The sequence below is a fragment of the Platichthys flesus genome, chromosome 1 (genome assembly GCF_949316205.1).
Source record: "Platichthys flesus chromosome 1, fPlaFle2.1, whole genome shotgun sequence".
Classification (NCBI taxonomy): domain Eukaryota; kingdom Metazoa; phylum Chordata; class Actinopteri; order Pleuronectiformes; family Pleuronectidae; genus Platichthys; species Platichthys flesus.
In genome coordinates this window covers 6640067-6892897 of record NC_084945.1, presented here as the reverse complement: position 1 = coordinate 6892897, position 252831 = coordinate 6640067, and the positions used below count along the sequence as shown (strand labels likewise).

At 44.4% G+C, this 252831-nt stretch overlaps 12 protein-coding genes across 25 annotated transcripts; 6 read left to right on the top strand and 6 right to left on the bottom strand.

Moving 5' to 3' along the window:
• Window positions 1-20938: 20938 nt before the first annotated feature.
• sema6dl (sema domain, transmembrane domain (TM), and cytoplasmic domain, (semaphorin) 6D, like) lies at window positions 20939-41068 on the top strand. 5 transcript variants are annotated; one of them, XM_062408199.1, is made up of 20 exons: window positions 20939-21048; window positions 27262-27430; window positions 27899-28010; window positions 28970-29030; window positions 29280-29342; window positions 29456-29557; window positions 29800-29890; window positions 30148-30267; window positions 30607-30695; window positions 31488-31705; window positions 31796-31927; window positions 32503-32658; window positions 33503-33676; window positions 33989-34129; window positions 34329-34406; window positions 34567-34625; window positions 35224-35280; window positions 35805-35987; window positions 36955-37196; window positions 37301-41068. In XM_062408199.1, exons 2-20 carry the CDS (start codon window positions 27310-27312, stop codon window positions 38441-38443), a joined length of 3342 nt encoding a protein of 1113 aa, XP_062264183.1. In that variant the 5' UTR covers window positions 20939-21048; window positions 27262-27309; the 3' UTR covers window positions 38444-41068. The 5 variants fall into 5 exon arrangements, with proteins under 5 accessions (XP_062264183.1, XP_062264115.1, XP_062264265.1 ...); XM_062408131.1 differs by lacking the exon at window positions 20939-21048 and adding an exon at window positions 21828-22051; XM_062408281.1 differs by lacking the exons at window positions 20939-21048; window positions 35224-35280 and adding an exon at window positions 21828-22051.
• Window positions 41069-60097: 19029 nt separating this feature from the next.
• Window positions 60098-62879, bottom strand: rnf128a (ring finger protein 128a). Its single transcript, XM_062408556.1, has 2 exons — window positions 62788-62879; window positions 60098-62599 (listed from the first exon to the last, which is right to left on the bottom strand). The coding sequence occupies exon 2, from the start codon at window positions 62585-62587 to the stop codon at window positions 61499-61501; it is 1089 nt and encodes a 362-aa protein (XP_062264540.1). The 5' UTR covers window positions 62588-62599; window positions 62788-62879; the 3' UTR covers window positions 60098-61498.
• A 3644-nt stretch (window positions 62880-66523) lies between these two features.
• On the top strand, window positions 66524-72579 carry slc24a5 (solute carrier family 24 member 5). Its single transcript, XM_062393108.1, has 9 exons — window positions 66524-66752; window positions 67489-67668; window positions 67941-68024; window positions 68152-68255; window positions 68379-68479; window positions 69344-69627; window positions 69716-69925; window positions 71493-71594; window positions 71854-72579. The coding sequence occupies exons 1-9, from the start codon at window positions 66596-66598 to the stop codon at window positions 72174-72176; spliced, it is 1545 nt and encodes a 514-aa protein (XP_062249092.1). The 5' UTR covers window positions 66524-66595; the 3' UTR covers window positions 72177-72579.
• A 572-nt stretch (window positions 72580-73151) lies between these two features.
• Window positions 73152-82282, bottom strand: myef2 (myelin expression factor 2). Its single transcript, XM_062408013.1, has 17 exons — window positions 82034-82282; window positions 80417-80622; window positions 79609-79661; window positions 78702-78709; window positions 78516-78609; window positions 78089-78277; window positions 77839-77992; window positions 77688-77737; window positions 77545-77605; window positions 76565-76666; window positions 76165-76209; window positions 75961-76056; window positions 75733-75828; window positions 75488-75547; window positions 74022-74209; window positions 73724-73775; window positions 73152-73536 (listed from the first exon to the last, which is right to left on the bottom strand). Exons 1-17 carry the CDS (start codon window positions 82174-82176, stop codon window positions 73373-73375), a joined length of 1761 nt encoding a protein of 586 aa, XP_062263997.1. The 5' UTR covers window positions 82177-82282; the 3' UTR covers window positions 73152-73372.
• A 4712-nt stretch (window positions 82283-86994) lies between these two features.
• ctxn2 (cortexin 2) lies at window positions 86995-88418 on the top strand. Its single transcript, XM_062393287.1, has one exon. It carries the CDS (start codon window positions 87061-87063, stop codon window positions 87304-87306), a length of 246 nt encoding a protein of 81 aa, XP_062249271.1. The 5' UTR covers window positions 86995-87060; the 3' UTR covers window positions 87307-88418.
• Window positions 88419-91962: 3544 nt separating this feature from the next.
• Window positions 91963-104850, top strand: slc12a1 (solute carrier family 12 member 1). The gene is made up of 26 exons (XM_062407883.1): window positions 91963-92379; window positions 93626-93766; window positions 94056-94131; window positions 95419-95514; window positions 95990-96129; window positions 96215-96325; window positions 96442-96553; window positions 96678-96805; window positions 97542-97626; window positions 97824-97981; window positions 98068-98175; window positions 98293-98416; window positions 98511-98612; window positions 98904-99059; window positions 99152-99251; window positions 99334-99445; window positions 99692-99832; window positions 100460-100566; window positions 100653-100735; window positions 101381-101506; window positions 102138-102266; window positions 102867-102978; window positions 103300-103386; window positions 103488-103623; window positions 103709-103776; window positions 103875-104850. The coding sequence occupies exons 1-26, from the start codon at window positions 92122-92124 to the stop codon at window positions 104008-104010; spliced, it is 3132 nt and encodes a 1043-aa protein (XP_062263867.1). The 5' UTR covers window positions 91963-92121; the 3' UTR covers window positions 104011-104850.
• A 1088-nt stretch (window positions 104851-105938) lies between these two features.
• Window positions 105939-108300, top strand: dut (deoxyuridine triphosphatase). Of its 2 annotated transcripts, none has more exons than XM_062407684.1 (7): window positions 105939-106154; window positions 106745-106901; window positions 107241-107332; window positions 107450-107494; window positions 107593-107667; window positions 107859-107929; window positions 108172-108300. In XM_062407684.1, the coding sequence occupies exons 1-7, from the start codon at window positions 106010-106012 to the stop codon at window positions 108226-108228; spliced, it is 642 nt and encodes a 213-aa protein (XP_062263668.1). In that variant the 5' UTR covers window positions 105939-106009; the 3' UTR covers window positions 108229-108300. The 2 variants fall into 2 exon arrangements, with proteins under 2 accessions (XP_062263668.1, XP_062263754.1); XM_062407770.1 differs by lacking the exon at window positions 105939-106154 and adding an exon at window positions 106164-106296.
• A 1365-nt stretch (window positions 108301-109665) lies between these two features.
• Window positions 109666-168524, bottom strand: fbn1 (fibrillin 1). The gene is made up of 66 exons (XM_062407559.1): window positions 168189-168524; window positions 167699-167991; window positions 166040-166122; window positions 164623-164721; window positions 163493-163588; window positions 162312-162407; window positions 156691-156888; window positions 155334-155459; window positions 153977-154102; window positions 152355-152507; window positions 151957-152259; window positions 150862-151014; window positions 150649-150768; window positions 150431-150556; window positions 149290-149412; window positions 147931-148053; window positions 146558-146710; window positions 145953-146006; window positions 145716-145841; window positions 145463-145588; window positions 145212-145331; window positions 144692-144829; window positions 144556-144606; window positions 144310-144435; window positions 143998-144225; window positions 143790-143915; window positions 142305-142433; window positions 140468-140593; window positions 138636-138761; window positions 138420-138542; window positions 136858-136983; window positions 136153-136278; window positions 131900-132022; window positions 131366-131488; window positions 131129-131254; window positions 129930-130052; window positions 129590-129712; window positions 129283-129450; window positions 128125-128193; window positions 127873-127998; window positions 126847-126969; window positions 126580-126738; window positions 126426-126497; window positions 126210-126335; window positions 125979-126101; window positions 123537-123662; window positions 123316-123432; window positions 123104-123229; window positions 122887-123006; window positions 121656-121781; window positions 118655-118807; window positions 118464-118526; window positions 118252-118371; window positions 117997-118116; window positions 117759-117881; window positions 117193-117324; window positions 116415-116540; window positions 115691-115897; window positions 114783-114908; window positions 114391-114513; window positions 113825-113941; window positions 112157-112285; window positions 111946-112065; window positions 110575-110803; window positions 110305-110488; window positions 109666-110203 (listed from the first exon to the last, which is right to left on the bottom strand). Exons 2-66 carry the CDS (start codon window positions 167893-167895, stop codon window positions 109820-109822), a joined length of 8781 nt encoding a protein of 2926 aa, XP_062263543.1. The 5' UTR covers window positions 167896-167991; window positions 168189-168524; the 3' UTR covers window positions 109666-109819.
• Window positions 168525-180886: 12362 nt separating this feature from the next.
• On the bottom strand, window positions 180887-191487 carry LOC133970530 (SHC-transforming protein 1-like). The gene is made up of 14 exons (XM_062407430.1): window positions 190236-191487; window positions 190031-190114; window positions 189380-189942; window positions 187043-187113; window positions 186213-186273; window positions 186027-186146; window positions 185867-185920; window positions 183701-183752; window positions 183434-183560; window positions 182695-182884; window positions 182349-182421; window positions 181974-182061; window positions 181745-181892; window positions 180887-181668 (listed from the first exon to the last, which is right to left on the bottom strand). The coding sequence occupies exons 3-14, from the start codon at window positions 189938-189940 to the stop codon at window positions 181540-181542; spliced, it is 1674 nt and encodes a 557-aa protein (XP_062263414.1). The 5' UTR covers window positions 189941-189942; window positions 190031-190114; window positions 190236-191487; the 3' UTR covers window positions 180887-181539.
• Window positions 191488-191834: 347 nt separating this feature from the next.
• secisbp2l (SECIS binding protein 2-like) lies at window positions 191835-208346 on the bottom strand. Of its 8 annotated transcripts, XM_062407233.1 has the most exons (19): window positions 208078-208346; window positions 206059-206196; window positions 204125-204345; window positions 202382-202709; window positions 202106-202265; window positions 201340-201563; window positions 200607-200631; window positions 200340-200455; window positions 199663-199773; window positions 199454-199564; window positions 198787-198954; window positions 198446-198587; window positions 198063-198238; window positions 197826-197958; window positions 197572-197734; window positions 196557-196777; window positions 196041-196219; window positions 195511-195730; window positions 191835-195164 (listed from the first exon to the last, which is right to left on the bottom strand). In XM_062407233.1, the coding sequence occupies exons 3-19, from the start codon at window positions 204271-204273 to the stop codon at window positions 194533-194535; spliced, it is 3258 nt and encodes a 1085-aa protein (XP_062263217.1). In that variant the 5' UTR covers window positions 204274-204345; window positions 206059-206196; window positions 208078-208346; the 3' UTR covers window positions 191835-194532. The 8 variants fall into 8 exon arrangements, with proteins under 8 accessions (XP_062263217.1, XP_062262827.1, XP_062263065.1 ...); XM_062406843.1 differs by lacking the exon at window positions 206059-206196; XM_062407081.1 differs by lacking the exon at window positions 206059-206196 and having other exon boundaries at window positions 196065-196219.
• A 182-nt stretch (window positions 208347-208528) lies between these two features.
• Window positions 208529-213951, bottom strand: cops2 (COP9 signalosome subunit 2). 2 transcript variants are annotated; one of them, XM_062406721.1, is made up of 13 exons: window positions 213792-213951; window positions 213280-213393; window positions 213101-213178; window positions 212896-213021; window positions 212723-212812; window positions 212548-212625; window positions 212239-212413; window positions 211972-212150; window positions 211733-211785; window positions 210994-211091; window positions 210812-210894; window positions 210306-210364; window positions 208529-209128 (listed from the first exon to the last, which is right to left on the bottom strand). In XM_062406721.1, the coding sequence occupies exons 1-13, from the start codon at window positions 213843-213845 to the stop codon at window positions 208984-208986; spliced, it is 1332 nt and encodes a 443-aa protein (XP_062262705.1). In that variant the 5' UTR covers window positions 213846-213951; the 3' UTR covers window positions 208529-208983. The 2 variants fall into 2 exon arrangements, with proteins under 2 accessions (XP_062262705.1, XP_062262622.1); XM_062406638.1 differs by having other exon boundaries at window positions 212896-213032; window positions 213103-213178.
• A 30449-nt stretch (window positions 213952-244400) lies between these two features.
• Window positions 244401-250184, top strand: fgf7 (fibroblast growth factor 7). The gene is made up of 4 exons (XM_062393096.1): window positions 244401-244700; window positions 245104-245751; window positions 248635-248741; window positions 249218-250184. Exons 2-4 carry the CDS (start codon window positions 245466-245468, stop codon window positions 249431-249433), a joined length of 609 nt encoding a protein of 202 aa, XP_062249080.1. The 5' UTR covers window positions 244401-244700; window positions 245104-245465; the 3' UTR covers window positions 249434-250184.
• Window positions 250185-252831: the final 2647 nt, after the last annotated feature.

Genomic DNA, 252831 nt, shown 5'->3' with positions numbered 1-252831 from the left:
AAAAAGTTTTTACTTTAAGCTCAGGGTTAACACTGAACCTGACTGACAGGTTTAAATTCGTTTCAGACCACGAGGACACTTAACTCATCTAGTTTACCGTTAACTGTGTTTTTTATTTCGTCTGTGTGAAGCTTTTAATGGAGCTTGATAAAACCCAGTCAGAGAAAAATATGAACTGCTGTGATGCTAATGTGGCTGAAACGTGTTTGTTGGAATAAAATATCATCCGTCATAAAACAGTGACTTCTGTGGCCTCCAAAAAATAACCAGCTGCGTTTATCAGCGAGGTTTTGTCACAAAGTAACACAACAACAACGCAACAACACACAGCCACATTACTGCTCCGTGACATGACTGGGGACGTGATCATTTATTTCTTGTTTGTGTGTTTGTGTGTGTGCGGCTTTGCTGATATATGTTGCGACACAACATCGCCTCTTGGCCAGGGCTTTATTTACCGACTGGGTTTGGTGTGTGAGTGTGTGTATTTGTGTGTGTGTCGCGGGAACACGGCCGCAACAGATCACTACATGACCTTAATTATGTCATCAGTCAACCCCCGACATAAATATCCCAGAAAACATATTGAGCCAAGAGGAAAACATGTACACTACAAAAAAACACACACACACACACAAACAAACACACATACACACACATCATACAGTGCACATTCAGACCCAGCGACTCACAAACTCTGTCAAACAAATCAAATCCCATAGTCACCATCAATCACAGTATTTTCCTGCCACCAGACTGATATGTTTGTGTGTGTGTGATCGTGTGTGCGTGTGTGTGTGTGTGTGTGTGTGTGTGTGTGTGTGTGTGTGTGTGTGTGTGTGTGTGTGTGTGAGAGAGAGGTCAATATGTCTATGGAGGAACAGTGTACCTCTTATTTACAATCTGAGCGTCTCACCAGGTCTCATTTAGCAGACGCTGGGCGACAAAAGCAGAAACTCACAGTGTGAGAAAGAGGAGGGAGGCTGGGAACACACTGGGTGAGGAAGAGGGAGAAATATGGAGAAGAGACGATTCAATCATCGGACAAAGTAGCAGCTTCTCCAGGATGGCTTTGGGCTCTGTCACAAACTCGACATTTATCACACACGTGCGGTACATGCACACTCACACACAGACACACATCCCGACACACTTCAGCATGAGTCGCACTGTCAGAGTCAGTGTTGTTTATCCTGGGTGAATATATGAAATATGGAGCAGGGCTGTGTCAGGCAGCCCGGAGCAGCAGAGCCGGTATCTGTGGGATAAATAAACGTCCTGTGCCAGGGAGAGGTAAGATTTGTTTTCAAAGGACGCTCCAGCCAACACTGTTGTTTTGGCTCTGAGGACCTGCCTGGACCCACGCTGCAATAATAACTCACTCCGGAGATAACTTTCAATATTTTCAACCTCCGCCGTAGAGCAGCAAACAAATGGGAGAGCCAAGTGTAAGGTATCACAGCTCCCCAGACATGAGCTGCTCCGCTGGGGGTCAACAGTTCAGAGCCCGGTTTTAATTAAATTCAAGTAATTTCTGGATTCATTTCTGAACCCACAAACTGAAAGATCAACCTGGGGAATGAATACAAAAAACGAATAAACAAAACACAACCACGATAAGAAAGTATCGTGGGCTGAAAACACACAATCGAATAGATACACACGCCACAAATAGCACGTACGACAATGGAGGTGTTTCTAGGAGACACAAAAAAAGTGACAAACCTGTGCTGAGTTTAGGCAAAAAGCTGAATCATGTCCTCACCATGTTAAAATAAACCCCCAAAAACCCAAAATAAACTTTTATTTCAGCGGATTTTTCCAACACCACCGAGGAGAAGCCGACTTCACAAACTTCAAAAGTCGCAAAGCAGTGAACAACAAGTTTGTCCCAGCTGGGTTCATCACTTGGAAACACTCCTGTTGTCGTCTGTGCTATTTGCAGCGTGTTTGTGTGTTTGTTGTCCATCTACAGCCCCGTTGTCGCTGTGCTACACGCTGTGCATTTCATTGTGTTGTGCGTAATTGCGGGCGTGTGTATTGTCAAGCTGATGAAGATGCTTCCTTAATTAGCAGTGTGTGTTCCTAAGTTGTGGTGCGTTGAGCTCTGAGCTCTTCCTCCCTGCAGCTCTGTTGGATATTTTTAAGAATTGATGAAGACGTCACCTGCTTCCACCTGACGTGAACCGCCCCCCCCCCCCCCGACATTCTCACAGTGCAGACGTATCGGTGACTGTGAATCTCACAGTGCGTACATTTCTCTCAGTCGGGGGGGTTCTCGTTGATCCGCAGCAGGTCTTTTCGTGTCACTGTCCTCGCTGTGGAGACGGAGTAATTACCACGTGCGTGACCCTCTCTCTTCCTGTGCTGTCCTGCTTAATTGCGGTTATCACCACGACTTCCATTTAGCCGCAGATAAGAAGAGGCTGGATGCTGGTGCGCGCCGACTCCAGTCCCTTCTCACCGAGGGCGCATCAGGAAGATAAATGTGTTTACTAATAACTCTCCCACAGCCTCCATTCAGGCTGTTCATCGCCTGCTGGCTGGTGACTCACTCTCCTCAGCGGGACAGGCAGAGGTGCGATATTACAGCTGTGTGTAGATCGGTATATATAGCTGGTAATAAAAGCCGGTGATGGAGGGTTTCTGTGATATTTATAAAAGACAAATTCGGCACAAAATTATACAGCTACGCAAACGACCGCGCTCATTATCCTCCGAGCCGATCTGACAACACACACTGCGCTGGGCACTGAGTGTGTGTCTGTGCGAGTGTGGGCCCGACGTGAAGTCCTCCGACCCGCTTGTCTGCTCATCACGAGTGAGGTCAAAGGTGAAATGATCCATTAAAACTTGTGATTGTATAAAGAGCCTGACATAAAAAGCAGGAGCCAGATGAACAACACGGAGCCCAGTGGTCCTAGCCCTATATATAGGTCTGCCCGTGAATTATTCACCACAAGCAAAACCAAGACGATGATGCAACAAAAAAATAAAAATAGACAAATTCACGCAACAGCTCACGTAGCCCGCCTGCCTGCAGAGATTTAAGGTTCGACGCTGTAAAGTGGTTTGAGCAAAGTTTGAATGCTGTAGTTTTTTAGTAGGCAGTTAAAAGGCAGGGGTCCCGGGAGGTGTGTGTGTGTGTGGGGGGGGGGGGGGGGGGGGGGGGGGGCTGTCAGTGAAGGAGCTCTCTGTTAAATGTAACCGCTGTCTGTCCGTGATGCTGCTGATAAGAAGACCCTCCTCATGACCCTGTGTTGTCTTGAACACTGAGGATACCATGTTCCAATTTTTTTTTGATGTCTTCCTCGTCCTCGGAGAACTGGAAAACAACAACAACAACAAAGGGGGATGAGCGCTCTCGGAGTCGCTGCTCGACCGTGCGGCTCCGGGGACGAATTCATCATCTGGTGGTATTTTCTCTCTGCAGGAGCTCTCTTTTATGCAAACATGAAGTTCACAGACCACAATGTCACACAACACTATAAACAACACACACACACACATAGGAATGTAATCTAACATATTTATCTGAGCACTGAACTTTAAAGTGACTGATCCTGTATCTCTCACACTTTATGTTTTACATAAGTAAATATGACCACAAACAGGCAAATCAAATTCCTTCCCCTCAAGCCCTGTTTTAGTTTTTTATTCACCCCGTGGTTTCTGAAGGTTCAAGTTCAATTTTAGACTTTTTCAGATTATAATGAATAAAATTCAAGATCTTTGTCAAGTACAACTGATTTAAAGGAATATCAAAGTCCCAGAATTGCTTTGATTGCCCTTAACTGAAGATAAGGTGAAGTAGCCTGGTAGAGAATAACCCCGATAGAGCCAGTAGGTATCCATAGTCCTTCCCACAGCCAAGCCGAGTGTTTGCCTCGGGGGGTTGTAGTATTATCAGTTCCACACTGGTCTTGTTGTTGATCTTTATCTTTAAGGGAGTACTAGAGCACAGACTACAAACTATGCATGCAGCCAAAACATTTCTCTGGGAAAATAAAACAGGAGTATTAAATCAAGGTTGACATAATTAAACAATTAAAGATTCGGGAGGCTCAGTTGTTTCTCAACTTTCTAAGAATTACCGACCCATAGCTTTAAGACCTGCTTAATAGTCTTCCAGACATCATACTTCATATTTCAGTATATTTCTACAACTTTTTTAGGTCCAAAGTTCTGATTATTAAATATTTTTCTTCACTGTACCTCAGTAAAAACATGAAAATCACCAAATCCCAACCAGGATGTCCAGATGAGAAACAGCAACATAAAAAAGTTTGTATATTATATAATAACAAAGCTTGTGTTGTGCTTTTGAGAACAGTTAGCTGACCCTGGATCTGTGTACATTACCCAGAGGGGAGCTAATGGATGGGATCAGTGGAGGACCCCTTGACCCAAGTTGAAAGCGTTCTTGCTTTGGACCTTAGTGGGTCTGTTGGTACAGCTCAGAACGCTGTGTGTGTGTGTGTGTGTGTGTGTGTGTGTGTGTGTGTGTGTGTGTGTGTGTGTGAAACAGTTCTCCTCCTCTCGTGTTGTGACTGACTGCAGGTACTTCTCTGACTTGCTCTTGATAATCCTGCAATAATATAAGTCTTGATGCTGCAAAATGAAACAACCCTTTGATGTATTTACTCTATTTGCTGTGGAAGCAGGAGTCCACATTGAGAAAGTGTGCGATCCTAAAAAAAAAGTGTCCACTGTTGTATAAAAACTAGAAATCCTAAAGCACAAGAGACTTTGGGAGAAAGAAGGCAAAACCTTCTGGGAACCGTAATGGTTTGCAGAGTGGGCAAATCCACGGAAAATTTCCATCTGGATCTCATCATGGGGAGGCAGAGTGGCTTGCTCTTACTGCGGTGACTGAACTCACCACACACACACACACACACACACACACACACACACACACAATGACTCATCCCAGACAGGGAAAGGAAGTGGCATGCAGCTGAAACATGTATAACTGTACCTAAAATTAATTGTTGCATCCTAAAAACATAGTTTAAAAGTCGAGCTCACCACGCTGGGACATTCCTCTGCAGGGCACGGCCCCGGTGATATACAGTGTGGCTGCCACTGTGTAGCGTGCACGGCAACTAACACACAAGCGCTTCATTCATGATGGGGAATTAGAGCAGGTCCAGGTTTTGGGTTTCCGAGTGTTGATTTCTACTTCTGGTGTGTTTTTACATTTTTACACTGTGTTCGGCTGAAAGGAGAGCGTCCACACGAGCGGCAGCCGAGGAGAAAGGATAGAAAAGTGAGATCTCCCTTTGTTCTCTCAGTCTTCTGGCGAGTAGCAGGCTTCCCTCACTCTCTCCTCCCTTCACTGTATCCGTCGCCTATTCTGCCGTCCTCCCTGCGGCTACATGACTCCCACCTTACTCCTTATTTTAAATATATCAATTACAGCGAAGATTCAGAAAAACAATTTGTGTTTTTTTGTCTGCTGCAAAATTCAATCCCCGCAGTTAACCATATGCTGTGAGATCCAATGGCTCAGTGTTAACCCAGCTATTTATTGACCACCTGTTATGCTGGCTCCACACAAAGCATACAAACAAACTCCTATGACAGGATGAAATACTTTGTCTCATAACAATCTGCATTGGGTTTGCTTTCAAGTTGATGTGTCCACTTGAACACTACATTATAAACACAGCAGGTTTTCCTACTTACACATGCACATGCAATACACAGAAACTGGCTAAATATAGATTCCTCTGAGGTCTTTAAAGGGAAGCATTTACTCTGGAGGTGGGGTTTGCTGGAGTAAGTCAACGTTCGGAAGAAATGAGAGAAACGGAGAACAAGACAGGTGGACAACGTCGGCTGTGTTCATCGTTTACCGAGCCACTTGACTTCAAACAGCCCCCTGCTCTCCTTTTTTATTACAGAGAGTCTTTAAAGAAAGATTCGAAAAGGAGATAGTGGAGAAAACAGGGAATTAAGATGGAAGCGAGGGCAGAAGTCCTCCCTCGATGAGAGAGGCAGTCAGACACTGGGAAAGGAGAGGAGGAGGAGAGATGCTCCCCTCCTCAGCCGCGTGCAGGACAGAAATATAATTGTATGGATCATCAGAAAGTTTCTACCCACTCGCTTCCTGTTCGCTATAATTAGACCTGTACTCTCTCTGGCAGCCACCACCAGCAGCACTGGGAACCCTCTCTGCCTTGAGCTTGCACAGACACTGGTCTGGGGTCAGACTGAGTGCTTTCCCCTCTCGAGGACGAGGGAAGCTCTTTTGAGGAGGTGCAGCTCTGATCTGGCGTCTCGCGCCTCGGGCAGTGTTTTTATCTAAAGTGCGGGACGGGCTTGTTGATGGGAACCTGGGGGACTCCAGATCAGCTCTGGCCTGGGGTCAGTAGGAAGGTGGGAGAGCTCTGAAACACTCCGCTCACAACCACAAGGCCCCGGTCACGCAGATCTGTTCCAGCACACAACATCTGAATCCACGCACACACAACGCAGATCAATAACGAGGGCACACAACAGCTCAACACTTTGGGAAAAACCAACTGTGTGAGCTGCACCACGGTTCATTCCCATGTAGCGAGCGGGACTCTGCGTGTGCGTGTGCACAGCCTGTGTGAGAGAGAGGTGGAGTCGAAAGCTTTTCTATAGAGCGAAAACAAACAGTCTATAAAGAGGCCCTGCCACTCTCCCATTTCAATGTAAATGAGTCTGACTCTGTTAGGAGGTTAAAGAACTCTCTAGGGGCCTGGCGACTACCACCGCTGGGGTCACACATGCACAACCACACATGCGCACACACACACACACACACAGGCAGGAACACACAACACACACATGCACAGGCGCAAACATGCACACATACACAAAAATTCTGAGGCGAGAGGCCCAGATAAAGAGCTCAGAGAGCCTGTCAGAGTGTCAGCTCCCATTAGGCCAAAGGCGGCTGTGTGTGTGTGCAGGCAGGCGTAGTGCTTTTCCCATTTTATTCAGCACACACACACAATCACACACACACACTCACTCCCCTTTTCTCACACACACATCCTCCCAGAGCCGCCCCGCCTGGCTGACATGCTGTTTCAGACAAGACACACAAAAGACAACGGAACCCGCCTGAAAAGACAAACATCTCCAACATTTCCTACATCACACGCTGCAGGAGGAAAAGAGGAGAGGAAACAAAACAAGCTCTAAATGATTGTGGATGAGCGGAGGTTGTGCTGGAGGAAGAATAAAAAAAAATGCGGAAGCTTGCAAAGGATTCCCCAACGAGAGGAAACTTCCACAGCAGCGATGCATTTTCAGGGTTAGTAGTTTCAAACGTCAGAGTCGACCTGTCGTGGCCATGCGAACTGTGATGTCATGCATCACTGTGCAGCACTCGAGTGGACAGCCGAGAGTAAAGCCACATCAGAGCGAGGGAGGCGGAGGCAGAAAGAGGAGGAACACTCAGAGAGGGCTGGATCCTCAGTGACCTGCTCCGTGAGTCCTGCGCTCCGTTGGCCGCCCGTGGCCAAAGAGTTGTGGTTCAGCTGCCGGGACACAAACAGAGCGGACAGGAGGGCTGGACTCCATCCAGACAGCTTCCAGAAACACATCACAACCTGGGGAGGAGGAGAAGCACAACAACAAGCTCCAGAGAGAGAAATGAGCTGTTGTTTTTAAAGCATCAACTCTGGAAAATGTCCATGAGTTTGCCTTTCACATATGAAGAGCGTAGCAGGAGATTTTCCAGGTCAGACGCGTTCACAACAACAAGACTATTTCCAGAACATTAAGGTGAAGGGTGGCGCCTGGGTAGAGCAGCAGGAGGCAGGACATGACTTATAGAGTTTCCACTCTATGGAAAGTGTTTATGTTTACAGCTCATCAAGATCCGGGTCAGCCCTTATCACTCAAAGCTCTTGAACCAAGTTGACATCTCCATCTGCGTCTTCTACTTCATCCTGAGACATTTGTCTTATTCCAGTTTTGTGTCTGTCATATGCCCCCCCCCCCCCCCCCCCCCCCCCCCCCCAATCTTCAGGACATTGTTCTTCTGTGTTCTCAAGTTGGCTCACACAGACATTTTCTAGACATTTCACTCGATGGCTGAAGGAATCATTTCGGAACAATTCTGTAAGAAACTGTAGGGACGATGTCCAAACTCCACTGCCTGGTCTGAAAGTGGCTTAAATAAAAGATGTTCAGTTTATTATCTCATGAGAATAAGAATCACAACTCAGGAATATTGTTTTTTTTTTTGCTCAACTCAAATACTTATCAACTATGATCAGAATACTCCCTGAATTTCACAACTGTTGCGTATTAAAAAACGTCATCAACCACTCGCCTGCCTGGAATACTGAGTCAGATGTTTCCATTACTCCAGACCAGCAGGAGATTTTCAGGAAAATGTCCAGTGTGTTGCCAAAGAGCAGCGACACACACAACAAAAGAGCGTGACGACAACAGAGGAGGAGAAAAGCCCTTTCGAAAGCCAGAGCTCCTGAGAACAAACACTGTGTCCACCCACCTGTCTCCAGATGTGCGTGCACTGACTCAGCTGACTCAGGCAGGTGTGTCAGTGTGGTGCAGCCCACAGCGCTGGCATGCTCGGGCAACAAAATCGAGTCTACCCACACAATCAAGTGTCAGCGCTGAGGAGAATGGCAGGGCTGGCTTTCAGTCTTTCTTTTTTTGTGTGTGTGTGTGTGTGTTTGGATTCCCTGGTCTTTAAAATCCTTCTTGTCTTCCACCTTTCATGCAGCAGCTGCTAAAAACAGTCATCTGAAAACTGTGTGCGCTTGATGAAGGGGGAACTCCAGCCACCGCAGAGCATTCACTCCACACTCACACACACGAGCAGGGACTCATGCGACTGACACACAAACTCGGTCTGCCTCATCACTCCCTCCGTTCTGAAGCTTGAAACCACAGCCCGCGGCCCCTTGAGCAAGACACTGATTCGCAAGCACACAGTCAGAATCTTTCACGTACACATGCTCATTACCGAGTTGACTTTTTCACCCACATACATCTTCCCCAAGTCTAGGGATTGGCCGCGCATCAGTCATGGGCCTACGTGTACGCACAGGCTGAGACCGGCAGGCAAACAGACAAACAAACACACACAGGCACACACAAAAAAAAAAGCAGACGCACAAACTGCTCATTATGGATTTACTGCTGACACCATGTTGACAGGGAGCCGAGAGCAGAACTCTTCCATGTGATCCTTGTGATGCATCAGGGGACCCCCCCCCAGGCCAGGTCTGGCAGGGATACACCCAGGAGCTTCGGGGGGGGGGGGGTAGAGTTGAAGAGGCCAGGTTTGGCTGCTCTCCCTCATCCTGATACACTACTACGAATGAAATAGGTATTTGAAAGTGTTTTGGCTTTTCAGAGCCCTGGCTCCGACATCAAAGTGCCTGCAGTGATGGAGCTGGCAAGAGCTCACATGAAGTCTTTAAATACAGCTTTTCAAATTTAGAATTAGAGAAACGCTGGCAAATTGGAGGAACAAAGCGCGGTTGAGTTTTGTCAAAGAAAAACATTCTAAGTGTGTGAAGAAACAGGGAAGTGGAACAGGAGGTTGAGACAAAAGCCGTTTTCAGACGTGAACTCCGGATCACGCGAGAACAATCAGGGTTTGTGATTTTCTCTAGACTCTGAGTTTCACATGTGAAGAACACACCAGGAGATTCTCTGGGACAACAAAAGGACAAGAACATGAGGAACACAATCCGCTTTGTGTTTTTGTTAACATCAACACAGGCATCACCCCTTATACTCAATACTTTATATTCCTAATACTAACTCTATTATTGTGTACAGTACATTTACGTTTTAAACTATAATCAGGCTTCTATTTTTTAGATTACGGCCCATTAGGCTGAAGAGAGTAGATCACACGTGACTCAGCAGATTCCCGTTATAGGTTATAAAAGTTAAAAAAATTACTTTCTCAACCTGAATTTAAATGCCTTTTTGAATAGACCTTTTTATCCTCCTCTCTCTACTGATCCACCCTGCTGAACCAACGCCCCTGAACTTCACTGTCACACAATACCTGTTGTTTCTGACATTTGGCTGCAGACACAAGGACACGCTATCGTCCCAAATAACTAAATAAAGGCTTCCATTCAGCTTTGTTTGTAACGGGGCCGGTGCTCTGTGTGAAAAGCGTCAATACAGCAACATTTACCTCTCAGAGAGATGAGGAAGCCCAGGGCACCGGCCACAGGCCCCCGGCTGCCTCCCTGCCTATGAAGTACAGATAATTGTTTTGAGAGCCCCTGTTGAGAGCCGCTGTCTCATTTCCATATCTCCATAGCAGAGGATATGATATAGTAGAGTGGATCTGCTGAAAATGGCAGACTGTATAATAACCTTCTGACAGCTACATACTGGTTAGCTCCTCTCTGGCATAAAAAAAAAATAAAAAAAGGATGGGGGAATTAGCAGGATTTGAGAGGGATAAAAGAAGGAGGAAGAAACTGAACAAAAAAAAAAAGGACACAGACAAAAAAGAAGGGCATCAGAAAAAGGAGACAGGGAAATTGAGAAAAGCACTGAATATAAAGTGAAATTGGCCGAGATAAGGCTCATCGGTATGACTTATCATCTGCTGCTATCCATGACTGCAGCCGTAACCTTTGGTAAATGACTCTACTTAGTCCGCGACACGGCCACCAGCTTGATGGGAGATAAAATGAACATCCCACTGCAATAGTGCGCTAACACACGTGCACACGGGTGACAGTTAAAATGTCTCTGCAGGGATAAAGACACACACACACACACACACACACAACATACGGTATATATACACAGGCAATGTTCCTCATTATTCTGTCTTTATCCGAGAGACAATACTCCTTCTCCTCAAACTGGGAGTAGATGTAATATCAGAAGCAGAAAACTAGGAGAACACCAGGATATCATAATTCAGGGAACGATCCCATTAACAGAGCCTGGGTGGAGAGAGGAGAAGGAGAAGGAGGCAGGGAAGACTTGATTTAATGTGGGGGAGCACGGGGGGGGAGGGGCCCGGAGAGTGGAGGGACTTTATTTAACATGCAGGATACCACTTGTCTGTAGCCCCAGGTAGGACAGAAACACACAGATAAGCTACTTCAGCACTCCATCCGCCAGGAAAAAGTGCAGAGAAAGGGTTTTGCCTCTAATGGAGGCCATTAATTATCATATACCCTTATACTGTGCAGTCGTCACTATCCTAAGTTTAATCTTTTAGATGGGAGTGTGCATTGTCAAGGACGAGGTTCCTTTTTTTTCGATTCTCGGTAAAGCATCTGCCCAGGAGTTCACTTAATGCTCTGCACACACTCCGGAGCTGTCGCATGAAACTGACTGATGTTATCACCAGATGAATGGCCATGCAGGTCAAAGGTCAAGTCCAGCTCCATTGTTTTGACTCTGAAACCCTGTGTGTTGGCTCTGCTTCCTCTCCTGTAATCCCCGCCAGCTGTGTGCAGACATGCACTTCTGTGTGTGAGGCTAATAGAGAGAGAGAGAGAGAGAGAGAGAAGAGCTGGAGTCGCTGTGTGTGTGTGTGTGTGTGTGTGTGTGTGTGTGTACACGAAAGCCAGAGAAATCATTTCACTCTACTTCATTTAAATAAGAACCTGTGGGAGATATAAGGCGTGTTTTGGATTCTACGACAGCTGGCATCCAGCAGGAGCACAGAAATCTATCGAAATATTCATTTGGCGCAACAGGAAGGAGAAAAAATCAATCCCATAAAAACAGAGCACTTAATAGAGTTCCATTAGAGCAGCTCTCAGTGCTGCACCGAAAATGGCCACTCCACTGAAGTTAGGGCACCGAGGGGCCACGTTGTTTTCACCAGGCTGCGGCTCAGACTGAATAAAGTCATTTTCAGCCGGTCCTGACAACTGCTTTTTAAAATGACACCTGATACTCTCACGCCCCCATCGCCCCCCCGACCACCCCCACCATTTGGAGACACTCTTGAAGAAGGGCATGTGTGGGAGGGGGATGAGAAATAGATCAGTGGTGTTGTGGAGGAGTGTGTGAGGGGGTCAGACGCCAGGGTTGCACATCTCTGTTCCGCCACACACACACACAGACAGACACACACAGACAGACACACACATACACGCGACTGTCTCCAAGCGGTTTGTGGCAGTGTGTGTTTCGCATTCCACCTGGTTGTAAGAGTGAAAGTTTCACAGTATAGACACATTCTACTTCGGTCTTACGGTTGTAGTTTTTCTTTTCATTGGTTCTTAATACGACTGTACTCTCAAAGGTAAAGATACAATATGTAACAATTCTTCATGTCGAAACACAACTAGAGCTTTGTTATATATTTTGTTGACTTGTGTGCATAATCCTTACTTTTCCTCAAGTTAACAGGACTTTTTCCTTTTTCTCCATTTCCTCTTTACCTGCAGGCTTTAACAATCTCGGCTGTAACTTCAAGGGTTAACGATGTATGAAAAAGGAAAAACGCATTGCTAGCCAGTCGTCCAGTATGTCCTTCCAATGTCTGTATTACTTACTTGTGATGGATCACCATTATTTGTAGCTATTTAATGCATAATGTAAATAAAAAGTCACCAAATGACCTCAGATCTTGGAATGCAGCAACATTTCTGAAAAGTATTCTAATGCCACAAGAAACATGTGTAATAAGACGGTCATAGATACAAAAATAAAGAGATTTTTGATCCTGCTTGAGCCAAATGGTGGAATAATGACCCAAACTGCCATCTGAGGAGAGGTGGAGATTATCTGGCTGAACTGTTGGCTTGTTTACAACCTGTTTGCTCCGCTCCATTTGGACTTTGTTGTGACAGTGTTCTCAAATCAGTGTGGTGAGTGTAATTTTATGGCACAAATTACCAAAATAAAGAGAAATAGTATTTTTTCCATTTCTGATCCCTATTGATGCTGATTATTTTTGGTCTAATTTGACATTTATTGGCTAAAGAGTTTCCTTCTTCTATATAATTGAAGTGAATTGGATTTTGGACAGCGTGCTACGTGAGTTATTAGAGTAACCAGACGCTGAACTTAATTTTTAATGGTGTTTTTTTGCAAATTGGAAGAACAGATTTTTTTTGTGATGAGGGTGTGTGGAAGAATTCGGTCTGACGCAAAACGCTGACACATTAACGTGGACATTTCACAAAACCTGACGTGGCTCTGCGTCGTGTCTGCTCCCACCTTCTCCACTATCGCTTCATCCCCTGAGGAGGTGTGACGGGGCAGCGTGTTGAAGCCGGTCGAACCCCCAGCGTGGAGGCTGGAAAGCATTAACCCTGTGAGGTCTGGCTGGAGAGACGTGTGTGTGCTGCACCGCGAGTCTGAGAAAGAACGATATCCCTGTTGGTGTGTGTGCTAATTAGGCCTGCTACAGCTCGTCTGATGGCTGACCTGGAGAGACGGGATTACCTTTCTCCAGCTGCTTTCCTCCCCGCTGCCTTTTCCTAATGCCACCTTGATTAAGGGAACAGGTGACGCCGGCTCTGCTTCTCGCTCCTCATTGTTGCTGCTCTGTGATAATCAGGGGTGTTACAATGCACAGGCTATGGTCACAACCAACTGGACTTGGAGGAATACGTCGAGCAGCAGTGACACGATGACAGATTTTTTTTTAAACAACGTCCCGAGAGTAACACCAGACGTTGGCCTTCCGGTGTTTGCTGATTTCCCAGAACTCTGCCTGTACATGCTGGATCAGAGAAGTAGTAAGAATGGAGAATGGTAAATGGAGCTGGTTTAATGGGCACGAGTCCAAAGTGAGGTACCGTGTGTTTTCGGTATGAGGCAACATGAGCAGGCCCTCTGTGGGTGTGAGCTTAAACATTTGCTCTGCAGCTGAGGGCATCTGATGTGAATGTGATAAGGCCGGAGGATGGTCCACTGAATTCCAGCATAGTGGTCCTCCTTGTAAATCCCACCACTTGCTATTGTCATGCAGGCGAGGCCATTCTTGCCATTTCCTCTCTAAGACACACACACACACACACACACACACACTCACACACACACACACACACACAAACACACACACACACACACACACACACACACACACTCTGGCCCCCAGCTGACTGTGTGTGGACACCTGGTCTGGATCTAGTGGCCGATGGCATCCCTCTGGGCCGGGAGCTTATTCCCCCGGATTAGCCTAAACAATCCAGCTAAGGGTTAATCAGCAAGAAGCATCACATCCCGCCAGAGCAAATCTTTGTGTGCACACGAAGACTTGGCTGCAAGGATATTCAAATATATACCCACTCGCACAGAAGTTGATAATATAAATAATAAGCTGTATGAAATGTGTAAACAGAAATGTGAACTGAGGCTCCCCAGATAATTTATTTCACTTACAAGCTGTATCCCACGTGTTTGCTCCCTCCCCCCCCCTGAACTTTTGCCACCTCTGAGAAGCAGAAAAGATGCCATTTGCAGCATTTATGGTATTTTGCTGACATGAGACATATGCTCGCCCCGGCCTGTAGAGAAAGTCCTGGATAAAGGGCTTTTCCCTTAAATCCCTGATAGCCTCCGAGCTCCAAGGAGGACTAAGCTGGCGACTGACGGCCTGGAAGGTTGGTGGGACTGGGTTTTTTTATGCTTGGGCTTATATGGCTGGTGCCGGGGTTGGGTAAGAGGGTAGGTAAATATTTGGGGACAGCAGTTGTTGGATAAAGTGGCCACATTGGCAGGTTGTGGGGCTGGTTGGGGTCAGAGCTGTGGGGCAGGGCTGTTGCAGATATAAAGCTGCAGGATATAGCTGCAGGAAGTTCCCCTCTGTGATGGGATGTGCAGCCACGGCAGGCTCATCTTTCTGTACGCTCAATGGCAGAGTATCATGTTAGAGACACTGTGTTCTCTGTGTGTGCGGCTGCAGTTGGCTCTGGGGCCCTTGAATGGCACCTTGCAGCTGCCCTCTGTCTGTGTGTGTCTGTGTCAAATGCTGCGTCCGGTGGTGGGGTCTGAGAATGCAACAGCTACCTCCCACCTCGCCCAGCGCAGGCTCCCACCCACAGCTGCTCACCAGACAGCCAGCACCACACACAGCACCTGTCTACGTGTGTACATTTGCGCTCATGTCTCAAGTCGTGCGTTTGGGTTGCCAGCCAGATCACACGCAGGAATAGACCCATATTTCAGAGCGTGTGAACCAAGCAACCTCTTCCTTTCCTGTTCACACTTCGGCCTCGCCCTACACCCCGCTTCTTTCCTCCTCCAATCTAAACCCAGTCATTTCCTTCCTTCCTGAAAATGTTGACTGCTCTGTTGGCTGGTTAACTTCATTAGCGGGAACGTGGATCATCTGCGTGCTCTGTTTGCAGCGTTCATTAATGGGGCTACGATGATAGATTTTAACAAAGACATTATGGGATCAATGACGTGATGAAGGACACAGTGTGTGGGAGTCCGCGTTTATTATCATTATCAGAAGGAATAAAACCCCTGGCCTCGAACAACGGGCTCCCGCCCACGCCCAGTGAATGTCAGTGTTCGACTTGGGCCTGGACATGATGCTTAATTGGTGGAAACATTGGCCTAATGGTGCCAAGGTGGCTTTGCATTAAAGTCACATCATCATTCATTTCATGCATAAGATGGAGGGCGACTGTGTCACCATCGGCTCGACTCCAGGAACATTCCATACAGCTCTTGTGCGTGAGCGCTTCGATAACCGAGCGGATTAAAACATTTAGATAGGAACTGAATTGGGATCAATAAATAATGAGTGGAAAATGTCACGTGCGTCACTCAATCATCTGCAGTTCCAAGGATATGGCGGCTTATCGCAGGCCGCAAATTACCCACAGCACTGGCTATGAATATGATTAGCATTCTCATTTTCTCCGCGAAAAAACTCCAATAAACACAATTACATTATGTCTGAATTTATAACATACCTTTCTGCGCATTTCCTCCGGTGAATGTGACAGTCATCGGGATTGCATCAAAGCCAACCATCATTTAGAGCAGAAAAACAAGTTATGACTAAATAGATTTGCTTACCTCCTTCCCTCGGCTAAAAAATAATCTCATAAAAAAAGGAAGGTGAAGGAGCAATATGTGCAAACAGAGCACAGGTCATTTCACGGCAAATTACAGATATATGTTTCAGCCACACCTCCAGTCGGCGCATTAAACCGTGTTCTATAAAACTTGTCACCTTTCTCTGACCTTTGGTTATGATGGATTTTTTACACTGGGCGGCCGAATCGTCAAATCTACAATTTTGAACATGTCGCTCACCTAAAGAGCAGGAATAATAACCCCTTTGACATTTGGATCTAAAAAGTTAAGAACTGCTTCTTACTTAAAGTCAGACTGAAATGGAAAATATGCATTTTTTTTCTGGGAGGACATATACATAAATAGTTTTCTGGATCAAAGCCCCATTCTTCTGGTTGACTGTTTCCCACAGCAGGAGGTGAAGGACCCTTGACGTCTGGCATTGTCTGCAATGTCAAATCCTGTGGTGTTGGCTGAAGTGCGTCACTGTCCTATAAGGCCTGTAAACACTTATACATGTTTATTTATTCCTTTAGGTATGACTTTAAATCAGCTTTTAAAAAACAGCTCTCTCTATTTATATCTGTCTATAGAATCTTGACCTAATATATGAATATACACATATGTGTGTGTGTCATGTTACACTGTGACATTTGAATATATTGTGATATATTGCAATACTGATACTTTTTTTTATCTAATATTAGGAAAACTGTTAGAAGAAGTAACCATCATACACATAGATACATTGTTATGTTCAAGATTAATTACAACCCTGTTATCGAGCAGATGGGAGGATTGAACACAACCCAAATGAAACCAGGACCTGCCATATATCTTCACATTTTGAGAAATCGATAAAGAATCCAAACATAATGTTGCAAAACTCCAGCATTCTGTTATCTTCTGACACCACATATGTTATGTTTTAAATTACCATTTGGTGTTTACTCTAATCCGAAGGGCCGTGGACTAGAGAAACTGCACAGATTTTGGACCTGGGTGGCCTGAAAGGATCCAGCTGAGCTGCGGATTTAGAGAAAAGGTCTCCATGTAGGTTGGAAGACACAAAGCTTCTCAACAGGGCTGCACAGTCAGGTGACAAATGGTTCCCCGGGCCAGTCGAGTGCCAGAATTGGCCTCTTAATCAATCAGAGGTCACCACGGAGGCTCAGTCCTGACTGCCTCCACCCTGAGGGGCGGCCATCTGATAGAACACTCAATGCCAAGCAAGACGCCAACAACCTCTTCGCCTACTTAACACAACACTGTTTGTGTAACCGTCATCTCATCAATTCTGAGAACTGGCCCACTCGCTCTGTGTTCTCTCTTCATTTTGACAGTCGGGATATTGAGGTGTATCTGAGCATAGACAGTTTATAAAGATGGACAACGTTTCTCCATTTCCACTGTCTAGAAATAAAACCAAAAATAACCTGGATACGAACGCTGCCAGTTGGAACCAGGGTCTGTGCAGTACGGTGGGGGGAGGGGGCCACATTATCAAGGTTCAATAAATACACACCCTTGACCAATCAGTGTGATAAGAACGGCCTAACACGACAGAAACCGTCTTTGAGAAAAATGTATTTAACACAATTTTTTACGTTAATTTGGTCCATGTTCCATTCGTTAGCATGGTGGAGGCGCGGTCTATGACTTATACAGTCAGCCACCAGGGGGAGATCATGATGCTTTTGTTCCATTTTTGGGGAGGTTTTATTCCTTACTTCTTTTTAATCAGGCAATGCATTGAAGCCATAAATTTAACTTTAGATTTTGTACCTTTTGTCCTTCAAGATGTATCCCCTTGTCTTTCTTTGTTGAAATGATACATTCACAATCCTCTGAATAGCCGATGGGCGGTGGTGATGGAGTAAATCTCTTCTCTGGCCTCCGCCCCAGCTTGAAGTCTGCAGCCCCCGTCCTTGACACACGGCCATCTGTACCAGCATTTCAGGCAGCTAAGAAGGGAGTGTATGGGTAGTGCACTGCCTGGCAGGCCCAACCTCAGGCCGAGCCCTCACATTCTCCTCTGCACCCCAAGGCCAACCCTTCACATGTCCCCGGGGCTCGACCTACACACAGCAGGGGGGGCCCCTGGGGAGCATATCAGCCTTTAGTGGTAGCAGGGGCCTTCTGTCCTCTGTCTATCTCCACTCTTTCATCATCCGTCTTTCCATCTCCCCGCATCAATACATTCATCTGCCCCTTCCCACTATCAATCCCAACATACTCTGAGACTCTCCAACCTTTGTCATCCAACCATCTGCTTCGCGGCTATATTTGTAAATCGCAATTTAATCATCTGTTCTCCCACGACTCAAGATCCTGCTCAGTTTTGGCAAAGAAATCCAAATAATAAAGCATTGCTATTTTTTGGCATCTGCGTTTTCAAATACCTTCTTTAAATAATCCTCATTCTCTCCCAAGATGATACATGAAGTGGATATATATATATATATGTGTGTATGACGAAGTAAAACCATTGGGAGCGTTAGTTATCCTTTAATAAATCTCCCTGCATCGGTGACAATTAACTTTATGATGAGAAACACATTCCACCAGCAGATTAAGAGTTGTCAAAGCCAAAAGTCATGCACGAAAACCCATTAAAACCCACTGAAATGGTGTCACATTGCCATTACAGCCCCAGTAAAACTGCCATTTCACTGGATAAAAGACCAAATCGATACCTCCACCAATCACCAGACACCCACAGATCCATATATCTATTCACCCACCCTGACACTCAGTGGCTGCGTCTAGGCAAATCTTCGACACATTGATCTATCCATCTTCCCCCCGCTGCCACAGTAATAGATGCTCATGCTGATTCAGTCCCCACAGGACACTGACGCATCACACACAAGAAACCCAGGACTCGAGGAAACGTCGAGTGCAAGAGACTGAAAGGACTGAAGGTGACACCTGCCGTTCACATTACTCCGTGGTTTCCTTGGGCCTTGAATGCAGAAGTTTGCAAACACTACCGGCCACGTTAAGATTAAGATTAAGATACATTTATCCCAAACACATGCACAGACACACTCATGCAATTGTAGGGAAATGTAACCTCTGCTTTTGACCCATCTGGTGCAGGACACCCAGAGCAGTGAGCAACCATGTACGGCGCCCGGGGAGCAGATGTTGGGGGAGTAAGGTGCCTTGCTCAGGGGCACTAGACAGGGTAGGGAGAATCCTCTTGGATTTTTGGACAGATCAACCCACGTTCGTCTTTTGTTGTCTCTCCGTGGATTTGAACCAGAGACCTTTTCTGCCAATAGTCCAAGTTTCTGCCGCTAGTCCACCGCCTCTTCTGGTTTGAAAACGCAGCGGCTTCTTTGTGGTCCGGAGAAGCAGGAAGGAGACGTTTCAAAACGATGACGCTGTCGACCACATTCAATTCCTGATTTTTTTCTTTTATCAGTCGCGATTGGAGTAGCAGCCGTGAATACAAAACAATGTAAACAAATTACTGTCAGTAATAGCTCCACCTTGTCGTGGGTCAAAGAAAATGAATCCTTCTTCTGCTCATTTGCAGTATTACTTTGTAACTACACAACCAACAGCAGAGTAGACAATCTGCTTCCTGTCTACACTGGCACACTCATGCCCAGTGTACGTCAATGGTTATGCTGGTATATACTTTTCCAGTCTGTGTGGACGGAGATTGTTTTACTTTTAAAACCCTGATTTTAAACTTACATATTAGTATGGACGGAGCTTTCAGTCTATCAGCGGAGATAAGATTGGAGGGAAAAGGGGAACTCTAGGGGGCCCGAGGCAGAGAAGACGTTCTGGCAAATGAAGAGACGGGGTAATATTTAAAAAAAAAAAAAAGAGGAAGAGAGTGAGACAAGTGAGGGTCAAGCAAGGACAAAGACATGGAAGACGTGCCAGAGCGGGATCAGGCGGATCAGCAGTGCAAACTAGTGTTTCCTCTGCGAGCATTGAGATGCAGATCCCACTTTCGCTCCACTCATAATGGGGGCTGTCAGGAGAGCGTGCATGTGTTTGTGTGTGTCTGTGTGTGTTTGTGTGTGTGGGTGAGGACGCTCATGCGGGAGAGATTCTCACACATCTGCTAACCTGCTTCTCTAATGGGCTGCAAATGGGCCTCCATTGTCCAGGCGCTCGCGGGCCGGGCTGGAACAACCCGACACGTCCACTGGTTCACATGCATACGCCAACATGTACTTCACACCGCTGCTGACACACACATGGAGAATACCTAATGCCTATGTATAGACGGAGCACACAAAGCACTGAATAGGGGGCAATAAAGCTTCCCATAGAGATTAAGGCGTTTGAAGGAATGTTAAGTTATTTGTCTTGCAAGGAAAAAACGCTACTTGAGGTTGTTTTTTTAATGTAAAACACACAAAGGAGTTTTTCGAGAAAATGATCTGAATCTGTAGATATTAAAAAAGTATTTATTAGTTAAACTTTTGCTCTTTTTCTTAATGATCAGCTGCAGAAGTCAAAGCAGCACTGTGTGGATCTGTCCCCCTCCTTTCTCAGTCCAAACATTTCCACAACTGTGTTTAACTAAAGCTGCCCACAACTCGGCTGAAATGGTTTTCACTGGGCGCTCCTGCTGACTTGGGAGTTTGGGGTTGGGGGGGGATGGGGGTTTAACAGAAAGGAGGGGGGGTGCAATACGGGGTCACACAGGAGGAGAGCCGGGTGGGGGGGGGTCGCGTTTTCTCTACGGGCTCCAGGAAAGAAAGGAAGGAAGCCAGAGCGAAGCAGAGGAGCCCGGACCCACCGAGCAGGAGCGGGGTGGTGGGGGTGGTGGAGAGGAGGCGGGACTCGAGCAGGAGCGCTGCCCATTGGTTGGCTGCGGCTCGCTCGCTCTGGATGGATTGACTTAGCTCGGGTCAAATTACACCATTTGTCGTGCATTAGTTTGTTTTTCTCCCAGCCAGGAGAAGTTGATTCACTACGACGCGCACAATATTGTGTGTGTGTGTGTTTTTGTGTTTCTTCCTTCTGTGGATTACGGCAACAAATCAGGATACAAAACAAAGCGATTCAAATGAGGTGAGTTCCCGAGGATGGACTTTAATGCGCCGCGTTACGCAGCGAAAGTGTTTTCCCGTTTTTTTTGTCCTTGTGCCCACGTCGCTCTGCAAAACCGATGCTTGCAGAACAGAAATAGTTCAACTCCGGACTCTTCTGGTTTTATTTGAATTCAAATGCAGTTTTCTTTCCATTCATTTCCAACCCTGGCAGCGTTTTCTCCATGTATCTGTGCAGCGCCTCTCCGCCGCGTAACAGAGAACCAACCAAATCCAAACACTCCGCTCCGCTCGTTATTTGCGAGGCACTTTATCCTCTCTTTGGATCGGTCGTAAATCTGTGTAGTGTTTCTTCTAAAGTCGCTTTATTACAACACGCATCCACACTGATGAATCCTCATTCATTTAAACGTACCCCTGTTTGGATAAGCCAGCGCAGAAAAGTGTTAAAGCGCAACTGTGCGTAATTCTAGTATTTTTCCTTTATTCCGCCGGGGACGTGCCGTATCACGCTCCCCCCCTCGGTTCACACGCCCTCTGTTGTTTTATTCCCGGATCGAAATCAATGATTGTGCGTAAAGTCGGAGCGCGGGGAAGCGGGGACAGCCCGTCGTTAATGTTTATGTCTTTTCCCCCTTTCGTTACCAAAGTTAGCAGGATAGTGGAAGGGGATGGTTCCTTGCTGTGTGTGTGTGTGTGTGTGTGTGTGTGTGTGTGTGTGTGAGAGGGAGGGAGGGAGGGAGGGGGCTGTGTGGTCGTGGCCAGAGCTTTGAAGATCAGTCATCAGAGCGCAGGGGCCCGGGGACGGAGGAAGAGCAGGCGGAATCGAACATGCTCTTATGTGGTCGAGCGGAGCTGAAATCTGTGCGCAACTGTGGATAAAAGAGAGCAAAGTGGTGTCCGGACGGAGAATGAAAATAACAGGAATACACACGCTGGGTGTTTTTCTCTTAAATGGATTACCAAAGGAATAATAGGACGTGCGTTTGGATTGCCCGGTTCATGAGTGAAATTGGATCCTCAAGGTAGGTGTCCCTCGGTTGTTTGTTTAATTAATATATCGAGTGTTTTCAGGACGAACTCACTCATTATTATTAACATGGATCCGGGATGGGATTCAGGCTGTATCGCTCCTGGCTGTTATTCTATCCGGGGAGCGACTTTGGGATAACAGTCTATAAAAAGGGAATCAGGTGCTTGATACGTGCTAAAGTAAAATGTAGATTGTTTTTTTAAACGGATGGATCTGAAACGTGCATCGTTAAAACATAAACCCACAGTAAAATCAGAGCCACGCCATGTTAGTCCTCCAACGCACCTTGCACGCAGGGAAGTGTCCTTTACAGTTTCAGTCCCATCAGCTCATCTCTATTGTATTTGGTTCCCGATTGGAGTTGAATGGTTCACGAATCAAAGTGTTTGCATCACCACAAAATCAACTTGGAAATAAAAACACCGTGCACGAGATAGGACGGAGCACGCGGCTAAATACAGTAATAAACAACAAAAGACGCACAGGATGCGCAGCTTGACTCAAAGGCTCCCCGACTGATCCTCATCTATTTGATGTATTTCCCAATTTCATTATGGTTTCCCTCGGTTGCATAATGAACTGGAGAAGCGCTCGGAACCTTTTTTTTGTATGTGGGGAGGCACAGCAGCGCGGAAGCCCAGCCCCGTGGAGGCAGCTCAACGCAGCCCCATCACTGCTGTCACTCCACCGCTGTCCCCCGCGTCTTTGTTGTCTTTTGTATTAGTCCTACATGTGGACTAAAGGGACCTGAAAAGATTTACCACGGATAAAACTTGAATGCCTTTACGCCCCGGTCGACACAATGCGAGCATTAGAGCCCGGGCTGCTGCGTGGACTGCGTGCGTAAAAGAGGAGTGGAGAAGATCTCCAAGGAAAACTAGAAGAAAAAAAAAACACACAAGCGAATGAAAGAAAGGAAAGAGGATAATAGTGAAAGATGGATAAAGATAATGGTTAAATGTTTAATAAGGAATGTGTGAATTTTCAGTTATTGTAGGATCTGTTCCATTTTAGTTTATAATTCAAAAACTGGCCAAATTAAATAAATATAAAAAAATAAAAACATTCTTTTAAATGCTGGGTAAAAGTACACACTCTTATTAAACGTTTATTCGATTTATTGGTTGAATCATGTCACCAGCTGCTTTACAGAGAGAAGGACACAAGTTCATTTATTTCAACCCAAACTCCCACTGGTGTTGATTTTCCATCAAACCTGAAGTGAGCTCTGTCACAGAGGAGAACGCTGACTTAGTAACTGGAAACTAAAAACTTAATAAATATCAGGAGCGCCAATCTCCAGCCAGGTCCAACACCAGGACCAGCTTTGGGCTCATTGACAGCACAGCTGGTGCATCTCATTCCGCCTCACTGGCTGCAGGGTCAAACCGAAGCGACCAGAACGACCACCGTTAACCTCCACTTCAGCCGGCTGTAACCCCGGAACAACCACCAATAAACCATCCAGTGATCAGCGCTAACCCCTCTGCAGCCGTATGGGTTCCATAGAACTGCCGCCTTGAATCATATTGTTACATTCCCAATCGAGCAGAGTGATAAATGTTTGACCTTGTGCAAATTTTGAGTCAAGATGTTTAGTTAGTTAGTTTTGTTGAACCCCCCCCCCCCTTTTTTTACGAGCCCCAGAGCAGCTCTCCTGAACCCAGGACCACTGACCGGGGGGGACCGGGGGTGGGGTTCCATTGTGTTGACTTGCCCAAAGCCCCTTTTGTTTCCTGGTCACACCTGCAGCTCGGTGCCTTTGTGCTCCACTATAGCAGAACTACCGCTGAGCACAGCCATTCTCCTGTTTCCCTCCTCCTCTTGTCGAGGTAGAGGAGAAAAGCCGGACAGCAGATTTTGGGGTGGCACAGTCCTCCCCTTCTGGCAAATCTCCGAAGCAACAAGTCCGACCAAGCTCCACAGAGGTGATCCTTCAGGTTGGCGGTTATTACTGAAGCGGGGAAAGGGGTAGCAATCATTTCTGGGCCTGTGAGCCGGGGCTGCTCTGTTCATCTGGCTGGCTCACTGTCCTGTGTGGCTGGATCTTGATTACTTTCTCAGAGCCACAGTTGAGAGTTCAGACAACCCAGACATATCCAGTTTTGGACGGACGAGTCGCGCACGCCCGCAAACGCATGTTGACGTGCGTACAGTCGCCGAGTGTGAGGAGGGAAGCGCCTGAAACCGAACCCCGGTGCTATCCGGTTCCCTGCGCTGTGAGGTTTACAGCTCAGCACGGTGCTGGATGACAAGTCAAGCAGCCTCAAGCAGCAGCAGCCATTGTTCCACTGGGATTACATCCACCCATCACACTCACACACAACTTACGAAACGTCACGCACCTCTGTTGTGTGCCTTCCTTTTTTATTCACCCCCCCCCCCCCCCCCCCAACTCCTGCAAGAAAGACAACCGTTCTGTGTGGAAGTGCAGGAGAGGTTGACGTAGGCCAGTGAAGCGCAGCTAAGAGGGAAATGTGTTAATCCGTCATCTTAAACTGGGAACACTAAATCTTCTGCTAGCGTGGAGCCGCGGACCCCCGAAACCAGTAAAGACAGTATTTCAGCCGACCCCCTCCCGGTGTTTAACTCCATGGGCCTGAGCCAACAACATCAGCAGGGAGAGAGCGCGGCTGTAGAACATTGAAAAGCCTGTAATAACAGAGGTAGAGTGAGGCAAGGCTGAATGGCACCGAGTTGCGTGACAAGCCCAGCGTTTCTAGGCTTGTTGAGTCGTACATGCACACACACACACACACACACACACACTGGAGGGCAGGAACCAGAGAGTGCAAAGGAATAGTCAATAGAAAACACGCTGGGCTCACTAGAGATTTAGAAGTAATTTTAGATAGCTGACCTCTGGATGTCTTCTGTTCCTGTTTCACATTAACGTTTCTGAGGAAAGCCTGCGCCTCTCTGCAGCGCGGCTATTACCATGCAGGGAATCATGGGAGATCAGAGCTGAGCCTCTGCCTGTGGTTGGAATGATTTTCTCCAGGAATTGTTCGGTGGAGGAGACGAGCAGGAGTGAAGTGGTGTGAATGCACGAGCTGATGAAGAGGCGACACAGAGCAGGACTCTAAACTCCGACAAGCGGGGAAATGATTTACTCGCGAACACGACCGAGTCCAGGTTCGAAGCCTGCAGCCTCTATGATAGCTCTATAGAATTGAAATGGGAGCTGGGTTTATTTACCTTTCATAGCCCCCCCCCCCCTGTGTGCGTGAGGTATCTTTTCCCATCCCCGGCTTCTCCTCGAAAGTCAGCGATTTATTGCTTGGGTTTTAACGCCGCACATTTCGTGGTGTGAGAGCTTCTGAACCAGGGGATAAAAAGAAATAGCTGCTCTTTGCACGGCAGCGCAACATCACTTCTGGTTTAGATTAAGCTGCTGACAGTTGGTTTTTCGATATAGATCTGCGACACTGTGTGCATAGATTTGTCGATTGTTTGTGTGCAGTCATTCATTTGTATCTAGATTAGAGTGTAGTGAGTCTGCGATGTTTTGATGTTTTGCAGTCGCTGAAAGAGAAATCTTTTTTATTTCGTCAAAACACCAAACCCTGTAATTGAACTATTAAGCGGGCTAATTAAGACGAAGTGCCTCCTCGTCCTGGCCTTGAATTAACTCAGCCCATAATGACACTGCTCTTTCACAGGCCTGAGAATCCCACAGAAAAAGGAGCAGCCATGATTACACACAGTTGATGACTAGTACACGCCGGGATTACTCTGATCCCATCGCACCACCACTTCCATTTTTTGGTGACACATCATCGTACAGTCACAGTTTAGACCAAAAGTGGGTTGTGAGAGCCCGTCTGGTAAAAAAAGGGCTGCTCACTTTTAATCAGCCTGTCGATATAAACGCTCCCTGGCCACGTCATGTGATGGATTATCCATCTATACTTAGCTAAAATACTGTTTCTGTCGGCCAAGAACCTGGTTCTCTACTTCACACGGGTGGCGGTTCTTCAGAAATCTTTATACTCTCACAAGAACAAGAGCTAAAAATGTCCACTCGGGGGGGGGGGGGGCACAGCGACGTGGTGAGGGCCCCACACGGCCCTCCGCTGGACGCTGATGGGCCGCGCTTCCTGTGTGGATCAATCAGAGCACTAATGGCTTGGCAGGCAGGGCTCTCAGACAGCACTGGAGCAGGTGTGCTCTGGGGCTAATTGAAAAACGAGTCGATACCGTGTGTGTGTGTTTGTGCGCGCACACTCGCTCCAGTCTTTGCATTACACCGTTTGAAAGGGCGTTTATGTATGTGCAGCCATGTGTGTGTGTGTGTGTGTGTGTGTGTGTCCCACTGTGCTCCCAGCTAATCCATCCCTCAGCCCGTGTGACGTCTCCCAGTAAATTGTTTATATCCGTTCAGGCTTTGCCAGCATGAATAATTTGTTTGTCTCATAAATATTTCAACATACACCGATCATTAATATGCACATACACAGTCTGTCGTTAACGCACTCCTCAACACACTAACACTCACACTAAACCCCCGCCACTCCCACGATAAATTGCTACCGACGTAGCTTGCTGCTGGATCATGTCTGCAATCAGATGCGTTGCAAACTATTATCAACAAAAATGACAATGTCAAAACAACAGTACCCCCCCCCCATCGAACACAAAGACAAGTGAATCGCTGCAATAAAGCACAGTAGCCCCGAGGAGAGGCCGGAGCAATAACAGCCAGCAGAGCGCTAATAGAAGTCAGCTAAGGTCGGAGCGGGGGCTGCACCCGTGATGGTGATGAGGCTGAAATGTGCTGATTGGTGTTGAGCCGGGCCCGAGACAAACCAACTGACGCACAGATGCACGGACGCAGCAGGGCGGCCCCGTCCCTCACAGAGTGGACATCCGCTGCATCCGACACTCACAGAGGAGCCCCGTCGGTCAGTTGGCTGACCTTCCCCGAGACAGCAGATGCAGGGAGAGGTGGGGGGGAAGCCGCCCGGTCAACTGACTGTTCAGTCATCAATAAGCCAGAGAACGCTTTCTTTGCATTTCACTAACTTGACGTGAAAAGACAAGAAAAGAAACAATCTGCTGAAGAACTGGTGCTTTCATTGTTTTTGAGTTTGACGATGCTTTTTGTATTTGACTCATAAGACCACAGCCTCCATGAGGGGGGAAACATGACATGTTATACACGCTAACCAACAAGAATGCCTTTGTTTTGTGTGCTCACAGGTAACAACTCCACCAGTGTGAAACAGGAAGTGTCGTCTGTGAGCAGCCATGGGCCAGAGAGCTGTGCTTCTGCTCAGCGAGCTGCTGCTGCTGCTGACAGCCTCACGCACTCTCCTCGCAGTCAGCTTCCCCGAGGACAACACACCCCTCGATGTCGTGGACGCACACTGTGAGTGCACGCACGCAAATGAACTCAGCAGGCACGGAGGTGTAGAGACCGACAACAAGTGGAGCAAACGTGCCCCTTTTGCTCCACAATATTTTCACTGAATAAAGAAAAGCACCATCCTCCTACTTGTAGTCATATCAACAGCTCAGACACTGTCATCTCATATCCATAGTATTAAAATCAATCTGCTGTGTGGCCAGTTGTACCATTAAGTGGAGTTCATTTTCATCTCTGTGATTTATTGGCACAACGGAGAGAGGTGCTGACACAGGCAGCTGTTATCTGAAGCACAGTGACACACACAGATATAATAATAAGGAAAAATACTGGAGATATTGGTTCTGTACTATGACTCATGACTGATTGGAAGGAGGATTTGTATAAAAGCTCAAATGTGGCAAGAAGTGAGTGCGCCAATTAATTGTGTGTGTGTGTGTGTGTGTGTGTGTTTGTGCGATATCTTCACAGTTTCACGGAGGTACCCAGTGTTCAGAGGCCGGCCCTCTGGCAACGAGTCGCAGCATCGCCTTGACTTTCAGCTGATGACCAAGATACAGGACACCCTGTTCATCGCTGGCAGGTAAACTCAACACAAACACACAAACACACAAACACACACATGCATCAATTATCTCAATCTTCCTATCTCTCTCTCTCTCTCTCTCGCTCTTTCACACATCCCCCACACCAATATACTCCGTCATTCCTTGGCAGGTAAACAGTTGCGTAAAAGGGATGGGGGGGGGGGGGTAAAAAGCTCTTAGTGTTATTGGATCTGTGGCTTCTAGGCAGCATTGATCCAGGAAAGAGGTCTATCATCCCGGCCTGACGCTCTGTCACGGGCCTCTTGGCATCTTTACATGTCTTTTTGGTATTTATGGGCACTGGGATTAATCTGACCGCCAGCTCTGATATTGTAGCAGGAAATCACCTGGACTTCTACAGTATGAAACTCCCAGCTCCAGAACCGGCACATGCCTCACTGCTGTCAGGTGGATCCTCCTACTGCCGGTTCGGGGCAGTCGCTGTGTTCACTCAGAGGGAATCTAAATGCTTTTTCTGTAGTTGTTGATAGAACCAGCTGACATCAGCAGTAAGTGACGTGTCATCGAAAAATTGTATAGCAGTGCAGACTTTCAGGTTTTTATGTAACGGCCATTTAAAAAAAAACTCTGCAACACATAATATAGATATTCAGATGTAAATTTCAGTTTTTTCTGACCCAGGTTTAGCGAAGGAGAAGTTTAGTGTATTTCATCGTGTAAGAGAAGGCTAAAACCAATGAGATAAGGTATTTAAATGAAAGATACACTTCAAACAATATTCTCATAACGGTGAATAAATACCTAAAATAGACAAACGTGGCTGAATTCATCGGCTTTTCCTCTAATAATGCTTAAAGAACAGCTAATCCACAGAGAAAGTGTTTTTCAGAACAGAAAAGATTATCAGTAAACCCTGATTACAGTCTCTAGGAACATATTCCTGGTTGTGCTGTGTTCGCTAAGCCTTTGTTGTGTTGTTGTTGTGTGTCCACAGAGATCAGGTGTACCTAGTCAGTCTGAGAGAATCCTACAGGAATGAGATCATTCCTTACCGGGTAAGGTTCTCGCCACAAGCGGCTCTCTCAATCCACAAACAGTAAAAGGGCTCCATAGAAAATACTGAGCCATTCATCACTGAATGGACAGGTTGTAAAATGAGAAACTGGAAAAGGAAAGACTGTGCGTGTGTGTGTGTGTGCGTGTGTGTGTGTGTGTGTGTGTGTGTGAGAGAGCGTGTGCAAGCCCATGTGTGTATTTCTGTGTGTGCCGAGCAAGTGTCTAATGCTCCATGTTGGTTTCTACAGAAGCTAACGTGGCGATCGGGCCAAGCTGACAGAGACATGTGTGCCGTCAAGGGAAAACACAGAGTACGTATAAAAACCTAATGGCGTTCGTTTCATGTCCCAGCCCACGGACAAAGAACTGTGCACAGAGACGCTGGCTGCTTCTCACAAACGCTGTTGTGTGTCTGTTTTTTCAGGACGAGTGCCACAACTTCATAAAAGTGCTGGTTCCCAGAAACGACGACCTGGTGTTCATCTGCGGCACCAACGGCTTCAACCCCATGTGCAGATACTACAGGGTAGGTATCCGGTGCCTTGGCATTTTCATAAGTCAACGTTTGGACACTGGAGATGTGCATAAAGGAAACGCAAACAAAAACCGGACTAGTTTTGTGTTAGAACCCTTAAGTAACGCAATCGTTGTTTCCTTTTTAACACAAATTGTCTCCATCTGAATGATTCATTTGTGTGTGTGCTCATTTCCACGGCGTTTCTTCACAAACCTCCGTTAACGTGTGGGTGGCCGTTGTTTTCTCCTCAGCTGGATAACCTGGAGTTAGATGGAGAGGAGATCTATGGACTGGCACGGTGCCCGTTCGACTCCAGGCAAACCAACGTGGCTCTTTTCGCGGGTAGGGGTCAAACACACACTCGCCCACACACACACACACACACACACACACTGACACACACCGTTCTTTCTGAAGAAAAACTGGTGTGTTCCTACTTACGTTCTCATTATAACCTCTGTGTCTTTGCCACAGTTAAACTGGGCCTGCAGCGATAACAACTCAGCCAATTACGCCTTATAAAAAGAGGAAGAGCAACAAAGCATTGAAGAGCAGTGAATCGAAATTTGTGTTGACTCTGCTGCTTGTCGTTTTTTCAGAAGGGAAGCTGTACTCTGCCACCGTGGCCGACTTCCAGGCCAGTGACGCTGTCATCTACCGCTCTATGGGTGATGGATCTGCGCTGAGGACCATCAAATACGACTCCAAATGGCTGAAAGGTGAGCAAACACCACCTCCATCGCTCTCAATCTTCAGGTCTTGCTTTTCTCGGGAGGTACACGTGTCGACCTGCCACCCAGCCTAATACGCACAGCGGCTTTGCATGGCGTGTGTGTGTGTGTGTACTCGGCTGTCGGAGCAGTATTTTGGAGTGATACACAGCGCTCCCGCCTTGCCAAGCTCCACGGGGATACGGCCTGTTCTCTCCCAGGCAATCTAGGTCACCCCTAGTCGTATATACAGCCTCGCACAAATCCCTGAAATATTCAACATGCACAGTGGTGGTGACGGTGCAGAAATCCACTTCAACTCTCTGCCTCTCTCTGTCTCTCCCTCAGAACCTCATTTCCTGCATGCAGCCGAGTACGGGAATTATGTGTACTTCTTCTACCGGGAGATCGCGGTGGAGCACAGCAATCTGGGCAAGGTGAGAGACCGTGCACTCCTCGTTTGTGATCTATTACCTATTCCCCACAGACGCAGCATGCAGGCCATTTATCTGAACCCCCCCAGAAACAGGCCTACACCTCCCTCAGTGCATGCATCTCTGCCACAAATGGCCCCAGTAGTAAAGGGGCTCATTCAGGGGCCTTCAACAGCCGGCATTTGCTGGGAATACTCCGCTAATGTAATAGCATTACACAGTGGGAAGATTTGTGTCCGAGACACTGCGGCCTGCCTGCTGAGGGCATTAGGATGTTCTATGTTCGAGGCCAAAACTCCAGATTTGAAACGTGGCTCATCCCTCAGCTGGTCTGGCAGAGCCGCAGGAAGCCAGCATCCTCCATCAGCCACCGGCTAATAAATATTTCAAACCTACTAATGCTGGGGCGACACCTGGCCTCTGATGGAGGTTTGCGTTGGTAAATTATTAAATCTGTCCCCGGCCAACTGCTGCACACGCTTCATTTAGACTCACGGCCTCGGCCACACGCGTGTGCCATCGAACATACAGTCACATGGTGCAGCGCTCGGCATCTCGCGGCCATTTGTGTGTGTTCATCTTTTTCAAAGCGAGCACTCCGGTCGGGGGGAAGCGTCGGCGCACACAAAGTTAAATATGAGCGTGTGTGTTTTGCTAAGTCGTCTGTGCCGAGCTGCGACAGGATGGACAGATGCATTATTCAGCATGTTGAAGTGTTTTTAGCGATGTTCACTCAGCTGCTTTCCCTCTTCCGCCCGCCCCTGTCTGCTCTCAAACCCCTGCGCCTCCTCTCAGGTTGTGTACTCTCGCGTGGCCCGGATCTGTAAGAATGACGTGGGGGGGTCACAGCGAGTGCTGGAGAAGCACTGGACGTCCTTTGTGAAGGCCAGGCTGAACTGCTCGGTGCCGGGGGAGTCCTTCTTCTACTTCGACGTGCTCCAGTCCGTCACGGACATCGTGGACATCAACGGGGTTCCCTCGGTGGTGGGGGTGTTCACCACGCAGATGAACAGGTGAGCCCCGGCCGCTGCTAGCTGCTGAATGAATTTACAGAATTTAGATTTTGTTTTTATTTAAAAATCGACATTTCTTTGTCTCCCCAGTATCCCAGGGTCAGCAGTGTGTGCCTTCTCCATGGCCGACATCGAAAAGGTTTTCTGGGGTCGGTTCAAAGAGCAGAAGACTCCTGACTCGGTGTGGACTGCATATCCGGAGGAGAAGCTTCCCAAACCGCGGTAAGGACCAGACATCTCTGTTCCTCTGAAAGATTCAGAACACGGCTGTCTGTGTGTTGTTGACTTTCTTTGAGGTGGTGCCACTCGACTCTGCAGCTGTTTGCCACCTGCCATGTTTCTCCCCTTTTAACCCCTCGTTGTCCGGGTCAAACCCAATGGAATCGAGTCTTTCAGCACAGGGTGACCGGGTTATTAGCTTTGACCCGTCACACACATCCACCATCTGCTGATGATTTAATTATTAATTTGGCATAATTAGACCCGTTGCATATTTAACCTGTTTACAGCAAGCACGTATATTTGTGGCCCTGCCCTGTGTCCCGGACACAAAGTCCACGCAGCACCTCATTACCCCCGTGAATCATTCATGGAGGATAACCACGGATATCTATATTTTATGTTTCCAGCTGAGGTCCTTCTTGTGATCCTAATAAGCAACTGCTCCAACCCCCCCCCACCCCGACCTCTTGTTACACTTATTCAATGCACGTTATTATGACTCTCTGGTGTGTGATAGTGTGGGCTGATCTTTGACCTTCTGCCCTGCTTGTGTGTTTGTGCAACCTCCATCCCAGACCCGGGAGCTGTGCGGGTCATGGTCCAGCTGCGTCCTTTAAGAGCTCCATCGAGTTCCCGGACGACACCTTGCAGTTCATCAAGTCCCACCCCCTCATGGACACAGCTGTGCCTTCCATCGGGGACGAGCCGTGGTTCACCAAGACACGTGTCAGGTAAATAGACCAGATGAGCGTCCTGATGTTAATGCCTCAGTCTGAGGGGAATAAACATGCATCTTTTTTAATCATGAAAACAAACACCACAAATTCCCTTTTTCATCTAACATAATTAGCTGCATTTACCCCGATGGTTCAGGGTTTATTAACTAGGAGAAAAAATCGAAGCTAGAATGACTCTCAGTGGCCCAACAATCCCCTGAAACCACATTTAATTTGACCAAGTCAGAGGTTTTATTTGGATCTGAACCAAAACGCACATTCTCTTTTCCACAAGATCCCAAATTATTCTCTCAGAAATTAACGAAAATGCTAAATCGCTCTTGCAACCAATGAAATATAAAAAATACTGTATCTGCCCCCTGATCCAGATCTGCACCAACATTTTATGGATTGTTTATTGGATCATGCTCCATCTGTCCATGTGCTTTTGCTTGATCCTGCTAACTAACAAACAAAGAGATGAATTTATAAATGCTTACGTTTTTTAACATCAATTGTAGAAAAGTTATAATCTGAGCAGGAAACAGGGGTGAGAATCTGATCAATCTTTTTATGTAAACTCTCAGTAAAAAAACTCAGTCCGTGGTTCAGTTCAACTCAAAAGCACTAAGGCTCAACACGCAGCTGCACATGATAGCTGAGCAATTAACCAACCAGGACAATGATTGACTGGTACAATAATAAGCCCGTCTCACAATGTCCACTGTGGGTGAGCAGAGAGCATGTTGATATCAAGCGCAATCGATGAAGTGAAACAAAGTTTGACCTTGAATTAAACGATCTCTCCTGTTCTGAATTGGAATTCAGTGAATAACACCCCCCCCTGCTGTGTGTGAAGGTACAGGCTGACATCGCTGGCTGTGGACAACGAAGCCGGGCCCCACAAGAACTACACGGTGGTGTTCATCGGGGCCGAGTCGGGGGTCGTGCTCAAGGTTCTGGCCAAGACCACCTCGTTGTCCCTGAACGACAGCCTGCTCCTGGAGGAGATCGACGTTTTCAACCGGGCAAAGTAGGAACCCGTGCACTTCTACCCTCTCTCTCTGTTCTCGTTTCCTCTTCCTTGTCTCGCCTCTGTCTGAGGAGTCAGCTACTCTCATGTTGAAAGGTCATGCACACGCACAATCCAATTTTTTTTTGGGTGCTGGAATGTGAATTTGCACAGTTTGCGTTTCTCAGTGGTTGGAATCGGCCTTGGATTGTGTGAGAGAGAATCTTTTTGTGGCCCCTCCACTGAACAAGAGAATGAATCTGCCCGAGTCTGAAACTGTAGCCGGACTTATCTGATAAACCTCTGATCGTGTTTCTCGTTTCCCTTTTCCAGGTGCCTGTCCAACCATGAAGACGACAAGCGTGTCCTCTCGCTGCACGTGGACAAAGACACGCACAGCCTGTACGTGGCCTTTTCCAGCTGCGTCATCCGAATCCCCCTGAGTCGCTGTGAGAGACACACGTCCTGCCACAAGTAAGTGACGCGCTGGCGTTAGTGGTTAGAGTGGGAGTCGGTATGGCTCGGTCATTGGGTTGTGTCATAAAGAGGATGAAAACAAGACCTTGTGGTTAATGTTCAATCGGAAACAAATGATTATACTGCACCTTCCAGAATGATTAAACCTTGTGTTCTCATGGTGTGTGTGTGTGTGTGTGTGTGTGTGTGTATCCAGGTCCTGCATTGCATCGAGGGATCCTTATTGTGGCTGGAAACCTCCCGGAGCTTGTGAGAGGATTCTGCCCGGTGTTCTGTAAGCTCACGTCCCAGCTGCAATATGAAGTGCAAATATCACAGATGAGAAAATGAGATAATGCATTTCTCTTTTTGTGTGTTTGTGTGTGTGTGTGTGTGAGGGGGGGGGATAAGTCTCTCTGCTTACGCGTCTCGCTCTTCTTCTTCTCTCTTCACAGGACCGGATATGAGCAGGACGTTGACCTGGGAAACACGGCTCACCTGGGAGACTGTCACGGTACGAGTCTCATCTCCATGCCGTCTCATCCTCAGACACATGCTTACAAACACACACACACAGATATACACACACATTTACCTAAGTGAAACACAAACTCATTTCCACATACACCATGAGCCTGTACACTCACACCAGTAACCACTCCAGTAACTCGCCCCGACATAAGTCTATGTGCAGTATTAACACACACATCTACATGCAGTACATGGCCACCTGTAACTAATGCTGCCTGCTGGGGCGGAAACATGGACATGTACAATCGAGGGTCATGCTCGGCTGGTGCAAATGGCAGACGTGTTCGGATCGCTCCCGGCCAGAAAATGGGCCTTTACCGGTTTTCCTTTAAAAAACATCCGCCCCTCCGTTTGTACCAGCTGAGCATGACCCGGGCTGAACCTCAGTATTGATCAGAACCAGAGGGGCTTCCAGAGACTCCAGAGAGAAGGACACTGTCAGCGAGTGCTTTATATCGTTATTGTTAAACCCAGTAAACTGCACTCTCGGTGTCTCTTTGGGATTTTACGTTATTTTTTATTTTTAGATTTAACGTCTGAATTCCCTTATGCTGATTTCTTGTCCTTTTGAATTCTTTTAGCGTTTTTGGGCTCTACTTCAGCGCCAGATTACAAATCATTTGGCGACCCTACCTCTGGTTAGTTTGATCTTTTACTCAAATGGTTTCTTTCCTTGAGTTCAGCATCTCCAACCCTGTGTCTCTCCACCGCTGCCTCCATTCATCTTTTCTCACCAAACACTTCTTGGAATGCCTAACTCCACCTGCTTCATTTCCATCGCCACAAGTGACATCTCCTCGGGGAAACGTCGGCGCTCTCTCTCTCAGCACAGATTCACTTCCTCTTCTTCACTCATCACTCCCTCCTCCATCTCGCATGCCCAACCACCGCCCCTCCGCATCCTCACTGTTCTGTACCAACACCCCCCTCTCGGTATCCCCTTCTTTTCCCCATTCAAAACTGTAACACAATAATGTACTTTCATTGGTCTGTGAACGTCAAAACAGCATTTTGTTAAACCATGATAACAATTATTTATTATTTGTTTGGACACTAACCTTAAAAACAATGACACGCTGCTCATGGCCCTACTAACCGGGATGATAACAGTATGCATTACCCACGTCCACACGGGTTGTTAACAATTTGTTTGTCACCACAGACATGGAGTTTTCATCTACGCCAGTCACTGTCCAGCCCAGTGTACCCATACACCCCCCACTACTCATACCCACTCAGAGCCCCAGCTCTGGGCCTGGTCCAGAGCTCTACGGCTCAGGCTTTGTGCTGCAGGATGACCCAGCAACCTCCCATTCTTTAGACTCTATCCCAGGGGGCCAAGAGGGTAAGGCCCGCAGGGAGGCAGCCAGCACGCTGCACTGAGCCCGATCTGATAGCTGCCCCCGCAATTCTCTCTGTGGCACGAGAATGTGAATCCACACGTGTACATTATGCAGAGAATCACATGAACAGTGGCAGCTAGTTAGGATTTTTATTTTATCATGAACATTTTTCATTAAGTGTTTATGTTCATACATCATCTACGTTTCCATATTTTTTTATGTTCCTATTGTTTTCTCTCATTTAAGTTGTAATTTTTCTATGTTCAGTCTTACCTTATTTTAAACTATTAATTTCCAGTCACTGTTTTCATGTTGTTTCTTTACAGTCCTTTGTTTGGATTTACATTCTGTGTCTGCCGGTGCATATATTTGTCATCTAACTTTAGATGTAGTAACTGTCTACTGGCACCTCACCGACTGGGCCTGCTCTGCCACATCACTGTTGTGGCTGCACAGTAGATGACTAACTCTTTCAATGTCTGTGGTCACTAACAAACTCTACGTAGAGCAACAGCTGTCTCAACACCTGGAAGACAAACTCTCGTCTCTTTACTCCAAGACTTTACCAATCTTCATTCTGGTTGATCGCTTGATTTGGATCTTGATCCATTCAAGAGTGCACTCCTAACCCTGTAGCACCGGTTAAAAAGCATGACAAAATGCCCCTAGGGGACGTTTATTACATTAATTCTTCCCCTCTAAACTAACATAGCATTGACTCTCTTAGCTTGTGAACTGGATGTGGGTACCTAACATCTTCTGCCAATTTTAACCATATTTCTCTTGGATAGCAATGTGTCCGTATATTTATGGAATTTGGTTGTGGCTACCCTGTAGATACAAAAAACAGAAACAGATGCATGGTTGGGGTCGCACTCAAACATTTCTGCTCTTGAATGGGGAAGGACGCTTCACTGAGCACTTTCCTCTCTTCACCAGGGGGTTAACCAATGCTTCAATGTTTTGTAGGTGTGTGGGATAACCAAGCAGCTGAGACCAACCAGATGGTCCACATGAACATCCTCATCACCTGCGTGTTTGCAGCTTTCCTCATGGGCGCTCTCCTAGCTGGTCTGATTGTCTTCTGCTACCGAGACTCATTCCTCCGTAAGCCGAGACACGTCCACAAGGATACAGAGTCGGCCCCCTCCTGCTCCGACTCCACTGGAAGCTTCATCAAGCTCAATGGCCTCTTTGACAGTCCAGTAAAGGTACAGCCATAAAAACAGCTCCAGTGCTTTATGAAAGTCTGAATGGAACAAGAAGTGAATCGGTTTCTAATCTTTTTCTTTTGATTATATTGCAACGTTTTTAGGAATACCAAACCAGCATCGAGTCCCCCAAGCTGTACAGCAATCTGCTGAGCAATGGCAAAGACCTGCATTCGCCCAACGGTGACACCAAGACCATGATCCTGCGGGAAAGTTGTCAGCCCCCGGAGCTTGCTGCCCTGCCAACGCCGGAGTCCACCCCTGTGCTTCAGCAGAAAGGCCTCCAGCCCATCAACAACCAGTGGGAGAGGGCTCAGGTAAAGGGCAGTGGGCCCTGCAAGGAGTCCAACTCAGCAGCAGCAGCAAAGAGTCCTCAGTTCCTTCTTTCCCCTCCTGCTCCTGCCAATGCCAACCCCAACCCCCACCACCCTCACCTCGCCCTAGGACACTCCCACATCCCGAGTGCAGTTGTTTTACCCAATGCCACACATGACCACCCGAACCTTGAAAGTGGAGATGATACACTCCCACATACCTCTGAAAAGAAACCGAAGAACCCAGATTCCAGGGGAAGTAGGAAAGAGCAGAAGAGGTCGGTGGATGCCAGAAATACTCTTAATGACCTTTTAAAACACCTCAATGACTCTGTGGCCAACCCCAAGGCCATTCTTCAAGAGGGATCAGGGCCTCGCCCGAGACAGCATCTCACACTGGAGCCCATGGAGGAGCTGACTGAATTACCCCCCAGGGTGCCCAGCCGTGAGGCGTCCCTGTACTCTCCCTCCTCCTCCCTACCGAGGCACAGCCCCACTAAGAGGGTTGATGTCCCCATGCCCTCCACCCCCACCACACCAACAGGTAGCCTGAGCATGGGGGGCACTCTGGAGCGGCAAAGAGGGGGGTACCAGCTCCACCGGAGTGCGTCTCATAGGCAGTCCTTATCCACCTCACCAAATGGGGTAACCATGGGTGTGTCTTTGTCTCGCCAACACAGTATGAACAGAAGTGGTTATATGCCCCCAACCCCACCCTCCAGACTTGACTCTCATAGTGGAATGATGGGGGCTGGAATGCACTCCCCTCACTCGTCCTCTATGTCACGACATAGCAACTACAGTGGGCATGGCTCACTCCCCCGCACAGGGCTGAAACGGACCCCGTCACTAAAGCCAGATGTGCCCCCCAAACCCAACGGTTTTTCACCACAGAGTCCACAGATGCGAGTTGTCAATAAGTACAGTTATTAAAATAGCATGAACACTTCTCAGTGAGCTGTTGGCCTTGACCGTAGAGCTTTGAGCCCTAAGGGCTTGGGGGGGGGGCTATCGATGGGGTATGGCCGAGTGTGTGTTTGTGTATTGACTTGAGGTGTGTTTCCCCTTTAAATGATATGCACAGTCACTCACACTAAAAAGGGAAAATCACATGTGGCCAAAGATACTCCTTGGGGCTTTTCGGCTCCCTACGCCTCCATCTCCCTCCATAGCCACAAAGATATTAATAGTGGACAGTGGTGAACCTGCTGCTCCCCATTGTATCTGCGCTTGGGTGTCGACCGGTTCCAGTTAGGTACAAGGTTTAGGACGCCAGCAGGGCCTGCTACAGTGTCCGTGTGCATGGTACCAGGTCCAAACAGTGGAATACTTGAAGAAGGGGTGTCATTTGTCACTGCCATTGAGCACTGTCTTCCCACTAATGTGAACTGAACAGAGAGGAGAGGTAGACCATGCCTTTGTTAGTAGGATACCTGGGGCAGAGGAGAGAAAAATCAATTATCATGGGGTTCGTGTTGCTCGAGATACACATGACCACAAACGGCTGAATCAGGCAGCGAACAACGAACAAAGAGAGAGTGAAGATGTATGCATTTGTGTGTGTGTTGACTGGAAAGCAGGCTTATATAAAGCCAGCACACACATTAGGCCTTCCCACTTGGTAAACCTAGAGTGTTGCTAGATGCCAGAGGATGCACCTTAAGACCTGTAAAAGACCCAAGTCACTGTCTTTCATTTCAACAGCTTTCTTTTGGTCATATTTGAACCCAAATGAAGCAAGCCTAGACCATATGTGTGTGTGTGTGTGTGTCCCTCCATGGGGTTTTGGGTTAAGTTGGGACATTGACACAAACTCACTGGGACATTTTAGTACATGTGCTGCTATTTTAGAAATAGGTGGTTTGTCTTTGATGCGTTTGTTATACCGACCAGACTGGGGTAGCCCCTGGTATGAGTGTGCACATCTGCTACTGTGTGTGTTAGCGTGTGTGTTGTATAGCAGACAGAGGCCAAGTGATACAGTTGTTGGCAACCAAACGCACTGTTAAAGCTGATACGTGAGGGAAAATGCTTCTCTCCTGGACTGAAAGCTCCACTGCCCCGTTTAGGAGTTATACTGGTGGTTCAAGAGACGTCTTTATGTAGCTTAAGTGTTAATAAAAGAAAAATACATTTCACATCTCGCTCTGTAAAAGAATTTCGAACAAAATGATTTGCCTTTCTCATGTTTTGCCGTTTTATTTAAAGGATGAAACAAAAGCAGCACCAATGGTTTAGCTCATGTGTATGAATCCAACATTTCAGTGCACTTCTGCTGTATTGAACATTTGTGTCCTCTAGTAGGGGAGCAGTGTAATTTCCCTCCTGCATAAATCCTATTATGGATATATATTAAACTGACTCCAGAACAATACATGGATGTAACACCTCTGTCATCTGTCGTGCCGTGTCCCCTGTGCAGCTTCCCTGCGATTGGCCAGTGTACAATCAACACAACATTTCACCAATGTGTCCAAATGAGTCATGCTGGGAATGACGAAGATCCTGTAAATACTTAAATACTATAAATAAGGATTATAAATATTTTTAGGCAAGTGAACCTGATTCTGTGCATTGTGTGCCTTATTCACAAAATGAACTACTACAGTATATAACATTGGCAATGTCAATTGGTCCTGTGTATGTTATTGTCATATACTATATAAAGATTTTTTTTATACAATTAAAATTCAGCCGGACGTGTGTTGGCAAGTCGCGACTTAATCCGAAGTGATGTGGAGACAAATTGACAAACAGGCCACATGCGGATGGCCGTCATACAAAAGGACAAAAAAACAGCATTTTGGTATGAATCAGTTTTTCTCTCTCTATTACTGCTGGTGTTGAAAAGAAGAACGATGTTAATCCACCACACAGAGGTGCCATGCGGTGAATGTATTTCCTTGACAGTGGGATGTAGGGTGGTTTCGATCTCGCACACATCCCGCCCACAGCCAATGTATTAGCACAGTGTTCACACGAAAGTCCGGTTGCGGTGGCAGGAGTTGTTTCTATCGGCCAGTAAGGACGACCGGGGGGGGTCGGGTACCTTCTCCGGGTGACATCTTCAATCCTGTCCCAGTGTCAGTCGCCTGTTTAGCCCAAAGCCACTTTTTGTTTACAAGTGATGATTGTATGTAAAGATTCTTCGCCTGTCATCTGACCAGTGTTTTGGGCTCTTTTCTACTCCGCACACGCACACCGACATCATACACACACACACACACACACACTCGACACACACTGCTCAACTGCCTTGTACATTGCAATATGAACTGGGTCTTTCTGTTGCAATTCTAATTTGAAGCCTTTATATTTCAGTCTGAGCTCTGTGTACGTGGAGATTTTTGTCATGTAACTTTTGATTTACATACTGTGCAACGTGGTGATGCAAGGCCAGCTGTGTATATATATCTGATCTCCAGAGTATTTGAGCATGTAGATAGGTTGTAAAGTTGTACTGTGAATGTGTAAATAATAACGATGGTCTTTGTTTCATGATATTTTTTGTTGATTTTTTTAACACAGCATGTATAGTTGAAATAAAACATTACTGCACAGAAACAGGTCTTGAGAGTGATTTCATGTTAAGGACGACGGAATGGGTTTTGTGTGCTTCTCTGGACGTAGCGTTGTGTGTTTCTGTTGCGAGAGAGCGTATAGCGGAGAGCTGAATCCCATGTTAGTGCTTTGAATCTATTTTAGGGTCAAACGTATGTGTCCTAGCTGAGCTTGGTGAGCGAGGTATCAGACATTAAGAGTCTTCCAAATGATTGAGGGCTTCGGGCTATTTTTAGAGCGGGGTTGTTTTGAAGTTTGAGGCCAGCCCAGAGTCAACCACTCCAGATAGCATGTGGGAAAGTTTCCAAAGTAGTATGTTCCTCTAGACACCAAACATCTGGACTTACCACTGCTCAGGGCACAAGATCTAAGCCACCAATAAGCTGCGGCTGAATGCACACACTTGTATACAGAGCATTCAGATGCATGCATGCTTACACTCCAGTGCAAGATGTTGAGCACAGATAGGGCCGTGATTAAGATAGGCTGTCAACAACAAAGCATCAAAGAGCAACAGCTGGACGGAGGGTAATTACTTTTCGTGCGGTTCCGATAAGCAGAAAGGAAAAAGCGATTGCCTTCTCATGCACATACGATCACTGGGCAGCCCATATGCTTCATGTGTGGTAGAGCTGAACTCCCGATTTAGGTCCCATAAGTACGCAGGCATGCAGAACAATAAAATGTGAAAAGAGGATTTATTGTTTAAAAAACGAGAAGAGGAATGCAAGAGGCATCCGACCGACTTCTTTCAAATCATAAACACGGGATGTCGCGGTGGCTTGGCGGCCTGCAGAACCCAGACCACATAACAGCAACATCTTCCAGTGTGAATCCGGTTGTGGATACCCCCCCCCCCCCGTATCTCTCACACACATTTCCTGCACGTCTCCTCACTGTTTACTATCAAATACAAAGCACAATCTTAAAAATAGAATAGCACTCAGAGGCGTGCATACCCCCCCCCCCCGCCAAGACCCGACAGTCCCCTTATAAATCATGAATATTTCATTTTCATTTGGATCTGCATCAAACAGCAGACGCTCAGCTATCAGTCCTCTAAGCATGCCACAGGTTGCATTAATTATCAATCAATCAAATCTAATTTTGTTTGTAGAGCGCGACTAATCACAGGGGGAATCAAACCTCAGAGAGCCACATGTGAGCCATCCCTCTCCCGGACAGAAGAGCGATAGAAGCCGCGTGTAGCTGAACACGTCAACAGAATCACAGTATTTACAAGATTGATTAGAAGCAACGGTTTGTAACAAAACGGAAAAGTGTGTCAATGTTCAAAGTATTTTATAGATGAGAAAATGTCTGATAGAGACTTATAGTGATGGAGGTTTGTTGTCTCAAATACAAAATTAAAATGTTGCACTGTTAAGAAAATACTGATCCGGAATCGAACCAAAGTTTAATGGCTTCTTCTGTCCTGTAGTTTTTAGCGTAATCCATCTAGAAACAAACAAACAAACAAAGGCAGATGAAAACAAAACCTGGTTGGTGGAGGTAAAAACAACACAAACAACTTAATATAATCTCATTTCTGAGCGCTAACTTCTGCCACAAGCTCGTGTCAACAACCACAGACACGTTTATCAAATATAGAGAGTGAGGGGGATGTGGGTCATCACAGATCTCCACGTCCAGGGCTGCTACAGCACAGCACCGGCTCCTGGATGGGAAGCAGCCGTTTGGACCATCGGCTCCGAGGCTCTGCGGCTCACTGCTGCCGTCGCAATGTTGACACAAGTGCTCCTTCATTTGCTTTCAACAGGACCTCCCGAAAACTCACACCTCCTAGCAACCCAGCTCTGTCTCTCTCTCCCCCAACACACACACACACACACACACACACACAAGGGAAACATTCTCCCCTCTGGGTGTTCTGACAGGGGGGTTGGGGTGTGATTTGGTTTGGAATGGGAAACAACAAAGAGCGCGCCTCTCGCTATTCTGATGTACGTCCCCATCCTCTCCATTTATCAGATGGTCTCTTTGAATCAGTGGAGGCAAATCAAACAGGGCCAGTGATTCTGTAGCCGCTTCATTCATTTGTCCGTCCGCCCGGCCGCACTTAGTCTCATTACCAGCACAGACTGTTGGCGGACGAGAAGCATGTGCTTGTTGTTATACAGACATGGCTGCGAGTGAGTGTGTGTGTGTGTGTGTGTGTGTGAGAGTGTGTTTTCTCCATTTCTCAAGGGACAGACGAAGCAAACGCACCTAAATTTAAGTGGAACACATCAAGGCCACTCACTGCGACGCAGGAAGATGAAAGTAAATTGCCTAAGTTGAAAGTTCGGTTTAAAATAAGCTTTGAAACAGAGGAAGAGCAGCAGCAGGTCCTGACGCACGCGGCTGATTTGGTCCATTTCTCTTGCTTTCTGTGCAGCATCTCTTTAGAAGTGTAAAGATGGTGATTAGACTGAAAATCATCCATCTATGCTCCTACCCTGCGTCTCTTCTTAAAAGCCCAGAGGTGAAACCAGCAATTTCCTTTACAAGCCTCGGTCATGGTGAAGGCGCTCAGACGGATTCTTTGTGGGCTGTAACAAGTGCACGTGCTCGCTCCCTCGCTCCCTCGCTCCCTCGCTCTCTGACGCATTCAAGTCGGACTGATTGTCAGGCTAATGCCTCATTTCAAAGTGGTATTAAATGACAGGGAGGCAGCACAAAACATTTCTTTAGTATTGGACTGAAAAAGTTTTGACGCCGCTCCAGTGCAGGCTGCACAGTCTGGAAAAACCATCAAATCTAATCCGTGTGTCAAGTGCCCTCCCAGTGACGGCTGATTAATGGCTCCCACTGGCTCCCATTGGCTCCCACTGGCTTGAAAAGAGACTTAAGAGGCAGACAAGCAAATGCAAGAAGTAAAAAGAGTGTAGTCGGAAAAAAGAGTAACCTTCCATCGAGGAGGTTATGTTTTCACCTCTGTCTGGGTGTTGGTTGGTTTGTCAGCAGGGTAACGACAAGGCCCTGAGCAGACTTCCACCAGAATCGGTGGAAGAATGGGACGTGGGGCCAGAGAGAGGCCATTACAGTTTGGGGCAGATCTTGATAAATCACTAAAGAATTCAACTCAGAAAGACGATGAGATTTGAGAGCTTTTGGTGATAAAGGCCAACGCGGTGTCCTGTAAACAAAAACACATGATTTCCATTGATTTATTCTTTCTGCCTCGTCTGACCCAGAACATCTTGAGACGCGTCCAAAGTTCAGTCTTGTGACGTGTGTAGAGTTCGGAGCAGCTTGATAGAATTTTAAGTGTGTTAGGTCTTGGTAGCACTATGTCCTCTACTGTGTGACATCAACTATTCACTGTGCACTTACGAAGAGATTACGATATCTGGATGGTGGATAAACTATAGCCACAGCAGCTTAATGAGGGATCCAGGGGCGTTCCCTCTTCCTTCGGAGATTCAGCCAAGCTCTACAATCAACTGCATCGACCCCACCGGGAGAGAGAGACAGTGGGAGAGATGGAAAGAGGAAGAGGAGAAGGCTCCAGTGGTTTGAATGCATGGTTGGAATATTACGTAATGGCTGCTCAGATTTCCCTGCAGTGAGCAGCTCATGTGTTCCCAGATAACCTCTAGAGAAATACTTTTTCTTTCTGGATTTGCACTTCCACCTGTGTTGTATCAAGGTCACTGAGGTGGAGGATGAGTTGGATGAATATGAACGTGATACAAAGACAATGCACAACATTTTTCAATCATAATCGGAAAAAATGGAACGTTGCTGTCGTTACTCATTTATTCTCTTTTGTTTTATTGCAGCTACAACAAAGCAGCTCTGTCACTTTATGAAACAAGTAATGTGCAACACGCGAATAATGAATTTCTTCTTTTTCCTCTCAGTTTCTCATCAGCACATGAAGTTTTCATTTTTACCATAAGACTAAACTGAAGTGAGAAACATATAGAGGCTGTAAAATGATCAGCAGTGATGTATGACATCGTAGTGAGTTAAAGATGTGTAACTGCATTAATATTAAATTATCCTCCCGCTGTACTCAATTCAAACTATGAACAAAGAAACACATTCAACAAGATATCCTGTTGTTATCCTGCCAAGCTCAACTTCACTACAGGGAAATAAAATGATTAATAATAAATAATTCATAGTCAATAATAAAGGGACAAAAGCGATCTCTGTTTATGAAGATGATAGGACCATAGACTGTATATAAACACAGCCGATATGACAGCATTTGTATTATATTGTGTTATTAGAGCAGCTCTTTGCCCTGACCTTTTATCATCCATGGCAGCCTGTGGACACCTGTGATGTCACGGGGCCCCCCCACTGCCAGAGAATATGTCGGAAACATACGGACTGCGTCACTGAGGGGCGAGTGCCATCTCTGGCATGTTGTTAAATGTGGAAATTAGAGCAACATGGTATTGAATCAGGATACGAGTCAGTCAGCATATTAAAGATTAATCAGCCCGATGGTACGAGCCAGTCTGATTGTGAAAGTGTCAAGAGACTCAGACAGAAAACAATGTGAACCCAGACACAGCTCCTGTGGCTGCAAGTAAAGGTGCTTATGTGTTTTATATGTGTGTGTGTGTGTGTGTGTGTGTGTGTGTGTGTGTGTGTTGTGAAGAAGAGGTGTGTGATGGGGCGAGTTGCAGCAGGCCTATCACACGCACATTCTCCCACTGAGACCGTAAACACCTGAGAGTAAAGTCTTCTAGCAGCCGCATCGTGAGTTCAGGTGAGAGACGATCACAACAGCGTGTCCGTCTAATTGCTTTATAACCGTCAACTTGCTTTGTCTTCTTTGAATTAACACAATGTCTCCTCTTTCTTCTCCTTTTGGTTCTTTCCACTCTCTTTGTTCAGCTTGACTCAGGCCTTTTACAGTGTGGGTGTTCTCAGAGCTTTGTTGGTAAACCAGAGGATTATCCCAATTGCTTTATGACTAAGGTCTAGCCTGCTATTACGGAGCTTTGTCATTGGGAAATCAAATCTTCCCAGTCACGCACCCTGAGAAACACACACACACAGACACACACATACACACCCTTATCCCTGAGGGGGGGTGACGAAAAGGTGCACAGCGCAGCCGACGGAACCCGGATCACCTGCAAAAACCAGGAGCCTGGGAAAGCCCCCGATGCACACACACACACAGACACACACATATATATATTTAAACAGCCTGTGGTGTAAACCCACCCTCAGGCGATGGGGCTCGGTGGGAGGAGCAGGATGCTGTAATAATGATAAAAAGCTTACGCCATGTGCAGCAATATTCCTTTACATAACAAAGAGCCCCTTTAATTGCTGCTCAGATAGGAATGATACAAATCAGACGTAAATTACAGATCAGAGCACAACTTCTCAGAGACCAAAGAATACATAGCAGAATATAAGTATGTCTCTTGGATCAGATTACGTGGGGCGGCCCTAAGTGCAGCACTCCGCCTTTGTTAACAGGCTTAATTGAACATAGCTCGGATCTGACGCTGGCTAACAACATGAAGTTAGCTCCCTCCTGCATTAGTGCCAGAGCAGATTAATTCTCCCAACAGATCAATGGGCTTAGAGTCCGTCCACATCAACACAGGGAGATCTCACGAGCAGGCGGCTGCTGCAACAGCTGCCTAATTTTCTGCCTCTGCTCTTCAATCATCCCCCCCCCCCCCCCCCCCCCCCGACCAACCTCGGTCGTCACAGAGGAGGAAAGAGATCCTGAGCTCGAGGCCAAGACACCGACTCTCCTGTTGCCGTTTCCCTTTTTTATTTCATCTATCGATAGGAACATGGATGTGCCCTCGCTGCCCTGCACACAGAGTCCAGATCAATACATAATGGGCATCGCAGCCAGCAGATGAGAGCTCTCTCTCTCTCTCTCTCTCTCTCTCTCTCTCACCCTTCCTGTCCTGATTGAACACTATCTCTCTGTGTTGTTAAGGCACGTCCATAGTCGGGGAAAGACGAGGGATTGACGGCGGGTAGCTGGAGGGGAAAAAGAGGAGTGAGGACGGAGAGAGAGAGAGAGAGAGAGAGAGAGAGAGAGAGAGAGAGAGAGAGAGAGAGAGAGAGAGAGAGAGAGAGAGAGAGAGGGAGGGAGAGGAGAGAAGATGGCACGAAAAGGAGGAAGAGCCGAGTGCCAAGATGTTGCACAACAACCCTATAGTCTTTCCAACAGGCAGAATTATCATTCAGGGCAAAAACACATCAACAAGCATCCAATACCGTGGACTCACAGGATGCAGCTCAGCGCCCCCCCCCCCCCCCGTCCCTGACAGCACATACCCACACATTACCTGATGGAAGATTTCAGTCATTTTCATCTCTGCAGAAATCCAGGACAAATGATATTCCATAAAATAAAAGGTGGAAATCAAAATAGAAGACAATTTAAAAAGCCTATTATAAAGTTTTCATTGACTACTGTTATGTGATTATTAGGAGTTGCTTCATCGAGTTCAATATCAATAATATTCACACATCTGATCATCGGGTGACCATTCACGTAAACTGTCAACTCTGGTGTAAACAGGAAGAAGATTATCTTCTCTGCAGCCGGTTGCATGTTTACAGCAAATATTATTACAGAAAAACACCAATAGTGCTTGAAAACTACAGAGTATAATGGACGGTAGAAGTAAAAGTAGACAAGTTGAACCCCTGTGAATGCAGAAAACACAATGGAAATACTGCACATAAGTCACATGATTTGTAAAGTCCCATTTACACTTTGTTGCATTTTGCTTCTATCAATTATTAAACTTTCCACGCCAACCACACTTAAAAGCTTTTGCATGACAATTCTCAAAAACTTGATTTTCTTCCAGTGGCTGTAAACACAAACAGATGTATATGTTCCTTATTGAAATAAAAAAGGCAATTTACAAAAAGTAAAAAGGGAATAACTTCATCTGGGTCTATTTTCAGATGCGGGTTATTATCAAACTCTCAGGGCACATGTCAGCAAAGGCAATTATATAACTCATTTACATGTTTTTGTGGTTTTTTGGAAGTCTACAGATAAATAAACTATCTCCCTTAGGCTACACAAGCAATAATTAGTCATAAGTTATTGTTTATTTTTGCCTTAGTGGAATATGTAGACCAAGATTTTTCAGATTTTGCTAAATAATCGTGTTTCCTTCAGTAATCAGAGATCGTAAATGAAGTTACAGTTTAGAGTTTGGAAAAATGTTACAGCTAAAAAAGCTAGAATAATACTCTACACTAACTGACACCAGACAGACTGCAGCCTATGACATTGCAATTGTTCTATAATGTAAAATACAGCTTCAGATTTACTTGTCTTTCACAAATGAATGGACCGTGATCCCATTTCATCGCAGGGAATCTGCACCCGGTCAGAGGTACCTGCTTTCACAATAGCTTTTCAAGCCAAATCTTCCGGCATCAAGTGCTTTTAAAATCAAAATTCTGTGAGGAACCTTTAGTCCCCGACAGTCTGCCCCTGAGTGCAGCTCTTACAGGACCGGCTCCTCAGAGCAGTGGGCTCTGCTCGGCCGTGGTGCCTCTGCATGATGTGGAAAGTTAAAAGGCTGTCGTCTGGCCTCAGGAGCACTTCAAAAAGCCCAAAGCAGTGTGAGCTGCTGCAGCACAAGTGACAGACACACACAGGGGGTCAATGGCTTTTGTGTACGTGTGTGTGTGTTAGTGTGTGTGTACATGTGTGTTGTTGCATAGATGCAATTGGCTCTGCGTGTGCTTATGCGTGTGTGTGTTTGTATGTGAGTGTGGGTGTGTGCTGGGTGAGGGGAGGCCTATTAAAAAGCTGCCTGAGGAGAGGGCTTTCAGTTGGGAATCTATGGGGGGGCAGAGAGGATGGCAGGGCCATTGTGTGTCAGAGTTCCATCCTGAGAGCTGGAATTAGAGCCTTTCTCCTCTGCTCGGCTGGAAGACTCTGTACCACCACCGACCCCGTGTTTAATTAGAGCGGCTCTGGAGAGACAGCCCAGAGAGAGAGAGAGAGAGAGGAGGAGACGGAGGAACATGAGTGATGAGGATGAGAGAAAGAGAGAGAGACAAATGAAAAGAAAACATAATCACTAGGGGGAAAGGGGACGGAGGAGTAGAAGCACTGGATTCACGTCGCTCGGCGATGCTGCGCGAGTCTGATTAGAAGCGTAATGAGCTGAATGATAGCAACAGGATGTGAAATATGATAAAGGTGAGCCCCGGCCGTGTCAGGAGAATCTCTGCAGCGTGCCACTGGGTTGAAACTGCAGCTAATGGGAATAACTTTCACTGGGATGGATTCGCCTTTCTGTTCAATTAGCTCTCTCCCACTTTCAGGAATCCTCGCAAAAACAACGCTGACGAGGGCCTCGGTGGAGGTTATAGACCGATCACATTAGGTAAACAAACATTAATGGATGATAATGAACGTGAGCATTTTCTACAAATAGAGTGGCCATTAATATTGATGGTTGTTTTTTATCCCGATGCATTACGGAACCACAGCAACATCAATATCTGTCAGAGCAAATTAGTGCGAGAAGGTGCATTTATCAGTGACTGGTAACTGAATGAGTAGATGGAGGAGATAAATGGAGCCTGTTGTCCTCTCCGCGGATGATCCATCCATTCGGGCACGTGGGGTTCGTTTTACGTGGAGCGGGTTGATGGTGACGGGAGGTGGACTACGTGTCAGGCTTTGTTCCAAAACAACTCATCCTAATGAGCAGTTTAATGCCATTAAGGGCTAATGGTGAAATGGTTCTTCTTCGAAAGAGCTGCGTGTTTGTTTGTTGGCAGCGTGATCAAAAAGGCCGTCCGATGGAAAATACAGATAATACAGGATGTCAGTGTGTGTGTATGTGTGTGTCTCTGTGTGTGTGTGTGTGTGTTAGTGTGTGTTCCAACTCCAAACTAACAAATCCACAGAAAAAGAGAGGGTTAGGGATGTTGATAGATTTTTTGAGACTCCTGTGTCATAACACTGTAAAGCGATTAGATGGGAAATGGGCCTATCACAGGACTAGGTCTACAGTGTGTACACACACACACACACACACACACACTCATACACACACAGCCCTAGCGTGCGGAGTGTGTTGACCTCTTTCTCTCTCCTGTGTGTCTTAATCCTGCTGTCTGCTGTGGTTCCACCTGATTAGTCTGATCATTCACATCTGACAGGCCCATTTCATAAGCATTTCTCCACACACACAAACAAGCACAGACATATATATACACTAACACACACACACACACACACACACACACAAAAGAAGTCAAGCACTCTCATAACAACACTGGTGAAGCATCACACACACAATCTGACGACAATCTCAAAGAGCAAATAAATACAAAATAACGGCCTGAAGAGAATCCCATCTTGGCCGAGTCACTCAAAAGGAAAAAGATCCCATCATAGCCTGAGGTTACCAGAGTCACATATCACTTCACATGGCCAGTTGCAAACAATGGCTCATTAAATGTCAGACGCACACACACAGAAACACACAGAAACACACACACACACTCACACGCACATAATTAAGGCTGGTCGACGTATATAAATAAGAAATGGTTCCGCATGGAGATATGCATAATGAATCTGCATTCAGTCTCCTTGGGGATTTCAGTGTGGAGCGATCCAGAGGTGAATCAAGTCAGTAGGCCAGAAACAGAATGCAAATGTGAGGTAGGGCCCGGGGGGGGGGGAGCCCGGGATTCTCATACACGGCCTGAACAATGTTGTCCTTCACCTGCTGAGATCAGAAGCGGTAATCAAGAGGCGTGGAGAGCTGAGGCGACTATATCTGTGCAGGGGACCTCGCTGACTTTGACTGACTCCCTCAGGCGGCAGATAAGAGTCAGCGAGGTGCGTGTGTGTGTGTGTAGCGCTTTTCTAACTATAGCGAATAGTGGGCCTCCTTGTTGTTATACTCTCATGGTCAGTGGACCAATGAGCCACAAGGGGACAATGTAGAGGTCCTCTGTTAGTCATGGCTTAAATAATGTCCTAATTGTGACTAAAACTCAATTTTTTTAATTTAATTTAATTGTTTCTGTATTTAAATTTAGACTCAGCTCTGCCTCCACAGGCCGGAGCAGGGATTTCTAAAACTCATTCATCTTATTTCTACAATAATACGTTTTAAAATGGTGGCATTTTAAAAGATAAACTGTCATGTAGTCAGAAGGCAACTGAAAAATCCCCAATCACAAGACAGCAGGTCGTGAGGTTTGAACTTCACAGGGATCTGACGACTTTGAAAGTTCTGTAGGTTGGACTCAAGGTCAGCTTATCACTGACATTTATACAAAAGTTGGAAACCTCACACTGAGTGCAGTTTGTTGAAGCTCAGCTTTAGTCTCACAGGGATTTGTTTTACAAATGTTTGACTAACTTTGAGCAGTGTCCTGGAGGCCTCACTTTAAGGCCGTTGGAGTACCAGGACCATTCAGAAGTTTTGAGGTACTGGGTTTGATCCTCAGGCAACTTGTTGTACTTTGAAGTCCTGCGCCCAAAAGAAAAGTTCATAATATTGTAAGGCCTCAACCTTATAGTGTATGTTGGGATTTCACGCTATAGAACTGTAATTTACTTGAATTTAATTGAATTTACAAGCTTTAGGATGGGTTCTAATCCCTGTGAGGTGTGCTGAAGTTTTAAGTTGAATGGAAATTTCCATTTACTTGAAGTCCAACATTCAAGTAAATGTTCCGAGGCTCTAGAAAATACAGGCCAGTGGTCTGAGCATATAACTCAAGGTTTAAAGGTCTGCTTGAAGGAACTGAGGACGCTCTGTGAGCTTTGAAGTCCGGACGGAGTCAGAATCTCTGAGACACAGAGCTCAAGTGTTTCTCTTCAAATAGCAGTGACTATTCAAAGGCTCAAGGAAATAGGCGTCAGTTGTCTGACCGAATAGATTCCTTCCCAGACCGAGGACGTGAGTTCAGACAAGGATCACGAAAATGTTGACGCATAAAACCAACAGTCAAGACCAGAACGTGCTCAGAGAGAAGCTGAGTCGGTGCAATGGTGATGGAGGAAATGGGTGGTGCAGTGTTTGGTGTGAACCCCTCTCGTTGTTTGTGCCTGGATCATCGGCACTGACCATGTTCTAGACACACTAAACACTATGCCCCTGATCACTGACCTGACGAGATCTGAATTGTCATAAAGGTCCTGTTGAGACCTGGTTTTATCATCCATCCAGAGATCTGATCACAAATTGAGTTTGTCTGTTCACACCTGAGATTAAAATGCTGAATGTGTCTCCTGTCTCCGGACCTCATTTCCCAGTGTTGATAGTAAAATCACATAGTGGTCAGGTAAAAAGCATGAAAATGAGTTTGATTCATTGTGAAACTGCTGCAGGTCAGAGGACGTCAGATGAGGACACGTCAGATCACTCAGGATGGATGTTGACATTTGGACTGAACAGGGTCATACTGAATACTTTTGTGAATGAAAGATTTACATTAAGGATTATCGTTTGTAGAATGATGTTTAAAAAAAATGGCATATTTAGTTCCCTTAAATAAAAAAAAGTGTGAATCCTCTCTGAAGTCCCACTCTGCAATTTGTGTGTGAAAAAACGTGGCACTACTTCTGACACCAAGTAAAAGTTTGAATCCCCGGTGGCGTCCTAAAATTACCCCGACCGCAAATCCCAGCTCAGTCTAGACCACACAGGAAAAGTCCCCGAGAGCTGCGGCTGCAGTTTGCAGAAGGTGAACACAAACAAACTTTGTCAAGTGATTCCCTCTCTCTCTCTCTTATCGGCAGAACAATCGTCTTCCAGCCCGAGGCCAGGATCTGCTTTGTTTACAGCCCAGCACACGGTGTTCTACACAACCCCACCTGAAGCCAGGGTTTCATATCTGTCTCTAGGCTCCGGCAACACATCCTCCTCCCCCCCGCCCCGGCCCGGGCCTCAGTTCAGCCACAGACCAGCTATCCCATTGCCTGGACAAAGGGAGCTTCACTGGGATGTAACTCAGGCCTGCCCACATATAGAACGTAAGGACAAAGCCTCCTATTCTCCTCCAGCAACAACACCTTTTGTGTTTCTCTTACAATAGAAAATACTCTGCGTTCGCTGGAGAGAGAAATAAAAGAGGCAGAAACAGATTCAACATTCAGTTAAATTAGACACAAAGCATAAGAGATAAAAACTACAGGACGACAACTAGTAACTGAGTCGAATGGGTATTTAATTTGTGAGGCCGACGGGGGGGGCTGGAGATACTTGAACAAGACAAGCCTCCTCTGATCGCTCGTTATATCGTGATATTGGTGTGAAAATAAGTGTGAGGTGTCCCTGGAACTGATTCTGGTGCTTTCGTGTCGTAATATTGTTGTGTTAAAATACACAAACTCACCGGATTCCACTTGCAATACTTAAAAAGAAAGTAAAAACCTAAACAGCATTTAAATCAGGTTTGTGTTACACATCAGGCAGATTCTGGATAACTGTCTTAACGCACAAGTTTGCAACACAAGAAAATAAAATAAGTCACCAGTAACAATTTCACAATCAGGATCCTAAATCATTAACTTTAGTCCAGACATTGGGCGAGAGGCGGGGTGCACCCCAGTCAGGTCACTAGTTCATCACAGGGCTGACACATAAATCTTTCGAACCAAAATTCAGTTTTTTTAAACACAAGTAAACCAGCTGGGAAAGAAGATGAAGACCCACATAGAGGTAAGGGATCCTGCAGAAGACATGAAAAGACATTAAACGTCTTCTGGTCTTTTGACTGCACTTCTGTTTGCTCAGCAATGCAAGATGGCACTGAAGTGTGTGGGGGGGGGGGGGGTAGGAGGAGTTACGCAGGCCCAGGAGAGACAGAAGGAGCAAAGTCCAATAACGTCAATATCCACAGGAAACATGAATTAAAATAACAGTAAATAAGTCACACTCGATAAAATGATGAATAAAGTCCACAAATACAAATTGAAAATAGTGTGTTTTTAAATCAGGTCAGCCTGCAGATTCAAACTCATGTCTGTGTGACTTCGTATTAATAACAAACTGAATTAGACAATGGTCCTGATTCATTAATCTCTCTGATTCAAACACGGATTAACCTCGAGTCTGCTCTGTATTATCCATATGATGGAAGAACTCCTATAAAATAATAACTTCCTTTTTATTCTTTGGATCTTTTATATATATTAAAATCAAAACATATGATCTACAATGAGCAATATTAGATGGATGCAAACACTGACAGGTCTCAATGTTCACACTAAAAGACTTAAACATATCCCAGTTTCTTTCATAATGTAACAGGAGGTCCAGCCGTGTCCTAGTGATGACCCCTGCTGTAGGGAAAATGAGGACAAACCTCGAAGTGACTTTTGTTAGTGAACCAAATGGCAGCCACAGCTTGTGGACAAACTGTGCAGGGAAGCCCAGGCCGGCCAGTGGCAGATGGTCGGAGTGAACTGGTAACTGTTGACAATGTGTGTCCTGTTCAGGAAAAGGCACACTCAGCACAGTGACACAGAAAAAACAGACACAGGAGAAGAACCTAAAGCTTCTGTTGTGTTAGTTTAGACACATACACAACCCGCGGTGGACACACACACAAATGCACACACATGCACAAAGGGTCATGTATATACCAGGGCAGCAAAAAACGCAGGGAGGGACACGGCAGCCTGTAACCTATTTGCTGAAAAGCACCCTGGGACATGTGCAAAGAAAATGTTTCCCTATTTTTTCTCAACTCTGTCTCACCTGCTCTCTCCCTCTCGTCTAAACACAAACATCAGCCCCCCCCCCCACGACGACTCCAACACAACCCCTCCCCTTCTTTTCTCTTTGTCCTATCCTTGCGCTTTGCAATTAAGCAAATGGGTCATTAATTAATCGCCGCAGGCAACAGGTCACGAGGAGCTAATCAGACAGGATGGATGGACTGCTGGGAGAGAGCCTGACACACAAACAAGGCAACACAATCACACACACACACACACACACAAACACATGGCCACTTTCACAAACGATTGACATTTCTGAAGCGCGAGCCTCCAGCAAGATGTGCATGAATAAAATTACAGAAAATGGCAGCGGTTGATGAAAAGCAGCTTGATCATTGGTGCTGAGTGGCAGTTTTCTTCCATGAGGAAAACTTTGGTGGAAGCGTCGCCTCGGGGGGGCTTCAACATCCAGAGTGAGACAGGAGGACATTTTTTCCAGTGTGAGAGTCGGTCGCTGAGTCCAACGGCTGCTGACATATCGTTTTTTGTGTGTGAAATATATACAAATAAAGCAATTGATGGTCAAAACAAACAGGATGTGTGAAGTTGGGTTTGAGCCAAATGACAACCACAGGTCTGGGGCCACACAGAGGCTGAGACATCACTTTGACAGAGGATGATTCTAAATGTGAATATTTTGCTTCCTCAGATCTTTTGTATTTTAAAGATGTTTTTATCTTCAGGGGAAACAGAGCATCTCCTTCTCTCTCTTTGTTGTTTCGAGCCCAACAACAACATTCTGATTCTAATTATCAGCAATAATATAATAATAATGTTTGAACCATCCAAGGGACACTTGATCTTGTAGAGGCCACAGGTCTATGTGATATCAATTGAAGTGACAGACTACCCACAAGGGCGGCCGCGAAAAGAGAAGAGTTCAAAGGGCTGAAAATCACCACCATCAGGATGAATTCAGGGAAGAGATCATTCGCAATGATTTATGGGATATGTAGTTCCTTCACTCTTAAATCAATGTACTGTACAATCATTATGTTGCTCTGAATCAAATGTTTTATGGACTGGATTCATCTCATATAGCTGGTTGTTCTGGTTTCAGGCTTTTATAAGGACCTTCTGAAACTTCAATTGAGATATTTGCGTCCAGATCAGGATCGTTCTAAAAGTGTGCGGCCACTATCACACTCTGTACAAATGTTGTGTTGTAGGACAGAGCTGCACAAGTGTTGGGAATGATTGGAATCTGCAGCAGCAAACCAGTAAAGCCTTGTGGGGGCCCACACCAAACCAGCTAATGCACATTTGTGTCCAAGAAATAAAAATAAAGCAAATCATTAATTAATAAATACCCATACATTATATCACCTCATCCTTTAAGATTATTCAAATTTGTATTTGATATTTTAATGGGCAATAAAATGATGATGGACCAATTCAATATTAATCCATCAATGAGAGGTTCAAATTGAAAGGGGTTTACAGAAGCCTCCCTTTAGGGGAAAGTAACTAGCTCTCTGATTGGTCCGAGAGCCACACCCACTATCTCTTCCAGCACAAAAGAAAAACCTTTTTACTAACATGTACGTCAGAGCTTGACCCGGCCAATGGTTGATTTGCATTATTGTTGAAGCTCATTTTACCAGCACGTGTCCCAAAGTGTCGAGGAAAAGGCTCAAAGAAGAAGCTGCATGACTCAAACAAGTCAAAGGCAAATATGAGAAGGAAAAGCAGCGAGGAAATGGAAATGCTAATTAGAAAGGAAGTCTCTTTAAAATGGCTGATTAAAATCTGTATTCCTTATTCCATTTGTAAATCCAGATTTTTCATTCTCAGTCAAATTCTATTATTTATTTGTGAATATTTGAATTGATGTTCATATTGACTGTTTGATGGTGTTTTTTCTAACCCCTCTCTGAATTATCTATTGATTGACTCATATTCCATTTGTATAATTTTTTTATAATTCCTCTTTTCAATATAAAACGAATGTGTAATTAAGTCTCTTCATCAATGGATGAATAGCTTTGTTAAACAAAACTACTTCAGCCTATTTTCAGTTTTGTCACACAATTTCTGGAGATCAAGTGTTTCCCCTGATTTCTCAGATCAACACAAATGCTGTGTTCATATCTCTCCAGCAGATGGCAGACTGTTAGTAAGAGCTCCCCATTTAGCAGCTGAACAAAACCAGATTCAACACTCACAATGGAGTTTACACAAAAAGTAACAGGAGGAGTTTTTAAATGGTCTCCAATGGAACCATTGTGTGGGACTCTGATAACAACATGACATCATATCCTTCCCCAGCCTTTGAGCTCGAGGGGACAAGTCGTTTCATCCTCAGACGTCCGCTCTTTTTCCTTTAACCTCGTCCGTCAGCAGGACAGAGGGAGCAATGGAGGGTGAGCCAGCGAGTGTCAAAGGACAGGACGGGACAGGACAGGGCTGTAACGACAATGACACAGGATGAGAGCTGCTCTGTCCACTGGACTCAGCACTATCTGATCTGCCAGAAGGACAACGAGAGGAAGGAAGGGGGCTGTGAGACCCTCACCTGGACAAACCTGAAACACTGCTGCTGTAATAATAAAGTAAATATGTGCCGAGCACGTGGAGCTGACTGTTTCCTGATTAGATAATAACGGCAGCAAACATCCCTGCAGCACCGAAACCAAGCAGCCAGATACGAGGCGTCTGAACCGGCAGCAAAACGTTAACTAATCTTTCGAGAAGGGCGTTAACGTATTTGTCGTAAAGTCTGAGGGGAGAATCTGAACTCTCGATATCTGCACTTCATCATTGAGCTGATAAAATGTGGAGTGATAGGTTGCATATATTGTTATTTCATGTATACTCTGGCTTGTGGTCTAATGGTGTGAGCAAGCATTCCGGGGACAAAATAAATTTTTTATATTGTACATACAGCCTCGTCTGATGGATTCATTTGTGTCCCCACTGCACTTCTCTAATCAAATTCCCTCCCTTCATTAGGATAATTACTCAGGGTCTGGAGCACGAGAGTCTGAGACACTGTAATTTAATTAGATAGATTCTCTCTTGCTCTGCTGAAGGTGCACTGCAGAGGGAGAGGACGGAAGCATGGGCCGACGTGGGCCTTGTTGTTTCAGAGGATGAGGCCGAGCGTGTCTCACCACGGCCCTGTGAGGCTCCTCATAGAAAGATCTCACCAGCCATTAAAGTGCACGGCCAGTAAAGTACTCTGTTTCATTACTCTGGGATTTATTACTCTGTATTTTCCACCCGACCAGGAAATTGTGCTCGTACGTGAAGATCCAAACTGTAAAACTGGAGCACACAATTCAAATGCTTTGTAATTAGCGGGTTTCCCCACCAGGTGGCGTTGCAGGACTATCAGAACCATTAGCTCATTTAAACGTGGCCTTTGCTTCCTTTGCTATTTCCATTCCATTCAGTCCCAAGCGTCATGTCTGCAGGTTCATACGTAGGAATAGTAAACAGCAGGTATATTTGCTGTGATTGGCCAGAGCAGATAAGCGCTCGGGCCACCGCAGGAGTTCATTCCACTGTTTGATTCCCATCTGAAGCTGAAGGTCAAGTGTGGTATTAGAGTACAGCCACACACCAGTATGCCATTAAATGAAAACCTTCTGACTCAATGTTCTATTTAACAGCTGCAATAAATCAGAGGAGCACCACCGCCGAGCGGACTGGGCCTCTTACCCAGGACTCACCAGCGGTTCCCAGCCCGGCCAGTTAGATCTCTATCGATTCTCTGTCTTGCTGTGAAACCACTATAACCATCTCATCTATATGAACGCTGAGGTCACAGCACCGGCTTGAGATCCAGTCTGGGTTCTGCCTGGGAGGGGAAAGATTTGTCTCACTCAGTCTGGGGCTCAGGAGCGTGATGCCGCGGCTGAAACCTTCTGCCCTCAGCTCGTTCTCGGTTCGTCTTCCTGCTCCGGCCCCGGTGGCTTCACCTCTTTCCCCCCCTCGCCACGACACATCACTGGCATCGACCCCACTCACACAAACAGACACACACTTACATACAAACTCAAACATTAAGCATGACTGAATCAAAAAGCAGGATAAGGAGTTAAAAATTGGGCTGGACGATATGGCCAAATAATAATTCCAAATAATGATCACAATAAATGTCACATTATATATCTAATACAGATTTTTGAGTGGTTGTAGTTTTAAACTCATTACGAGCAAAGAAAAACACTTAATTAAAAAGCAAAACATTGAACTAATCTGAGGAAGACATTATGTGTTTTAACTCCTAGCCGAGCCCAATGCATGAGAAATCTATCAATATATATTGAACCTTTGTTATATTGATATAGATGGAAATTATATTTTGAAAATGAATAATATTTACTGCTGAACCCGAAGAGATGGATAGACACACAAGAATATGGAGCTACTGCCTGAAGGCCACTGACAAGCAGGGCCACAGAACTAGATAAGACGGCCCTATAGGCACAGAAGCTTATATTAAAAAAGAAATATTCAATAGGAGAAATTTCATATCCAGTAGAGATCAGCGAGACTTGTATCTCTGCCAAGGACCAACTTATGGATCCAAATCCAAATCTCCAAACCTCAGTCCCCTAAAGATGCCTGATTTCTGGCACCAAGATCCATCAGTTAATCTGTGAGAAATAAAGTCTCACTCCTTTATCATGGTAACTAACAGACAGAACGCAGAATGAAAAAAAAACATAACTTCCTTGGCAAATATTGGATATATCAGAGATAGAGTTAGATGAGATAGGTGTCAATCAGAGAGGAGATGGACTGAATTTCCACTGCTCACTCATCTTATGTCACAATCAAAGCCACAATCTGTCCTGAGAGGCCATAACTGATCTGAGAACATCTCCTGTACAGAACAAGTTCATTTTAAACTTTATCAGCGGGTTATAATCACACAAGACCAAAGTCCTGACTGAGAAAATACTGCAACTTCATTCCAGACTTGACTGTGGACGTACTTCTGAAACGAGGCCAAAGGATAAAAAAAAGAAGAAATTAATATTCACATTCCGATTCCACCCAGCTGCACATCTCTGCCTGCCCGGTCAGGCCCTTTATGTGATATGATGATTATCCAGCTCGGGCCCGGGGTGTGTGCGGACCGGCTCCCACCTGCACACAGGTAATTACAGTTTACAGGAACAAAACCATAACTCTGAGAGAGAGAGAGAGAGACACTGGTACCACACATACACCTGCCAGATGTAGAGTAACACACCTGAGGACTCACTCATACTGTATACCCCCTCACACACACACACACAAACACACACACCAAGAAACACAAGTCTAACAAGCACAGATGCTCATAAAGGTGGCCTCACTTTGAGGGATTTATTGCATTCTAATAAGCATCAATGTGATTTAATACAACAGGTCATGTCGATTTTTAAACAGAACAATTTAAGACTCCTGGAATCTGTAAAACGGCCGTGAAAACGATTCAATATAGAAAAATATATTAAGTCACACGTTAAGTCCCATAATCACGTTATCCCCACCAGCAAACAAAGAAATTAACCGAGTTACACACTCAGTCTTGGAATTAAAGAATCTCTAAGTGTTTGTTTGTAAAATATATATGTGAGCTCAGAGGTAGACCACAGGGATTGAATAAACATTTGCATATAACCAAAAAGGTACAACCCTGGAAAACCTGGTCAAAGACAACAATTGGTCCTTTCAAAAGAAAATCTGCTGTTTAGACATGAAAACTGAAAACAGATATTTTTACATTTCCCTTTAATTTTACAGGTTGAACTTCGTGACTGATCAATATCCGGGTGTTATTATATCTCAATATACAGCCGGGGTCCAAAAAGTGCCAACTGCTCCACCGAATATTATTTAAAAAAACCACAACGCGTCCCTTCCACGCATTCTGAGTCAAATCATCGACATTTATTGCACCGCCATATTTCTGTTTCTCAGAAGAGGCTGTTAACCGACAATCAGGAAGAACCAGAACAACTCTTTGTGTGGTAAACATGCTTCTCTGGACTTTGTGTTCTGGAAGAACGCCAGGCTCTCAGGCGGATGTCTCCAGCTCATCACAGTGCAATGTGTGTCATGCTGCAGTTCCAGTCCAAGGTGTGTTCCACAGGGTGTGTTTTGTGAATCATGTTTGGTAACATGACGGGGGGGGAACAAATGGAAACACACAAAACATCCATTTAGAAAAGATCGGGAGGAAATGAAACAGTTTGAAATCAACTGAGAGAAACAAAGTCTTCTGTGAATTGAAAAGACATCGGATAGTTCTGAGGGACAGAGAAGCTGAAAGAGGGGAGGGGGTGGGGGGGTGGGGGGGAATTTGGCCTCGATTTCAAACACGTATTCAAATGCTTTGCTGCACCTCCTCCCTACCCAGTGTGTTTACAATGCAAAACAGTCATTTGACACCGGTATCACTCCACGACTAATCAGTTTCCAGAATCAATTCTATCAACAAACCCAACCATTACCAATAATTACACACTTGTGCCGAGATGGATGCAAAGAAATTGCGGTTGCATGCAAAGCTAATTAGACAACGTGCGTTAACATTTAAAATCCTTGGATGTTGTTGTTTTTTTTCAATCTTGTTCTTAGCACGCCTGCATGAGGCTGCAAGATGAACAGAGTGTCTCCTGTTGGAAGATTAAAGTTGTATAATTCTGCTGGCTCAGCGTTTCCAAGGTGGCCGTTCTGTGTTGTGTTGTTGTTCAGTCTCTCGCAGCCTCTGTGTCCTCCTCATAGGCCCTGTTGTCGTAGCGGTGCTGATGTCCCTCTGGGTCGGTGGACGCCGGGCCGGTCAGCGGGACGTCGTAGAGCGCTTCTCCTCCTGCCACCGTGATCACAGTGACCTCTTCTGGCGAGTGATCGGAAATGCTCCCCTTGCTCTCATCCTCGATCCCCAGGGCCTTCAGGATGTCACACTTGCACATGGGACAGGTCCTCCTCTCCAGCAGCCAGGGCTCGATGCAGGCCTTGTGGAAGATGTGGTCGCAGGTGAGCACCGTCACCACGTCGCCGACCCGGTAGGACTCGATGCACACGGCACACATGTGGGAATCGGACGCGGTTTCCTCGTCGTCCCTCTTGAGCGTGCGCAGCTGGAGGCGGCTGATGGCCTTCTTGGCCTCGGACTTCAGCCTCCTGTCGGAGCTCTTCTGCTGCCTCATGCTGTACAGACGATTTGCGGAGATGAACCCGAAGTAGGCGATCGAGGCTGCTGTCACGATGAAGAAGGCGATGGACAGGAAGTAAAGCCAGTAGGTGTCCATCCAGGGTCCGTGGGGGCTGCCCACTGAAATGAACATTTCCACATCTGTCCCATTCTCCACCAACCTGAACACCTCCAGGCCCTGAGAATTGCCAATCATGATAGCCACGGTCTCACCTGTGCCCGGGTGGGACATGTGAGTGGTGCTGTCGCCGCTGCCGTCCACGTTGTACACCACCACGCCAGCTGCTCCGAGACGCCTGGCAGCGTTGATCTTCTCGCTGAAGGTACAGTTGCCCCGTTTGACCAGGGCTATCCAGTCTGTGAAGCTGTCATTACGCTTGTAGCCAGGATCCGGCCCACATCCCTCGGGGTCCCTGGTGGGAAGCCTAACAACACCTGAGACCTTATCCAGGGGAGAGTTCCGACCGAACACGCCACACTCGCACGATTTGACCACGGTCTCGTTGTCCTTTACGGCATAGAGTATTTTCACGTCGGCTGTCCAGAACACGAAGGCAGCTGAAAGGTGAACCAGCCCTGACAGGCACAGCAGAAGCAGCAGAGGGTGATGTGTCGTCTCACCCATGGTAACGCTCTCCTGAAAACAACAGGCAAACTGTGTTAGCTTCTTTAGCTTCTTTCAAAAACTCCTTTGTTGCTCCGAGGTCCTGTTTTGTTCAATCCCCAGCGATCTGACGACTGCTGCGGTTTCACCAAACCTGCCGTCCTCGGTAATCTGATCCGAGCCTCTGGTAACACAACACGAGCTCTGCGTCAGCCACTCACCTCTCGTTATCTTCCTGAACCTTGAACAGTGAGCACTCCTCGTCGAGGGGCAGGGTGCTGGTATTCAACAAGTTGAAGTGCACATAAAAAAAAAAAAACACAGACCTGCTGTTTCCAGAGCCAAGGAACAACGTGCGAGGAGGCAAGACGCGATAAGCCCGCGATATGGACGTGTGGCCATAGGTCAGAAACCCAGTAAAACTCCGAAAAACAGCTGACTTCCCCTTGTGTAACGTTGAGTAAGGCAACTGGACGGGTTTATCTGGTCTGACTGGTTTCCTTCCCCTTTTTGTTTGCGAGCGACCTCACTGTCAAAAGCAAAGTGACAACTGCTGCTGTTACACTCCATTAGACTAAATATAGGTTTCCACCTTATACCTAGAAGCGTTTTCCACAGAGCCAGAATACCACTGACAACTGAGCTGGGACAGACTGGTGTCAAGTTTCCATTGTATCTCCTTACCCTCAAGCGAAAGCACACACACACTCACACACAGACACACACTCACACACACAAACACACACAAACACATACACAGAGAGAAGCTTCCACTGACAAATGAGATGGAAAAGTTTCCTTCCACACACACACACACAGGCACACAGGCACATACACACCTCTATTGAATAATATATCTCACTGGCACAAAAATGTGTGAATAAAAGAGAGTCTTGTATTTATTCTTACTTCAGCTCACACTTCATGATAACAGGAACAATAGAGCTGCTAGGACCTTTAAGTCCCTGAAACTGAAATAATAACCTTACACACAGCAGGAAGTCAAACACCATGTGACACCTGTACCTGTACCATATTATCTAAAGATAGAAATTGTTAAGTTTTCCACTATAAAAATATTCCACCACGAGGAAGTGAATTCATGCATCACATTTACAAAATATTCTCTCAGACTTTGTGCTCCAATAAAACCTGTTGAGTAAAAGGTTTGGTCGGAGATAATAAACCTGAAGCAATAATACGTTATAGTTACCAGAGCCACTCAGAGATCAAGGCCAAAACTGTGAACACTGAGTAATAACAGCAATGTTCTAAATAATTATACCATCAATAGTTATTTTGTGTAGAACATTAGCTTAAGTAGTACTCAAATTAATACAAATACAATAAAATAACAAATAAATCCACAAGTAGCATGAAAACTCAGAATCGGCTATTAAACAAATAACTTAAACATTATCATATAAATAATTTAATAAACAAATACAGATAAATATGTTATAGCCATGAATATTGTGAAATATTCGATATTTTTTAAATAACTACTTAAATTACTTTTTTTAAATAAAAATCCAGCCACAACTACAATGCATATTTTTGTATGACTGTGTCCATGTTATTATCTATCTCACCAAGTCGTGTTTATTGATGTGTTTATGTAATGTTGCTCACACACACACTACAAGATGAACAAAGACAAACGAAACAAATTGATTACAAGTTACACACGGGGGCGCCATTTACTAGCTGCTGTGTATTATTGTCCTGCAGTGAAGTGTCATTGAATTAAAAAGTAAAATAAGTGACTCACCAGTTTGTCAGTGGAAGGATGTGTGACTGTCCATCAGCTCCCAGTCCCCCTCAAGAGGAGGGTGACCTGGAGTGAGCACATGTCTGCTGCGCTGAGGGTTTGGGGGCAAGTTGGGGCATGTCCACACTAGCCCGGTACCCCCCCCCCCCCCCCCCCCCACACACACACACACACACACACAGAGGAACAAGAGAGAGGGAGGGGGGGGACATTACATGATTAACTTACATTGATTGATTGATTTTATCGACAAAAGACTAATTCAAATGCAAACACAAAATCTCCAAGGAGCAGAAAGAGGAGGAGTCTCATATGATCTGTTCGTCTTTCAAAGGACATGAATGAACAAAGCAAATAATTCAATAAAATGTAAAATGCTGCAGGACATCACAGTCCCTCACCTCCCCCTGTCAGCGCCTACGTCAATTATTTACCTTACACAAAAATACAAAAAAGAAAAAACTTTGTTTTACCTCAACACACAAGCTTTAAGTGTGTAAATGTTTAAATATTTTTTTCGTTAGACCTTTTGGTACTACACCTATTTCTACCTTCGCAAACCTTAAACATTGACCTTACTTAAATCTAACCTTAAAATGTCATTATTATTGTTATAGAAACTTTATTTTTGGCCCCACAAGTCAGCATAATGTGATGGTATAAACTTTATACAATCATAATTCATCTGTTTATACTATAAACAGATTGAGGTCCCCACCACATTAATGAAACCTGGACCACACACACACTGGTTTTCACAGGTTTAACTTTCATTGACTTTGCATTGACTTCCATTTATTGTGAAAAGCCGAACCAACACTTTACCAGTCATCTTAACCAGGACCACAATCCACACCTTGACTCAACTTAACCTGAACCCAGACATGAGGTGTACTGGTCCAGACATAAGGTGTACTGGTCCAGACAGGTGTACTGGTACAGACGTGAGGTGTACTGGTCCAGACAAGGTCAGTGGTGCTTGTGCTGGAAAAAGGTCTGATGAAAAATGTATTGTGTTTGAAATGTGGGAGTTAGAAACATTACTTTCAGTTGCTTCAGGAAACATTTGTAAAACTCCTCATCCAGCAAGTTGTTCGCTCATCTGTCGCCATGATGCGCGTCACGGATGTCACGTGACAGCTCCGTGCGCTTCTGATCTGACGGGATCACATCCGGAAGTCGAAGAACCCGAGGGACTCGACAGTCTGCTGTTCTTCATTCATCCGTCCATCCGTCCACCCATCCATCCGTCCGTGAGTCCAACCGCTCCTCCAGCCACATCAACTCAATTTAAAATAATGAATAAATAATAATTACTTAATTAATTACTTATTTCATTATATGTATAGTGTCCCCTACAATATATACATTATTTGGATAGATAGATAGTGTCTTTAAAACGTATTGCACAATCTCTTCTGTAGTATATGTTTATATATATATACATGTATTATCCTTTTATTATTTTCATAAAGCCCCGTATGTGTTAACCTTCTCAACATTAAACCATGACTCTGATTTTTTAATGCTGAGATAGATAGATAGATAGATAGATAGATAGATAGATAGATAGATAGATAGATAGATAGATAGATAGATAGATAGATAGATAGATAGATAGATTGATTGATTGATAGATAGAAAGATATAGATAGGAAGTATAAATTTAGTTGCACATCCCTGTTTGTTTATGTTTTATATTGTTTGTGTTTCCCATTAATTGATTTGAAGCGAGAGAACGAGCAAGCGAGAGAGTGAGAGGCACACACACACACACACACACCAGCAGAGAGAGAGAGAGAGAGAGAGACTCACTTTTAACGAGCTAAACTCAGGTTCACATGTGAGTTATTGATTTGATGAAGGATTATATAACAGGATACTTCTGAATATTTAGTGGCAGGTATATTTGTGTTTAAAATCAAATAATACAAACTCATTTTCCACAGCTGTTGCGATGTGGGTCTGTGTGTGTGTCTGTGTGCGCCCTCAGGCTGCAGTGTTTGTGCAGGTCGACTGGAATGACTCACAACTCGTGATCCCCCACTCTTGGTAGTGCTCAGACCTTAAAAGAAGCTTTCTACCCCAATAATCCCTCCTGTGTGCAGCTAGTAGTCGTAGAGTAGAGTTAGATGCTTCCAGCTTCCAGCCCACATCCACAGCAGAACACACACACACACACACACACACACACACACACACTCACACACACATGAGTCCTTGGAATAATCACTGATTTCCACTCTTGATAACCCAGGATGAATAAGGTGGCACCTCTGCAGAAAAAGAGGAGAAAGGATTTTATCCCTTACTTTCTGGGATTCGTGATATTTTTGTATTGCACGGTTCATGTTGTGTACTTCACAGCAAACACAGCTCAGGACACTCACTCCTCCAGGGTGCGCCGGGCTCTCGGTAAGAAAACTATAACTTCCTACTCCTCTCATTTTGTATAGTGTCTTGAAATCTCCTATAATGTTATATTCTAATGTGTGTACGGTGTCATTGTAAGTGTTTTACGGAGATAGATAAATTGATAGATAGATAGATAGATAGATAGATGGTTAGATAGATAGATAGATAGATAGATAGATAGAATCATCAATTTAGTCTCACATATCAATTTCTTTATTTTCTGTGTTGTTATAACTCCAATATTTGTGTATTTTTTATTATTTAGATCTGCGATAATGGTTCTAGACTTGTGTGTTTGTTTGATTATAATGTGTGTTCAGTGTCATAAGTTTTTTGGGGAGATAGATGGATAGATTGACAGATGGACAGGTAGATAGATAGATAGATAGATATCATCAATCCAGCTGCACCTCTTTTTATTTGTCATAACTCCATTACTTGTATTTTTTACAGTGTAAATCAGCAGTTATGCGTCTCGACTTGTGTGTTGGTTTTATTTAAATGTGTAAAATAAAATGTTCTATTCTAGCGTAATTTTCCTCATGTTATCAGAAAAGAAAAAAAGAGAAATCAGTTGTGGCTCAGTCACTGTGACGGTGTTTGCTCTGGGAGCGTCACACGTCTTAGTGGCATGAAACACCGTGTAAGTGGCATGACGAGAGGAACCTCGAGCCACAGGCTGTGTGGAGTGATGACCCCTGTGTGTGTGTGTGTGTGTCTGTGTGTGTGTTTTCAGAGAATGAGACGGAGTGCATCTCACCACAGTCCTCAGAGTTCCCTGAAGGCTTCTTCACGGTGCAGGAGAGGAAGGACGGAGGCCTCGTCATTTACTTCCTGCTCATCTTCTACATGCTGCTGGCTGTGGCCATTGTCTGCGACGATTACTTCCTGCCGTCTTTAGAAGTGATCAGCGAGCGTGAGTGACGTGAAACCCCTTGTGTACAACGTGTGTGTGTGCTTTACGGGGGGGGGGGAATACATTCACCAACAATGATGATTTCTAGCCCCAGATTCTCAATAACTTCAATGTATTCTACTAACCTCTTTTATGCATGGGCTACAGTTTTATAGTTAATTTGCAATTTACAGTTATTGTTGATTTCCGAGTTTGCATTGTTGAGTTAGCCTGTTGTTCCACGTGCACCATGTCAACGATCACGTGACGTCTGTGTCTCCTGGGTCTCTCAGGTCTGGGGCTGTCTCAGGATGTCGCAGGGGCCACCTTCATGGCGGCTGGGAGCTCGGCACCAGAGCTGGTCACGGCCTTTCTGGGTAATCTTCTCGCGTTAGAACTATAATCACAACCAGCGATGAAGTTGATGATGATGATGTCAGGACTGTGGCCTGTGATTAGGACTTTATTCCTCACAGCTAACATTGCCTCTTCCTGCATGTTTAGGCGTGTTTGTGACAAAGGGAGACATCGGGGTCAGCACCATCGTGGGGTCGGCGGTCTACAACCTGCTGGGGATCTGCGGCCTATGTGGAATCTTGGCCTCCATGGTACATCATCACAATACTCAGACAACGATCACTCACCTATTTGTGCAAAGCCGCAGAGTCATTGCGTGCATTGCGTTTTTTTCCCGAGTTATAAAACCATTTATTTTTGTTTCCCCTTATCAGGCCGGGCGTCTCAGCTGCTGGCCACTGTTCAGGGACTGTCTGGCCTATGCCATCAGTGTGTCGGCTGTTATTGCTATCATTTCCGATAACAAGGTCTACTGGTGAGTGTGCGTGTGTGTGTGTGTTTCTGTGCACTGGCTTGATATCAAGATAGCGCGGTACAATTGGGATTACACGATCTTTAAAGCCCTTCACCGCATTCAGGTGCAGGGCGGCTGTAAAAGACACGGCCAGTTAGAGCTGTTTATTGCATCTTGGGACACTGAGAACAACAATTGAAAATAGATCACAAAACAACTGTGACCCTTAAATCAGACACCAGCTCATCATAAAGACAGGAGCTGCAGCGACCGTCCGCTGGAATTATTGGTTCTGGTTTCTTGTTAAAGCCGAAGTATATTTGATGTACAATAAAAAAGGAACTGGAATAAACAAAAGCACAAAACATGACTAAATAGAAATACTAAATACCCTTAGGAGATTTTTGAAGTATATTTGCAAAATTCTATCAGCATATGCATTTGATAAGATGCTTCCAGACCTTTTGCCTCCATTTCATAGCCTTGGATGGAGCTGATGGAGTTTGCTCTGATGTTATCATGTGGTCGAGGTCCTGTACTTAGGACACAGAATGGCACCTGACAACTTGGTCAAGGGATTTCATTCAAGAAGTTAGCAGGATTACACAAACACAACCAGACAGATTAGTGTATAAGGGAAGCAGTGTGGGTCAGGGAAGAAACCATTACAGATTCAGGGGGTGGATGTAGGGTTTGTTGTTTTTTCAACATTTTCATGGATCTTAATGAAAAAGATTCAGTTAAATCTGTATCTAGTGAATTTAACTGTAGATTCTCAGGGGGACAGTTGAGTCTTGCTCTTCAGTTCTTTTCTAGTTCCCTGTTATATCCGTCCACGAGGTCAGTAATGGATGGTGAGGCTCAATCTGTGCGTCTTGTTCTCAGGTACGACGCAGCCTGCCTGCTGCTGGTCTACGCCGTCTACATCGTGGTGCTGTGCTTCGACCTCCGCATCAGCGAGTTCGTCATCAGGAAGCTGAGCCCCTGCTGCAGCTGCCTGGGTAAAGGGTCGGGGGAGAAGACGGAGACGCAGCCTCTGATTGGCTGGAGCGACGACACCAGCCTGCGCGTGCACAGTCGCTCCAGGACGGACAGCGGCATCTTCCAGGACGACTCGGGCTACTCTCAGCTGTCCCTCAGCCTGCACGGCCTCAACGAGATCCCTGAAGGTAGAACCCACTTCTTTGTGACCATGACCCCTCGATGACATTAGAGGACACACATTAACTCACAACCTGTTGTCTGCTCGTATCCCAGTGGAGCACAAGAGTGTGTTCGCCGTGCCGGAGAGCGACTGGAAACGCATCTTCTGGGTTCTGTCCCTGCCCATCATCGCCCTGCTCTTCCTCACCGTGCCCGACTGCAGGAGGAGGTTCTGGAAGCGATGGTACATTGTGACCTTCTTCATGTCGGCGGTGTGGATCTCAGGGTTCACGTACCTGCTGGTGTGGATGGTCACTGTGGTCGGTAAGAAACTCACAATCTCCTGATTTCAGTTTCGGCCTCAACTTAGCGTAAAGCAGCCCACCGCTCACGGGCCTCTGGGGATCACAAGTGTTTGGAACTTGTGAGAAAAATGTGGGATTTGCAGAGTAGAATCACATGTTGGTCTGCTGGCTAATTCCTGAGATGCCATTGTCCTGGAGAGTTAAGAGGGGGGGTAGTTATTGTAGCTCTAGTGGGCCTTGTGCCTGCCCAGGCAGTGGATTACAGCCTGCTTCACCCCTAAGGAAACAGTCATGTGAGCAGTGGGGTGTGTGTGCAGAGCTACCCACAGGCACAGGTCCTGGGACAGCTTCCCCCTCCACCCACAACACAGAGGCAAACTGTACGACTGACCTCGGATCAGGCTGAAAGCACAACTCCCTCATGTGACTGTGGTCGTTCTACTGAAGAATAATGAGGTTATTATCCTGTAGTCGTCAGACAGGCTCACATGGACACAACGTTGAGTCTTATAAAAGAGGGAGCAGGCATGAGACCCACCAGGTACAACTCACACATACAGTCTGTGTGTGTTTCTGTGGCTCGCGGCTCCACAGCAGCAACTCTCCATCATCACTGAATAAGAGACGACAGAGCCAAATAACATCAGTGTGTCAGAGGAGCGTCACTGTGGCCTCCGGTCAGAGACGGAGAGAACTCTAAAGACACGAGACCATGTTCTTTGACATTTATAAGAATGTGGAATGTGTTGGTCGTGCTAGAGGAAGTACTCATTCATTTAAGTTAAAGTATGAAGAAATGGATGACTTAAAAGTCCCACTTTAACTTTTCTACTTGAGTAAAAGTTAAATATTTAAAGTATTACGAGTAGAAGTACTCGCTGAGTGTCTACTACGTCATCATGGCCGAGTCTCGCCCCTGACGAATCCATCGGAGTGATGCTGCTGGTGCAGGGGGCGGGGTCTAATGTTACCTGCCCGTTCTGATTGGCTCAGTGAACACGTTCCCCTCTTGTTATGGTTTTCTTTTAAATGTATAAAAACTGTGTGAACGTGTAACTTAGTGGAGCAGAAAGTAAAAATATATGCTGATCAATGCAGTTGAGTAAATGTACAACAATATCTGGAAATAAATCTACTTAAGTTAAGTACAGATACATTAATAATGTACTTTAGTAGAGTTATAAAGTAAATGTACTTTGTTACATCCCACCATTGGTGCCATACACAGGAGCTGATGTTCAGGAAGTACGCACCTTAAACCTGCTGGGATTAAGTTAACCTCAGATTATCCAATGTACTATATTATTTAGGCTAAACTCTCAATAAAGATTAAAGATAAAGTCAACAGCACAAAATGTGAGAGACACCTCTACTGTACATGTAACTGAACTAATAAAAGGTGAATAAAATATTACTGATTAAGATTGTGTTATGTGGCAAGAGTTCTACTGGGTTTTTGCTCAGTTATTTTAAATCCTGGAAAGAGAATTCAGGAATAATGATGGAGCCCTATCACCATAACAACAATCAGCAGCCATTTGACGGAGGAAACTGATTTGTGTTTGTTTGGTTTGATCTCGACAAAGGTGAAACCCTCGGCATCCCAGACACAGTCATGGGACTCACTCTGCTCGCTGCTGGAACCAGTATCCCTGACACTGTGGCCAGTGTGATGGTGGCCAGAGAAGGTAAACGTCAACGTCACCTTTTGACAGCTGCAGTTCATGGTAGTCTTGGTTAATGTAAAATGAAAAGTAATATCTGATCGTTAGCAGTGATTCATGGTTTAAAGGATACAAAGATGTAGCAGCTGAGACCAGCTTCTATTTATAATAACATTTAAGTGGTATTTTTGTATATTTCATTGATTTTTTTACTTGTAAACTTTAATAGTTCTGTGAATAGACACTTGTATTTAAAGCTGTGAACGTGTTTTCTGTTGAACAGGTAAAGCTGACATGGCCATGTCCAACATCGTGGGCTCTAATGTGTTCGACATGCTCTGTCTGGGCCTGCCCTGGTTCATCAAAACAGTCTTCGTGGACACGGTGAACCCTGTGGAGGTCAACAGCTCCGGACTCGTCTTTATTTCCTGCACACTCCTCCTTTCAATCGTATTCCTTTTTGGAGCCGTCCATCTGAATGGATGGAAACTGGACTGGAAGTTGGGAGTGGTTTCTCTCTTCTGCTACATCCTCTTTGCCACTCTGGCCATCCTGTACGAGCTGGGGATCATTGGGAATAATCCCATAAGGCTGTGCAGTGACTGAGGTCCGGCCTTCTCAGGACTCAAGACATATTTTCTGAGACTCCATTCATCCATAAACACAACAGAAAGGTTAAGCTTGTAAATCTTGAAAAAGTGAAAACAAGGAGACGTGGCCCTGCTCACAGATACCGAGCCGTGGCAGAACTGTGCTGGTCACATCTCAGGAAGAGGATGATCTCTGTAAGCAGTTGCTTTCACCACAGGTGGAAATGTACCAAAGATCATTTTCTTGCGGGCGCTTGCTCAGACCCAGAACAGGAAGTTATCATATGATAATAACCTGTCATCACGTGCTGAGATGTCTTCAATCTTACTCAAGGCCCATAAATGAGAAATGTGCCGTTTCAAGAAGTGACCGCCGGGTTCAAAGACATTCAAAACTGTGAAGTCATTGTAGGCAAATAAAAAAGGTGTCAACAAGACTCATGTGACCTTGTCCTCTTTCTAAGTGGGTGAGTGACTAACGACAAGAGGCATCATCTACAAAGTGCTGATAAGCTTTATGAGCATTGCTGCCTGCAAGGAAGAGTAAAGGAATGAGCCATAAATGGTTAAAAAACTAAAAAAAAAACTAAAAACTTTCCACTCCTGTTCAGTTACCTAAAGAAACTCTATCAGTCGTTTATAATTAACTCTGAAGCTCACATGAACTTCAGACACTGACAATAACGCCAATAAGACGAAACGTAACAATCCCTTCTGAAACTAAAATAATCATCGAGCTCTTGGAATAAGAAAATCAGTTTTTTTTTATTAGTGTTGGATCTGATTAAATTCAAAATGCCCTGTTCCCATAGACTGTATATATAAAGCCTGTTCCCACTGTATTCCAGTGACTGCTTCAGTAATGAAGGTAGAACTTCCCTTCTTCCTTAGAGGCCACTGTGTGGCAGTGTTGAGCAATAATAGAGTGAAAACCTCGGCTCATTAGACACTGTGATGAACTTTGATCTCAGGAGATATGACAACAAGCACATTTAAAAATTAAAAAGTTTATTTGTTAAAACAAACTGCCTGACAAATTAAAAAGGGTTTACAAAACAAAACTGCTATGAAGTATATATAAACAAACCAAAAAACCATTTGAACCAGTGGACATGTGTAGATGTGAAGTAATTGTGTTTTTAAAACAAAACAAAAGCTCATTGGCGAAAGGGCTGAATGTGGAAGTGTGTTAGAATGACTTCTACAAAAGCTCTAGGCGTTGCGATCGATACGCACGTCCACCTCTCGGCCATTGATCTTGGTTCCGTTCATCATCCTGCAGGCCTGGTCGGCGCTCTCTGCAGAGTCGAATCTCACTGTTCCACAGCCCTTTGACTTCCCGCCCTCCATCTTGATCTCTGCGAACATCACCTGGCCTGCGAAAACACAACAAAGAGCAATGGATGAATCGAGGCCACAATATCTCACACAGTGTAGATCAGTTAAAGACATCCATGCATCAATGTCAAAGGGAAACATCTGTTTGAGTGGTATGTTTTAAATAATTTGAAAGTTTTTTCTAATGCACCAGCAGTAAAAACGAGTACTGAGGAAACGACCTACCGCAGAGACTGAACTTCTCCTTCAGCTTTTGCCAGGTCAGATCATAGGACAGCTGCAACACAGATTTATATTTTAATCCATATGACTATCAAAGGAAAGACAATAATCTACTGGGATATACAACACATATTTTACATATCTTAGTAAAGAGAAAGCATAAATTGTGTCAATAAAGGAATCAAAGCACTAAGAAAATGAAAGTATCCCAGCTAAGTGTAGGATAGAACCATCTCTAGAACGCTCCACATACTGAAGTCCCTGTACTAACGAAGGTCTCAGGTGTCAAACCCACACTTACATTTCTCACAAAGATCTGACAGCCGGCCTTGGACCCAGAGCCTCTGTCGGACATGCCCCCTCCGCCCATGTGGCTCGGCCCCCCGCCTCCGTAGCCGCCAAAGCCACGGTTCATGTCCATTCCTGACATGCCCATACGGTCGAAGCCAGAGCCCATTCGGTCCGCTGACATGTTGCCCATTCCACCACCTGCAATCAGCAAACACACACAATGAGAAACCAGTGTTCTGCATATCTTAACAGAGCAGTACATACAGGTTCCAGCACAGTTCTCTTGTAAAGGCTTATCTCACATTTACACATTTTTTAAAACAATACCTGCAACAAACTGACTCAGGAAATACTTTCTAAAATCTTTAACCATTACGTAGCTTTACATGAATTTTGTAGAATAACGTAACGCAGAGGTGATGTTGTGAAACTGGGCTGACATTCCATTCCTTCAGAGCGGTTACACAGAGTACAATGACACAGTGACATTGTTTATACAGGAGGTGAAGGACTTAACTGGTTTGTTCTATAAGTCACCAAACAAACATGGATGAAAGTGATTTAACAGTTTATCTTGTGAACACAAACTACAGTTTCTCCAACACTTATTCCATTATGTTTAAAACTGTTTAGATAATGAATAATAAAAGCTGAAGAAATTCATTAAGAAATATAGGTGTTTTTTTATTTATATATAAATAAAAATTGGGATTCATTTGAAGCTTTGTAAAGCTTTGTTTTTCATTGTCCTGCTGTATGTCAATTAACATTTGTGAGAAGGAGTCTTTGAGTTAAGGACGTGTTTGTTAGATCACAGTGACTTTGACAAACTAAAATAAATTTATAGGGGTCAAACGTGCTCACCCTATATGATCAATACAAGATGAAAGTCTTTTGGGGTTTTCCGGCTCAATTAATCTTGGCCCAATCAACATGCACATTATGTTTATTTGTTCCGGTCCGGTACCAAGTCAAATCAATATTATATAGAAAGTCAAACATTACATCACTTGTTGCTTAGGGGATACAAATCAGATTTTATGTTTTAAACTCTTTCCATTCCTTACAATTCAACAGCTGTTAATTTCATATTATAGGTCCTAGGTAAATAGTGCAACATACCCCAGTGCTCTCAATACTGATCACTATTCATCACATGTTGGGAAACACTTAGCAAGACCAGTACTTGTGTGCTGGGGTCATCTTATTGAAGGACATTCTTTCAAAACACTACACTTCTTATTATGCATCACCCATTCAGAGAGCTGCTGAAGTTTAATCACCTCATAGTGAACTAATACTCATTGCTCCTTTTACATAATTTGTGGTGTAGCTGTCAAAGGACTATAAATGATGCAGGCCAATAACTTTCAACAGTCAACAGTAGTAACGAGGTCTGTGGCTCTTCTAGACAACCTGGTAAATGACTGGTATAAAATAGATTTAGAACAGCTATGGATGGAGTATCTCATGTACCTATTCCACTCCCCATGTGTCCCATGCCACCACTGCCCATGCCTCCTCCAAAACCTCCACCTAAAAAGGACAGAATGCAAGTTGGTGTGGATTAGATTAAGACAATACATTATAACAGCATACAAAAACTTAAACTCCGAAAACCTATCATAACTCAAACAAACTGCACAGTGGAAGTTGCACAAGCTCCTTTGTGTAACTTTGAAAGGAATTCAGGTCGATCTGCAATAAAAGTATTAACTCACCCATTCCTCCAAAGGAATCTCCAAACCCTCGATTCACTGGCATGTCACTGTGGCTGAAGTCTCGATCCATTCCACCCATCCCAGATCGGTACATATCTACACACAGAAAACAAACAACAAATCAACATCAGACTGATAGTTACCACATCAAAGTGAATCTCGGTGTCAACAGCACAACCTCGAACTAAAGCACGTCTCTGCCAAGCAGATGCAAACAAGTGCAGTTACCTCCCATCCTGCCAACTGGAGCCATGTCTCTCCCTCCAAAGCCGCCCATGTTGCCCATATTATCCATGCCCCCAAAGCCCCCGCCACCACTCATTCCTGAGAGAAGAAGCACCACGTTTCAACTTCACACTTTCCTTCAATCCAAAAAAAACAAGCATAGTCCAGTCTTTCACAAGCAAACCTCATAAGTGGCATTCGACTTACCTCCTCCGAGTCGGTTCATTCCCCCATAACCTGAGGTGTCCATACCTGCGGTGGAAAACGTCAGTCAGGACACACCAACAATCGATTATCATTTTGCTTATTTTAGTCGTGTATGGAAATGTGCTGTGTGTAGTCAGATTATCGAAACACTGTGACAGTCACTTCCTAACACCTTGCAGTAGAACAGTCCTGGGTTTCTGCTCTGCTCGTCTTATCTCTTTAACCCAGATTGTCGCTGCTGCAGGGTCAGAAGAGGAGCCACACGAATGCCAGCAAAGGGCTGAATGTTTGTTTCAGAATGATGTTGTTTAATTCTGCCGTGTGTGTCGACCTAGTTTTTAACCTGTATTGTGCGCAATATTTAACTAAACATAACAAAAGAATACTTGAGGTCACTCACCTCCAGGCCCCATGGAGCCCATGCCTCCTCCACCACTGATGCGAGTGGAGTTTATTGGCTGCCCACCTGGCCCCAGTCCCATGCCAATACCACCTAGTCCCCCTACACACAAATGAAAAGTTTTAGAGCTGCAGAATGTATAGTAGAGTGGATTACTAGCCTAGGAGAATCTATACAAGATCAAACATACTAGTGACCTTAATTGTCATATGCATTGGTTGAAAAGTCTGGGCACTTAAAGTAAAAGAACCATAAACCTTATCAGCAAAGCACTGACCCTCACGAATGGAGGAAGTAAAGCTCAGAGCATATTTTATGCCATCGGATAGAACAGGTGTTATTTATTCACTGGTGTGGCCGGCTGTTAAATTTATGGGATATTTCAACATCTTAATTTGGTGTCCTGAGATCTTCATTTCAGTGCAGACATCTGACCTTCGGCCATTAACAGAGCTACAACTCAAGCTGACTGGCAGGTCTGTTATGAGCTATCACGAGAAAACAACTATAACTACAGTTATTCATATTTTCTAATATCTTTTTTTTAATGTGCCTGTTGATTAAATAATGTCCATAAAAACTGATCAATCACTGTATGAAGCAACATTTTATACAATAAAAAGAAGCCCTATAAAGAAACTGTTCCTCAAATAGATTTGTTTAATGTTTAACTGCAATTGCAACCATTTCTTTCATCATGTCTTTATGTGTCAAGCAGTGTGCAGATAACAAACAGGACAGTTAGTGCCCGACAGGAATGAAAAACCTGCATTCCACTTTGTATTTAATCTTATTAACTGTCTGATTCAGCACAGAACCGGGGACTTTCTACTATGACTAAAATATCTATAAAATCCTATCAACATTTGTTTCCAGATGGGATTATGCCTCTTACACTGACAACATCCACATTCAATTCACCAAGGTTATTTCTAGGGATCTCATTGTATAATCTGACCGGGTGATAGCCGAGTACTCACTTGGTAATTGAGGTGATTTTTCTACTTGACAAAAATCTTCAGGTGGGAGAGATTTTTCATCCTGTAAAAGATCACAGCAAATGTTGATGATTTTTTACATTTTCTGTACAATTAATGAAAAGTTAAAACAAAAAGTCACATACCATTTTGACATGCATCTGTCTATCGAAAAGCATCTGTCCATTGAACATGGCTGAGTTCAGAGTCAAGGAGAAGGTCACAATGAAATTCCTTAGTATTTGCTTTGTGTGCAGTTTCTATCATCTCTTCTTGGAGTTGGTTTTGAAAGGATACATATGGCCTGCACCGCCTCCAGGGATTGCTCAAAGGTCACTGTTCCCATCCCACGGCTCTTCCCATCTTTATCCTCCTTTACATCCGCACGTTTCACTACGCCTGCCATGCAAAACACCTCCTTTAGCTTCTTCCAGCCCACCTTGAAATCCAGCTGTGTAAAGAAGGAGAGAAAAAAAGATTATTATTTTCAATCAAGCTGAATAATCATAGAAACATACTTGAAAGTTGTGTTGATCAGTGTCCTCACATTGGCCACGAACACTGTGGTGCCCAGTCGCCCGGCCTGCAGCCCATGGATGACATCGGGTGGGATGTTGGGGTTGTTGGCGATGGAGGGGGGGACGTTCATCCCACCAGGCCCCATGTCCTGTCCACGACTTCCTGGTTGACCTCCCATGCGTTGCAGCACACGCCGGGCATGTTCCCCATCAGGGTCCTATTAAGATAGAAAACCAAACAGAAAAATATTACTATATACAACTTATTATACACAATTGTATAATTATTTGTTGTTTTTTCAGTCTCCATTTTCTTGTTACAGACTTAAAGGTGGATCATCATCTGTCAGGAAGTATTTTGGTGTATAATAAGAGGAATCAAATTGATGTGTTTCAAGAACATATGGATCTCACTTTGAATTTAGCTACAATCAGTCAACTCTGCTTTGTTCTCACCTCCTTGATGTTGAGTGGCCTTCCATTCAGGTCATGCTTATTCATAGATGATATCGCCTTCTTCACAAAATCCTCATCTTTGAACTCCACCACACTGTTGAACCAGGAAAAAAAAGAAATGAGTCCAAGCAGAGACATGTGCCAATAAAAAATATATAAATATTTGTTTGAGAAAAAGTTTCTTACCCACAACCCTAACCAGACAGCATCATTGGCGTCCAGGTATCAGACACATCCAAAAGGAGTGAACAGATTACAGTTAAAATCAAGACAAAGCACTAAAACACCATATATTTTATACATCAGAATATCTAGTTTCCTATAGTGCATGTTGGCCATATTTTCCCCACTGACTTGAGCCAGCAGTTTTTGGTCTGTTTGTAATTTACAAGATAGAAACAGTGATGTTAACAATACATATGATCTAAATAATATACCAAATAATTTTTTGAAACTTATTTTAGTTTTAATAAAAAAATATCTGGCACTTACAGTTACCTATGCACTGCAAATTTACCTGAAAGTTTTGAACTGGACACAAAAACAAGGATGAAAATTTTAAAAGCATTAGCATAGTTAGGATTAACTAGCTTAACCACAGCATAAAATTGGTGTGGCTCAACTTTACATTTATTGTATACAATTTTGGCATTTAATAATAATAAAAAAACACTACAGGATCAAGACTGTTATGTTCCTCTGAAGCGAGAGCTGTGCCATAGAACAGAATTGTAAAAGTAAGATTTTGAGACATGAGGGTCAATCAATAAGACAAATCAAACAACCCACATTTCCCTTTGGAAAAAGGCCAAACAGACAAACTTTTAAACCAATTGATATGACAACAACAAAAGCAAAAGTGTACTCTTGAGATGAGTTCATTAGGCTACTTTTCCAAAAATCAACAGGACATCTCCCTTTCAAAGGAATATCAATCATTAGCCATCTATCAGGTTCTAAACACAACCTACAGTATCACCAATTCAGTAACATAGTGAGACCCAAAGGATCAGAACCTAAAAGAGCACTTGATTAATGAGAGCCTGCTGAGGGCATTTAAAACCTCGTGCAGCAAGTTGGCCACATCACTTACCCTTGACTTTCCTTCTGCATCCTTAAAGAGCTCCACGTATGTAACCTCACCAACTACATGAGACATACAAAAGGAAAAATACCAAAAGAACAAAGGAATTTAAGTCACCAAGTCTTCAAGTCGCCCGTTGGCCTTGGCAATGCCGCTATAGATGGAGATGTCCCATTAATGATCAACAGTCAGCCCAGACCAACATTCCACCAGACAACACCATGCCTTTCTGGGCAGTGACTGAGACACCCAAAGGCCAAGGCCAGAGAGAAACACAGCTACATTAAACCTGGGAAATTCAGAAGACTTCAACATGATCAGTTTGTCAAAAGATTCCATTCATGGCAGTTGAAAGTTGTACAGCTGCCCTTTGACCTTTCACAAGGCTTTTCTTGAAATCCTCATGATTCAGAGAGTAAAACATTGCAATATTTTCATTCAATATATAAGATTCACCTTTCAAAAGATACAACAAAAACATTCAACAATCAATTCTACAACTGTTTGAGGTTACATTTTGGAGCTGACGATGCCATTTAACAAGTAACAATAGAACTAGGTTCATCTCACTGACATATCATCCCAGACTAATTTAGTGTCCATCCAAAAGAATTAATTAAAACTCCAATGACCTAATATCACACTGTGTTGGTTCCCTACTTTCTGCACTTAATACATCCAGAGAAAAGCTACACACTAATTGACTACAACTAGAAACAGAATGCTCTATCTGAAAATAAGCGAAAAAGGGAGAAGAACTTCTACTCAGCTGAAGAGATAGAGAGAAGGGGAGACATCCCATCACCAGGGACTTTACCTTTCTCGCGCATTAGATCTTTAATTGCCTGCCACTTCATATCATAGGGGATATTGCTGATGAACACCCGGTTTCTATGAGCAGTCTTCTTTTCTCCACTACTATGTTTTTCTTTGTAGGGATGATAGCGGCCTCCTCTTCGGCTCACAGAAGACTTCTCTTTACCCTCCTGGTTTTCTTTTGGGGCCTTAGTTTCTTCCCCATCCCTGTAAAACGACATTAAGAGACTCGTCAGTACACAGCCCATCTGAAAAACACACATTGGAAAATGTGTTTCCCTGTTTAAAACAAAGAAATAAAAAACACCTTCTCCCCCGTCCACAGGAACACATGTGTGTGCGTGTGTCTGCTTGTCTCAGTTTAATATGTGTCTCACAAACTTCAGACCGAACCAAACAAACTCTAAGCACTGCACGGTCCCAAGGACGCACTGTTTTCTTTATACGGCCATGGGAAATTGAATAAACGCATTGCAACACCAGTGTTAACCATTACAGCGCTACAAGAAAAGTGTGAGGCATTTGAAGGCTAATCTACAAACTGCTTCACTAATGTTACAATGACCTGCAGCCTCTCACTCTGACGTCTGCGTGCACCTCCTCGGGAGAAAATACGGAGGATCTGCGGGAGTTCGGTGCAAGTGTGAAAGCAGCTCACTTCTGGCGTTTGTTTTAATCCGGAACATTGCTTAATGGCTGCTTTTTAAACTTTGACACAACGTCCTCGGTTATGTCCATCATCTCTTGTCGTGTCTTTCACGTTACAAGTATTGAATTAGTTGCAGAAGTTGTATTTGATGAGCATGGACGCTGGAATGGATTTCAATAAAAACTACCTTTTCTTAACATCCTTCCATACACAATGAATGGATCATCACTGTGAAAATAACTGCGCTATTAAGCAGCATGATGAAATAAATACAAAATAAACGGGGCTACATTTGTGTTGTGAACTTTGTATGGACACGCTTAAGACACCTCCACATGAATAACATTTGTTTACCTGATTAAGACACATGGTAAATTATCTATTGAGACTTTCTAACGTTTATCAAAGTTTTGTATTATTTGTAATATTGCCAAGTTACTTGCATTTAAGCAGGAGAAGCTGTGTGAAAAGAAGAGAACAAGTCTGTGTTAGCTAGCATAGCTCATTAGCCATTTCAACGAGCAGTGCGCCGTCTGCAGCCAAATTATCGTTATTGTTAGCTTAGCACGATGAAACGAACACCTGTGATTAAAACAAACAGGGGTGCTAATGCTAGCTGTCGTGTGAAATCAAGTGCCACCGAGTTAAGATGTCTAACTAGCTAATGAAATCAGTGCAACCCAGTAGTTTAACAAACGCTAGCTAGCTTAAGCTAAAGCAAAAACAACCACGGATGCTAGCTCCAGGTGGAGGATTCATCCAGTGCGTCGTGTGTTGTCGAGATAGAAAAGAACCGGCCCCCAAAAACATTTTAATATCACACCGCTGGCGTCGTGTTAGCCGCTAACCTAACATCCGGCACGCAGGTGTTTATCGGCGGCCGTTGAGGCTTAACGCACCGACAACACCTAGCATCCCCCGGACTCCATTTTAGCTAGCCATGCTAACCTCTCCACCATGTTCACTCACGTCTTCACCCCGTTGGGAGTCTCTTCCTGGGACGTCTCGTCGGCCTCGGACTTCACGGACACGCTGGATTCTTCTGGCTTCGGTTCCTCCTCCTCATCGGGAGTCGGAAGGTCGGCCGTGTCGAAGGTTTGCAGGTCGTCCATCGCTGCAAGATGCCAGATGCAAGATGCCCCCCCCGATGCTACGCAGTTCAAAATGTGCAGAGGAGATCTGAGCCCCTCACGCGCGACTTGGGAGCTGTTGCTAGGCAGCCCGCGAGAACAGAGCGTGACAACTCGACTTCCGGGCGGGATTCAGGCGCCACTATAAATACCGATGTCAGGGAGTCGAACCATTAGGGTTAGGGTTCCATTATCTTACCGACATGTTGAGTGAGATATGTATTTAAAGGAAAATAGTCAATGATTCTCAAGATGTTGGCAGAAAACCCTCAAAGACAGTTTATCCATTAACTTAAAGGGATTTACATTTTTTTTTAATTCCGTCGTTATTTCCTCGTCATGATGCCAGTGCAGGGTCATTGAGTCCACAAAACACTTGCTGCAGCCAAATCCAATATAGTTCGAAGTAAACTGTGACTGATTCTTCAAATGTGAAAAAAGAAAAAACAGAGAAAAACCCATTACATGGTACTGGTAAATGGTTTTGTATTTATATCGCGCTTTTCTAGTCTTGATGACCACTCAAAGCGCTTTACAGTACAGTTTTACATTCACACATTCACACACACACATTCATACAGTGCATGTATTCGCAGCACTTTGTTATTCTATGGGGGGGGGCATTCAGAGTTCAACATCTTGCCCAAGGAAACTTTGGCATGCAGATGGGTCAAACTGGGGATCGAACTGCCGACATTGGGAGGACGACCACTCTAACCCTCACCCTCATCAAGAAGTGGTGGCCATTTCCTTCAAAGCTCTATAAATATATATTAAAAGGATATGGCTATGAATAAAAGGAAAACCTAAATACACTATATACATAGAATGTTAATGAAAGTAAAAAAAAGTATTGCACATATGTTCTTGAATTGTTTAATTAGTTAAAAAAAATGTTCCATCCGCACATTTCACCAAACATGAAATTCTGATAGTGATGTGCCTGTCAAAGACTCACATCACCCGATATATGAGTCAGGCTTTAGTTTAGTGAACAGTGTGGGAATATTTGAAAAGATTGTGCACATGATCGCTTTTAGCTTAGCAGGTAATTTCAGGGGTCGGTTAAGTGAATACAAGAACTGACTGTTTCTGATAAATGCTTCCGATCCTTCAAAGCCACATCAACATCTCTCTAACGCAGTAAAACAGTTTGATCCGTGAGCGCAACAGAGCCTGAAGATTCCTAATGATATATTGCCACAGCTATTGTACAGTGTGTATTTGTATTTCTAATTTTACAGACTCGCTCCTAAAGCAAGACCAGTAATACGTATAACCTACAATATTCTAGGCAGCACACCCACAGTGTCAGACAGTAAAAGTCCTGCCTCATTGATTTTAATACGGAGCCAAGCCAGTTCATCATTCCTGAAACTATTGATTGATGCTCTTTTATTCCACTGGAGGAATCATTTCATTTTCTTCTGTACAATACGCCTCGACATTTGTAGAGAACCTGCTCGGGGCGTCCGTGCAGATGCCACAACAGAAAGTTGATTGCATTGTCAAAAGTTGACAAGGACAATAACTTCCCATTACATCATCATATGTAAAAATGGGATCTTGTGCCACTTTAATATTGCGTTTCCACAATAAAGTAGACCTGATATATGAATCCTACATTTCCTTCGCAGCAGTTACAGTGATGCAGTAAATCTGAAGCAACAGATCACATTTGTAGCTTTTTTTTATCTTCTTTTTATCTTTATCTTCTGCCAGACTCCGCCTTTGGACCTGATTACTCACAATCTGTGCCCAGAAGACGTCTTTGCTGTGACTTCCTTGGAAACACTCCAGACAGAAATATCATCCACTTGAAATATAAAATTGTGCTCACAACAAACCAAGCAAAAACACAATAGGAATGGTACCTCTGTCTTTTTTTAAAGCAACAAAATTGCACAAAATAAACCTGGTAGTAACTTTGCCTGTTTGTGATATGGCTGTCGCTATAGCTTTGTGAAGACCTTGAGCTTATCTCCCACATTAGGAGATGCATAATGTGGCACAGCGCTGTGATATGGAGTTATTAACAATAAATTGTGCATTATGAGAGCAGTTCATATAATCACTGTTTTACCGTTCTCCATATCACTTTGACTTATCATCTGTTGTCTGACAGATAAAAGTCTAATGATCTTTATTCTTATGTCCTAAGGACAATGTTTATGCTAATATTCTCTATGCAACACGTTCAGAATGTGTCAGGAGTCAAAGCAGTCTAAAGCATATGAGCACGCCCTCACATGGAAGGAAAAGTGAAAAAAGTTAATTCAGCAAATGTTCATTTTCACATCTGACAGTCAATTTTCTGTAATGGATTCAAAACAATGACATGCCCCATTCACACTATCTATAGCTCGACCTCATCACTAATGGCCCCACGCTGCTGTGCTATGACCCAATAGTTTTCCATTTCGACCTTGTCTTTTAAATGGACTTGAGGGCAATGCCAGAAAAAGGAAACGATATCGTTTTCTAAATGATGTGCCATCTCCTCATCTAATTTTACAAGAGCTGTCCTTGGACTGAATGTGAAATAAAACGGTATGTGTGAGTAGCTGACACAGTTGTGCCGCATGACTCTACACAAATATAAATAGCAAGTTTTTTACCACACAGCAAGATAAGCGACTGTTACTGACACAAGAAAAAGGGACATTCTAAAAAAGACGACATCAACATTGAAGTGAAAGTATTTAAGAAGGAGCTGATTCACCTTTGGAGATAATCTATCAAGAATCTTCCAGCTGTTTGCAAGTGAAAAGGGTAAAAATGGGCTAATGAATCACTTCTAAGTCTTGAATTATTGCAGATCCCAGAGCAGTGATGACCATCGCCCTCATGGCAGGTTTTTTCTATCCTTATTAGTCTCACTGCACCACTCTGACATACGGGTCTGAAATAATTTGCAGGACAACACAGATTCCTCCCTGCTGCGTTCTGTCACGGCGTGCAATCAGATCCCTCCGATTGTTTTCCATCACAATATTGCTTTGTTAATCACTTCAGTCTAAAATCTATTTGAATATCTGTCCCTTCTCCTCCGGCGCGAGCAGGGAGCTTGCAATCTGTGAGCCTGCAAGACAGAGGAGCTAATTCAAGTTGACCACATCAAACTGCATCAATTAAAAAACCCCACAGCAACAAAAGCAGGAGGACGATGCTGCGCTGGAGCGATAAACACCTTTGCAGCAGCATTTACCGGCCGGGAGCAGTGAGAGGCAGCGTTTCTCCTGCTGGCCGAGCCATGATATATCCTGTCAGATTTGTGTGGAGTCATTTTAAGATGAGCCAAATAAAGCCGGGGAGGGGGGAGAATGAAGAGGGGAGGAAAAAAGAAGAAGAGGACGAATCGCTTGTTTGTGCTGCTGCATCTGTCGTGGTGCTGATGAGGGGGAATGTGGTGATGGAGTGAGGCGGCCGAGCAGCTGAGTGAGACTAACAAGTGGTTGCCATGCAGCAGGAGCGAGCGGGCGTGCTTCTGGAGGGAGAGACAGAGAAACAGAATGATAATGAGTAGGAGGCAGCAAGTGAAGAAGGGAGCATGAGGAGGGGAGATGGATCTCAGAGAAGGGAGACACACATCACAGCTGGATCCAGCCTCTCCCTCGCTTCCCCCCCCGGTTCTCTCTCTCTCTTCACCTCCAGCTCTTTGTTGAGATGAGGGGTTAGAGCTGGACACGTCCGGGGACGCAATGGCAATCTGGGAAATAATGGATTTGTGTCTGGGGGCTCCAGGACGGAGGAGGAGTTGCTCGCGAGGAACAGCAGCAACAGGTCTGTGAGGATGGAACGATGATGACGGTGAGACGCCTGCATTTTCTGTCTCACACAGAACCTGTCACTGCAGTCTCCCCTGTCTCTTTCACCCCACGTTACTCCCTCTCTCCCCTGTCTCTTTCACCCCACGTTACTCCCTCTCTCCCCGGTCTCTCTCTCTTTCACCATGCACACTTTGTGCCGTGTCCTCCTCATCATTCTACTTCCTTCTCCCTTGTCTGGCATCTCTCTGTTCATTCCCCTGTCTGTATGTGTGCCCCCCCCCCGTCCTCTCACTTGAGCCACCTGCTGCTTGGGTTCATGTGAAGGATTGTGGGTGGGGGGGGTAAAGAATGACAGGGGCAGATTTCCACTTGTGTGACCGCACACCAATTTTGTGATTATGTTTTGTCCATCACTGGTGCTCTCCTGTCTAATGGAATCCCGCTGCCTGGCAGGCGTCTGCTCACACGCAACAGGTAGAGAGCCCTCTCCTCTGAAGCAAACATGCATCACATGTGTGTGTGAGATGTGACCTTTTTCATTGACACCGGCTACTGCTTTGCCTTTTGTTTATCAGCTGGCTATGCACTGCGACACTATGTAATTCCAAGCAGACTTAAAGGAATGCAGTCATGGCTTTGGCTCGTTTTCCTGAACCTGGTTTCCTGCAGTCTCTCTCTCCGCCCTCTGCTCATGTTTTCTTTTTGTAATTTTTGTTTTTGCATCATTATTCAGAGGGGGAGTGTGTGAGAGAGACACAGAGAGAGAGAGAGAGACAGAGAGAGAAAGAGAGAGAGATCGAATCCTCTGGACATCTGTTTGATAGCACCCTCAAAAGAGGCTATTTATAGATATCTGTAACGCTGCTTATTTAACTGTGTGTAGTTCCTCTCACACGTCTGCACCCATATTTCCCTCAGCGTGTGCATGAAGTGCGATGATATTCACACGGGTTGATTAGACGGATCCTCTCTGACCAGGAGACTGGAGACAGCACTAATCTGAAGCCGTCATGTGATCTCTGCCCAGGTACCATGCAGGCTCCTGAGCGCCTGACCCCATCGGAGGAAAGATGAGGCGCCTAGATGTTGGTTCACCATGTTTAGCGGCCACCACAACCACTCCCTTGCTGCCATGAGCGGGAACGACATGATGGCGCACTCGCTGACTCTGGAGCAGAAGACAGCGTTTGCCTTCGTGGGGATGCTCCTGGTGTTCCTGGGGCTGCTGATAGTCAGATGCTTCAGGATCCTGCTGGACCCCTACAGCAGCATGCCCTCCTCCAACTGGGCCGACGGCATCGAGGGGCTGGAGAAAGGGACGTTTGAGTACGCCCTCACCTAACACAGGGACACACACATCCACAGATGTCCATCACGAGCAGAATTGCCATATATAGACACACACATATGCATACTCGCGGACACTAAGAGCGCATGCTTGCACACACGCAAACACAAGTAAGCCGCAGCCCCACAAAACCATCGCTCCTGACACTGACGCACCATCAAGACATCTCCCTTTGACAGACTGGAGCTGTGTGTGCTGTTCAGTGTGTGTGCGTTGTTAGTTCAGAGCCAATGTGTGAGTCTCTCGACTGTACGTGGCTACGTGTGTGTCGTGTGTGTGTGTGTGTGTGTCTCACCGAAGTGTGAGACAGATGCTTTTACATACTCTCTGCCTTGCTGCCAGGGTGGTGTGCATTTCAGATCATGGATTTACACGGAAATGGGTGGAGGCCCCTTTAACCCATGCTCTCAAGATGAATGTGTGTGGATCGGAGGTGGATGTGCAGGTGGATGCTTGTGGGACGGGCTGGAGAATCAGGGGTGCAGTGGCACAGTTTGAAGACTCAGGGACAGGATTCCTCACTGTGGGAAACAGAGCGGTTCCACCTCTGCACAGCAAAGCTCTTCTGCACAAGATTGTATACTGTACGGTTGGATACAGGGTATTATTTCCAATTTCCTGCTTTGTGGACAAATTAAATCCAATCTGTTGGTGATCCAAATGGATGCTGCTGCTGCTGCCGCTGTGTGTGTGTGTGTCTACAGATTGTTCCTTTCCTTGGTGTGTTGCTTTTTGAAGTCATGCAGCGAAAAGGCAACTGAACAAACTGTGATTTACGTCTTAATGATGCAAACACAACTCTGCTAGAGTTTGTCCTGCTGCTGGTTTTGAATGTTGCCAGAATTACATGTCTGAGTGAAAAAAATAAAATGTTTACTCTTGACGGTACGTCCGCAAAGACATATGAGGACGATGCTGATTCATGGACTGTCTGAGGTTTTTGCTGATGCAGTCCAGCCCAAGAACTTTCGAGGGAAATGAGGATCCGAGACTTGGAGCACTCTCTCTCCCTCTCTCTCTCTCTCTCTCTCTCTCTCTCTCTCTCTCTCTCTCTCTTCCAACGCTGCTAGTTTTCTAACGACGGGGAGAAACTCTCACCGCCTGTCTGCAGAGGAAAAAGGTCACCCGGAAAACAGGGGGGGGGGGGGGGGGGGGGGAAATGTATGTCAGCGCCGCACGTGGACACCTTCTTCTTCCTCCTACTCTCAGCCATCCTCGCCCATTCACACCCGCTCTCTTCCCTTCCGAACACAGAGGAGGACGGGACTTCACACAGATTCTGTGATGCAGCAGACCGGACAAAGTCTGGAGTGTTCCTTTGCTAATTTTTCTACAGTCTACGGTTTCTCCTTAGTGCTGTGACTCTGCCTTACTGTGACCTTCAATGGGTTTATGTGCCTTCATCTAGAAACATTAGAGCACCTGTTTATGTGTGTGTGTGTGTGTGTGTGTGTGTGTGTGTGTGGTAGAGGATGTGTGTGGGCGTGCATGTGGCATATCATGATGACCGACAGTGCATCTTGTGACCTGTTGCTTGCTCAGCTGGTGGTAGAGATTTCTTGTTGATATAGATTTGATTCAATGATGTGTAATAAATAGAATTTCTTCACTTTAACACATCGTCGGGTCTCTTTGGAATGTGTGGAGGACGTGAGACAAAGAAAACAAGATGCTGGAGGGGACAGTCAACAAACAGATATAAAGAAGGAGGGAGAGATGGAGAACAAGAGGTGAACAGACTTTTTTAACAATATAGGAGAAGATTCTCATACAGTCTTCATGTATGTTCATTTGCAGGGATGGCGTAGAGACAGAATTGGGTTAATGCTGCAGCAGTGACCGACACACACAGACATCCACTGACAGTCACTTGTCAGGAATTCAATCATTATTGCACCATTATCCCTGCCACCTGTGTGACATCCTTATCTCAGATCTATTTTCAGTGGGGAAAAAAACACTGCCCTGTTCCTCCTCAGCCTATAGGCCAGCTAACTCGGGGGTTATAAATCTATAAAATCCAAACAGATCGTCCTGTGCTGCATTCTATTTTTTTCATAGCTCACTGCAAAGTCATGTTGTTTGCTGCATCTAGAATTCCATAAAACACATAAAACACCCAGAGACAACGATCTTTGTTTTTGCAAACAAGAGGGAAATCAAGACTTTCAAAAAGGACCCATGCACATTTACAGTCACACCGATTATCTCCTCACATTCTTCTGCATGTCACCGAAAAAATAGGTATCAGGAATTATATGGATTAGGAATATTGACCTTTTGTAACTTTCCTTTACAGGAAGTCGGAGCCGAGAGCTTAAAGGATCATTAGAATGGGACTAATGAGTAAGCCAGTGAACCCTTTCGCAATCAATCATTAGTTTTATTGCTCGTGGTCTTCGGACTTCGCAGGCTATGTTCGTAATTTATTGTGATAAGATGAGAGATATAATAACCTGTGACCAACACTGTCCAACCAACTCTGAAAGTGCATTGAACTACATTTAATTCTACTTTCAAAAGTGTAATTCAAACAAAAAAATGACATGAGGCGTTTGGGTCGGTGAAGATTGGTCATTCTGTAGCAAATGTTTTAATCATTTGTTTTTATTTGAGAAAATCTATTTTATGCTTAAGTCGTTATTTAACTTAGATTCTTTTTCATACTTTACAAACACGATTTTCAGTGTCTACCAATCTGAAGCCTGAGTCGAGGCTGCGTCTGAATTTAAAGTCGGACTTTAACGTGTGTTGAGGATCTCTCTCTGCAGGCCTGTGCTAAGAGTTGGGAGTTACCGTGACATACATTCATTTTTTATAACAGTAATTAATGATTATGAATCAATTACAATTTAATCATTAACTCCTAATAGACTCAAAACTTTCACCGTATGCTAATTTGCTCGCTTCTCGTTTCCTTTCTTTCTGTTGCTTATATCCAAGTGGATCTTTCTTCACAAAATACATATTTCGTCAATTGAAATTAACTGACAAAAGGGCTCACGCACATTTTATTATTATGATGATGCAGAATTTCCACAACAGGGCCTGTGACAGTGCAGGCCACACTTTAATCGGTGACATTTCATTTCTAATTGAAAATTAATACAACTATCAGGCCGGCACGAACTGGACTTGACCAATAGCTGAGATAAGCGGTAGGACAACCCACTGTTTTATTTATTGTACCTCTTAAAGATATAGTATCAGGGACCTTGTCTGCTGGGATCAGTTTTTTTGTACTTAATTACCTTTTTGGTCTCATATTGCAGTGAGCAGGGCAAAGTTTGATAAACGCCTTTTTCTTCCACCTCCCTTGAGCCCTTTGGACATTAACTAGAGTGCTTTTCCTCTGGATCCATGATTGGGACACACACACACACACACACACACACACACACACACAGATCTCTGAGGAGCACAGCATTCTCTGGTTTTACCCGGGCGGAGCAGACAAAAGTCGAGAAGCCCCGATAACAAGAAAGTATCACCTCAATGTCAAGCACAGGGCAGTCAGGGTCTCTAATGCAATAAGGAAACTGCACCACAAGAGAAGACCTTCTAATTGTGACACCGAGCTGAGGCTTAGTTTCACTGATACCAATTAAAATGACAGAGGAAGAGGAGCGCTGCAGTGCAAGAGTCCTTATGTTCCCCGTGGGAAGTTTTCTCTCTTTGCCGTGACTCAGTCAGTGTCATTTTTATGGAAAACAAAAGGTTTGAACCCCCGTTCGCTGGTGGGTGTTGTACAAGTCCAGCTTTACATAAAAACACCTGCTGGAGTGTTTTCCTCAGCCTGCAACGGCGCCAAGGTCAGACTTCAAGTCATTAGTGACTTTCGCTGTGCGCATAAATCAACTTGGTGTATCAGTAATAAGGAAGTTTACCTGCTAAGAGGTCTTTTAGAGGCAATTTAAAAGTCATGTGGCTTTAGAGAAGTGCCTCCGGTGTTATCCTGTAATTCATGGTCTCATATTAACTCAGATTTTCCTCATGAATACGACAGTTTCTTCTGTAGCCAGCTTCCCCCCCCCCCCACTTCACACCTTGTAGAGAAGAGACTCACGAGGGAAAACATTTACTGAAACGGTTATATCACAGTTACAGGCCCAATATCTGGACAATTCATATCCATCTTGTTATCACATTGGTTCTTTTAATTATATCCTATTGCTCATATCTGTGATTATAAATTATAAGCTTAGCGTCTTTTTGTGCCATGCATCGTAAAAGATCTTTATGACGTGGAACTTTTCCTGCTCGGTTATATGATGTCTTGGTGTCAAGGATGTTTTCTGGTGATTCACCCAAAGGGCCGATGGGTCTGAGGAAATCCTCCCCACAGCCCCATAAACCAGGCCACGGCAGAACAACATGTGCTAGTGCCCAGCACTTCAGACAATAATATTAGTAATCAATTCCCCAGAACTATGGCAGTAAGCGCCTTTATCTCTCGTTCGGCGTTTATGACTTGGTTAATCGTTAAGCAATGCCTTTGTGTCCCCTGGGATGGAGCAAGGACATATCTGACACCCCTCGCTCACTTTTCTGAGGGTTGATCCAGAGAGTTAGCCAATAGCTGACAGCCAGTGTATGATCCCTGGGATGCAAAGTATAAAGGTAGGCCATTCTGGGACGCACTGAGTTTACTCACCGGGAGCTCAGAAGAGAAAAGGTCGAGCCTAGTTTATACACGGATAAAGAAGGATAACCTAGATGCAGCGTGCTGCTCTTTAAAAACGCTGCTGGTTGAACGAAAAAACTAAAGACTGGTGTTTTATCCCTGAATCGGAGAATCTCTGATCTCTGATGGAGAGGTTCAGGTCTAACGGAGGGGAGCAAGTGAACCAAGGGTATGATGCCAACCTGGACGAGCCTCCCGTCTATCAGGAGAGCAACTTCTCCAACGGGGACCAGCGGGCGGTGCGGCCCTCGGTGGTCAGCGCCTTCGGTCACGACACGTTGGACCGAGTGCCGAACATTGACTTCTATCGCAACGCGGGCAGTGTGAGTGGCCAACGTGCCGTGCGGCCGTCCCTGCAGGAGCTCCACGATGTGTTTCAGAAGGTGAGTGCACGTGTGTGTCTGTGCGTGAGGCTGGTGAACATGAAGGATACAGATTATCCTCACCCCCCTCTTACAAATCGTCTGCCATTTTCTATTTCAAATGTTTTTTCCTTCACCTCTGCAGAACGCATCTTACACCGGTTCCTCTGCCAGAGTGAACTCAACTCTGAGACTCTCTAACTTCTGCTCTGCTCATGAGTTTCAGTCTACACCCTCAGGCTCCAGGCAAAAAAACCCAGAAAGAAACAAGACATTTTACAGCTGTTTAATCATTCCAGCATCATAACCTTCATTGTGTCCACAGTTCAGTCGTAACGTCTTTGCCCGAGAAGAACTGTTCAAGATCACTCAAAGAAAACTTGACAGATTTAAGAGTCTTTAGTGCTTTTTATTAGGCTGGCGTTATACTGCCCTGTGTTGCAAAAGACTTGGGGTTATAGGTCATTTAGGTTTTATTAGATGCACTAGATTAGCATTTCAAACCTTTGTTTTTTCAAAGACAGATCTGTTAGGCAGGACAAGACAGGAAGCATGGGCCATTCCAGTTCATGCCAGATTGCAGGATTAAGTATAAAACGTTAACATGTACACTTAAAACTTCAAAATGTTTCACCATGGACAAGTGCAAGAATCCCTAAAAAGAAATTCTCACCTAAGAATATATTTAACACATTTTCTTTTATTACTTTGCTTGATTCAAACGACAGAAATATTTGACTATCACCACTTTAAATTAATGAATTACACCTGGCATGTTTCAAACTCACATCATTTTCTGGAATCACAAACTCCACCGCTGCCGAAAGGCCGACGGTTTGTTGCCAAGATCTTTTCCTGTCAGTGAACGTCTCATTAAATCACACGCGAGGGTGTAAGTGTCAGGAGAGTCATTTAATATTTCACCTCCGTGGAAAGTTAAATGGAGGTTTTATCTTTTTTCCTGAGTTTTGAAGGACAGAGACGCAGCCGCGACATAACGTCTCTTCATCAATCTTCATCCGAATCAAATCCCCAAAGTTTCCTCCCCCTTTCACAAATCCTCTCCCGTGTGTTACAGAGAAGGAGAAAGACAAACACACGAGAATGCAACTTAATCATAACGACCCCCAATTCCATGCAAATGAAAAATGCATCAACACCAATATAACTCAAAGCCCAATCACGATGAATAAATCTCAGCTTCATCTCTGAGGACAAATTGTCATGTCTGCTTCCCCTCACATGTCCCTGCACGTTCTCCCAACAGAATGGAACCATCTCTGTGCCGGACACCGTGGAGGACGATGGCGAGGGGAGTGACGGGACGCCCTCGGATGACCTGGAGAATGCCGTCCCCCCCAAAGAACAAAAAGGAGGAGTAAAGTTTGGCTGGATCAGGGGTGTCCTGGTGAGTTATGTCGGGGTCACGTCGGGTCACGTCGGGCTCCTTCTGATTTATGGAAGCAGGGTCACTCTACAAAACGCTGACCCGGGAGAGACGAGCCTCATTGTGTCTCAATAAGGCGGCAAAAGCCTGGTGTGGCTTTCAAGGAGTCGTTTGTGTTTGCCCAAGAGCTCCTGGTCGATCCATACGTGCTGCTGGCTCAATGATAACATCTATCTGTAGCTGTGATAATGAGAATACGTGATAATAAAACACGACTCACGCAGAATTCCATTGTTCTTCTCTTCCACAGATTAGATGCATGCTGAACATCTGGGGCGTCATGTTGTTCATCCGTCTGTCCTGGGTTTTTGGTCAGGCAGGCTGGGGTGAGTGAGACAAGGAGACACGTCATTGGTCAGACATGACACACAGGTTCTACATTTATTTACATGTCCAAGACTTTTTAGGGGAGGTTTTCCTTATCCCTTCTCAGAGCTCACACCTTAAGGCCCCATTTAAACTTCCTATCCATCTGGATCCCAAATTTCACACATTAATGTTCAGAACTGTGACACTGACACAAAAACCAGCTCACTTGACCTTGTGAGCTTGACATAACTGTTAAGTCAACAACATTAGATGTTGATTTTACTTAAATTGATGAGGTCGATAAAGCTAAAGTTCTTAAAAAATAAGTTACAGTACATACATAGTGCACTTATATTTATACTTATACATATATTTGAATCTCTGAATAAAACAAAAACGTTTGAAAGTATAAACTCAAAGTTTTTGTGTCCACATGACCACTACACACTTTCATGTTTACTTAAATGTGTTGACTTTACATAAGAAAAACACATAATGACAGAGCTGTAGCTATAAGGGAAAAATTTAGAATAACCACGATTGGAACTAATTCCCATTCAGAAAAGAGTCATGAGAGAAATGTATTCCATATCAGTTGTTCTCATAACTTTGTGTGCAAGCTGTTTCCTGCCGCATGATATAGTTCCATCCATCCATTATTCATACTGCTTTCCTTTGAGGGTCGCAGTAGGAGTAGCTAACCACGTTATAAAGTTAGGTGATAAATCAAAAACATTAAGTACACTTGCATAAAATAATGTAAACAAATGATTCACCCAGTTGACAGGACCCCAGCATCACCTGGAAGCTTCTACATGTGTTTGCTTGCTCCAGTAATTATTGGGTCGATAGGGCACTTAAAGAATTGACTGGTCCTTCGCTCATTAGCAGGAGGGGATTGAACTGGGCCAGATTCGACTTTAACTGGTCTTTCTGGGCCTCCAAACTAATCTACTCCGGCTGGAGATCCATTCTGAGAGGCAAACCTTAACCTTAAGAAAGAGAGAGAAGCTCATGGATTGGCGAGCCGCTGTTGTGCAGAGAGGCGGAACTGAACGGTTTAGAGAAGCCCAGAGAGCCACAGGCGGAGCAGGTGGAGCAGGTGGAGCAGGTGGCTCCGGGGAGTTTGACTGTCACTGTGTTTAAAGGTGACCGTGGGGTGGGATAAGTGTGGGGGGGGGGGGGGGGGGGGATTTCGTTTCACAGCTGTAACGTTTTATGCCCGTCCACCCAAACATAACGGCTGAGTGATCTGCAGTTGTAAAATAACCATTTTAAGCTGTTTCATTCCGTGTGCATTTCAGGCCTGGGGATCGTGGTCATCCTTCTCAGCTGCGTGGTCACTGTCATCACTGGCCTCTCTATGTCAGCCATTTGCACTAATGGCGTGGTCCGAGGAGGTGAGTCGACGCACCGCTGACACGCATGAGACGGCTTCATATTCAGGAGAGCAGAAAAAACTAAATAACTGAATTCAACTGCAGACTCCCATCTGCAGGGCTCTCGCTCATCACTCATAGAACCAGGGTCACCAGAGGTTACAAGATTATTTGTAGTTTTTACAGCCGGAGATAACACACACTCATCCTGACATGAAATCTTTCACAGAGAGAATGACCAGGAGGATGGGGGTGTGTGTGTGTGTGTGTGTGTGTGTGTGTGTGTGTGTGTGTGTGTGTGTGTGTGTGTGTGTGTGCGTGTGTGTAGCGATAAAGACACAAGGCTCAGAACTCAGGCCGGCATCTGAATGTCACCTCTTGAAACCCATTCTCCGTTTTACAGCCTCCTAACTTGTCCAGACATTAAATCAATGAATCAGTGATGGGGCGATTAATCACCCACGACTGTTTGTGTGCGACCATTTTGTCATTTCAGGCGGCGCCTACTACCTGATATCTCGAAGTCTGGGGCCTGAGTTCGGCGGATCCATCGGCCTCATCTTCGCCTTCGCCAATGCCGTGGCCGTGGCCATGTACGTGGTCGGGTTTGCGGAGACCGTGGTCGACTTGATGATGGTGCGTGACGTAGTGATGAGCAGGTGATGATGTCTCACTCCGAGCGGTTTGGATCCTACTTATCTCTGCCCTCTGTCCCATTCAGGAGAACAATGCCGTCATGGTGGATCAGCTCAACGACATCAGGATCGTGGGCTGTATCACGGTGGTGCTGCTGTTGGGCATTTCACTCGCTGGAATGGAATGGGAGGCCAAGGTAAGAGATGAACATCACATTGATCGATGCCTATCTCTGCGCTCGTTGTGGTAAAATTTCACAATTGTTACTTTAATCAATGAAATGACGCCTCCCCCCCCCCCACACACACACAGGCTCAGATCGTCCTCCTCGTGGTCCTGCTGGTGGCCATAGTCAACGTATTTGTGGGAACTTTCATCCCTGCCACCGAAGACAAGAAATCCAAAGGCTTCTTCAATTATGACTGTAAGACACCATCTCCAAATTATTTCAACAAGTTAAGATTGTGCCTCATCCACCGAGCACTGCTCAACTCATTGTTCCTCCTTTATTTCCCCTTTTTTTTCTCTTCTGTTTATTTTTTTTACAGCAAAAATCTTCATGGAAAACTTTACTCCGGAGTTCACCGGCAGCGAGTCGTTCTTCACCGTGTTTGCCATCTTCTTCCCCGCTGCCACGGGGATCCTGGCCGGAGCCAACATCTCCGGCGACTTGAAGGTAAACCATCACACACAGAGGTTCTGTGGCTCTGTGCTAGGTTTTCTTTGGTGTTGATAAGGCCGATGATATGATCATTTAAATATGAAGTAAAATAATCTATTTTAAACACGAGTAATGTATTAAATTGATTTCAGTATCTTCATCATCATTTGTCGTATTGAGAACCAGGAAAAAAAGTGTGAATCTGATGATTCTGCTCTTGGGGCTGAATATGATCTGAGAGAAATTAACCCTGTAATTTGGTCTCAGGCTGACCTTTTTATATATATATATATATATATATATATATATATATATATATATATATATAATGTTTTATAAATAATAGTTGCACTAATGGGAACACCTCCACTCTGGGAATGCAAAGACATGATTTTCCTATTTGTATAATAGAGAACATCTAGTGTTTGGAAGTATTATATAAAAGTAAAGACAAAAAACTTATATTTACACAACTTCTTTATATTTCAAATAAATGTATATTGCTTGATATTATTAAAGTTTTGCTATTATATCTGAAAACTAGTGGTGGTCATGTGTATTGATAGGGACAATTTAAAAAGTGTACAATAAAATGCCCAAAATAGCCCTGGACGAAGAATACATGTGACCTGAAACTGTTTTTTTATTTATTATTATTTATTTTTACACTGAAAATTTGGTTTGAATCTTTTCGTACAGAAACATCATATTATATTAAAGTCTTCTAACATCGATCTGTGGTGTTTCACAGGATCCCCAAGCAGCCATTCCTAAGGGAACCTTGCTGGCCATCCTGATCACTGGTGTCACCTACTTGGCCGTGGCCCTTTGTGTCTGTAAGTCCTTTAATGCACGAAATCGAACTCCAATAGTTTTACATTATGTATAGTTCATATACAAACACTGCCTTGCTCAAGGGTTAACCTTACAGTCAGGGCACACAGTTAGATTGGCAGTATTTGTGTTGGTATTTGTTTGGCGGTCAGACATTGAAGTGTAATCAATGCATTTCTTCTCCTCTGTGATTGGCCAGCTGCCACTGTTGTCCGTAACGCCACAGGAAACGTAGCCGACCTCATTATGTCCGATGATTTTTGCAACGGCACGGCGCAGGCTGCTTGCCAGCTCGGCTACAACTTCTCCTCCTGCGCAGTGGAAACCTGCAAGTTCGGCCTGCTGAACAACTTCCAGGTACGCAGCCTCCAGAACGGGATCTGCAGCCGAGATGTGGTTTGTTTTCACCTCTAATCCCTTCATCCCCCGTGTCTCCGGTGCAGGTGATGACCATGGTGTCTGGGTTCGGGCCCCTCATCACTGCCGGAACCTTCTCGGCAACCCTCTCCTCTGCCCTGGCTTCCCTGGTCAGCGCCCCCAAAGTCTTCCAGGTCAGTGACTCGACAGATCCTCGTAAAAACAGCAATCTCCTGAGATGCAGCTGCAGTGTTAGTCTTTACTCCTGCAAACAAAAAACCTTTTCTGGCTTCACCTCTGTGTCTCCTCAGGCTCTGTGTCAAGACAACATCTACACCATTCTGCATTTCTTTGCCAAGGGACACGGCAAGAACAACGAGCCAATCCGTGGCTACGTCCTCACCTTCATTATTTCTGTGGCCTTCATTCTCATTGGTCAGTTCCCTGACATCTTGCTTCAGAGCATAACTTATATTTCAAGCTTCAAAAGCTAAAAGTTTGACGTCCACCTCTTTTTGTTCCTACACAGGTGACCTCAACGCCATCGCTCCAATCATTTCCAACTTCTTCCTGGCATCTTACGCTCTCATCAACTTCTCCTGCTTCCATGCGTCCTGGGCCAAGTCTCCAGGTGGGTCCCTTCAGACAAAGCCGCCGAGGGGAATGAAAAGCTCTGCCAGGAAACTGTGTTTGTCTCCATCCTTCACGTCTTTTCAGAAATGACGTCTGAGTGACTCTGAATATATTGAAACGAGGCACTATCACAAGAAGCGTCTGACTTCAGACACTAATCTGGACAACCTGAGTTGCATTAGATGATTAATTTTTTATTGTTTCTGGGCAGTCGGCTTCCAATCACTCCTCCTCCAGTCCGCATGTAATGAACCTGCTCTCTGCTCTGTCGCCCCCCCCCCCCCTGCAGGCTGGAGACCTGGATACAAGTTCTACAACATGTGGCTGTCCCTGATGGGCGCAGTGCTCTGCTGTGCCGTCATGTTTGTCATCAACTGGTGGGCTGCCCTCATCACGTACGCCATCGAGATCCTCCTCTACATTTACGTCACCGTCAAGAAGCCAGGTGAGCCCCTCGGGGAGGTTCGGAGGCACGTTGTGTGATGCCTGCTTGGCGGAGTTAACCTGCATGGACTCTTATTTTTTTCTCCGCCCCAGATGTGAACTGGGGTTCGTCCACGCAGGCGGTGACGTTCGTGAGTTCGGTCAGCAACGCCCTGTCCCTGTCCGGTGTCGAGGATCACGTCAAGAACTTCAGGTAAAAGTCTGACTTCATGGAAAAACCAAAACATTAACATCTCCTAAAGGGACGTTATGAGAACTTCTTGTTTCTTGCGCAGGCCTCAGATCTTGGCTCTGACCGGTTCCCCGCGGACCAGGCCGGCTCTCCTCGACCTGGCTCACTCCTTCTCCAAGAACTACGGACTCTGCATCACCTGTGAAGTGTTTGAGGTGAGGTTATTACCGCAATCTTATCCTTTGCAAATGATAGGATATTACCAGGGCGCCACATATCATCTTCACTTAAAGGTTGAGCATCAAGCAACTTTAAATTGTAGCAGAGATGAGGGAAATGCCAACTGTCTGGAAGCCTGACTCTAAAGTTTAGGGTCAGTCGTGATCTTCTGAATATGAGGAAGGTGTGTGTGGGATGATTTTGTCTCTCGACCTCACGCTGTACGTTGTGATTTCCCCCAGGGTCCAAGATCGGAGGCTCTCGAGGAGCTGAACGCCGGCATGGAGAGGAACCAGCTCTGGCTCAGGAAGATGAAACGCAAGGCCTTCTATGCGGCTGTGGCCTGTGAAAAATTCAGGGATGGAACCGAGAGCCTCCTGCAGGTCAGTGGGATCGTAACTTACGAAACATTTCCAAAGAAACGTCGAAAAAAAAACAGGCAAACAAACCAACTAACCCAGATACCAATCCATCGGATTAATGTGTAACCTGCTGGTTTTGATCACAGAGATATTTCTTTTTTACACATTACAGTAGCGGGTTTTATTGACCCGTCTCTTCCAAACAACGCAGAGTATCTATTGCTGTGTTATGACACCGGCCTGAACCGGTCATGAGGATGTGGCCGGGGACGAGAAGAGAGTTAACGAGGAGCAGGAAAACAGTCTTATGGCTCTGGCTATCACACTCTGGAGATAAGGCCCCGGGTTCATTGTCAGGATTGCTTACTTCAAACAGGACGACAGATTGAAAGCTATAATTGATTAACACCGCGTCGGATGAGTCCCTGCAGAGAAATGAGACCTGCTGAGGGATCTGGTCATAACTCGAGACAGTAAAAGCGTATTGCAGCTCGTCGAGGACATTTTTGAAACTTTTTTAGGGGAGATGTCTTTTTTTGTTCTTCTCCAGTTTATGATGACACAGGGTTTACAACACGGTGCATGTGTTCACTCAGTAAACAGCTTATTTTTATCTTTGTGCTATAAGAGAGTTTTCTTTTCCTACAGGCCTCGGGTCTCGGCCGCATGAAGCCCAACATAATGATGATCGGCTTCAAGGGGAACTGGAGGATGGCAGGAGCAGAGTCAGTGCAGACTCATGTGGGAATCCTGCAGTAAGTCACAGCGAGGGACTCACAGACAACTATCAGGGCTGCTAGTTGAGACGTGCATGTTGAGTTTGTGTTCTCCTTCTTCACAGTGACGCGTTTGACTTTGACTACGGGACAGTGATGCTGAGGATGGACCAGGGACTTGATATGTCACACATCGTGCAAGCAGAAGGTCAGTGTGACTCTTTTGGTTGTTTTTTTTAATCGACAGAAACTCCTGCATCAGCATCACAACAATCACATTAGTTCCTTTCATGCAAGAGAAATGAGACACAATGACAAGGCAAATAAAAGCCCTGAAAACAGTTACATGAACAAATAAAGCAGCAAACAGATGCAGGAAAACACAAACAAGGCTGTGTGAGGAATTTCCATAGAATTTTAATTCTGAATTCCAACTGCCATTTGAAGCTCTTTCTAAAATGGATTCTGAAAAGTGCTTTATATAAATAAATATGATATTACATTATTATCATCAGTATTAGGAAATGCCATTTGTAAATTCTTTCAAATCAATCCCGACTGTCTTTAGACTACCAAAAGAACAACACACAAGTAGAAATGAACAACCAGCTGAACCGCTGATTGCAGTGTAAACTTTTATTCCCACAACAACCCCCCCCCCCCATTATGTTTTACATCACAACGATAAAATGACACTGATAAGCCGGGACGCTTTGTCCTGTAGATTACAAAGTATTAAAGGTTGAATACACACACAGACACACACACACACACACACAAAATGGTGTCTTTGAATTCATCGGAATCCTTCGTATTGATTATAACATCAAGGTATAATAATTCTGTCTTTCAGCGGAGATGCTGCAGGCAGCGAAGGAGCAACAGGCCCTGGAGGACGAGACGATGCCAAACGGAGGGAAGTCAAAAGGCCTGTTTAGGAAGTCCAGGAAATCGTCTACACAAGTGCTCACAACCAGAGGTATCACATCCATGCACTCCTCAGTTCTGTCTGTTCAAATGTTTGAGGGTTAGGGGCGAGGGTATTTAAACCACATGACTTTGGTGTTTAAACACGTGGATGAAGAAGTTCCACTCTTACGTTTCCACTGAGTCAGAGAATAAAGTAACACACATTCAACTAATGAGAGCAGTGACACACGTCTCTCTTTTGTAAACTTCTCCACCCGCCCCCTGAGAAATAATCGAATCGAGCACTCCCGCTAAAGATCTCTCTGAGGGTGTAATCCAATAACGTGCTCCCGCTCGTTCCACTCGAGGAGCATCTCAGAGGAGCAGCCCTTTAACCCAGACAGCAGAGGAGGGGGGGGGGGGTTCAACCTCTTACTCCATCGGTCTCTGTCAATGCATCACACACACAAACACAAACACACTCACACACACACACACGCCACCGAGCTGCATCTTTGGCCAGAGAGTGATGGTCTTTAGTAAACACTCTGCATCCGGCCCACTGGAACATCAGAGCTGAGAGAGGCACCTGATCCCGACTGGTTTTTCTCATACCAGTGAAATCTCCACCCTCACTTCAACAAATCCCAGTCCTGCTCCCTTATCCCTCTTTCATTTTCTCCTCTCTCTGTCTCCCTCAGTGTCGGTGTGTGGACCCCCGCCCCCGCAGATTGCCAGGATGAATGAGAAGCTGGTGGAGGCCAGCGGTCGGTTCAAGAAGAAGCAGCCTAAAGGCACGATCGATGTGTGGTGGCTCTTCGACGATGGAGGTAGGTGCTGGCTCCTCACGGGCAGCTTTCTCTCATGCACCTCAACTGTGGACTGTGATGGACGTGTGCACAGAGACGCCGATTCATGTCCTCCCAAAGATGAAAGAAATCAGACTAGAACAAATGAAACCTGAATAATTCAATTAAAAAGAAGATAAAGAAATCAGCCCTTTAAATATGTCTGATTTCATTCTAATTACTCCCTGGGAAATTGGTGACAAAAAAGCCCTATCTCTCACTGTTATAAAAAGTGAGAATCTGAATCTTAAATAAAAATGAAATGTATTTTTTGCATAAACCTGCTGACAAACAACAAACGGCAGAAACCGTAACTTCCTTGGTAGAGATTTTAATCATCACTTCTGAAATCAAGGGCCTTGTCTAACCTGACAAAACTAATATGATAAGAGCAGAAATATGCCAGATTAGGTCTCAACCAAAATCTGATCCATTGCTCCAGGCTTGATGAATCCATGAAGATACTTAGATCTCATCATGACCAACATATATACTAACATATAAAAAAACGAAGGTAAATAGTTAAAACAATAAATCCAGTTGCATTGATTGATTTGTAATAAAGGATGTTCCCTCCCTCAGGTCTCACCCTGCTGCTCCCCTACATCCTCACCACCAGGAAGAAGTGGAAGGACTCGAAGTTGAGGATCTTCATCGCAGGGCAGCCTGACCGCAGCCATCTGGATAAACAGGAGTGAGTTGAAAAAGGGAAAAAGTTTCAGTATCAATTACAGCTGAATAAGTGGAGGTTCGTTGGGGTAAAGGGGGCGGCACGGTGGTGTAGTGGTTATCACCCCCGCCGATCAAGCACATCCTGGCCGAGTCTGCATGTTCTCCAAGTCTGCATGTTTTATTTCTCCAGAAATTTAGATAAAGCACGGATAGTTTGGGTAAATTAATTATACCCAGATATGAGAATCCATCAGCTCATAGGAGATGTTGTTTAACGTTAACTGAAAAGTTATGGCCGACATTAGCCTGAAAGTTAATCAGTGTGGGTCGGTGCCTCTTGCAGGATGAAGTCTCTGTTGGCGAAGTTCAGGATCAACTGCACGGACATCAAAGTCATCGACGACATCCACGTCAGTCCCAGCGCCGACAGGTAACCGCTGTAATCCTGACAGCTCACCAGATGGTGCACCAGCCACCGTAAGATGTAATCACCTCATAATATCCATTCCATATATTTCTTCTGTCCTCCAGCCTGAAGAAGTTGGACGACATGATCGAGCCGTTCCGTCTGCGTGAGGGCTCCAAAGACAAAATCACAGCCGAAGCCATGCAGAAAGAGCATCCCTGGAAAATCACTGACGAGGAGCTGAGCAGCTTCGAGGAGAAGGTAACATCATGAGGTGGAACGATGCATTCATTCGGTTTAAAGGTGGTGGTTTTAAAATAAAATGACCCCCGCTGCTGCTTTACAGACCAACCTCCAGGTACGACTGAACGAGGTGCTCCAGGAAAACTCCAAATCAGCCAATCTGATCATTGTGTAAGTAAAAGCAACTGTTGGCTGAAAAAAAACAGGAAACTGACCAAACAGTAAAGCAGTGTTGAACCCATCTCATGTCTGTGCCCTCCCCCCCACAGGAGCATGCCCATTGCTCGTAAGGAGTCCGTCTCTGACTTCCTCTACATGGCCTGGCTGGACGTCTTAACCAAGGACCTTCCGCCCACGCTGCTCATCAGAGGCAACCACAAGAGCGTCCTCACTTTCTACTCCTGAGCACCTCGCAGGGTTAATGACACTAACATAAAGAAATGTCAGCACCGTAATGATGAACCATGTTCATAGTGAGTACAAGAACAATTGTTATTCAGACAAGAGAGCCAGCAGAGGAGAAATAGAACCATTAGGTGTTTGGCAGCTGGTGTTCTCGAACAGTAATGTCATTAGAAGTCATTGTCAGTCACAGGCTAAGCCTTATTTTACTCTGAGCCTGTTTTTATAGCTTGTTCTGGAATATGAGGTGTTTCACGAAAGCTTCTAGACAAAAGTAAACTTTCTATGTCTCAATGATATTAAAAAAATTGCCTAAATTTGTATGTAAATCTAGGAGCACCGGCAAAGTTTGATGTATTTTTTTATATTTTTGAAGTATCTTGCAACAATGGACACACACACAAACACGAACACACACACACACAGCTGGAACAAAGCCAAATCTCCGTGGTCGGATCAGTCCAACACGAGCAAAGGTTCCTTCCAGACATGTTCCCTGCTGTTGTGACTGTAAAATAAATGTATATAGTAGATATCTGAATTCAGTAGTCGTTATTTCTAAATAAATGATTAACTACATAATTGGATTTATTACTTTCACTTGGTCTGATGATTTCTTTCAAACATTCTTGATATTCACAGAGTGTAAAATACATAAAGCTGTTTACCTGTTTCACATTATACGGTTTAAATGTTTCGATGTAACTGTCACACTTTTTGTTTAAGGGAAATTCAGGGAAACAAAAGATTGTAAATCAAATTATTCTGTATATTTTAACTATTTAAATACATGATTGTGATTCTCTGAATGAAAGAATTAATAAAGATTTGGAGCTGTTCTTATTCTCGTCTCTTTTGTTTATTTGGTGATTAGGTTACACTGCATCAGTTTGATTGACTATAAAAATGTGCCAGTAGAAGAGGAACCTTTTGCTGTACTATATTTTAAATAATTTTTATTTGATATAACCATTGATTGTGTGCAAAATACAAGCATAAAGTCTATGCACTTCATCAGGGATTTATAAAAGAGTTAGTGGTCACATGTTCAGATCTTGGATATGAGCCTTGAATTTGAATTCATCCCAAATTGCAATTCTATTTTATTACCAACAGGAGACAGCGAATTATATCCACTTAAAGGATGACGACCATTAGAGGAGAAAGACATGAAACTCAAATGAACTCTGTGTACGTTTGGTCCAAAAAACTTACATTAAGTAATTAGAAAAGTATTTTGTGTTTTTGTAAAGGGTAAAGTGGAGCCAATTTTATTTTATTTCCAAGTACCTTGAAGTGCTTTTACCTAAAATAACAAGAGGTATATAACAAATACAACTCAGATAAAGTACAAGAACTGCACAAGTACATAGAAATATCATATTATACTGTAGTTAAAGGGTTCAACCTCATATTGACATTCAATAAATTGTTATAATAATTACACAGGTGATTTATTCTGTATTATATTTTATTAAGTATATACATATGCTGCTAAGTAGACTGCTGCCAAAGATGATGCTTGATGCACAGTGGAAATTAAGAATCTATCTATAAAGCCCTTGATGCTGGACTTCAATTCATCAATCCCTCCTTTTATCTTTGAACAATTCTCCATGTGAGAAAAAAACTGAGGCCAAAAACTCATCAAACGTCCACGAATGAATCTCTCTAAAGTTGGAGGTTTTAATATTTGATAGAAGAACAGATGAAAAGTTGGAGGAGATTCACTTTTCAGAAATAGAAACATGCATTTCTTCACAAAGCACATCCTGATAATAATTATTAGACTATTTTCTAAATGTGATATTTGTCAGGATGTGAGTTTTAAACACTCAACGAGTGAGGAGGAGGAAATTATCTTATCCAGAAATCAAAATAAAGTCACGTGTTACATGTGTCGTAAGAGGAGCTGCTTGGGGCCACCAGCAGGAGGCGCCGCAGCGCTGCGGACGGACCCCAGCTGTCAGGACGTGTTGTCCCAGCTGTTAGCATGTAGCTGATGTTAGCTTGCTATCATGGAGCCGACCCTGGCCTCAGGATGACGACGCTCCGGGTTCTGCGGCTGCTTCGCTCCTCGCTCCCTGACGCCGCTCCTCGGTTCTCGGGACGAACGTTTCACCTCCAGACGCTGCGTCCCAACAAAGGCGAGCAACACAACAACATGGATTCAGCTACTTCCCGTTAGCATCGCTAGCCTAGCATGGTGTAACGTTCACTGACCGCTTGGGGCTTCTGTGTGTGTCTCTTTCTCTGCATCTGTTTTTATTTGCTATTCTGGAGAAATGCGTAAGTAACGTGCGGGTTTATATATTTTGAAAATGTGTTGATTATATTTTAACATTTCTCAGCTCGTGAGCTCCCAGCAACCATCGCGAGACCTTGGCAGTAACGCAACGTTGCCATAGCTACAGACTACAACAACTTTTCTTGCAGATTTTAATTGCTTATTAAAAAATGAAAATATTAACATTTAATATCTTGATTAAACAGCCGCTGTTGTGGTTTATATAAACTCATGTTAGCTAATACCGACGCGCGGTCTCTTTAAGTACCCGCAGCTGACGTAGTGTTGAGGAGGAGGAGTCACGTCCCGCGCGGGAGATCCCTTCATTCAAACCGCCAAAACAAAGTTTTGCGGGAGCTTCCGGAGGTTTTCAGCTCCAGCTCCTTGTTAAAGTGTGTTCAAGTTCCTCTGTGTGTGAGATCTGACCTGTGGACAACATGCCCGCTCTAGAAGAGACAGACGCTTGTGCAGTGTCTCCCTCCAAGAAGACCAGGGTGGACACGAAGCCTGCAGGGGACAGATCCGTCCTCAGGTTCGCTAAACTGTCCGAACACGCCACGACCCCGACCAGAGGCTCGACCAAGGCTGCAGGATACGATCTCTACAGGTGGGTCACAGCTCGAGCAGAAGTCTCTGTATTATTCTTTTTTAATGTGAGCTACATGTGCATGTTTTAAACTTGTGTCTCTTAAAGGCACTAATCCTTGATATAAAGTGAACACACCCTGGTGAAGGCATAAAGACACAACAGCCTTTTACAATTTCTATTTCCAAATCTTTTGAATATAAAGTGTTTTCCTGAGATCATCTGTGAATGTAACTTAACAATGGGTTCCTCCAGAGCTTGAATCTACTCCATGCTGCTCTGTACACACACACACACTCACACTCACACACACACTCATCTGTCATATGAATATAACCTAAACTCTGGTAATGTCCACAGTGCATACGATTACACAGTCGGAGCCATGGACAAGGCCATCGTGAAGACGGACATCCAGATCGCAGTGCCACACGGCTGCTACGGCAGAGTGGGTGAGTGTTGGACTCACAGATGAAACCCTGCAGCTGTGGTTCTACACGTCTGTTTTAATTCCCCTCAATTGCAGAAAACCAGGCCTTAAATGTCTCTCGCTATTTTCCCTTCCTCAGCACCGAGATCTGGCCTGGCAGCGAAACACTTCATCGATGTTGGTGGTGAGTTTTTTTTTTTTTTTTCACTTTATCCTTATCATTTATTTATTTGAACCCCTGTCACTCATGTGGTGTCTAACGTCTGTGTCTGTTCTCCTCAGCTGGAGTCGTGGATGAAGACTACAGAGGAAACGTAGGAGTCGTGCTGTTCAACTTCAGCAAGGACGCGTTTGAGGGTGAGTCGCGGCCCCGGTTGAATTAATAACTCGTATTCACGTAACCGACAGTGACTTAGTATAAGTCACAGCTTTACACGTGGGAAGTTTAAATCTAACAAGTGGGTGGGATTGTTAAAAAAGAAAATTTGCCATCCTCATTACTCCTTATACAGATGTCTCATTTTCTATGTCCTTCTCTCTCCCTCCAGTGAAAAAGGGCGACCGAGTGGCTCAGCTGGTGTGTGAGAGGATCTGTTACCCAGATCTGATCGAGCAAGAGGTAAGAAGCTCGATATAAAAATACATTTAAAGCTATAAGGTCCAAAAATACAACCGATACCCCCACCCCCCGAAAAAAAAATTCTCCCACTCCCACTGGGGCCTCTAGTCAAATGTACTTCCCCAAAATTCATATGAACCCTTGACAACTGCCAGAAGTCGCCTGTTCCATGACGTGTTAAATGGCTGTTTGTCTTTACGAGGTTTCCTCAGAGTGACTGTCACATGCACGTTGTGTTTCAGACGCTCGATGAGACGGAGCGCGGGGCCGGAGGCTTCGGATCGACTGGACGCAACTGACGCCTTGTGATGCACTTATACATATGTTTAAAATATTTAGAGAGGGTGTAAATAAAGTTCTGTTTTTCTACATTGGCGAGTTTGATTTTGTTAAATGTGAGCGTTGAGTCCAATGGTTGAGCTTTGTGAGAAACCAAGTGTCCACACGGGGGCAGTGCAGGACAAGACAGCACCAGAGTAGCGCAAGTCTCACTGTGTTCAGAGATCACGTTGCACAGGACTGAAGAAACTATTTGAGGCCCGTTGACCTTTTTCTAAAACAACCCAAATTCAAATCTGGATGAAGGTGAAAACACAGCAGTAAATACATATACACCAAAAATATGTTTTTATTGTGAATTTACAACTAAACCCTCACTGATGTGAACAGGGAACACAGACTGGTGTCAGGCTGGTCCATGGCAATGCTGCACTGATTGTACTTGTGAGAGAATGTGTGGCCGCGCAGACCTCAGTGCATAATCATGAACGCCCAGGTTTGGCATCATCAATGTGTGTTTTTTTGTTTGTGTGTATGTGTGCAGGCGTGTGTATGTATACACAGTTTACAAAGGAAGTAGTTGGTCATTATAAGCACCATTACAAACCCCTCTATTCCAGGGGCTTCCTCTAGTTTACAAAGGCTTCATAGATTAAAAGTGGCATTGATTATTACAGTATAAACACAATTTACATGTAGTATAGAGGAGAGCAGACGGGCTATGCAGCGAGCTGTTGACGAGTCGCAAAGACGGGAAAAACCTTCAGAATGGCCGACGGAATCGTTTCTTGTTTACTACTGAGTTTTGTATAGTAGCACAGTGCATTCAGAAGTCTACGTGGTCGTGTTGCTAGCACCAGTAAATATGAATTATTCTAGTCAGTAGGAAAGATGGAAAAGCGAAGTTTAAATATGCAGTAGGAGTCATTCAAGCTCAGACATGGCTACGTCTCAACAGTCCATCGTGGGTTCCTTTCCTCTCCTGACCAGTCTCAATCTTTTTCTTTTATCCCCCCTCCATTAAGGATATATATGGGGAAGGAGAAACGTGTGTCCAGGTCGGTTCAGTCGTTGACCACCAGGGGAGGAAATTACTTTATTGCAGACTATTGGGACTCGCCCTTTCCTTCCACCTAAGAGGAGTTCTAAACAAAAATAACAACTCAGCGTTTAAAGCTTCCTGCAGTCCACAAGCCCTTCAAACAGCACCTGATTCCACATATCATTACAGAACATTTAACCCCACAATTTAAAAACCATTCACACTCTCACTGGTGCCTCACACATGGCTGTGCGCGTGTGTCAGGGCGGTGCGTTCCTCATTTCGAATGGAAAGCGTCAAACCGCCTCATTCCGCTGGTGTTCTCCTCAGATATTGTATACGCATGATATGTAGAATCATCTTTGGCAATCAAATGACGCGGGTCCCCCCCCCTCCCCCACCCCCCCCCCCCCCCCTCTTGTCTCTTTGGTGGCGAGCTCTTCTTCTCCCTGTCCGAGCAAGTAGAAGTTGCCCCTAAACCACTGACCCAGAGTCAGGCATGGGGAGCGTGAGCCTGACACTGGATGAGCAGCCGCCGGCAACATCTGCCCGCCTCGGTCTCGTGACGGCTAATGGAGGATGAGCTGCACCCTCATCTTCAGTACGTCTCCCAGCTGTCCTGTGAGGTAGTCTTTATCGTGCTGGTCCTCCAGCTCGGCCAGATCCTTCGTCTTGTAGAGGGACACGCTGCTGATGTGCAGGTCGTACGCCCCTGGGGGGAGGGACTTCTTCTTGCTCATGTGCAGGTAGCTGACGCCCTCTCTCTGGTTGATCTTGAAGTAGCCTTCGTCGTTGCCGTAGTCGATGCTGTAGCGCACGTGTTCGCTGAGCGCGGACAGAGCCGGGGTGAACTCGAGGATGTGGTCGCGGTTGCTCAGGTCGCTGATGTTGAGGTGGAGCTGCAGGGTGTCCTCGATGTCCAAGCTGGCCAGACTGACCACCTCCTCGGTCACCTGCAGGGGGGGGGAAACAGTCAGATTGAGAAGATACAAGCTCTACTGTGTAAGGCCAGTGTGGTCCAGTCAAAAATGGCAGCTAGAGCCAAGCTGATCACCTGGTTGTCCTCAACAGTCTCCTCTTGTGTTGAGTTGGTGCTGCGACGTTTGCGTCCCTTCTTGGGGTAACCGTTGATCTTACATTCATAGCAGGCCTCGTGAGACAGGGAGTTATCATCCGCCTCAGCTCCTTCTCCGCCGCTGGGGCCGCCGTCGGTAAAACCAAGACCCGTGATGCAGTGCCTGAACCGGGACACGGAACCCATCAGTCCACTAGAAGCTCCTACAGACACCTTCCACACAGGGAGTCGGGCTCTGACACAACTCACCCTTGTCCCGCACGGAAGTACCCGTTGGGACAGCCGCAGAGGTAGCCGCCGTCCGTGTTGGAGCAGCCGAACTTGCAGGGGTTCTGGCTGGTGGAGCACTCGTTGATGTCCGAGCAGCCGCCGGCCTGCTCGTAGTTGAAGCCCGTGGGGCAGAGGCAGCGGAAGCTCCCCAGGGTGTTGTGGCACGACGCCCCCCCGCAGATCTGGCTGTTCATGCACTCGTTCTCGTCTGGCTCGCGGAAATGTGACAGGAAGTAAACAAGGAAAAAAGGTCGCTCCGGTTAAAAGGACACGAACAATACTGATGAACTCGGAGGTGATTGTTGTGAAGTCAAGCAACAAATAGAGGCGTGATCAACAGAAGCTTGTTATTTTGGAGCGTAAAGAGAAACACACACACACACACACACACACACACACACACACACACACACACACACACACACACACACACACACACAATTTCTGTCTGTGACTTAACTATTCCAATACATTAATGCACTAAAAGATTTGGATGTTGCACCATACTCCATATTTCATGAGCCCATTCCATCTTGTCAACATCATATTTCAACACCTCTGTTTCAATCAGACATAATTAGAAAATTAAAAACTGCTTTGATAAGGGTGTTTTCACTCACACACACATCAACACATGTTATTTGTGTTAAAAGAATACAAACACTTTTGTATGAAACTAAACTGTCATCACAAATAAATCACAACTTGTTTTTGATTTAATTTCTTCACAATAATCACTCAGCAGCAGGAGGAGGCGAGTGGAAACAGCTGTTTTCATATCTATCGTCCTTTCTCTCTCTCTTCTCGACTGTTTCTTCACTTCCCTGTTGTTTCCCTTCTGACTGTATTTACTACAATGGGGGGAAATAGAATTGGCGCCAGTAGAATCTATTTACAACCACGAGAAGCAGGCAGGTTTTAGTTTAAGTTATAATTTTTTGCATTGTTTAGTAATTGACAGTGGACTTTTCATGTTTGACGGATTCAATTAAAATTCTAAATTTGAAAACAGCAGAAAGAGGAATGAGAACTTTAAAAGGTTGTTACAAACACGCCCACTTTTTCATTTTCCGGTTCTTGATTTAGAATAAGAAATCGAATCGGCTGATAATGAGCATTAATTCAAACATAACATTTCCTTTTCTCAGGGAAGGGTTGAAATCCCGGAGAAGAAGAAAAACCTTTTGGACACATTCATATTTAAAAAGTGCAAGGAGGTGAAGGACGGAGAAGTTTGTTTTAAAAAAAATTCCGGGTCGGACTCCAGGCTGAATCAGAAACACTTTCACCAGGATGCTCTGAGAGGAAAGAATGTTTGCGGCTAAAAAGCGGTGCAGTGGTTTAACTCACCCACACACTGGTTCCACTGGTAGTGCTGCAGGTAGCCTTGAGGACAGCTGCACCTGTATCCCCCCACCAGATTCTGGCAGCCATGCTGACACCTGTGGTTTCCGTCACACTCGTCCGTATCTGTCAGGGACAAACACACAGCAGACGACTGCTACAGCCTTTTACTCTGTATCAGCTGATTCTGACGTTGATGTCACTCGTTTTTTCAGACCTTCACAGCTCTGTCCGTTGGGATCTAATGAGAATCCTCGCTGGCAGTCGCAGTTGAAGCTCCCCGGCGTGTTCTGGCAGGCGCCATTGGAGCCGCACAAGCCGGAGTCAGAGGCACATTCGTTGTTGTCTAGGCAGAGAGGAGGAAAAGTTCAGACGAGTGTCGACATCAGTCTTGATAGAAAAGGGCAGATCGCTTTTTAATCCCACCGTCTGGAGGAGCTGAAAGGGATCGTTCGCCGAAAAGAAACCACTTCTCTGGACTCAAACACTTCAGCCTCCATTGGCATTTTTCAGGGTGAACTATCCCTGTAATGATAAAATCTCCCAGCTAACCTCAGACCACAGGAGTTCTCATTTTACAGCTCACTTTGGTCTTTGGGAATAATAGTCTGGCAAATATAATCTAAACCCAACATCTACTTGCTTTGCCTGGAAAAGTAGCAAGTGAGCGTTGAGTTCGTTCTATTTTGTCAGACAACACGAACAAATGTTTGACAATTGTGTTTGGAGTCCGTGCAAATCTGAACTCGATCACGCAGTTTGAGCTTTTTGGTCACTGAGATGAAAGCAGGGTAAAGATGTAATCTCTAAGTGTCAACGGTTGGTTGCTGGATCCTGGATTTTCACAGTTAGTTAAGTTTTTTAAAAGTATTTTGTTCTGTTCCCGGCTTCAGATCTCTGCCAGGTGAAACTATCAACATGTGGCTTATAGGTCTCAAACCCATAGAGGGGAGCATCTACTTTCTCTGAGCACTTGGTGCTTTAAAGTAAGAATCATTATCAGTCAGAGTGACTGAAAAACAGAAACTTGAAACATCAGCGAACTGGACAAGGACACATGTTTTTCTTTGCAGCTTGAAAGAGCAGATGTACTGGAAGGAATGAGGTTTTATAATCTTTACAATACGCCTGGAGAAGTGTTCAGGTCAGTGACAGTACATTGGGGGAAGCAGCTACTGAGGTTCGTTTTGGTGTTTTATGTCCAACCCCATGTTTCTCCAACCGGCCTATCGTCCAAACTGAGGGTTCCCTGCCACTGACTTGATGTGAGATCATAGGACCTGCTTTATGGTCCAGAAAGAAAAAGGGCTGGTGGTAGCCACGGCGATCCACTGCTGTGTTCCATAACAAAGCATCGCTAAGCTGCCATGACTACAAACCCCTCCGGCCTAATTAGATCAGTGTGATATCACCCAGAGTCCATTAACTCAGAATGAGAGTCAGTAAAAGTGAGACAAGAGGGAGCTTCAGAGGGCTTTTAAGAGCCGGGCTGGAAGGTTCTGTAGAGACATGAACTCCTGAGAATGTCCTCACAACTGGCTCTGGACGTTCTACGGAGATCAGCACGAGAAGAACACAGCAGGAGATTCTCTGGTCAGACGTATTCACTACAGGAATCCTGTGGAGGACATCCTGCTGTGACCTGGAGTTCTTCCGGGGGGGGGGGGGGGGGGGGGCTGGCAGGAGAAACTCCAGAGAAACTCCAGAGCCTCTCACTCGGACATGCAGCCCCAGCGGAGCATGTCAGGAGATTCGCCGGAGCTCTGTGCTTGTCTGAAATCAGCTTTTTCTGCTGATTCTGTGTGCATTGAGCAAATACTGTAAACAATTGTTTCAGTATCATTTATGATTACAAAATATGTGGCTGTGCCGTGTGTGTGCTTACCGATGCAGGCAGTGTGATGCTGGGTGAAGCCGGGGGGACATTTACACGTAAACCCACCGATGGTGTTAACACACAGGAACTGACAGTTGTGCTGTTTGGACGAACACTCGTCCAGATCTGAAAAGGAAGAGAAATACAAGGAACAGTTTAAAAGAAGAGTTGAATGTGCAGAGTCGTTTCAAAAAGTGGATTTACGATCCTGTAGTGGGAACTGGGACAGATCAGTGTATGCACTACTGTATGGGGGCTGCACCGAGTCAAATTCCAGTCCTTCTACAGTCACTGGCCTACAAATGAACTGCAAATGAACCAGACACCGGAAACACAGGGGTGGTGGGGGGGGTGGGGGCTACAGCTACAGTAAATAAAGATGAAAACGACTGAACACCATGCACAAGCGTGTGTAGACTCACAAACAAGCCTGATAAACACTGACGCACACAGATGCACAGGGTCAGCGGCTCAAACATGTTCATGGACAATACGCCGGGGGTTCCACGTGCCGCTGAGTTCCACTGAGCCGAGCAGCCGCAATGTTTAGAGGTGGTGTATTTCATGTGTGTCACCTTTGCAGCTCTTTCCGTCCTCCTGCAGGATGTATCCGCGGGGGCAGGAGCAGAGGTAGCCCCCCTCCGTGTTCTTACAGATGAAGTTACAGGGCTTCGGTGCCTGGATGCACTCGTCCACATCTAGAATGAGAGGGAAAAGGATGAGGGTGAGACGGAGAGAGAGAGAGAGAGAGAGAGAGAGAGAGAGAGAGAGAGAGAGAGAGAGAGAGAGAGAGAGAGAGAGTGAGAGAGAGAGAGAGAGAGAGAGAGAGAGAGAGAGAGAGAGAGAGAGAGAGAGAGAGAGAGAGTGAGTGTGAGCCTGAAGTTCCATAAGGGGAGATGACTCGGGCTGTGTGGGCAGGGAAAGAGTCCACAAAGTGTTGGGTGCTGGTTATGCCGCGGAGTCTTACCCACACAGCGCGTGCTGCTGATGTCCGTGGTGTAGCCCGGTTTGCAGGTGCAGCTGTAGGAGCCCAGAGAGTTGATGCACTGACCGTTCTTGCACAAGTTCCCCATGACGCGACACTCGTCAATATCTGGAGCGAAAAGGAGAAGAGTCAGCTCCTCGGGGATTTACACCAATCGGCGTCGATTCAAATAGGAGAGGGAACCAATGCTGTGTCAGGGATTCTATCAGCCAACAGCAAGAAGTGGTTTCCTGTGTGCTAGTTACAGCTGATACATTCATGAGGCGTAGCAGCTGCTGTAGTATTCAGGCACGTTTCATCTGGATGCTCTCCAATCGTTTCACTACACATAGAACATTAACCCAGAACTGATTCAGATAATCACGTTGGACTCTGCTTCATCTTTTGTACGCAGGTGTGAGCAGGGGACATTTTGAAAGCACTTCCTGCTGCCCGACAGATATCATTACAATTTTATGAAGAAAGGTTTTTCTGACTGGGATGTTTCCCCCCCCCCCCCGAGTCATGCAGCCTCAATTAAAAACATAAAACGCTTTTAAAATGAAACCAGCTTCCAACAGCAAGTGACTGTCTGGATTCCAGGTTGGAGGAAAATGTAACATCCACACCGGCTGGGACTCATCAACCTTAGTGACAGTGTTTATCATGAGACAAGAGCAAGTTCATGACAACGGCAACAACAGCAGTCCAGGTTCTGCCGACTGGTTGGAGCCTCACTGATCTTTGTTGATCAATTTTAGATTCATCGCCTAGTTTTGAAAATCTGACCTCCTGTTTGCTCTATGAATGAAAATAACTTTTAATGCAACAATCATGTCAGAGAAAGTTCAACACGAGTTGCGGTTGATTTGAGATTTTTTCCCCCCAGTTGTCCCAGTTTAATTCCACACCTCTGCCGTCGGTGGTGTATCCCGGTCCCAGGGGACACATCTTCTTGTACTGGGTGGTCCCGGGCAGCGGGCACAGCTCACAGTTGGTGCCCCAGCCTCGGCCTCCGTCGCAGCAGCACTCGGACTTGGTCACCAGGTTCCTGTTGCTCGACGTCATCTGACACAGAGTGGTCAGGACCTCAGTGAAGCAGAAGCCTTCACGGTTATCTGGAGGGGGGGGGGGGGGGGGACACAGAGAGACGCGAGTGTGACCAACGAGACAAAACGGACAAAAAGAAAGCAAACCCCAAAAAACCACCCAGACAGGACCTGGCCTCGGAAAACCAGACGTGAAGAGATAACCCACAGCGCTCTATCACTGTTGTCTGTGAGGAGGGAGATAGCTGCAGAGCCGCAGACGCTTTTCTCACCGGGCTCAGAACATCATGTCTACACAGTATATTTAGCATAGGGCCTTCGAGAGGAGTGCCTTGCTCCTATCTCGACAGTAACAGACACATGGTTTTTAACAAGACTGTCATGGAATGGTTAAATCCCACTGAGATTAAAATGACTGCTTCACCCAGTAAAACAAGTGGTTTTTCCCCCCTTGTGGGCATCCTAATATTAAATGTATCTTTATAAGAAAAACACACTAAAATAGGATTAAAAAATGTGTATATATATATATATGTACAAGTAATTTAAAATGGAGGAACATTTGATATATATGTATTATACGCACCGACACATTCAGTCTGTGTTGGGTTAGCGACGAAGCCTTGGTCACATCTGCAGCGGTAACTTCCCACTGTGTTCTCACAGCGGCCGTTCTTACAGGTCCCTGGTTTGGCTGTACACTCGTTCAGATCTAACACACACACGCACACACGCACACACACGCACACACACGCACACACATACACACACACACACACACACACACAGACACAGTGTAAAGATAAAAATGAAATATTTGTTACACAGGATTATATTAAGTTAAAGTGGAGGTTCAACCAGGTGCAATATTTCTGATGGCCCTTAATATTTGTATAGTTATATATAAATAATTTGACAAATCTGTTTGTTTTTCATTTAGCCTTTTAATTGTTTTTCCTGTATTTTCAATTCTCAAATTAATTATCCACCAGTATGGGGTTTTGATTGATTTTGTGCAAATATCCAGAGTTTAACATTTGATTTTCATGGCAAAAATGGTAAAGATTCAATATTTCCCCAGAGTTATCTTATTCTGAGTTTCACAAAGTCTCTAATGGCTCCAGTCCATTGTATGACAGTGATTAGTATTCACTAGTAACCAGGATAAATCAGAGATATGAGGTGTTAACAACTCCTACAACTGGACATACTCCAGAATACACACTTTGCTGTGTGCGCTGTTACACAAAAAGCTGATTAATATCAAATTAGATTAATTCTATGCAGAGTTAAGCCAAGATTGAAGTCGTAAGCTTGAGTAAATGTGTGTGATGTCATACATAGGGACACAATAATAATCTTACCCATGCAGCCGTCTCCGCTGGGATGGCGTGTGAACCCAGGCGCACAGATGCACATGTATGTCCCGATCAGGTTCTTGCAGGTCATGCCTCTGCTGGCACAGTCATCGATACCATCCTCACACTCGTTCTGATCTGGAGGAGAAAAAAAAAGGCAGAACACAAAGAGTAAGAGGAAGAACAAGTGATGTAACACAGGCACTCGCGCACCCTGCCGTTTTAATCTAACCACCCAGTCCGACGCTGAGTGCTTACAGGCATGTAGTGGGAGAGCTGGTGGTCTGTTTGGAGATCTAATGTAAACAGTGACGCTATAGACACGGACAAGTTCCTCCTGTCTCAGAGCGTCCCTCCAAATACATCCGTTGCTAGGATGCCCGAGCTATCTGCGAGTGCGGAGCTGTAAATAGTTTCCAGAGAGTTTTTTTTTTTTTTTTTTACGTTGGGTCGAGACAGAGGACCCTCGAGGATCCACCCGGAGACAGAGCGTTCTGGGACAGGCACGTCTCCAGTAGACTGACAGAGACTGAGGAAGCTGAGGGTATAAGTGAGTCCCTGAGACGTCTCACCTTTACACATCCTCTTGTCCTCGCGCAGGACGTAGCCCGTGGGACATTTACACTCGTAGGAGCCGTACACGTTCACACAGCGGAAGGCGCACAGCAGGGGGTTCTGGGCACACTCGTTGACGTCTGGAACAGAAGGTGACACGCTACAGTCGCGCCACAGACGTGCAAAGGCTGCGTGTTGCACGTGAGAGTGCACGTGAGAGTGCACGTGAGAGTGCACGTGAGAGGCGTCACATACCTTCGCAGGTCATCATTGAGCCGGGCTCAAAGCCGTCATCACACGCACACTCGAACCCACCGATGACGTTGGTGCACGTGCCGTTGCCGCAGGGGTTCCCGATTTCACACTCATTAATGTCTGTGTTGACGACAGTAACAGGAACCTCGTTAACCACCGTAGGTTCAGATTCATATTTACCAGCTGAATGAATAAAGTGAGGGGGGAGTGAAAGAGACACAGAGACGAGGAAGACGAGGATGAGGAGACACTGACCTTCACATCGGACTCCACTGGTGTCCAGGCGGTATCCCATGGGACATTCACAGCGGAAAGAGCCGTCTGTGTTGATGCACTGGCCGTTGATGCAAGGGTCGTTGATGCATTCATCAATATCTACATTGAGAAGAATTTGTAAACAGGCAGATTAAACCCCTGAACTGTGACGGAGCAGCAGAGCAGTGAAGGTTCAGGGATGGCTCTCCTACCTTTCGGGGAGTCGTCTGTCCCCTGCTGATATCCCTCGTTGGGACAGAGGAGAGTATACCCCTCTGGAGCCATGAGAGGAGAAGAGTCATAAACACCATGAAGACATGTAAATGATTTAATTTTATGCATACATGTTAGTGTTTCCCTGCATATGTTGTGTGTGTGTATGTACAGTACAAAGAGTACCCACCCTGTCCCTTGCTCGGGCAGATTTCACAGGGGTCTCCCCAGCCTTGACCTGGCATTCCAGTGCAGCAGCACGCTGCCTTGGAAGTGTTCTGAGGCTTTGGAGCAAGGCAGCGGCCACTGTCAAACTTGGTGTAGCAGTAGTTCACACGGATATCTAGAGGGGAACACACACACCCAAACACACACACACACACACACACATACATAAACACACACACACAAACACACACAGAGGACAAAAGTAGTGAATATGACGAGTCAGCGTGTAAACACAGTGATGGATGGAAGCAGCGATCACACATCCTGTTATTTTGTTTATTCCAACACCTTTGCTCATCTTAAAGGAACAGCTCCATATTTTACCTGTTTGTATTGTAAGTTGATCAAAAATAAAAAAAAGTTTTTCCTTTCAAACCAAATTGGTCAAGTATCTGTAGAGAGCACAGAGGCTGGTTCACAACCTCCTCTCAGTGATCTGTGTATGACAGTCTCTCTCTCTCTCTCTCTCTCTCTCTGTCTATCCTTTTCTAGGTCTCGCTATCTCTTTCTATCTCCCACTCTGTCTATCTCTCTCTATCTCTTTCTGTCTCTCTATCTCTGTATCTCTATCTCTATGTATCCATAGCTCTGTCTATCTCTCTCTCTCGCTCTCTATCGTTTTTTTTCTCTCTCTCTCTCTCTCCCTTTTTGTATTTCTCTCTCTCTCTCTGTCTATCCTTTTCTAGGTCTCTCTATCTCTTTCCATCTCCCACTCTTTCTATCTCATCTCTTTCTGTCTCTCTATCTCTGTATCTCTATCTCTATGTATCCATATCTCTGTCTATCTCTCTCTATCTCTCTCTCGCTCTCTCTCGTTTTCTTTCTGTCTCTCTTTCTCTCTTTCTATCTTTCTCGCTCTCTTTCTCGCACTGGTTCCTCCTGGACTGGGCAGGCACTTACTTGTAACAAGAAGCATATGGTCGTGCTCTCCTGCTAGCACTGGCCTTCACTGAATGCAACACAAATAAGCTTTCTGACCACCATAGATCACACGCACACACACATACACGTACACCCACATGCACACACACCTGGCCCAGAGGCCAGGATCACAAGCATGAGCACCTGGTGGGATAGGGAGGATGTAAAAAAGTGTCACGTTACTTTCCTCCATGAAACTGATTCGTCAGCCTTTCCTCAAAAGAGATTTATGGTGCTCTGTGCACAGCTGGTAACCAAGTGTGTGTGAGCGTCAGCACGTGCACACGTCATTCTTATGTTGTAGTTCGTATATGGAATGTGTGTCAGATCAGCTTTGAATCAGTGGCAGAATAATATCAGACAGGAAAAATGGCTTACAAATTCAAAAATGTTATTGGAGAGATAACTTTTGAGATAAATCAGTAAAGTGGTGACACAGATCTGATGGTGGAGAGGCTGGTGACAGATATCTAACGACAAACAGTCTCTGGTTATGACAATGGATGTTTGCAAAACCACCATGGCGTTATAATTTAAACCATATCAATGAGTGAGGAGGACTGGCAGTCGAGGGGCTGAGACCCACACAATGGGTTCTTATCCCAATATTCCATGTACCGTTCCAGCCAGGGACTGAAGCACTCACCTCCTCTCTGACATCCCCCCCCCCCCCCCCCCGCCCCCGTCTTTCTGTAGGATCGACTCATTCAAACAGTTCTCATGCCTCATTTGTTTTTTCCTATTAAGTAAATCTGACCTTCATTCATTCAGTCATCACTCCACTTGGATCCTCCGTCCAAGAGAGGAAACTGTGTGTGTGTGTGTGTGGGGGGGGGGGGGGGGGGTTCATGATGCATTCATTAAACTTCAATACAAAAGCAATAAAGACAAATTCCTGATCAATACACCTAAAGGCTGCTGCAGCTTCAGTCTTACTTTGGTGCGACCAGTAGCTTTGGTGGTGAAACTGACTCCATCTGTTTGTCAGGTGCTTTCAACATGAATGCATTATCGTCACCTGCTGATCAACAAAAGCAACAGGACATACGATTCCCTGATTTATGAGATTAAAAGTGGCTGTGGGAATATCACTTGAGTTGAGTATGAGGATATCTTCTCTTCCTATGATTATTGATGAACAGATTCACCCAAAGTCTCACATGTGATTTTATCACTGTCGTCATAATAATGTCCTTCATTGTCTTCCCTCCTAAAACCATTTCTAGCAAAAACAAGTGTTTTCTCAGTGGGACAGGGTTCAACTTTGATCCGTCTTATGGCCCATCCTGCTCACTCTCCACCCAGCTCCTCCCTCCTTATCCCCCCCGACCCTCGGTGGAGCCCGGCTGACACTGGGGAGAAATGTGAAACACAAACTGGAGGCTGCCTCGCTGAACTGATGATGTCATCACTTCAGTGTTTGGAGGGGGAACACCCTAACGGAGGACTCAGCATGCACCCGCCCAGGCCAGAAACACACAGATGTACATAAACACACACACACACACACACGCATACACACACACACACATGTCAGGAAATGGAAAAGTGATTTGTCCAGAGCCACCCTTGTTGAGGCAGCAGAAGCAGCCTGAACCCAGTGTGCTATCATGAAGAAGGAGATAAAGTCGGACACCACTGACTGCTGCTTAGTCTCCACGAGCTCTCACAGACACATCATACAGCTACACAAGAATTCACACTCTGCACATTGAACTTGATGTGTACTCACTCAGTTCGTCCTCGTTGGGACAATGCATTGACTTCCATTCAGTGTGCTCAGCCTAACTTTTATCTCCAACCTTAACCGTGACCGATTCATTACTAACTCCAACTGTACTTCAACCACAATTCACATCTTACCTCTCACTTTAATCAGAATGATGCTTTGCCTCACACCAGTCTTCGGTCCCCATGAGGTCTACTGGTCCTTACAAGGTCAATGTTAATGCTGGAAGAGGTCTTAAGAGGTAACAAAACCAATACACATACACACTCACACACACACACACACAAACACACACAGACACACACAAAATTACCTAAACATCTGCGTCCGGAGGCAGAGATCTGGAAGCCTTCAGGACACAAGCAGGTGAAGCTTCCTTCAGTGTTTGAGCAGGTTCCAAATGTGCACATCTCAGGTGACTGGGAGCACTCGTCGATATCTGACACACAAAAAGAGGAACAACATCAGTCCCCTTATCAAAGAGACACATTTGACATATCAAATCTAAATCCATTCCTAATTCTGTGGCATCAGATTTACATTCTGCAGTCCCTCATTCACATCTCATTTTTTCTCGTGCCGTCATGGCTGCACGGATGAAGTCATACCTCGACTTCATGGTCTATCCAAATGTGATAAAACTGAGGGTAATCTCACTAATGGCTGGTTGGATGAAGGCGTATTATCTGGATCAGAGTCCATGTCACATGTGCGCTCATCACAATGACCAGCTGCTGCCGTTACTGATGCTGAGAACTGAGTGCCGTTCCCCTCGGCTTCCAGGAACAGAGCACAGAGCAGGAATGTGTTGAAGTCCGCCGAAAATCTCTTCATCAGCCCCACTGTATAAACAACCCACGTTTTCTGGCCTGAACCCACTCCCACGTGTGGACGGGGAGAAGATGGGCGTACTGGAGGAGCAGGGCGATTCTAAAGAAGGACGAGTCGGAGTGGCAGTTTATTCTCTTCTTGCACTTCTCAGCAGACACTCTAAAATGTTTTTCATACATTATATATATATATATGTGTGTGTGTTGTGTTTGTTGTATATAAGCAAGTGTTCACTGTAGTACTTGAGGGGAGATTCACCCAAGCGTGCAGTGTGCACCCCTCCTCCCTGGCTTGGACTGCCACACACCCTCCTCCAACCACTTAACATTTGAACATTTGCACTAGACTGTTCCTTTTTTTTACTACTGTATTATCCCGCCTACAGTGTATTCATATTTATATATATTTATCTTGCTCATAGTGTATTCATCGTTATTATATCATACAATACTTATCAATACTGTCCTATTCCAAATAAATTTCTTACTGTACATATATTATTTATTTACATATTACACTTTAAATATGCACAATACTCTGCACTTTTACTGCCTTTTCTTTGCACCTCTGGTTAGATGCTAAACTGCATTTCGTTGTATATGTACTTGTACTATGCAATGAATCTAATCTAATCTAATCTCAAAATACTGTAATCTATTCCTCCGGAAATTCCTGTTTTTCATTTTTCATGCTGCAGGACTCGCTGGCTCTACCTTCACATGTTTCCTCATGCAGATAGTAGCCGGGTGGACAGATACACCTGTAGGAGCCGTCCAGATTCAGACAAGTTCCTGCACCGCACGTGCCTGGATTCACTGCACACTCATTAATATCTGCGGGGAGAAGGAATACACAAGAAATGCATCATAAACGATAGATATCATAATCAGATATACATTAAAAAAAAAATGGAAAGTGGCGTGTCCGTACCTGCACACAGTCTGCCATCATGAGTGAGCTCATAGCCGTCATGGCACACACAGAGGAAGGTGCCCACTGTGTTCACACACTGCCCGTTTCTACACAAGCCCCGCTGCGTCGAACACTCGTCGACATCTGGTCAACACAAACACACCATCACCACAACATATCACACAAGGACTGTAGCGATCTTTTGCAACACAATCCACAGATGCACGCACCTATGCAGTCACTGTTGTGTGAGTTCAGGAAGCCGGGGTAGCAGAGGCAGTTGTAGGAGCCCACTGTGTTCTTACAGGTCCCGTTACCACAGGGCTGTCTCTCGCACTCGTCCACGTCTGGAACCAGAGAACATCCCAGTTTCACCTTATTAGTTTATTCACATAGCTCACTGAACTAAACTAAAGACAAGGGAGAGCCAATAGGAAGCAACACAGCTTACCGACACACATCGACTGGTCCCGCGTCGTCTTGAAGCCGTTGGGGCAGATGCAGCGATAGCTCCCCAGCGTGTCGATGCACTGGCCCGGGTTGCATATACCAGTGTTCTCCATGCATTCATTACGGTCTGAATAAAGGATAAAAGAGATGTTTGAAAATCCCCGAAACGATCATAGAACATACAGTCCCAAAAGCATCAGTTCTCCCAGTGAATTAGTCTTTCTATTGGCACAAGGCAGTTTCACCTGGTGTCATCTGAAGTGTCTAAAAATCTGTGATGGCTTTATTTGGTGTATTTTTATTTCTTTAATTGATACATTGTGAAGTCATACCAAATGAAATCCTACCAAATATAAAGCTATTGATAACAAGAGTTGATAATAACTCGTGGCTCTAATAACTTCAGAATTGAGATATCTGTTGTTAGCCACTCATAGGAGTGTAACTGGTTATTATCTCTGTTGCACGATGACACAATAACTGTATTTCATGACACCAGAGTAACACAATTGTTGTTAATTTAAGTGAAAACATGTCTAGTGCTAAATACTTCACTCACATTATGTTTTACCGCAAAGCTTATTTTTTTAATCAAAGTTTATCGCTGCATCTGATTTATACTGGTCTCATACCACAGTTTCAGTTCTCTCCCACTGGAGTCTGGCCGTGAGCAGGAAGCACAACAGGATGTTGATTTAACATTCACTTATCAGGGAGGACTCTCCAGACAGACAGCGACATGTCTCAGATACACTGCAGCACATGTTCAACAGCTCAACACATGCTTCACATTTTCTCTTCCCTAATAACAAGCCCACCGTGAAGATTCCCCCCCCCCCCCAGCCAAGCCTGACTGTCACTGGGCCGCTTCTGTTCCCTTCTGCAATAGAAATGTCAAGAAAACCTGTTTCACTTTACAGAAGCCAAAATGTGCTATTCTTAAGTATTTTAATCTCAATCATAAAAAAGTTATTTAAATCAGCAACAGCATGAGAAAGATTAACAGTTTGTCAAAGACGTCTATGTATTGTTTTGTGTGCACACTAGATTTACACATCTTGACCTAATTATTCAAAGTTATGGAATTCATTTTAAATGCTACGCAGATGATATTGTATGTGACTTTAAAAGGCCAGTTCCAGTTGATGTCTAAATATAGCCCACCCTCTCCTTTGATGAGAACATATCAGAAGTCATCAACAGCAACAGAAACAAAATGATGTGTTTTCTATCCACTGCAGATGCTGAAACCTTAATTCATTACTTTCTTTCATCATACCACGATGAATACCACGTTGTGTTTACATTTCGTTTTCTGGCCTGCCACATGCTAGTGCTCTTCCAATTGTACAGAATGCCATGGCGGAATTTATCTGAATCCAGAAAATGACCACGATAAATCCATGTCAGCTCCATATCAGACTTAAAGGTACTTTTAATGACATATCAAATTCTTAATGGGCTTGCCCCCTGATGTCTGTCTGATCTCCTTAAACCTTAAATTCCACACCATGCTTTGCGTTCTCAAAACACATGGGCTCTTGTCCGTCCCAAGAGATAAAAAGACGTCTGCAAGCGGCAGTGTCTTTTCCTAATGGGCCCCAAATGGGAAAAGGCATCAGACTGTCTAATGTTAAAGCCTTAAATCCAAACAACTCTTATCATTACACCTTAACCTGCAGATAGCAATTTATTCTGCTTTGCACCTGTTACAATTCTACCAACAGTAGGTTGGTCTTAGTATCATTAATCAGTTAAAAGCAGTATAGACAGTTTGGTCCTTGTTGTCCTGCTGATGAGATTACTGTACATGTTCTAAAAAACACTGCATCACTGTAAATCATCCAAACTGTGTTCCTCCTTTTCTTTCTTTCTCTCTCTTCCCCTTCTTGTTCTGTCTCCCAACCCATCGATCAAGGCCGATGGCAGCTCACCCTGATCCTGGTCTTCCCTCACCACTGCAACCAAGTGATTGCACACCGTGGGAATTATTATTTATATTCGTACAAAGACAAACAAAGACGCCCCCTATTTGAACAGTGCACTGAGGTGTAGTGTGAATAAATTGACTTGTTGGGGGGTATCCAAGTTAACATGGTAAACAGCGAGTCCCCAGTTGTCTTGTAATACTGCTTTACACCTTAAGAGGCATTAATGAGTCAGTCTAGGGTCAGGTGTCTTATTTATAGGGTTAAATTCAAATTATAGTTGCTTTCCACTGCTGGTTGCTCCTTGTAGAAAATACTTACATATTACACTGTTAAGGAGGCAAACGACAGGAAGACCCAGACAAGTCAGCATCATCTTGTTTATCTAATCTTTTCTCTAATCTCCTTACATGTCTCCAACACTGAGTTCCCGATGAATGGACTGAGGAGCTGCAGGTTGAGTGACCTGAGGATCTGAGTGCTGCTGACCCTCTCTACCTGTTTAAACGTCTTACCTAGACATTGTCCGGTGGGAGTGAAGCGATACCCAGGTTTACAATCACAGCGGAAGCTTCCTGGCACGTTCAGGCAGGCGGCATTCTGCTGGCACACGGGTCCATTCTGACATTCGTCGATATCTAACGACAGGGACAGACGCGTTCAAAGACGTTTAAGTCGTGTAGAAATGTATATAATTCACTGCATGTTGTGTTTTGTCATCACCTTCAATTGATCGCGAGTCTTACCTTCACAAATCAGCAGCTTGTCATTGTAGATGAAACCAATGGGGCATTCGCACCTGAAGCTGCCGATCATGTTGATGCAGACTCCATTCTCACAGACTCCTGGGATTTCCCTGCACTCATCGATATCTATCACACGAGGAAGAGACAGAGGGATGAGACATGAAGATAACACACTTTACCCTTTCCCCCAAATCAATATTAATGGGGAATTCTTACCAATGACCCGCCCAGTGATGATGTCGATGTAATATCCTGGTCTCGCACTGCCGCACAGAATCTCAAACTCATCTGAGTGGACACAAGACTCAGGTTTTAGTTCTTGTACTCTCTACACACACGTGTTCTGGCACAACTGAGGATGAGAGCTCACCAGTGCTGGGCACAGGACACTGCTCGCAGGGTTTATTCCATGCCCGGCCGATGTTGTAGGAGCAGCAGCACATCTTCTTGGTCATGTTGAAGGTCAGCTCTCCGTCACATGTCCGGTTGTCGGAGTAGAAGTTCCTGTAGCAGTAGCTCTTCCTCATGTCTGTGTGCATTTGTAAGAACAAAAAGCGAGAAGGTTAATGCTAAACTGTCACGGCGCATGGCATGTTACTGTTGGGCAGAGTCACGAGCGAGTGGCATGCACACTCACCCATGCAGTTGTTTCCCCCGTTGACCTGCATGTAGTCCACGGGACAGATACAGGTGTAGTTCCCGATGGTGTTGTAGCACTGGCCTGGGCCACAGATCCCTGGTCGTTCACACTCGTTGACATCTGACGGTGGAGACACAAAGAAATGGGTTAAGAGTTGTGATGAGTACAGTGTCTGGTAAAGAAGGAGGAAGGAAACATATCATGATACATATTAAAGAACTGGAGAACTTCCTGTATGCAAAACATTATGAATGAACTTTAACTTCTTATCTTATTTGCTGTTTATTTCTTCCTATGGGGAAATTGTGACGTACATTAACCCCTAATTTCCTTCGTCCATCTCTATATCTATCTGTACCGCTGATCCTTTGAGGGTTGAGGGGGAGCTAAAATGACAACTTCAAAAGTCTGTGCACTATTATTCCTTATTTGTCTATTTTAAATAGTTCCTCCACCAGCATTATTACAACATAGCACATACCTTAGTTCCCTCTGACCCGGCCAACAGCTGACAGACACCCGCCCTTTGTTCTTCCAGCCAACAAACACGCTAATTAAAATGCCACCAGCCACATGTCATTGTCTAACCCTTTAGCCTGCTCCTCTCCTCTCTGTTTCTCTTTTCTAAACATCCTTCTCATTTATCTCTCCCCCCCGCCCATCCTCAGCCTGTTTCTCCCTCTGTCATCTCTGCCCCGCTGACAGGGGCCTTGGTGTTCTTCCCCCCGAGGAGAGGGCTGACCACATCACAGTCGTCCCTGTGCTTTGCTTGGTTAGCAACAGACACAAAGTAGAGTAGACACATATTGAGCGAGAATGAACTGCAGAGATGTCAGTGGGACAATGGGACTATGTCTTTGTCCCAGAGCTTTTTCCCTTTCCCTCTCTCTCCATGTGTCCTCGACGGCTGGACTCAATTTCCTTCCCACTGAAACGTCCCAGGGCGAGAATGGGAGAGGAATAGGTCACCTGTACGTTTAATTGTTTGCCGGGCTATAAATAATACACATGTGTGTCTGATACCTTCACAGACTCTGGTTTCTGGGTTGAGGTCGTAGCCTCTCGAACATTCACACTGGAAGCTCCCGAAGGTGTTGATGCACTGTCCTCCCTGGCATAGGCCCGGCAACTCTTGGCACTCGTTGATGTCTGCCAGACAGAGACAGAGAAGGGAAACACTCAGTGGCATTGTGGGTAGGGCGTATGTTAAACATGAGGGTGTCTGCAAATGTGCCCGACCGCGTGTAAACTAATAATAGCATGTTGCCGTCTGACCTTCCAAGATGACAGTGATCGGGTTTGGTCTGAAGCCTTCTCCTCCAGGACAGAGTGTCTTGTACTCAGCTGTAACACACAACACAGCAGCAGATCACATTAACCAGCAATAATGAAAACACACACGAGCCACAGTGCGTGTCATTGTTGTCTTGCAGAATTTGACCGTAAGGTGTTGCCGATGGTGAGACATTGAGGTGATAGGGTGTCTGAAAAAGAGGTTTCAGGTCTTTTGCTCGTGTCGCCTTGCACTCTGCTCTGCTTCCTCAGAACTCAGAGTTATCCACAGAGCCCAGTGGACCGGACATCGCTGCAGCTTCTCAGAGGCAAGCATTTCCTCGCGCTGAGTCATTCCCTGTAATGTCTTGAACCATCTGTTGGCAATTTCCAAGCAAGATGCACAAAGCGGTCTCATCTTCTCCAGAGACAACAACTGCAGCAAACTCCTATTCATGGCTTTACAAGAGCAGGCATCACTTAGATAACTCTTTGTTAAAGCAGGTAACTCGCGCCTGATTTATATTTTGGTGTTCTGGTTATGATTTGTTGTTCCTTGGTTGAGTCGATAAGAGAAAACTCAAACCAGTTCAATGGACAGGTGTCAAATCGGTGCCTATTGATTCATTTTGTCCTAAAACAACTAATAGATGGATTTTAGAGGGCTGTTGATCAAAGACGTAGACCGTTAGATTACTTTCAGACTCTTAACAGAACAAAGATTTTGACTCTATCACTCAAATGATTCAATGATGGAGAACAGGTGACCAGGTCTTTGTTCAGCAGGGGTGCTGCAGCTTCAGGGCTTTTGTGGACTGAGTCCAGCAACAGGCCTTTACTCACCGGGGCGAAATTACTGCAGTTCACTTTTACATGCCAACAGCTGACTAGATACGATGGTCAACTAACTAATGAATGTGTTAAAACATGTTGTGATGAACATTAATGGCCACTAAATGCAATTGTACTTCACAGGATGTAAAGGCTGCTGGGCCACTCTCAGCTGTACAACGTCACTATGGCTGCCGACCAGGAAGTGTGTCATGTACACTCAAGTCCTCCTACTTGGCTGTGCATTTCTGGCTAGACTTCACAAACCTGAAACACAAAAATCAACATGCATGGTGAACCCAGTGTCTTAGTAACGATGGGATGACTCACTTGAGTTGACGTAGGGGCATGATTCACATGGATTTCCCCAGCCCTGGCCGAGGGAACAGCAGCAGGACGCCTTCGAAACACCAACTCCTATCTCATTGGAGCAGTCCAAGCTCTCTGACGCATCTCCTCGGGAGCGAACATCCAGGAAGCAGCTTCCAGAGCGAGTATCTGTTCACACACACACACACACACACACACACACACACACACACACACACACACACACACAGTCCAGATATGGATGTGTATCTGGCCTTTGCTATGAAAACACGCCGACAATGTGCAGGGAGAGCTTGTTGAGTCTCACCTACACAGCCCACCCGAGTGGGGTTGAGTTCAAAGTCTGCTGGGCAGTTACAGTGGTAACTTCCAGGGATGTTGATACACATTCCATTGATGCAGATGGTCGGGTCGGCACATTCGTTGATATCTGAGAAATGAAGACAAAGCAGCAGTCAACAAAATCTCAACAACAAAATCTATATCAAGAGTTTTTCATGTTTTGTCACCCGGTCACTATTTTCCACGACAGGAGGAAGAGCAGTGCCCTTTTCCTCTGTATCTTTCAAATTGCCTCAGTTCACTGGGGCATAAAGAGAGCCTCAATGGGGCGGGCAGCCGCACTGGTGTGGGTTGACTGGTCTTACCTGTGCAGTTGCCTCCACTCCTGTCCAGTTCGTAACCAAAGCTGCATTCACATCTGAAAAGTCCTGGCACGTTCAGACATCTACCATTGACACAGATGTCAGAGAAGGTACATTCGTCTATGTCTGTAAAAGACGAGGGGGTCACGGGGGGGGGGGGGGGGAGAGAGAGAGAGAGAGAGAGAGAAACCCAGCTGTGAGGGATTAGTGGATCATGGGATCATGGTGGAAAATTGGCAGCCAACAATAGGAAGTGAAGGCCACTCACCTCTGCTAAAGAATGAAAGTTCTGGGGCAAAAAAGATGCCCAGACATATCACAGCCGACACACACACACACACACACACACACACACACACATACACAAGCAGAGCGGCAGCCAAGGTTATGAAATTGTGCTCTATCCGCATCATTAGACTCTGCACAAGTCATTACTGTCCGGTCCCGCCCGAGCGGACGGAGGGAGGACATGGACAGGTTATTTCAGGATGTTTGACACATCAGCACAATGAGGTCAGGCAGCTCATTCATTTGGATCCAGCGAGGCCTTATTGCTGGAAGCACGACTCACACCCGTCGGCCACCAGACGTAAACGTGTTCAGGAGACACAGCCATGGACTCCCTACGAGATCCCTCTTCAACATGCTACTCTGCTAAATCGATTTAGCGAGCTACAGTATTGTCTCAAACAAGAACTTCAAAAGATCAATGTCTGGAATCAGTTGAAGATTCAGACGGACTTGCCTTTAGTTAAAGTGTTTAACAGTGAATAGTAACAGGATGAGAACTTCTCTTTGAGGAATGAATAATGATTGTTTATAATAACAGTCACAGTCAATTGTTCTTCTGCATCAGGGAAAAGGCCCTTCCACATAGAACATGGTTTGCATTGCCAATGGGTTCAGAACGAAAATTCCCCAAAATCCTTAGGAGCAACGTCACTATGGTACCATGGGTAATCCCGGCCATTTTTCCTGCTTCTTTCTCTTTTTCTCACAATGTTCATTCCATGTCTAGCTCTCTCTGTTGTATACTTCCCCTGTCCAAAACACTATATCTCGAGTTCCACTTGAAGGCAACATCTGTTTGGACTGGTTGTGACTCCAAATGAGAAAACAGAATATTAACCAGAGCCGGATGGGTTTAAATCCCAGAGGTCTGAACCAGGATAGCGAGAAATGACAGTGTTGTGTTGTCTTACCCTCGCAGGCCTTGCCGTCAGTCGTGGGGAAGAAGCCCATGTCACATTCACAGCGGAAGCCTCCTGGCAGGTTCAGACAGTGGCCGCTCTCACACAGGTTGCCGTTATCTGCGCACTCATCGCTGTCTGTATTGGTGAGCACACACACACACACACACACAAAGTCCGTAAACACAAAATGCATCAGCACATTTAAACAAAGAGTTTGCTGTTTGACACTGTTGTGTAATGTTTGACCTGAGCAGTAGAATCCGTCTCCAGAGAATCCCTCCTTGCACGCACAGCGATATGAGCCCATGGTGTTGAGACAGTCAGCGTTGTTGTTGCACATGTGCGTCCCATTGGAACATTCATCCAGGTCTGAAACACAACAAAAGTACAGTTAACTTCTTCATCCAGGAAAAAGAAAAGAAACTGTGATATTTGATGGTTTTCATATTCCTCAAAAAACTCAATGAAAGAATATTAACTTCTCCATCTCATGGGGTCCAACAGTCTGTGGCGATGGTACATATAAATACTGTGAGGTTCTGTGTAATACACTGTAGCTACACAAGCAATACTAGATCACAGTAAATCACTGTTGGTATTTACAGACTTCAAGTAAAAAGCATCAGGAAGGAATCTTTACCCTTTTTTCAGGCTACAGAATTACAGACATTCCTTTATGATACATCTTGGCTACTAACAAAGCATGACATAAATTTCCATTCTATATATAGAGCAAATTATATATACTCTGTCAATGGTCCCATTCAGTGTCAGCCTTACCTGTGCATTTGAGGCCGTTGCCGATCCACCCTGGAGCACAGCTGCACTTGAAGCTGCCGGCGGTGTTGGTGCAGGTAGCGTGTCTGTCACAGTTATGGGCTCCAATCTCACACTCGTTGATATCTGAGGACGAGGAAACAAAACAAGATGCCATGTGAGGAGAAGGGAGAAGAAAGGACACCGCTCTGATGGTCTGGTGATCGGGGTCTGCGTTCCCCCCCGTGGGGATCTTGGCAACAGGGATTGAGTTGATGCTTGGTTTGAATTGAATAGAGGCAGCAGCGTGAGAGGACTGAGCCTAGTGTTTCTGGCCCCCTGCTGCAGCCGTGAGGAGCTGTGTTTCAGAGCAAAAGGATCAAACGAGATTCTCATGATCTCTGATACTAATAAACCTTCCTGCGATTGCTTAATGAGCAGCCAAAGTCTCTGTATCTTCCTTGTGCAAGTGTGTCCGGAGAGCTATAAAAAGGCCAAGAGGGAGAATCCTGTCCTAACGCTCAGGCCTTGTTCTGTCTGCTCTGTCTAAACTAACATTTCTGAGGTTAGTTTAGTCAAAGCTCACAGCTGCACAGACACGGCACCTCAGACCTCCTTCTAAATGCTCTTGTTTGGGTTTCTCACCACCGCAGCCGTCAAGTTGGGACACTTTAATCCCTCTACCAATCATAATTTCTACTGAGATGTGACATGGTGTTGTGCTAGCTCTGTAAATAAACATCACGTCACGATTCCTTGTACTTCATCCTGGCAGATGTAGGATCGCGGCTGTGGCCAAATCACGGATCACGGCGGCAGCTTTCGTAACCAATAAGGATCTACATGAAGCCGTTGCTGGCATAAGACAGCGTGAATGTGGCTTTGACTCAGCAGCTCTTGTTCCTCAAGTGGTTTCTGACACGATCAACTACATGGCACAATGGGAAAAAGTCTGTATGGAACTACACAACAATGAAGCGCCGCTAATCTGAGCTAAAATAACTCCGGGAAACCTTGAACAACACAATACTCAGCCTTGAGCCTGAGGTCTGAAGGTGGCAGTTCCGATAAAGAAGACTGTACAAGTGCGTGTGTGTGTGTGTGTGTGTGTGTGCGTGTGTGTGTGTGTGTCACTGTACATCAAGGGAAGCCATATGAACTCGATCAAGATGTTAGGACTTATAAACCCATGAGACACACTCCTGTCCGTGTGCCTGTCTTTCTGAGGGTAGTAATTCAAAACACTGTCAATTAAAGATTAGTGCTGCTGCTTTATAGTCTTCCTGAGGAGAGGGTACGGTGTATTTACTCTGCATTTGATGACCGGGGTAATATGAGGGCTGGGAGCGAACCGATCTCCCTGAACTACAGATGGAATTAAAGATCGTTCCCCCCGAAGCCTTTGATGACAGAGCACAACAAACACACACATTCTCATGTGGAAATGTAAAAAGCAAACAGGGGCTGTTGCACGCGAGAAATGTGTCAGCGGCCACAGCTGGTGTCAAAGGAGAGGTTTGATTTAACTCGGCTAATGTTTGACAGATGAGAGGCTAAGATGGATAGTGGGGAATAACAGATCTGCCGTAGGAAGGGGGGACAAGTCAGGTTGTCTCTCAATTTGAACTTCTGCCTCTTTGTCCATCTTACATCTTTCTGTTAAACTGTCCGTCTGTCTGTCTCATTGCACTGTTTGTCCAAATGTCCTCTAGTATGGCTTCCTCTCTGAACACCTGGCTGTGCAGTAAAGGCTCATTTATGCTCAATGTCAGCTATGCATAAGGAAACGGAGACTTGCCAGTACTCTGCTTTCATTTTGTCCATATATGTGCATGTCTTCTGAAAGCTTACCGACAAAACGGAGTCTAGCCAACAGTTCAAGCGAGGCAACCGTAGGACACGAGCCACCATAAGATGCTGCTCGCTAGCAATGCAGACATTTGCTGGGGCCCGAGCTGTGACAGGGCCCCTGAGAACGGCACAGTTCATCCACAGCAAAGACAGTTTTATTAGAACCCTAATGAATGATCGGTTACGTACAGGAGACTGTAATGTCCCCATGGTTAGAAATGCCTCTAGCCTTTTGCCAAAAGGCTTTAGACGGTTGTTTGATGTCAGGCCTCCCAGGTCCGTTTCGCCTGGGGCTCCCCCCTATTATGTTTAATCCCAATGAAACACTGAGCATAAACTAAGCTGCGGTTATGCTTGATGGATTGGTCACTGCGCACGCCAACTGTGACATCAACACCTGAAGCCCTTCCCTGTTAGTCTTGCACATGAGGTGTTGGGACTCTCTCTCTCCATAAAGACCAGTGTTGAAAAATAAACAATCCCAACACTGGACAGGGGCAAGAAGAAGTCCATTTTAGATTTGTAGATGGCAATCGACCTGTTGGTGACCTCTCACCTAAACTTGGTTTTATTGCTGTTCATTTGTAAGAAAAACATTCTATTGTGTCATTTTTCTGAAACTCACAGTTTTGCTTTAACTCACAGTTTTACACAGTCTCGTAATTTAGCAGAAAGAAAATGAAATCATCAGGTTCAACCTTCTCACCCTGATCCCCCCTTTAAAGTTAAGAGCCTTGTAAACTCCAACCAGTATATCTCCACCCAGTCCGAACTTTCCAATGTACACAGGGACACAGAGCTGCGTAAGTGTATGTATAAATCCTTGCTCCCCTTCCCTGACTTCTTAGTGTTGGGGAATAAAAAAATTCTTGTGGGAGCTTCATCAAGAGCTGGATCAGATCTGGGCTTGCGAGCGCCGCTCACACGCTCAACACGCACACACATGCGAGGAGACCGAGTCCACACATACCAACGTGGTGGCGTAAGGCAATTCAACAATGAGAAGCGATTTCTTATGCATTTTTTCCTTGGGATATATTGGAGGAGGGGATCTTTCCCGAAAAAGAGTAGCAGGTTTTGTTCACTCATCTATAACAAGACATCCTGCCTGCCCGAGAGGAATTAGCATCTTGATTCCCTGGTATTCTGGGGCTGAGACTCCAAACTTGCGAATCAGAACCAGCTGCTTTACTGCAACCCCAGGTTTCTCAAAACAACGGCATACTAAATGGACACTTTGATGGGATTAGAATGAGCAAGTGTGTGTGTGCGTGTGTGTGTGTATGTGTGTGTGTGTGTGTGTGTGTGTGTGTTTGTGTGTGTGAGAGAGAGCAGGAAGGTACAAACCAAGCTGTTTATTTGCATCTGAAGAAAGACACACTGCTGCTGCTGACTGTGTGTCTGACTCATTTCAATGGCCGAGGGACGAAGCCAGATAGGATCTCTGTCTAAACTCTCGACTGTCCTTCAACCCCAAATTTTTAAGTGGCCTGATAAATCAAACTTTACTCCGGGTGGAGGAGAAGTAAGTCCAGACGAGAGAGAAGGACTCTACCAGTCGGACGGACTTTGTATTTATTCGTTTTGGAGCCGTTACAGGTGATGACGTGCTGCCGAACTCCTCCAACCATCACGTAATGTTTAACTGACCTTAATGAAAGAGCAACAAAGGGATAAACAGAGGTGCAATGTGATGCATAGATCTGACGGGCGGATAGTGATCTCACTGCTCCTGCTATTGTTACTGCTGGAGCACGTGTGGGTTAATATGTGGGTGTTTCTTATCAAGCCAGACAGGAGCTCCTGAATGAGGGTGAGTAATGTCAGAGCTGCTTCTGGTTAACCCAACATTTCCCCCGCATCCTCACATTTCTCACCTCTCACACACACATACACACACGCAACCGCACGCACACACATTTACACACACACACACAGGTTGGGGCAGCGATCAACCTCATTGACCTCCATTCAGTGTGGACAGCCTATCCACAACCTTTTCCTGAGACTTAGGCATGGTTATTACTTGCCTAACCCTAACCCTAACCCCAACTCTAACCTAAACCTTAAATTGAACTCAAACTAAATCTAAACTTACAATATACCTTCACTTTAACATTTTATTATTTACGTTATGGGGACTTGCATTGGTCCCTCTAGGGAAGACAAGTCTCCATAATGTGACTGTGTTAACAGACTTGGGTCCCTTTAACACAAGTAATACGTGGACCACAAATACTCAAACAAACACACACACACACACAGACACACACCTCTCCTTCAACATTTAACCAGCAGCCGCTCTCCACTGACTCACCCTCCTTTCACTCCCTGCCGTGGTCCTCCACAGACAGGACATTTTGTTGTGGGTAGGAACACTTGTGTGTGTGTGTGTGTGTGTGTGTGTGTGTGTTTGATTTGTTCACCTGTGCAGCCGGTCGTTCCCTTGCGCACAGAGTATCCCAGTTCGCAGTGGCAGATGAAGGATCCCTTCGTGTTCTCACAGTTCCCACTCAGACAGATGTTTGGGTTCAGCTCACACTCGTCCACATCTAGACAGGGAGGGAAGAGACGAGTGAAACGGAGAAGCAGCAGGAATGTTGATGTGCTAAACACAGCTACACTAAAGGAAAGGCTATAACAATGAATAAAACGGATTGAGCTAATTTGTTGATTTCTCTTGAAAAACTGTTTATATAAATATGTATTTATATAGACGCTACTCACAATATAATTACATCAGGAACTATTAAAATGTGTTTACTTTTATCAAATACAGCAATAAAAGCTGATGTGTTTGTGCACAAGTCCTGACTTCATCAGTGTCAGGTTATCATTTTCTCCATCAGTGGAACCAGACATCTAAATGTCACGTCTTCCTCCTTAGCTTAAGCAAACTAACACACTGTTCACTGTCTTATCATTCCAAAACAACGGCATAGCTCTCAGTTCTCTCATACTCCGGGATCTGAGTCATTACATGCTGTTCTCGTGACTCACATCTTGGATAACCATGAAGATAATCATTACGCTCTTACAGTAAATCCCAGAGAACCCCCTGGATTTAATGAGAGGAGAGAGTGGAGCTAAAGCGTTTTATTTTCTGGGGCATAAAAGTGTGCGTCCCTCACCCAGACAGGTTTTCATATCCTCGGATGACATGAAGCCGTCGAAGCAGAGACACTGGTACGTCCCCGGGGTGTTTGTGCACTGGCCTCCGTCACATGTGTCCGGGTTCTCCTCACACTCGTCGATATCTGAGGACACAGATGAGACACAGAGGCACACAGGCAAATCAGGAATGGGAACAGATGAATGTAGAGGACAGGAAACATGATTTTATGTTGAAGTGTTACAATAGCAACTCAAGATTATAACATAAAACTCCACTTAAGGGGGAAAAGACTGAACCGTAGAAAGAACTCTGGTGCACGTTTTATTTTTTCACTCATAAATCACAGAGGTCATGTCAGGACAGAGCTTTCAGAATTACATAAACTGAGTAACGACGAGGGAGTTCTTCTTCTGCAGAAATTATCCTTGATCCCTGACTCGATTCAGTATCTGCCTCTGGTAATTAGAGAGACAGAGGGGAAGGTCTATGACCGACACAGGAAACCTGCTGTCAATTGCTGAAACGAAAGTCGTCTCTGCCAGAAATGCTGTTAAACTGACGGCTGCATTAATCATTAAGCACCGCTACTGTTATCTGATAATACTTTGACGCTAATAACGAATGAGCAGTGCTAACGTTTGTCTCCGTGTATGTTTGCTTTGATTTAATGCCAGTCAAATTACAGCAGTGTCTCTCTTCTGTATAAATTATGTTTCCTGATGTGCTTTTCTACTCCTGCTCCCAAATCAGGTCTATCTCAACACAAGCTTTGAAGTATTGATGTACCACTTGTGTCATTTACAGAAACTAGAATTGCCGCCAACCAATGCAGTCTCATTCTGAACGTATTGTGGTATATCCAGATTCAATCTCTGTGACCTTTGACCACTGCAATCTAATCAGTTCCTTGAGTCCAACTAATGACTGGTCAGAATTTGAAGGAATTCCCTCAACACAGTCTTCAGATGATGTGTTTAAGAGGCCAAAAGCATTGTTTTGTGAGGCCACTGTGACTTTGACCTTTGGCTACCCAAATATAATTAGTCAATCAGTGAGTCTTAGTGAACAGTTCTGCCAAATTAGAAAGGATTCTCTCATGTGTTCTTAATATAGTACTTTCCCATGACATTAGGGGTTTGTATGGCCACAGTGTCCTTTAACATTTGACCTTTGACTGACACATTCTAATCACTTCCTCCAAGAGGCCGAGTTAACGTTTGTGCCAAATTTGAAGAGCTTCTCTCAAGGCGCTCTTGAGATATCACGCTCACAAGGCAAAAATCTGCTTTGTGAGGTCACAGTGACCTTGACTTTTGACCTTCGACCACCAAAAGAGAATAAGTTCATTCTCGAATCATAGTGAATGTTTCTACCAAATTCCCTGGAAGATTTTTGAGATATCGTGTTCAGAAGGATGGGACAGACAACCACAAAATGAAATACCTCCGGTTGATGGCTGTTGCAGGCACGAAGACATAACAACTTAAACTGTAACACATCTCTGAGAGGGAGTTTGCTCTAGTTAATAATGATAATGTTATGAAGGCCGGGGCAGACAGGAGAAGCAGATGTTCTTACCAGTGCAGCTTCTGAGATCAGGCATCAGGGCGTATCCACTGTGGCAGCTGCACTCGTAACTGCCCTCTGAGTTGGTGCAGAACGTCTCACAGCCGCCGAACTCAATGGTGCACTCGTCGATGTCTGACAAGCAGAAAGACAAACCACTGTCACACACTGATGGAATCTATTAAAACAAGCTGTTGTGTATTAGTGTTTGAAGCAGTCGGTACCTACCCACACACTCCACTCTGCTCTCAGTAGATTTGTATCCCGTGTCGCAGGTACACTGGTATCGGCCGATCATATTCACACACTGGCCGTTCCTGCAGAGCCGGTCACTCAACTCGCACTCATTGATATCTGTTATAGAACAAAGGAATTATTATAAATTCTACACAACGAATACAGATACCTTTGTGTGATGGTTGCTCAGGAGATGGTAAAAGGAATAAGTCACATGCTCCTGAACCTCAGTTACTTCACCTGCCTAAAAAGTGCCCTTGAGCAAGGCAGACACCTGTAGCTAGCACTAACAAGTATTTGTTATCATGAATGAGCAAGTTGATTGTTATAACGAAGTTTTAGGGCCGTATTGAAGAAAAACTATTCTGAGATCTCAAGGATACAAGAATAAAGTCAGTAATTTAATGAAAAATATACTATGAGGTTATGTCATAATACTACGAGGATACAGACAAGAATGTGGAACTTTTTTTCTCGTAATCTTACTTAGTTCTCATAATATTATCACTATTCTTGTAAATGCATGTCTTTTCTATCATATTTCTTGTTACGTTAAGACATCTTGATGTGGTAATCCATCAGAGATTGGAAATCCCGAAAAAAAGGCATGTTCAAATCCCTTGTTTTATCTGGCCAACAGTCCAAACCCTTCTAAGCTTACATGTTTACATTCAAGACTTTTTGGATGAAACAATCGACTGATTTCCAGGATAATTTATTTTTAATTCTATGTCGATGAGATAATAGTCTAACCCTCTAATGGTCTCAGCTCGTGTGAATGGATAATTAAACCGAGCACCTGCGTGAGACCAGTCAGTTACAGTGACGACCATCAATCAGTACAAACTGTGACAGATGTTTCATGATTGGTTCAGAACCTAATGTCGATAAGTTCCGACAAGGAATCTGACATCATTAAACTCATTGTATTAGACAAATGTATTATACAAAACTAAAGAGATAATGAACACCATTGTCTCAGATGAGGTCGGCATTTTTTCATTAATTGTTTTATTAGTTTGGGTGGTAATAAAGTTAGTGAATGAGCTTTAGGGGCCGTGATTGTTACATCATAGACTGAAACTGCAATCCACAGCATTAGGTCATCAGAATGACACCCAATGGTCGACTCAATGCTACAAGCTTCAGTCTGTAGTTGTCCAACAACAAGAAGCACTTGTCAGGTCCATTTCTTGTTATTGTAGGAAGATTGTGTTGTTGCTACATGTCCAGTCAAGTTGGTGCTCATTGGGGGACATGTTGTGTTTCTCTTTAATTCATAAAGTGTTGACCTTTTATTCAAAGTGCCTTGAGATCCTTAAAAGATAATGAAATGTAAATGTAAACCAGACAATGTTACCTCAAAGAAAAAGCTATTTCATACAAATTATCACTAAACACAAATAATCAGGATAGTATTACAAGTGCTGTTTTTAGAGCAGTGAAGAAGAAGAGGTGATTTCCTTTAGTGTTAACCAGAGCTAGCTAAAATATCAGCAATTCGGAAATATCTCTAGTCAATCTAGGAATCGCTTTTAAATTCTAAACATAGACATTTTTTTTTGCATTCAGACACACTCACTGGTCCAGAGTTCAAATCAGCCCATTTACTAAAGAGTATTCTGTGTACCCCACGTATACACAGAGGGAACTCAAACACTCCCACCCACCCACTCAGCCTCGGTGAGCCCACACACATAGCGGCAGGCAGAGGAGGGGGGGGGCAACATCATCTTTTCTACTCACCCTTTAATCTCCCAGGAAACCCCACTCGTGCACATAGATCACCCGAAGAAGAAAGGAAGCGTTGGCTCATGACTCACCGAGACAGGCCGAGCCGTCCGGAGCGATCTCGTGTCCGTCGGGGCACACGCACTGGAAGCTGCCCTCGTTGTTTACACACTCGCCCCCGCGGCACAGCAGAGGGTTCCTCTCACACTCATCGATGTCTGATGGGGAAAAAAAGCCACACAGCCATGTACGACACACACACACACACACAGGCACAGGCAGAGGTATGCAGTGTTAGGGTTCAGTCACACTGGAACCGGCCTCTTCAAATATTTGTTTCACCTGTCGTCTATGGAGCCCATCGGATTGATGAATACTTTGGGCCGTTTACAGGTAAAACTTAGAGTTTAACTTTGACCTGAACATTAGTGAGGCTCCAGTGTAAGGGAGACTCTGGGTCTGGGACGTGCTGATTCATTAGGAGCGGCAGAAACATTAAGAATGTAGATTGACAGAAATAAAAATAGTTTGTTGAAAAAGTATTTTGGTTAGCCTGCTTTTACAGTCAGCACCGACAGCTCCTGATTGAAACCCTGTCCACATTATTTCCAGTCACAGATCCTTTTTTAACTTTTTGCTACAGCGTGCAAGTAAACGATGTAGCGCCAACTTTTTGTCTAATGGCGGCTTTGGGCCAACACAAGTACTGAGACTCCATTTTGTGTGTATACCGTTCCTCCCACGGATTGAATCGAGCGGCGTCGAAGGACTCGACCACAACAGGAATAGAGCATGAAGTATTTTCACAGATGGCAGAACATTATTACTCGTAGCTTCATATTAAAAAAAGAAACATTATCCCGGGGAGCCGATTGTGTGTCGCTCACATGCTGCTCAAGTTTCTAATAAAGGACAATTATCCTGAAGACTTTATGAAGCAGTTGTGCAGGGCGATTGTGGCGACACTTGGTGTGCACACACACGTGTTCTCAACAGCACGCAAGGGTTTAGACAAAGTCACTTTAACCCTCCTCTCTCACACACATACACATACAACAGTACACAGCCTGGAGATTTCACATTACATCAGCCGTCTAAACACGGGTTCCAGGTCTGGCATGTGAGCCCCAGCACCTCATCTGGAGCTTATGGAGGAGATGGCTGGGTGTTTACTGGGACGAGGGCTGTGACTGGGACGAGGTTTGTGACTGGGACGAGGGTTGTGACTCCGACGAGGGCTGTGACTGGGATGAGGGGTTGGGACTAGGAAGAGGGCTGTGACTGGGACGAGGGCTTTGACAGGGATGAGGACTTTGACTGGGACGAGGCCTCAGACTGGGACGAGGGCTGTGACTGGGACGAGGGTTGTGACTCCGACGAGGGCTGTGACTGGGACGAGGGTTGTGACTGGGACGAGGTTTGTGACTGGGACGAGGGCTGGGACTGGGACGAGGGCTGTGACTGGGAGGAGGGTTGTGACTGGGACGAGGGTTGTGACTGGGATGAGGGGTTGGGACTAGGAAGAGGGCTGTGACTAGGACGAGGGCTGTGACTGGGACGAGGGTTGTGACTGGAACAAGGGCTGTGACTCGGACGAGGGATGGGACTGGGACAAGGGATGGGACTGGGACGAGGGCTGTGACTGGGACGTGGTCTGTGACTGGGACGTGGGTTGCGACCGGGACGAGGGCTGTGACTGGGACGTGGTCTGTGTGGTGGGCCCTCCCTGTGCTTGGAGACCTTGGTTGGTTGGCAAAGCTCCGGGCTCTTGGATCCTTTAACCAGCTGTGAGATCGAATTTTTTCCTAATCACATCCTCACAAAAGTGCATTTTCTGCATCTCACTGAACCAAATCAGGTCGAGCCGAAGAGGTTGTGTGTATCGTGACGTCTGCAGGTGTGGGCGGGGCTTGAGGACTCATCACTTACCCATGCAGTTCTTCATCATCATGAAGCCGCTCTCGTAACCCTCAAAGCACTCGCACTCAAAGTCCCCGGCTGTGTTGATACACCGGCCCTGACCACACAGGTCGGGGGAGATGCGGCACTCGTCGATGTCTGCAGAAGAAGAGGAAAAGCTTTTTAATTCGGTTAAAAACGAAAACAGGTGAAGCAGTTAAGCTAAAATACAAAATACAAATGAAAGGAAAAGAAAGCACCAACTATTCAACAAAAGGTAAAAACATCAGAGAAAAGCTATAAAACATCCAAAGGTTGAAATTAAAGGTCTTCAGGCGAATTCTGCCAAAGTCTAAATCTGAAGGCCTGATCCCTTTTTGATTTGAATCCACATTTTAAAACACTCAGGGCAGAGACTGGGATATCACTCATCGGGGGGTTAAAAGGTCTCAGATATCGTTTACTCCCGAGGAGCCCATAAATTATTTCAAAAATAAAGTAACGACACACTGACACTTAAACCTTAAACGACTGTGTGCACATTTCAACAGAGCTGTAACACAGCTAACCAGACGACAGGGACCGGCTCCAACACGTCCACAGCAGCCAGATTCCCATTAGGGTGCATGAAGTATGCGAACGCAGGCGATGGCTTTACACCACTTTGCTGTAATTGATGTTGGCTGAGGGATTCGGAGCAGGGGACTGGTGGAAAAAGGGCTTGACTTGTTCAGATGCAATGCAAATGCCACAGTGTTGTTGTAGCTGATGAAAACATTACAACCAGAAAATAGAAACTGGGGAAGTTCGTCGGCTCCAACGGGAGCAATGAAATCAAGATTCTTTACTCACTCGAACAACCATTGTAAAGTTTATCAGCTGTTGTTTGTTGTTTAGTCAATAAAATGTTAGATAATGATGAATTAAAACTATCATTGCCGCTAATTTGCCCAAAACCAATTCGTCAATCACGTCACAGCAGAAACACGGAGCCACATGGAGCATCGGTTTCTATTTCAGTCAAAAGTGCTGACTTAGTGTTGAGTTTCTAGTTTGGTGTTGATGGGCCCAGTTCATGATCGTATGAATCCAATGTAAAAAAAGAATTTTCTTCACACAAGTAAAAGAATTCAAGATAAGATGATGCAGGCGTTCCATTAAACTTATCTTCATAATGTTGAAGTAGTTTAGCTATAAGAGAATATAAACGTCTATTGATGTAAATTGCTTGACGTTATATCAGTTTTACATTTACAACCTGCTGTTACATTTTCAACTTGAGCAGGTTTGTGGTTTTTTAATAAAAAAGAAAAACATGGAATTCACCATAATGGATTTTATGTTTTTTGTGTATTTTGTTGTCGAATATGTTGATATACTATCTGAAAGTGAAAAAATGATTGTCTGGTTATAAAGGCAAAACATTTTTACGTGGTTTATAAAGGCAAATCCAAAGGTAACATTCAGCCCTGGACTCTTAATGGTTGAACTGTTGATTCCATCAGAAAAACTCACCAGTACAGTTCCGCTCATCCGAGTCCAGGGCGTAGCCGCTGTCACACCGACAGCGGAAGCTGCCGATGGTGTTTCTGCACCGGCCGTTCGAGCACAGGCTGTTTATCATCCTGCATTCATTGATATCTGAGGTGAAGAGCAGAGGGACAGGTGAGACACAGCAGCTGAACCAACACGGAGTCCTGGCAGTCTCTGGGCAGGACGCTACCTTTTAGGAAGGGCCGGCCGTTGATGAAGTCCCCCCTGTGTGAGAAGCCCGGGCCCCGGGGACAGAGACGTGTGTAGTCCGTCCCGCCCTTTTCTGGACATTCGTCGCAGTCGGGGCCCCAGGCCACGCCCACCGAGCAGCAGCAGGCGTCCACCCGGTGCTTCCCTGGGATGGGCGCCCCGCAGCGCTCGTCCTCGTGGGTGAGGTAACACTGCTCCGTGCGCAGGTCTGAAACACACAGAGACCGTTAGAAAGAATCGCACACAACAACACACACTGACTCACTTCTGCACTTATACATTATATACCCACCAATGCACGTCCTGCCACTGACATCAACAGTCATCCCTGGAGGGCACTGGCAGAAGAAGGAGCCCGGTGTGTTGATGCACTTGCCGTTGATACACACCCCAGGAAACACTTGACACTCATCCACGTCTGACAGCAGAGGACACACACAGAGCAACGTCAGCAGCAGCTCCAACTGAGTCTCACACTCCCAACAACACAAAGCAAGTGTGAGCGTCCAGAGCTCTGTGGCATCGAGGCAGAACTCACCTTCACACACGTTTCCTCTGGCTCGAGAAAAACCTTTACCACAGATCGGATCTGAAGGGGGGGGGGGGGGGGCAAAGATAGATTAGAATGTGGTAAATACTCGATTGTGTATAATGGTGCAAATGAATCAGCTCACCTTTTTCACATTTGGCACAGGGGCTGTTCCAGGCCTCTCCCAGTGTGGCGCAGCAGTGGGACTTCAGTGTCGCCCCGTTGATGTTGACCTCGCAGCGGTTGTTGACTATTTTCAGCCAGCAGGTGCTTTTTGTTGTCTCTGTTTAAAAAGATAAACAAAACGTACAACCACCAGGTATTCAATATGATTTATTTAATTAATTGAGGACAAAAAACTACTAATACTACTTCTAATAATAATAATATCAATAATGATAATAATAATAATAAGAGTGCTGATTGGCTTATCAAAGGTGAACTTGGCTGAGAAATAAAACAGTTTTTTCTTTATTTTTACAACTTAAAATGCGGCGTTTTCAAAATATTTGTCATATTTTTCTGAAATTTAAAGAATATTCAACCCAAATTTCTCACATTGTTAAATGTAATGATCCCTACATTTTTTTTTACTAATTTTTACATGGAATCAAATACAGTTTTTCTAATTATATCAAAACCAAAACACTAGAAAGTTCACTCACCTATACACTCCAGGGCCGAGCTGTCCAACGAACTGCCCATGGAACACAAACACACAAAGGACCCTTGGCTGTTCACACAATCTCCATTAATACAGGGGCTGGACTCACACTCATTCACATCTGTGGGAGACAAAAACAAACTTAAACTTTTATTCTTTTCTCTAAAGGGGCTTTTCTCTCATCAGTCTGACTTCACACATGCGGATCTGAAGTGAGACTGTGTTGTGCGACACGATGAGCGTGTCACTGACCCTCGCACACATCGCTTGCCGGATTGAAGCGGTATCCTTTAGGACACTGGCAGGTGAAACTACCCGGTGTGTTCCTGCACAGCCCGTTGTCACAGAGCAGCCTGTTCATCAGACACTCGTCGATGTCTGAGGAAACACACACACACACACACACACACACACACACACAAACACAAACACAGATGACTTCCCTCACTCTGTCATATGATATCAAGGCCTTTAACATCAGCACATTAGATGAGACGTCACCTACCGACACAGTTTTTGCCCGTGAGGTCGACCTCGAAGCCGTCATTGCAGGTGCACTTGTACGTCCTCAGCATGTTCTCACACACTCCATTCTGGCACATTTCAGGGTCGAGGGCGCACTCGTTAATATCTGAGAAGGTTGAGAGATGAACTCATTGATTATGAGAGGAAGACAAACTAATACAACGGTTGCCTCTGTGTTTGAATTCCGACAGAAACAAAAAAACCTTGTGGCCGTTACCTCTTCCGTCGCCGGTTTCACCGATGCTGTTGGGGCAGAGCACCTGGAACTCAGCTGCAACACAAACAGCACAAACAGTTCAATTGATGAAGTGAGAAATAACAGCGTTTGTGAAAACATCACGTTTACATTAATCCCAGGAATCACATAGCAAAGCATTGACACCGTGTTATTATCCGTTTCCAGACTTTCTCATTTACCCGAGATGTATATAAAACCTTCTCCTTAATGTGGTGCAGCTCTGACGTCTGGTGACACAGGAACTTTAATTGGCAGGTCTAATGAGAAGTGACTGCAGCGTCCGTGTGTGTGTGTGTGTGTGTGTGTGTGTGTGTGTGTGTGTGTGTGTGTGTGTGTGTGTGTGTGTGTGTGTGTGTGTGTGTGTGTGTGTGTGTGTGTGTGAGGAAGCTGTCATGTCTAACGATCATCATACTGAAATCAATATGTCACAGAAGACTCAGCGTCTGATCCGAACCTCCTGACGTTCACAGGTGTGTTTTGTTTTAAATGCAACGCAAGCTATGTTTGATTGTTTGTTTAAGTGTGTGTTTGAGTGCGTGTTTGTGTGTGTGTACACAAGGGTGGAGTGATTAGAATATCCCTACCAGAGCTCTGTGGCGGGCAGGGCTGGCAGGGCTCCCCGTAGGCGTACTCCGTGCTGGCACAGCAGCACTCCGACTTGGTCACGGCTCCGAACAGCGGCCGCACACACTGGCCTCGCTTGTAGCCGCCATAACACGTACTGCGCATATGTGTGTCTGTTTCAGACAAAACATGACAAGACAGCGGATGAGAAACGTAGAGGAGGGCGAGAGAAACAGACAGGGCAATAAACAACAAGACCGGGAAAACAAATGGTTGTCCTCTCCTCATGATATCCAGGGATTTGAGGCATTCTACTGCCCTGATATCATCCTGTTGAAAACCCCGCCAGACTGAATAACAGCATTTCAGTACTTCCCACACAACACACAAAGAAACATCTTTCAGGGGGAAATGTGGGAATGTTGAAAATAAAGCCATAAACAGATCTGGGTACTGGGGGGGGGGGGGGGGGGGGCCAGAAAACATTCATCAGTGTTGACCAACATCTGCTCATGGATGGGGTTTAATACGACATCGTCATTCTACTCTTTGTTCGGGTTGAAATCTGTTGAGATCTTTATCTTAATGTTTAGAGAGTGATTAATTGTCCTATTACTGTAAAAGAGGACGTACTCCAAACCTAAAGCTGTTGAGAGACATGAACTCTGTAAAATCTCCAGAAAATGGGGAACAGACACTTTCTGGACTTTTCCTTTCACATATGTTAAATCACAGCAGGAGATTGTCCGGATCAGACGAAATAACAAGAACAGGTAAATGCTCAGAACGTTCAGGGCTGGGGTCTGGATGCAGGAGACAGGAGACAGGAGTCAGGAGACAGGAGACAGGAGACAGGAGACAGGAGACAGGAGACAGGAGACAGGAGACAGGAGGCAGGTGACAGGAGACAGGAGACAGGAGACAGGTGGCAGGAGACAGGAGACAGGAGTCAGGAGACAGGTGGCAGGAGACAGGAGACAGGAGACAGGATGTAAAATTTTAATGACGCTGTGGAAAGTTCTCAAATCTCGTGGTCCTTACGAGATGACAACTTTGTCTTTTACGTGTCAAACTGACTCAGACAGTTGTGTCCTCAGATTCAGCCCCTCCAGAAAAAGTCAGGAAAGTAAAACTGAAAGTGGATTTGTATCTTCTGTGTGCAGCAGCTGAACACTTTCAGAGATTCTGCCGCCAGACCGAAGCAGAGGGACAAACGCCAGCCACCAAAATAAACAGTGTCTGCGTTGGCTTCAGTAACTCCATGGCCTCTGATCTACCTCCACCTGAGGAGTGTGTTTTTTCTTGTGCTGAGATTGGTGTGAGATGTCTGCGTGCCACGGTATCCAAAACAAACAAACAAGCCCGTCCTGGAAACAGAACTCCGTCTACTCACCGACGCAGACCCGTCCGTCCAGGCCCACCGCCATCCCGGCCATGCACTCGCAGCGGAAAGATCCCTCCGTGTTGACGCAGTGGCCGTTCATGCACATGCCTGGAGTCTCGCACTCATCGATGTCTGGAAACAGATACAGCAAAAATGATTTCTTGAACAGTAAAAGGCAAAATTCCATTAAAACAAACCGTTATCTTGCTAAAGTGCTGGTTGATCCTCAGGCTCCTGATCCATTAAAAAGCCCAAACTGCTGTACAGTCTTAATTTATGACCTCAACTAAGAAAAAACATTCTTCTCCTGCCCCTTAATCCCATCAGCGTATTATAATAATTATCATAATGAGCGTAAACAGCGATATGGCATGCACGCATAACTGTGTGTGTGTGTGTGTGTTCTGTCTGGGTGTGTGTTCTACAGAGAGACTGTAGATAGAGACAATGAGGTCCCAGGGCCCCTTCAGACTACACACATTTCATTAATGACTGCATACATCAGCACCCTTCACCCACACCCGACTCTGGTGTTTATTTATTCTGCCGTGAGTGAACCGGGTCGGTGTCTCTGAGATCAAACGTCTGTATATGGAGTCAAGGGGGAGGAGAACAGGGAAGAGACTTTGTTGGCTAGTTGGAGATTTATGGAACCAATCCTCATCATCACATCAATGTAAGCTGAGGTCTGATGTTGGGCTTGACTGATCCATAAATCTGAAGGTGTCAGGCAACACAACAAGGGTGGTCAGAGAGGACAACACCCTTTTTCACCAGGTTAAAAGAAAGTGAAAAGAATTCCCTGGAACCACCTGTTTGTCCAAATCTGCTCCAAAATGTATTGGATGCTTCCTCGGGTCAAACCCCACCCTTCCACAAACTTTTAGAGAAATCAGGTCGGTAACTTTTGAGTTAATCTGTTGAAATCCAGACAAACAAACGTGAAAAGCAGCGGAAACCACAACCTGTGTGTTAGAGGTGAAAATCAACCCGACTGTTTTGTGTTATTATCAAGCCGAGGCTCTGTTATTGCAACATGGTTTCCAGGAGGACGCTGCTTTCCCCTTTTTTTTTTCTTCTCACATTGGACAAGTTTAGGAAAAGCTGCCTGCGAGAACTTTAGAATAGGCGGGTCCCGAATATCCACATGTCCAGCTGGCCTGCCAGGATGCTGAGGAATTTTTCCAAGGCTTTTAGGGGGATTTCTGCCCTGTGTGCAAAGACTCACATAACAGCAGCACTAACATGCCAGAGAAGTAGCCACCTTTCAAATTAGCTGCAAATGTAGTTGAAGAAAAACGACCGAAATGAAGCATATGTGCACCGGTGATGTAACAGTGTAGAGCTGCGCTGCTGTGACAAACACACCTACACACATGCGTCCACTGCTGTCCAGGAGGAACCCAGGTTTGCAGATGCACTTGAAGCTGCCGTCCTCGTTGATGCAGAGTCCATTGAGACACATGTTCCTGATCAGACACTCGTCCTGGTCTGTGGACGGACAGAGACAAATTGATGGACCGAGAAACATATGCTGGTTAACATTCGGCCTCATTCTACTGTCAAACTGCAGTCAATGGCTGTCGTGTAATTCACAATTGATAGCTCACTGTCACATACTGTGTGTTATTATGTGTGTTGTCAGAGAATCAATTCCATCAAACAAATGCGAAGTTAAGATCGGAATCAGAAGACTAAAAATAAAAAATTCTGTTTGAACGGCCAAGTCTATAAAACTAGATCTGACTCTTTTTATACACTCTCTGGCACAAGGTTCATTCATGTGTAATAAATATAAGAGACAAGAAAAACTATAAGGTTTTTTTTTTAATCATAACTAGTTTGAACAATGACAGTCCTGCACCAGGTTACGGTACTCAGTTATAAAATATATATAAATAAATTAACGGATATGGGTCAAAATGGATAAAGTGCAGTTGTGCAGTGGGTGATAACTTAAGTATATTTTTGAGGTATATCAGAAATCAAAGTTTTAAAATCTAAATCAACTCAATTGCAGGCTGGAGCGAGGTTTTCTTTTATTGTGAAAACCACCACGACACCCCCTTTGACCCCTCTACTTCCCCTCAGATAAACTGACTGACACTGAATTTGCAAAAACATACAAATTGATCACAGAAGGACAGAACTATCCAGTGGTGAAGACGTTGTGACTCAGTGACTTTGCTTTTTGTGAAACGTGCTAAAATGGAGTTGTGTTTTTATAGTTACAGGATTGCAGGTTTGTAAAAATGGATCCGTGGAGGACGCCCCTTCAGAAATCAAAAGAGTTTATAGCAGTTCCAAAATGACTGAATGGAAGGCAGGATGAAAACTCAGCCATCATTGAGGGGGTAACGAATGAAAGAGGAGAGAGAGTTTAATCACCACCTCCAACAGATCCAAGGAATATTTAACACAAAAAATTACTCATCCTGTGGTTAGGACAGAGAAACACCCTCTGAATATGTCTCTGCAGCATTAGTGCAAACGCCAGAAATGAACAAACCTTGACAGTTTTTGCCATCTGCCGTAATTTCAAATCCAGCATTGCAGACACAGTGGAAGCTTCCCTCGGTGTTCACACAGCGGCCATTGTTGCAGATCCGCCCGTTGGCCACACACTCATCCAGATCTGGCACAGACCAAACAGAAAGCACAGTAAACACATGCATCATCTTAGATTGTGTGTGTGTGTGTCTGTGTGTGTGTGTGTGTGTGTGTGACCTCTGCACTCTGTCCTGGTGGCAGTGGTCTGGAATCCAACGGGACACTGACAGATGTAAGACCCGGGCGTGTTCAGACACTCTCCATGTGCACACGGGTTTCTCTCACACTCATCGTCATCTGGAGCGAAAACAACAAGATACTCAAAAACCTTCAGCTCTGTCATGAACCCTGTTGAGAAGGAACCTGATTCTGGTTCTGTTTCAAACTCACCGACGCACTCTCCCCTTCCGTCCAGACTGAAGCCCATGTTGCACTCGCAGCGATACCCGATGCCCGGCATGGGGATGCACCGGCCATTCAGGCAGAGGTTGCGGTAGGCCTGGCACATGTTGGTGATGTTCTGGGTCTGGATGATAGCAGGACCTGATGAAAAACATGGAACGATCAAATCCCATGATGAGGAATCCAAAGCATCTGCCTTCCTTGGATCATTCAGCATAGTGCTGACTATAGGTCCACAGTTAGACACATTTACTACAAATGTACCTAGAGTAGTTCAAGCTGCGTAGTACTGGAAGTGGAAAACATCTCAGTATAAAAGTTAAACACCATTAACAAGGCATTTTGATTTGTATGTCCAGATCTATCCACACACTCAGTTTGCATTGTACTGAGATTTAGCAGAATCTGCTACGATAAGATTAAAGGTTAAAGGTTGTTTGATTTTCTAATTTCCAAGAAGCTCTGCTAACTGTACTATTCCATATATATTTGCTACTTCCATATATATTTGTTACTGTACATATCTTATTTATTTACATTCCATTTTAAATACGCACAATACTCTGCACTCTAACTTCTTTTTTTGCACTTCTGGTTAGATGCTAAACTGCATCTCGTTGTATAAGTACTTGTACTGTGCAACGACAATAAAGTTGAATCTAATCTTATCTAATCTAATCTAACCCCAACTTACTTTTTCTAATTTCATCATGGAACTTTTCACACACTGTTATTTAAACTCTTGACTTCAGTCCGCAAATGTATACGGTTGCTTCCTTTCCAACACTTTTACTAGACATGTTTACTATCTCCACAGCCACACCCAGATGAAGCCTTACTGGCGCAATGTTTTCCATCATTAACACGCAGCTCATTAAACGGAGCATGTGGGTTGTTGTTGCTCAAAACTAAGAATTTGAACATTGCAAATCAAGTTGGGTGGGGGGTGCAGCGTTGCACATCCACTGACTCAGACATTAAATCATCGCCAGTACCAGTTGCATGTTATTGTGGAACATAACAACTTTGTCTTTTCGAGAGTGTGAACAAGTGACACAAACACAGCCTGCAGTAGAAGTATACCTGGCGGAGGCTGTATTGGTAATTGTCCTGGATATTGTCCTGGATATTGTCCTGGATATTGTCCTGGGAATTGTCCTGGATATTGTCCTGGAATCTGACCCGGCACTTGTCCAGGGACGTGTCCTGGAACCTGGATGGGAATATGACCGGGGATCACACCGGGTATCTGGCCAGGAACCTGCCCAGGAGTTTGACCAGGGTATGGGTAGATGCCGGGTTGGTCGGGACTCCCTGGGACACGACCAGGTACCGGCACTCCACCGTTCCCATCAGGTAACTGGAAACACAGTTTCTGGTACTCCACTAAAATGAGAACATTGGAAAAACAACAGAGGGTTGAGCCTGTGTGGACACATGGAGACACAGAGTTGAGGCCATGTGATGGAGAGAGACTCCACCTGTTGCTCGAGCGGGGCACATCTCAGGGGCGGAGCCGTCCGACCAGCAGCGTCCACTGTCACAGCAGCACTGCATTCTGGTCATCAGCTGGGAGTTCTGATTGGCACAGCGCCCGTTCAGCACACCAGAGTAGCAGTAGCCACCGCGAGCGTCTGTGGGAAACAACACAGCGTGAGGTCGGTTTAACTCACTGCACCGTGTGGACCACTGCATGTGTCGTCTGCTTATTGAGCAAACTGGCTAAAGTTCAATCAAACGGTCGTTGTTGCTTCAGATTTTTTCCGTCATTTGGAAACTGAAATCCATTTCCATGTCATCGCTTCCTATTTTTCGAGAGACCTTTTCCTATATCCTGCAGTTTCTGGCAAAGTGCACCAGCGTGACTCATACTCAGGTTCCCCATTAACATTAGATATATCATGTTTTGTTGCACACCCCAGCCCCTCCAGCGGATTCACACGGACAAGCCGACATGCTACACCCCTGCCTGCTCGGTGGAGTTTGACAACATGTCAGGAAAAGCTGGAGGTGGTTGGAGGAGGAACAGTTGGCCCCTCGGAGGGCTGGAAGTTGATGCTGAGCCCGAGTGTTGCTGCCTGGGAAAGAAACTGAAATGTTTGGCGAAACAGTTTTCTGGAACGAGACACTCAGACATTCCTTCCTCGCAAACATCCTCTCCTGAGGGGGTGATGATGTGAGCTTGTGTTTGCATGCATTTGTGTCTGAATGTGTGGGTCTTTGCATGTGCGTGTACATTCTAATGAAATATGCCAAATTCTCCCTGGTCTGTTTGGGGTCAGACTGAACTGGACTTGCATGCCTTGAGGGTTTTTAACGTTGTGTGTGTGTGTGTGTGTGTGTGTGTGTGTGTGTGTGTGTGTGTGTGTGTGTGTGTGTGTGTGTGTGTGTGTGTGTGTGTATGGAGCAAGTCCTTATTGTGTAAATTATTACACTACGAGGTGAAGACATGTTCTAAGGATAGTTTAAGGTAAAGGTTAGGTTTGGGATAAGGTTAAGTAAGAATAAGTCTCCAGGAAATCAATGTAAGTCCTGTGTGTGTGGGTGTGTTTATGTGTGTGTGTGTGTGTATGTGTCAATGAGTGTGTGTGTGTGTACATAAGCTGTTACAAACCTACCAGGATGTGTACAACGACACACATGCACAAACCGTTCCCACAAACTGAAAGAAGGAATCAGCCATGATCTTAAAATGGAAGTCACCTGAGCTCAGGAGGATCTTTCCTCTCTCTCTCCTCAGTTTGAGGAGAATAAATCTCATTGTTGTGGAACTAGAAACAAGCAAGTGACTACTGACCTAAATTCTACCAGCAGGAATGTTGGACAGATTTGAGTTCCTTCGGCTTTAAGAGCCAGCCCATGAAGAGAGAAGAAACAAAATGTGGTGGAAAGAGGAAAGAGAATGAGGCAGCACTTTCTGTCTCTTATTTTACCTGTCCTAGGAACAATGAACCAAAGCAAAAGGAATGCAGTTGTTATTCCTTTTGAAGAGGAGTGACACAGAGGAGGACGGAGGAGGTGGAGGAGGTGGAGGAGGAGGAGGAGGATGAGTTGGAGGACAAGGAGGAGAAGGAGGAGGAGGAGGACGAGTTGGAGGACTCACCTATACACCTGGATCCGTCAAAGGAGGAGTGATACCCCGGGGGACACTTGCAGAAGAAGCTACCAGCGGTATTAGAGCATTCACCTATACCGCATAGACCTGGAATGTTCGAACACTCGTCCAGATCTGAGGAGAGGAGAGGAGAGGAGAGGAAAGGAGAGGAGAGGAGGGGAGGAGAGGAGAGGAGAGGAGAGGAAAGGAGAGGAGAGGAGGGGAGGAGAGGAGAGGAGAGGAGAGGAAAGGAGAGGAGAGGAGGGGAGGAGAGGAGAGGAGAGGAGAGGAGAGGAGAGGAGAGGAGAGGAAAGGAGAGGAGAGGAGGGGAGGAGAGGAGAGGAGAGGAGAGGAGAGGAGAGGAGAGGAAAGGAGAGGAGAGGAGGGGAGGAGAGGAGAGGAGAGGAAGCACACGTTGGCAGTGACAATGGAAATAAAGCATTGTCACAGGGTATTAAAGCCAGGGCCCTCTGTGGCTGCTCTTCTCTGAGGCACCGTGAACCACCTTGTGAACGTCCTCATGCAAACAGAAGTTTTCCTGTAATTACGTCTGGGCATAAAATAGCACATATTTCCCTGTGCATGCGAGAGCCACTAAAATCCTGCTCAGGGTTCTCACCAGAGTTAAACTTGGTCTGGAAGTTGTCATAATCAAATCCTATTTTTTTGCAGGCTAAGTTCGAGTTTTTATTTCTAGAAAAACAAAAGTGCTGTTTTCAATCAGAAACATAAAAAAATCATTCAGTGGTGATAATTATAAAGTACAATATTTCCTCAAAGCTGCATGTTACTGTCCTGATGTATATTGTGCATGAATTTAACCTTCTGTAGAAGCTGCTTTTAACTTTTCTTCAATGCCTAACTCATGTAACAGTGGTAAAATTGGAGAAGAGTTAAACAACCAGTGAGGTCAAACCAGGCCATGTTATGGTTGTAGCCTCAAAACAAGCAGTTGTGCAATTAATTACTCAAATATGTGTTATTTCTTCCTTAAAAGTTACTCAGTCTCGTGTTGACACATACACAAAGAAAAGAAACAAGGGGAAACAGCGTTTCTTCCAAACCTCACAATTAAGAGTTATAGAGAGAATTACCGGGAGAAAGCTGAGCGCTACTTCTGTTTTAATTAAACTTATTTCCAGGGAAGGGCAAAGTGGCTCATGTGTGGTCTTTCCCCAGCTAAGTAATAATCAAAATACCGCGACCGAGGTGAGGAGAGCCACAGCCAGACAGATGTGGCTTTCAGCTCCACTTTCACATTGTCAATTGGGACATTTGAAAATAAAGTTATGAGGTCTGCTCTGTCATTCAGGCCGAGGCTGAGAGTTGAGACTCTTCACAGTTACACTGCGAGCGGTATCCTCACCTTCACATTTCTGTGAGACCTCGTGGAACTTGTGCCCGGCGGGACATTTACATTCAAAGGATCCCACTGTGTTGATACAGTTTCCTCCCGCGCAGATGCCAGGGATGGCCTGGCACTCGTCCACATCTGTACATACAGAGAATACAATCAATGGACAGACCCTGAGACACACACACACACACACATTAACACACTGATTCCTTTCACGTAGAGAAGAAGAGAAATGACACTGAGATGATAAAATACACTCAGACACGGACATGAATAGAAACAGACAAATAGTGCATGTGCATTGGTTTGAATTAACTCTGTTTGGGGGTGGGGGTGTCTCGGGAGGTGGAGCGGGTACCCCCACTAACTAAAGGGTCAGTGGTTCAGTCCAAGTCCCCCCCCCAATTCCACCTGCCGAAGTGTCCTTGGGCAAGATACTGAGCCCCACATTGCCCCTGGCGGCTGTGCCAGTAGTGTGTGAGTGATGTTTGATCACTGTATGAACGTGTGTGTCACAAAACAGTTCTGTAAAGTCCTTTGAGTGGTCATCAGGACGAGAGAAGCTATAGATAAATACAGACCATTTGTTCCTGCAGCAGAACGATGAAGGAAAAGAGAAAGAGAGAGAATAATGTCTTTTGCAGGAGGAACAGAAACTAAAGGCGATGTCGACCGAGGTAGAGAAAGAGAGAGAGAGAGGAAAATACTGAAAGGTCTATAGTGAAGTGGTTTGTAGTTGTTCAGCATGTATATGAATATTTTCTTGCAAAGGAGGGACACCATGACACCAGTAGAGCACTGGATCCACTCTGGAATCCAGCTCTCCTGCAGGCTTTAGAGACAAACCTCGACTGTGACTTTGTGAGTTACATTAATGATTACGTTAAATGCATTTAATGAATTTGATTAAAACTTAGGTCTCAGGCTGAAAACTCTGTGTTCCTTGGGGTCCTGGCTCAGGTCTGCCTCCCCTGCAGAGGTTCTGATGTTGTTGGGTCTGGAGCCGGCAGGCAGAGGTCCGCCCTTACCAGAAATGAGCTCTCCCACGTGGCACCGCCACTGACCCGTGTTACTGACTCTGACAGTCGCCCCGCAGCGGGCGTCCGTGGGCATTCCATACACATGTGGGAGGCACTGCCACCCTCCCCAATTTAACCCAATTAGAACTAATCCTCTGGAGAGTGGATGGTGGGTACAGATGAGGGGATGACAGAGCGGTGAACGCAGACAATGAGGGAGAAGGAGTTAAAACGGGCAGAGAGAATAGAATCTGCACTTCACTTAACGATGGGAGGTGAGAATGACAGAGAGACAAAGAAAGAGACGAAAACAGAAAGAGAGCCAGACGCTGAGGGACAGACTTTACCTTGGCACGCCCCGGTGCGGTGGTTGGGTATGAACCCTCTTCTGCAGGGTTGAGGCTGGGCTGGACACATCTCACAGGGGTGACCCCATGCCCGCCCCACTGTGGCACAGCACAGGGTCTTTGTGCACACGATGCCTGTGATCTGGCCCTGACACATCTGGTTGTTCACAGAGGCAAAGCACGGCCCGGTGCGATAGTCTGCGGAGAGAGAGCAGGGATTGTTTGGTGTGCAAACAGTATATTATTTCTTTATTACCATACAAACGGAATGCTAATAAGCAAAGTTTGGTCGCCCCCTTGATCACACACAGAGAACACAAACAGAAAACCTCTCGTACTCCTTCTTCTTCTTGAAGTTCAATATTTAGAAAGTTTAAGCCAACGCTCAAAAACCTAGAAACCAAACTGAAAATCTTTGCCTGACACACAAACAGAGACGTGCGTTGATAATTAGGATTGTCAGCGTGACGTTCGACAACACGCGTATGTTGTGTGTCATTAAAGTGCAGTAGAGACAACTGTAACACACTCCATAAAGAATGCATTGTGTGTTCCTGGCATTTTAATCTGTCTGGCTCTCAGGTGCATTGTAAGTGAATGTCTGCGTGTGTGTGGGTCGGTGTGTGTGTGTGTGTGTGTGTGTGTGTGTGTGTGTGTGTGTGTGTGTGTGTGTGTGTGTGTGTGTGTGACAGGGAAAAGCAGAGATAGGGAAGAGGTCTGGAAAACCTTTTAAAGTTGTGTGGGCGGCTGCAGGGAGTAATAGACACGAGCAAAAGTAAGCAAGGACAAGCAGTCGATGAAAAACCAGTCTGGAGCACGTATGTGAGCATCGGGTCTTCAGTGACCAGTACTGTGTTTTGAGGTTATATGATTTGCTAAATAAATTTTCGACTAATGCACAAAAGTTGAGAATATCTCCAGAGCGACAGTTGGTGTTTTCCACACTCAGCAGTGTAGAATCAAAACAAAATACCTTAGACTAAATATGAGCTCAAGAGTGTGAAGAAATTCCCTCCATCAAGTTTCTAAATCTCTCCTCCCTTTTCAAACTGGTTTAAACCTCCTTCCCTTGATGCATCTATCCCCTCACTTCACCCTCTCTCCAAACACCACACCTAGGCCGCAGCGTCTCTGCAGATTCAACCAAATCACTGCCTCTTATCAGGTGGAGGTACTGGAAGATGGCGAAACAGAGATAGGGACGGGGAGAGAAAGGCGAGAAAGGGAAAACTCATCCCTCCCCAGAAGAATCTGGCCGGGGTCCAGTGGACAAAAATCATTTCCACATTTCACGGCAGATAACAGACAGCAAGAGGAAAAGAGGGAGACTAGTTCCAACAGCGCAGTCGTTTAAAACAAATGAGACATTGTGCGTTTCCCGTGTGGACCGGGGCCCAGCCCAAACCCGTCACGTGCACCAGAGCCTCCACGGCCGCTCTGTCTCCGGCGCCGTGTGAAACAGAACTGGGTCATCTCTCGTTCGCTCTCCCTCCCGCGCAGACTCCACTGGAGACCGAATACTTCCACAGCTCCAACACAGCCAGTTTTAAGAGGGAATCGTTGCCTGTGCTTCTCAATCCGCTGCAGTAATTTGAGAACCACCGAGATAAAACTGCAGGATAAACACACGCAACGCTAAAATCACATGACGCATTTAACACAAAGCAGTAAAATAACTTTAATGGAGCAGCAGCTGGAGCGGCTGCAGCATTTTAAGAAATATTTTGGGAAATACAATAAATTAAGAGTATCTCCGGTAGCCAGAGAGATACGCACACAGTAGCAGAGCAGAACCTGGCTCAGTCGAAGAGTCAGTGTGTCCTAAACAGCCCTGAACAAAAGGTCCTTCTTTCCACAAATTAAACAAACAAGATATAACTAACTTTTCCAGAGCCAGGCAGAATGTTACCTCCTGCTTCGAGGCAGATGTTCAACTAGGCTCCACCTCGAGTTCTTCTTATCTGACTCGATATGCAAGAAAGTTAACGATGACTTTTCATAAACCAATTATACTTTAAAAAATATACTATTTTACACTCTCAAAAATAATCACTTTCCTTGTGATACTAAAGTACAGCAACTTAAATCTTGAAATCTTGAAATATTTATATTTTTCTGCAGGACTTACCCTTGTAATGGAGTACTTTTTCTTTTACCCCAGTAGGGCACCAGTATAATTATTCTGCCACTACTTTCAACATAGCTCAACTTTACCCAAACCAGTAGCCATTATTCTGTATCTATTTTTAAAGCCTTACCTACAGTTATACAGATATCAAGCTTACATTGGAAAAATCAATTGCAGGCGTCCCTCTGGAAACTTTTTACACGGCGCCCATATAATCTACAGACTGTGTAAAGACCTCAAGTTTCTCTTTTCACCAGATTAAGCTCGATGCATTACCGCTGGCAGGCTGCCACAGGTAATCCACCTGACACAATACCTGCTCATTACAGCTCTTAGTGGAAGAGAGCAAGCACGGGGAAAAAAAACACACAAAGATCTGAGCACAAAATAACGCAAATACAAGCGCAGCACTTAAACAGTCAGCTGAGGTAAACAGGGAGAGGCGGACAGCTGTGGGGGGAAAGTGGTGTCATTTCATCCGTCATCGCCCCGTCGCTCTGTGAGCTGCGTCCAGCTGTGGGGATCCACCCATGTCCTGTACATCTGGGAGCAATCGCACACGTTCTCACACACGCACGCGAACGCACACTCACGCACACACACACACACACAATCTCCAGCAACGTCCCAACCCCTCATCAACAGTCTAGCCAGAGATGATCACAAAACAGACAAAAACTTCTAACCTAAAAACGTTCCCCCTTGTTTTTGTGTTACTGCTCCACTTTTGCAAAACCACTCATCATATTATCTTAGATGCATCAGTAAGAGAAAATGCATCTTAACATGGGAACGCATTGTTGTTTTTTACTCTCATATGCAAGCTTTTTGTGCACAACAACGGGGGGGAGCCCATCGGGAAGTGGGTCAGAACAGTTTCCTGGACCACCTCCAAAAATGGTCAGGCTGCGTCTTGCATACGGCGCTCACAGCTTCCTTACACACCTTCACAAGTAATTTATCTGCACTCATGCATCCGTGCATGTTCCTGTGTTATGGGCTCTTATATCTGGGTGGGGCTCTCCCTACTGGCCTGTCAACAGAATTTTCCATTCTCCCAAGACTAAAAAGTTAAGTGCACAATCGAACACAAACCCACAGACACACACACACAGGCTTGGTTATCATTCTAGCAAGGTTTGCAGTGGGCTGGAACAGAGCCTGATAGGGGGAAGTCAGTGAGGCATTAAGGGACAGGGAGCCCCTCCGCCGACCGACCAACCTCCCTGTTGTGCTCCAGCTCTTTGACTGTGGAGCTCACGTTTTTCCATGTTTCAGGCCCTCACCAGCGTCCCCAGTGAACCCAGTGGCGTCACACTGGAAGCTCGTCTCTACGGCTAAACGACTCTGCAGCAGGAGGACCGGCATCTCACCGATCCCACATTCCACCTCAAATCACATTTGTTTCCAACAAAGAACACGTTGATATAAGCTCTGCATTTTCACGGCAGTCAGCTGCGCCCGGTGGTGGGACCAGTGGTCAGCAGATCATCAGTCACTTTGGCAGCCAACAGGTCAAAGTCACACGACTGTGCAGAAGTGATGTGTTTGTGTTGAGCCGCGATTTCGCCAGGACATTTCCCCCCCCGTCCAAGAAAAGCTCTGGGTCCCAAGTGCAGCTACTTCTCCCCAGATCACATCACGTGTGTGTGGAGAGCAAAAAACTTGTGGTCTTGCTAATGTGATAAGATCAAGTCATGATGGGACACAGTTCTGTAAACTGGGTTAAAAGCAGTGTGTGGTTGTGCGCGTGTGCACATGAATGTGTGTGCACATGTACTGGATGCATGTGGTTGTGTTTGTACGGGAGCACAATGGCTTTCCCCTGGGAGCTGATGGAGCCAAGCCGAGGAAATTCCACTAACTAAACCCAAAATGCCACTGTATCCATTGGTCTACACTCTCTGCCTCTCTTGGTCTGACAAAAAGCCAAATAACTGAGATTTAAATGGCATCAAATAACGGATGATTCTCATTATTGATCAGTCTGTTGAGGATTGTTAAATCAAGTAAATGCAGTAATAACATTGAGTCAGCAAAATGTGCCCAAATCAGAAATAGTGCCCGTCACACGTGGCAAGTTTGTTTGATCCAAACAATTAAATAAAACTCAAAGATTTGCAAATAACTGATAAAGACAGACAAACAGATTATCCTCACATTTCAGCAACTACAACCAGCAAAGTTTTGAACTTACTGTGACATCTTGTTTATTGTTTGGCAAAAAAAAGCCAATATGAGCTTTTTACAGACATATTGGTATCTGCATTTTTATGTTTTCAATAGTTATACCTGCACAAACACACCACAGCAAATGTGTAAACCTGTTTGGTAATAAAACCTGATTCTGACCCAAACACAAATGGATACCTCACCTACAGTCAGCACAATACATAGTACTGTGTTTAGACTGACAAATGAAGATGGGGGGTAGGTATAGAAACCTCTGTTCCCACAGAAATACAGTGAGTGGCCAGTTTGCATTGCTCATCCCTTTACACTGCGAACCGGAGTTTTAAAACCATGTCAGTTGTTCGTCAGGGATCATTACAGAAGATGCAGAGGCAGATTGTTTGTGAGGTTCCTTGTGTTCCCTGGAAAGTAGGAACATCTAGATGATAGAGGAAAGTGTGTGCTGAGCAAAAAACTGCTTTGAATATGAATAACAGTCTCACAAACCCTGAAGCCAAGCTTCCACAGGAAAGACTGGAAACCGAAAGTCACAACATGTCCAGGACTGCTTCAGGAGATAAGGCTGCTGTGAACCCACCAGGCAACCAGATAGCCTCCTATTAGTTGCACTGTTAAAAAACACAAGAGCAAACTAAACAGATCCTCAGCCAGACCTCGGTGACAAGCCTCGGAATCACGGCCTCGTCAAAACGGACGCAACTAATTAGGACCTCTGCTGTCAATCCAAATATTAGCATTAAAGGTCGCCATCTTTGACCTCTGTGGTCGTCACCGCCGCAGCACATACACAAAACACAGGCCTGTGTTCATGCACACTTGACTCACAAACAGCGCCGGCCACTCGGTGTGCGTGTGCTTGTATATTTTGGAGCCTTCGCTCGCATGTGCCAGAGAGCAACCACAGGAGGTTGGGAGGTCTTCGCCTGACAAACAGTGCATATTTAGAAAGACATTACATTCCCCGGAGCGTAGTTTGAGAGCAGATGTGGAAAATAATGGTCACTCCTGAGCTCCGGCTTCACTTGCCTGTGTTCCACAACAAACCACATTCCTGGAGCCGGCGGCATGACTAAGCAGGAATTGTCCTCGAGTCACCCAAAAAAAATAACAACCGCCATTCCACATCGAGTCACGTTTTCACACAAGCGGCACGTGTGGCTTTGAAAACCCACACTTCAGCCGTGGTGAGTCGCGAAAGTAGAGCAGGGAGAGAGAGAGAGAGAGAGAGTGTGATGTAAGATGAGTGAGAGAAAGTGCTGAGTCCGTCAGATGGGGGGGGGGGGGGGGGGGGGCTCGTTACCTCTTTCGCACTGAGCCCCGGTGAAGCCGTAGGTGCAGACACATCTGTTGGGAGCCACACACCTTCCTCCATTCAGGCAGCCGTTCTCACAAACCGCTGAGCATGAAGAGAAAAACAAAGAATTGAATGTGGAAACTTTTGTGACTTAATACATTTCTACTGTAAAAACTGGGTCTTACTTTTATAGTATTGACTCTAATTTATGTTGGTTGTGAAAACGTTACTGCCAATAAGTTAAATAGAGAGATGCTGGAAGGCAGAGAGGCTGGAAACAAACCAATTCAACAGGAAGAACGATCAAATGCAAAGATGAAGAGGTAAGGGCACAAAGTTAAATCAAGAAGTTGGTCTGTGACTGATACTGAGAGATATTATGCTATTGATGTAAAATGTCTGCAAAGTTATTAAGTCTAAAGTAACGTGGGGGTCGTGATGTCCATTAACATGTGACCCCCTTGCCTGCCACGCCCCCTGACAGAGCCAGGTAAAGGGAGAGCTCCTTAATGCGCCGGAAGCGGGTGACCAATCACAACAGACTGGTCCAGCTAATTGGGTCTCATCGTCATAAGTTATTTAAAGTTAACTTTATTTCCAAGAAGACTATTGAGCAAAAACTATGAGATTAGAGTAGATTAGATTCAACTTTATTGTCATTGCACAGTACAAGTACATATACAACGAAATGCAGTTTAGCATCTAACCAGAAGTGCAAAAAAAGGCAGTTAAAGTGCAGAGTATTGTGCATAGTGGAATATGAAAATAAATAGGAAGTGCAGTTAGAAATATAAGTGGAATATGAACAGTATTAAGAGGTAAGGTGTGATATAAGAATGATGATTACACTATGAGCCAGATAAATATAAATATGAATACACTATAGGTGGGATAATACAGCAGTAGAAAAAAAAATTACTCTAGTGCAAATGTGCAAATGTTCAGTGAATGTGCAACCCCCACTCAAAGTCCATGACAATAGCTCTGTGGACTTTGTGCTACATGCTAACGCTAACATTGGAATGCTAATGTTTGTGTTAATGCCGACCATTTTACTCCGGTGTTTGCTAACATTTGCTAATAAGCATTCTAAAAGAGAATATGTTAGGAAGTGAGAGGTTTTACAGAATATTTACATAATAATAAATAACTAAATCTAAAATGATGAATTTCAGGATGATGCTTACGTTGACCGCAGTGGTTTCCCACGTAGCCTTTCTGACACTGGCAGTTATCCTCAGCACATGTTCCCCCGTTCATACAACGGATATTACAGTGCTGGACTGTGGGCAAAACAACACAAACACACAGACACACACAGCATAAAGTGTTAATAATTCAGTGTACACAACCCACATAACAATCAGATTTTGTTTCCAACATAAACAAATTGTCTTTTTTTAAAGTTAAGATAAGCTAAGATAAAAATTTCCTGCAAATTCATGGATTGCAAACAGATGAGCACATTGTGCTGAAGGGCTGCGAGCTTCAAGAGAACAACATGGAGGAGATGTTGACTGTGGATGTCTTCCAAAGCACACACACACTACACACACACATTACACACACACACACACACGCACACACACGCACACACACACACACACACACACACGCACACAACTACCCTCAGGATTGAACGCTATCTGACAGATCATCATTGCAATATATATTAATCATTGCAATCTTGAGGAAGTTTTCAGGGATGATTTCAGAAGATTCTTTAGCAACTGATTTTTTTGTGCCAAGCTGGTTAGCGCTCATAACTCTATGAGAAAATAAAAAAAAATTATTCAAATGGCTCTGAAAACATCTGAACCCAATACAGAGTCTTTCATTGCCATCCTATAGAAGAGACGACATGACACGGCTGCATATTTCCTATGCAGCTACATGCTTGTTTTTCCAAATTCATATAATGTCACTGTGACCTTTTGACCTTTGCCCCCCATAATGTAATCATTTCATCTTTGGGTCTAAGAGAATGTTTGTGCCAAATTTGAAGACACTCCCTCGAGCCGATCTTAAGACATTATTGTTTAAGAAAAAGAGACATTCCTTGTGACACCACCGTGATCTTGACCTTGACCTTGACCTCGAACGTCTTCGGCCACTGGCTGTCTTTGGTGCGGAGGCATAAAAATGCACAGACGTGGGCGTGGTGAAGAAATCAGAGTTTGCACACAAATCACGCCATAAACTTCTTTATCTATCGGCTATCTCCCCCGGTCTCATGTATAAACCCACTCTCCCATTAAGCTGAAGACAGACAGATGCAAAGGAGCCCCCCTGTGGGAATGAGGAGATGCTGAACGACCTGACTTGGATCCACAGGCTGCTGAGATCTGGCCGTTGGGACAGGTGCACATGTTGGGTCTGGAGCAGAAACCATCTCCACATGAACTCCGGCAGATCGCTGCAAAGAGAAACAAGACACTCGATCAAACAACATAAAAAGGTCCTTCGTCAGATGCAAGATGGAATAACACTCCACTGCTCGCCTCACGGCCCCAGGATCTGTCTTACATGTACGTGAGAGGAGAAGCTCATGTCATGTATCTGCTGCTCTGGGGCCTGTCCCCTGCAGCGTTTGAATCTCATGTTGGAATCCCATTTTGTGGAATTTAGGTCATGATATGGACCTCATACTGACTTCTCATCTAGATTTCAAGACTCCAAAAGGTCGCTGTCCAAACATGGCCAAATCTTCTTTTTACCGTCATCATGGTTAAGTTACACACGCCCACTTGGCAATGACGCTGAGCTATTTTCTTCCTCGAGTTATGTTGCCATAAATGCACATCAGTTGATATTTCTAGTCTCAGTCGCTCTGTTTTTTCTCTTTCCCACAGAATGAAGTTGGCATGGTCCCCCCCGTCCCCAGCTCCAATCAGGTAGAGTCCAGCCGCTGACCCCGACGGCCCGAACCCCACTGCTCAACAATGTCATTAGAGCCGCGACCGGCATCCTGCCAGCCGAGCAGCCAGACTGCAGTCCCACAATTCTACAGCCTCTCAGACCTTCCTGTCCACTGAGGGAAAGAGAAAGAGCGAGGGGGCAATGGGGGACCAAAATTCCCCACTTGTTATTGGCTCATCACCACACATTAGCTGCAGTAACCCACTGTAAATGTAAAATAACTGGATCAAACACCTTTTGCATTAAATGAGTCTCATTATCAGGCAACAAAATAAATTTTGCAACCAGAAGATGTTAAATAAATGAAGAAAAGTAATGTTTTAGCCAAGTTGAGCACATCTAGTAGTTGCCTCAGCCGAGGAAGTGATATTATCATCTACGTTTGTTTGTTTGTCGGTCTGTCAGGTAATTAGCAGAATTGCAAATTAAAACTACTTGATGGATTACCAGGAACCTTGGCAGAAGATTAAGGATATGACAAGGATCAGGAAAGAACCATTACAATTTAGTGAGGATCTGGATCAAGGGGCGGATACCGGAATTTTTTTCCACTTTCTTTAACAAGATGGGATATTCAGCATTTTCATTGACTTCGACTAAGATAAACCAGGAAGTTTGTGAAATCGAATCAGTTATCAAAATAGCTGCAGTTGGTGTTTTCGTTCACTCAACTAATTGAGTAATCTACTAAATCATTTCAGCTCTAATCCCAGATGGACAATACTATAACAGTGGCTTTAAAAGTTCTATCTGTCCTGAATTTACAATCTATTACAGACGGACCAGTGGTGGAAAAACTGTGAGATGATACTCACGAACAATACACTGGTTTCCTCCCGTCAGAGTCTTCCAGCCCGGGCAGCAGTAGGCGTTGTTCCTCGAGCCACACACGTTCGGTCTGTGGAAGAGATGCAGCATCAGAAGGTCAAATATTACATTTCAACACAGATCAGATCCCTCGCAAGTCAAGTCCAGTTTTTAACTTCTCTACGGATTCATCCATCCAGAGGGGGCAGAACAAAGGGGACACATTGCCCAAGGTAACTTGGATTCACCTGTGACCCACTGTGGGGATCCCGACCCCCCGGATAGGGCTCACCTGTCTATTATTGGTTATCAATGGATAGTGCCTGGTGTGTAACATGGGTACTTCTAAGTACAAACTCGAATGCCCTTCTCCAGAGCTCATACCTCCGCCAAGGCCCAACAGTCAAGCTGTACCAAATTTCACACACTGAAAGATATCACTTTCCCCAATGTGATTCTTTTCATCAAGCTCCATGAGTTATTCCATGGGAAGATGCTGACAAGTGTATTGTCACCTTTGGTTCTACATATGTCAATGTCTCAACACCTGCTGGGTGAGTCCTGACCCAGACGGCGGAGCACATGCTGTATAGTGTAACTCCAGATTGATCCAAGAGGTGAATAATGAAGCCTTCTTGGATGCGTGAAACGTTTTTATAGCCGTAAGTCAGGGTGACACAGTGTGCAGCCTGTATGCACTTCCTGCCCCTGAACCCAGATGTTCTGATAAATGAACTCGGAGCATTTCAAATAAAAAATGCCTGCGGAGAATCCACGTCGAGCTGTCGACTGTGTGACCTTCATCAGCTGTTTGCTGTCATCACTGGACACAGACATTCTCTCTTTTATTTTACTTTCTTCCTTGCTTTCCTGCAGTCTGTATTGCTCTCTCTCTCTCTCTCTCTCTCTCTCTCTCTCTCTCTCTCTCTCTCGCTTATTCACATATGCACATGCAAAGACACAACCTCTCCAGCAGTGACCCACTGTGTACAGCTGCAGATGTGATTTATCCCCATACTGGGGTGTGGTGTTTTTTGGCCAGAAAGAGGATTAGGCTGTTAGTCTGTCTCTGTCTCTCTCTCTCTCTCTCTCTCTCTCTCTCTCTCGCTCTCTCTCTCTCTCTCTCTGTCACAGCCACACACACACAAACACACACAGGCACACAGGCACACACGACCAATGGCCTCCTTTGTTTGGATGTAATTTATTATTGCAGTCAGCAGGAATGTGATATTCTTGCCAGTATTTAATTACTAAACTTTGCTCCAAACTTCCCATCACAGACAATGTCATTCATTGGTCCTCAGTCTGCCTTATTAAACACACACGAACACACACACGCACACACACAGACACACACGCACACACACGTCATGTGACCACCAGTGATCACGCAGGAGCAGCAAGTTAAACGTGAGAACAGACACCTGCTCTGAGCCAAAAATAAAAAAAGAATGAATGAATAAATAAATAACTAAATACATATATGACTCATGCACAGAGATGTTCATTTGATAACGGTTAGGGGAGGGGGGGGGGGTGCAGTGCAAGAGTGGAGGGGAAAGAAAAGGGCTTCAAATTAAAATAACAGGAAAAACTAAATAGAATAACAAAAAGAAGAATCTGTTCCCAAATGGGACAAACAGGGATCATCACGGTCACGTTACCCTCTGAGGACGTCCGAGCCGCCCCTCCTCTTGGCCCTGCTCTGGGTCTGCTTGGTGACCAGCTCGCTGTCCCCGGTGTCCCCGGTGTCCACCACCAGCACCTCCGCCGCGTCCCGCAGCTCGGCGCACAGAGACAACAGGGCCACCAGGGCCACGGCCAGCTGCTGCAGCCGCGCTCCTCCACACCTAGTGTCCATATCCAGTCTGAAGAGCAAACTGGAAAAAGTCCACTGCTCGGTGCGATCACCTCGACTCGCTCCCCAGCCCCGTCGACCTCTGCAGTGGAGTCAAAGCTGCAGAAAAATAATGAAAAGAATATGAAAACTTATTTAGGAGAAGACGCATAAAAAGAGAAGGAAGTTTGCTGGGATGTTATGACTTAAACCAGTAAAGGAATCACTGAGCTGGGAGCTGCAGAAGCAGATAGTGTAAAAAAAAAACAATTGCAATAACGTGCAAAAGTGCGCACGACTGAGTTGTTGTACTTTACCTCGTCTCACGTGCAGGAGATCCGCCTCAGACCCGCTTCACGTTCACTGGCAGGTAACAAGCTGGATAAACGTTTAGCAAAAAAAAGTGCGGAGGGGAAAAGAAAAGGTCACTGAACAAAAAAAAAAAACTTCAACTCAGATCTGAGCTGCTATAAATAAATGCGCATGGTTGAGTGGAGCCTGGTCGCCAGTGCGCATCCAGCGGTGTGCTGGTTCTTCTGCACGGATCAAGTCAGAGGAGCTGACGCATTCCAGAGGATGAGGACAGCAACACTCTCTCTCTGCGTCTCTGCCTCGCACCAGAGCTCTTTCCTCATCCCTGCTCTGCGCTCAACTTTCCCCAAAACTTTTTTTTCTTTCTTCTCCCCCCTCTTTCCTCCCCTGTTCTCGCGATACAAAAGCTTGAGAGCAACAGAAAAAAAAAAAGACAGCCAAAGTCAAATTGCACAAGTCAAACTCTGGACCTTCAGCTTGGACTATTAACTCTTAAATGCATTAAGTCAACTCAGAAGAGCTTGGAGGAAGAAGGCAGGAGTTAACTTAATCCAGAATCCTCTGAGAAACACTGATCATAATTCATATACAGAGATATTTTTGTCCACTTTTGAGAATAAATGCACCTGTTCTCTCTTTACTATGACATGTGGCACGTACACAGCCACTTCACTGAAGTCCTCAGAGCTCCATTCTCTCCACGTCATCCCCCTCTTCACTTTGTGTTGAATTATGTCTTATAAATATTTACACAGTGCGAGCTGCATGATTTCAGGAATTTGGTCCGGTGCAGCAGTGATAGTTTTCACACACACTGATTCATGTCTGCAGCCCCACCCAGCAAACACAGAGTCCGCCCGGCTCCTCTCTCCAGTATGCCATCGCTCAGAACACCAAGAGAACCCCCCCCCTCCCCCCCGACACTGTATAACTCCACTGCACACTGGTTTCCATGATTTCTCCCTTCTCTTCCCCCCTCTTTGTCATTATGCACATTCTGCTCTCGCACATGTCCAAACACAGCCTCTGCCTGCATTTATTCATACATTATGTGTTGGCCTCGCACGTTGGATTTCACAGGCCAGCTCTGATGGAGACAGTTTGGTGAAATCCGATCACCGCAGCTATTTGCCAGCACCAGATTGAGACAAAACATTGCATTTTTTCATTTCTTTTTGACCACAGCATTGCACCCGATGCACCTCTCAGCCTGTTTCCTGCACATGCCTGAGCTGCTCCAACAGGCCTCTCCCTTTATGCAGTATTTCATCTCGTGTCCAGGATAGTATATATATCATTAGCTCCATAACCTTTTTTTTTTTTTTACACTTTTTTCCATCTTCAGACACTCAGGTTGAGGCACACATCTCCACGGGCCCTCGCTGACATCGCCAGTTGGATGTCTGCCCACCGCCTCAAAACCTAGTCTCAACAATACTGCACTGCTTCTTTTCCCCCTGGAAAGTCCTGCCCTCTGCAAGGCCTCTCCATCACTGCTGACAAGACCACGTTCACTCCAGAGCCGGCTGCCAGGAGTCTGCGTCTGCCTCCAGACAACCGACTGTCAAGGCAGCGCCCAGAGCGGAATCACACTGCAGATCCCACAGGTCTGCTCTGAGTAAAAACCTCCATGCGATTGAACCTTTCTTGAATCAGTGTCCGCCACAAACCTTTTTTTATTTATGAATTATTTATATTTTGGTTGGACTCCTGCAGCCCAACCACTTCCCCCCGTTTTCAGTTTCATAAGTTTCTCCCTTTTACTCGCCTTATAAATCCCACTGCTTGTCTGTCCGTGACCTTTCGTCTGACAGCTTAAACGCTCGCGCTCTCGTCCAACGGTTTGAAGACGTCTTCACCGTCACTTCGCCGAGTCCAAGCTCATCTTCCAGTTCGCTGCATCTTGAGGGATACTGGAAATATTTTCCTTTTATATGTTTTTGACCTCAATTTTGGAATTCATATTTCCCGATGACACACAACTTTACTGCGAAGATTCTAAGGGTCATTTATAGAACACACACATTAGTTGAAACCTGGTGTTATTAAGGTAAGAAATACATATTGCTGTTTTTTTTTTATTGTCTTTATCAAGCTCATCTGTTGCTCGGACATCATCTGTGTTATTCATTAATTCACATTACAAAAATCTCAGTTTATTTGCTGATGACACAATCCTTTAGTAATATGGTAAAAAGTAAGATACGACTGGGTTATTAAAACATGATTGTGTTGTGAACTGTTACTGTGATAATTCTCCATCATCATTATTCGTAGCAGCTGGACATTAAGTGTTACTTCCAGTATTATTTCTCCTCTGATTTGGTATAATTAATAATTTCTGTTACAGCCTGATAACGTTTGCTTCTTTCCTTAATATCTCTCCATCCATTAGCTCTGCTGCTCAGAGTGACTGGCAGGCTGGAGCCCATCCCATCTGATGTTGGGAGGGAGGAGGACTCCGTCATGCTGCTGATGCATAAAGACAAACAACCGTTCGGTCACCATAAAACTTAATCTGCATGTTTTTGTACCGTGGGAGGAAACCTTAACAAACCCAAACCCACACAGAAAGACCCTGCCCAAAAAGTCCATTCCCCTTCTTGTGCTCTCTTACATTATTATTATCTTGTCACTGAAATATTAACTGGAGTCATACGCAGTTGCTCCGAAATGATGGAAGTAAGATGTTCTCTGAAATGAGAATGTAAATTAGCCCTGAAACCGAATCTTCCTGTTGGACACGAACACCACTTACTGTAAATGGTGCGTGGGACGTTGGCAGAAGAGACAAAGATCCAGAAGAGGGTAAGAGGTTTCATGTGGATGAATCAGAGAGTGTGTGTGTGTGTGGGGGGGGGGGGGGAGGGCACTGTAGATTGGAGTGTGTTGTTATGACAGTGACACACTTTCTCCATGGTCAACCAAGGTGAGTGAGAGTGACTGAGATGACATTGTTAGAGGTCAGCGACAGATCAATGACTTTGACACCAAAAACCTCTTGGTGTTTGGCATCAGGTAAATTCACCCAAGTACTGAACTCATCAGGTTGGACAGTGTGAGGAAATATGATCAGTCGCTTACTTTCTGCGTGTTAGATGAACAGCAACCAAAAGCCAGTGCTTCAATACACATGGAGCATAGACTAGATAGACAACATGTCTCCAGTAGAGTGTAAATACCTGTCCCAAGCACGACAAGCCAGTTTCAGTTGGGTTTGGTCCTGTTGACTGGGGCATCTGTTTGATTTTAACTGCTGATACATGGGCCATAGTCGGGGGGAACATCTGGCATGGGCCGGGTTAGGACACCAAAACCAGAAAACCTGTCAGGCTCGCATAATCCCCCCTGTGGCTTAGTTGGGTATGATCAGAACACTGGGGCACTCTGGTTTCCACTTCCTCCTACAATCCAGAAAAGAAGCCAGAATACCCTGGATACGAACGGTGCCATCCTGCAAACTTGAAGCCAGGTTAGTAATCGGGGGATGAAGCTGTAATAGCGTGGTCTCGCTAATACATGAGCTCGACCAATCATGACTCAACTGTCTATCGATTATATAGTATCAAATAACTAATTAAAACCAATCTCGCCATCAGTTTGATTAGAACTACCTAAAATGACAGAAAGGATCTTTGAGTAAAGTTTTAATGATGTGCACTTTGACATTTTAGTCCATGTCCCGTTCCATCAACATTTGAACACTTGCACTACACTGTCACTTTTCTTTACTACTGTATTATCCTGCCTATAGTATATTCATATCTATATATTGTTATATATTTATCTTGCTTAAAGTTATTATATCATACAATACCTGTTAATACTGTACTACTTCAGATATATTACTTCTTGCTCATAGTTCTTTTATCATACAAAAGCTGTTAATACTGTACTATTTCCTTTTTTACTGCTCATAGTTCTTATATCATACAATACCTGTCAATACTGTATTATTCCATATATATTTGCTACTATACACATCTTATTTATTTACATTTCATATACGCACAATACTCTGCACTTTAACTCCTTTTTTTGCACTTCTGGTTAGACGCTTAACTGCATTTCGTTGTATAAGTACTTGTACTGTGCAATGACAATAAAGCTGAATCTAATCTAATCTAATCTAATCAACACTGAAGAAGGATTTATGACCTATGAGCCGCTTTGGGGTTCAGTCAGGTGGTCCATCCTCCAGTCTTTGATCCAGAGATACAGGAAATGTAGAAAAAAGACAAACTGCAGCGGGTCAATCCAACAGTTACTGTTATCAAAATGTTATCTTATAAACAAGGAAGGGAAATTAAACAGTATAAAAAACAAAGGCATTAGCTCATCTGCAGGTTTCATTAAAAGAACGGTTCCACATTTAGAGAAACGCGAACACATGGACAAGAAGATTGATATCACGCTCACATCTGTTCGTTAAATGTGAAGCCACAGCCAGAAACCATCTGGTGGCTGCAAGTTCATATTTACAGAAGAGACATCAAAGTGCTATCAGCGTTCTCCTCTCACTCAATAAACAATAAAGCAAATGTAACAGCATGGCCCCTAAATGATGAGCCATTCCCGTAATGATAGTATTTTTATTTTATGCAACATATTCCTGTACTCCGGAATCCAATACATCTGACAGCTGCAGAAACCACTACTTGAGTAAAGCATACCAATACATGTGTAATCACACACACACACACACACACACACACACACACACACACACACACACACACACACATACACACACACATTATTAGAGTGACGTCAGAGCCGAGCGGGAAAGTTTCTGGAGAAGCTTCCAGTCGTGGTTGTCATCAACCAGACGTGGAGAGGGAGAAAGCCGATGCCAAGCCGAGCGGGGTTGCCTCTCTGCTCTTCCTCGACACAGAGGTGGTGTCATTTACAGTAACACACCACCCCCTCACACCCCCCGGCACACCCACCCACCCCCCTCTGTGTCGCACCCCATCCTCTTCTCAGCTAATCTCCCCACTGCTAGTAACCGAGCGTGGGTTTCATTTTAGGGGAATGTTTACTCCTCAAGCCTGAAATGGCTGAGCTGGGATGCCTGAAATAGCACAACTGAACCCGAGGTTGGATAAACATTGTTCACAGTGTAGTCTGATTGTTTCTGTGGAGTATGTCAACAAAGTTGTGACATAACAACACAACTCAACCTCTCTAATGTACTTCTTTCTTGCTTGAATCTTCAGTGTGATGTCTTCTTTGTGGGTCTTTCTTCCAGCTCATTTCCATGTGGTTCATGTGTGTATCCCAGGGCAGCAGCTGATTGAGATTGTCTCTCACTGCGCCGTGAGCAGCAACTGTAGCGAGACTTTCTCACACTGTGTGTTGTCTTTGGCTCCAGCTTCCACGGTTCATTTCCTTTTGTCTTCTGCAGCACAACTGCTGCCAATATTCATGTGAAATATTTCAAGAAAATGAGCTGCAGCAGAAATGAGTCTCTCTCCCCCCTCCCCTTGCTCGCTCTTAAAGTGTGTGCATATGCTTGTGTGTGTGTGTGTGTGTGTGTGTGTGTGTGATAAGTTTACATGATTCTGGGGTTTGGCCTCCACTGTTTTTTTTGTTATGAGGATAATGTAATGATGGAATTATATCAACTGTTTGGGCTTGGCCGTGTATTATCACATATGGTCTCCTTCACTGAAACACACTACACATATACAGTGCACTGCTGCAGCAGGAGATCAGACAGAACCACAGAAGAACTCGGAGGAATCCCTTTCTTCCTCCAAATGGATCCTTTTCCTCCTGCGTACCTAGGCGCTGCATGAACTAATTTCCCTCAGATTGTTTATACAGTGGAGCAGAATAGAATCTTAAGGGTCATATTAAGCTGTAGCACTTCCTTTTCATGGTGAGGATGCTCCCTTTTAGGCCAAAAGGAGGAGGAGGAGGAGGAGGAGGAGGAGGAGGAGGAGGAGGAGCACAGGGTTGACAGTGTGAGTCATCTCCTGAGTGCCTTGAGTTTAAGAGCAGGTATACTCGCTGTGCCTCTGGCGTCACTCCCGATAAAGAGTGAGTGGACGTTGCATCAGAAGCCACCTCGCCCAGGATTAAAGAAAAGTAGTGAGAAAACCCATCACAGTCCGGATCTTGAATGTTCATCTTGTATATGAAGATGGACGCCGTGTCCCGACATCCTCCTACTACCCAGAAATGAAGCCACATTATTTTAGACAGAGGCAGATCGTTGGTCAGGCTGACACAGATTTCTGAAATCTGTAGATAGATGTGGAAATGTAGAGGCAACACTGCTTCTAGATATCAGAGAAGCTAGTTCATTTAACGCCTTAACAGAAAAGGTATAACATTCCTCTTTACCTCAGCCTTTAACTAGATCTTGCCTTTATAATTTTAAGTCTTTTCTTATCTTTAACAGTTGATTGAAATTTATAAAGCTTAGCTGTAGCTTCCTGCCGAGCGATGAATCTATGAAAAGGTCAAACTTGTGTGGAGAAAAGCAGGCGTCCATCAGCGTAACGAGATGCTGGTGTTCTTCTCTGATTAGACTAAGTCACTGTTCCCTTACTTCAGATATCTATATCATTACTTATACTATCAGATTCAAAGTAAATTAATATGTGAGTCATAATCAGACTCTTCTCTGTAACATGTAAACAGTAATCTGAAGAAAATACTCTGAGTAACTCATGTAAACGCCATAATCAAAATAATGTCTTATTCCGAAGAAGTTCAATAGTCAGACTGTTGTTGTCCATGTAAACAGTCTATGAAACCCATGATGAGGTTGTGACCTGTTAAAAAATGTCATATTTCAATTAACCCTGCGTATTAGATAATATATCATCATGCACGTGAATTTGATTCAACTGTATGACAATCTCTGGCTGTAGTTTTAATACATTATAAAATGTGCTTATTATTCTGGTCCACATCCTGTGTCTGAATATACTGAGTCTTATTCCAGGGTCTTTCCCCTGTGGGGCTGGCTGGATAGTATTTCTGGCCTGAGTCATCCATGCAGACTGGTCTAGCCACCCACTCCCCTCCACATGTGATTTATGCAGAGTCATTGTCCCCACACACAAATCGGACCATCTTAGGGATGGAAAACATTCCCTGTGGAGTTTTCTCCCGCCGGAGGTTTGCTGCCACCATCTGTATAAGAGACACTCAGCACAAATGTACAGAGCCATAAACACACTGCATGCAAATAGACAGTGTGTAATACAGGTCAATGTGATTCCTCTGTACGGCTTCATGTCTTTCTTGCGAATGCGAATCCCCCAAAATGATTAGAAACTGAGAGGTGGCTCTGTATGAAAAGTCAAGGCCCAGTGGAAGTCAATAGGATTCATCCTTTTGGAGCCATGGATGTCTATTAAAAATGATATTACAAAATGCAGTTGTTAAGAGCTTTCAGCCAAGACAAAGACTAAAGTGGTGGAACAACTGATCGACCAAACAACTCTGAGATGCTTATCTGAAGAAGAGAAAGAACAGATGATTCCATGAGGCAAAGTTTACTTATTATTTTAGTGTTTCATAGATAAATTAGAAACATTGCTCTGAGTTTTTTTTTAAAGATTTTTTATTTGACAACTGAAATCTAAGCAGTTTATCTTTGAGTCAACTGGTGGAATTCCCTGAAAGCACTCTTGAGATACCAAGTTCCGTAGACCCCAATGCTTTGTGAGGCCACTGTGTGACCTTGACCTTTGACACCTGACTTACAAAATCCATTTTTTTGGTTCCAAATTTGAAGACGTTCCCTCAAGTTGTTCCTCAGATGTTGCGTTCACAAGACCCAAAATGGGTACTTGTTTGTTTTTTGGTGTGGTCACAGTGACCAGGATCTCTGACGACCAAGTTTCAGTTCATCAGGTCAACAGTTCATCAGGTCATTTTCCAGTTGAGGTGAACATTTGTACCAAATTGAAGAAATTCCCTTAAGAGGGTCCTGAGATATCACTTCACAAAAGGGACAGACGGACCATGTGAATATATAATAAATCTGTCTGACGCTGGGGCAGAGGCTTAACAGTTGGGATAGTTAGGACGTTATTCTGCATCGTGTTGTGTGAGGTCAATTTGAACCCAGAGGAATCCGACGTCCACCGTAAAACTCCAATAAGACCAGTCCAAATGGTCTTCATGCATAAAAAGTACAGTATACACCGATCACAGATATGAAGCATATGAAGCAGCTGGTGTCTCCGAGTGCTCACAGAGATCAAACACATGATCTTCTGCAGCTTCTGAACGGTGTCATCAAAGTGGAAATTGTAGTCATGAGCAATTTTAATAAAGTGGTGAATAATCAAGGTGGTAAAAACAGTGTTTGAGGGGTTTGGTGAGCAGCTGAAAGAGGCTCAGGGTTTCCAGGACCACAAAGAGAAAGTCCAGCATGACAGCGATCCACTGAATCCTCCCTCCTGGTGTTTGCTCAGATCCAGGTTTTGATCTCGGCCTGGTCTTGAAATCCTGAGGAGACGTGTGAGCTGTTGGCCAAAGCATGAGGGAACGGCCGAGGAATGGAGAACGAGAGGAGACCAACACTGGAGGAGAAGTCGCCTTTTGATGTTGGCGAGCAGAAAGGTTTTGATTCGAGTCTCCCACATCTGTCTGCTGCTGCTGCCTCGTGCTAGAATCCTGGAATCCCCCACCCCCTGATCAACGGCGTGTCTCACACACACGCACACACACACACACACAGACACACGCACACGCACACACACACACACACACACACACATACACAGTCTTGCTTCCAATCCACTGACAGAGAGCATGAAAACAAACATTTTCAAGGAAGTTCTTCAGCCAAGTGGCAGATAAGCATGGCTGCTGCTAACTGAACATGAAACACACACACACACACACACACACACACACACATGCACACACACACACGGGTTCCTAAAGTCATACACTTGGAGCAGAAGCTAATGGCATGAACTGACACTGACCTAGTTTCCAAAGAGGCGATGATAAAGAGTGAGTGGAAAGACGAAGTTTTGGAAGAGGTAAAGAAACTCCAGGGTATGTTGTGCTTGAGTGTATTGTGCGAGCGTGTGTCTTTGTGTGTCTGTGTGTGTCTGTTTGTGTCTGTGTGTGTCTGTGTGTGTGTTTCCACAAAAAAAAGGCCTGCAAACAGCCAACAGTCCACGCACCCATCAGAGCTTCGGAGACAGGCCCTCTTGCTTAAGCTGGGGTAAAGGGCTGAGGCCTGAGAGCAGAGGGAGATAGAAGCTCAAGCTGAGGGGTGAGGCGATCACTGTGGGGGTTACACACACACACGCACACACACACACACACACACACACACACACACACTATTCTATTTCATCTATTCTGCCCAGGCTTCGGCACGGCATTCTCTACTTCAACAGAAAGCCTTGGCTCCCTGCTCGCTGCAGCAGGCCCTCGCTGGTTCCTGACTTGTGGAAACAGGAAACAGAACCAGGGACAAAAAGCACTCTGGTCTTTTTGTGTCTGTGCATTTGTTTGCCAATCGAACTTGAGTCACACGAGCAACTCCTCCCGTGCGCCGTCTCTGGAGGAACATACGTGTAGATGTTGGCATGTCGGTAACTGCTGCAACACGGCTCAGTCAGTGGCCAAGCCTTGCTTTGTTTCCTCCCAGATCTGAACTCTGTGTGACTCTGATAACATTGAAAAACGAAGGACAATTTCATGCTCTTGCTCTCTGGGAGCTTTTTGAGACTTTAATTGTTCCATTAGGGCCGTCAGGGTCTGGGACTGCTCTGTCATACGTGCAATTTGTCTGTGCATGTACAGTACGTGTGTGTGTGTGTGTGTGTGTGTGTGTGTGTGTTTAAAGTGAATGCCCTTGGGCTCATCAGCACTCAAGTTTATGCCGTAAAGGAATTCAAAGAGTTAAGGCTTTTTAATTTTTTGGATCTGGACCAAAGCCCCAGAACCTGAGGATTAGAGTGAATGTTTATGATTTCCTGTTTCAGGGGTTGTCATGTCACAGGCTGGGCTTGAAGAATGCACACACACGCACCACCAAACGCTTCCACCCAACACGTGGATGCATGAATTAAGTATCTGCTGTAGTTTTAGCGCCAGACTTTTAATTATCTCGAGACTTTGACAGTTCACCCCCTGAACAGTTAAAATCTCTAAATTGTTTTATTGTGAAGGGGTTTGGGGGAACTTGTGTGTAAAGCTGTTTTGTTAGACTTGACCAGTGATCCAGTTTTATTTGGGTCATCATTGAAAACAGTGTCCAGCTGGATACAGTTGTGTTTTCGGTGGTTCGAGATGTTAAACGTAATGCCGCGAGTAATTATTGTTCATTATTAATGCTGCAAAGTTTGTTGGTTCATTTTTTCAGCAAAGTTACACAAAAACTGCTGAACAGATTTACACAGAACTCAAGGTCAAGGGTCAAGGAAGAATCATGACATTAAGGAGCGAGTACATTTTGTTGCAGTTACAAATAAAAATGGATGTAACAAATTTAAATGTGTAGGCATTTTTCAGCCACTGTATTGTAAACTATAGGGTGAGAAACCGTTATCTGTGTGTAGCAGGGATAACGTCATTCAGGATTAATTAATTAATTTGAGAAATCTCTAAAACGGCTGCTGGTTGGAAAGTTGCACAAACTGAAAACAAGATATTTAAAACTTGTAGAAGAGTTAATGTCACATTTACTGTCAATGTTGAAACTAATGTCAGATTCAAACCTTAATGTTTGTTAAATGTTAAATTATTGTTATGTTATATTATATTTGTTATGTTAAATTATTTTTTATCTGTTGTAAATTGTCATTTTTTAAAAAACATTTTGAAGATATAATGGACTGCTGCTCTCCTTTAATTTGTATCGGCGCCCCATAAATATCTACATCACAATATTCCTCAAAATCAAATTGGAGCATTCAGATTCCAGAGTTTCATCTGGTTGTAGTTATTATTGTGTCCACTATGGACATACAGTTCAGGTACTCAGCAAATATTATCACCATAATAGAGTAAACCACAATAGTCAATATCACTTTGAATCTGGTAGTTACAAAGGACTTCAAATTAATTGCATGTTCAGGCCCTAACTCACATTAAACCAGAAGAAACTTGCCTTTTATGCTGAATAACGAAGGCTACCCGACCAGTGAGGAGCAGAATCTCTCAAATATTGACCCAGTTCATGCTCCTCCCATAACCCAGCGGCTGCCAGACGCTGCTCACACATTAATGATCGGGTCAGAGGTCAAACGGTGAGCTCACAGGTTTGACAGCATGTGATCATCAGCAGGCCTCACAAATGTGCAAGAATGGCATCACACACTAGGTCATTGTTGTTCTTGGTGAGTTGTTCCGGGCGAGGTCTCTGTGACTCAGAGGAAATCCAGAGGGACGGAACCGAAGCGAGAAAAGAACTTTGCAGGGCTGAAAAAAAAAAATGGCTTCATTTCACAGCTATGAACGCTTTCATCTTAGTAGATGATGGTTTTATCAGATTTTTAAGTCGGGGGGGAGAAACACTTTCACTCTGTTTGTTTACAGACGCAATCAGATAAGAGTGTGTAGGAAAGTGCAGAGATAACATTTGAAGTGTGTTCGTTTCCTGCTCGTTGTCACATGACGGAGAAGCCTGCTCTCTGACACCCAGCAGCTCGTTCTGTGCTCACATCTGACACAATCATCTGAACAGAGAGGCTCCGGGTGGTGGTGTTCCTTCAGTGTCCCTCTCTGAGTTTATCTCTCTCTGTGTCAGAGCTGCTTCTCTGCACATCAGCTGCCAGTGGTTCCCTGATCTCAGCTCAACGAGCCGAGCCGAGGGTGATTAATGTGGGCGAGACCCTCCGAGCCGCTCTCAGAGGATGACGAGGGCCACAGCCCGAAAAACAGTCCAGCGCATACCTTCAGCACGCAGTCATCGTTTACTCCAGAGAAATGTGCAAGTGAGGGGCTGCTGAAAACTGAGGGGGAAGTGTGGCAGGAATTATTATCCTACATTATATTTATCAATCATTTTTACTGCTCTTTCAATAACCATGGACATGAAGGATGTCACTGTGGCATAAATCAATGGTTTGATCTTATATGTATTGGCCATGTTGCAACATAGAAAAACATGTTACATGTAAGATTTATGAGAAATTCAAAAGCCACATAAACAAATGGAGAATTTCAGAAGATGAGCTAATGAGTGTTTGACCAATCAAGAGACGGTACGGTAAGCTCTTGTGTAGACGGACAGCACCATCTTGTGGTGTGAAGAGTCATGGCAGCTGAGAAAGTTAAATACAAAAGAACTTAGAACTGTGAATGACTAATAATAACTATATATTTAGGTCATTTGTCAAAAATCCAAAGATATTTAGTTTCAAATCAATCTGAAACCTCCTTTAACACGAGATGGTGTAAAGTGGTTTGTCCTCAAATTACATTTTCAAATAAATAAGACAAGTTACACTTTTATGTCTCAGCTGAACGTGCAACTAAAACATTGACTCACTAAAAACTGAAGTGTTAATGTAGTTTTGATGAAATTTGACTCTTCTTCCCATTAGCTGATTTAGTTTATTCTACTGACTGGAAGATTGACCAATACTAACAATATGTCAGTCCCCTGAGTTGTTTTGTGTCATTTCATACGTGTGTCTATCTGAACTCTACTTAGTTCCACTGTCCACGTGTGAGAAGAGACAAGAGAGAAATATCAGATATTCTGAAACAGAACTAAAGATGTATTTGACAACAATGAATGGGGAACAAAAACGTTATTATTTGATATTTACCAGCTTATCTGAGACAAGAGTGCAATTCTGCGGCTGGTTACTGAGAGTATTTGAATTCCATATTAAGAACAAAACAGGAAAGTGAAATGAAAAGTGATTTTCAAGTAAAAAAAAAAGGCAGGAACACGGAAGAATAACAAATCAAAACTTTAAAACAAACAACGAATGAAAGATGAACTGAGCATGTACAGAGAGGGAATCTGAACGCCTGCCAACATTCTGCTCACTTCCTCCCGATACCAGTGATTGTGCTTGGACTTTGAGTAAACACCAACAGATTCATCCTGAGTCAGAGAGAGGAGGCTCTGCAGGCCGGCAGCTGCTCTCCACCCAGGGAGAGGCACACGTTTACTCACATGTCAGGAGCTATTCACTGAACATATACAACACATGTGGATTCATGGCCAAATAATACAAATACTGTGGAAAGTGCTGGATGTTCACATGTTGAATTGTCAAGGAGCTAAAAGTGTTTAAAGGATTTAGTTGTTTTTTTGGTACATTGTTCCTCATCTCACACAAGTGCAGAGACCCTCCGGCGCTGAAGGCTAATGTCTGCACGTGTGACTACGAAGCTGATGAATGTGCATCAGTGTCTTTGCAGGATCGGCTGCTTCAGCAGCAGCTCGCTGCTCCCAGACACGATGGGCGTCTGGTTCTCCATGTGGAACCGCACCAGGTGACCGACACTCAGAAACACCTGATCACGGGTCCGCACCTGCTCGCACAGAAAGGACAGAGCGTTAGCCAGCTGCCGGTCTGTCGTCCTCCTGCGGTCGAACTCGCACCTTTACCTTTCCATGGGGGTCGATCAGCAGCAGGTGCCGCACGGTGGCTCCCTCCAAGCCGCTGAGCACGTACTGACCAGACGCAGAGCTGCTCTCTCTGACCAGGAAGTCCCCACTGCAGGTGAGGAGGGACTCGGCCTGCTTTCGTCCCAGCCTGGGAGGAAGGACACAGTGTTACTGGGAGCAGATGAGGGAGAGACAAACCAGCAGATACGTTCATATGGGTTATTCATACCTGCCATGGAACCAGCCTTCCTCCTGGATCAGGTCCTGGATCAGTGACTCAGGGAGAGGAGAGCCCTGTCCACTGACCTCACATCCCACTGGGGTTCATGGAGACACAGGAAGTTAGTCGCACCACCCAGGTTTATTTTACTATATCTTTAACTACAACGTCCCTCACGTCCCTGAAGAGCAATACATTTTTCCCTGGCAGATTGTTGAAAATGTTGAAAAAAGTCAGATCTCACAATGTTAAAGAAAGTTATTCAGAAAAAATCCCTGGATCTGCACCAAACTTAGATTAGAATAAATAATATTCCATATTTTAAGAATATTTTGTGGGCAGTTAGCGTCTTTTTCTCAAAAGGATGGAATTGATGATTTTCACCTCTAGTTGGAGCTGGAGTCTCTTCTGTGATGGAGCAGTTCTCGTACAGTGAAACAGGCCGAGGCAAACAGACCTGCAACAGCACGAGATGAGTCAGACACACAAGACACAGATCTTCCCGATTGTGTGTGTATGTGTGTGTGTGTGTGTGTGTGTGTGTGAAAATGTATGTTAGGATGTAATTTACAAGGCGATTGGGGGGGTTACACCTCCTGTACAACACCCCAATAGTCACACTGTCACACTGAATGAAACATATCGTCTGTTATAAATAAAGTGGTTATGACAGAGTGGTTGGTTTTTCTCGATTGAAATGAATTAGCAGCAGCAACAATCTTTTAAACACCTCTTGAATGTCAGGATCTTGATTGCTCTCCTCCCTTGTGATGCGCAGGTCCTCTAGCCCACCAGGAGGGGGCGTCTTTCCCGGGATCACATTGTAATAGTCACAGTGCTCATGGGCTTCACCTTCCTGTTTGACCTCCTGCTCTGTTGTTGTCTCCTCTGTCCAATCGTTACCGACTCTCACTGCTGACCTGCAACCAGCGAGGCACAGGATGTTAACCTCACACAAATACGCAGGCACACAGACACACACATGTACAGCAACACATGACATATAAATTGATAATTGTCATTATTGATCAGTTAATCAATGAATCGTTTTGGCTGTGAAATCTATTGTGAAAATCTATTTCTCAAAGCCCAAACTAACATATTCAAACTGTTTCTTTTGTCCAACTGAGGACCAAAATCAAAACCATGACTTCTTTACTGAATATTTACTTACACACTTATACACCCACATTGTTAAGCGTTTGAAAAATGCCTCAAACAACAGACTATCCAAATAATTCAATTCTCAACAAATGAACTAATCAAACTCCTTTTCAGTTGTAGAGAAATATAAGAAAGTCTGGATCAAACTCTAGAAGTTCAACATTTACTATGATAAAAGCAGGTGTTTGGTGAGGCATTACTAAACTGCCCTCTGATCAGATGGGTGAAATATGCAGTGTTTTAAATGTGTGTTAGTTTATTGCGTCACATTAGTTAGATTCAGCGATAGTGCACAGAGGGACGACCTGGGATCAGTGCAGAGGAGCGACGGTGTGTGGTGGAGGAGCTGGTGGAAACGATTCTCAAAGGCCTGACCGATGCTGTTGATGAGCTCACAGGCCCGACCCTGAGGACACTCCAGGATGTGACACGCTGACACCGACAGAGAGAGAGAGAGAGAGAGAGAGAGAGAGAGAGAGAGATAACGTGTCAGCATATTTGCATTTACACGACAAAATCAGTCAAATCATCCTAATGATAAAATTAGAGAGGAGCACCAAGCTGTTACCTACCTCTCTGATTGGTGAGGTCTTTGGCAACGTAAGCGATGTAATCGACCACGTCCTGTAAAGAAGATGACAACAAATAATAATTAAAACCCGGTTGAACAGTAAATAAGAATCATAAAGTCAGAAAAGCTACAGGTCACTACCACAGACTGTAAATAAAGAAGGAAGACGTTTCTCCCTCTATTCAGAGATGAACCCATGATGAAGTTTGTATTCATGGGAGTAATATACAGAATCATATCTGCTCATAGAAACAGACAGTGTGTCCACATAAAGTTTTTATGGGGAGTGTTATGTGCAACTACTCATAGAGACAAGAGACAAAAAATAAAAAACACTTACATCTGCATTCTTGCCGAGAGTTAGATGTAAAGAATAAAATCTTTCCTCCTCACACTATCCCGAATAAATGTGGTGATCTATGACCTATACTGCAGCCAGCCACCAGGTGGTGATTATGACGCTTTGGCTTCACTTTTCAGGAGCTGTCATGCCGTCCATCTTTATTCACAGTAACACCAGTTTAAAAACTTTGAATATTTCCTATCTTAAATGGCGCTGGGGGTGTTTTTTGATCTTTGATCCCTTTAATCAAACTTTTCATTTTTTAAAGAATTAATCCATTGTTGTTTTTGTGTGTGTCGGTGATAAAAAACCTCCCCTCTGTGTTGTTGTGCAGTTCAGTTTACAACCTGCACATGTCAAGGGCTTAAGCATCTGTAATCAGCCGCTCCATTCATAATTTTATCTGAAAACCAAAGCAGACCTTTTCCGTGACTGGTGATTCGTGTGTAATCACTGTTTAATGGTTCCCTGACACAAGGGCCAACTCAGCTGTTTCACCACAAAGCCTCGGTGGCAGATTGATTTTAATTCCCTCGCTATCTTCCACGCGTCCGATACGACTCGGCGAGGCTTAGAGCACACGACAAGATTATTTCAGCTAATTAATTAAACAGTGAGGCATAATCCCGTCCAGAGCTCTCGCCAGTGTTGTTCCCCCCAGTGGAGAAACTACCGTCACGCTCTCCCTCTAATCTTTGGCCATTGCGACCTCATGGTATCCAAACTGTTTATTAATCAGGGTCTGACCCAGACAGCGGCTAATAACTGACACTTCCTGTCAGCTGCACTGACATTAACAGAGCTGCATTGATTTTCCATTTTTTTTCCCTATAGAGTGTGTGTATTCATTCATGAGGGAGAAAAACCAAAGTCCTGTCATATGGAATTAATGTGGGCCCGGAGGGAGCAGGCAGGACAGTAGAGTTATTAGTGTGAAGCAGTCGGGACGAGGTGTGAAGCTCATGAAAGCTCCTGCAGGCTCGGACAGTCGCATCAGAGCACAAGAGAGGATTTCTGGATTTGATGCTCGTGTATTTGTCAAATGCTCTGAAGAGACAACTTAAGAATAGAGCAGATATTTACTGAGTATTAAAAATATATAAGACACAAATATCAAGTGACTCGTTAGAGCTTTCCTCAACTCAAGTCCTCATAAGACTAGTAATACATATGATTTTCTTTGCAAATATCTAATTTTTGAAACATAACAACTATTTATATACATATATAGGTCTATTATATATATTTATAACATGCAGTAGTTGGAAGAATGTGTATGAACAAATTTGAGAGTGAAACTGGGAAAACGGTTGTTTGCAGAGTTTGTTATGTTCAGACAATGTTTCCTTCCACCCCCATAAATACAATAAAAGAAAAACATATTATCAAATTTATAAACAAAATTCAAAAGTACATAATAACTATTCTGCTATTATTATTCATCATTAAGGCAGATGTCTCTTACAGTTATTTTTAAACAGAACAGAGCATGTCTGCATCTGTTCCCTTCTTCACATCTGAGGCTCTTTTAACTTAAGAATGTTTTTTTTTTTTTTAGATCAAAAACTCTTCTTCTCTTAAGTTTGCAATCAGGACTCAAATCTTCCACTTAAGTCAAATATTTCCTTTTTAGTTGCTCAGATAAAAATAGACTCCGATCTTCCAGAAAGCTTAAAAAGATCAAGAGGCAGGAAATACAAATAAATACTTAACAAATGGCAGCAAACCAAGTCATAATCAAACACAATTCAATTATGTGTGTCTGTCTGTGTGTGTGTGTGTGTTCCCATGTTTAACATATGACATGTGAGGATAAGAACATACTGGTTCTCCTCCCGAGGCAAATGAAATGGCCTGCATGGGGTGGTGGGCGATCTTCTGAGGAAGAGAAGAAAGGAAGAAGAAGAAAACAGGGTTGGTTTTCAATACGTCAACACTTCTGACGCTCAGCAGCTAGAATTCGGTTTGTGTGTGGAGCTGTCACCTGTGAGGAGGAGGCGGTGATCAGAGTCACACTGTCTGTGGAGACGGTGACGATGATCCTGCGCCCGGAAAACTGCAGGTTCATCTGACCAAGAACAGCCGACGCCCCCTTGTACACCGCCTGATGAGGACAAAAATCACTGTTACTCAGTGTGTCTGTGTGTGTGTATGCGTGCGTGTGTCATACCCTTTTAGTTTTCACTGCTGTCTTGGCTGACGTCCTCTCGCACAGTCTGCTAATCGCCTCTCTGCACACACATACATTTTCAGATTTCATTTTCATATATTCTATCAATCAAACATTAACCTTTTCTTCATATTTGATCGAATTCATAATAAGTTTGTTTTCTATGTTTTAAACCTCAGTGTCTAGTCCTATTTGGAGCTGGTCTCTTTTTGAGAAGTCTGTAAAATTGAGTGTTTTCCTGCTTAGATAAATAAGTAATATACAAAAAAAAGAGCCAGATTACAGCAAGAAATTGTAATAGAGAAAAAAACGATGGAGTAAAAAAATCTGACTGAACATATTCCCAGTTCTGTGGCTTGGGTCAGAGGTCAAAAGATACATCACACAGAGAACCAACATCCCACCACAGAACTAGACAGGAAGTGCTTTTCTTCTCAGTGAAAACAAAGTGACCCAGAGATCCTGAGACTTTGGAAGATCATTAGGGGGAATTTCATCTAATTAGATTTTCTACCCCATCGTCAAGGAAAGTTGCTGTGAACAGAAGTTGCTCTGTATGATGATGATGGGGAGAAACCCGTGCTCGTGAAATGTTATACATTTAATTTAATTTTCCCTTTTGAAATAGTTTTTTTAAAGAAGCTCCACATGTCTTGATAAATACATATTGATTTAATGTAGTCAGTCAGATTCAAGCAGATGTTTGTCTCCTCTTCCGTTCATCAGCAACTTATTCATGCACGGTTTTATTCTAATGTCATAATCTCATGTGTAGAGTATATATATTTAAGTATATTTTCATATTGTGTGGTGGTGGAGGGACATCCTACCGTGTCACTCTCATTCTGGTATCAAAGTCGAGGTTCCTCATGGACTGGGTTACCTCCACACTGCCCATGTACTTGAAAACACAAACCAAACATCAGTTATTCAGATGTAATGTGATTCATGTAGAAACAGTCCTGATAAGAGTCTTAAGTGATCTCAGACAGAAAGCAGATTTACATTAGGCACCGCTTCCGTCCTGCTCCGTCCCCACGGGACTGAGAGATAAATCTGACAGCCTCAGAGAGAATTAACAGAAGAGAAAAGAGAAACAAGGAAAGTGTAGCAGACATGACATATCCTCTTCTCTTTTTTTATTCTGCAGTCTGCAGTTTTGATTTACCTCCAAATAAACACAATAAAAACTCTCTTCACGCTTCTAAAAGTCACGTTGATGTGGAGAAGAAAAATGACTCTATAGTAAAGTTGAAGAGTTCATGACCCATTTAGATTACACATGCAACAGATTTAACATTTAGACTTCAAGCGATAAAAAAAACCAAAAGGTCTGGAAAACTCATTGCACTGTTGGTTTCCACTCCCAGTTCCTACTGGGAGAGAAAAACAATCTCAAGAGAGGATCACGATACAAAGGTTGGAAAGTCGATGATTTATTGTGGAATAATTTGTAGCATTTAATGTTGCAGACTAAATGTTATATAAACCTTTCACTTTTTTCTGTGATCTATTAGCCTCTATGCAGATGACAGTTAACTGTATATCGAACATTTTCTGAATAAAAATTTCTTTCATGATTTCATTCTATCATTGGCTGTAGTAGCCAAGAAGTCATTAAAAAATACTCTTCCTTTAGTCAAAGAGTCTAAAGCGATGCTAGGGACTCTGAGTGAGAACTCAATATGATCATCAGTGTGCTCCAAAGCTATGCTAGCATTCCTAGCAGCCCACTTACATGCAGGAAATGCCAGGGCTAGCATGTTGAAGTTTAGCAGGTGTGATGTTCATCATCTTACCCTTTTTCACCGGTCATAATAAACCTACTAACACCAGCTAACATCTGGCTTTTTGTTTTTCTAAGGGAATGGATTAAATTCGGGGGTCAATTGATTCATTCGATTTTCAGGTTGTACGTCAAAGAGGCTAGATGACAAATAAAGGCAAGAGTTGTTACAATTTTTTATGAGGAAGGTAACTGTTTATCGGATTCCATGGTACCATTAATAGTTTACACTTTAAACTAACACTTTATCTCCACTCCCATTTTTCACTAGGAAAAAGTCAAAGATCCAATTTTGTCTAGAAATTTGTCAAACTCTGTGAGAGTGAGCACTTCATCTCTGCTAAAATAATCCAGGCCTAGATATTTCACAGAATAAGAAAACTTTGATCGGGAGATCAGCAAATTAATAAAGGATAAAGAAAAATGTCTACCTCTAGTTAGCGCTAGCAGAGAAGTCAGGAGATCAGAGTCAAAGAGTCGACTGACCAATCCTGCAATACTAAAGTTTCTTAATGGTTTTGGAACCTTCTTCTTATATTCTTGCCTTAGGTCAAAGAACCCTGGAGTTAATTATATGCTGACACGCTTTGCTAATAAAGAGTTGAGGCGGCTGGAGGAGCTGTTAACACAACCAGGCATCATTTAGGCCATGTGCTCCGACACGCTTGGCCAGTCACATGTCTGGCTTCGGCAGACCCCACAGGCTGGAGGCAGGATGAGTAAGTCCATTGATGGAGACCAGACTTAAATCAATACATGTGTGTGTCGGTGGAGGGGCTGTGCAGGAGAGTGGTGTGTGTGTGTGTGTATGTGCGCTTGTTTGCAGAGGACAACCAGACAGTCCGTTCTCATTTCCATCAGTGGTCAGCTCGCACGGCCCCCGCTCCTGATCACCCATGCGAACACACCTCCGGTTCTAGGAGGGTACGGGCTCCAGCGATACCGGATACACACACACACACACACACACACACACACACACACACACACGCATGCACTCAAATACACACACGCAAGCAAAGCTGATGTAGAGAGGAGCAGAGAGCCAGGATGAGTCACTACTGCCTACACAGGAAGCTCCGTCTGAGGGGGGGGGGGGGGGTGTACGAAAAGGAGTGCGATAGTGTGAATAGAGCACAGGGAGAGTGTGTGCGTGAGTGTGCGTGTGTGCTTGTGTGCGTTGCCACTGGTAATACTGTGTCTCAACTCTCTGCTGGGACCCTGGATACGACATGAGCTGCACTTTCTTTTCATTTGTGAAGTGACGAAGCTTTGCACTGACACACGCTCGACATCTTTTTACATTCACAAGTGAAAAACTCAAGATTAGTCAGGGAAGGTAAACTCCTGTGTCCCGTGTACTGGTGAGCATGATGGGTACCTTGATGTTATGATGCACTGCTCTGTTTGCCGTCCGCACCGCTGTACATTCATCCGCTGCAGAGGAGGTCTTCACACAGCACGGACCACCTCTGTGCTCTGGGCAGGGAGGACAGCCGGGGGTCCAGGGGAGGCTGGCCATCCGGTGCAGGGTGATGGGTCTTTTTGTGCAGAGCAGGGCTAAGTGACCCCGGCTTTGGCCACTGGTAAACGGCACATGAAGGGGGGGTTGGCTACAAAGTCTCTGCTCGGGTGCTGATCCCCATTGTGTCCCCGAACAGGGTCTGTCAGCGTGTCCGTCAACGCTTCTGTCCCCTGCTGCGGTCCTCTGTCCCCTCAGGCCAGACAGAGGGAAGGGACTCTGCAGCCGGATGTTGGCCACTCGAGGGATGAAGTCCCTCAGGGTGGACAGCCCATGGTTTGGGGGTGCCCCGGGGTCCAGTTGGGCAAAATCAGAGTCCAAGGGGAGTTCCCTCTTCAGGGGCGGCATCCTTTGGGGCCGATCCTCTGGAGATGTGACGGAGTCGCTGCGCAGACGACTGTATTTGGTGCGCTTGAGCATGCCTGCGGGGGGGTGAAAGTGTCACAATCAAATTGAAATAGCTGCAAAAGAGATGAGCTCCCTGTGATGAGTCCCGACTGGGAAGTGTACCTGGGTATGGTTTGCTGTCTCATAATCAGGTAACTGGACCGACGAGAGCACTGGGAAGTGAAAGAGAAGAAAAACCAAAAACCCCTGCCAGGAATTAGACGACACAGTGTGGTTAGGTTTGACTGGACCCGGCAGATACAAGAAGAAACGAGAAATCAGCTGATCACTGGGAGATTATCTGGCGTGCTGTGGGATCCCTACTCACCAGCGTGGGACTGTGGATGTCCTGTGCAGTCTGAGGTCCAGTCGGCTCCCCTCTACAGTCCCATCTCATTCAGCCTCTCCGTCAGGCTTCCAGCTCGGCTTCACCTCCACATCTGCTCGCCTCCTCTCTCCCTCTGAGGCTCGGCACAGAACTGTGCAGCTTTTGTGAATGAACTTTCTCTCCTTTTTTTTTTTTTATGAATGAGAGGCTCTTGCTCACTTCCTCTGTCTCTCCGTGAGGGTGCATGCGGTTGAATGTGTGAATGGAGCGGAGGGGAGATTGACAGACGGCCCCTAACTCTCTCTCCCCCTCCCTCACCCACACACGGCCCTCCAATCACAGGCGGGTAGGGTGACTCATGCTGTACACACATACACACATGCACACACACTCTTAATACAGTGAACTAGAGCCAATAGAGTACATGAGCGCTCTAATCCTCTCTTCTAACATCACTTGCACCTCAGAGATGCTGTTGAAGTGGGTTATTAATACATTACTAGCTTGGCTTTAACCTCAAAATGGTGTTTCCTGTTAATTTCGGGGGGGGTGTAGTGATTGTAGGAGCAGCTTAGATTGACTTGACCTGACAGTAGGAGTGTGAACCTAACGCATGTGATATTCAAATGAGCTGAAAGAACACAAGAGGAAGGGATTTAACTGAGACATTTGCATTTCCGTGTGATTTATAGGCTCAAAATAACCGACGCCGAGCAAAGCGTTTCACATCCTGCACTTATTCTTGATTAAAATATTATCTACCGTCCAAAAAAAGGAGGGAGGGTAAACCGGAAGATACAGTCTTCACAAATATGCTATAACTCAGCATAAATAATTATTTCTGATGTCTGGACTTTTCTCCAAAACAACGTGATTACTGGTAACTAGACGTAAATGAGACAGAAAGATGTGAGTGCATTAAGATTCTGGGCAGAGGAGCTTTGTCACTTCCTTGTGGTCATTCAGTGAAACTGCAATCTGGGCCTGAAATAATTCACTTTTGGATTAATTCATTTAAAGGCTGATTTCTCCATTAAGCAGTGTTACCTCCGCCACGGAGGTTGTGTTTTCCTCTATGTTTGTTTGTTTACAGGACTACTCAAAGTCTATTGAACAGATTGACACAACATTTGGTAGTAAAATGCAGTTTGGGTCAGGGAAGAAGCCTGTATATTTTGGTGAGGATCCAGAAAAGGAGTCAGATCTAGATGCTTTTGTAAATTTTGTTTTGTTGACGTTTTCACCTTATTTTATGATAATTCATGGATCTCGAGGTAAAAGCTGGACTGGTTTTAAAGGGGACTGTTGGGCGCTTTACTGAGTACCATTCTAGTTTTGTCAATAAAATCCTAGAAAACATATTTATGCCATTACATTTTCTTGGAGCTCAGTGTGATTTGATCTAATTAATAAATCTAATATTATTTACTCAAAAAGGTCCAAAACAGAAAATAGTCAATTTTACTCTCATAGACAAACAAACAACTTCAAACCCTCACATTGAAATGAGACAAACTACTTTTGGTGCTTCAGTGAAAACTAATTTCTGTACATAATGAAACTCCCGGAGGAACAAAGCATGAGGCAACAATCCAATAATGTACTTAAACAGACATTTTAATGATGTTAATCACCTGTTCATATAGATTAAGAGCGATAACAGGATTATGGGAAACAGCCTCTAACAATGATGCTAGTGATGTACAGTCTGAAGGAGACGGCCTTAAATATCCATATAAAGACGAGGAACACGCTGAAAAAAGTACTTCATCGAACCGTTTTTTTGTTGTCTTTTTTTGTTGTTCACATTAGTTACAAGACCTTAAACCAGTACTATATTTACATAGTGCAAAATACACACTTGCTGTCAATTAACATACTTCAAACACTGTGATGGAAGTCATGGCAACAAAAAGCCTACACACAGCGTACCTTGAATCAAACCAGAAATACTTTCATCAGTAAGACATTCAGGACACGGTCATCTCCTATCTCAGGCTTCACATTGCATACAGCCCGACACACTGCATATACACGGCGCACCATCATAGACAGGCTGAGATCTCACCATGATTCACTGTCAAATACCTTTTTTAATCAAATTGGATTCCAACTGTTAAAATGTTCTAAATATCAAATGGCTTTAAGAACAGGACGACTGTCATTTTTTTTTGTTTTTTTTTTGTTGATACAATGCAAAATCAAAGTCTCTTTTGTACACTTGTATTTACAAGGGTTTATGGTTAGCATGTGCATGACTGTGGGCGGACTGGTTTGACTCTGACCCGGAGGAGAGAGCGTCTCAGCTCTGGTGATGAAACTTTAAACTGGCGGTTGCAGTCGGGACTGAGCTCTACAAGGATTCACTTCAAACCAAACAAGTCGGATGTTTTTTTCTTTACAGGCTTGGGAACTTGTAAACTTTATTAAGACGAGTAAACACAAGCTAGTCCTTTAGGTTAATTTGATTTAAGTGTTTGTTTGTTTTGCCCAGTTCTTTAAATATTGCTGTTAATGACTCCAGTGAGTAACTTAAATACAAACTGCATACTTTAACTTAAAAGGATCATTTTGTCCCTTAAGGGTCGCAGGAGGAGCCATTCCCATCCGACACTGAGCAGGAGGCAGCGTACACCAACATGCAAACCCCACACAGAGAGGTCGGAATGGGCAGAACCTTCTCACTGTGAGGCGACAGTGCTCAACACTAAACTTGCCACCAGTGATGAATCAGGTGAGGTTGGTGAGAGACAGCTAGAGAGCTCCGCCCCAATCAGAGAACAAACACCACCATGGAGAAGAGGAGGAGCATTTTCTTTTTTTATGAAGCACAGGCAGCACATGAGAACTGAGGTCAATCCCAGTCCGAGGACACAAACCCCAAACAGCTTCACAAATCAATGACACACCATTACACACCGCAGTAGAACCACCGAGACGAGGTTATATACACACAAAAGCTTGTTTCGCTTCTTGGAAGTTACGTCATTTGAATCATCTGAATACAGAACGGAAAACAAATTAATTTGAATGTTAAAAAAAGGAAAACACTCTCAGAAGACTGATGGGTGGGAGTGGTTTGGTAGAAAGACAGAACCCCTGACACTGTAATGTTCTGCGAGGAAAAATAAAAACCAACCAAGCAGAGATACGAGCTACATCCATACGACAACGTTTAGGAAGGAAAATGTTGTTTCAAGCTAAAACGATCTCTGTCCACAAAAAGCCTTTTGGCTCTAGAAGCAGTTTGAATCCCTGTTCATACTAACATGCCTGCAAACGCACATCACGTCACCACTCACACACACTGGGCACGCACCAGCCAGAGTAATCAGGAATTTAGGACGTTGTCAAATGAAGACTGTAACTTCACAACAGCTGTTAGCAAACACAACAGTTAATATGTAATTCATTAGCCATGTTGTGGTTCTACACTGATAATCAAGGCTAATGCCGCTTTTTTCTTCTAGAAGTGGGTCAGGTCATGTGACGGGAGCCCGACGAATTAGCAAAAGTTACGTCGTGGCTGGAAAGAGCCAATCAGCAAGCGGTCTATGTCATTGTTTCCCCTCAAATGCCGGAGCAGTGTGGATGTCAGGTGGATCTGTAGCAGGGATGAGTTTCAAACCAAAATGTAGTGATATGGATGTAGCGTGGGAAATGCACGTCTCTCCTGCCCTCGGTGATGTAAGAAAAACTCATGTTATTTACATAAATAAAACTAATAAACACAGCAAAAGAATTGCAAACTACATGTGTCTGTAAACACATACACACACACGCATCCATGCACACACACACTAATACTTGCAGAGCTGTAAACCTTCCTGGGCTCTGTGTAAAGTAAGATGGGAGCGGAGAGGTTCCAACCTTCCTTCTCTGTGAGCTACTGACAGCAACATTTCTTTAAGCGCTCACCACTTGCTCCCAGAAAAGTCCTCGGCTCTCAAAGAGTTCAGTTAAAGAGGAGGAGAATCAAAAGCTTCCCTCTGATTTCAAGTGTAGCAGGTTGTGGGCAGAATATATGTCACTACTATCCTTCATAATGTGTTGGCTGTTGGCTGGTCTGCGAGCCTGTGTGTCTGTAGGTTGGTCGGTCGGTTCCTCGGACACGTTAAATGCGTGTGAGTGTTGGTCAGTTGGTTGGATACCTGAGATTATGTCTAGTGTCAGGGGTTAGAGACAAAGGAGAGAAGCTGCTGGTTGCTGTGAAGAGGGATGGGTGAGAGCCAGAGGACAGAGTGGATGACTGTATGTAAGAAAAGAGGGAGGAAGAGGAGGAGGAGGATAAGTGGTTTCAGCCAGTGACTTTCTTAGCCTCCACTTGCTCTTGGTCCTCCTCCGACGTCGTCTCTGTGATGTCTGCTGAGTCGAGGTCCTCCTCATCCTCACTCTGCCCTCTCTCCTCCTCCTCCTCCTCCTCCTCCTCATCTTCCTCCTCCTCGTCCTCTGTGCTTTCCTGGCTCTTTCCCAGCTGCAGGTTTTCCAGGGTCTTTGACACCCAGGATTCGATGCGGCTGCTGAGGGTGGGCACCTCCACAGAAATAGGTTCAGGGGTGTAGTCCTCTTCCTCCTCTTCCTCTTCCTCTGCCTCTTCCAGCATCCCGGGGACGAGGGTGGATGTGGTGGAGGTGATGGAGGAGTTCAGCGGACCCCTGCAGCTTCCATCCAACGAGCCCGTTTCTGTGCTCTGCTGTGAGGCCAGCTCCAGCCGATCATCCACCCGCACCTCATCCTTCTCACCGCTACCCTGCGTCATAGGCCCTGCCCTGGACTGGGGAGCGGTGGAGGCCAACGGAGCTGTGATGGTGGGGGCTGCCAGCGGCTCACTCTCCTTCTGGGCGACTGTGGGAGGTGCAGGGCGACTCTGCTCAGCCTCATCAGGCTCCGGAGCATCTGCAGTCTCCACAATACTCCTCCAGTTGGTCTCTGGTGAAATTAATACATTTGTTAGGCTCAATTTTCTTATCTCAGCTAAATTACAGTCAGGGGTCGAAGCAAAGGACATTAATACAGATAAAGTTGCTAGTTACTTCTCAGGCAAAGGTTTTGTATAAAATAAATGACAAAATCTAGTACAGATTAAAACTAAACCAGAGGTCCCAACAAGACACTATCTGGTATCTGGTTTAGTTTTAAGACACACAATCCAATGCTTACACTTTTTATTAAGTAAATAATTGGATGAATTCTGATTAAGGATACCCCTTAATATAATAATATATAGAACTATGATAAAGATGAAAAGCAGAGAGACAGAAATGAGGGATCTTACCATACTCCTTCTCATTGACTTCTGAGATGGGCTCGGAGAAGATGGAGCAGAAGGAGATTGCAGAAGCAGCAGAGTGGTTACGGGAGTGCCCCATGTGGTGAGGGACTTTCTTGTCGTTTTTCAGCGCCTCCTCGGCCTGCTCTTGCTCCAGAGCGGACACCATGTCCTTATAGGCTTTCCTGGCTTCTTCTGTCAGAGACACCAAACGGTTGAAGAGACCCTGAAGGAGGTGGAGGGATTTGATCGAGTTACAAAGAGGCACAAATAAAAAATTAAAAAACGGAAAACTGTAAAAGTCTAATGTTTTACTAAAGTGAAAATGTCAATGTCACAGAAAGAAAACAACCTCCTTGGTGTAGTTAATAAATAAGAAACACAAGCTGCTCTAAGGTCCCTATGTCTCTACAGCTCTATATTGTATGTGATATGTAGACATATCTTTATATCATCAGACAGATGTACAGGTGAGTGATTAGGTGGGTGGGTGGGTGGGTGAGTGGATGGATAGAAGCAATTTATAACAACTTTACTTTTATTGGCTGGCAGTGAGTTACCTCGGCTCCCGAATAGTTGAAAATGCCGACCACACTGACAGGCACAAGTTTGTTGACACAGCGACCGAGAGCTTTTCTGCCCAGGGCAAAAACAAATGGGATCTCCTGCTCCCGAGCCATGGCAATCACATTGTACAAGGCTTCGTCCAAACCACCTGAAACACAGGAAATAATTAGTATTACTCAAATAAATCAAATTCAAGAAAACCAATGTACAAAAAGGAAAGCAGGGGAATGACTGACAGTGAGTGAAATCCTGCTGCTTTGGATATTTCTAAAATGGGATAGAGGGCTGCAGAACCTGGCATCTATTAATGTGTGACTGATGAGGCTGGAATGCTGAACAAGCTGCTGCGACTCGCTCAAAAGTCAAAGGAGGCTGGCGATTTAGGTGAAACTGCTCTGCAGCTTTAAACATGTTCAAAGCACAGTGAGACAATCTGATCAATAATATGAAGCTGGTGCAAAAGACGGGTTTGTGACATTCTTCACCTTTGGCCTGGATCTTTTCACAGTTTGGAGAGATGATGACACATTTAATCTTCTGCAGCTTCATGTGCTTGGTGACCTCTCTGAGACCCATGACCAGGCGGCGTTTGGACTTGGCCTTGGTGGGATCGTTCTGGTAGATTCGCTCCTGGAAGCGAACCAGCTCCTGTAACAGCATCGTCACGCTCTCGTCGATCTCCTTACTCAGAACCTGGTTACAGTACCTGTGGAGAAAATAAGACGTGAGGACACAGGACAATAAATCATGGAGGTATTCAAAATATGTTGTGAAAGACGGCCACAGTGTAAGTGATTAATTGGGAAACACTGAGCGTAATGTGTAGTGGTCGCTCCCATAATCGTGATTTGGGGATTCTCATCTTCAATAAGTTTTGAATTTTGAGAGTGTGGGCTCATCAAAAGAAGCCAGTGAGAACGTTTCTAAAGCTTCATAGACCAAACAAGTAATACAATCACCATTATGGTTGTTGACTTCCTTAAAATTACTTTCCCTGCATGTTGACACCAGAAAACTTTGTTCTACAAATTTGTTGTAGTAAATAAAATATCTTTCACAAGGTTGACAGAGTGGTCTGAGGAAAGAGCATCAGGCTGGTCAGAGCTGAGGGGCGGCGTTTGGCTACTGAGGCTTTTTGGAGGTTTTAAATGCAAAATCCGTTCGAGAGGGGTGGGCTGGGACAAAAGGCCGACAGCAGAGGACACACACGGACAAAGCTGTGTTTGTGACCACTGGCATACATTTTTGCTGAGAAGGGACAGTGTGCTAGGCATCCTTGTCGTCTGCGACAATTCTTTATTGTACAGTTCCGCCCTAAAAAAAACCAGTTAACTTTCAGTGTACGCTACCCACAGCCATGGCTCTGTGAGTTTTGAGTGGGACAAATATTTGCTTCTCAAACCCTTTTTTTGTCACCACATTCTGCATTTTTCAGAGTTTCTAATACCAGGGATTCCTACGAAAGGTCTTTCCTGTTGTGGGATAAGAGTGTGAACTTACTCTCTGAAACGTCGGCTGTGGATCTTGGTGATCGCGTTGGAAGCCATGGGACTCCCGATCCCAGAGCTGGCAGGAGAACCCTGGGACACCGGAGTGATGCTGTACGGAGAGTTCTGGCTGGCTGGGGAAAGGGACGCATCACTGGGCACACTCAGACCATTCTCTGTAGGAGAAACAACAGACAAAAAGTAATTAGAAACTAATAAAATAATAATATATAGTTTCGAAGTGTCTTGATAGTGAATCGGCCTCACCTTCTTGGGAGGCAGGCTCTTGTGTAAGATCATCAGTAAAACGTATACACTCATCTCCATGTTCCTCCTGGCCTGAGGACTCTTGTTCCACACTAGTCTTCCCTTTCTTCCCTTCACGCTCCTTTAAGATGATCTAGAAAAAAGAATTACAATACAGAAGGTAAAAAAACAAGGCTTCTTAAAAAGCATCATTCTCCCACCTCTCCTAAATCTATAACGTCAACTGAAATCCCCAACCTTCTTCAGGGCTGTTGGTCGTTTGACTTTGGGAATCTCCCTCTCCTTCCCCCTCTTGATGCGGGGTGCAGTGGAATCCAGGGCATTATGTGGGGCAGAGTACGGCTGCTGATGACCCTTCAACATGGATGGCACGTTGATCAAGCCTGAGCTGTGGAATGGAGTGGTTGTTCCAACTGGAGGAAAGGATGACGAAGTTAGCAGAGTGTGCCTGGGGCCATGTTTACAGAGGTTCATCTTTTAGCCGATAATTGGGGCTATTTCAAGTCACAGTTACCTTAACAGACAGTGCATCCCTTTATTGTAAATTTATGCAGGGATATAGTTTTTTTTTATGTTTTTTATTTCATGCCACTAGTTAATGTCTGATAGTCTATAAATACCTGTAAAAGACAGGGGTTTAGTGTTGGTGATTTGTTTGGCCTTCACAGCCTGCTGATGTTTCTCCAAAGCTGCCAGCATGTCTCCCAGGTCCAGCTCAACAGAGGTTTTACTCTTCTTCCCGGCTGCTTTGGTGAATGCCTCCTGCCAGGCGAGGAAAGAATTGACAGAACATGTTCACTACCTTGAAACAGTCAAATACAAGTGGAGATCGATTCACAGGCCAAGACGGACGGAGCGGAACAAGGAACAAGGCACAGAAATGCATCAGCAGGTCGAAAGAGTCAAACTGTTATGTGTGAACCCGACCCTCATGACCAGCAGACATAGTACAGGTAAATACCTGTAATTTCTTCTGTTCCATGCTGATTTCAGAGTACTCCTGTGCAGTGGCCAGGGCAGCAGCCAGAGCCTTCTTCCTCTGGCTCTTGGCCCTCTTGGGAACAGACGTGGTGATGGGGATTGGTGTTTGCACAATGTTGATCGGAGAGTTTTCTGGTAGGTTATCCAGCTGTGATGCATGTAGAGACACAAGCGAGTGTTTAGTATGGGTCTAAAGGTCCCAAATGTCAATGATTAGACTTCCCTGTCTGATATTAACATCCCATCCACATTGATCACAATATGCCAGGGGCACCACACCTTGCTATTAATTTCAAAAAGGCCCCATTTGCAGTAACAGTGAAGTTACCAAGAGGAGCAGTCAACACAAGTACTGTCAGTGCCAGCAGCTAATGCTAGTTTCCAAGCTTCTAGTGGTTTAAAACAAAATAGTTACTCAAGCTTTTTGCCGCTTTATTTACATTCTAACCCATTTCTTGTTTAATACAGTAGTCTGGAGACAACTGCTCAGACCGAGCAACTCTTTTTTTTTTCACAAATAGTTTTGAAAAAATATCGCTATTGAAATTCATGACTTGGAATCGAAACCTACATTTTGGTATCGTGACAACACTACTCTGCAAATAGTAATTATACTGAGAACTTTTTCATGAGGCACTTTCTCTTACCAGGTTTTTGGGCAGTTTGGGTTGCGTGTGTATCTGGGCTGGGGCCGCTTCGGGTTTGGTGCTACGTCTGACAGCTCCTCCAGAAGGAAGATCTGGAAACTCATCTTCATCCTGACAAAGTAGATAACATTATGTACGAGAACCTAACATAAACCTCTGATGTTAACAGCGAGTCATTGAAATGAAATTCACAAGAAACCTTCGCTGACCTCAAAGTAGAGGGGCTCTGGAGTGAGCTCAGTGCCAGTGGCCGCTGCTGGCTGCAGTCTTTGTTCTGACTGGTTGGGTGGCAAACGCCCTGGATAACCACTGTGGAAATCCTGAAAGGCAGAGAAAAGAGGAGTCAGACAGGATTCTGCTATTCAACAACCTCTGTGTATTTTTATGTAACTGAAGTATGAACTGAATATGTTTTTTTAAGTGTTGATGGATGCTCAAACTTCAGGGATGTGAGACTGGATATTAGTCTGAAATATTTGAACTTCACATGCCACCTAAACAACACTATGCTAATGATTAATGCTAAATATACTGTATGATTAGCATTTATAAAATCTTCAGGGTTGTCAGAGATAATCACAAGAATCATAATTTTGGCAATCAAAATATGCTAATATGGCACATCATGTTTTTGAAGTCAAAACCACAATAGGAAAAAGTCTGACTGTTAAACTTCAGTGCCTTCTTGTTCACTTTTCTATTTATTCTTTTGACACTATTGTCTTCAGTTGTAACTAAACTGCTGTATATTTGTTGTCTTAGTGTGTTTTTTTGTTTCTTAAACCCATTATCATCATTTGGACTCTGTTCCCCACAGTTGAATGGGGACTTGCTCTGTGACTTTCAGTCTTTTACTCAGTGTCTACTCCAGTGGGATCGACTTTACCTGTGAGAAGTTTCTCTGTTCAGGATTCTTCCTCTGCTCCGCTCTGTGAAACTGGCCGTTCCTGTCCCCCCAGGACTTTGGCGTCGCCTGTGAGGCTACATTCACCCAGGTATCTGCTACCAGATAAAAAGAACAACAGCGACTCTCAGGTAAAAGAAAAATGAATCTGTAAGTCATTAGATACAGGGGGCATTATAACAATGGCTATGAAAGCATGATGTGAGGATATGAGGAATGGAAAGATTGGAACACCTTGTTCAAACTTACATGTCATAACACCAGCCTCTACTCCCTATAAGACACACAAAGGGTTTAGATGAGTTAATACATCTTGTGTATGTTAAACATGTCAGTAACAATATGAAGGCAAAGCTAGTTTAAGGATTAAGTCTTGTGTGTTGTGGTATGTCCTAGTTTTTCTGCCAGGTGAAAATGACATCAAGCATCATTACTTCAGAACCTGTTATGAAGTTGGGTATTATAGAGACAAATGCTCAGGCTGTGACTCAAGTGAAATTAAATTTAGAAACACACACAGATATAATCTAGGGTAAGTCCACCTATCATACAAATCCATGACTACTTGCTTTGTAGAGAGCAAAGAAACATCATAGCAGAAGCTTTGTTTAAATTTCCAAATATGTGTATGACGTCTAAATTATAAATAGATTTTTTGCAAATAAGTGACGTGGAAGTGAGCAAAAGGAATTGATTTAAATTGATCTTTTAACTAGTGTCCACATATTTAGTTTTTGTCTAAAATACATTGTATAACTGAGGCTATAGTTCCTGTTCATTGTACTTGCTACTTCCTGACTTGATATCTGTCCAACTATTCTTATTTTGTGCTTCACATATTTACTGTGAATTTTTAGCGTTGCTCCAAACCAGAATGAAAACACTTCTGTTCTGAAGCATAATTAATTTACAGGAGTATTAGGTAAAAACAATTTCTTCAAAATGTGTTGGATCTGGGGCTGATGGTTAGTAGCTCACATACCGAAGGTGCTGCTGCATGCTCTGCTGGTCGTTGTGTTACCCCTGCGGCCTGGTTGTGTTTAGGGCTACAGTATCCGCTGTCACTGTCTATATCTGCCTCACAGGTGCCCTGCTCGTTGAAGTTTTCAGCTGGATGGGACGCCCGTCTTCTCTTTGTTCGGTTCTTCCAAAGCAGAGGACTGGCTCGCTCAGCAGCACATCGCCCTGACACCTCACCTGGGAAATCTGAGGGCAAGGGAGGAGAAACTAGAACTGAAGTCAACTCGTTGCACGGTGTGACAGAGTGGAATAATAATTAACATGCAAGTAAGTTCAAAATAATTATACTTGCTGGAGATTAATCCACAGAGACTCACTGAACACAGACTTTGACCTGGAGTTAACTGTATGATGTTTTTCATGTGACATTAAATCATAAATACCAAAGCTATTTACACAGGCTCTGGTTTCTCGGCAGCAGAGATGACACAGATTACATCATGAGCTGCACATGTCAATCCTTCTGACTGGAAACTCTGCATTCCAGGTCTTTCATGAACTTAAGCACAGGCATCATCAACCTGTAAGACCGGTGACTGCTCTAGGCTGCATTGTGCTTTGCTGGTAGGAATAATTAATTGTTGAAAGGTAAAGCTGCAAGATGAATGTTTGGCGCCTGAACTTCCTTTGAGCTGCAGGACTCAAGAAAAACACTGAACCTGGCAATAAACTTTTCTGTTAAAAAGCTTTGATTTACCCTACAAGGAGGCACTTAAATGTGTATTTACTTGTTGCCACAGTATTTTTACCGGTCTGCTGTGCTGCATCAACCAGCATGACGATCTTGGTTCTACCATCGGGCCCCAAGGTGCACACCTCCTTCTGCACGGCTACATTCCTCGTTGGAGGCCGACGACCTCTTGCAGCCTGGCACACACCCAACTGTTGCTACAGGGGAGAAAAAAGAGGCAGGGTTACTGACGACATATTGTGAGGATGAGAAGAAACAATTGTCCTATGACGTTCATGTGACAGTGTCACGATAAGGCTTGGACCTTCTGTACCTTTGGGAGAATGCTAGATCTGACCATGCCTCTCCCCCTCTGGCTGGCCATCCCATATGCTGGTCCCAGAGTTAGTGGCCTTTCCCCGACATCTGCTGAGACTGGGTTGATTACTCCAGTTTGCACAGGACCCGTGTAGGTGCCAGGGAAGGGCTGATAGAAGCCCATGACAGGTGGGCAGGGAGCCTGCATAATCTGATAGTAAGCATACTCGTTGGATACAGGAGGCTGGGGGGAGGACAAGATGGGGTAGGCCAGGTACGGTCCACCAGGGGAAGGGTTAGGCTGCTGCCAGCGCAGCTCCCCTCCATTATACATCGGATGTTGCCTGTGAAACAGCAGAGTTTTAAAGTTAATTTCCTCAAATATTTCTTGAAGACTGTGCTTTGAAAATGCTGACTGTATGAAATTTAATAATTGGAGGAAGCTGGGCGATTGAGAAGCCGTCCAAGTCAAATCCAAAGTGTCCTCCCATAAAACATTGACCTTATCTGTCCTCCAGTAAATCAGGACATGAAGACTGTGACGTTCTGGGTGAAAGAACCCACACGTGTTAAATGCGTCATCATGGTGACTGCCAAAACACCAAAGAAGATGTGGAATTATGAGCCTTCCAAGACAAATGGACATAATAAATAAAAGACATGTCATTTTCACACAGTCATTGTTATGAAAAGGCCAATCTGGAGCAGCATTCAAGCTCAGAAACATTCTCAACAGGATGAGTTTCAAAGGCGAGAAGGAATGTGCATGGATAAAGTTAATGTTAGGTATGGCCCTTAAAAAATGTAATTGTTCTTAATTGGAAAAAGTTAAAATTAACACACAAGACTGAACAAAACTATAAAGTTGAGGTTGTGATAAAGGTCATATTGTTTTAATACATAACTACAGTATTAAGCTGTCAATTGTTATACATTACTGTAAGTCTGCACTATATGCCTGTATTATGTGAGACAGGAAGAGATTCAATATACACTCTGTCAATTCAGACTTTGTATTGACAAATACCCAATTGACAAAGTTCAAAGGTTTCTGAAACTTTGTGTTACTTAATCAAAACAATTTTCAGATTGTTTCCTTCTAAACCAACACAACAATAACGCGGGGGAGACTTTTTTTGTGCGCCACAAAATAAGATTAAAGTTTATTTAGGAAGACAGAGGCCGTGCCCGTGATGTGTGTAATGGTTGGTGAGTGTGGGAGTGTCGAGTAGTATGGAGCAAGCTCTCGATAAGGATCCAGAAGATATTTTCACAGCCGGCTTACTATAGTGGGTTATTTCCTTGCATTCAAATTGTGGGGAAGGAAACAAAGGAGCGGATGTGTGCAGGATATAGCAGATCACTCTGGACAAAGAAAGAGCCACTGGAAACACAAAATGGGCTTCCGTGTAAACTCTGGAACTCTGGGGAGGTTTCCATTCATAATTAAGCAGTCTTAAACAACAGAGCAATCTAATGGCTTTCACTCAGTACACTGTTTAAAGGCTGTTATCGTGATCTCTTTAGTGGAGCACAACATCAAGGACAAGGCGTTCTCTTCTTCTTATTATAGTACAAAGAGTTATGCTGAAAATAGATCGAGAAGAGAGACGGTGTTCTTGGGCAGTTCAAAATGGGGGCACCAGACTTCCCACAATTCCACAGGGAATGACTATATTTTTGCATTGTCCATTCCAACATTATCTTTAACCAGAGCGAGAGTGCCGTGCCCCCCCCCCCCCCGATAGAGAAACAGTACCTGTTGGCTTGGTTCTCCTGGACAAAAGGGTAGCAGGTGATGAGGTAGCTTGGTATGGGAGTGGTTTCCACCCCTCCACTACTTCCTCCTCCTCCTCCACCGATACCTCCGCTCCCTCCTCCACCACCGGCCTCTCCAGAAAGACTCATGCTGACCAGGGTTCCTTCAAGACCTTTCTTCTGTGGGATGAATGGTTCCACTTCGGCTGAAAGCTTCACATCCTGCAAAGATCCAAATGAACCGCCATTAGGATCACACCATGAGCGACGGCAAGGAGCACAGAACATCCATCCATTGGCTACACTGCTTATCTGTTGAGGGTCGAGGGGAGGCTGGAGCCAATCTCAGCTGACATTATGAGAGTAGGAGCACAGACCTATCTGTCAAACTGCTGATATAAAGTTGCCCAAGTAAATCACAACACTCTCTGCTTCCTTTTTTTGCCTTCTCCATATCTTTATCGATGTGAGACAACACTTGATAGTATTGAATTAATCTTATTGGCATTCCTGATCTAACAAATGGGACAGTTGTAGGGTGTTTTAGTTTGGGTTGTAAAATAGGTAAGTTTGTCAGATAGGCCTTAAAATCAAAATAGGTCTAAGACAAAACTTTCCAACATCAGCTCTCAAAAACACAGAAAACTACAACAGCCTGACACAATCTTTCTGAGCCCAAGAATGTTGAGGGTCCTGAATGTCTGACAGGGACAGAAAGAGCTGTGCAGCCTCTCACTTATTTAGGACAATGCATTTCCTCATTCTGTTCCAGTTTGTTCACAGTCTGCCTACAACTGGTTTAAGCGTCTAGTGACATAACTGACAAGTACAGTTGGGCAGTACAAGTACTGCCCAAGGATGTAAGTTAAGTACACAACAAGTCAAAGAACGACTTTCGCAACTGAAACAGCTTCATTTTAATATGTTAACATGAGACTCTGTACCTCAAAGCCAAAAAGGAAAGATTGCTAATTTTATATATGGTCAAATCTGCTAAATTGTAGCTGCACTGAAAACTAGTGATGTAACAGGTGAAAGTAGATGTAGAATTAAAGATTTAGTTTGAGGCTTTAATTATTCTGTTTTTAAGTGCCACAACAAGGGACTAATAACAGGCTCAGACGTGTTATGGAAGCAAAAACTGTTTCATCAAATGAAGGACTTAGCAGAGATGGAAGACCCTGACATCTAACATCTAGTGTTTAAACTGCTCCCATCCATAACTCTGGATGAGGATATGCAGAAAATGCCAAGAGTCTTCAAATTAAATTGAATCAACACTAGTGACCGATTAGAGCAAAACATATATCTCTTTCTGAAGCCCTTATAAAGAGTTGAAGGTATCAGGGGAATCAAAAAATATCAAATCAAAAAATCATTAAAGCAATTCAGTCAAAAAGCCAAAGGCGCAATAATGACTTCATTAAGTCAGTGTGCACAGACGTGTGGTCTTCTTCTGGTCAGTCTAGTTTTATGCTTGTCAAGATTTATAGGTTGATCATATCAAGCCAACACTCAGACTGTTGTTGAAAACAAATGATAGAGTAGAGAGAAAGGTCAAAGATTAGAGATCAGGTTTTGGATGGATTGATGACACAGTTAAGTATATATAGAAATGAGACATCCTAAATTTTCTCGCTTTATAGGGATTATCAAAGAGTTGATCATTTCATAAAACTTCAAAAAATTGAAGCATTTTTGCCATGCCCGAAAATAACACAACTTTCTTGTTTTGTTTTGTTAACAGTCTTTTAACACTGCTATCCGTCTAGAAGCTACTTTCACACCTCTCAGTGATCCTCACTTAACATGATGTTGACACTGGTCTACCCCGAGATAGCAGCTCTGTGCGAGAGGTCCCATTCAAGATAATCTACTATTCTGCAGAGGATGAGGAGAGGTGACAGGGTTTAGAGTACAAAGACGCCCCCTCACTTCTGAAACAGTGGTCGGGATGCATGAATAGAGGAACAGTGCGGCCAGTGGATGTCAGACAGACAGCTATTGTTTTCCACTGCTACTGACTGTGGGTGGATCCCTCAGTTTTCCTTAGGTGATCTATAGGAATCCATCCTACCAAAAAAAAAAAAAAAAAGTCATGGAATCTGTTTTGCCAGTTCACTACAAAATAAAATACAAATATAAATACAGTTTTTTTTATAAGTACAATAGATTAATAACAGATGCTTGGACTGATATGACCAGAGGGATTTAACGCCACAGCGGTTGGTCTGAACCTGTACGATGGCAAAGTATGGCTGATAGGCTGTTGTTATAGGATTATGTTTGAGAGGATAAAGTAGGGACAGTGCTAAAGGATAAGCTAATTACATACCAAGCCGCAGCATGGAGGCGACGTGCACAGTCGCACACTAATGGTGAATCTTGAATTGTGAACGGAGAAATCTGACTAATTAGAGAACTAGAGTTCTGAAGAAAGAGGTTGAGTGCGGTCCAAGGACGAATCTCTTGATTCAACCATGAGTCTCTGTGCATCTCTGTGTCGGTGAGAATAGCTGCGATTGTGAAAAAGACAATGAGGTCAGAACCCAGATGTGCATCCGCTGGGGATGACAGAACTCGGGGGGATGGATGTTCAACTGGGGGCTACTGATCTCACAAGCCTCTGTTTGTCCATGCGTTTTCACACCAGTTGCTTTCCACGTACCACCACCATACACTTGTGCCTCTGTACAAGAGCAGCAGGCTGGCTGTATACGTACAGGAGCATGCAGATGCAGTTTATTAGGAACACCTACTACCAAATAAATTACTGCAGTCTGATCCAACAGTCCTGCAATGACTCCTACCTCCAGGCTGTGAGGTTTGGTTTGAGAGGAGTTGGCACAAATTCAGGATAATTTATGAGGAAGTAGTTTTAAATGCTGTTGCTTTTGGGCAAACTAGGATTGTCTCCAGCTCCCTCGAAGGATAAGGAGCGTAGATAATGCAATAGATAGATGTTGAAAAAGCTTCAGTTGTATAAATATGGAGGACAAAAGACAATAATTATAAAATAATAAAACACAGATGACCTAATAATCTTCATGCAGCAGAACTGTTTTTGTTGGCTTCAACTGCATGTAGATACTAATCTGCAATCTGGGAGTAGACAACACATGTTTTGATGCAGCCTGTCCTGTGTGTAGACTCATCGATTTAACATGTTGCTGGACACAAACCGAGCACAGGCAAAACTTCCTGCATGGCGAGCAGCGTCGCAGGAATGTCATACATGCAGAAGAACCAGACATTCCTCCCGTGTCGGTCATGAAACCTCTCCGCCCCATCGACACCTCTTCTCCGGCTACACATTCCTGCTGTGATTGAAACCTCTTGGTGGAATCTCCCTGTCTCTCTCCCCGGGCCGGTTTTTTCCATACGGTCACATTCAAACACAAAAAAGCTGAACACACGAGCTGCGCCGTGAACATGACAGCTGGGCTGCTTAGCTCCAGCTAGCTAGCAAGCACGAAAGCTAGCTGGAGGGAAGCTAACGTTTACACGCAGACTCGCTTTTAAAGGGTTTAACTCGCGTGAATGTTGTCATGAAATTACACTTGTCTTTATTTTTTTAAGAAGAGGATAAACACACGTGCAACGTAACCAATGGAAATAAATCCATTGTCCGTTTTTTGTATTTCACACTGAGCTGCGGGTACCGTTAGCTGTTTCAATGTTAGCTCGCTAGCCCAATGGAATAACAGTGTCGCTGCTCCCTGTTGTGCTACATAACCCCAAACTAGCTTATTTAAATGTAATGTACGCAACACGGCTGGTTGTAGAGTCAACACCAGAGAAGTTGTTATATTAATTACGTGCACGACAAAAGGAGAATTGGGCCTCGGCGGCTTATAACTAACGTTACCTTCCCTCTTCCCCCCACCCCACACCCACCACAAGCTAACATGTTAGCTAACAGAAAAGAAAAATGATGTTAAAATAAACTCTCACCTTGTTGTCACTCGCGTCCATGTCAGTCAGCCTCGCCGCCGCGAACCTTCATCGGCCACAGGGTGGACGTCAGGAGCTGGGTCGCTTTAACTTCTCCATCGTCGACAGAAACGATAATAAGGGCGATGGTGCTGCTGGTGCTGCTGGTGGTGATCACCGGGGGCTCGAGGGTCGGTCTCCCCCTGCAAACTGCTGCTGTTGCTGCTGCGTCAGCTGGCGGATCTCGGACCAGCCTGTGGTCGCGGAGCAAACTGCTGTCACTGTGGAAATGGGAGTCACCTGGAACGGAAGCCGCTCAAGCCCAGAAAGCGTTGTTGTGGGTGTGTGTGCGTGCGTTTGTTTTTATTGGCTTCAGAAATATGCATGAGCGTCATGCGTGTGGCTGTAAAACATCACAGGGACACAGGGACTCGAGTCAAAGCGAAAGAAAAATGTCTCTGCGGCTCGTTCATCAGTTAAAAACAGTTTTTATTCAACTCCACGTTCATCCCGTCACACAGTCCAAAGGCAGCTGAATCCTTTTTAGTGCTGAGAAGAAATCTGTTTATTACCAACAGTATACATTAAATACTGTGTACACGTTTTCATACACATTCTGGACTCTTTTAATGTTTTTTTTAAGTATTTTTTTTAATTTTTGTACAGAACTGAAACATTTTTGTGTGTTGCACATGGATCTGCCAATCGGGAAACATGAAAAAACAAAAATAAGTGTCGGTGATTTCCTCTCATCGGGACAAAACAACACACGTCTGGTGGTTCTCAAGTCTCCTTCGACTCGTTGGCATTTTTAAACCTGTGCTGTGTGTCTTGTCTCAGAGGGGTTTACTGGAAGAAGCACAGTAGCATACGTTATGGATGTATTCAAACATGCCATTTTTCCTCGTCTCCGGGCTGTACAGGCCATCATGTGAGCTTGCTAACGATGGCTTGGTTCAGAGAGTTCAGCTGATTTGTCCATTTGTCTAAAGCTGTGTAGCGAGCCCCCCCTCTCTTCTGGTAGTCCAGTTCTAGTAGCTGGTTAACTTGGTCAATGCGGCCGTGGATTGTGCTGAGGGAGAGAAGAACAGAGAGTGAGCAGCAGGGCCACACATGTTGAATTGGAATATTAGATTAAATCAAAAGTGCATTGTTAAGCTTCCTGTATTTACACAGAAAAGGTTTTCGGACATGAACTCGGAAACTCAAAAAAAAAAAAAAAAAAAATGTCTACAATAATAAGGTCTTGATTTTCTCTGGAGTTTCACTTTTCCACATGAAGCAGCAGGAGACTCACTGGTCTGACATGTTCACAACTGGAAAATTCCCAGTGTTTTCAGGTGTGTGTGGGTGTGTGTGTGTGGGGGGGGGCAGCATGCAGGACATGACATGTCAATGCCTCTGCAGAGATTAGTGTTTTGTTTACATCAACACGTGTCAACCCATATTCCCTCAAAGCTCTTAATTCTTGTTGTCTTTTCATGTTGACATGATCGTCTTCTATGTTTATGTTTTTTGTTTTTTTTTCATCCACAGATGTTACTATTTTGTTTTCTTTCAGTTCTCCGTCCATCACATGTTAGAAACATCATCAAGGTCCCAACTCGCTCACGGTGAATCTTCCACATTATTTCTTGTTGTATTCTCAATTTCAGGAGATTATGCAGAGACCAGGGCACATCTGAAAGCAGCTAAAATCTGATCTGGCTGCTTACTGTAATGTGAGACAATGCATAAATAAAAACAACAACATTTCTTCAGGTAGCAGTAAGACTGTACAACCAGAACTACACACTGTAGAAGCACCGGCAGACGGCTGCACTTTTAACTCGGGTTTAACCCACTTGACTGCATCATTCATTTCTGTCTTTGCAAATCAATGGCCTAGGTGCACATTGCATGACCATTGTCCTCCCACCTCGCTCCCCAGCTGACCTGCGCTCACTTTGCACTAGGCAGAGGTTCTTGGGACCTGTGTAGTGCTTAGCAATGAGTGGTAATAATGAAAACACAATCCCTTCATCATCGCATAGCATTATGGCCAAATGTAAAACTGATGAGGTAAATATTTCTCTAAACAGTTTCAGTACTTATGAAGTGAGAGTGATCTGCTGCTTTCCCTTGCAAGACATTTTTCTCACTACCGTCTGGACAAAATGATTCCTGCTATGAGGAAATAAAACTCTTTACAGGAAGGAGGTTATTAAATCTCTTAGACTTCTCAGCAATAACGTGAGAGAGAAACTTACTTATCCAAGATACACTGGACCAGCAAACTCTCCACATCACACACGTCAATGTTCAGCTCCTGAAACACAACAACAAATCAGACTCATCCTCAAATGTGTAAAGAAATAGATCAACTAGTCTTATTTAATATTAAAGAAGTTCAACACACTGCCAATCCTGAGGTAAACATTGTGCTAACAAAAGACCCATGGAGAAATTAAACCATGTCATTTTGTTAAGTAATAAATAAATGTGTTGAAAAAAGCGTTTTCAAGATCATCTGCCTATGCCTGATTTATTATCATAAATATCTCTGCATTATTTTTAGAGAAATTCACAAAAATCTCAACAAAAAAAACACCAAATCTCAATGTTACACAAATTGAAGAAAACTAAATCTGGCTCCACAATGTGCAATGGCCTCAAGTGCAAATATTGTCTAATTATAATCAAAGAGAATGTGATCAAAGAGTGAAGACAACATAAGGTCACTGTGCAGGACATATTTTTGATGATGGAGACTTACCTTAGAAATGAAAGGGATGTGTATTCTTGTGTAGGGTTTGATGAGTTTGATAAGTACTTGAGTTCTAATGTTCCTCAGGAGCTCTGCAACACAACATCGCACAATCAGCAACACTCTAAAAAGAGAGCACTTTTTCAACATATGTATTGAAGAGGTGGACTGAGGTCCCGGTCGCCACTCACCCTCTATGTGCTCTCTAATGAAGGGGTCGTCCATTATGTTACTGTGATTTGTTTTCAAAATTTTCTCAAATTCAGTAATGTCATTGTTCTGGTAGGCGCTGGAAAGGAAAAACAGACAGTGTTGTTATAGTCTGTACATTGTGATCCGCGAGCCACAGAACAACTCTCATCCAAACACATCATTGTATGCATACACTATTCTTATCACAGTTTTGGGTGTGGATTCCTGGCTATTAAATGACTAGGAAGGCAATATAAGGTCCGTACATCTGCACAGAAGCAAGCTGTTAAACTAGGAGACAATCTGGACAAAGGGAATGAGAAGTCCAGATGAAACACTGACCAAAGGCTTTAAAGTCAATAATCTATTTCAGAGAGAGAACATATCTATTCAAAACACAAAAGGAGCAGTTTTCATTGTTTGCATTGTGGGTCCATTTGTATGATTTCACCAAGGAACAATAACATGAGGCTCCTCATCTGGATTCAAGATTCAAGATTTGTATTATCAAATGCAGAACAATAACATTAAGCAGTCGCTGGCAGTGAAATGCTTGAGTCACAGACTTTCTTCTAGCAATGCAATAAAATTAGAAAAAATATAATGATAATAGTATTATAATAATAGTCGGTTGTGATATGAAGATGCACAGTCAATGCAGAGTATGAAATGTTACAACACATAGAAGAGAATAATTGTGTTACGAACAAATGCCATCTCACCAAACTGCATGCTTACCTTACTAAGTTTGTCATTGCTAGGATCTCTGGGTCGTTTTTGTATGGCTTGGCCTTTGAGGAAAAAAAGAACAGGGAAACAATATAAATGGAACATAGAAAACTTCATATACATTCAGCAGTTCATTAATTTATCCAAATTGCAGGCTGCACAAACTTATGAGGCAACTAGTCGTCTTTTCTCTTGTTTCATATTCTTGTAGATCATGCAAAAGTAAACATGTAAAACAAACTTTATACCTCTTGAGAGTCAAATGGGTTTATTCCTGACTTCATCAGCATGTTGGCTAAGACCAGGTACTTCAGGCATGTTGTCCTTCGTGGGCTTCCGGACTCATCGTAGTTTTTAAAGGCCTCAAAGAAGTCTGTGTGAGCTTTCTCAAACTCCCCCTCCCTCAGGTGCATCTTCCCACCACACTCTGTTTGGGAGCGAACAAGAACAGGTCGTTCAGCAAACAGCCACAACAGTGACTATCACAACACAAAGCTACACGTACACTATTGTACCTCTGATAACTCCCATGATGAGCGGGTGAGGAATGGCAGATTTGATGTGAAGTGACTGCTCATACAGGGCTTTCAATTTCTTGTTGTTTTTCTGTGCTGTGTACATCTGGATCTCCAGAGCGTAGATCTCCAACAGCTGTGTGCCTTTCTTCAGATCATCCTCCCCATCATCTGTCTGCATGTCATATAAAAACAGAGCAATCACCTATTAGATAATGAGGAATTCAAAATAGCAATTATTCATATCAAGTTAAATCAAGACGTTATTGCATGTTCAATAAAAAAAAATTGTAATAATGACCCAATTACCTGACATGACTGATGAAGTTGCCTAAGGATCTTCTGCAGTTTCCCATACTCTTCCCTCTCCAAGTACAGCTTCCCCAACTACAGGGGGGAATGAAAAACAGCATTTCTCAGCACATGTTTTCCTGGGAAATGATGATGTGAGATCAACTGGAACCAGTGAAGAACCTGTGTGTACCTTTGTGTTCGTTTTAAACCACAGTCTGTCATTTTTTGCATCTTTCAAAGCCTCAAGTGTGGTTTCATAGAACTCCTGTAGCAAGTCCATCTGGCAACATGGGAAACACAATTAAGCATTTCAAATAATTGATTCTCCAAGTATCTTGGTTTTACTCGGTCTCATGTTTATACCTGTTTAGAGGTAGAGATATAGTCCAGGATGGAGTTGATAGACTTCTCCGAGTAGTTCCTGGTGACGGCACTTCTGATGTACGTAAGCAGCTGCTTGTACCGGTTCATCATCTCTGGGAAGTTGGTCTGCAGGGTCAAGATACACGGGAAAACAATCACTCATCACATAGTCATTCACTTCAACAGCACATGTTGCGTGGCATACCAGCTTGAAGTTGATCTTGATCATCTGCTTCAACGCTTTGAATCCCCATTCTCCTTTCTCTCCCTCCAGCTCCAACACCTGAGCAGGGCACGAGATCGAGAGTTGTCAACACAAGTCCCATCAGACACACACACACAGTGACAGACAACATGTTGTGTTAGGCAGCACCAGCACCCCACCTTCTGGAAGCTGCTGAGCGCTGCTTTGGGATCATCCTCCTTCAGGGCTTTCGAGTTGTAGTACTGGTTCTCGAGGTCCACGTTTGGCTCCGAGTTGCTGTCCTCTGAGTATTCCTGTTGTTGGAGCACATGCACGTTCGTGAATAACACACACCAGTAACTCTTAGCTAGCTAACACACCGCTAATCGTGTCAAACAGTCTTTCTATCCACTACCAGGGCGTGTTAACCAGCTTGTTGTTGTTGACTGGACAGTGACACATAAACGGCTAATAGCACAAACACTAAAATAGCTTCCCGGCTCGGTTGTTGTTTATTAACAGTAGCCAGGTAGCCTAGCGGCGATAGCCAACTGCCGTTAGCCCGCTAGGAGGCTAACGACAGTCATCCGCCCTCAGCTTAATAATAGCCGACAAGCTAACTAGCTAAACAGCTAGCCCCAGCCCGCACTGTGCAGTTAGCGCCCAGCGAAACACAAACATGGAGGCTTCGTTTCAATTCGGTCTCAAATACCAGGTCGTAGTCCTCCTCATCGTCGCACATGAAATCGTCTTCCATGTCGGACATGTCGGCGATGTAGCTGATCCGGCGGCGGAGACAGACGCTGGCCCCGGCCTGTGCTGTGTTTGGCAGCGGCGGTGAGAGGACGGTGTGTCAGGCAGGGCTCACAGGAGCAGGAGCCGCTTCACGTCCATAGATGGCGCTGTTGGATCGTCTCAGATAATAAGAAGCGAAATTCTTCTTTAAAAGAGGATTCACCAGCTGCAGTGATGTGGATGTGGAAGAGTGAGGTTTCTATAATATAACTTTTATATAAGTTTTTCTGGATGTAGAAGTGTGATGTTTCTATAATGTTACTTTTAGATAAGTTTACCTGGATGTAAAGGAATGATGTTCTATAATATAACTTTTATATAAGTTTACCTGGATGTAGAAGTGTGATGTTTCTATAATATCACTTTTATATAAGTTTACCTGGATGTAGAAGTGTTATCTTTCTATAATATAACTTTTATATAAGTTTTTCTGGATGTAGAAGTGTGATGTTTCTATAATATCACTTTTATATAAGTTTACCTGGATGTAGAAGTGTGATGTTTCTATAATATCACTTTTATATAAGTTTACATGTATATAGAGGAGTGGTTTTTCTATAATATAACTTTTATATAGGTTTAACTGGATGTAAAGGAATGATGTTTCTATAATATAACTTTTACATAAGTTTACCTGGATGTAGAAGAGGGATGTTTCTATAATTTAACTTTTGTACAAGTTTACCTGGGTGAAGAAGTGTGATGTTTCTATAAAATGTCATATATAATATAACAATTTAGTATGTTACGTTACAAGTAAGAAGTGAAAGTTGTCCCTATTGTTTAAGCATTTGCGTCAAATCCATCAAGTGATCATTACTGTATAATATATATTATTTTCTGAAAACTATTGATATATTGATAAGATCACTCTCACGATGCAGATAGTAAAGGTGTGGAGAGTTTTAATGACTTCACTGGGTGGTCTCATATGTAATGGTTCTGTCTTGAGCTTATCATCATCAACCACTACCTCAGAAACTGTAGCGAGAATACATTCAAAGACAAACAAGAAATAATCAGAGAGCCCTCACACAAAAAAAACAGGAAAGCTACAACCACAACCCTCACATTCAATGGACCCTGAGTGCTTAAGGTTCTGAATCTGACCCACTGAAGGTGTGAACACTTCAGAAATCTTTTTACTGTAGATTACTACAGTTAGAATACAGGTATTCTTACTTTTTAGAATACAGTACAAGATGGTGAATATCCCTTGTAGATACTGTGAAGTAGCTCCAAAATATTCTTACATATAGAGCTTGAGTAAACGTGTTAGTTTCCACCACTGGAATCATCCCATGAACTCCCGTATGAACCGGACTCGTGTTAAATGGATCTTGCGTGAATGTCTCGGCCATTGGCGTGCGTCACGTCCCTCTACGGCCTCGCTGTGGGTCATCCCATTCTTGCAACCAAGATTTTATTACTGAAGACATTACTTTTCTGTTCCGACAATTTACGCAATCGGCTTGTGTGTCCGCAAGTTATGTGTCATAGGTTTATTTCCAAAAAGTAATGAGAGCGGGTGAAAAACTCAAGTCCATCATCCTTAGCCGTCATAATATTTACAATATCCAGACATGAATCACCACCACCGCTGCTGGAGGGGAGAGTGTATTCACACACTGACGTGTAACTCTAAAGGCAATAAGAAGTGTCACAGACAGTGCACTCTCCTCACTCATATTGGCTTTTATGTGAGCACTGACAGATTTATTGCATCTCTGATATGAAGCCATGCTGTGGGTGTCGACTGGTTTCCACACAGAAACAAGCAAATTTCGAATTGCTCCGCATCAGATCTGGTGACGCCTGTTAGTTGCATGTGTGAGATGCATCATTCCAGCAACGGTGTGTCCACTGCATCAACAAAAGAGTCTGATTTGCTTCTCTAGATTAAGATTAAGATGCATTTATTAGTCCCAAACACATGCACAGACATGCAAAGGCACACTCATGCAGGTAGGGAAATTTAACTTGACCCATCTGGTGCAGGACACACAGAGCAGTGAGCGACCATGTACGGCGCTCAGGGAGCAGATGTTGGGGGAGTAAGGTGCCTTGCTCAGGGGCACTAGACAGGATAGGGAGACTCTTGGATGTTTGGACAGATCCAGGTTTCATCTTTTGTTGTCTCTCCGTGGAGTCGAACCAGAGACGAACCAGAGACCTTCTCTGCCCATAGTCCAAGTTTCTGCCACTAGACCACCGCCACTCTATCGGAGTCAACAACACCAAAAACACACACTGCGGGTCTGAGACAAAAGACACGCGGGTGCTGGTACACCCTGAGTTGTCATCACAGCATTCTCACACCCTCCTGAAATCACACGGCTGAAATACGCAATTCTAGCCACAGACTGATTGATCTGTCGACACATTTACAATCTCCTCTATCTCACCGTGTCGATGGGGAGATGAGGAAAACCCCTCCCAGCCCGAGCTACTCTATCTAACAGACCCACTCAGTGCCAAAGACCAAAGACTTTTATTTATCCGACTGTGCCAGGGAGATGGTGCAATAAACACAAGTTCATCATACCTACCAACCTTATTTAGAGATTCAAAGAGTGGTACAAAGCCTTATAAACACCTTCCGAGAAGCCCCTCTTCGTTCAGATAATCTTTGATGATTCATCTGATGAAAATAGGTCATTTGTAATATTCCTTCGGCGTGGATGTATACACTGGGTTTCATAATCCGTTTAATCTTTGGTTGCCAAAAACTGTTTTATGCCGAACCTAATAACCTTAATAGAGTTAATATAATCTAATTTCTGACAGTTCCTTAAACATGACATGAGAGCCTTTAATACATCTCCGGCATGGCATCTGGCAGCATGAGGCTGTGTCCCTCTCTCAGCAGGCTGTCTGCTTGTATACTCTACACACCGCCGAAGCTCTCACACAAGGGTGCTAATCCTTTTGGTACTGACGCCAACTCCCTTTGGATCATTACTCATGCATGCACACAAATGCACACGCAGGCACATACATGGTAATTCACAACATGTGTGTACAGTATATTTATGCTCTACTATACACACCTGCTTGATCATGTGTGCCTGTGCATGCACATATTGTTAAATGCTTCAAAAACCTGCTCAGTTGCCAGCCTCGTACAACCTACCCTGAGGTCATCGAAGCTGTTCTCACTTCTTGACTTGTGCAAGATGCGTGACTAGCCGGTTTGTTTTTCTCTTTTTATTTTTTTTGTTGCTGTTTTCATTTTTACAAGGTATGTAAAAGCGTGTCTCTATTTTATGCAACAACTTCCCTCAAGTGGGGGGTGTTATTACAGATGAAATCCAATTTCCAAAGAGCTGAAACAGCCGCCGCAGTCAAGTCCACACGCACGCCTCCTGCATCACACGCTAGCATAATGTGGTTTGTGTGTGGTATGTGGGCTGGGGTTTGGGGTTTTTCTTTTTTCAAGAGTTTGTCTGCATCATAAATTAATTGAGGCTAGAAAAACTTTTGGGTTAGCTATCGGATACATTGGTAAGCAAGACAACTCAATTAAGGGTCAATTAGCAATTGCAAATATGCAAAACTCCTAATAAGAAGCAATTGACATGTTGGAACATATTTCCTTTTTTAATCTTCTTGACAAGAGTTTGAGGAGAAGAATAATGTCGCTCTCGTGCTCGTACATATCTTAACATGCTCTGAGCAGAGAGGGAAAACCTCTCTTTCAGCACCTCTAAAGTTCACATTACACAGAAAATCATGTTTGTTTAATTCATGCAAAAACCTTGGTGTCAAATCAAAACTTAGTTTTACCGAGGGGTTAGGTTTCTGACTATTTCTTGGCCAGCTGCAGAAACTGTGGCCCCAGGACTCTTGAAAGTAACTGCAAATACCTGTTTCTTATTAGGTTGCACTACTCCTTTAAGGATGACATTCAACACCCATTAAGAGACATAACAAATGTGTTATCAGACATATCTGTGGTGACTGTCAACTGAGATTCCTTAAACGTTTTTTCAATTATCCCACACAATCATATATTTAATAAAATGACTTGTTTGGAGACAAGGGGCGATGGCATGAGTTTATTATTGTTTCATAACTGCAGACATGTCACGAAGTCCAGTTAAGCCAAAGCTTTCCCTGAACCACAGAGCACCAGAATATCCCTCCCACACTCGTTGATGTGACTTCCCCACGACAATGGCAGGCTAACAGCTCTAAGCTGTCCTGTTTTTATTATTCTCTTTGGCAGATGAAAATAAAAACAGCTGTGTGGCATTAAGGAGACATCTTGGATGCATAGTTTACGAGGAGTCCCTGTGAAATAGCCTGTGACCCCTCCTGCCCTCTCATTTCTCTTCCTCCTCTCCATCTCGCCTGGTGCATTCATCCCTCTAAGTTTGGTTTTAGAAAATCAAAATAGGAGACAGGGTATATTTAGAAGCTCTTACATATTTTAAATGCCAAGGCTGAGACTATGGGACTGGTGGTTTCCTCTGTCAAGTTCATTCAAAGCAACAGGGCCACATTCAGCACCACAGACCATTCCATTCTATCTGCTTCAAAAATAACTGAACTTTACAATTTCAAACTGGGTTCAGTGCGTACAGCCAAGTCTAATTGTTAGAGAAGGTGACGTGTCAATCCGTCTCTGATAACGTCAATAGACACACCATGTTCAGGTCAAAAGTATTCATCCATCAAACAAACCATGGATGCTTCATTACCAATCATAAATCAAACAGGCAATGTTGAAGTCAGATCCTCACTGTGGGATGTGTGTGCAAGTGTTGCAAGTGCTTGTAAACAAGATGAAGAATAGAGCTAGAACAATTAAACAGGGGTGGGGAACATCTGGCCTCAGGGCCGATCAGGCTTGACACAGGTTTGATACAGTCTGGGATTAGCGAAGAAATTCATCAATACAAAAAAAAATCATAATTACAATTGAAACTCTCATGCAAGCAATCCATTTTTTCGGTTGATAAAAGAAAAGAACAAGTTTTAATTTTGTCACGGCCTTCAGGGTGGTCCCTCCCATCTGTACACTGTGCGGGTCACGGTGAACACACACGTAGCTGTTTTGTGACGTTTCTCACAAGTATCATTGCAACAGTCCCAAAAAAAGAGAAGAAAGGAAATTAGATGCAGAATGTTGCACTTTTCAAAGGAAATAAAAATTTATATTCATTTTTCCTTGAGTAAAAGACCATTTGCCATAGTTTCAGACACGATCGCAGAAATTAAAAGTTATAAGTTATAAGTTACCTGAGAGAAATGAAGATGAAACCTTGTTTAGTAGAAGTATTGTTAAACAGGGTATTGTTGCCATTGTGCAGCTGCTAGCATCGGACAACATAAACTTGTTTTTTTCAGATTCCAGATCAATCTGAAATGAACCTGTAAAACATCTCAAACCTGAATTATTCTACAATAATTGATATTTGATGATGTTTCTCAGAATGACCATTAACCCATTAAAATACTTTTGGTTTCCTTCATGTCTGCTCCGGTGCCACCCCTCACCTAAACCACAGGGAGTATGCGGTGCAGGGGAGACTCCCACAGAAACCTCCTAGTGGTTTGCCCCATATGTGAAAAGGGCAACTCTGGACAATATCCAGACCTGATTGATGAGAAAATGGCAAGATGCTGGTTCTGCAGAGTGAGTCGTAGGTCACAAAGCTGACCTGTCAGAGAATTGTGAGAACGATTCATGCCCCTTCACTGACAGCCGAGCTATGACGACTCGTGGCTGTGAGAGTGGAGTCAGACGTGGAGAAAAAAACATCTGCTGGCACATAACTCATCTGACGAATGGCTTGAATGAGTCTTCAGCTTCCACGTGCAGTAAATATGGATCGAATATCGTACCTGTTACTGGACAGGAAGCCTTCTAACGGTGGACTATCATCTTCTTCAGGGTCTGTTTCTTTTTTAGTGCAGATTCACTTTCTGGCCCACAGCTGTCATAGTTTTCTTGTTCTCTCCGTCGAGGTTGTGACTCTCTCAAAGTGAAAAACAATACGACAAGAGGCTGGAGAAGATTCTGTGGAAATTCCGTGGATGGGACAACTGCAGTTATTTGCCATTAAAAACTACAATAGAGAACAAAGAGAGGAGTCTAGATCAGTTTCTCTCTATTCAGCTGATCTATTTTACATATCAGTGAGTCAGCAGTGCTGGATGAGAGAGGCATGTGTTCAAGAGGTCTCTCTGCAAGTCTCACTGGAAGATATCACCCCTAGATACTCAATATGACATACTCCTATTGCTCAGCAGAAATAACCACAGAGAGAGAAAAGTTAGGAAACAAATCAATGGGCCTCAGAATGCAGCATTCAACCAGAAGTCCGACTCAATCTACCTCCACCCGGGAAGCAAACTACCTCCACCCGGGAAGCAAACTACCTCCACCCGGGAAGCAAACTAGAGCAGGTCGAGGAAGGAGCATGGTCTCATCTCAATGTACCAACCCTCTGTAAGAGTCGGACAAAGATTTAGATGAAAACAACCAAAGCTCCTGTTTTCATGCAGGAACATGACAATAACAAAGATAATATAGTGACTTTAATGTAAATGGTATATATATATATATATATATATATATATATATAGTAGAGAGGCTGTTTAACCCAAGTGTGTACTGACTCCAGTGGGCGTTTATGACTTTCTATGAGCTCCTACTTTCCTCCATTAGGATCCACTTTGTTTATTCCCCCACTTATGAGTTCCCCAAATCCTGACCTGAGAATGGTCGTGGTACTGCCAGGGAGGAATGCGAGATTTTCCAGTCAGTCACAAATAGTAACTTTCCATCGCATGGAACCGAGGTCCGTGCTGAGAGATTACTTTGATGTACCTGATCTGTCCCTTAGTGGCCTCAATGTTAAAGAGGCCCAGAGTATTTAAGTGGGAAGAAAAACCTCTTCATCGGAGTGTCGATTGACGGCCGCTCATTGGCTTTAGCTCTGTTTATGTTTGAGACAAGTGTCCATGTCATGTGTCTGTCTGAGTCTGTTGGTGCACACACATGTTAGTTGGTGCATCACTGTCGGGTTGCACAACGTCCCCAGATACAGCTGGTGCACTTCCATTTCCCACACTCGATGAAATCACTGCCCGACGAGATAAAGAGCTGCTGCAGAGGTGACATACAAATCGGTCAACACCAACAATATGAATTCAGAGAAATACATCACATTGTCACAGATTACTGTAAACAGAGTTATTTAACAAGAGGCATGATGAAAACCACAGATGTTTCCCCAGTGCATGCGATGCATGTATAAGCTACCACAGATGATGGTGTGGTTAACAACATTTGGGCAATCCCATTAGGAGGGGAATGAAAAGGACAAATAGCAGTGAAGCATTCAGCATTTTCCCCTCTGTGGTTCCAGATGAGTCAGGGCCTGCTGAGCCGGATATCAGGCTACAGAACGGAGCAAAGCCTGGAGAACGGCACAAGTTGGGGCAAGACCGGGGCTGACGCTGGGTCCAAGGCATCGGGGTGGGGCTACGGCTCAGGATACCGGGGCCAGCGCTGCATCAGAGGAGACTTTGCACGCAGAACTCAAACTCGATTGCCAAAATATTTCTTATGAGCACCACATTTGTGCTAAGTATAATAAAACAAATGTTATTAGACATATTATTGGTTTTGATTAGGCATGTGGCTCAGGTTTAGTCATGACCACAGTAAAGGCTGGCCGGCTGCCAGCGCTGCCATGCGAGTGCACACTCCTACGCTTGTAAAGGGGAAACAGGCACTTCACCCCAAGAGTAAACTCGAGGGCTTCATGCGTAACACACAGCACAAGACGGTAAATCTATATCCTTCACAGTGTTGTCTGCGTATAAATTGTCTATGTTATGTTGAAGTCTGTTGACCACATATTTACACAGAAGCAGCGGGCTATGGCGTGGCATGGGACTACCATGGAACTACCATGCAAACGAATACCTTCAATTTGACGTGTGAGGTTTCAGACGACAAATATATTGTGTTTTGTTTGATTGCATTCCCCCCCCCCCTTTTTCCTTTGGTCTGTCCTCGACCACAGAAAGAAGGGTTCAACATCCTCAGCAGGGTAACCTAATATAGAAATCCAGAGTTTTACAATCTGTAAAGAGTTAGGAGGCGGCGGAGAAGAGGGTTTACAAATGGTTCTGGGCATAATTCCCACGAAGGCGGGAATTCCATTCCACTTCACCAATCTGGACATGTTTACCTACAAAACGTGGAAGCATGATGCACTGTCTATGTGTCAGTATCGGCATGTGTGTGTTTACAAGTGTGTGTGTGTGTGTGTTTGTGTGTGTGTGTGTGGTCAGAGGAGAACCTTGGCTGTCGTGACTCTAGCTGGGGATAGGAGCAGGGGGTGGGGAAGATACTATCAGTCCCTGATTTCTGTGGTTATGATGACATCCAGATAATGGCACGCACACACACACACACACACACACACACATGCACACGCACACACACACATACACATACACACACGCACACATGCACACACACCACACACAGACTACCATGCACAACACAACAGATATACATGCACAGGCATCTCCTCTGCTCCGTGCCCGCCACCACCGGCCTCTCTCACACACAGACACACACGCGTGCACACACACACCTAAACACAGACACACACACCAGAGCCTGAAAATTACAGCTTAGCATGCAAGCGTTGAGCAGATGGGTTGCCTAATGACTGTTGTGTACAGTGCAGTGGGAGTGTGCTGCTTTCGTCCTTACAACTCACTAGACCCCAAAGCGCAGGTCTGGCTTTCATTTACTTTATGTCTTAACTGGCACTAGCATGACATATGTAAGTTGCAGGTGGTCAGACTATGAAAGAGAAAAAGAATGAAAACATATTGGAGACCGCTCTGCACTTGCTTTTTTTTTTTCCCCCTGTGCAGGAGAGGAGGGGAAATCATCACTTGTCAAAAGCAATGTGAAGTTTTCTTATTTGCCAAATTGAATTACTTGATTGAGAAACATCATCTTCTTGTTTCCTTTTGTTTTTAATACCTGCTTGTTTTCCCACGTACCATATCGTGATAAAAGTATTTTGTGGTTGCAGCGGCTACAAACAACAATCCTTCCAGACGGGAAAGGGGGGGGGGGGTAAATGACATCAGTGTGTTAGCGTGAGAGTCGGAGGTAGACTGCTGAGGATCTGTCACGCTTGCTGTCAAAGGATGATTACTCGAAGATGATCTCATTTAATGATCTAATATTTGAAAAGATATCACCCTGCTATTCAACCTATCAACCTGTTATTAACAGAGGGTAATTTTGCCTCCTAAAATCAACCTGGACTCTTTTCCTGGTCCCTGGAGAGCGCTCGGACGATATCTTCACGTATCAGAGGATTTCCAGGAAATATAATCAATTGAAATTGGAAACATTCTGGAATTCCCCGATTATTAGAGCTAATACAAAGAGACAAGGGGAGACATTAGACCAGTATAGAGCTGTACGGCGGTCCTGTGCTCTGAAGTTTTCATCGTTGTCCTGCAATGTTTCCCTTTTCAACTCCACTTAGACAGATTTGAAACAAAAATCACTGAAGCACACGACTTCAAAATTACCACTGGAAGGAAACGAATACTCCACAGCTGTTGTCTTCAGTTTACTGGTGACACGCTCGTGGCAATTAGCTACTGTGATTATGTAATTTGGTGTAATACATCATCATCATCATCATCATGAGAATGATCAAAAGTATGTTTTTATAGACAGTGGAACAAAAATAGATGAATCTGATGTCGATGTAACCGAGCTTTGGGGATATAGGAAATGTCTTTTGCCAGTGTGTTAATGTTAATGTGTAATTTTATTGTTTAGCCGTTTATGGTGCATGGAAGCTAATTAGGATGATATTAAAGAAAGCCATGTGTGAGGTCTGGGTCTACACACTTCATGTGAGTTCTTCCCTCTGGTTTCAATCCTTAATCTTTTAGACATTCTTTTTTTTCATCAAGTAATGATTAATCATTAAAAAGTGATTTATGCTCTTTTTCCATCTACGATCTTGAGGAAACAAGCTTTTGAATGTGCGTCACATTTGTAGACCTGGACCTGTGCAGCATCAATGTTGTCCCCTCATATCCTTCTTTTCCACCAATATCACTAATAATCAATAGATAAATTATACATATATATATATATATATAAAAAGTAATATTAATAGAGATTAATAAAGGGCTCTGGATGACACTATCTGACCTGTGTCCCAGATACAGTCACACATTCCTTCAGACAAACACATCTACACAGACAAACCCACAACAATGCACACACCACGTCACACTCCGGCATTAACTCACACCTACGTTTAATTCGTATTTTAAAGGGCATCAGTCAGCAGCTCCCTCAGAGCCACAACAGATCGTGGCGGAGGCGGTCCCCCTGTGCGTGACCGCTCTGTGTGCGTGTTCGGTGGGTGCGTGTGGAACAGACAATAGGGGGAAAGCCCTGTTGGCCGGCTCATCTATACCTAATGTGCCGTTGCATGCAAAAGGTGGTGTGTCAGGCAGCCATGAAGGTAACTTCAGATGGACGAACGGCCGCGCTGCACTACGTCACTTTGCGAGGATGTCTTTGTTTCTGTGAAACCAAACACATCCACATGAATGACATGGAGGACTGGCTGTAATTGAGATGTCAGCGCAGGAAAGGCGTGTTGAACTTCTGTTGGTCTCAGTTTCTCCCCTTCTCGCACGATATCTCCTCCGCGATACCGCCCTCGCCCCATCTCCCCTCTCTCCCCCTCCATCTTCCTCCTCATCACGCTGTCTCTCTGTGAGGCGCAGTGCTGTGATATCCTATACACTCTGCACTTTTGACCAGCGGTCCTGGATAATGGTTTTCAGATTCTTCAAGGTGGCCTGAATCTGTGCCAGAGCTGAAAATGGAAAGCAAACACGAGTCCACGGCCCTCTGTTCCTACTTAGGCCCAATGTAAGCTGATTATTCAGGTTCTTAGAAATTTCTGTCATGTTTTTTTCAACGTGAGACTCGCATCCCTCAATGGTCGCAACAGCAGAGCGTGAGCTTGTTTTATTACTGGCTGTCTTTATGCAACACAGCTTCGGAGGTATCAGGCCCTGCTTGCTGGGAGTGGGGGCAATGTGCCAAGAAGCGAAGATACATCTTTGAGAAATACCTACATGTGTGACCCAGGTCTTTATGATGAGGTAAACTGTTACAGGTTGTGTGTGGATCAGCAAACACAACATCACACACATTATTTCTGGGAGCTTCTACGACCTCTTCTCTGAACCCTCATGGCTTCGGTGCGTGGTTCCTCCTGACCACTAACTATGTTTATTCTACCAGCCTCCATTTCTTCCCCGGTCGCACATTGTTGTGGTTTTGGAATTGCCTAATATTTGTGTAGCGATCCACGATTCCACCGCTGGACAACGGAGAAAGTGAAATAGAATCTCATAACGCAGTGGTAATATGTTTCATTGCTTTGGAATCTGCTGCGTAAACAGCCAATGTCTCAATCAGATCAGTGACACGTAATCCCTGCGAGGGCCCTGGTGGGCAAGCAATCACCAGACAGCTGGGGCTACTTTCTATGAATCCATGACAAGCGGTGGATGTCTGAGGTCTCACGCTCACGACTCCACCAGAGTGGATGTGAATCATCCTGCAGGGTCAGGATGAGGGAAGAGGAGGAAATCATCAGCCGCTTCTACTTCATTCAGTCCAGGAAAGAAGTAAAACCGTTTGGTTTTACTAAGCAGTTACAGCAGTGGTCCAGTGTGGACACGGAGTCGCACACACCTCAGTGACCGATTCCATCACTGTTGAAAATAGAAGCTGTTACGGATGGTGGATGAGAGGGACCCAGAAGCAGTTAAAACGAAAAAAGGGTATTTAATATAAAAAGAGTCTTGAAACAAGACAAAAACAAAACAGGAACACTAACAAATAACACTGGTGACAAGGCGCACGGAGAACAAGAAAGCAGGAGAAGCTGGTCGAGACAGCAGGAACAGACAAACCATATCTCACGACGTGTGGCGACGAATAAGAGAAACAACTAGTACGAACCGACAGAGGCACTGGGGAACACAGAGGCTTAAATTGAGACACAAAGGAAAGGAAGGGGCAATTAAGCACACGTTGAACACATGAGGATCAGGGACGACAATCAACTACAGGAGGTGAAGAACGAAACAACACACAAGGAAAGCGGGAGTACAAAATAAAACAGGAAACAGAAAACTCAGACAGAAATCCATGAACTAAAATGACAGAACATTACAGAAGCAGGTCATGGCACTGGTCTTAAAATCGAAGGGAGCTGCCGGTTTAGACTGTAAAAACTAGGCTCCACATAAACACCTATTACAAGGTCAATAGTTCAGCCGCCACATATCTGCAAAAGAGTTAATTCAACATGGTTGTTTTTGTTTGTTTCATGGCCGTTGTTTACTAATTACACATTTTCCAAAAGAGAAGGATGCCAAAGGTTCAGCCGTTGGTCCATCAGGACACTCATGAGTATTTAAGTGGATTTCAGTAAAGTTTTCTACAGGAATACTCTGCTGTCAATGGTACTTTCAATCATCACTGTTTGGAGCTCCTATTTTATTCTTGTACTTTTTAGCTTTTTCTCAATCTAATCTCACCAAGTGTTGTTTGTGTGTATCATTTTCTTCCCTCTTGTTTATTTTGCTCTTTATGATTGTCTTTATTTGTGTGTTTATTCTTTCCTTGTGTTCCGTTCCTTTGCTTGTGTCTGTGACTGTACTTCTGCTTTTTTTTATTTGTATGATTTTCACTATCAAACCACCGGGGACTTGCAGATGAAAACATGACCATGCAGCTAAATCTGGCATATTTGCAGGTTGGACTTAGGTGACCTTGTTTAATCATTATATGTAATAATAATGTGCTCTGTCCCTTCAAAAGAAAAATAAACATAAAACTTCAAAACTGTGTTGAAAAAAACGACCTGAACGGATCTTCTACCAGGTGAGTTTTCCCATGTCTCATCCAACTCTGCCCAATTTGTCATTATCCTCAAACAAAGTCATGCAATTGATTGGACAACTCCAACAGATAGATGCCCCGCTGCGTCTATTGTGGTCTTTTTTTTAAACGTTTTTTTATCCATCCTGCAGATGAACATCCGGATGCTTTCTTGCCACGCCAACATCTCCTCTGCCAGCAACTTTTCATCCAGCACTGTGCTCGCTGTCTGTGCGGGCCACAGCTGTGAGACCACCTTCAGGGATATGGCAGCCGAGACCGTCTCTTCATCGAGAACATGCAAAGCACGATAACGAGCTGGATTCAAGACATTCAAGAAAAACATTTTTTAAGGCATTGGCCCGAGGAGCTGCTCTGTTCTTTGGTTCAGATGAGAGCTGCGACCACATGGGAATCACACAGCAGAAACTATATTGACGAGCTCTGAAACTGATTAATGCACACAATCCATGTTACAGGATCACATAGTCCCAAACTGGGCGGTATTTACTATCCAGGATGTGAACTAGCGTGTCTCACTGGTGAATAAGGCCAGCGTTGGCCGGAGATCGAAAATACAATTGCGAGCGTGCACGAAGGTGTAAGATCAGAAAGAGACAGAATTTTGAAGAATGCACAATGCATCCAAGAAGTGGTCTGGAAGAATTTGGTTCACATTGTATTGGAGACAATATCCAGTAATGAGACCAACAACAACTTGTAGTCGATATTTTTCTTTTGAAAACATTTAAAATGAAATACTGAATAATTTTTCACTTATGGGAGTGAAGACTCTATGTGCGTGCTAGCCATCTATGTGTGTTTTAATACCCCACCGTGTGAACGACCCCACTCCCGCAGCCACACGCACCATCCTTTACATCACCCTCCTCCAGCTGCATAGGTGTGAGGTGTGTGACAGGAGCGGGCTAGGTGTTCCCGCAGCCCTAAGAGGCGGTGAGGCCCGTAAATCTGCCCTGAGGGTTGGTCTGTGAGCCCGCCTCAGCCTTGGCAGGACCCCCGCGCCCAAATTGAAAGCAGACGCCTTCAGAGTTCATTCTCTGAGTTACTACTGTTCAATTGTGATTTACAAGAGTGTGTGAGATATGGAAATCTCTCACGCAACTCAAGATACGGGCTGAGTGAAAGCACATTGTGAAACAGGGCCCTCCACCCTGTGGGAAGGACTAATCTGTGAAAGCATGCTATCCCTCCATTTGGACAGAACTGTTTATTCAGTGTTTTCATCCTTTCAGCCTGTCATCTTCTCAAATAGGGGAACAATGTCTTCTTTGGCTAATGGGAAAAGCATGTCCCAAAAGACAGGCAATCCAGGCTTTCCTACACAAGGGGTACAAGGCTGAAATAATTGAGGGGGAAGTTGGGGAGTTGGGGGTCTGTGGTGGGGGGACTAACTAAATCATGACATTAGACAGTAAAACAACACATTTAATATATAAATGGTAGTAGCGTCTCAAAAATGTTATTGCACCTCTCGTAATAAAATGCCAATGGCCGGACCCCGTTACTCTCTATACAGTGTTGGTACTTATTTAAGCTGTGAACGTTATTTACCAAAGCATCATAGAGATGAGGTACAATCCACAGCTCCTCTACTTTCATCTTCAATTTCATTCACATTTTCAAAATTACAGGACAAATATGTGAATATCGCATATATATGGACCAGTTAAAATCGAATCAACAATGTCCCCATTAAATTAGGAATAGTTAAACGTAATTTGTTATACAAATATAATCATATTTTAAGATGATAATCATGTTTTGTGAATTCAGAGATTATCGTATCCAGACTAAAATCCTGACCCATTGTTTACACACTAAATTGGCTTTTAAAACACAACCATGAGAAAACCAGAACCTCAAATCCTTGAGTCTGCAGAATTGCGAGCAGGATTTCTGCTTTATTCTGCTCAATTTGATGAAAGCCTTCTTCTTGGACTTGGACCAGTTGTTGAAGAACCGATGCTTGCACTCACTGACATGCTCCGTGAAGTTGCTTTTAAAGGAACGCAGACCACTGGGAGTGTTGACATATTCTCTCAAAAATACTTATTTTCGCAGAACACACACGGAATAATTTTTCTACTAAGCCCGGTATCCGAAATTAAACTATCTTGTGTTGCCTTGGAAATCCTTAAAGATCAATAAACAAGTGAATGATTGATTAAAGGGCTCAGAACTTTATGCATGTAAATGACCAGAGATGAGCTTTACTGCTTTGGAGGAAAACGGAGGTCAATGTGATGAAAGTGGTGCTTCCCCCCTTCTCTCTCCCCATTTGGGGAAATACCCAGAAATATCTTTGATTAATAAATTGTATATATATATATATATTATTGTCATATTATCTCACAACTGTCTACAGTGCAACCCTGAAGCGCAAAAAGGCTTAAACTGACTAATAAGATAAGATAGAGCCGACAGTTTCATTGGGTGGTTTTAATGACCCAAAGATTCTGAAAACAAGTGTCAATCACCCAGCTTGACATGTTTCCTCTGTCATGGTGCAACGTGTCTTTCACCACCGGTCTTGGAGCAAACCAGAAACATGTTTCAAAACAGTGTGAGCACACTACATACAACACCATGTACAGCACAGCACACGTTCCAAGTCTTTGCAAAGGCGGGTTTCAACACAAACAGCAGCTACACCCTACAATCTTTGATGTAATTCAATTTCTTTAGTTAAATTCCCCCCCGGTAAAAAAAAGGAAACGAAAACGAAAGACAACTAACCTGTGGAAAGTTACAGATTTCATTTTCCATCAGTGTGATAAAGCAACTTTTAATCTTTTACTTAGCGAGATACGAATATCATGCACAGTTCAGGTTAAGGATAAAAACCCTGATTGTGTAGTTCCCCTTGGAGTCATTGTGTAATTGTTTTAAACTGTCTTTACTCTGCCTGCTTTGTTGCTAAGCAGAATGACAGTGAAGTAAATGTTTCTGGTGCTCTTTATAACTAATTCCCTGCAGCAGATGTCACAGGTAAACAGAAACACATGTCGCCCTTGTAGGTGAGGCAGTTTGTTTTGTTGTGGACGACAGCAGCACACCTTTGGTCATAAACCCCGGCCGGTTCAGAACATAACTGTTTTCCTAAAGTTATTTCCTCTGGCCTCTCGCATGCACGTTGCCTCACAATGGTCTCTGTTGGACACACACACCCAAACACGTGTCAAATACACAACACGGACCAGACTCTTTCTGCCAGACAACACCTGCTCTCCACACGAAAAAAAAAAACTCCAGTTCATCTCCCTGGATAAAAAACTCTCCACCATTTACGGTAAGTCCTGGCTTCCCATGCAGGTGAGGAGGGACTCGAAAGGGGGAATTCCAGTAATCTCCCTCCTACCTGTGTACATGGGGGAGTGTAAATGAAAGGTCCTAAGCTGGCAGTGACAACCCAGTGGCAGGGGCTGCAATGCAATCTAATGGGGCAACTACGACAGTCCAAAAAATTTCAAAGAACAGTGTTGCCGATAATATTTCGCAGAGTCTGGCGACATTACACATATCTCGCTCTCACGAGACAAGCGTTCGAGTGAGAGAGTTGAAGAGCGGAGTTTGGACGTTACTGAGAGAAACTATTGCGGCTCAATCTCCTTCCGATGTTGACCATGTGGATGAAGCGGTTTCCCTTTGATGGCCGTCCCTACTTGTTTGGGCCAGAGTACACAAGCTCATACAAACAAGGACGGAGAGGCAACAAGCAAAAAAAGGGACAACAAGCTGCTGCATGGTTAAAAAGCTCTGGAAACTGGTGTTGGTTGCCAGACTCTTAGCAAACACCCATAATAACAGTTCCTGCCTTTTATTGATGAAAAACAACAGCTTTTAGTGGACGGAGTTGCCCCATAAGATTACATTATAGCCACATATGTCATGGCTGCCAGCAGAGGTCCTATTCTATAAATACCATTCATTTACATTATGAACATAGGGCCCAGGTTTAAAAATACCAAAATGTATCTTTTAATGACACACGTAAAAAGACAAGATGCCTTTAGACATGCACTGAACTGATTAGCAAGGTTCAAGAGCTTTTGGTGATAGGGCTGTGCCACCTCCCTCACCTGTATGTCCTGATTTGTGTGTTATTGTGAATATCTGACCGAATAATCTCCGACAGAATTCTGTAAAGCGTAAACTCCGGAGAAAGTCCGGACCCGATTGTGCGGACGCTCCCCGGAGTTCTTGTCTGATACGTCTCTTGTAATGCCAGAGGAATGCTCGGCTACTGACACCGAGCAGTGTCTTGTGAAGCTCAAGAGATAATGATGAATGAAATCACTAAGAAAGCTAAATAAAGAAAATCCAGGAGAGAGGCCATAATATCCACGTTATCCCCCCCATTACCTGAGGAGCTCAGGGCCAATCACACAAGGCAGAGGGAGAGAGGAACTGCCTGGCGAGGGAGCTGCTTCAGGAATTCACAGGGATAACTTGTCTGTTCTTCTTCCAGCATCGGCTCCTGTTCACCAGCTCTGCTTGGCCTCTCCCACCAACACCATTAAAAAGACATCCATCCTTACAATGGGACAGAGATGGAGGCACAGCGGAGATTGAAAGGCCCGGCCTCGGTAGACAGCAGTGCTTTGCTTGTCAAAAACAACCTCATGGATCCATCACGTCCGACGTAGACGAGTATTTGCGCACACAAATCCGTGGATCGACTTCCACATGACATCTGCATAAACGAGCTGGTTAGACAAACACCCGTGAGTGATGACTTATTTGTGGAGGCAAACAAACGTTTAAATGCCACTGAGATTATGTTCAGTGTTGAAAGCAATAGATGTAAACTCAATAAACGATATTTGTTTCTGGTCCGTGTTTTGAGAAACCCTGGCGTACACACCCGGTCGCTGTGTGCGCAGTGTGTGTGGTTGTGCGAGCGCTTAATGAACTCACGAAACTTGTCAGACTTTCGTAACGAGGGTTATGAAAATAAATCACGAAACGCTGGTTCTCGTTAGCTTCTATCATAACACATGACACAGACATTCCTCTCGGAAGCCAATGAGCAGTGGAGTGACTCTGTGTTATGGTTATGGCTCCACTAAAGCCAGTAGCTATGAGAGGATTAAGACCGGACTTCGGATGAATCCAAAACGAGCTCTGTCCCAGAAGGAATCTTATTTGGCCTTTCACTCAAGGGGGGGTGTTAATTCTGATCATGAGTCTTTTATGTCTGCTTGATATTTTCACTAATTGCCATTACCGATACAGAAGTGAAGGACAGCTGATTAGTGTGTGGGGGGTGGGGGTGGAGGAGGGGGCCCCGTGACTGCCTGGAAGTGTCCCTGCTCACTGTCTCCCCCGCTGGCCTCTCCTGCTGCCTGCAGCCACAACTCCAAAAGTGATTCACACAGGAGTCACTTTCTCTGTTTGCATTTGGGGCTTTGCTTTACTTTTTCAAAGGCCACATGTCATTTTTGGGAATTCAAAACTCAACACGTCGATGCTGCAGAGAGCAATGGTGATGGTAAAAATATATGATTGTGTGTGCAGTGTGTGTTACCACTTGAAGTTGGAAACAAACCACAATTGTTTCAGTGTTTATAGAGATGATCAACGTGTTTCCAGTTCCTCCCGTTGTACAAACTGTAGATTAAATATCCAAGATACAGGAGCTCCCATCCTTGACATCATTTGGATTTGGTAACTGCACAAGAGTGATGAGGGAATGAAGCTGCGGTATCAAGGTCCTGTCCTGTAATCTTTCTTCATTTTTACTGGACAAATGAAAATATGGAGGCCGAAAATGACAGAGATTCAACTTCTTATTTTGGTTCATGTCCCATCCATTAACATAGCTAATGACTCATTCTTCAGCCATCCAGCAGGGGCCGATCACATCTCTTTGGAAAGGGTTCTTTGGTTGGAAGGTGTTCATGTTACCTTCCAAATCAGCCGGTTTAATGATAAACGTCACCTTAGTTTGACATATTTAGTCGATCCACTCCAAATACCCTCATCACCTGTTGTTCAGACCAACAAATCATATTCATACAAAGCTCCCAACAGAAACAGATCAGAAGCAAACATGAGGAAATGAGTCCGGGACAGAATTAGTGTCTGATTATCTTTTTTATTTTACATTTTATGTCTTGAAAATTTCTAGCTTACACGTGAAATTTGTTTCAAATTAAACCAGAAGTTTGAGGAAGGCAGCTGCAATGTGTTTTTCAGCAGGGCTGTGTATGAAGCAGCATGTGACTGGGAACTGCTATCACCCAAAACTTCATAAAAAATACTATGCAGTATTATAGATTGTAGTGCCTATATAACGTTACTGTAGATTACTATATATAATATCATATATTATATAATGTTTTCAAAATAGTCTCAAACTAAATCACATTCTTTCATTTTATACATTTCTCTGTTATCAATAGTCATATAGTATCATGGCTGTTTATTATGTTGTAGTTACTCCTGACGCATCTTTGTAGTATTACATATTTACTGTAAGGTACTATTTTATATACATATACTGTAATATATTGTGTTTTTATGTGAATTTTGTGATACCGTTATTCTTTGGGAAGACAACTTTTCTTTATCTTTTCCCTATGAGAGACATAGTAGATATTTGTATTAAAAAAAGGCAACGAGGGGATTAAAGCAAAGAAGCATGTGTTTTCACCCGAGGTGGCTTTCCCTGACCGATGAAGATGAGGGACAGAGGAGGAGGCTGCACAGCTGTTTGGAAAGCACTGGGTGGAAGAAACAAGGGATGGCCTGGACCAACATGAGAGGGAATCAGAGCCTGGAGCCTGTCAAGTTTGTATTTTACAGCTCTGAAGACATGTGGATGTTCTGTGAAGAGATTCTAAATGGTCAAGGGTATTAGGGGTCAGGTGAACGCTGAATGGATAATCATGAATGACTCCGACAATCGTAGTACACCTGTAACGTTCTGTTTTAGTTTATTTTGTGAAATTTCCTTTTTTAAAGAACCACTTGATAATTCACTATGGTACAATGAAGAAAACACAAAGCTGTTTGTCTGTTATTTAGCAGTATTAAGCAAAAACTCCTGGACAGATCAACATTAAACTTGGTGGAAGAGTGTGTGGGGGGGGGGGGTGAATCTGTTAAATTTATCTGGGGATCAGGATCCAGGATTAATTGTTTTTTCCCACTTTCTTGAACATCATGAGATGTTTTGATGACATTTTGCAACATTTCAGTTGATTTATCACAGAATATCATAGATCTTGATTAAAAAAAAGTCAGGCATAGTCAGGGGACTGATATTTATGAGTGTAAAATGTATAAATTACTTATTTTCATCTACTCTATCTAATAAAACAAAAACAAATGAGTGAATGCTTTGATAACAACGCCCATCTTGTGTGTCCTCAGAATTGCCTTGTTGCTGCCAGGTCGACTATTTTGTCTTTTGATCTTGCAGAGTTTTAGCAATGTCACTCCCCTAATTGCAGTTTGGCATAGGAAACCCCCAACAATACGTTTTTCTTTTATGGGTAAACAGTCTGAGAAATCTCAGTGACCGAACCCCCATAAATATCAAAGACTGTGTGAAACAGTTTTGAACCTGAACCCCCCTCCCCCACCCCCCCCGATGCCAACCCTCCTTTCCACATTCCCCGTCCGATGCCAGATACATCCATGGTTCATTAAGTGCCTCATTCAGCGAGCGCAGCCCCACGCAGGACTCCTCTCACGAGCCTAATCTACGTGGTGTGTTTGAAACCCACACGTGTTATTATCACTGCACCCTGCTGTTTGATTACACCAGAATGTGCTGCACCCAGATAAGCCGTGGGATTTTATTGGCACGCTGTTTGTGAGTCCGTTTTTTTTTTAAATGATGTTGTTTTTGTGTAGGTTTTATTTAACATGTCGTTATCTGCATGTGTAAGGCCAATATGGAATCACTACAGATGCAGCTAACGTGACAAAGAGGCAAAAGCCTGGAGAGACACGGCGAAGTGAGCAAAACAGGATGGAGAGCGTGAAGCGGAGAAACTCATCTGGAAGTGGTTTGCGTCAAAGAGGAAAGCAGCTGTAATTGGGAAAAAGGTTGTGACAGCGATCTCCTTGAACAGAGTGTTATCTGATGTGTTCATCAAGGATTAATAATCCTTTAAATGAAGTTATCATTAGATAACGCATGGCTGCTGGGAGTAGTTGTGACCATGTATTTGAATAATCAAGTTACGATCAAGTTATGATTCTGAAGATATACGGACAAGATTATATTTACTCAGGATAAACTAACAGGCTTATATAGTCACAAACAGGCTTTAATGCATTTTATTATCATGTGTCCATCAGCTGCCTGACTTTGACCTCACAAGTCCCTTTTAATGATCTTGATGCGTGTGAGGGATGCTATCTGTTTCTACATAATTGGGCTTTTTATGTAATTGGGGCTTTTAGTGTAATCCCCAATAAACAACACTTTTTTTTTGGGGGGGGGGGGGTTCTGTGGAAACAAAAATGCAGTTTAAAAGGCACCTAAACAGAAACACACAAATGCCACACGGAGGTCATAAAGATTTCAACCACCCACTGCTCTGGATGTGAGACGCTTGCATTTTGTAGCACTTTCACAGACTGAGGTCAAACTAATGGCATAACTGAAATCTTAACGAGTCTGTACCAGCTGCTCTCTGCTCTCTGAGACTCCACACACAGCAGGTGCTTTGAGATACATTTTATATATACGATTCTTTACATAAAAGAAGAAAGGAGCATTATAGGGTAAGCATTCTGAGAAGAGCTGCGTCTTCAGGCTACATGTAAACACTGAGGGATGCTGGTGAGTTTCTCATCCCACCACAGAGCAACCCCAGTGGAGAGGAGTTGGTTTTATCAATTTCCCACAAGGGCCGACAGCAGGACGTTGATGTTGTCATGCAATTCATTATTCACCTGCATAAATGAAGCAGCAGCTGTCCATCAAACACATAACTCCGGTCCTATAGCTGAACTATCCTGGTTCCCCATCAGAGATTCAAATGTTTAAAGTTCCACGATCCTTGAAGGCTGTTGTTTCCTGTTCCACCTGAAGCAGTTTGATGACCTACTGGTTCAGGTCGGTGCCAGGATCTGCCTCCTTCTCAAAGCTGATTGGTTTTCTTGACATTGCATGAAGCAGATTCTTGGCTTGAGTTAAAATATTTCAACTCTTGTCTTTTTGAAAATCCATCTAACAGATACAGTATTTCAGTCAGGACCAAACTGTTGGATAAAAATGTGGTGTTAAAACATTCAAACAGTCCAAGTAATAACTCCTCCAGAAGGTCTTTCATCTGCACATAACAATTTGTTTCACGTCAGGAGGACCACACCAAACGCTTCATGTGAATTAACAGAGACGGACAGAGGAAGAAGATGCGCAGATAGATTATAAATAATAATAGATTATAAATAAAATTACATGAGCTACATTGCAGAAATATCCAGGCAATGCATCATTTTAATATTCAAAAAACTAATTTACGACCCAAACTTTGGGGCGTGCGTTAAATTGCACGACCACCACTTATCCAGTTGGGTTAATTCTCTGCATTTGATCTTGTAACAGCCGACCGACATGAGAGGGCTGTGGATGTGAAGGACACACAACACCAACAACTACTGGTCTGAGAATCTTCTGGGGACTGGTTTGCATTTGTTCATATGAGAAGCACATGACCTATAAAAGTTTCATATGCTTTTATGTTTAGATGTTAGGTGATAGATAAATGTAAGACACTTGTTTGATATCCCATCGTAATCTGTCTGATTAATGACATCTCGTGATGTGCTGTTGTTCACTGTTTCCACGTGTTTCCAATGAGACGCAGTAAAACATGTTAAACGTCAGGGCGGGCTACACATGTGGTGTCTTTCTGTGTCCACGGGGTTTTCTCTCTTTTGTTGTTTGCTCATGTTTCCTGAAGGACCAAATCAAAAATATAAAGAAATGTAAAATAAAACAAATTTAACTCTGACATTTCGTCATTGAAAACAGTAACCTGGGAGGAAAATGTTGATGAAGCGAATGAGAGGAAAAGGCTGCAGTATGCATTTCGCCCTGTGGAGGTTGGCTGAGGGGTTTCCTTGCATCATCCACCATCAGGTTGCTCGAAGAGCTGGGGATCCATGGAGAACCCCTGCTTCAGACCATAAAATAAACATTGCTGGATCAGGAGGAAAGATCCCAACTGGGCCCAAGATGCACAGGGACATGCACCCAGGTCTGACCAACCTGTGGTGGGCCTGCCTGAGAAGAGCGGGGTCTCTTGATTAAAAGGCCGAAACACAGAGTGGACAATGGCAACCTGAACAAATGTTATTTTTGAGTCACTTTCCTGTTCTCTGATAAACTTTAAACTGAATTAATTCAACTCAACTTTTCTATATTCCATGTGGGCAGAGCCGTGAAAACCTCAGGTCTTCTATCAATACAACATGGGGCAGAAATCTAACGCGTGAATCAAAATTCCCACAAAACGACTCATTTATACCACAGACGACAGCTGGGATCTTTACTTTATGCATTAATCTGATTAATTACACACAAACCATATGAGACATATCTGCAGGGTGTAAACCACCCACTGTTTCTGAGTCAGAAACTCACAGGACCTATTTTAGAACATCTTTCCCCTCCAAAGCCTGTAAGGCAGAGCATGTTTTCATAAGTAAGGCCCCACTTTTTTCTGATACATGAACAGATATGGTGAGCAGTTAAGACCGTGATCCCTAACAGCTGTTCCTGCATTAGATGGGATCAGCATATTTCCCCCCCGAGGGCGAAGCACAGTACCGGTGCACATTTTCCAACAGGAGTGATTACGCCGGCCCTCAGGCACCGCGACTGCCTACAACACCGTTGAGTGTGCCTACCGACAAATGAACGCATGTTAGATAGAAAACAGCTGGAGTTTACTTTCACTCACTGATATTTTTACCATAGTAAAGTGACACATTTGTTAACAACATTACACAAATAACTAATTGACGGATTATCTCAAAACTTTGGCTCAGGAGAGAACCCAATGAATTTCTTTAAGAATCTGATTAAGGGAGTAGATCGAGGAAAATGTATTTAACTTTTCAAGTTATGGCCTTTTTCAACATTTCTACCAATTTCCCAGATAATAATTCATAGATACTTATGGAAAAAAAATCCGGTATACAGATGGGACTAAAAACTATGAGTGTTAATTTCATGCAGCTTGATTGAATGTAAGGAAACTGTTGGCCAGAGGTATAAAATCAGCTGAGTAGTGATGTGTATGTGTAACTTCAGTGAGTATCTGTGCTGCAGAATAACAGATTTTATAGAATGCATTAGAACATTAGAATGATTGTATTGATAGACACTATCTAAGGACATTGATACAAACTAAAACAGATTTATAATCGCTGTCTTAGAGGTTATGTTGTTGACTGCATTTTTTCATTTATCCATGTATTATTGATCATTTATTAAGCTATAAAAAAGAGATGGGTTGTAGTTTTTTGTTTATCTATCTGGAGCAGTGTATGTGCTGGCCAATATATTGATCCCCTCATTACGATTAGTTGCTGTCTGGAAGTGGTTTGGCCCAAAATATTTATTGACGGACATTAGCGACCTCCGCACACCTCAGACCTCAGACCAGCAGACAACTTGACCATGTGTCTCGCTTTACTGGACCAACACTCAGTGTGTCAGCAGAACCCAGGAAGAGACACTTCAAAGTGTGTGTGTGTTTGTGTGTGTACGGGTGTGTGGGATAGAGAGAGAGAGAGAGAGAGAGAGAGAGACCCTGTGTATATGCGTGCAGTGTTTACAGTGTACTGAATAGCCTGCTGTCACAGACAAAGCTTCACTATTTCTTTTGTACGTTACCTTAAATGGCGAGTACAGCCTCAACACTCCAAACCTGGTGTTTTGGTGAGATGATATTTAACTGGTGTGAGATGCATTTTCGTGCTCATCTAATCTGTGTGAAGCAGTTTAAAAGAGAAAAAAGAGCATGTTAAAGAATAAAAAAATAGAGATCAAAACTTTTACTCTTCTTCAAATCTGTCACACTAATGTATTTAGAAAGTAATTCATTGAGAGAACAATGACACTGACGGGAAAAGTACAGCAAGTCATGTGAATGTTTCTGATCTGCTCACAGTGAACTGCACACATTTAACTTTTGGAACTGATCTGGCTTTAGTGTGTGTGCGTGTGTGTGTGTGTGTGTGTGTGTGTGTGTATGTGTGGGTGTGTATATGTGCATGTGTGTGATGTGTGTGTGTGCGTTTACAGCGTGTGTTATAAATACAGTTTATCCCAAGAGATCCCCAATTATCGTGGAATCTAGAAAGCAAAAGCTAAACCCAAACAGTCTAAAACGCAGCTAAGAATAGACTGACCTTAGACATAATCCATTCTCCCGGCATAATGGAGTCATATCAGAGGGAAACCGGGAGTACACACTTGGAACACACACTCAAGCAGACACACACTCACGCAGACGTTGAGGCTCTTCCCCCTCCAGGAATGCTTTTAGAGTGTCGAGAGCAGACGCTGTGTGTAGGCAGATGTCGCAGCAGTAATAGTGGAAACTATCATAAATTCTGGATTCATGTGCTCACACTCCGAGAGGTTCACGAGATGGCCTACATCAGGGTCATAAATCTCTCGCAGCGATGCTTTGTCCTGAATAGGAGGGATTGGAAACAACTTGTTGAACAACTGCTCGTGTCGAGCCTCGGAGCGGTGAAGTCATGTGTGCGTGTGTGCGACCGGCATCACAACATTTTAATTGAAACAAGGTCCCAGAAAGACGAAACCAGACAGCGATGGATTTCATTCACAAAAAAAATAAACTAATGAAAGTTTTTCCTTTGGTAATAACAATGAAAACTTGTTAAAGTACAATCGTGTTTGAAAAGTAACACATCATCTGGGCCAAAGACTTCATAAAAAACAGGGTATGATAATGTCCCTGAGCGTTAACGCTGGACGAAGCAGGCGGAGACACGGAGGACTCTGAGACCGGAGCTGAGGCTTCGTCTGAATTTAGAGCCCGAGTGGGATTTGAGTTCATTGTGAGCTTGCATGTTTGCGTGTTACACTGCAATCATCTCAAACCCTCGCTGAGTCTCCACTGGCCTCAGCAACATTAAACCTGACATCCAACAATGGGAATCAATTAAAAGGGGTTTGCAGGATTCTAGATACTGACCTCCGCTTGTCAAAACAGCAAATAACAGTGAGGAGAAGAGGGAGAGAAGAAGGAGATAAACAGAGGAGCAGGGACGGACGGACGGGGATGAGGGCAGAGAGTCATTGAGATTTAAAGAGGCTCACTCACGCAGGTCTAGTATGAGCCTGCCTCACGGCCACTGCACTTCCTATGCTACTGTAAACTCCAGACAGTGCTGGGCCTTTGATCGTTGAACTGCAGTAGGCAGCAATTCAGGCTGTAAAAGCAAACTACCTGCACACACACACACTGACACCCACACGCACACACACTCAGTCATGTCTCTATGACTCGAGAGGACATTACATTGACTTACACTGATTTCCAGTAAACTTACCACAGAGTTACCATACAACCCTAACCCTGCCCTCAACCCTAATCTGACCTTAAATGCCCTCACATTTAATGATGTACATTTTATGGACTTGCTTTTTGTTCCCAGAAGGAAAACACGTATATGTGATTGTGTAAACAGATGTAGGTCCTTGCACCATGAGTAATGCCTGGACCACACATTCACGCTCACACACACACACAAACAAGCAAGTTTCAAGTCATTTCTGAAAACATATATTCCAACACGATGTGTCAACTGAGAACACACATGCAGCTCTCACGTCTCAGTTTCCAGGAATGCTAGAAGCTCTTTGACGTTGTTATGTGACGCTTTTATTGTAGCACGCCGGCAATGCTCCACAATGTCCTTTTTACTACACAACAACACTGCACCATGACAACACCACCAATACCAATTGTACTACTAAATAGTTTGTTAAAAAACTACAAAGAGGAGCGTAATACCTCCGCCTAGGTCCAAATGTCCTTTTAAATCAACCAGCACCAAATTGTACACTTTCATAGATATCATTGCCTGATCACTTTCATCTAGATACATGAATTATTCCCAGGGAAACATTCTCTCCTGTTCCATGATGCATCCTTCTACCAAGTTGCGTCAAAATCCGTCAACCAGTTTTTGTGTAATGCTGCAAAATATCTGACAAGAAAAAACAAAAGAAATTAAAAATTACCTAGTTCAGGGTAATAAACCAGACACAGAGACTCAAAAGAACAGTGTGTTTAGTTGTGTTGTTTAAAATCTGTGCTCTGATGGCAATAGACCTTAACAGTAAGAGAACCACCACAGGGGACTACTTTTGCAATGAAGGATTCAGAAAGGAAGTTCCTGTAACAACAACACTTAATCCGTTCAGAGGATAAAACCTAATCTAACGTGGAGGGTTAGGGGTTAGGGGTTAGGGGTTAGGGGTAAGGGGTTAGAGTTAGACGTCTGCCAAATCTACAACCTCCTCGTTTCCCCTTTCCTCATCATTTGAGGTCCAAGCTGCGTCTTTAAGCTGGGAAGTTGGGACGGTTCAAAAACTCCACAAAGCGTGAAATGAATATTTAATGCTAAGATGCTTTTGGACCTTTCAGTCAATGTTTTTAACCTTCACGTTTTCCCAGAGCTCAGTTTTCAAGCTGCCCCTCTGGACATCATTTGCCTATTTCCACAGAACAAGGTTCACGGGTTGATAAACTGCTAATCTGATGATACATAAGCAAATCGCCGTTCTTACATCATCGCACCCTCATGCCAAATACTATAAAAATGGTCAGCGTGTGGATGACTGACAGTACTGGAAGTGAACCGTCCCCCCCAAAAAGAGGATGCAGATTGCACAGTGATACTTGCAGATAGTTATTGGCGAGGAAGTAATGGAGTGGCAGCGCCGTCCATCCTTCATCTTTACAGTGCGAACAAGTCCCGCTGGGGAAGTAATCGCAAACATCCCTCTGTAGCATCCTGTCGAGCTCTTCTTAAGAGATTCTGTGGTGAATCCGAGCCAAATGTGATATGCAATCCTTCAAGCATGTTTTCAGTCTGCACCATGTTGGAGTCAGAAACGCCTCCATGGGGAGATATATAGTGTATCACTTGACCTCAACTTTAAAAATAAAGGAGCATCAGTTCTAGTCTGAGTTGCTTCGGATGTCTCAGTGTTTGACTCCAGATATCTGGTGCATGGTGCTTTTATCCTACTCTTTTTGTTCCAAGTACATGGCCACACGGTATGTGAAGGTCAAAACATAGAAAGACTAATGATTTAAATACTTCACCTTCTAATTTCACACTCAATCTTACTATTGAAGAAAAACTGAAGACACATTTTCTCATTTATGTGGGACAGAGATCAGTCGATAGGTAAAGTTCTTGACCTACATGCATCATTGACTTCCGGCAGGCAGCCCCTCGCTCCTCAGGCTTTACTCTCTAAAGGACACCACCCACAGAGCTCAGAGACATAGACAGAAGTTGTTATGCTCAGTACTGTCCTCTGGATGAGTCTACAACCCAGTAGTACTCAGCCAGGGGATTTGTCACCTTCCCTAACCCCCTCACACCTCTCACCTTGGGCATCTCTGGAAAAGGACAGAGTGTATGTCAGGCTTTCATTCCTGAGTTGCAGTTGTCTGTTAGAGGAAACTGTATCCGACAATCTGAAGCCTTGAAACAGTCCTTCATACTTTATGCAGTGCGTTATAAAGATGGACGACACAACGGCTCCCTTAAAGTTAAGCCAAAGTATCTTGATTGCAACCGAGTGGCTGGCAGCAGTATTGCTCATAAATCCCACCTCATCCATGTTGGTAAATGATTTAAGGGTCATGGACCAAAGTAAAAAGTCAAAGTTGACGTCAAATTAATATTTCCTCAAAACTAAATGAGATTTCAAAGTCGTTGTTATCACATTGGTGTATATTTGTTTACTCATCTTCCAATAGTTTTGATTGCTATAAATAAACTTGGCTGAAACATCATGATTGACAGCTGAGACTAATTTGTGATTTGGTGAGTGTGTGTACGGGCGGGACCTCGTCACTGCAGCCCCCCGATCACTACTTTGAAGACTCTAAATCCACACTACTATATGCAGTCTATGCTCACAGCCAGCTGGCATGGCACTACACCACACTTTGAACAGGAAGTGAGACCATATGGAGACCCTGCGTTGCTTTGAGCATGACCAGGCCCCACGGACTCACCTGTGAGCTCCTCTTACAGGCCCATCGGCAGGAGGGGGGCCCCAGTTCCCCAACTCCAGGCAAGGTCACTCATTTATATAGAGGCCAATTCATGGGGGTCTTGGAATCATTCTGTCTGGCCCCTCTCTCGGGAACAATTTCCCTTGCGAGACTGCACCAGGTGCTGCTCTCCCCTGACAGCAGAGCAGCTCGGGGTCACGCAAATCCAACTGCAATGAGAAGGTGGAGACTTATGGGTGATGGTGCTGTAAAATTCTCATGAACTGCAATCCTCCTCTTACATTTTATTGCCAGTATGCAGCATTGCATCAACAGTATATAATGGAATGATCTTGCTATCATTTTATTGTCTAGTTCTCTGGTATTTTCTAATATGGGGGCTGCCTGAAGTGATGCATTAGGTGTTGTTTCCTGGACCTAGACGTCCAAAAGGCCAGAGTGTGAACCGTCTCTGAAGTAGCAGAAGGGACAGACGAACAAGCCAGAATGACACCTAATAGATCAGGTCTTTACGACCCCCAGTTCAGAGACGAGAAGGAGACCTGCTGCGGCCAGAGGTCCCTCACTCTCAGGCTGGCCGCCCTGACCTCCCCGGGGGAGCACATCATTAGGGCCCATATAAACTTTTGAAGTGGCGAGTCCAAGGAAAGGCCAGGTATGTAAGGTAGTAAATAGGGACGTTAAATACAAACACGAAAAGCGAAAGAGTGCACGACCCCTGACACGGAGATGAGTAGCTTTGAGCAGTTACGTCTTCTGTTTTTCTCCTCTTGGATGGATGCCTGTCAGCCATAACTTCCCCACTGTTACAAACACTATAAGAATGAGACGTAAGGGGAGTCTTTGAAGTTCTTTTTAACCCCAGGTCGATAAATCCTCACCACGGATTCAGTGCAGTAAGTAAAACCACTAATTAATTGTGACATCTGAAATGATAGGGAAAGAATTCTTCAAAGCTGAGTCATAAGAGCAACTATCTTAACCACCAGCTAAATGAACGTGAGTCACTGGGGGATCTCTAACATGCACATCTCAAAACTGCTCGAGTGCAACACTGTTCCAGGAAAAAAAAAAAAGACGAAAGAGATGCCGTAGTGAGTTCTGCACGGGCGAGCGTGTGTGCGTATGCAAATGTTCTTGAAGTATTTAGGAGTGCATACCGAGGAGAGCCTGGTATTCCGAGAGTTTATAGCTCCCTCTCATGTCCAGTGGGTGAGAGACAGCGAGGAGCAGGCAGAGGGTGTTTCTCCACTGCCTCTCGGCCAGGGACAGCTGACTGGTTGGGATCTAATTGCTCTCAAGTGAGGTCAGCGGGAGGCATTTATCTAAGCAGAGTGCACGGCGACAGCGGAAGATGCACAGAGTCGGCCTGCCAGAATCAGGCAGTGATCCATGGGAATTGACAGAAGCTCCCAGCTCTTGTTTAGTTTTACTGCATCACTGGACCAGGTTTACCACCGAGGCTTCAGAACTACAGACACTTCAGATTAAAGCTCCTGCTGGAGGGGAACACACCTCTGGTCAGCTGCTGTCATCCTGCGGAGCTCATGTAAGTCACATTTGTTTTTTTTAAAGAAGCAGCGTAGTTTGTGTGCTTGAAAGGACACGTGTACTGATAGAGAAGAGCTTGCAGACTTGTAGACTTGTGAAGAAATTGTTTTTTAATATTCCATGTCAAGGAGACTGTCAAAGAGCTCCACAGAAATATTTGATTTAGGGCTCAAAGACTTTAAACACATGTTCATTCAAATACAAAACCAGAGGCTGTTTGAAAGTGGTATGAACGTTTTTGGGAACTCTACAATGAAATGTAATGAATTCAAGAGAATATTTTATACTTTTAAGCTGCTTTAGCAATAATCTTTTAACTTCAATGCCTCACTTCTAACTTCTGGTGTAACATTATTCCGGCCGCAATAATCTAACTCTTTCCGTGTTTTTTCTTTTCACAGTGATATTGTATGTAACTTTTCCTGAGCTGGATTATGACGTCCCTTGTCGGACTATGGTCTCAAGAGGATGGAGCAGTCAACGTGCACCGTTACTGAGGACTAAGCACCGTCTCACCGTCCCCCATCGTCTCCCTCTTCAGACCGCTGTCCAGCTTCCCCCGACCACCTTCACAAAGTCTCCCCCACCATCATAGTCTCACGCTCCCAGCAGGAGCAGGGGCAGGGACGCTGCGGAAACAGGGATCCGGAGGTCACAACACCCGGGGTCACCAACCTGGGCTCGCTGGGCTGAGGGACAGTGCACAGATCTCTAGCACGCATTTCAGTATGTTGTTCATTGATCCCCACTGCATTGTATTATAATGCGCAAATGGATGCTGACATGGAACCTTCAAAATCCGTTCTCGGGACTGTACTTGCATGCCATCTTCCTGTTGGGCAGCGTGCGTGTGGTCTACAGTGACTGCACTCCAGAGCAACTTGCTGCCATCATGAACTGCTCCAAACACGAGCGCCACACCAGGAACTACGACTACATGGAGGGGGGAGATGTGCGCATCCGTCAGCTGTTCAGCCGTACACAGTGGTTCCTGAAAATCGACGACAGGGGCAACATCACTGGGACTCAAGATGCCACCGACTGCAACAGTAAGGATGGCTCTTATTGGCTGATTGTGTGGTTTCTATTAGCATTAGAAACATTAAACGATATTGCCCATAGGAGTTTGAAGTGCTGTTAACTGTGCTTCGCAGAGTTGAGCTGTGAAATCTTTCCACTGAACCAGTGAAAAAAAACTTTGGCCTGTCAGGGTGACAGAAGCACGTGGGAGGTGTTATTGTCCACAGTCCTCCACAGTGTAATCACAGTGTTAATGGGCCAAGTGTCTGTGTTAGAGCAGACACAGAAGTGCCAGAGGTAAAATGAAGCAGGTGGGGTTTTTGGCTTTTTAAACCATAACACGATGTAAACACAGGCTGTGATGGAGTACACCTCAAGATGGTGGAAACCTGACAGGTCCAAGGGCTCTGTGACCTCGGACTCACACTGGTACACTCACATTGGTTCAGCTCTATTAACTCTCCCATAAACCTACAGTGTGGAAATTGAGAAAAATATGAAAAACTCACACTGCACTGTAAAAACTGTAAAATAATACAAGCTGGTTTACTAATGAATGGTTCCTTTTATTCATGGGCCAGGTTCAATAGGTTTAAAAACTATATGGTGTTAAAATGTTCACTTTAGCACCACCTTTTTTTCTTAGATGCCACTGGAAGTCTCTGTGATTGTGAGGATGCTTTACGCAGTTATCATTTCCTCTGGTCTGACAGTACGGCTGCGGCTGGAATGTTGGCTCGACAGAGAGAGCGAGAGATGCCTCATGGAAAAGATGCTTGTGCAACAACTGGCAATCAAAGAACAGAAAAATTGATACACCCACTTATGCGGCCGACAATCGCACGCTCAAACCTCACGGAAACTAAAGCAGCGAGCCTTTGAAGAAGCCAGCGTGGGGCCGATATATGTGTAATAAATCAGTGATTGGTGCTTTTCGGGGGAGTGAGCGGGGGAGTCATGAAAAGGTGATTGCATGATGAGACAGCAAAACAACAAAAAGAAAAGAAAAAGAAAGTTTAATGAGAAACCTGTTGCTTCTTTCATTTCACTGCAAGAATAAAGACTTAATTTGAGCTCAACCCTCGCACCACAAAACAAGTTTTTACTAACTTTATTACATTTTATCGGGCTGTTTTGGCATTAAAACATTGAGTCTTTTAATCATTGAAGCTTTTGTAACTGGAATGTTTTTTCAACTTTTCAATAGTAGTGATAAACCTTTAAAGGGATACAAACCCAAGTATAAGATAACGTAGATTTACTTACTCAACAAACTAATGAAACTACATGTTCAAATTCAACATCTTGTGAAAATGAAATATCAATAAAGGTTGAATAAAAACCACAGCAAAGAGCTGAAAACCACTTCTAATCAAACTGGTTTAAACTCATGATAACTGGAAATCAGAGATGGTCTTTAAAACTAAAAGTTAGAGACTGGGAGTTTTCCACTGTGCCTCAGGTCAGTGTTTGACAGACCTAGTGTCAGTTGGAGCCAAATACAAATAACTAAGAGACAGAAAATCTCTTATTTCGTATGTTTGTTGTGTACAAACACATATTTACAATAAGATTTTCATCACATGTCACCTCTGTGAGCCAATTAGCACGAAGCAGCCGATGTTCATCTCAAATTGAAGTCTGTCTGTAATGTCCCAGTAATGGAAACAACCGGATTCTAACTCTGTTCAGGAAAAAGCAGAACCGGGGATTACCCCCACGTTAGTTACATCGTCCGGGGGCTGGACCAGCGAGTGACGACAAATCTGTTCAAGCTGAGGAAAGCTGGAGACCGTCCACGATGTTAACAGTGGAAATGTGTTTCCATCTTCCCACCATAGACCAAACAAATGTAGCTGCTACATGTAACACTATAGGAAGAGCAAAGCCTAAGTGCTAAAAGAGACAGAGCTATAATGAAATCCCAGCTTGAGACATGCGATGAATCAAAATGTTACTGTATGGGGGGGGGGGGGTCCGGGTTTAGATGTATTAATTTTAACTTCACTTCAAATCCTCGTAAGCGGCGGTGATATTAAGTCAAATATCGAGTGCAAGCACAGCACAAACAACATTCCAAGATTGGGAGAGCGCCATCTGTTTGTGATCTAGCAGATGCTAAAAATGCAGCATGCTCAATGTCAGTCTGAAAAGCTCTAATAGTCTTCTCCCCCTTTTATCTCCGCCTGCCAAACCAAGGAGCCTCTGCGATGTGTAAAAATTAACGGCGAGGTTCGAGCTGTTATTTTTAAGTCTGTGACTTGGAACCTTGGGCTGCATATTTCTATGTTGTACTCCGAAGCCCTGCGATTACAGGTTTTGCAGGTCAAGAAAGTTTTTATGATTGAACAGTAAATTGCACATTTAAGAGCCTTTTTCTAGGGTAAGACATGCCTTTCACTTTTTCCATGGACTAATGTTCAGTAATCTGTTTGTCTGTCTGTAAGTGCATTATTAGCTCCTTTAGTTTTAAAGGAAGCTAAACACCAATCTCAAATATGGTGAATCTCAGACCTTTCTACTCCGGAGACGTGAACCTAATTCCCCGTATAGTCTCCTGATAGATTGTCACGAAACCAAAATTGAGGATAAGTGTTTCTACTCTCCCACGTATTTGAAAAGCAGCCCTTAAGTGTAGCGTGCAAAGCTCATGCAAGGAGGTAGTTTTCTTAATCCCAGGAGAGCGAGGCCTAATCTGTCTCCCATATGTGCCACGACCATAGGTTGTGGTTCGTGTAACGGCCACCCAGGCCAGTTAACGAAAGCTTGAATGAAGCCAGAGCGGCTGCAGCCTGATTAACCACAGGAACCTCCATCCCCGCTTGTTAATGATGATGAATGTTGAGCCCTGGACGTTGATGACAGGTCTTATCTGCTCTGTAATACGTCTCACTCTCCTGACTGTCTGGCAGGTATCCTGGAGATCAGGACCGTGTCCGAAGGGGGCGTCCTGGCCATCAAAGGTGTGAAGAGTCAGCTCTATATCTGTATGACCAAGGCTGGAGTGCTGCAAGGAGAGGTAACGTCTGACCTCAGTCAGAAGAACCATACACAACACAGTCAAATAGAGGGAACACACACCTACGCTAAGGCCACTTTATCACCATATTTCATATTGAGATTAGTAACATACCTATACAAAAACGTTCTGCACACTGTTGTTCTGAATAAAGGTCAACTCACCTAAAAATACGTATATCGGGTCACAAAAATCTCAATCATTATCCGGATCACCGCCATATTTCACCTTTTCATAGGTATTAGCGATATACAGGTCCCTGGTTTTTCTCATATAGATCTCTCTAGATTCAACGAGTTCTTTCCTGCATCCTTCCACCAAGTTTTATAGAAATCTGTCGAGTAACAACCCAACACACAAATGCACATGTGGTGAAAACACAACCTTAATGGCGCAAGTGATCAAGCACTGATGAGAATAAAGACAAATGCTGCAGATTGTATAATGATGAAAGCTTTTATATTTTTCCCTGACAGGAAACCTACAATGAAAAGTGCAACTTCAAAGAGGTCTTCCTAGAAAACTACTTCAACGCTTACTCCTCGGCCAAGTGGACAAAAAACGGCAAAGAAATGTTCATAGCGCTGTCTCAGAAGGGACGGCCGATGCGGGGGAAGAAGACGAGGAGGAAGCACATAGCATCTCACTTCATCCCCATGAAATGCAGGGAGGAAGAGCGGAGGGTGGAATGACAACAGGACTCGAACAGCTTATGATTTCCACCACATATTATATATGTCAATAGACACATGTAAACTCAGTACCGAACATCACACTCCACTCTCGTCAAGTTGTATACAAGTTGTGTAGTATTCCATGATGTGTTGTCGTTTTTTACATGAGAAAACGACAGATTGGGTTCAGTGAAGAACGAGGAAATACGGAAATATTTGTAAAGTGCTTAAACCACGACACAAACTGTAAAAACACTAAAGTCTACTCCACGTTATTGTTATTTTTGAGTTTATTATTATATTTCCTTAAAAAAAAAACGGTAATGTATTTTCTCATTAAACAGTCAAATACATGAGTATATATATATAAAGGCACAGTCAGGACTGTATTCTTTTCTAAGGATGATCAGCACCCAGCCAGATGAGGAGACCCGTCCACACTCAGCTCCAGAGGAGAGGTTTGGCTCGACGTACTGTGGACGTGCTGAAGCAAGCTGGACTTGTCTTTTTTTAATGGTACTGGTGCTCGTAGCACACAAAACAGAGGCACAATAAATACCATTACAACAACGTGCTGGCTGAAATGAGAGTTTGCAGGAGCATCTGTTTGTTGATGATCTGTTTCCATCCCTCTGTCTTTCTTTTGTTAAAAATCAGACTCTTGGTCAAATGCATTGTAGCTGCTCACTGACGCCCTCCTTCTTTTTCAAGGTGTGATTTTGAAATACTAAAATATTCTGCTGCTGCTGCTGTTGAAAAGATATCATGATTAAAATGTTACCAACATAAAGAATGTGTAAGATATGGAATCTCTTCCCCTTCACAATAAGAGTTGAGAGTACTGTGCCAGCTTGTGTTTATTTTTGTTGTTAGTTTTTGTTAAGATGTTACAACAGTACAAATAGATATTTGTATTATCCATACTGTCTTTATCACAACTTATCCCCCTCTCATTTAATTCCTAAAGGCCAACTCTCTCTGTAGGATATCACCATATATGTTATATATTATATTATATACATAATATTCATAATATTTGAGTCCTAGCCACATCACAGTAAGTTATTGGCTTTATTTATGAAACTTTTGAAGCACAGTATTACTGATTGCATTCATTTTGACCAGTCAGAAAGAAAAAAGACACAACATATTGATATAGCTTATGAAGTTACTTAAATTTCTCATACAGTCATTAAAAGTCATGGTGAACTTTCATTTCTTTTTGGGTCGGGTCATATATAAGGAACTCTTTTTTCCGGCCAAATGTACAAACGTTTGTCACCAGTCCCTCCACATGTCAGCTGACACACCGGCCACCTGATAAAGTAGCAACAACATGTCTGAGCAGCTTTGTCCTATAGGACAAAGCTGCTCAGTATTAGTATTAGTATTAGTATTAGTATATTAGTATACTAATACTAAGTCATTTTATTCAGTGTTAGTGTAAAAAAGAAAGGGCTTCATGTAATTTCAGCAAAAGAATCTGCCACGTATGAAACGATGAAGCTGAGCAGCTCTGGAGTAGGATGAAGAGGGATTTTATTCCGCTGATCCACTTTGACATAAAAATGAATACGCCCTCATTTACTCAACAAATCAGACTGGAGACATAAACAAGTTCTTTATTTATATATATTTGCATGTGACCATTAGTAAGACATATGACCTCATTGTTTAATTGCATCTTTTCATCAATAATCTGAATCCGGATTCAGACCATTTCCAAGCATACGTGTGTATATGAGTATAAGGAGATGATCTCTGAGTTGCAGTGATTCTGCTCTTACTGGAAAACAACTGCCCTGGGATTCGTCTTAACCTCATCTCGACAATCATTTTATGAATGTTAGGTTGTTTTGGCCTCTAACGCTGTAATTCCTCTGTACATGTGATACCACAGCCTTTGCAAAACTTAGTTATTACCAAAGTGCTCTGGAGATACTAAGCAGTCCATTTCCCATCTTAATGACTGAATGACGAGATTCTCTAATGCGTCAGAAAACTGAACACATGTTGTGAAAGAAACATTTGGGAAAACGTCCTTGGAGTCCTTGGACGGCCCGAAGCTTATGATGTGCATAAATAAACTCAGTCTGATAAATGAGGGTCAGATCTGAGAGGATAAATCTATTCATTTGTGATGGAAGAGATCAAAACCACATCCTTCTTTCACTAATTCCCTCTGAATTTGTATTAAACTGCACATCAGTGGAGTTTGGTCAGAGCACAGACATATTGGCAGGGCTCCCATACGCTCATGCACACGTATATAAAGCTGTGCGTGCAGGCATAAAAACACAGACAGACCCGGAGCACGAGATTTACCTTTTGCCCGGGTTCACATCTGGCTTAGAGAACCCCTGTCAGATAAAGACAGTCAAATTGAGAGAGCAAACCCCTGAAATACGTTTGACCCAAACAACATCTGAGCAAGGTGAAGGCTTCTGCCAAGTCACGCAAAGTTAGTCTTAGCAGATAATTTGTTACATGCTCAAGATGTAAACACATTTCAGACTCAAGGCCGTGTATTCCCAGCAGGACGAGGCGAGGCCCAAGCCGGAGGAGAGTGAGGGAGAACTGTCACAGACGCGGAGCTGCAGACTTCCAGGAGAGGAGACGCAGCACATGCACGCCAGACACATGGATCACACTTACAAGGGGGTTCCAAGACCCACAGATTGTGTTTAATAAAACGCTCCTGAAATCACAAATCATTCTTAATCCCCCTTTTAATGCTTTTTTTTTCATTTGACAAATTCTGTGATTCCAGTGCACTTGTCTTCATCTGTTGTGCATTAGATTTATCAAACAGTGAAATTATGAAAGCAGCTCTGCTCTCGCCAGCGATGACATAGAGCTCTTTGACAGTAAAAAAAAGTTTTTGCCTCGTGATGTCGTCGCCGATTGTGTGCAAGTAGGTTGTTTAGTCCAACCGTCTGAACCGATTTTTATGAATAATAGCTTATCAATAATCAGGTGAAGTCATAACTTATGTTCAGGTGTGTTGTTGATAATAATGGAATCCAAAAATGTGTTATAAGCTGACAACCCATCAGTAGTTACAGTGGTTATAGTATCAGTTAAGTTAATCTTCACTCTGCGTCTTTCAATTCAACTTAATTGCAGACACAAACGGTCAAATATCTATAAAAAAAACAATAAGACATAAACAGACAAATAAAATGATAGAAGCTCACAGATCCCAAACTTTAGTATTGTTAAATCTTGTAGCCTTGAGGCCTTTGTGTTTCCAGCATCTGAAGGAATACCTCGAGGCCATAACACTTGTTGAATAAATTAATCAACACGTTCATTTGTGATCGCTTGGAGAGAAGGAACATTACACATGGGACTTGCACTGGCCCATGATGGGTTATTAGGAGAAAGTCTAAATACAAAGGTTTTGTCCTTTCAGC

Excerpts from the sequence above, each read along its gene's own strand:
- sema6dl (XM_062408199.1), top strand. The coding sequence starts at position 27,310 with ATGGGCCAGAGAGCTGTGCTTCTGCTCAGCGAGCTGCTGCTGCTGCTG. Across the intron at positions 31,706-31,795 it reads TTCACCACGCAGATGAACAG|TATCCCAGGGTCAGCAGTGT; the intron begins GTGAGCCCCGGC and ends TTGTCTCCCCAG. Across the intron at positions 34,626-35,223 it reads TCACCTGGGAGACTGTCACG|CGTTTTTGGGCTCTACTTCA; the intron begins GTACGAGTCTCA and ends GAATTCTTTTAG.
- rnf128a (XM_062408556.1), bottom strand. The coding sequence starts at position 62,587 with ATGGGTGAGACGACACATCACCCTCTGCTGCTTCTGCTGTGCCTGTCA.
- slc24a5 (XM_062393108.1), top strand. The coding sequence starts at position 66,596 with ATGAATAAGGTGGCACCTCTGCAGAAAAAGAGGAGAAAGGATTTTATC. Across the intron at positions 68,480-69,343 it reads TCCGATAACAAGGTCTACTG|GTACGACGCAGCCTGCCTGC; the intron begins GTGAGTGTGCGT and ends TCTTGTTCTCAG. Across the intron at positions 71,595-71,853 it reads TGTGATGGTGGCCAGAGAAG|GTAAAGCTGACATGGCCATG; the intron begins GTAAACGTCAAC and ends TCTGTTGAACAG.
- myef2 (XM_062408013.1), bottom strand. The coding sequence starts at position 82,176 with ATGGACGACCTGCAAACCTTCGACACGGCCGACCTTCCGACTCCCGAT. Across the intron at positions 77,738-77,838 it reads GGAGGCGGTGCAGGCCATAT|CCATGTTCAATGGACAGATG; the intron begins GTATCCTTTCAA and ends CTCTGAACTCAG. Across the intron at positions 76,667-77,544 it reads AAAATCACCTCAATTACCAA|GGGGACTAGGTGGTATTGGC; the intron begins GTGAGTACTCGG and ends ATTTGTGTGTAG.
- ctxn2 (XM_062393287.1), top strand. The coding sequence starts at position 87,061 with ATGTTTAGCGGCCACCACAACCACTCCCTTGCTGCCATGAGCGGGAAC.
- slc12a1 (XM_062407883.1), top strand. The coding sequence starts at position 92,122 with ATGGAGAGGTTCAGGTCTAACGGAGGGGAGCAAGTGAACCAAGGGTAT. Across the intron at positions 98,613-98,903 it reads GTCCTGGGCCAAGTCTCCAG|GCTGGAGACCTGGATACAAG; the intron begins GTGGGTCCCTTC and ends CCCCCCCTGCAG. Across the intron at positions 100,567-100,652 it reads ACTCATGTGGGAATCCTGCA|TGACGCGTTTGACTTTGACT; the intron begins GTAAGTCACAGC and ends CCTTCTTCACAG.
- dut (XM_062407684.1), top strand. The coding sequence starts at position 106,010 with ATGTTAGCTTGCTATCATGGAGCCGACCCTGGCCTCAGGATGACGACG. Across the intron at positions 106,155-106,744 it reads GACGCTGCGTCCCAACAAAG|AAGAGACAGACGCTTGTGCA; the intron begins GCGAGCAACACA and ends TGCCCGCTCTAG. Across the intron at positions 107,930-108,171 it reads CAGATCTGATCGAGCAAGAG|ACGCTCGATGAGACGGAGCG; the intron begins GTAAGAAGCTCG and ends GTTGTGTTTCAG.
- fbn1 (XM_062407559.1), bottom strand. The coding sequence starts at position 167,895 with ATGGACACTAGGTGTGGAGGAGCGCGGCTGCAGCAGCTGGCCGTGGCC. Across the intron at positions 164,722-166,039 it reads AGGAAACCAGTGTATTGTTC|CGATCTGCCGGAGTTCATGT; the intron begins GTGAGTATCATC and ends TTCTCTTTGCAG. Across the intron at positions 130,053-131,128 it reads TGACGGCAAGGCCTGCGAGG|ACATAGACGAATGTACCTTC; the intron begins GTAAGACAACAC and ends CGTCTTTTACAG.
- LOC133970530 (XM_062407430.1), bottom strand. The coding sequence starts at position 189,940 with ATGCTCAAGCGCACCAAATACAGTCGTCTGCGCAGCGACTCCGTCACA. Across the intron at positions 187,114-189,379 it reads CAGTGCATCATAACATCAAG|TACATGGGCAGTGTGGAGGT; the intron begins GTACCCATCATG and ends TGTGTTTTCAAG. Across the intron at positions 181,893-181,973 it reads GAAGGCTGGTTCCATGGCAG|GCTGGGACGAAAGCAGGCCG; the intron begins GTATGAATAACC and ends CCTTCCTCCCAG.
- secisbp2l (XM_062406843.1), bottom strand. The coding sequence starts at position 208,098 with ATGGACGCGAGTGACAACAAG. Across the intron at positions 199,565-199,662 it reads CAGAGCCCCTCTACTTTGAG|GATGAAGATGAGTTTCCAGA; the intron begins GTCAGCGAAGGT and ends CTACTTTGTCAG. Across the intron at positions 196,778-197,571 it reads CACAGCCGACGTTTCAGAGA|GTACTGTAACCAGGTTCTGA; the intron begins GTAAGTTCACAC and ends TTTTCTCCACAG.
- cops2 (XM_062406638.1), bottom strand. The coding sequence starts at position 213,845 with ATGTCCGACATGGAAGACGATTTCATGTGCGACGATGAGGAGGACTAC. Across the intron at positions 212,626-212,722 it reads GGTTTAAAACGAACACAAAG|TTGGGGAAGCTGTACTTGGA; the intron begins GTACACACAGGT and ends TCCCCCCTGTAG. Across the intron at positions 210,365-210,811 it reads ACATCCCTTTCATTTCTAAG|GAGCTGAACATTGACGTGTG; the intron begins GTAAGTCTCCAT and ends GTTGTGTTTCAG.
- fgf7 (XM_062393096.1), top strand. The coding sequence starts at position 245,466 with ATGCGCAAATGGATGCTGACATGGAACCTTCAAAATCCGTTCTCGGGA. Across the intron at positions 245,752-248,634 it reads AGATGCCACCGACTGCAACA|GTATCCTGGAGATCAGGACC; the intron begins GTAAGGATGGCT and ends ACTGTCTGGCAG. Across the intron at positions 248,742-249,217 it reads CTGGAGTGCTGCAAGGAGAG|GAAACCTACAATGAAAAGTG; the intron begins GTAACGTCTGAC and ends TTTCCCTGACAG.